The 232,972-nt window shown below is 48.9% G+C and overlaps 63 protein-coding genes and 1 non-coding gene across 64 annotated transcripts; 27 read left to right on the forward strand and 37 right to left on the reverse strand.

Annotated features, from left to right (window-relative positions):
• Nucleotides 1-814: 814 nt before the first annotated feature.
• On the forward strand, nt 815-1,729 carry ACHE_21199S (uncharacterized protein; the record flags this gene model as incomplete). Its single annotated transcript, XM_043275256.1, has 3 exons — nt 815-907; nt 962-1,217; nt 1,269-1,729. The coding sequence occupies 3 exons, from the start codon at nt 815-817 to the stop codon at nt 1,727-1,729; spliced, it is 810 nt and encodes a 269-aa protein (XP_043134263.1).
• A 1,034-nt stretch (nt 1,730-2,763) lies between these two features.
• ACHE_21200A (esterase/lipase family protein) lies at nt 2,764-4,010 on the reverse strand (the record flags this gene model as incomplete). The annotated part of the gene is made up of 4 exons (XM_043275257.1): nt 2,764-3,423; nt 3,495-3,563; nt 3,643-3,874; nt 3,940-4,010. 4 exons carry the CDS (start codon nt 4,008-4,010, stop codon nt 2,764-2,766), a joined length of 1,032 nt encoding a protein of 343 aa, XP_043134264.1.
• Nucleotides 4,011-11,997: 7,987 nt separating this feature from the next.
• ACHE_21201S (putative PHD transcription factor) lies at nt 11,998-14,544 on the forward strand (the record flags this gene model as incomplete). The annotated part of the gene is made up of 1 exon (XM_043275258.1): nt 11,998-14,544. One exon carries the CDS (start codon nt 11,998-12,000, stop codon nt 14,542-14,544), a length of 2,547 nt encoding a protein of 848 aa, XP_043134265.1.
• Nucleotides 14,545-14,751: 207 nt separating this feature from the next.
• ACHE_21202A (uncharacterized protein) lies at nt 14,752-15,760 on the reverse strand (the record flags this gene model as incomplete). Its single annotated transcript, XM_043275259.1, has 2 exons — nt 14,752-15,456; nt 15,518-15,760. 2 exons carry the CDS (start codon nt 15,758-15,760, stop codon nt 14,752-14,754), a joined length of 948 nt encoding a protein of 315 aa, XP_043134266.1.
• Nucleotides 15,761-17,054: 1,294 nt separating this feature from the next.
• ACHE_21203A (F-box domain protein) lies at nt 17,055-18,182 on the reverse strand (the record flags this gene model as incomplete). Its single annotated transcript, XM_043275260.1, has 1 exon — nt 17,055-18,182. One exon carries the CDS (start codon nt 18,180-18,182, stop codon nt 17,055-17,057), a length of 1,128 nt encoding a protein of 375 aa, XP_043134267.1.
• Nucleotides 18,183-18,591: 409 nt separating this feature from the next.
• On the forward strand, nt 18,592-20,193 carry ACHE_21204S (cobalamin-independent methionine synthase II family protein; the record flags this gene model as incomplete). Its single annotated transcript, XM_043275261.1, has 4 exons — nt 18,592-18,752; nt 18,883-19,106; nt 19,156-19,572; nt 19,622-20,193. The coding sequence occupies 4 exons, from the start codon at nt 18,592-18,594 to the stop codon at nt 20,191-20,193; spliced, it is 1,374 nt and encodes a 457-aa protein (XP_043134268.1).
• Nucleotides 20,194-20,386: 193 nt separating this feature from the next.
• On the reverse strand, nt 20,387-20,748 carry ACHE_21205A (DUF2945 domain-containing protein; the record flags this gene model as incomplete). Its single annotated transcript, XM_043275262.1, has 3 exons — nt 20,387-20,455; nt 20,519-20,631; nt 20,697-20,748. 3 exons carry the CDS (start codon nt 20,746-20,748, stop codon nt 20,387-20,389), a joined length of 234 nt encoding a protein of 77 aa, XP_043134269.1.
• A 775-nt stretch (nt 20,749-21,523) lies between these two features.
• On the reverse strand, nt 21,524-22,238 carry ARF6 (ADP-ribosylation factor, Arf Arf6; the record flags this gene model as incomplete). Its single annotated transcript, XM_043275263.1, has 4 exons — nt 21,524-21,565; nt 21,615-21,874; nt 21,925-22,083; nt 22,145-22,238. The coding sequence occupies 4 exons, from the start codon at nt 22,236-22,238 to the stop codon at nt 21,524-21,526; spliced, it is 555 nt and encodes a 184-aa protein (XP_043134270.1).
• A 1,130-nt stretch (nt 22,239-23,368) lies between these two features.
• On the forward strand, nt 23,369-25,664 carry ccg9 (putative trehalose synthase (Ccg-9); the record flags this gene model as incomplete). Its single annotated transcript, XM_043275264.1, has 6 exons — nt 23,369-23,413; nt 23,476-23,882; nt 23,927-24,202; nt 24,255-24,719; nt 24,780-24,889; nt 24,949-25,664. The coding sequence occupies 6 exons, from the start codon at nt 23,369-23,371 to the stop codon at nt 25,662-25,664; spliced, it is 2,019 nt and encodes a 672-aa protein (XP_043134271.1).
• A 156-nt stretch (nt 25,665-25,820) lies between these two features.
• On the reverse strand, nt 25,821-28,150 carry ACHE_21208A (uncharacterized protein; the record flags this gene model as incomplete). Its single annotated transcript, XM_043275265.1, has 6 exons — nt 25,821-26,327; nt 26,377-26,444; nt 26,494-27,355; nt 27,895-27,942; nt 28,033-28,089; nt 28,145-28,150. 6 exons carry the CDS (start codon nt 28,148-28,150, stop codon nt 25,821-25,823), a joined length of 1,548 nt encoding a protein of 515 aa, XP_043134272.1.
• A 1,413-nt stretch (nt 28,151-29,563) lies between these two features.
• Nucleotides 29,564-31,666, reverse strand: SRP72 (signal recognition particle subunit SRP72; the record flags this gene model as incomplete). Its single annotated transcript, XM_043275267.1, has 4 exons — nt 29,564-30,776; nt 30,825-30,969; nt 31,021-31,294; nt 31,346-31,666. 4 exons carry the CDS (start codon nt 31,664-31,666, stop codon nt 29,564-29,566), a joined length of 1,953 nt encoding a protein of 650 aa, XP_043134273.1.
• Nucleotides 31,667-33,207: 1,541 nt separating this feature from the next.
• Nucleotides 33,208-34,659, forward strand: ACHE_21210S (glycosyltransferase family 31 protein; the record flags this gene model as incomplete). Its single annotated transcript, XM_043275268.1, has 1 exon — nt 33,208-34,659. The coding sequence occupies one exon, from the start codon at nt 33,208-33,210 to the stop codon at nt 34,657-34,659; it is 1,452 nt and encodes a 483-aa protein (XP_043134274.1).
• Nucleotides 34,660-36,790: 2,131 nt separating this feature from the next.
• Nucleotides 36,791-38,668, reverse strand: ACHE_21211A (putative C6 transcription factor (AmyR); the record flags this gene model as incomplete). Its single annotated transcript, XM_043275269.1, has 3 exons — nt 36,791-37,186; nt 37,241-37,697; nt 37,749-38,668. The coding sequence occupies 3 exons, from the start codon at nt 38,666-38,668 to the stop codon at nt 36,791-36,793; spliced, it is 1,773 nt and encodes a 590-aa protein (XP_043134275.1).
• A 910-nt stretch (nt 38,669-39,578) lies between these two features.
• ACHE_21212S (uncharacterized protein) lies at nt 39,579-40,626 on the forward strand (the record flags this gene model as incomplete). The annotated part of the gene is made up of 2 exons (XM_043275270.1): nt 39,579-40,261; nt 40,311-40,626. The coding sequence occupies 2 exons, from the start codon at nt 39,579-39,581 to the stop codon at nt 40,624-40,626; spliced, it is 999 nt and encodes a 332-aa protein (XP_043134276.1).
• Nucleotides 40,627-47,044: 6,418 nt separating this feature from the next.
• ACHE_21213A (uncharacterized protein) lies at nt 47,045-47,554 on the reverse strand (the record flags this gene model as incomplete). Its single annotated transcript, XM_043275271.1, has 1 exon — nt 47,045-47,554. The coding sequence occupies one exon, from the start codon at nt 47,552-47,554 to the stop codon at nt 47,045-47,047; it is 510 nt and encodes a 169-aa protein (XP_043134277.1).
• Nucleotides 47,555-48,353: 799 nt separating this feature from the next.
• Nucleotides 48,354-50,416, forward strand: ACHE_21214S (glycoside hydrolase family 31 protein; the record flags this gene model as incomplete). The annotated part of the gene is made up of 3 exons (XM_043275272.1): nt 48,354-48,472; nt 48,520-48,690; nt 48,739-50,416. 3 exons carry the CDS (start codon nt 48,354-48,356, stop codon nt 50,414-50,416), a joined length of 1,968 nt encoding a protein of 655 aa, XP_043134278.1.
• Nucleotides 50,417-50,724: 308 nt separating this feature from the next.
• ARB1 (ATP-binding cassette family ATPase ARB1) lies at nt 50,725-52,625 on the reverse strand (the record flags this gene model as incomplete). Its single annotated transcript, XM_043275273.1, has 2 exons — nt 50,725-51,993; nt 52,047-52,625. The coding sequence occupies 2 exons, from the start codon at nt 52,623-52,625 to the stop codon at nt 50,725-50,727; spliced, it is 1,848 nt and encodes a 615-aa protein (XP_043134279.1).
• A 484-nt stretch (nt 52,626-53,109) lies between these two features.
• Nucleotides 53,110-54,050, reverse strand: ACHE_21216A (HPP family protein; the record flags this gene model as incomplete). Its single annotated transcript, XM_043275274.1, has 2 exons — nt 53,110-53,694; nt 53,751-54,050. The coding sequence occupies 2 exons, from the start codon at nt 54,048-54,050 to the stop codon at nt 53,110-53,112; spliced, it is 885 nt and encodes a 294-aa protein (XP_043134280.1).
• A 2,272-nt stretch (nt 54,051-56,322) lies between these two features.
• On the forward strand, nt 56,323-57,463 carry ACHE_21217S (tyrosinase family protein; the record flags this gene model as incomplete). Its single annotated transcript, XM_043275275.1, has 5 exons — nt 56,323-56,516; nt 56,582-56,745; nt 56,819-57,047; nt 57,097-57,373; nt 57,428-57,463. The coding sequence occupies 5 exons, from the start codon at nt 56,323-56,325 to the stop codon at nt 57,461-57,463; spliced, it is 900 nt and encodes a 299-aa protein (XP_043134281.1).
• A 1,733-nt stretch (nt 57,464-59,196) lies between these two features.
• ACHE_21218S (putative MFS transporter) lies at nt 59,197-60,048 on the forward strand (the record flags this gene model as incomplete). The annotated part of the gene is made up of 4 exons (XM_043275276.1): nt 59,197-59,281; nt 59,331-59,393; nt 59,445-59,649; nt 59,700-60,048. Coding segments are annotated over 4 exons (702 nt in total), but the record flags the coding sequence as incomplete, so codon positions are not given.
• Nucleotides 60,049-60,083: 35 nt separating this feature from the next.
• On the reverse strand, nt 60,084-61,010 carry ACHE_21219A (NAD-dependent epimerase/dehydratase family protein; the record flags this gene model as incomplete). Its single annotated transcript, XM_043275278.1, has 1 exon — nt 60,084-61,010. One exon carries the CDS (start codon nt 61,008-61,010, stop codon nt 60,084-60,086), a length of 927 nt encoding a protein of 308 aa, XP_043134283.1.
• Nucleotides 61,011-62,153: 1,143 nt separating this feature from the next.
• Nucleotides 62,154-64,872, forward strand: ACHE_21220S (uncharacterized protein; the record flags this gene model as incomplete). Its single annotated transcript, XM_043275279.1, has 7 exons — nt 62,154-62,579; nt 62,634-63,149; nt 63,200-63,573; nt 63,647-63,935; nt 63,997-64,158; nt 64,211-64,453; nt 64,507-64,872. The coding sequence occupies 7 exons, from the start codon at nt 62,154-62,156 to the stop codon at nt 64,870-64,872; spliced, it is 2,376 nt and encodes a 791-aa protein (XP_043134284.1).
• Nucleotides 64,873-73,929: 9,057 nt separating this feature from the next.
• On the forward strand, nt 73,930-74,445 carry ACHE_21221S (uncharacterized protein; the record flags this gene model as incomplete). Its single annotated transcript, XM_043275280.1, has 1 exon — nt 73,930-74,445. One exon carries the CDS (start codon nt 73,930-73,932, stop codon nt 74,443-74,445), a length of 516 nt encoding a protein of 171 aa, XP_043134285.1.
• Nucleotides 74,446-75,295: 850 nt separating this feature from the next.
• Nucleotides 75,296-76,924, reverse strand: ACHE_21222A (DUF1479 domain-containing protein; the record flags this gene model as incomplete). Its single annotated transcript, XM_043275281.1, has 3 exons — nt 75,296-75,621; nt 75,674-76,405; nt 76,456-76,924. The coding sequence occupies 3 exons, from the start codon at nt 76,922-76,924 to the stop codon at nt 75,296-75,298; spliced, it is 1,527 nt and encodes a 508-aa protein (XP_043134286.1).
• Nucleotides 76,925-79,363: 2,439 nt separating this feature from the next.
• ACHE_21223S (uncharacterized protein) lies at nt 79,364-88,894 on the forward strand (the record flags this gene model as incomplete). Its single annotated transcript, XM_043275282.1, has 3 exons — nt 79,364-79,637; nt 79,687-87,519; nt 87,576-88,894. 3 exons carry the CDS (start codon nt 79,364-79,366, stop codon nt 88,892-88,894), a joined length of 9,426 nt encoding a protein of 3,141 aa, XP_043134287.1.
• Nucleotides 88,895-89,984: 1,090 nt separating this feature from the next.
• Nucleotides 89,985-90,822, forward strand: ACHE_21224S (uncharacterized protein; the record flags this gene model as incomplete). The annotated part of the gene is made up of 2 exons (XM_043275283.1): nt 89,985-90,180; nt 90,227-90,822. 2 exons carry the CDS (start codon nt 89,985-89,987, stop codon nt 90,820-90,822), a joined length of 792 nt encoding a protein of 263 aa, XP_043134288.1.
• Nucleotides 90,823-90,896: 74 nt separating this feature from the next.
• On the reverse strand, nt 90,897-92,682 carry ACHE_21225A (Zn(II)2Cys6 transcription factor domain-containing protein; the record flags this gene model as incomplete). The annotated part of the gene is made up of 2 exons (XM_043275284.1): nt 90,897-92,531; nt 92,593-92,682. The coding sequence occupies 2 exons, from the start codon at nt 92,680-92,682 to the stop codon at nt 90,897-90,899; spliced, it is 1,725 nt and encodes a 574-aa protein (XP_043134289.1).
• Nucleotides 92,683-93,177: 495 nt separating this feature from the next.
• Nucleotides 93,178-94,024, forward strand: ACHE_21226S (uncharacterized protein; the record flags this gene model as incomplete). Its single annotated transcript, XM_043275285.1, has 3 exons — nt 93,178-93,546; nt 93,613-93,687; nt 93,740-94,024. The coding sequence occupies 3 exons, from the start codon at nt 93,178-93,180 to the stop codon at nt 94,022-94,024; spliced, it is 729 nt and encodes a 242-aa protein (XP_043134290.1).
• A 9,570-nt stretch (nt 94,025-103,594) lies between these two features.
• Nucleotides 103,595-104,531, reverse strand: ACHE_21227A (histidine phosphatase family protein; the record flags this gene model as incomplete). Its single annotated transcript, XM_043275286.1, has 4 exons — nt 103,595-103,833; nt 103,886-104,045; nt 104,106-104,450; nt 104,496-104,531. The coding sequence occupies 4 exons, from the start codon at nt 104,529-104,531 to the stop codon at nt 103,595-103,597; spliced, it is 780 nt and encodes a 259-aa protein (XP_043134291.1).
• Nucleotides 104,532-105,374: 843 nt separating this feature from the next.
• Nucleotides 105,375-106,212, forward strand: MCD4_5 (glycosyl phosphatidyl inositol anchor synthesis; the record flags this gene model as incomplete). The annotated part of the gene is made up of 2 exons (XM_043275287.1): nt 105,375-105,495; nt 105,575-106,212. The coding sequence occupies 2 exons, from the start codon at nt 105,375-105,377 to the stop codon at nt 106,210-106,212; spliced, it is 759 nt and encodes a 252-aa protein (XP_043134292.1).
• A 2,200-nt stretch (nt 106,213-108,412) lies between these two features.
• CAP10_3 (capsule-associated protein CAP1) lies at nt 108,413-110,367 on the forward strand (the record flags this gene model as incomplete). The annotated part of the gene is made up of 2 exons (XM_043275289.1): nt 108,413-110,259; nt 110,316-110,367. The coding sequence occupies 2 exons, from the start codon at nt 108,413-108,415 to the stop codon at nt 110,365-110,367; spliced, it is 1,899 nt and encodes a 632-aa protein (XP_043134293.1).
• Nucleotides 110,368-113,916: 3,549 nt separating this feature from the next.
• On the reverse strand, nt 113,917-114,642 carry ACHE_21230A (uncharacterized protein; the record flags this gene model as incomplete). Its single annotated transcript, XM_043275290.1, has 1 exon — nt 113,917-114,642. One exon carries the CDS (start codon nt 114,640-114,642, stop codon nt 113,917-113,919), a length of 726 nt encoding a protein of 241 aa, XP_043134294.1.
• A 3,118-nt stretch (nt 114,643-117,760) lies between these two features.
• Nucleotides 117,761-119,944, reverse strand: ACHE_21231A (WD40 repeat domain-containing protein; the record flags this gene model as incomplete). Its single annotated transcript, XM_043275291.1, has 2 exons — nt 117,761-119,332; nt 119,393-119,944. The coding sequence occupies 2 exons, from the start codon at nt 119,942-119,944 to the stop codon at nt 117,761-117,763; spliced, it is 2,124 nt and encodes a 707-aa protein (XP_043134295.1).
• Nucleotides 119,945-119,973: 29 nt separating this feature from the next.
• Nucleotides 119,974-121,073, reverse strand: ACHE_21232A (uncharacterized protein; the record flags this gene model as incomplete). The annotated part of the gene is made up of 3 exons (XM_043275292.1): nt 119,974-120,048; nt 120,113-120,939; nt 120,998-121,073. The coding sequence occupies 3 exons, from the start codon at nt 121,071-121,073 to the stop codon at nt 119,974-119,976; spliced, it is 978 nt and encodes a 325-aa protein (XP_043134296.1).
• A 1,789-nt stretch (nt 121,074-122,862) lies between these two features.
• On the forward strand, nt 122,863-123,699 carry ACHE_21233S (uncharacterized protein; the record flags this gene model as incomplete). The annotated part of the gene is made up of 2 exons (XM_043275293.1): nt 122,863-123,026; nt 123,075-123,699. The coding sequence occupies 2 exons, from the start codon at nt 122,863-122,865 to the stop codon at nt 123,697-123,699; spliced, it is 789 nt and encodes a 262-aa protein (XP_043134297.1).
• Nucleotides 123,700-125,377: 1,678 nt separating this feature from the next.
• On the reverse strand, nt 125,378-126,578 carry ACHE_21234A (uncharacterized protein; the record flags this gene model as incomplete). The annotated part of the gene is made up of 2 exons (XM_043275294.1): nt 125,378-126,474; nt 126,527-126,578. The coding sequence occupies 2 exons, from the start codon at nt 126,576-126,578 to the stop codon at nt 125,378-125,380; spliced, it is 1,149 nt and encodes a 382-aa protein (XP_043134298.1).
• Nucleotides 126,579-127,356: 778 nt separating this feature from the next.
• ACHE_21235A (uncharacterized protein) lies at nt 127,357-128,212 on the reverse strand (the record flags this gene model as incomplete). Its single annotated transcript, XM_043275295.1, has 2 exons — nt 127,357-127,850; nt 127,909-128,212. The coding sequence occupies 2 exons, from the start codon at nt 128,210-128,212 to the stop codon at nt 127,357-127,359; spliced, it is 798 nt and encodes a 265-aa protein (XP_043134299.1).
• Nucleotides 128,213-130,069: 1,857 nt separating this feature from the next.
• ACHE_21236A (uncharacterized protein) lies at nt 130,070-132,982 on the reverse strand (the record flags this gene model as incomplete). Its single annotated transcript, XM_043275296.1, has 3 exons — nt 130,070-132,007; nt 132,073-132,561; nt 132,644-132,982. The coding sequence occupies 3 exons, from the start codon at nt 132,980-132,982 to the stop codon at nt 130,070-130,072; spliced, it is 2,766 nt and encodes a 921-aa protein (XP_043134300.1).
• A 1,222-nt stretch (nt 132,983-134,204) lies between these two features.
• Nucleotides 134,205-136,001, forward strand: ACHE_21237S (uncharacterized protein; the record flags this gene model as incomplete). The annotated part of the gene is made up of 1 exon (XM_043275297.1): nt 134,205-136,001. One exon carries the CDS (start codon nt 134,205-134,207, stop codon nt 135,999-136,001), a length of 1,797 nt encoding a protein of 598 aa, XP_043134301.1.
• A 1,884-nt stretch (nt 136,002-137,885) lies between these two features.
• Nucleotides 137,886-138,226, reverse strand: ACHE_21238A (uncharacterized protein; the record flags this gene model as incomplete). The annotated part of the gene is made up of 2 exons (XM_043275298.1): nt 137,886-137,962; nt 138,022-138,226. 2 exons carry the CDS (start codon nt 138,224-138,226, stop codon nt 137,886-137,888), a joined length of 282 nt encoding a protein of 93 aa, XP_043134302.1.
• A 390-nt stretch (nt 138,227-138,616) lies between these two features.
• ACHE_21239A (uncharacterized protein) lies at nt 138,617-139,792 on the reverse strand (the record flags this gene model as incomplete). The annotated part of the gene is made up of 1 exon (XM_043275301.1): nt 138,617-139,792. One exon carries the CDS (start codon nt 139,790-139,792, stop codon nt 138,617-138,619), a length of 1,176 nt encoding a protein of 391 aa, XP_043134303.1.
• A 4,360-nt stretch (nt 139,793-144,152) lies between these two features.
• On the reverse strand, nt 144,153-145,435 carry ACHE_21240A (putative NAD binding Rossmann fold oxidoreductase; the record flags this gene model as incomplete). The annotated part of the gene is made up of 5 exons (XM_043275302.1): nt 144,153-144,364; nt 144,414-144,501; nt 144,549-144,952; nt 145,002-145,097; nt 145,153-145,435. The coding sequence occupies 5 exons, from the start codon at nt 145,433-145,435 to the stop codon at nt 144,153-144,155; spliced, it is 1,083 nt and encodes a 360-aa protein (XP_043134304.1).
• Nucleotides 145,436-145,739: 304 nt separating this feature from the next.
• Nucleotides 145,740-146,634, reverse strand: ACHE_21241A (O-methyltransferase; the record flags this gene model as incomplete). The annotated part of the gene is made up of 2 exons (XM_043275303.1): nt 145,740-146,534; nt 146,584-146,634. 2 exons carry the CDS (start codon nt 146,632-146,634, stop codon nt 145,740-145,742), a joined length of 846 nt encoding a protein of 281 aa, XP_043134305.1.
• A 772-nt stretch (nt 146,635-147,406) lies between these two features.
• On the forward strand, nt 147,407-148,879 carry ACHE_21242S (uncharacterized protein; the record flags this gene model as incomplete). Its single annotated transcript, XM_043275304.1, has 1 exon — nt 147,407-148,879. One exon carries the CDS (start codon nt 147,407-147,409, stop codon nt 148,877-148,879), a length of 1,473 nt encoding a protein of 490 aa, XP_043134306.1.
• A 1,058-nt stretch (nt 148,880-149,937) lies between these two features.
• Nucleotides 149,938-151,030, forward strand: ACHE_21243S (uncharacterized protein; the record flags this gene model as incomplete). Its single annotated transcript, XM_043275305.1, has 3 exons — nt 149,938-150,093; nt 150,156-150,490; nt 150,547-151,030. The coding sequence occupies 3 exons, from the start codon at nt 149,938-149,940 to the stop codon at nt 151,028-151,030; spliced, it is 975 nt and encodes a 324-aa protein (XP_043134307.1).
• A 440-nt stretch (nt 151,031-151,470) lies between these two features.
• On the forward strand, nt 151,471-152,097 carry ACHE_21244S (uncharacterized protein; the record flags this gene model as incomplete). The annotated part of the gene is made up of 1 exon (XM_043275306.1): nt 151,471-152,097. The coding sequence occupies one exon, from the start codon at nt 151,471-151,473 to the stop codon at nt 152,095-152,097; it is 627 nt and encodes a 208-aa protein (XP_043134308.1).
• Nucleotides 152,098-152,335: 238 nt separating this feature from the next.
• On the reverse strand, nt 152,336-152,407 carry ACHE_t20025A. Its single transcript has one exon. It is a non-coding gene; the product is annotated as a tRNA-Glu (tRNA).
• Nucleotides 152,408-155,754: 3,347 nt separating this feature from the next.
• On the reverse strand, nt 155,755-156,621 carry ACHE_21245A (uncharacterized protein; the record flags this gene model as incomplete). Its single annotated transcript, XM_043275307.1, has 1 exon — nt 155,755-156,621. One exon carries the CDS (start codon nt 156,619-156,621, stop codon nt 155,755-155,757), a length of 867 nt encoding a protein of 288 aa, XP_043134309.1.
• Nucleotides 156,622-156,849: 228 nt separating this feature from the next.
• On the reverse strand, nt 156,850-157,209 carry ACHE_21246A (uncharacterized protein; the record flags this gene model as incomplete). The annotated part of the gene is made up of 1 exon (XM_043275308.1): nt 156,850-157,209. One exon carries the CDS (start codon nt 157,207-157,209, stop codon nt 156,850-156,852), a length of 360 nt encoding a protein of 119 aa, XP_043134310.1.
• Nucleotides 157,210-163,056: 5,847 nt separating this feature from the next.
• ACHE_21247A (uncharacterized protein) lies at nt 163,057-163,578 on the reverse strand (the record flags this gene model as incomplete). Its single annotated transcript, XM_043275309.1, has 1 exon — nt 163,057-163,578. One exon carries the CDS (start codon nt 163,576-163,578, stop codon nt 163,057-163,059), a length of 522 nt encoding a protein of 173 aa, XP_043134311.1.
• A 576-nt stretch (nt 163,579-164,154) lies between these two features.
• Nucleotides 164,155-164,873, forward strand: ACHE_21248S (MBL fold metallo-hydrolase; the record flags this gene model as incomplete). Its single annotated transcript, XM_043275310.1, has 2 exons — nt 164,155-164,170; nt 164,245-164,873. The coding sequence occupies 2 exons, from the start codon at nt 164,155-164,157 to the stop codon at nt 164,871-164,873; spliced, it is 645 nt and encodes a 214-aa protein (XP_043134312.1).
• A 3,439-nt stretch (nt 164,874-168,312) lies between these two features.
• ACHE_21249S (uncharacterized protein) lies at nt 168,313-168,852 on the forward strand (the record flags this gene model as incomplete). The annotated part of the gene is made up of 1 exon (XM_043275312.1): nt 168,313-168,852. One exon carries the CDS (start codon nt 168,313-168,315, stop codon nt 168,850-168,852), a length of 540 nt encoding a protein of 179 aa, XP_043134313.1.
• Nucleotides 168,853-170,443: 1,591 nt separating this feature from the next.
• Nucleotides 170,444-171,510, forward strand: ACHE_21250S (uncharacterized protein; the record flags this gene model as incomplete). The annotated part of the gene is made up of 2 exons (XM_043275313.1): nt 170,444-170,570; nt 170,621-171,510. 2 exons carry the CDS (start codon nt 170,444-170,446, stop codon nt 171,508-171,510), a joined length of 1,017 nt encoding a protein of 338 aa, XP_043134314.1.
• Nucleotides 171,511-187,607: 16,097 nt separating this feature from the next.
• On the reverse strand, nt 187,608-191,318 carry ACHE_21251A (uncharacterized protein; the record flags this gene model as incomplete). Its single annotated transcript, XM_043275314.1, has 1 exon — nt 187,608-191,318. One exon carries the CDS (start codon nt 191,316-191,318, stop codon nt 187,608-187,610), a length of 3,711 nt encoding a protein of 1,236 aa, XP_043134315.1.
• Nucleotides 191,319-194,734: 3,416 nt separating this feature from the next.
• Nucleotides 194,735-195,922, reverse strand: ACHE_21252A (uncharacterized protein; the record flags this gene model as incomplete). The annotated part of the gene is made up of 1 exon (XM_043275315.1): nt 194,735-195,922. One exon carries the CDS (start codon nt 195,920-195,922, stop codon nt 194,735-194,737), a length of 1,188 nt encoding a protein of 395 aa, XP_043134316.1.
• Nucleotides 195,923-202,203: 6,281 nt separating this feature from the next.
• Nucleotides 202,204-203,049, forward strand: ACHE_21253S (uncharacterized protein; the record flags this gene model as incomplete). The annotated part of the gene is made up of 1 exon (XM_043275316.1): nt 202,204-203,049. The coding sequence occupies one exon, from the start codon at nt 202,204-202,206 to the stop codon at nt 203,047-203,049; it is 846 nt and encodes a 281-aa protein (XP_043134317.1).
• A 470-nt stretch (nt 203,050-203,519) lies between these two features.
• ACHE_21254S (uncharacterized protein) lies at nt 203,520-204,430 on the forward strand (the record flags this gene model as incomplete). Its single annotated transcript, XM_043275317.1, has 2 exons — nt 203,520-204,241; nt 204,334-204,430. The coding sequence occupies 2 exons, from the start codon at nt 203,520-203,522 to the stop codon at nt 204,428-204,430; spliced, it is 819 nt and encodes a 272-aa protein (XP_043134318.1).
• A 7,352-nt stretch (nt 204,431-211,782) lies between these two features.
• ACHE_21255A (uncharacterized protein) lies at nt 211,783-212,298 on the reverse strand (the record flags this gene model as incomplete). The annotated part of the gene is made up of 1 exon (XM_043275318.1): nt 211,783-212,298. The coding sequence occupies one exon, from the start codon at nt 212,296-212,298 to the stop codon at nt 211,783-211,785; it is 516 nt and encodes a 171-aa protein (XP_043134319.1).
• An 897-nt stretch (nt 212,299-213,195) lies between these two features.
• ACHE_21256A (uncharacterized protein) lies at nt 213,196-213,960 on the reverse strand (the record flags this gene model as incomplete). The annotated part of the gene is made up of 3 exons (XM_043275319.1): nt 213,196-213,291; nt 213,403-213,717; nt 213,790-213,960. 3 exons carry the CDS (start codon nt 213,958-213,960, stop codon nt 213,196-213,198), a joined length of 582 nt encoding a protein of 193 aa, XP_043134320.1.
• Nucleotides 213,961-215,073: 1,113 nt separating this feature from the next.
• Nucleotides 215,074-215,648, reverse strand: ACHE_21257A (uncharacterized protein; the record flags this gene model as incomplete). Its single annotated transcript, XM_043275320.1, has 2 exons — nt 215,074-215,439; nt 215,493-215,648. The coding sequence occupies 2 exons, from the start codon at nt 215,646-215,648 to the stop codon at nt 215,074-215,076; spliced, it is 522 nt and encodes a 173-aa protein (XP_043134321.1).
• A 138-nt stretch (nt 215,649-215,786) lies between these two features.
• ACHE_21258A (uncharacterized protein) lies at nt 215,787-217,791 on the reverse strand (the record flags this gene model as incomplete). The annotated part of the gene is made up of 5 exons (XM_043275321.1): nt 215,787-215,948; nt 216,010-216,298; nt 216,372-216,745; nt 216,796-217,311; nt 217,366-217,791. 5 exons carry the CDS (start codon nt 217,789-217,791, stop codon nt 215,787-215,789), a joined length of 1,767 nt encoding a protein of 588 aa, XP_043134322.1.
• A 2,082-nt stretch (nt 217,792-219,873) lies between these two features.
• On the reverse strand, nt 219,874-221,046 carry ACHE_21259A (glycoside hydrolase family 16 protein; the record flags this gene model as incomplete). The annotated part of the gene is made up of 1 exon (XM_043275323.1): nt 219,874-221,046. The coding sequence occupies one exon, from the start codon at nt 221,044-221,046 to the stop codon at nt 219,874-219,876; it is 1,173 nt and encodes a 390-aa protein (XP_043134323.1).
• A 1,351-nt stretch (nt 221,047-222,397) lies between these two features.
• Nucleotides 222,398-224,916, forward strand: ACHE_21260S (uncharacterized protein; the record flags this gene model as incomplete). Its single annotated transcript, XM_043275324.1, has 5 exons — nt 222,398-222,486; nt 222,550-223,097; nt 223,146-223,579; nt 223,632-224,401; nt 224,457-224,916. The coding sequence occupies 5 exons, from the start codon at nt 222,398-222,400 to the stop codon at nt 224,914-224,916; spliced, it is 2,301 nt and encodes a 766-aa protein (XP_043134324.1).
• Nucleotides 224,917-230,677: 5,761 nt separating this feature from the next.
• Nucleotides 230,678-231,778, reverse strand: ACHE_21261A (uncharacterized protein; the record flags this gene model as incomplete). The annotated part of the gene is made up of 1 exon (XM_043275325.1): nt 230,678-231,778. One exon carries the CDS (start codon nt 231,776-231,778, stop codon nt 230,678-230,680), a length of 1,101 nt encoding a protein of 366 aa, XP_043134325.1.
• Between the last annotated feature and the right edge of the window lie 1,194 nt (nt 231,779-232,972).

The raw sequence follows: 232,972 nt of genomic DNA on the forward strand, positions 1-232,972 counted from the left end.
AAATGATAGAATCCGCGCCTTCGGAATATGAAAGGGGACTAGGTCCCTCAGCCACAGGGCGCCCGACTCTGGTTCTATCCAAGCAGTAACAGGATCTTCATGCAAGCCATGGACAGCTACAATGCTGATATCCATTTTCGTTAGTGTTATTGAGGGATATTAACGTAAATGTCATTGCATATTATAGCCATACTCAACTGCATTTGTACATCCACCTTGGTATTCAGCGTCAGAAAAATCAAGCTCTCGCAGGTGTTGAAGCCCTAAGGCCATTGCAGCGGATTTTAGTAGATTATGAAATTTCGTATCAGCTCAGAAGTAACAGAAGCAGCAGCAATTTGCGCGAAGGAAACGGTTATAGCTTATCAGCTCAGCCGTGTCAGCCACAGGATTTCCCAAATTTGGTGTACTATGAGTTTGAGCAGGCGGTGCAGATTTTAGCAAAAGCACTTGCTTATTGCGACTTCCCTGAGGATGCTACGAGTACTATATATCGCGGTCCATCTTGTGGCCAAAACAACGGAGCGGGTGACGGCACGGGGCGGCACGAGGCACGAAGGGAGCGGGGCTTGTATAGGTGGAGCAGGCCTCTCATTTGATAGCCGTACTTGTGATGGTCGTGGATTCGGTTCTGTCTGCGGCTACGACTCATCCAATCCGAGCCTTCCTGTTAGCGCTGGGCTATACCTGTGGGGCTCGCCAATCACACACACGCCCCAACGTATCCGACCCTTAACAGATAAGGTCTCCAGTTCTTCCAACCATCTGCTAATTCAGATATTCAAACAAGGTAGAGGGAAAATATGCAGTAAAAATGGCGATCCAAACCGTGATTTGTGGTGTCCTTCTAGCCGTCCTTGGCCACGTCTTCTATCACCTAGCGGTCGTACGTTATGGGGATTACCAGGCAAGTTGTCTTAATGAACCCGACCGAAGAAAAGACTCAACTGACTGCAAATAGAGAGACAGCAAATTAGGACGTCAAAACGGCTGTGAGCTCCCTCCAGAGCTGCCTAAAAAATGGCCTCTGGGTATCGATCGAATAAAAGAATTGTGGACATCCAACGCAGAGGGCCGACTTCTTGCATTCTTGTGCTCGGTAGCAAATGATTACGAACCCGGAAATAGCCTTTGTCAATATTTGCTATTTGGACCACGAGCTTTCCATGTTTTACGTCCAGAGAATGTGGAAGCAGTACTATCTACCAACTTCAAAGGTGCGCCGTGACATTATGACATCTCGATCACGGTTTGCTTATGCTGTGCAGATTATGGCTTTGGCGCGAGGCCAGATATTTTTGCTCCGCTATTGGGCAGTGGCATCTTCACCCAAGAAGGTCCTTCGTGGAAGCATTCTCGCGAGCTTTTGCGTAAACAATTCTCTCGAGTCCAGAGTCGCAATCTAAACCATTTTCATGAGCATGCTGATAACTTAATAGCTTGTATGCCGTCAAGTGGAGTCGTCGATCTCCAACCGCTATTTTTCAATTTTACCCTTGACACAGCAACAGCCCTTTTGTTTGGGAAATCAGTCTACAGCTTGAAAGCGGACACTGAACAGGATGCTAGTAACAAGCTCTTTTCTGAGAGCTTCAATATAGCGCAGGAAGGTTTGGCCAAAAGGTTTCGCATCGCACCTTGGCATTTTCTCTACAATCCACCGGCATTTCAGAAGGCTTGTGCGAACGTACACAGATTCGTCGAACAGTACATCGACAGCTTGGATTGAGGCGAGAATGACTCTCTTGACGATAAGTCGTACGGCTTCATCAAACAAGTTGCACTAGAGTCCGCAAGTAAACAGGACCTACGTGATCAACTGCTCAATGTGCTTCTCGCTGGAAGAGACACCACCGCCTGCTGCCTGGCATGGACATTGTATGTACTCGGATACTAACATTTACCATCGGTTATGAGAAGCTAATAGATCAACTAGTCGCCTGCTTGTTCGCCATGAACATGCAATGTGTCGCCTACGAAAGGAAGTATCCTCGATCATGGGAGACTCGCCACACGCCACTCGAGAGCAAATCAAAAAGATGCTTTATCTTTCCTATGTAATTAAAGAAAGTTGGTAAGCCTGCTCTTCCGTAATTCAGGGTTCTGATGATTGTCAGGTTTACGGCTCTACCCTCCTGTCCCATTAAATAATCGCGAGGCAACACAAACAACTATACTACCTACTGGTGGCGGTCCCAATGCAGATCGCCCCATGTTAGTCAGAAAAGGGGAGTTGGTCGTCTTTTCCCAATATGTCAATTCGCGTAAAAAGAATATATATGGGGCTGATGCGGACGAGTTCCGCCCGGAAAGGTGGGAGACTGGTGAACTAGCTAAGATTGGATGGGCATATTTTCCTTTTAACGGCGGCCCGCGACAGTGCCTAGGCGAGGATTTCGCCCTGATGGAGGTTTCATACACATTAGTGAGGCTTCTGCAGACATTTTCAACCATATCTTTGCCAAAGGGGGAGCCAGTAGAGGCCGTTGGCTGTGAGAGACAACGACTCACTCTTGTTCTTTCAAGTGCAGATGGCTGTCGGGTTGAGGTTCAATCATCCTAGTGTCAAATAAGCCTAACCAACTTCGGGAATGGGTTGCGATGGAGTGGAGAGAGGCTTTCCTATACGAGTTGACTACGATTAGCGGGGAAATTTATACATCCAATTGTATATGCGGAAACCATTTCATGTAGAGCGCATGCCAAAACTAACATTATGATTCGTGTTTTGCACAATATTAGGGAGCAATATAATGGGCTGCTTCATTGTCCCTCTAAAACATGAGACCCCGGTCGTAGATGGGGTGTGTCGGTTCTATCCAAGGCAACGAACCACGGACTGGGACGTTCAAGCTCAATGCCTCTCAAAACATCAGCAGCTTGATACATCTGGTTTTCTTGTAACGCTTTCATTGCCCTCTTGTGTCTTACGCGGACCACCTCGGGAGCCTCTCGAGCGTACCTTCGAAGCGCAGATATTGCGGTTCGGAAGCCTTGTGAGCAATTGTTGTTAAATTTGCACATCCCCCTGTGATCTGCAGCAATCCCACATCTCTCCGTATTGTCTAGGATCGGTGCGGCGCTGAATTCCTCAACGACATATTCCTTGGCGTACTTTAGATCCGTTTTCTCCTGCTCCCAGAAGAAGTAGATACGAAACTCAGCCATAAGGGGGACAAACTGGTCGTTAATATTCTGAAGGATTTCGGACTGTTCTTTGAGCGCATCTACAAGGCTGTTCTCAAAATTGGCGACATTGCTTGGCATAGCGAGGCGGACGAACTTTTGTAGGTTTCCCAGGAGCCGAGCTTTGCTGGACCCGTGGTGTGGCGTGCCGAAAAAGAGGATTGCAGAGGTACTTGTATAGATAGATTGGATATGTGCTAACTTCGGGGCTTTCCGGCTAGCAGAATAAGCTATGGCCTGTTTCTGTATTAGCGAGGCATTCCACAGGTACTCTGAAGATGAATCAAAGGAGAAGAGAGTGAGCGTACCCTCTTAACTATGATGCCTCCTAGTGAGTGACATAAGAAGATTATAGGTCTTGTACTCGCATTTTCTAGCTAGAGATGAGTTAGCCTAGGAGAGTTGGTGAAGGGTAGGCAAATAGACGGGGTTATTCGGAGGCCAAAATTTACGCACATCTCTATCTGCTTCAAGTTGATGCACAAGGGTTTGAGCATGTTGGAGAATCCGGTTCGAGCTAGTTGCTCCCGTGATGGACGACACGTTCGCATTATATCCCCAAACGAGAACGCGGGCATTTCGAATATATTTTGGCAAGAATTCTGGATGATTTAACCAGCAAATATTCTCTGCGCGTGCTGTCCATGTCATCATAGCATTGCCGTTGAGCCCATGAACGGCAACAATGCTTTGTTTCCACATATATCAGACAAGAATATATTCAGTAGGTCGTAGTTTGGGTGTATCACTTACTCTACCTCTGCGTTCCCATCAGCGGGGCGGTACAATTCCTGGACCCCAAAAATCTGCTGAGTGGTCTCCATTATCCAGCGTACATGTAGGGAGCCTGCGTTCACTGCTTTATCGCTGTTCAAAGACTTAAATCCCAGTCACAGCTGGCTGAGAGCCTGTCCATCCAAATTTGGAAGTAGCGAGCGTTCGTGCTTTTATATACCACTCTACCCCTCTCTGCTCCGCCCTCTGGAGGCTTTAGTCGCAACACCATTGGTAAATCTCGTGTGCGCCATGGAGTCGAAGCACAGCCCCCGGCGTTAATTGGATATCTACGCGCCATTGACATCCTGCTTCTTTTCCTAACAAAGCGAATCCATCGCCTATTAGTGTCGAATATTGTGTGACCAGTAGTCACATTTCCTGTAAAAGTTTTTGAGATATTTGGTTGCATCATCTTTGGTCCAGAAAGGGCGACGCGAAACAATGGCCACTAATTAGGGCCTTGTCCAATGCTGGTTATTAAGTGAAGATGTAAAAATATCCAATTGATGGAATGGGGCCAATAGGTATCTTCGGAAAGTTAGCATTATCAACCAAACGGTCGTTAGTGATGCGGATAGTCCGAGTCGGGCAAAAAGAGGGATGCCTGCGCCGGAGGGCGGAGCCATCTTGTGTTCGCAGGATCTAGACAAGCGGCAGGGGTGTCGACAGGTGGCCAGAGGGGAGCACGTAAGAAATCATATTGCTCTAATTAGCGATTGGGAAGACACCAACAGGAAAGATACATAGAGGCCTTTCCCTAGCCGAGCGCAGGCCAAAACCAGTCACACTCCAGTGATGGCTACTTGATGCCTATTCGTGAGAACGCCCTCGGTGGGGGCCCCTGAAACAAGGAGTCAGGGTCAGGGTGCGTGGTCGTAACACATGGCCGTGGTGAAAGACGCAGATCACGTGCTATTAAATGACGGCCGAAAATGGCAGCCATTTGGTAAATAGAAATTTGTTATGGAGTAATTTCCCCTCTTTCTCCTATAAATTCTATAGACAATGCTTCTATATCACTCGGGAGCTCCCATCTCGCCTTTCGCATGAGCGTCACATAGCACCGATTCACCGTGCTCCGCAACGTCGAATTAAGTTGAAGTGTATTCTAACATTGTAAATGTTCCTGCCGTGCCAGGCAGTGCACATAGCAATGACTGCACTATTTATGGACCATTAAGGCAGCGCAAAGAAGACAACACATTCTCGACATAGTTGGCAAAATTCAATCAAATTGCGGCTTGTTTGAATCGTCCAGGAGTCGTGTTTGTATGACAGGGCAAACCATCAAGGGCATGTTTCACAATGCATGCCTAAGCGAGAAAGGAGATCGCTCAAGTCGGCTTCCGCTCTGACAAATTACAGGGGCCCGATTCCTGTAGTCTAAGTGGGGAAAACCTACAGGGCATCACAGCCACCAGGCTCAGACCCTTGTTCTGCGATGCGTGGACTGCCCCGAAAACGCTTCCTAGTTGTAAGAGCCAGTTCAGTTGTGGTGATTATCTATATGAATATGCCGCCAACCTGGCAATGTATAATGTCTACAATAGTAGCCATGGCAAAGATTGCTGGTTGCCGGATTTCGTACCTGATTCGCAGATTTTCTTGGTTTGTGACATTTAGCGGCTTTGTACTTGACAGGAGCAATCAATAACCAAACCGCATAGAGACAGTTTCTATAAGCGCCTGATGGTAGTTGGCAAGAATAAAGGAAATGCCTTGGCGTGAAGAAGCATCCCTCTCTCCCTATATATAAAGCCCGAACATTCTTCAGGCACTCGTCGACAACATCATGACATTCAAATCCATTCTCATTTTCTTACCCTCATATTACCCTTATTGAACAACCTGCGATAGTAACCCCATTTGATATCGGCTTGCGATCATTCTCCTTTCAAAACTAACACACCACAACGAGCAAATGCGAAAATACTCCAGAGTAACGGACGAAGAAAAATTGGTACAGCCGAGCCCGTCCATCATCTACACCGGTGAGAACCCTCTTGTCGAGTAGGTTGCATGGCCATTAACGTCCCTAGTAGCTTGCCGCTGTTGCTAACTCCCTCCAGCATTGTAGCTGTTGACGGCCCCGATGAAGACGTATTTGAATCTTTCACATCCAGAAATGGAGCATTTTGGCTTAGAGACAAAATATGCTTCCAAAAGATGTTCCCAATTGCCGCATCCTCACGTCTAGTTATTTTATGTCTCGTGAATAAATCCTGCTATAAAGCTGACAGAGGAGCTAGCTGCTGATCGCGGTTAAGAATCTATGCATGATAGAGCTATAGCCTATGCTAATACTTGTGAGGAGCCTTTTTGTCCAAGATGTGTGTGCACTGATCTTCATTAAATAACTATTTGCTTACTGGCGGTCTATGACAGGTACTCGCATACTCCGAGAGCTGTGACGATGGAGAAAAGGAGAAACCACACACCCCGTCGATTCATGCTTTGACATTTAGCCTCTTGGTCTTTTATAATGGAGGTTCACTGTACACAGGATCTAAGTTCCTCCAAATAGTTCCCAGCAGTTTTCAGCGCTTCTGGGATTAAATCGCTTCGGAAGTGTCATATTTGAATCTGGGCTTCAGACTAAAGGATGTAAGTATCTCTCGGCTTTTTGTTTCCTGAAGAATGGGGCTGATAAGTGTCTGTTTGTGACACAGATTCTTTTAGAAGAGCACCAAGAGCAATGCGAATTTACCTCTTGAGTCTCATTCAGGGTATGAGAGGGCTGTGTAGATATTGCAACAGTATACTGACGAAGCACCCTCTGCAATCCCACGCAGATGGTTAGTAGAAACGTCCATGGAAATGTTCGATTTTGGAGTGAATTCGGGGGCAGACAGGAAGACACTCTTCATTCAATGAGCCATTAGACTTTTGCTTATCTTTTTATATGATGGAGCTTATCCTCCAAGACAAGCGGTATCATGGGATGAATTGGACAAATGGAACAGTGAGGGCACTAAAGGACTGGTATTATGTGACGGGTACTACGTCCACAAGTGCCTACGGCTGTAACGTATTTACCTCCATTCAAAATATTCGGAACCGAGATTTCCCATCAATCATTTCCTTGGTGTCAAAGCAAGGCAGGTTTGCTGTCCCTGAAGACTGCCATCCGGCTAGTAATTTTACGACAGAAAAAGAAACTTGATAGTAGGCCTCCAATTAGGCTTGTAAGAGATAGGTACAAGTGATCATTGGCTATGGAGGTTATCGTGTATATTCCTGATGTTCTTGTTCCGCGCTTAAATTGCGGATTTTAATTGTTTGTTACTCCTACCAGTCGCGTACATGATCGATGGAATCAACATGGGCGCACACATATGACCAGATCAGGTTGCTTGCATCGTGGAACACCAACCTTAGGCGCTTTAGTCACGGAAGTAGCTGGCAGCTACTATAAATGCTTTTCTGTCCCTCTTCCTTTTACACTACAACAACCTCTCAACAATCCAAGCGTCTCGTTGTCCTGACCTGTATACAATTAAGCATTCTGCACCATGGCTATAACCTGATTCAAGTTGATACTCCCTTATAAAATGCACAATATGTGTCTATCATTTTCCTTTTCGCAACTTCGGCGTCCCAAGGAGCAGAATCTCCTAGACATGGAGCAGCAGCAGACAATGGAGAAACTCAGGTCGGGCCTTACGACGGTCTACAGTGGCCAAAATCCTGTTGTTGAGTGAGTGGCACAACTGATCGATGCCCGTGTTAATGTTGCTAATATCTTCCAGTATTGTAGCGGTGCACAGCCCAAATAGAAACCCAATCCAATCGTTCACTTCCACTGCAAATGGGAAATTCTGGCTTGGAGATGAGGATATGCTCCCAAGAGACATTCCGAATTGCCGCATCCTGGTATACAATCATGGTGGTTCAGGCAGCATAATGGGAGCTGCAATGGAGTTGGTGGAAAGCCTAGTTCACAATCGCCGTGTAAGGGCCAAATACTCTGTTCAAAGAGAGCCTGTTCTAACCAATGCGATGCATTCAGTCAGAGAGTAGTATTGAGAGACCCATCATGTTTATTTGTCATTCAGTGGGAGGGATCATTGCAAAGCAGGTATATGCGTATCTAACCTACGCTTGAATGCAGTATATTGATGGTTTATGTTAGGCAATCATTCACTCCAAGAATTGTGGAAATAAAACATTAGAGGCTGCCTATTCAATCTATGTTTCGACATACAGCCTCCTTTTTGTTGGGATGCCAGATTCACAGCTGCTCAATTCTGGTATTCTAAGGGATGTTGAAGATGCATTCGAGCCGATGATGGAGCGCTTTCGTACATCCTCTCTCTGGGAGATCTTAATACCAGTGAAAGACTGCGATATGGAGGACGTAAGTTTCTTTTTCCTTTGTGGCAGGCGTCATTGGCTAATAATTGTGTTAGGCCGTAAGAAATCATCTTAGTTTGTGCCAGTTCGCTACTCGAGAATTGGCTGAATACAAGAAGGTGACAGCAATATTGAGACGTTACTCAATACAGGCGTCTCAAGCGATTTCTCAGAGATGGGCGCAGGCAAGGGCCATTTCTAATCGGGGGCAGACGTACGCGAGACAAAGGCAACTCGCACCAGCGTTTTTCCCAAAGAACAATATAATGGAAAGAAACCTAGAGGACTATCTTAACTAGTAGTAACATGAATCGATGGATGTCATATGAACTTCGAAAATATTTGTACGGTTCACAAGCACCTTTCTAGGCGCCTACATGACCCTAGTAGCATATGGTCCGTTGGTAATAATTATCAGCACATCTGCGATAACGGCCACCCTCGTATTGTTAGAGGTGTGCTTCATGGGCTCCGAAATTGACAAAATGCAAGTGATTGTATGGCGCTGATACTCTTCTCGGAGTTCATGCGCTTATGCATTGCGTACGACGGTAGTGCTTGCATATTGACCGAAACCGATATCATCCATACGCTTGTAATCCACTTCGGGCTCATAGATTGAACGAGTACCACGTATAGTCTCCCAAGACCAAATACCGAATCAAGTTTACTCTGCCATGAGAGTAGACCTGAATAGAGATGCACTCACTCTGTTTTGACTGTAATGTAATAAAGCAAAATCTCCTGCGATGCTAAACAACCATGATTATCACAGTTTCCATGTGATCACCTAGGTGAAACAGGGAGTGGCACATACATTGCAGCCATGTTTGCTATTATGGCCTGAAAACCTTGTGATATTACACGCAAATCGCCGGGTGCAAAAATGCAAGGCAATGGAATTGGAGTGCTGCCCATCGGGTTCAGCTGACAGCCATGGTTGTGGTAGGCCTTGGCAAGGAATCTCGATGCCCCTATTTCGTGTTTAATTTGTAGATGGCAGTTGTCTGCGACTCTTAGCCCTATAACGCTGATGAAGCAAATCACTCGGAGCGCCCTGCCATTCGCTAAGGGTTATGTGAGTGATCGTGTCGTGGAATACAATTCATTAGCACCTGGCAGTAACTGGCAAGGATTGAAGAAGACTGGCGTCTAGGTGATAATCTTTTCTCGTTATATATATATTCTGGGTTTTACCGTTGGCTGGGCTTGTGGCACGCATGGCAGAAAATATCATAACAATTTGATGTTTCTCGTTGCTATCTTGTCACTTCTTCTCAAAGGTTTGCATGACCGTGTCCAGTCTAATCTGACACCGTACTGACCTTGTAATTAAGTAGTCAAAATGTGTCTACCAATTCCCATTTGCCCTTGGAAAACGAGAGCATATCCCGGAGCAAATGCAAGTGGCTCTTACTACCGAGGAAGACAGACAGGGGGAAGAGGAAAGACAACCTTTACCACCGTCTATAACCGCGAGAATCCCGTTGTTGGGTACCAAACTTCATATCCTAGCTCACTCATTGTTGCTTCTGTTGCTAACCAAGCCTCTACCATAATTGTCGCAGTACATGGCCTGAACGGGGACGCATTTGGGTCATTCAAATCCACCATAAACGGAAAATTCTGGCTTGCGGATGAAGACATGCTCCCAGGGTACATACAAAACTATCACGTACTCACATTCAGCTATCCTGCATTGACATCCTCCCCACGGGAATCCATCAAGCAGCATGCGAAGATCTTGGTGAAGGCACTGGCTGAACATCATCGGGTAAGATCAGAAACCCTAACCGAGCTCCCATGTCGGTGAATGAAGACAGATGCTGATAGCTGCAGATGAAATACGTTACAGAGAGACCAATTATTTTCTATCTGCCATTCTGTCGGAGGCAACATTGTCAAGCACGTACGAGATCTCTGATTCTTCACTTCGATTTTGCTAATCTGTGGCAGGCGCTCATTGATTCCAAATACCAGGCGACGGATTATGGCCTCCGCTCAATCCACAACATCGGCCCCCATTTTCTTTGAAACGCCGCACAACGGATGTAACAAGGCAAACGTTGCTTCATTCGTGCGGCAAGAGGCTGAGACATACGGGAAAGCAGTCTATACAGCTTTTGCATCAGCTGGACTCACTAGAGACAGTCTGCGTTTTACTGAAACATCACCGACATGTTCGTGCCAATGTTGGGGCATTTCGATTTAGATGTGTTCTGTTTCTGGGAGATGTTGCGGTCGGATTTGGGGCGTAAATTGGACCTTGGAAGTCTACATTCATTTCTCCTGGTCTGAGCCATTTGATTCATTGTGGCAGGTTGTGGCAGCATCCTCGGCAGCTCCCGTCATGGGCAATACAGAGGCTTGCGGGATAGATGCAGAGCATCGGGGCATGCGCAAATTTGCATCTCCAGACAAAACGGAAGACAATGTCGTTGTGTCAACCTTGATGGAATATTGTGAAAGAGGACAGACAAGGGTTCTGCAGAGATGGAGGCGGAAAAGAATGCTGTAGGCTAGCAATCCACCGTCACATTAAAGATGCCAATCCACATTCATTCTGACGGCCAATGACCTCGTTGTCTGTGAACGCCTGTTTAGCCTTGCTTGTGAACCAGTACCAAAGCACAGAGGTGTTACCTTTTGCCGGCACCTTGCTCTTTAACAGCCAGCACAAAAAATAATAGTCCAACGTAGTAGAAGGTTCATCCTGCCTGGGGTTTGAGAACCACCGAAGAGCTTGCGTCACAGTATCGAAGCGCCATTCTTGGCCAGAGACTCAATTCTACTTGAGCCACGATGTTTGTTATCGGGTCAAAACATCAAATCCAAAGTGAAAATCAGTTATAGGGGTTTATTTGCCAGCCAGCTTGCGGCGCAGGAGGTGCATTTGATGTGCGGTGGATGTCGATATCATTTCTATTAGAGGTAACTAAGAGCCTATCGCTAAAATATGCAACAAGCTGTTATACGCAGTAAGTCGGGCCGGCATCGTTGATTTTTAAGCCATTGTACATTATGGTCGCCGTCTGCCAAGTCACAATTCTAGAGGAGCATCATGTACTCTGATCTCAAGCCGAAGATGCATTGTAGATGAAGACAAAGTATTCCAAAAAAGGAAAGAGTCACGAGAGCATGGCGGAGATAAGCCTCACCGCCTAGCACTATGTCCGGCCAAAATCCTTTGAGAGTATCGGAGGACAGACGGACGACTCTCGCCAACCGACCAGCTGCGACTGCGATCATAGACGCGTTTTTTCCTCTTTCAAAGCACGGAAGACGCCTGTTGGTGCATTAAAATTAGCATCCCACCCAGAAATCCCTCGCGATTCTGTCTTTCAACAACACAGACCAAGTGGCCGGCATCGTTTCCACCTCCGAACTCCGCTCTTGCGTCTCCGATCAGAGCGCAACTTGAATCAAGGAGCAGGCCAGTGCTGGTGTTCGAAAGTTGCACAAGTTGCGATTGCTATCAATACTGCATGCTCTAGGGTCCTTGTTCATGATGTTTGCTTTATTTCGCTTGAGATAACCACCGAAATCTCACCCTGCGGCTATACAACTTCACAAGCAATTGAGAGCTAGCCTCGATTCTGGGCCCATTACAGGTATAACAGGCGGAAAATACGGATATACGACCACAGTGGAAAAGAACAACATCGTTAAATTGACAGCAATATGGTTGCCGACTCAAACCCCTACGAGACAGATGCGACACGGATACCCAAAGACGACCCTTATATCTCCCGGAGTCCGCAATACGGCCGCTATGCGCCTCGTGATGACGATTTTAAACCCCGCTACGATCGTTGGTACCAGTCGGAACCCGAGGTGAATGCTTACTGGGAGGAAGTTGTCAGAAAGACATGTATTCAAGGAAACTCCTTGAACGACCCCAGGACTCAAGATGCTTTCGTTACTGGTAGCGTGGTCATTCGGGTCGACGAAGAAAGCGTGGACGATTCATCTGCGGAAAAATACTCGTACGTTAACGCCAACGAGATTTCGTCGGCAAGAAAAGCGGAGGATGCGCTCAAGGAGATCGGAGTCGCTGTGCCGGTGGTATACTTCTGTGGGGTTGTTGATGGGAAGAATGTCACGGTTGAGTCGCGCGTACCTGGGGTGTCTTTGGAAGTTGCGTGGAGATATCTTACGCGCGAACAGATTGATAGGCTCAAACAGCAGTGCCGCCGTATCATTCAACGATTGGCTGCCGTCGACGGCGCTTCAGATGGACCATCTTATATCTGCAGCGGACTCAACTCACATCTCCCGCCCGATGCCTCCGAACAGGAGAAGAAAATATTGTTCAAGGAAAAAACAGAGCAGGATACTTTATATTTGACTCACAATGACATGGTTAGGTCCAATATCATTGTCAAAGATGATCAGGTGGTGGGAGTTCTTGGCTGGCGACAATGTGGTTTGTTTGGTCTCGACCGTGCCGCCAGAGTGCATAGAGTTTTCAGGGTTCCGGAAATATCATACCTTAGTGGGGATGGGGATGATGGTGATGGAGCGATGGCATGGGCCGATCTTTATGACGGGGTCTCGGAAGTATCAGTGAAGAGTGAGGCAACAACGCCGCAAGATGCTACAGAGCCGCAAGTAAAAGCAGAACCCACGGCCATGAGTTTGGACAAGTTGCCGGCCAGTGAAGAGGCAGATTCCAAGTCTGCATTGTGTCAACTCGATGGCGCAGATCTCTCAAACGAACATCCCACGCCAAAGAAAGTCGCTGATCTCAAGCACGGCCTGGCCTCTAGAGCATCATCATCGGATCGATCTTCTCCTGCAAATTCTACCAAAGGCGCAGCAACGGGAAGAAAATCCACGGGCGGCGCGAAAAAGGGAACGGCGAGAAAGTCAACAACTCAAAAGCGCAAGGTCAATGACCAAGATGCTGAAAGTGTCGACTCTCGACGTTCTAACACACCCTCATCAACTCGCGCCAGCAAGACTCCCGCTACGAAAAAGCAAGGCTCAGCGTCCGCAGCGGGATCGCCAGCACCAGCACCAGCGCCCCAACGTAAACCAAAGAAGTCTAAGAAGGCCGCTAAAAACGAAGATGATGATGATGACGATGAAGATGGTGTCTTTTGTATCTGTCGCAGAGGAGATAATCATACTTGGATGATTGGTTGTGATGGGGAATGCGACGACTGGTTCCACGGGAAGTGTGTCAACATTGACCGAAGGGATGCTGACTTGATTGACAAGTATATCTGCCCGAACTGCCATGAGAAAGGAAAAGGATGCACCTCTTGGAAACCAATGTGCCGCTTGCCGGAATGTCGGAAGCCCGCACGTGTCAACCAGAAAGGACCAAGTAAATACTGCTCAGACGACCATGGCCGGGAATTCATGCGTCTGAAAACACAACATTTCCGCCTGGGTTCGGGAGCAGCAACTATAGATGGAGATCAAGACCCCAAGACCCCAGACGACATTGGCAGCAGAGGCGGCGTTCTCACTGCCAGTGAACTCAAAGCGGCTATAACGGATGTTTCGTCTGCAATAGAATTCCGCAGACTAGGCGAGCGTATCGTCACACCACCACCGGAAGAAGACGAAGATGACAAGAAGAACGCTGAGATAGAGGACCAACCTAAGAAGGAAAAGAAGCTTGGCCTAGACGTCGACGCCAAGGGCCTCACATACACCCCGGACGAAGCAGCCAAACTCGAAAAACTCCGCAAACGACGCGACGAGATACTCCACCGCCAGGGACTGCTGACATCACGCGACGCCTTCATAAACCTCGTCCGTCAAAGGTCCAAGACGATTGTAGAACGGTTAAAACAGACAGATCCCAAGGGCGGATGGAAGGATATCTGCGGGTACGACTCGCGGGTAGCATGGGCCGACGAGGAATTCGACGAATGGAGACAGACTCCAACCGGCGAGAAGGCGATGAAAGACGGTACACTCGATCCTCCTACCGATGCAGATGGCGATACCGCCATGGACGACGGCAACGACAAAGATGGGAGTGACAATGAGGGTGATAATGGTATTGAAACCCTGGCTCGCGGTGTTTGTACCAAGAAACGGTGCGAAAGACACAAACAGTGGGTCAAAGTACATCAGGAGGATATCCTGTTCGAGAAGAACACAGCTAAAGAGGACCTTCGGAAATGCGAGGACGAGGCCCAGATCGTGGTTGAAAGAGCTGTTCTAAGGATGTGGGCGGAAATGGAGAATGCCCATGTTGGCGGGACTTAGCATCTCATATTTATCTAATCCTTGTTCCTGGTTGCAGAAAACTTGGCATGATTGATACCCCCTTCCTGAACATGGAAGTTCTAAGGTGGACTGCAGATTTGGAGTTGGCATTTATTGCATCATAATCTCATTGATAGACGGATATGGCGCATCTAGGCAATATGAATGAGAATTACACTCAGAGTATTCATTCGATATAGATCTTCATCATCCATCCCAAACACACCTTGTCCCTAACCAATCCCCCACCCGATCCTTAATCACCTCTACCCCAACCCTCCCAGCTCTCCCCCTCTCCCTCGACACCAATAAATGTGTATCAGTTCCTTGATCCAACGTCTTCATAAGCAAACTCGGCAACAGCACCGACAACTGCTCTCCTTGATAATCCCCATCAGCCACCGCAATATCCCCCATCCCCGTCCCAAGTCCAAGCCCACTAGTATTAATCAACAAAACAGAAAGAAACGCCGCATACTCCCTTGACAGCCGCGTAAGCATCCTTAACGCAGCACTCAACACCGCCGTGCCCTTAATCGGGTTCGAAGCACGGATAACGCTCTCGACGAGAGTGTCCAGCCCAGCGATGATCAACACCACGGGATACTGGGTAGTAAGTTGTTGGTGCTTGCGTTGTTCTCCGATCTGGTGTAATGTGTCTGAGACTTGGGTAATAGCTTGCATGGCTTCTGAGAAGTCGTAAACGGGAAGGAGCTGGACGGCGTCTAGGCGGGTGATTGCTTCTTTGCGGGATAGGGACGGAGTGGGAGTTGGGTTTGTTGAGAGGAGGGAGGTGAGGAGATTTTGGGGAGAGAAGATGGTGAGGTTGAATGGGTGGACTATGAATGTGTTGAAGGAACCCGGGGCTGGCGATGTGCGTTCGAGATGCTTTGTGAGGATGTATCGAGGGATCTGGAATGTGTTAATGACTGATCTGCTTTTGTATATTTCCCAACCATGCATGTCGTCCTACCTGTCCCATATATCCATGATCGTCATCGCCACCTGTTCCTCTCCTCCTGGGTCTCGAGAAGCCAATGACAATCCCAGGGTGGAATAGTGCATGAGAGGAACATTTAATTCCCTGTTTAATTTCTGTTACCAGGCTACAGGTCCTCTCAGTCGGGGCGCTTGGGTCTTTGGTATTCTGGACGGGTTGGGAGAGCAGAGTGTGTGCGAGCACTGGAGGTGCCGGGTCCGAGGTGTATAAAGACATAATTTGGTTTAGAAGAAACCTGGTGGAAGATGATAGCAAGAGGGAAGAGGTAATAGTACGATCTAAAACCCTGCGATTGTCAGAAGGTGAACTGGGTTGCAGTTAACTAGTTAGTGTATCCCGTTTTTGTGCCTAAGGCACCAACAACATGCCACTGGGAGTCGGCGTTCAATTCTTGGTGATTCAGTTGTTCCTGTCGACTGCGGTCCATTAGGTTAATCAATTATAGGAATAGGAATAGTCGCTCTTCTCTCGAGGCTGTAATATGGGTCCAGTTCTCAATTCACGCCACAAGGCTGTGCTGGATGGATGTATATAATTGCGAGCGGTCCTTGGAACACCGTCCTGCTTTATTCTACCCTCTTTTGACTTTTCTAAACGCCATATAATCATTGAAAACCACGACCTTGACCTAATACCCACCCAGGGATTCAAAATCCTGCACATCCTCGCCACAGACCCAAACGCCTCAGCACCAAACGCAGTACAACAAATCCTTAACCTCACCACAACAGAACTCTCATCCAAGAATACCGACGACTGGCCCAGAAACCAGTTCGAAAGCGATGTTGCCTGGAACATCAGTACTTTGATAATCGATATTGCTGCGAACACTGAGCCAGTCCAGCAGACTAAACTCCTCGATTTCATGCCCCGACTTCAAAAAGTTACCGTGAAGGATCCGAAGACAGAGAAGATTAAGTGTGGGAATTTCGGATATCTTTGGACGAATCTGCCGTCATTTGGGATGCATGCTGCTGATAATGTAATTTCTGTAAGGAGGTTTCAATTTGTCCTGCACTATGTCTTTTCTCACTAAAACATACAGTTAATCATCAATCCCACACCCCAGAGGAACTAGAAAAATGGGAGAACAAGAACTCCTTTATTACAGAGAGCAATGCTGCTGCTGAAATTACTCATAACTCCGAACTCGCACATACTATGGACTTCTCGATATATGGACAGTATGCATGCCATGATGCTTTTGAGGAAGAGCAGCATATTAAACAGCTGTGTGTACTGCGTGTATTTGGTTTACATATGGTGCGGCTTTGATGTTGGAAAATTGCAGAAACATTCAAGTATATGCTTTACATGATCCGCCTAAGCGGGGACTTGATCTTTATAGATGGCGTTCGTGGAAACTGGGCCTAGTTGAAGCTCAAGCTCTTTATGGGAATGAGGGGACAAGGGGGCTTATCAGGGCTGCTTTGACACGGATGAATCAGGTGGAGGGAAAAAGATTGAACTTGATAGAGATATGACTGCGTATATAGCGTGAATTCATGGATTAACTACTTCTACGGCCAGTCTGTTCCTGACAAGGAATAGACCCGTCTACTTTATTCCAAATATCCTCCCCATCATACGTCCACGGCGAGTCATGAAACCTCTCATCGAAAATAGAAGATAGCTCCGGCCGCAGCGCCTCGAACTGAAAATCGCGCGCCCGAAACCGTCGAAGGCAGCCCCTCATCCCTAATTGCCTGACAGCATGGGCAATTAGCGCGTACCCAGTAGCAAGCTCCATCCACGGGTCGCTGGGATCAATGGATCCCCTTTGCTCAATTTCAATGACTCGGTCGTTCTGACAAGGGGCAAGTTGGGTGCTTAGTGACTCCAGGCTCGTCATTAGGAATACTGCGTCCAAAACTAGATTCACGTGGTTATAGAAGGGGAATACGGTGGTGTAGCTGAACGTCGTTAGGCGGTTTAGTGAGAGGGTTGACGGGAGGTCTGCTAGACGATCCGGCGGATGGGCCATTGTACCCCATTGGTCAAAGACCGACGGGACGCGGAGGAGAAAGTACTCATAATGGTGATATGCTCTGAGAGATGAGGCTTCGTTGAATTCGAGCGACTGCCAATCTCGGACTGACAGAAGGCTCGAATGGTCCTCTAGCCGCACCGGCCTCCCCTGTCGAGCATCCCGCTCAAGATGCAGGATCTGAAACGGAATCTCAAATGCCCAGCTATGTCCCTCATGGATCTGTGTCCCCAACATTGCCCCGATAAACGACGGCGGTGCAACCACCGTTATCCGTAACGGATCCAGCTCGCTCAACACCCGCCGCCACCAGTATGGATCCTCCCGATTCTCCGGCGAGTTATTCCCCTTGACAACAATAGATGTTACATGGCGTTTCAGATCCGAGTGCGCAACAAACTCCAGAAACGCGCGCTCATTTCGCAAGTCAAAGCAGGCATGCGCGAAGAGCCGAGGTCGCACCAGCGCGCACAGACCGGACGAGACCAGGGAGAGATTCTTCAAATCGCGAATGCTGCTCTTGGCGATTCGATGATTAGGCGGCTGTTGTAGTCGCGTCAACGAGGGAGGGGACGTCGCAAGGGAGGAAATGATGTGGTCGAGGAGCTCATTGGGGAGGGACTCCAACGGCGATAGCGCTGAAAGGAACATGATGGGACAGCATTTGGCAGGCTGTGGGTGATTCACATGGCGGGGAGTCAAACTCCGCAAAGCATGGTCAATCGAATGGTTCAGGTATGTATAGCGATTGGTTGGTAGGATTGGTGATGGTGGTGGTGATGGCGGCCTCGGGAACGGAGAGAAGACTCAAGTGCCGATGTGATGGAGGCTCTCCACATGGCCCATATTCGGTCAATTAGAACCAGAAAAGTTTAGAAAATAGGATTAGAATTTGTGAATCAGATCTACTTTGTAGAATTTCGTACAATTCTCAAGCAAAAGAAGAAGCAACAGTCTTTATATACTAGAGAAACTACGTAGAATGCATGTATGCCTTAGTAAGCAGCCCCGCAAACTCTCCATCGGCAAACCTCGAATTTTCCTCTTTGGGGCAGTTCGTATGGCTTCGCTGCAACCAAATCATGTGGAGAGCCTCGTGGGGCATTTCCGGGCGGCCGTGCTCGAAGCCTCTTTGCCCCTCTCAGGAGTCAGTATGTTGGAGGCAATAATGGCAATCAATGGTCGCCCCTCTTTGCCTCCGGGTCGACTTTTCTGTCCCAGGTTTTCTCTTCTTTCCTTCTGATCCTCCTTGAGACCCTCAATTAAGGACCTTCAGGTATATTCCCCATTATCTTATGGGACGAGTCCGGAATCTTGGCCGAGAACGACGCTTACACTGAAACATTGTTAGAAAAATCATCATGTCGCTTCACCGCAACCCTCCCTTCCGTGCTGAGCACCTTGGCTCGCTGCTCCGGACTGATGAGCTCTTGAACACCAAGACTGCCTTTGAGCAGGGCAAGCTCCCTGAGTCGCAGCTCGTTGCTGTCGAGGACAAGGACATCAAGGAGGTTGTCGATGTCCAGAAACAGCTCGGATACCCCGCTGTTTCCGATGGCGAATACCGTAGACACAGTACGGCGCCTTCCTCCCAATCCGTAAAATCGATATTGACTGTCTGTAGTGTTCTGGGGTTCTTTCTTCCCCGGTCTAGAGGGATTCGAGGAGGTTAACGAAATCGATCCCGACGTCTTCCGTACTTACGCCCCCGATGTCGCCGCTTTCCTCGAGGCCGGCCACAAGCCCGGTGAGAGCGTGATCTGCACGGGCAAGATCAAGCACGTTGGCAGCACCTATGTCGACCAGTTCAAATACCTTGCCAGCCTCGTGCCCGCCGAGGAGGTCAAGAACGTCAAGATCACCCTTGCCGCCCCCAACTGGTACCACCTCCGGTACAAGGAAGGCAAGGCCTACCCCGCCGACGTGTACAGCTCGGACGTCGAGTACTTTGCCGATATCGCCAAGGCGTGCCAGGATGAGCTGCAGATTTTGTACGACGCCGGCTGCAGGAACGTGCAATACGACGACCCCAACTTGGCTTGTAAGTGTCTGCATCTCTCGTTATCGACCTTCATCGCTAACGAAAACAGACTTCTGCTCCGACAAGATGCTCCAGGGCTGGAAGGAAGACCCCCTGAACAACCAAACCCCCGAAGAGCTCTTCGACAAGTACATCAAGCTGTACAACGACGCCCTCTCCAAGCGCCCCGCCGACTTCCACGTCGGCATCCACATCTGCCGCGGCAACTTCGTCGGCTCGCGCCACTTCTCCGAGGGCGGCTACGACCGTATCGCCACCAAGCTCTTCAAGGAGCTCAACGTCGATACCTACTACCTCGAGTACGACACCGCCCGCGCGGGAGGCTTCCAGCCCCTCAAAGAACTGCCCCGCAACAAGAACGTCATTCTGGGCGTCGTGACCTCCAAGTTCCCTGAGCTCGAGGACAAGGAGCAGATGAAACAGCGGGTGTATGAGGCTGCCAAGTTCATTGCTGAGGGTAATGGGATCTCTGTTGAGGAGGCGCTGAAGCAGTGTGGCGTTAGCCCGCAGTGTGGGTTTGCTAGTCACCGCGAGGGTAATGCTATTGACCGCCAGGGTATGATTAACAAGTTGAAGTTGGTGCGGGACATTGCGAATGATGTCTGGCCTGGTGAGCTGTAATTGGTTTTCGTGTAAATAGTTAATGTATGAATTGTTGTTAAACATGATGCATGGCATACGAGTTATATACAAGGCTTAAGTACCTTGTGGATGATCTACGTCCCCCAAGGTGGTACCGAGAGTATGTACTTTCTTCAACTCAATAATTAAACCCAGTTCATTCAAACTAGTCTAATCATCCATTTCCTACAAATTACTCTCCAGGACCCAGAATATTCGCCTCACTAATCGCAGATCTCTTGTGCGTCCTGTTGTTCTCAATCTACAACATAAGTCAGCCTTTCTCATCCATCCTCCTTTTTCAAGACAAAAAGGCAAAACGTACCTCGTATCTAGGGTTCTGCTTTGAAGCATGGACGTTCCGGTGCGTCATGTTCTGGTCCTCGGTTGCGACGCTGCGGATGGTACCCACTGCTTCGGAGGTTTTGGAGTCGGGGCCTGTGTTGTTGTTAGTTCAGTACAATTGTCCTCTGGATGGAAAGCGCGAAAGAAGAAAGGCATACCGCCAACAGGCTTGTAGCGGACGACATCTCCCTCGTCGTATTCGGCGGGCATTTTTATGGTGGTGTGTTTGGTTTGGTTTGGGTTCTTATATAAGGTTTGATTTAGTTTTGTTTGTTCGTGGACGAAGCCAAGTAGCGCAGTGATTATAATTAATTGTATACCAGAAAGAAGAGAAAAGAGAAAGAGCATGAGAAAACACGACATCTTCAGGGCTATTTATAGCTAATCCGGAGATCTAGAATCAACACCTGCCGTCAGAGTGATATACATAGATCACGCCCCCGAATCTCATCCCCGCGTGGCGAGATAAGGCTAGATCGAAGACTAGTGGAAGGGATTGTTGTCCATGGACCTGGGACCACGATGTAATGCTGACGGGTGGGAGTGTTGATTGGATTGGGATACCGGGGAGGAAGTAATGAGGTCATTATTGAATTGGTATGAGCAGCACTTGTGAGCGAAATGATAACTGAGGAATATTAATTAGGACTAGGATTATGCTAGATACAGAGTGGTTGTGGTTATTTGTCTGATGTTTTGGTATCACTGCACTGTACATGGAGGGAGAAAAGACAAAAACAGATCCACGGGGAAGCTCTCATTTTGGGATGTCTAAGCCAGCAAGCAATCAAGCAGCAACAGAAGGAACTTGGAAGACGGGATTATTGATTAGATTAAATAGAGGCCGCGTAAGAACGGAGGGATATCATAGAAGGTAAGAAATTGAAACGGCGGAAAAAGGAAAGATGCTGCGTCGGGTCATAAGAACGAACATGAGCAGAGGAAGAGTGGTACACAGGTCACTGATCGACGGTGGTCGAGGAGATTATTTCTGCGGGGGAGTCTTGACGTTGTTGGAAAGCCAGGCCTGGGATTGTTAGTGTATAACACCAGTGATGGGGAGACGGGTTACTCACCAAGCCTTCGAAAATACCGGTACCCTCAGTAGCAACACTGGGAGCCACATACCACAGCTTGTCCTTCAACTGGGTGAGCTGCAGCGCATTGATAACCTCCTCCGGGCTGAGGTGGCCATTGATATCCTGCTTGTTGGCAAACACCAGCAAAAGCGCATCCTTCATTTCGCGGTCGTTGATAATCTTGTGCAATTCGGAACGGGCCTCTTCCATACGGGCCGTGTCACTCGAGTCGACAACGAAAATCAATCCTTGGGTACCTGAACCAAGTTAGCGATAATTCTCAACCACAGTGACTATCTGTACGCACCAGAATAGTAGTGTCTCCATAGAGGACGGATCTTGTCCTGACCACCGACATCCCAGACATTGAACTTGACATTCTTATAGGTAACGCTTTCGACGTTAAATCCGACGGTAGGAATAGTCGTCACGTCTTGGTTTGTGAGTTTCAATTTGTAGAGGATTGCTGTGGAAACCGATTGTCAGTATATCCGTTCCGTTCCCCCTTTTCAGGCCCGGCCACTCACTTGTCTTTCCAGCAGCATCCAAACCCAACATCAGAATACGCATTTCCTTGGTTCCGAAAATCTTCCCCATGATCTTAGAGACTTGACCACCCATTTTGCACGTAGATTCTCTGCGACTCCTGAACGGGTCGCAAACGATCGAGTATTCGGAAGGAGTGAAATCGGAGGAATTGATTCGCGAAATAGCGACGGCGCGGAAAAGGAAGATTTTATGCAATTGATGACTCGAGGAATCGAACTGAGGTCTTCAATTGCAAAATTGCAGGAGTTTTGGCCAGGGAGTGAAGCGCTAGACGAAACGCAGGGTCAAGTAATTAGTCGCTGCAGGTCCGCGTAACGACGAGCACAGCAGCAGAGCAGGTAAACAAGAGCAGGTAAAACAAAAACAATGAAACCAGGCAATGCGCAGTGACAACAACCCAGTCAATCAATGCTATTCACAGCCAGATCGATTTTGGCCAACGGAGATTGCTCAGCGACTAGAAAGAACGAGAGAGACCGGAGAGAAAAAGAAATGACGAGGGAGAGAAAAAAGCAAGCAAAACAGCAAGCGTGAAAGCAGAACAGGAGAAGAACTGGAGTAGTAAAAGAGAGAAAGTGCAGCAGAAACAATCGTCGAGTGCTTCATTTCGCGTTTTCTGAGGGGGAGTAAAAGGGGTTGCGCTGACTCAGCAGAGGGGCCAAGCATCCGCTTCAGCTTGACTCTCTATACCTAAATCGAATATCTCTATCTATCATTTCCACCGAGTATATGACCTGTCCAACAGATCTATCGCACACACTCGTGCCCAGGAGATCCTCTCGTGCAAATCGATGCATTATGCGGATATCATTTGATCTCCACCAGGAGTATACATACAAACAAGGGACAATCTATCACCGTCCCTAGCGTTGTATATCATGCATATCAATCTGCACAAACACAGCATAATCAGTCTCTCAGTCTCCAGGTACAGAGTACTTTGAAGGAAACAATTCAACAAAAAACAGGATATGAAGAATCCTATGATTAACACGTCATTACGAGGTTGTGAGGTCATGTCCAGATCACTCCTCCCATGTAAACCCGCGGTTCCCGAGCCGTAGATTGGGAATTGCTCTACACTTCACCTACTATCGCTCTCACTTTGTTGAATTGAGCGTGCTTGTCTACTATTAATTTGTGCCATGACCAATGAAGAGTGCGAAGGCTCGCGTCGGCCTTCAAAATATCAACAGCGGCGCATGTGTGCCACCGCCGGAAATGCATGGTCAGCGCCGCCGTCTGGAGTATGATGACCTTTGATATGTCATAGAAACCATTGGGAGTGACAGCTCTAACTCGCATCAAGAAAATCTATGCCGGGTTTTCAGTATGGACCATGAACTCGATATCGACCGTATCCCTCGCGATTCGAGATACCACATATCTACTAGACTTCATCCAGCGCGACATGCCCGCCGGCGAAACGGGGCCCAGCCATGTTGTCATCATCAATTACGTTCTTTCCCGATTGAGGCAGTTCACGGACGAACACTCTGATAAGTTCATGGGTTTGGCAATGCCACAGCGCGTGGCTAAGCTCTGTCCGGAGCTTTGTTCGCGTCTGTGGACAGAACTCGATGTCATCCCACTTGTGCTTCCTGAAGACCGGCGTCTTCTAGAGCAGCAATCGCAGCGGGATTTGCCCAGTGGTGTCGACGTAGACTCTAGAGAGATTGGCGAGCAGGCGGAGTCAATGGGTTGTAAATGTGTCAGGTTAGTTTATACCACCATGCTTGCCGACAGAGCTAATTGTGTAGATTATTTGGCCCTGACAACGTCCCATTGCTGCAGGTCGGCTTTCAGGGCACGGTGGAGGTCGATACTGCTTTCACAGTATGCCTAGCGAGCTTGGAGGACTTCCAGAACACCGTCTCACCAAAGACATGGTCTGCTGTTCAACATTATGCGGCTGATCTGAAAGAAAGAAAAGTCAGAACCGCCTTCTTCAACGCAACTCCTCAAGGCGGGGGCGTGGCACTCATGAGACACGCCCTCGTCAGACTTGCCCATGCTCTAGGCACAGAGATCTCTTGGTCAGTCTCCCCCCTCTCCCTCCCTTCTCTTACTCCTACCAACAACGTCAAGGTACGTCCCAAAACCACGCCCCGGCGTCTTCCGCCTCACCAAAAACAACCACAACATCCTTCAAGGCGTCGCCAAACCAAACGACCGCCTAACCGGAAAGGACTATGAGCAAATCTCCGATTGGATCTACGAGAACGCAAAACGCTACTGGCTCTCCTGTGAAGGACCTCTCCAACCACCTTCCGAAGGAGGCGCCCATATCGTCATCGTCGACGACCCGCAGATGGCACCGTTGATCCCCATCGCCAAAAATATGGCTCCTGATCGCCCGGTGATCTTCCGCAGTCATATCCATATCAGGAGTGATTTGATTGCAACGCCAGATACACCGCAGGCTGAGGCGTGGGGGAGACTTTGGGAGAGTATTAAGTTGGCAGATATATTTATCAGTCATCCTGTTAGTTCTTTTGTGCCGAAGAATATTCCGAAGGAGAGGGTTGGTTTCATGCCCGCGTCGACAGATTGGTAGCCCCCACCCCCGGCCCATCAACATCGATCATATAAGACAACGCTGACGGAAGATAGGCTCGACGGCTTAAACAAAAACATGCGTGACTGGGACGTCGCCTACTACGGCCGCGCCTTCAACTCCTGGTGCCGCAATTCCGGCATGCCCACAATCGACTACCCAGAGGGTACCCTCCCCTCCCCTCCCCTTCCCCCTCATATCCACCAGACTAATGATGAAAAACAGACAAATACATCGTCCAAATCGCCCGCTTCGATCCGAGCAAAGGTATCCTCGACGCCGTCGAATCCTACAGGAAATTCCACGCCCACCTCACCAAAACACACCCCCAAACCGCACCCCCAAAACTCCTCATCGCAGGTCACGGCTCCGTCGACGACCCCGACGGCTCCCTAATCTACGACCAAGTCGTCTCCCACATCGAAGAGGACATCCCGCACCTGCGCGACCAGATCTGCGTCATGAGACTACGGCCCAGCGACCAGGTTCTCAACGCTTTGTTATCAAAGAGTAAGATTGCACTACAGTTGAGTAGGCGGGAGGGCTTTGAGATTAAGGTTTCGGAGGCCGCGCATAAGGGGAAACCTGTTATTGCCACGCGCGCGGGGGGGTTGCCGTTGCAGGTGGCGAATGGGGAGAGCGGGTTCTTGGTTGATGTTGGGGATACGGATGCTGTTGCGCAGCGATTGTATGAGCTTTGGACGGATGACGCGCTGTATCAGCGGATGAGCGAGTATGCGATTCGGCATGTGTCGGATGAGGTGAGTACGGTGGGGAATGCGGTGAGTTGGTTGTATTTGGCGTGCGAGTTGAGTAAGGGGGATAGGGTTGAGCCGAATGGGGCGTGGATCAATGATTTGGCGAGGAAGGGGGCTGGGCAGGACTATGAGGCTGGGGAGTCGAGGTTGCCGAGGGTTGTCGAGGTTGAGAAGATGGGTTAGTTTTCTGTTATTCTGTGTTTACGTGCTACGTGTACATTGTCGTATATAACTGGTCAATTTCATTTTGTACATTGTGAATGACTAAGAATAAAACATCATGGCAAAAATACAGAAAGTCATCACTACATAACAAGCGTCACGTCAAGTCTCCCGTGCTTAGTACCGCGGGGGAGGCGGCGGCTGGCCATACGGTCCTGGGGGATAACCAGGGGGACCCGAGGGAGGTCGTCCATATCCACCGTACGGCGACGGAGCGTATCCACCCTGCGGAGGCGGTCCAGAGCTCGTGGGGTACGGCGCTTGGCCGTAAGGACCTGGGCCCGGGCCGCCTGGACCTGGGGGATACGGACTAGGGCTAGGAGCGCCATACGGATTTTGAGGATAGCCGGGACCGGGGCCGCCGGGACCAGCAGGCGAGGGGCTGTAGTATCCGGGGTTGCCGTAGCTAGGTCCCTGGCTGTAGCCTCCGTATGGACCGGGAGGAGGGCCACCAGGGCCAGGAGGTCCAGAGGGTCGAGCACCTAGAGGAGCACCAGACGGAGGTCCGGACGGAGGTCCAGACATGGGGGGAGGGCCACCAGGGCCAGGACCGGGGCGACCAGAAGCCTTTTCGTCTTTGGTGTCGTATGACGAGTCAATGGCACCGAGCATCAGCTTGGCGCACTGCACGTAGTTAATAAAAAGTTATTCAAAAGGAATGGCGACAACGTACCCATAGCTCTCGCGTGAGGAATACAGGAGGGTTGGCTCGCGACATTTCATCTTGCTCAACCTCAAAGTCTGTCGAAGTTAGCTTTGTCCTTCTGTAAAAACGGGGACACGGGCGTACTGGAAGTGCAATCAATGAGGTTTCCAATGCTAGGATCCTCATCAAGAGCCGACAAAAAGTCACGAGCTCTGGTATCATTTCCAACCTGAGTGAACTGGAAAGAAACAGCACCGCGACCGTAGCGCGAACGCGAAACCTCCTCAACCGCATAACGGATGCTGTTCGCCACAGTGTCGTGCGGTTCGCCAGCAGGCTGACCATCAGTAATCGTAATGACGAGCACCGGTTTGTCCAGACGGCCGGCGCGTGCGGGGCCGATAACCATGGGTTCGAGAACCTTGTTCCGCAGGCTGGATCCCAACGGAGTCAAACCTTGGAAACGGACGCGCGAGGTAAGCACGGTAACATCGTCTGCATTGCGGATACCGTCGCCAGCTTCCATGTTGTTCATGAAGCGTACAGAAATGCCATCCTGGTCGAAGGTGGAAGCGGCCGTGGCGACGATGCTGATGATCTGCTTGAGTTGTTCCTTGCGTACACCCTTCTCTTCGAACTCGATGGAACCACTGTCGTCAACGTAGAGGATCACATCGAACAGAGCCAACTTCATGACATCCGTCGCAACCTCCATAGGAACAGCCCATTCATGGATCAAGTTGCTGAGCTTAATGGGCGCTTCAACGGCGAGGCGTTGAACGAGCTGGTCCAGTCGTTCAGGGGGATAGAAACTCTGCAGATTCTTCTCTTGGATGGTATCGATCAACAGCTGACGGTAAGCAGCGACCTGCTGGGGAGTAGCCGGCGCGGGCGGGCCCCCAGGCGCGGGCGCACCATATCCACCAGGACCGGATGGCGCACCACCAGGAGGACCAGGAGGACCACCGGGGTACGGAGGACCGGAAGGACCGGGAGGATACTGTCCCTGAAACTGTGGTCAGCATATCTCCGATTGGTAATCAGACAAAGCGCATACATAAAACGGCTGCTGGGGATACGGGGCGGGTGGGGCGCCATAAGGCTGAGGAGGTCTTCCAAAGCCTTGCGGCGGCTGCTGGCCGTAAGGAGATTGGGGATGAGGGCTGTAAGGAGGCTGTTGGGGGGATTGAGGGTGAGGGCTGTAGGGAGGCTGCGGATAGCCTTGAGGGACAGGCGAAGATGACGCAGGAGGTTTATTCGGGGGAAGAGCGGGAGAAGAAGAACCAGGACGAAGCTGAGGAGGGAAACCGCGGTAAGCCGGTTGTTGATAATAAGGATAGGACATAATGCGGTCTCGCAAAGGTAGTTGTAAAGGGAATAGTGTGGATGTGATAGTTGTAGTAGGTGTGATATGTTGTTTTTTGTTTTGTGGCTGGCTGGCGGCGATGACGAAGGAGGGGCAGAAAAGAATACAAGAGAAAAACACACGTGGGGAAGGGTGTTTGTTATTCGATGGAGAAATCAACCGACAAAATCAAGACTCACAGGAGGAGCAGCTGAAGAACCGGGGTATGCCTGATAGGGAGAAGAATTCTAGAGGAAATCAAGCAATCAGTGAATCGGTTCGAGGTAGGATCATGTGTATCTCATGTATATGCAAGTGAAGGTGGTGCTTGTATGTACCATCGGAGGGGCTCCAGCGCCAGATTGCGCCTGGCTAGCGGCGATTTTCGAGGCGAACTGGAGTCAGTAAGCCAGCTGAATGCGACAGACAGGGAGGGAGGGCTGTACTCACACCCATATTGGCAGGGAGAGTGACTATGGACGGAAGGAAAGAGAAGAAAGTGAGACGAAGAGAAGATGCAGCTGAAATCACTCCGTGAAGCTATTTCCCGATAAGGACTAGCGCGCGATCAGATGATTTGGTATACATCTCCGAACTATATGGACAATTGTTATTATTGGGTCTAGATCGGAAATTTCAATTTTCATATCTTGACCACAAGACCAATTGTGTTGTCTACTCAAACTAGTCTGTCCACCTAAGCATAGCAGCTGAAGGCCCAGCTGTACTCGCATCTGATATGTTTCCTAATTCCGAACACCTATGTAGCCATACTTCGTCATACGGAGTCCATAGACTGTATATCTACCAGCATGCCTCCTGCCCAGGATGTAAGCCACATCGCCCTCTTCCGAGCATCTGGCAACACCAACCATGGCAGACGAAGGCTCCTACCTCCCTCTCCTCGACGCAACCCTCTACTACAAGCTCATCGGCGCCTCAGGCTCCCTCCTTTCCCCGTAAGCAACGGCACAACCCTATTCTACGAATCCCTAGCACCGTACTTAGCACCGCACTTCCGCGTCCTCCTATACGACCGTCGAGGCTACCACCGCAGCCGCACGGATAACCGTCCAAGCAAAGAAGAGATGTACATAACACACGCTAGCGATGTTGCCGCGCTGATACGGCATGTCTCGTCGTCGCCGGCGGAATGCGACACCGAACCTGCGTTTGTGTTTACTTCCTCTGCGAGCTCAGATGTTGCGACGGAACTTCTTCTGAACCACCCGCATCTTGTACATGCTATCGTCCTCCACGGGCCAGCCCTCACGCCACTTATCCGGCGCACCCGGCGTCAAAACCAGACAGAAAGGAACCGATATAGTATCAAAGGGACATTCAAAAGACCTCCGCGGCGCAAACGCCATAATAAACTCCCTCCTGTGCACAGACGCCGAACTGCAGCTCTTCAAAGCGTGTCCTGTCTTCGCGGCAGGTTCCTGCTATTTTCAGACTGGCTGATATGGTCTACTATATCATTACCGAAATCCCCGCGACGAGGGATTATCTGCCTGATCTGACGAGGTTGAAAGGCGAGGTGGGGAAGGGGAAGGTTAAGATTGTGTTGGCGAGGATGCCGGGGGAGGTTCTGGCCGGGGTTTTAGGGGTGGCGGTTGGGTTGGCACCAGGGGGGGCATGTTGGGTATGTGACGGATGCTAGAAAGTTTGCGGAGTACTTGAGGGTGTTGGTGGGTGGGGAGGCAAGGTTGTAATTAAACATGGAGGACAAACCCGCGGAGAATGTATTAGATGCGCATGACTCAGTTACTGCACATAGGGCTGGACATGCAAGCTCAGCTAATTGTCATACGTGACTCTATATGTACATTACATAGTTATATTCCTGCATGTCTGTAGAATGGTAGATCACCTCTTGCCCTTCTTCTTCTTCTTCGAGCTAGCACCCCCACCACTAGTCTGCACCTTCGGTTGCCCAGCCGGCGACTCCTCAGCCCGCTCACCAACAACACCACCCTGCATCCGATCCGCCGCCCGCTGCTTATTCTTCCGTCCCTTAGGCCTATAGCTAGACCGATCCTTCAGCGGCAACCACCGCTCCGGATCAGGAGCCTTGCTGGCATCGTATTCCTTTGGCAAACGGGACTGGCGCACACGTTTCTTGGTAGCTTTTTCTGTCTTGCCGTCAGAGGGGCGCTTCCTGGCGCCGGCCATGGCAATGGCTGCGGCGGTGGAGGATGAGGATGGGGTAATGCCGGATTGCTCGAGGGCGGCGATGTCAATGTCGGAGATGAGGTCGTCGACGGACGGGAGGGTGTCTACTTGGGATTCGATCTTGGTGTAGTCGAGGGGTGCTTGGGATGCCACGTAGCCTGCGACGGCGAAGCGGTCTGTACTGTCGTTCTGGTAAAGGTTCTTGAACAGGTCTCCGGCCGTCTTGAGATCGGAGGGGTCGGATGAGTGGAGGAGGGAAGTGCCTGCAGCACGGAGCAGAGTGGTAGGACGCTCTGCTATGGCACGGGCCTGCCAGTGAGCTGCAGCCTTGGCCAATTCTGTCCGAACAGGGATCCTGCGGCCTTCACGGCGATACAACGAGATCAAAACTCCAAGCAAGCCTGGAGCATACCGCACGTCCTGGTCTTGCTCTGAGATAGAATCCTCGAGGAGCTGCAGAGACTTCTCCAATGTGGTGATGGCAGAGGTGGTGTTCCCTGCGTTCACGTAATGCTGTACAGCGGTAAGAAGCAACCCAATGTCCTTGGGCCGGCGTTCCAACAAGGGGAGAATTTGCTTCAAAGCCTTGGTATCTGTTTGGCCGCGTGCGTGGGCTGCTGCGCTGTACACCGACAAGAGGTTGGTGCGAGACTCGATCGAGGGGTAAGAGCTATGAGAGAGCGTCTTCGATGCGGATCGAATGATACCGTCGTACTTCTGAGCCAACAGATCTGCCGAATGGGAGTTGTTCATGATGATGTTGTTCTGGTAATCAAAGAGCTTGTCCGCATTGGTGGTATCGGGGCTCTGATGGAGGGCTTTGTGGAGGAGAAAAGGGTTCTCGGGCGTGCCACGAGCGACAGTGATGTTGTTCTGGGCGATTTTCTTCGTGGACCGCTCAGCGATGCTGCCAGAGTCAGTTAAGCAATCCAATATTGAATGGACCATTTCATACCTGTCAATGGAGATCTCCTGCATCACCGACTCCGCCTCTGCCGATTTTCCTTGCCTGATCAAAACATACAACTGCTGCACGGAAATGGGCAACAATTCCTCCGCCTTGTCCTCGGGGGTGAGGTCTTCGGACGTGCGACATAATTCTGCAATACCGGTCATTCAAAGTCCTATAGAAGCTCATGTAGGCGACCGACCTTTGGCGCGCTTCAATAGCATCTCGCTCTGATCAAATTCTCCCTTGGCGATGCTCAAGCACGCGGCATTGTAGACGGTCTCAAAAGCCTCAAGGTCATCTCTCGAAGGTCGACCATGGCGAACCGAGTCGGGGTACCCCTTCCACTGTAATTGGGCATCCACAGCCCACGAGTTTATCCGCAAGTCGTTCTCTTCGTTGGCGAGGGCTTCTTTATCCTGGAGGAGATCCTGGTAGAGGTCGGCCGCTCGACGGAACTTCTCCGCGCGATAGCTCTGCTTCAATCAGCTTTTATCCTTCAACCTACCCTGTTGTTAGGAACGCACCGCCTGAGCCTCCAAATGACTAGCACCCCGTCCCCCGCCTAACCGTGTGATGACATCGATAGCCTCCTCAACTTTCCCACTCTTATACAGAGCATAGGCGTATTCTAATGGCGCACGCTTCTTCAGCGCATCCCCGGCTTCTTCAAAAACACGGAGTGAGTCTTCGTACCGGTCGAGCTTCGACAGCGCAACAACCTTGACATGTTGAGCGTGGAGATCGGATTTGGATTTGGCGAGGACGTCGTTCGCAGAGGAAAGAACCTCGTCGTGGTCATCGATGGAGGCGCGCTGAAGCAGCGCGCTTAATGCCTGCGCGACCATTTTTGTGTTTGAGTGCGACGACTGTTGTTGCTGTTAAGCGGAGCTCCGGGGAATGGATGGAGTGCCAGCGTGTGCGGAACGGATTTTCCTGATTGGGAATTGCGCAAGTGGGCGGAGGGGCTGCCGTACGACCAAAGTATTCGGGCATTTTCCAACAACCATAAACCAATGACCTCTAATTTGAAATTTCGTTTAAATCTTCCTAGGCAGAGCAAATACCTCTCGTTACTAAATCTTAATTTTACGGACTATTTCCTTTACCACCTATGTGAGCAAGCCATGTTCCGAACTCATCCCGAGAAGCAAGATCACGAACTGCCGACTATTGTAGAACAGTCGGGGTTCCAGCCATATGCGTGTTGCAAGCTCAAACACCATCCTAGCCCCAGGCTGCGGACCGCGCATTATGACAGTTATCTGTACACTACCAGGGAGAAAGTCATGTTCAAACACCGGCTCTCCGGCCCCTCTCATGTTTGTGAGCACTGCTTGTCGGAAATGCCAGTATAGCAACATATCCGCGACGCAATGTGTGCCATTGGGCTGCCGACATGCTTCATCTAGATCCTTCCGTCGTACCCACTACCGGTTTTCGTAAAACTTTGGATCTCGTAACCGTTCTTCAACAGTAAGTGTATGACTCGAAATGGGTGAGAAAAATGTCCAGAGGGAGTACATTCCCTACTCCGGAGTAGAGCACAACAGTCATTATCCTCCATTTCCGGGTCATCTGAAACGAGACAACCTCGATCGCGATGTCCCACCGAGCTATAATATCTGCAGAGCGTAGATTACTTTGTGAACATACTATACTTAGTCCAGCGGCGATGTGCAGATGACTCAGCACCTTAATTCTGCCACGGGCTAAACTAGAAAAGGCAAGGGGTCACGCTGCATCACGTGAGTAAAATACCACTCGTGCGTACGGTATTGTAACTGCGCCATGACGTATGACTAATCTTCCGAAAACGGATCAGCGGCCGCGTCATGTGGTATCAGGTGACTTTTCCACGAGTATGGAATACAACAAGGGGAGATACTACTCTGCAGCGCGGTAATACTGGTAGGGCATATAGTAGGACCAGAACTGTGAAGTGCAACCTTTAGAGGATGTTATGTCAACAAGGGTTCCTCTAACAACCACCGGATATCAGTTACCATCCTCCAACTGCCGATCTCTCTATTTGATCCGTTGATCAGCGACTCATTCGCGCGTAGCTTTTCCCTGGTTGTGCCGCCGTCTTTTTCTCTTCTCTTTTTCCTGACATTTTTCTTCTCTTCTCTTCGCCTTCCTTTCTATTCTTCCTCTTGTTTTCTCTTTCACCTATCACTGTGGTATCTGGCGGGTGACACTACTACTTAATCCTCCTACTACTCCGTACTCCTATCTCCGACTCTGTGGCAACTTCCTCCATCTTTCCTCCGCCCGAACCCTCGCCTCCCTCTTAGGACCCTGACACTCTCCCTTTCCGTCCGCTCCGCTATGCGAATGATCGTCTAATCAGTCAACCGGTCAATCTCGATTTCGATAATAATACAGCATGTTACTCAAGCCCGGGGAGAGGTCCTCCGTGGGCGGCTCCTGGGCAGGTAAACGGCTCATCCGTTTTGGTGTCGCATTTCTGCTCGTCGGCGCCTTCACTTTGTTCCTTTGGCCTCCATTCCCTCCCAGCCACATCCAGGCTCAGACACCCTCCGCTAATATCTCCATCGCTTCCGGTATTCACTGCGAACTCGACCTGGGCGTGCTGGAACGCCTCCATGTCAACAAACTCGGCAGCTATCTCCGTCGTGAGGTCAACGCCGTGACCTTGGCCGCGAACCAGGAAGTGCCCATGAAGCAGCGCCTCGATACCCCGTTGATGGACCGGAAGCTGTTGGATCCTAATGAGCAACTTACGGAAGAGCAGTCGCAGGCCGATTGTTCCATGCCGCACCCTCTCACTGTCCAGGTTCCCTTGCCTCCAAAGACCGTTGACGCCTCTCATATCGACTTTGGTGTGGCCACCAGGGCTGATCGCTTGAACGACTCTCTGGACCAGTTCGCTCACTGGGCTGGTTACACTCGCACCCGGATTTTTGCTCTTGTTGAGCCCGACAAGCGCGTGCCGGAAGTCCAGGCCAAGGCAGATAGCCTGGGTATCAACTTGTACATCACCGAATCCGATGAGGAGTACCAAAGTCGGTATTTCTCCTTAGTCCGCCACCTCGCGAGCCATGCGCGCGATCAAACCCGCTGGTCCGTCGTGATTGATGACGACACTTTCTTCATGTCGATGTCAGCGTTGGTGCAAGCGCTCGAGAAGTACGACCACACGCAAATGGTCTATCTTGGAGGCATTTCTGAAAGTATTCCCCAGGTCGGGGCTTTTGGTGTCATGGCATTCGGCGGTGCTGGTGTTTTCCTCTCACGCCCGCTGGCGGTCGAGCTGAGCAAACCGGAAATCTTCGAACAATGCCAGAACATGGAGTTTACAGGCGATCGCCGTATCTCCCTGTGCATCTACCAATACACACCCGCTAAATTGACCATCGATCACCGGTTACGCCAACTCGACATGATGGGCGATGTTACCGGGTTCTTCGAGACGGGACGGGAACTCCCTCTGTCGGTTCACCACTGGAAGTCATGGTTCCACGCAGACATGCCCAAAGTAGCTTCCATCTCCGAACTTTGCGGAGACACCTGCTTGCTGCGACAATGGTGGTTTGCCGACGGGTGGCTTCTGACAAACGGTTTCTCGGTCGTCAAATACAGCACTGATGTGGATCCCTTTGACAAGACCATGGAGTTGACCTGGGAAAGCCACAACGGTGCCGTGCACGAGTCGTACCTGCATGAACTTGGACCATTGCGACCCAAGGACTGGGACAAGATCAGTTACTTGTTAGAAGATGCCGTGGTGGAGGACGACCAGGTCCGACAGTTCTACATTCATCGAGGAGGGAAAGATGGTGATGAAATTTTGGAATTGGTATGGCGGAATGCATAGACAGCGTTTCTTTTGCTTTGCTTTTCTTTTCATTTCTCTTCAATACCTTATGTTTTGCTACGCCACTTTTTACTTCTCAACGGATACCTTCCACATTATCTTGCCAATTTTTTCTTTTTTCTTTTTTCCCTTCTCCCTTTTGCTTTACAAGAAAAATTACAAAAAAAAAAAAAAAAAAAATCCGACGGAGTCAAGAGGAGTCAAACGGATCCGATGGTTACGAAGTATCAGCGCTCTACGTCTACGTCTTTACACTTTTCGGAATGGAATTGAACAGATACGACCACGGCACATGTACAGTTGATCAAGAAGTCCTGCATAGTATAGTTACACGACAAACTGAGATAATAGATTTTTTTTTTTTTTTTTTCGAATTACAGTTTAGGTGTCCGTGGTTGGGTGTTGCGTACCTTGTTCCTGTGTCTGGTGTATTGCGCGGCTGGTGGTGATTTCATCGTTAGTGTGTTATTGCGATGTTGGTACTACGTTGATGGACATGTATATTCGGGCGTCGGAATGTAACCCAACTGGACTATCTGTATGAATCGCCGTTTCTTCTTGCGTTAGGAGCATGTGGATCAATGCTATGCTGAAGCATGATCAATGATGCCGTCATGCAATGCCATGCCTACTTATTCATTTGTGGGTAGTTCAGGCCGCCTGACCAGTTTGATGAGGAATGTGTCTAGGGACTGCTAGCCATCTATATGTATTAAAGTAATAGTAATACACTATCGCGGGATATATACTAAAGTGACGTCCAGAGTGTAGTTGTATATACCGAGCGCCATTTAGCCCTAGTGTGTCACCCAATGTAATGAACCCACCAACCATCAATAAGTCTAACATAGCCCTCATTGCAAAGCGCCATCATAAGTAAAACACAGAACCAGAACATCATCCCAGCCAAAACTTTTCACCCATCCTCGCTCGTCCCTCTTAGACCCTCTCGACCACAGAAACTGCAGAACAAGCACCACAAAAATCTATTTGAACCATTCGCTAATCCCGTATGTCCATCATATCACGCCAGAACTACAGTTGGAATTGCAAAAAATCCACCTGTCTTTTGTAAACCAGCATGCGGCATTTCTGACTCGTCGCGGATCATGTATGCTAGTGCGAGGACGGCTGTGTTGACGACAATGAAGAGGGCGTAGAGGGCTACGGTTTGAGCGCAGGGTTAAAGATGTTATCATTGTAGTGAAGATGACCCAGCCGTGGATGTTGTGATCAGTGATGGGGTAGGGTTGAGTGGGGGAAGGGTTTAGTGGGGGAGGGGGTGCTCATTCACGGCTATATGGAGAAAGAATCGTAGAACAACTGTTGCTTCCAATCTTTAGTATTGAGTTTCTGCTCTCAAGCAAGCACAAGCAATTCATCGCCGAACAAGACATCTACCAGGCTTGCTTAAAATGGCGAGAGCTGTATGTTTAAGTCAGTACGCGAGGCAGATCCAGATGAAGAGCGAGAAGAATACATATCTCAGGTCGAACTACGTGCATGCAAAATAATATATCCAGGCGCCTCCAGGGAAAATACACCCCCATTTGCTATGCGCTGATAACCATGCATGGTAAGAAGGAATTACTGCTGGAGGACTGTGGCCAGAGGACACTTGAGTACCCTCCCCATGATGATGAAGATGCCAAATCTATACCCCTTATGTGGGCCATGTGTACTAGGGAAAGGTGTATGGCTGCAGAGCTTGTGTACCCTGATGCGCACTTCCGAAACGGACACCGAGGGATACTCTGTTAAAACCACAGGATGTATGGGCATCTAAATTGCGAGCTTTCCCATTGGTTTAGGTACACTCCAGCAACGACCTCGGGCTTCCGGTGGAGATTGGCCACTGTGATCAATATTACCATAGAGTCCATTTGATTTGGGTCTTTACCTTTTTGTCTTAACTACAGCTTCTGCTTGGTGAAGAAGTTAGGTACAAAGGAAAAAAAGCCCGTTTGAACGCCTGCTCTTCTAACCCAAGTACCATTAAGCACATGCTAGAATGCGACTTCCCCATGAGCAAACCCGAGTACGACCACTGAAGCGGCGGCGCCCAGATGAAGAAATCTACAATCGTTCTAAAAATCTCGGTACGTATACATAAATATATATTCACATAATGTCATGAGATTATCATTCCTGCCTCACCATCTTCCAATTCTTCACCCCTGTCCCTAACACCAACAACCCAACTATCCCTCTTATTAATTGCCCATACCGGCGTCCCAGCACTCTCGATAGTAGCTGCATTGGCAGCCGGAGGCGGAGCAAGATCCGGCAAGAAATTCCCAAGCGTGATGGAACAGTCCATTCCTAATACAGACTTGGACTGCTCTAGTAGTCTCGGGAAGAGATAGGACTCCGAACCTCTGATGCGTGATAATGTAGTCAGAATGCCCCAGAGGAGTTCGCGGACATCTGTGTTTGGAATGGGGGGTTTGGATGCTTGGGAACCGGGGGTTGTGGTTGCGGTTGTAAGGTTTGTGAGGGCTGCACCTAGATCGAAGAGCTTTTGTTCCTGCATTGAGAATCAGTATTGGCATTGACTATGTGAAGAAAAGAAGGAAAGTACCATTCCGATCCCATGCGCATCAACGGCACCCTGCGATGCTGCCCCGATGACGCTCATCACGGCTTTGCCGATGACTATGGGGAGGTGGAAGGGGAGCATTGCTCTGCCATCGGTTTCACCAGAATCCGGGCCGTGCCTGGAAAGCTTCCACATCATAGCCTGTAGCCACTGCTGCGTGATAAGGATATCGACCTGCTGAATCTCAAGCACACCCTGCAGCGAAGCGATAGGTGCATTGCAGAGACTTGATTGGATCGACGAAGCTGGTGTTGGGAGTTGGTCCCCGTAACTACCTCCGGCTGATAGCCAGTCGTATAAGCTGACAGTGAGTTTCTCGAAGAGACTAATGAGGTTGATGAAGCCATATGCTAGAATTGGGTCGTCGGAGCCGAGAACTTGGGGTTTTTGAATTGAGTTGCGTAGCATGACGGGCCTTGATTGCTGGAGGGCGTATCCTCTTCTTCATTTAGCACTGTATAGTCGGGTAGCTTTTGAAAAGGTGGCCTACCTTTCGGTAACAAAGAGTAGCCAGAAGACACGTCGCTTTTCTTCTGCATCTTCAATGCCTAAGCTTGTGTATGTTGATTCGCGATGTAGGCCGAGTGTAAAGACCATGGAAGTCGCTTGACAGAGGTAGAACCAGGCTTGCTTTTGTTTATTAAGGTTGCCGTACGATGCGAATAGAAATAGCGATGTTAGTAAACTCTCCACGTTCATGTCTTCGACCACGTCGCATTCTTTCCGTGCACGCACTGCCTCCGCAAGTAGTTCCTCCCCAGACATCAATCCCCGCCCATCAACTGCCGTAGTATCCGACGCCGGTCCTCCGTCCAAATTCAACTGTATGTGCGTCGCCGCACACAACGCCGCCAGAAACGCATACCGCTGCGCAGACACCCGCTCCGGATGATGGCTATCGCGCTGTAATTCTTCGCGACGCACGACTGGCATAATCGGGAATAAATATTTAAGGAAAACATTGACGTGCGCGAGGAGGATGGGCGACGTTAATCGCCGCGCATGTGGCCGGGCATTGCTGGAGTAGTCCGAATCGGTCGAGGAGTCGGGCGGGGAAGGAACGATTTGGAGCGGTTGGTATTGAAATTGATGTTGATATTGAAAGAATGAAGACGGTGCTGATAGGGATGCCGGTGTATCTTGTTGTGTGTATTCGTTGTATCCGTCGTGTGCGGTGCTCGTATCTTCGGGTGCTGGTGCCGGAGGTGGTTGCGATAGGGGATGGCTCGGCGCAAGAGGATACAATGTGCGAAACTTGGGTCCCTTGCGACGCAGGACATCACTATATGAGCAGTTCAAAAGTAGATGGCTACATTTATCGCACGGCAGGTCGCGAGAACATTTGATCTTTCGGCGGCGACAATTGTCGCAGGCCTGTTTGGAGGCTTTTCTCGGCTGGGCGGTGTTCATGATGCTATTCTGGGATAGAACGAGATGAATATAACAATGAAAAAATCTAAACAGACAAAAGCCATTCTTCCGGCAGCCAGACCGAGTCAACGGCTGGAGGAAGTGGAAAGAATGAAAATAATCCGGGGAAAGCGGGGAATGGTATGATGCCTCGTATTTTGCGGGATGAGGTCTTTAACGGAGCTCGGGAAGCCGACAGGGGATGAAGAATACTTTGCCCAAGCAATGCATGAGCTGTTAAGACTAGGATAAAACTAGGACGGCACCAGGCCAAGACTGCCGACGGTTTCCTGTTTGGGGCAAAAAGAAGCTTCGGGCATTTACCGGATATGCGGCCAATGGGAGGCCGAGGGCGGCTCACACTCTCCCACATCTCGCTTGATTTCTCCGAGCTTACACCTACAGTTTTGCTACGGTATTGTCCGGAGTCCTGCAGAATGAATATCGGCATGGCTGAAGAATCTGTTTGAAGAATAAGTGTCTGAAGCCAGCTCATTCTGAAGAGGGCATGCTCTACGGTTCTTCTGACTCATCTTGGAAGATAACTAACTCGGCAGGTATAGAACCACCGTTGCCCAGTTTCCCCGGGATCAAAAATGGCCAGGACCCTGTAGTTTTGGTTTCTCCACAGAACCAATCCCGAGTGTGGGATGGCGGGTAATACCGAATCCCAACACTGACTCCGGAGTGCCCTGACATATCCCCGTATACAGACCGTTCTATGCGCCGGTGAACAGCAGAGAATACGCACGGATTCGGTCATTGAACAGAGATCTCGCATCTACATCATAGAAAACTTTATCAAAAACAACGCATACTCCGGAAATGAGACAACGGCAGATATAAATATCAAGGACACGGCACGTAGAAGTTGCTTTGACCACCCCTTTCGTTTTTCCGGTCCAACACTATGGTCAACATTGCGGGCCTCCTCGCCAGCTCTTGGCTCCTGTCTGGAGCCTACGCGGCAAGCTCTTCTACGAGTGCTTCATACTCTCAATTCACCATCCCTGCCGCCGCAAACATCGGTGCGAATCTGATTGCTAACATCGATGACCATGAAGCTGTCAACGCTCAATCAGTCTGTCCTGGCTACAAGGCTTCCAATGTACACCAGTCATCCAAGGGCTTCACGGCTACTCTGCAGTTAGCTGGAGCACCATGCAACTCCTATGGAATTGACGTGGACTCCTTGGACCTCTCCGTTGAATACCAGGCTAAGGATCGGCTGAATATATACATCGTGCCCAGTCATGTTGATGCCTCGAATGCGTCGTGGTATTTCCTCAACGAGGATGTCGTTCCGCGACCTAAGGTCTCTCCGAATGCGTCTGCTGCGCATAGTGATCTGGCATTGGAGTGGTCCAACGAGCCGTCTTTCAACTTCAAGGTTACCCGGAAGGCGACTGATGACGTGCTTTTCAACACACAGGGTTCGGTTCTGGTCTATGAGAACCAGTTCATTGAATTTGTGACCTCTCTACCGGAGGATTACAACATATATGGTCTGGGAGAGCATTTCCAACAGTTACGGATTCTGCATAATGCAACTCTAACTGCTTATGGATCTGACAAGGGTAACCCGATTGACTCGTACGTCTTTTCACCTCCACTCAAAGATCAAAGTGTTAACACTATACAGGAACCTTTACGGCAGCCACCCCTTCTACCTGGACACCCGATATTTCGAGCGGAGCAAGAATGGCTCGTTCATCCCCGTCAAGACCTCCGAGGCCGACCCCAAGAAGGAGTACAAGTCCTTCTCCCACGGCGTGTTCCTGCGAAACGCCCACGGCCTGGAGGTCATTACGCAGCCTCAGAACCTGACCTGGCGGACCCTTGGTGGTAGCATCGACTTGACCTTCTACTCCGGCCCAAGCCAGGCTGAGGTCACCAAGAACTACCAGGTCAGCACAGTTGGACTGTGTTACAGACCTTGCCGTATCAACCTCACGTGATGATACAGGGTTAGGATGGAATCATTGGATAACAGTTGATGGTGGATATGCAAGATGGAACAAGGATCAGATTGATATTTGACGGCCATGTCACGTGATCGGCATATCAGTGATATGTTCCCGCATAGCGATGATATGAAATAACATAGCAGGACTACGAAATACCATATCAGTGATAGGAAGTGACAGATCACTGATATGACCAGGAAGGATATATAAGGACGCTCATTCATGTACTTAGTTTAGTTCTTCGCGATCAATTCAAGTCTTACAGCATTGGTTACCTTCTAGTTTCTGACTCGTCCGCACTTAACCAACAACCCAGTATACGTACTCGGTTGGCCTTGTTTCTCTATTCGTTACCTTTATTGTTTCTACTTGTTGACTATCTTACGGAGCCTGGAGGGGGCGATATACCCATCAACGCATACGACATACCGAACCGGACCCGGAGGGGCATTGAGCATACAATTACTTGGAAGACACTTAGGGTAAGTGTCCAGTCTCGAAATATAACTAACTAGAACCCTAGGTACGATACGAGAGAAGCCAGGTTGTGACACATTGATCGCCAGTCAGTACGAGTCAGGTTTCGAGACTATATTGACTTAAAACACGAACTGCAACCATGTCCAACAACAGTAACAGCAACACTACTCCTAGATCCTCTCGTGGATCTGAGGGACGAACTCCGACTTATGAAGAGCTCTTTGGAATGGTTAGCCAGCTGCAGGAAAGCATCACTACTTTGGAAGAACGACAGTCAGCCAAAGCTATCAAAGTTCGACCGCCGGAACCCTTTGATGGTACTCGATACAAGTTGCGACCCTTCATCACCCAGTTGGACTTGTATATCCGCATGAACCGGAGCAAGCTCATCTTCGAATCCGACAAAGTCCTACTTGCAGCAACTTATTTGACTGGACCAGCATTTGATTGGTTTGAACCTACCTTGCGCGACTTCCAGGAGAAAGATGAACAATACCATAACGACAATACCACTGAGGTTTTTAGCAGCTTCACTGAATTCAAGAAACGACTCCAGAGAACGTTTGGAGATATTGACGCCACACGGAACGCTGAACGGAAGCTATGGCGACTCAAACAGACAGGATCAGTAGCCAAGTTGGTATCTGATTTCCAGCAGATCATCACCCATCTGAATTGGGACGAGACGATGTACATTGCGAAGTTCGAAGAAATGTTGAAACCAGAGATTCAGGAGAAACTAGTTTGGATGGAACGACCGACTTCATTGAACGAACTCTTTGAACGAGCCGTCAAGATTGACAACACCCTGTATGACCTTAGAGTCAGACAGAAGGAGTCAAGATATGGAAACACCTTCAGAGGAAACCCACGAACGAGCCACTATCGATCGAACGATAAACGACCAGCTCAACCACGAAGCCAAGGGTATGAAGATCCCTATGGACCACGACCAATGGAGCTGGATGCCACACAGCATAGGCCCTTCGTATCCGACAAGGAAAGAGAACGAAGGAGGAAAGAGAAACTTTGCTTCACATGTGGAAAGCCGGGCCACATGACGAAGGCATGCAAGCAACGACAGAACGTTAGGCCTCAGCAACAACGAAATGATAGCAAGCAACTGCACGCTACCCAGGAGAGAGGAGCGTATGACACCACAGGAATTGTGAACCCTGAACTCAGAGCAACGAATGATTCTGGATGGCACATGCAAGAGGCTTCGGATGAGCATGGAGGACCATGGAGACCCAGAACTATGGTAGTACCCAACCTGAGCCCATTGAGGAGGTTGATGGAAGAACAGACGACCCTCACGACAGAGGAAATCGACGAGATCATGAGTTCAAGTGAAAAAGAATATTGGCCCAATGAACGGACGGTGGGATCCGACAGCGACAGCGACAAAGCCCATATAAGGACGGATGGGTCCGAAAAAGCCATCAACGAGCCAGTTCAGGAGAAATCACTCGGCGAACTGCCCAACCAAGATTGGCCAGTTAATGATTTCCTTGACGAAGAGTACGGTGCTCAGTGGAATGGCCACGATCCCAACGTGGAGGAACTCCATGAGATACCGGAGACACCTCAGAACGCAACTCCCGAAAATGATGAACAAGAAGAACAGAGTCTGGCAGAAGATAACGAGGGATACACGAAGTCCAGTGTGTATAGCCCTATTGCAAAGCAACAGTTATGGTCCAAGCGATATACGAAACAACGAAAAGCCGATGAAGAAACGAATACCGACGTTGCCGCGTACTTCATTGATGATATTGTTTTTCACTCCAGGAGAACCCCAAGAGGCTCTCTAAAGGATTGAAAGAACTATTCAATGAATTGAATACATACTGCCCACATCAGAACTTGAAATGTTGGGAACGAGCGAATGAAACTTGGGACGAACACCTACGGAAATGCGACCAGCACCCATACACGTGCCACTACTGTGGACAGAACAATGGAGAATTATGGGGATACTTACGGGACATCACGACCAAACGACTACGAGGCCCCATCCACAGCTCATGCAAGTATGATTGGTGTGATTGTGTGCACTACCGAGAGCACCCAAAGCATAACCAATTACCTTGGATTGTGTGTTATAGCCACGCATGTGGAGAACACTATGATCGAAAGAAAATGGCGCATTATTTCCCAGAACGACCTAAGAAATATAATGACAGTTGTCCTTGTTGGGATTGGAACTGTGCATGCAGAGGATATCTACTGCATCCAGAGCATTCAAGTATGCACTGGACTGCATGTTATGAAGATGACTGTATAGTCCACTTTGAACCCAAGGATTACTACCCAAGTCCACGACGTCTACGGCAACCAAGATGGCAAGCAAGCCTATCAGCGACACAGCGAGGATACCACTTGAAGTTTATGACACCAGTTCTCAATCAACTAGCCAGAGTGATGGTTGACTCAGGAGCTACTGGAAATTACATGGATCCTAGATTCCAGCGACAATTGGGGATCTTAGGGATTGAGAAGGCGCAGCCAGAGCCTATCTCAGGACTGAATGGTGAAAATTTGGGAAGTCACCTGACGGTCGAATCGGGATTTGTCCCTATGGCTGTAGCGGAACATGAAGAAAGGATCAATTTCGACGTGACACCGCTGGGACAATACGATATAGTGTTGGGGATTCCATGGCTCAGGAATCACAACCCGGAAATTAACTGGAAAACTGGACAAATGAACTTTGTGAATTGTGATTGCCCAAGAATGAAAGGACCGAGTCAACGGGAGGCCGGGACCTCACCACGATCTACAGGCAGGAGACCTGGTAGATACGTGAAGCAACCAAGAGGTGGGTTGAATAACAGAGAAATGAATGACACAGCGACAAACATTGTTTTAGCAGCCACCAGGGCCTCAGAACGACATTGGCTGATGAATTTACCCGGATGGGCACCGGACACGACCCAGAAGTATTGCGAATACTTGATGGAGGAGGATATATCCAAGAGATCAGCACCGGTTGAGGAATATCGCTCAGGAAGAGTTGATGACGTACCATCAGACTCAGAGCTAGGCTCATGGGAATGGATTGACCATAAGGAGCTAGCAGCAACGACTCAGGAACCACAGATTCCACAGGAGTATATTGAGTTTCAGCACTTGTTCAAGCAGCCTGAACGACCTGAACTACCAGACCACGGACCACACGATCATCACATACCCCTTATGGAAGGGAAGACACCGACATGCAAGAAGATTTACCCGATGCCAGAACGAGAATCGAAAATACTACGGGAATATATTGAAGAACAATTGGCAAAAGGATTCATCAGACCATCAACATCACCAGCAGGGCACGGGGTCCTATTTGTACCGAAAAAAGATGGAAGTCTACGGCTATGTGCAGATTATCGACCACTCAACGCCATCACCATTAAGGATCGACATCCATTACCACGAGTTGATGAAATGCAAGACCGAATCAGAGGAGCAAAATGGTTTACCAAATTCGACCTTGTAGACGCCTACAATCGACTACGAATTGCCAGAGGAGAAGAATGGAAAACGACCATCAGAACGAAATATGGACATTATGAATATTTGGTCATGCCATTTGGGCTTACCAACGCACCAGCATCATTCCAACGATTCATCTATGATGTACTTGGAGTATATCTCGACATCTTCGTGATAGTCTACCTTGATGACATCTTGGTCTTCTCCAGCACCTTCGAAGAACATGTGCAGCATGTCAAGAAAGTACTGCAAAAACTTGAGGAAGCAAAGCTACGATTGAAGTTGAAAAAGTGCGAATTCCATGTTCAGGAAACCGAGTTCTTAGGACACTGGATTACTACAGAGGGAATCCAGATGGATAAGAACAAGGTTCAAGCAATCTTGGATTGGCCAGAGCTGAAGAACACCAAGGAAGTTCAACAGTTTACAGGACTTGTGAACTACTACCGACGATTCTTGAAGGACTACTCACAATTCATGACACCACTGTTCAAATTGTTGAAAAAGGGACAAGAGTTTCAATGGGGACCAGAACAACGACAAGCGTTTCAACAAGCCAAAGAAAAAATTGTATCTGCACCAGCACTTGTGCAGTTCGACCCAGAAAAGGAAACCACAATTGAAACCGACGCATCAGATTACGCCATTGGTATGAGGATGACTCAACCAGGACCAGATGGAAAACCACGAGCCGTTGCATTCCACTCAAGAAAACTAGTTCAAGCGGAGTTGAACTATGACATCCACGACAAGGAACTGCTAGCCATAGTGGTAGCATTCAAGACTTGGAGAGTTTATTTGGAAGGAGCACAACACACTGTACTTGTGAAAACAGATCACAAGAACCTGACCTTCTTCACAACAACCAAAGAGTTGACCCGAAGACAGGCCAGATGGGCTGAAGTACTATCGCAATATGACTTCAAGATCATCCACTGCAAAGGAAATGAGAATGGACAAGCAGACGCACTCAGTCGACGACCAGACTATGAGATCAAAGACCGAACGATCAATCCAGCAATATTGAAAACGAACGAAGACGGAACCATCAGCTATAACCACCAGGTGTTAGCAGCAACCATGCATACCTCGAACAAACCTTTGGAAAAGAAAATTGCCGAAGAAACACAAAAAGATAAAATGATCCAGGATATGATTGAAAACTCAGCAGAAAACGACAAATTGACCACAGATAACAATGGATTAGTGTACTTGCACAATCTCATCTATGTGCCAAAAAGCATGAGAAATGAGATCATCAGCATGCACCATGACACTCCACTCCACGGACATTTGGGAACAGAGAAAACAGCCGAACAAATCATGAGAAACTACTACTTCCCAAACACGCGAAAAGTTGTTCAAGAATATGTGAAGAACTGTGAAACTTGCATTCAAGACAAGGCAGCAAGACATCAACCCTATGGAAAAATGCAATCCCCGGATGCTCCAACACATCCATGGGAATGGGTTACCATCGATTTTATCACACAGTTACCGACATCACAAGGATATGACTCGATCACAGTCATCACAGACCGAATGACCAAATATATTCATTTGGTACCAGCCAAAGGAACCATGACCGCAGCAGATATGGCACAGATATTCCTGAAGCATGTCATTACCAACCACGGAGTGCCTCAAAAGATCACATCAGACAGAGACAAGCTGTTCACTTCAAAATTTTGGACGACACTCACGAATTTGATGGGTATAGAACACCGCCTCACCACAGCCTACCACCCACAAGCGAATGGTCAAACTGAACGAACCAACCAAACGATTGAGCAATACTTACGGCACTACATCAACTATGAGCAAGATGATTGGGTTAGATTCCTACCCATGGCACAGTTTGCATACAACAATGCAGAGCATTCAACGATCAAAGTAACGCCATTTTACGCCAATTATGGATACCACCCAGTGCTATATGAAAAGCCACGACCACAAGAGTCCACATCAGAAGCGGCAAATGAGACAGTTCAAAAGTTGAAGAACTTACACCACCAACTGTCAAGAGACATCGATTTCATGAACCTACGAGCGGCCATATATTACGACAAGCACCACGGAAAGGGACCTACCTTAAAAAGGGGGGAGAAAGTATACCTGCTCCGCAGAAATATCAAAACGAAACGACCAAGTCAAAAGCTCGATCACCAGAAGATTGGACCTTTCACCATTGAAGGAAAAACAGGACCAGTGAATTACCGCTTGAAACTACCGAAATCAATGAAGCGCATACATCCAGTATTTCACATCTCGCTATTGGAACCAGCACCGAAAAACGCCATGCCAACAGAAAATATCGAAATCGAAAGCGATGATGATGAATATGAAGTTGAACGAATTCTGGATTACCGACAAGTCAATGGACGACCATGTTACCTGATCAAATGGAAAGGGTACGATACCTCTGAGAACACATGGGAACCTATTGCGAACTTGACTGGTTGCCACCAGTTGGTGAAGGAATACCACCAGCGACAGCAGAGTCGAAATTCTCCCAGAAGGAAGGGGAATTCATCATCTGAGTCAAACTAGGATCGTTGGATACCGACGCCAGTTGAGCATCACACTCAACATCCTCTCCTTGTTTCTGAAATTTCCCTTGTTCTTCATGAGTTCTATTTTCTTCCCTTTCTAATTCTTCCAATTCTTCGATCGCTTGAAACTCATGGGAAATAAATTCATTCGCACGCTCCCTAAGCAAACGTTCTTGTTTTCGCAACCGAAGGAGTTTCGCCAGAAGAGCCTCTTCTTCATCCTTGATGGAATGCTGAGCACGAACGAGACGACGCCATTCAGCATCAGAATAGGAAGGTTTCATTTCAACACAACGCGAACGACCACCTTCCTTAACACACTCGCTACAACGATCGGAATCATCAGATTTGACGCAGGTCTTACCCAGACGAGCACACCGAGTACAAGAGAAAACCATAGCAAAACCGTTATCGGAAATCTTGCGCAACAATTCGTTCTTTCGGACAGAAGAGGATTTGGTCTTAGAAACCCTGGATGACATGGTGGAATCAGCAGAGAATAAGAAAGAAGTTGGGTAGTCAGGCGCTTACCTGAGGGATACCGCAGCTTTATGACTTTCGAGGACGAAAGCCTGAAAGAGGGGGAGGTAATGTTACAGACCTTGCCGTATCAACCTCACGTGATGATACAGGGTTAGGATGGAATCATTGGATAACAGTTGATGGTGGATATGCAAGATGGAACAAGGATCAGATTGATATTTGACGGCCATGTCACGTGATCGGCATATCAGTGATATGTTCCCGCATAGCGATGATATGAAATAACATAGCAGGACTACGAAATACCATATCAGTGATAGGAAGTGACAGATCACTGATATGACCAGGAAGGATATATAAGGACGCTCATTCATGTACTTAGTTTAGTTCTTCGCGATCAATTCAAGTCTTACAGCATTGGTTACCTTCTAGTTTCTGACTCGTCCGCACTTAACCAACAACCCAGTATACGTACTCGGTTGGCCTTGTTTCTCTATTCGTTACCTTTATTGTTTCTACTTGTTGACTATCTTACGGAGCCTGGAGGGGGCGATATACCCATCAACGCATACGACATACCGAACCGGACCCGGAGGGGCATTGAGCATACAATTACTTGGAAGACACTTAGGGTAAGTGTCCAGTCTCGAAATATAACTAACTAGAACCCTAGGTACGATACGAGAGAAGCCAGGTTGTGACAGACTGCCTGCCATGCAGCAGTACAACACACTAGGATACCATCAGTGCCGCTGGGGATACACCGGCTGGGCTGATCTGGAGAATGTCATTACGGACTTTGAGAAGTTTGAGATTCCCGTGGAGTACATCTGGTATGCAGTGCATCTACTGAAATCGGTGTTGGCGCTAACATTGTCAGGGTTGATATCGATTACATGCACGGATACCGCGACTTTGACAACGAAAAGACCAACTGGTCCTACGAAGAGGGCGAGAAATTCCTCGACAAGTTGCACGCCGGTGGCCGCCGCTTCGTCCCTCTCGTCGACTCTGCCCTCTACATCCCCAACCCCGACAATGCATCTGATGCGTGAGCCTCCCTCCCCCTTCCCCATCATACAACACACTAACAACTCAGCTACCCAACCTATGACCGCGGCGCCGCAGACGACCTCTTCCTCAAAAACCCCGACGGCAGTCTCTACATCGGCGCCGTCTGGCCCGGCTACACCGTCTTCCCGGACTGGCACCACCCCAAAGCCGGCAACTTCTGGGCCAACGAACTATCCCTCTGGCACGAAAAGGTCGCCTACGACGGCATGTGGATCGACATGGGCGAATGCTCCTCCTTCTGCGTTGGAAGCTGCGGAACGGACAATCTGCACCTCAACCCCGTGCATCCGTCCTTCGCTCTCCCCGGTGAACCGGGGAACGTGGATTACAATTACCCCGAGGGCTTCAGCAAGAGTAACGCCAGTGAAGCTGCATCCGCATCCTCGGCTGCTGCTTCGCAATCCGCCGCAGCAGCCACCTCATCCTCGTCAACGACGCAGTCGTACCTCCGCAGCACACCCACCGCAGCCCGCAACATCAACCACCCCCCCTACGTAATCAACAACGTCCAGCCAGGCCACGACCTAGCCGTCCAGGCCATCTCCCCGAACGCAACACACACCGACGGTGTCGTCGAATACGATGTCCACAACCTCAACGGCCACCAAATTCTCAAAGCAACCTACTCCGGCCTGCTCCAGGTCTTCCCTCAGAAACGGCCCTTCATCCTCGGCCGCGCGACGTTCGCAGGCTCAGGTAAATACGCCGCACACTGGGGCGGCGACAACAACTCCAAATGGGCAGACATGTTCTTCTCCATCTCCCAAGCTCTTTCGTTCTCGTTATTCGGCATCCCCATGTTCGGTGTAGACACATGCGGTTTCTCAGGGAACACAGACGAAGAACTATGCAACCGTTGGATGCAAATGTCCGCGTTCTTCCCGTTCTATAGAAACCATAACGTTATCAAGTCTCTCCCCCAAGAACCATACCGCTGGGCTTCCGTCACGTCAGCGAGTAAGAAAGCAATGGCCATCCGCTACGCTATCCTGCCATACATGTACACGCTCTTCCACACAGCGCATACAACAGGTTCCACGGTGCTCCGCGCGCTGGCTTGGGAATTCCCGAATGAGCCGCGCCTCGCTGCCGTCGATACGCAGTTCCTCCTGGGCCCGGATATCATGGTCATCCCCGTTCTTGAGCCGGGCGTTGATACCGTCAAGGGTGTCTTTCCCGGTATCGCGGCCGGACAGGTGTGGTATGACTGGTACACCCAAGCACCCGTGGATGCAGAAGCGGGCGTGAACACCACTATTCCCGCGCCACTGGGCCATATTCCCGTGTACGTCCGTGGGGGGAGTGTGTTGCCCATGCAGGAACCTGCGCTGACGACGCGGGATGCGAGGGAGACGGATTGGAGTTTGATTGTTGCTACCGGCAAGAACGGGACTGCGCGTGGCGAGTTGTATCTCGACGATGGGGAGAGTTTGTACCCTAGTGCGACGAAACATGTGGACCTCACGGCGACTTCCGGTAGCCTACGGGTTGATGTGAGGGGGACGTGGGAGGAGAAGAATCCGTTGGCGAATGTGACTGTTCTTGGTGTTGAGCAGCCGAAGGATGTTGTCTTTAATGGGAAGAGAGTTGGTGAGGAGGCGGTTAAGTATAATGCGGCATCGAAGGTGCTTAGTGTTACTGGGTTGCAAGGGTTTACTATGGGTGGTGCTTTTGAGAAGAGTTGGGTTTTGCAATGGGCTTAATTTGATCATAGTGTTATATTTAGCTTCTGATGGCATGAATACGAACAAATGCACCGTACCAAGTGTAAAGTGTCATCACATTGAAGTCTATATGAAAGCAGCCAACAGACATCCGATCTAACCCCGGGGCACAGCTCTACTAACGGGGTTCCATCTAGACATGTATAAGAACGAAAAGAAAACACGCAACCAACCACTAATAAAAATGACCCTGCGAGATAATCCAGAAAACTTTTTTGACTCAATTTATTTTCATGGTCATCTCAAACATCCAATCATTACATGCAAGAAACATAAACAAATCCACCCTAGACAGCGCCGGCCTGAAGCATCTTCTTACGCAGGTAATCCTTGTACTGTCCAATGGATCCGTCCCACCGGGTGACGGTCTGGTTTTCACAGACCATAATGTCCTTGGCAATCTTGTCGAGCAGACGGAAGTCGTGGGACACGACAACAACACCACCGCTGTAGGCATTGATGGCCTCAGCCAAACTGTCAATGGTGGGGATATCGAGACCGTTCGTAGGCTCGTCCAGCAGAATCATGTTGGGCGACTCAATGGCAAGCAGGGCAAAGACGATACGGCTCTTCTGACCCTCCGACAGAGTACCCATGAGGGCCATCTGCGATTCACCGGAGAGACCGTAGCGGCCCAGCTGCTGACGCCAGTACTGGTAGTCCTGGCTCTTCTCGGGGAACCTGTCACGGACGAACTCAAGAGCGGACTTGGTCAAGTCGAGCTGCTCAGCGGAGTGCTGAGAGTACATGCCCAGCTTCAAGTGGGTATGGCGGGAAACACGACCACCGATGGGGCTCAGCTTGCCGGTCATCAGACGGAGGAGAGTTGACTTGCCCACACCGTTGGGACCGACAAGGGCAGTACGGGAGTCCATGTCCACGCCAAAGTCGAGGTTGCGGTAGAGGGTATCTTCCCACTTGCCAGAGTAGGAGAAGCTAACATCATCAAACGACAAGACGGGGGGAGGGAGCTTCTCGACATCGGCGAAACGGAAGGAGAAGGTACGGTCGGGGATAACGGGCTGGATGAAACCATCGGCCTCCATCTTGTCCAGAATCTTCTGACGCGACTTGGCCTGACGGACCAGGTTGGCATATGTACCAGCCGAAGCAATGAACTTCTTGATGTGAGCAATTTCTTCCTGCTGCTTGGCGTAGGCCTTCATTTGGTTGGTCTCCTGTTCGGAGCGGGTCTTGTGGTACGAGTCGTAGTTACCACCGTAGTAGAGGAGCTGCTTCATACGCATATCAAGCATGTTGGTGCAGACACCGTTCAAGAAATCCATGGAGTGAGAAACGAGGACCAGAGTGCGGTCCCACTTCTTCATGTATTCTTCCAACCACACACAGGCTTCAAGATCCAAGTGAGCGGTGGGGTCGTCCAGGAGCAGCAGCGAGGGCTTGACGAAGAGGGCCTTTCCGAGCGCCACACGCATACGCCAACCACCAGACATGTCCTTGGTCTTCTTGTTGATGGTGGTCTTGTTGAAACCAAGACCCGTGAGAATCAGGGAGGCACGGGTGTGGAAGGTGGAGGGGTCCATTTTGTCGATTTCCTGAGAACAATTAGCATGATTTCCAGTCGACAGCAAACCGGGGGGTAGCATACGTCATACAGGTCCATGAGAATGGGGCTGTCAGGACCGAGAGACTCAAGGAGTTCTTCCGCTTTCTCTTCCATCCGCTGCATCTGCTCCTCTGCCTGGCGGACAACCCACTCCAGAGCACCATACTCGGTAGGAGGAGCACCCTCGTTCAGGAGATAGACATCGATGTGCTCAGGAATGGGGAATTCCCGCGAGGCAATGGACTTGAGCAGAGTGGACTTTCCGCAACCGTTCTCACCCAAGAGACCGTAGCGACGACCGTAGTTCAGTTCGAGAGTAGAGTCGTTGAACAGGACCTTTCCGTGGAACACCAGCGAGGCGGAAGTGATCTTAACGTCGCGAGAGGATTCCTGCGAGGCGAGGACACCGGTGGTGACACGGTCCGACAGACCGTGCTTGTCCATCTGAGCTGTGAGCTTCTCAACGTCTTTCATCTTTTCGCCGGTGGTGGCGGGTTGCTCGTCCGCCGGCAATGGGTTGCTGGTGTCAGCGTCTTGAGTCTCATTGCCCTTGGACTTGGAGGGCTTCTTCTTTTCGTCACCACGCTTGGCCAGACGGGCAGCCTTGGAAGCAGAGACCATTTTGGCGGATATGAGGGAGTATTAGGGAGGTAGACTAAATCGGTAGGAGGGAGAGGAGAAGGAGGGAAAAGTCTTAAGGCGGGGCCAGAGGGGCGACCGAAAAAGGCTTTTAATCCGGTGGGGAATAGTGGAAGCCCTTATCGATAACTAGAAATGGCTGGGATAATAAGCGCCACAGATAGAACACTTCTTTTCTTTCCGCTAGATATAGGAAAGACACAAATAATAAGAGATGAGTAGATGAAGAGAAGAAGAAGAGAGAAGGGTTGAAGAAAATTCAGGCTTCTTTGACGAGGGCCGAGAAGAAAATCCTTCAGTGGGTAGATGCTGCTGTGTCATTGGCCGAAAGGGGTCACCGCCTTCGACGTGGCGGCCTTTCCTGATTGGGCATAAAAGTCACGTGCATCAATAGGAGATAAGCCATTTAGTAAACATTCAGAGTGAGAGATAAGAGATATGTATATAAAGACCTGCTTTTCCCCGGCTATCGTAACCGGTGGCTGATGGTCTCCAGGACCTCTCGTTCCTCCGCCGTGATCCAGATGTTGTCCGGCATGATCACCTCATCCCGTCGAATCACTATCTGTATAGGTTGCTCTGATAAGCTCTCTTTAACGCTACTTGAGCTGGAGATGACTTCAGCTTCTTCCTTCTTGGCCTTCTCAACGTCCTCCTCTCGTTTGCGTGACAATGCCACAGGAGTCCACCAGTACGCAGGATACCGTCGTTGAATGTTGTTGATCAGACACGCTACGGCCACCATGAGTGTCGATTCTAAAATCACGACAGGTATTAACCACCAGCCCATGCCTGCGCCTTCAGTGACTGCCAGTACGGCTGTGGCACCTGCCGGGGGGTGCGATGTGTTGGTGAGCACCATGACGGCCGTTACGATGGCACAAGCGAGGGGTGCACTGAGTTCTGGCAAGGCTTCCGCATGGGGATTCAATGCAAATAACTTGGCTATTCCGACTCCGATGGCAGAGGCAATGACTTGTCCAAGGATCGCGTTGCGAGGCTGGGCAAAAGGTGAATCGATCAAGGCGAATTGCAATACTGCCGCGGCTCCCTTTTCCACGTTAGTCGATTAATTTTCAAATGACAGGTCTTGGCGATTTAACGTACCATACTGGCAATAATAAGTGGTGCATTATGATGTTGGAAAGCCGGCACTCTCATCGACACCGACATGGTCACAGACACACCACAAAACACCCCGATTAATGCCCAGAAGGCGATGACCAGGTTACCAATAGCCCGCGGCGACTGGTCACCTCGATATCCGAAGAAATGCGAGATAGGCCGGGGGACCCATCGCCAAGGAGGCGCAGGAATGAACCGATTCAGATAGTTGTCGATATCGAAATGCCAGCGGGACCAGTCCACCCGGGACTTGGAGGGAGAATGCGAATGCACCTCAGGCATCCTGCTGTTATTGAATCTGCCAGCTGTCAGCACAGATGAGCTGTCCGGCCACTCTGTTGTTTCTGATACTTACAGGGGACTCTGTACACACGGCCAGCATCACCTCGTCAACAGGCCGAGAGAAACCACCAGTTCTTCACCCCCAAAGTTGGAAACTCCTTACTTTTCTCTCCCCAACTCCTCCGCAGCTGAGTATCTCCGCGGACTATTGCTTATTCGGGTCCGAATAGCCGTATTCCTCTTTTGGGATTTCCCCTTCAGCCGGTTAAGTAACAGAAACTCCCGATCGGGCTTAGCGTCTGACGATGAGATCATCGCAGCGTCCAGCATAAACTGCCTCTTTGGGAATCACCATGCACCAATTACAATGCTCTTATTGCATTCAGCCCTACAGGGCTAGAGCGACTCTTAACATTCTATACAAAAAGATCGTTCGTCTTAATAATTCTCAATGCCCGGGTCTCTCACCGCCTCGTGATATTGCCGCAGCTGCATGGTCTCCTTGCCAGGACTCCGGAGGCAGAGGATATAGGGAGGAACGACTAGCTGAGACCCAGCAGGTACGACGATATGTATATGTATAGGCGCTTGACGAGAAACTGCGCCATATATATCTGGGAGAAGTCTGAGGCTGCATTTGATGCGTTTAATACTTTAGCTGTGAATCGGAGAATAAGGCATTGCTAGCAGTGACGCCTAAAATAAAAGGGACATGGCGATACACTATTTTCAGCATTGTTCGGTCAAAACAAAGAGCCAGTGGTTGCATCGTGCTCTGGGGAATCGCTGGGTTCTCTTTTTTTACGACTCTGAAAGCAGGGACCTCCGAATTGACACTTCATTCCTAACCAGATCACAGCACTGGCGCCCAGAAATCCAGGATGTCGATGTCAACCTGGGAATATAGTAGAACCGTCTCTCGAAAGAAGAGAGTGCGGAGAACGAGGACATGTCATTATATGTTTACACGTACCCACACCCAGCTGAGAGCGCTCACATGACATCTGTAGCTTGGGCGTCATGCTTCTCGACGGGAGTCAATCCCTAAAGGTGGGCAGATTCTGAAGGCTACCAGGAAGTATGATTTTCAGTTATGATGCGCTAAGGTGAGTTACAGCTCAATCAGGGGGGTACGAAGCGTCCCATAACCAACACCCAAATTTATCATGAACACAAACCAGGCATGCAAGAAACTAGATATCAGGATCCTGAGCGTTCATTAAGACATGTATAAGTACAGTGTGAGGGAATGCATGCGGGAGGATTTGTGATGTTGTCTATGCGTCAAGAATCTGATATAATGTATCCAGCTCATCGTATATAGTTCAAAGGCGCAAGCCAGAGCTGTAAGGGGCTAGACTTCAAAATCAAAAGCCATTATCTAGCTATTTACAGGAAGGATTCGACAGAGAAAGAAAGAAAGTACGCCTGCTAAGGTCGGAAGCTAGCATATAAAGGTCCGCGTAAATGTATGCCCAATGCATCGGGCATCCAACAGAATATCACGTGCTTGCGAGGACCTGTTCTGAAGCGGGTAGCTCAGGTTCGGGGAATCGGGAGCCGATAATCCGACTGCACGAGGCTATATGGCGTACAGAAGATAGAGAGTTTAGTATACGCCGAAAGGAGTAATATTGAAGTCTATGGTAACCACACGTAGAACAAGTGCTTGAGTGCTTGACTATCTAAATACGTGTAAACACCGACCTATATAAAGATCCCCTGGCCTCGGTAATCGGGCCGACTATTTGTCCGATAGATCCTCATCATGTTCCGAGTGCCACTTTAGGCGTAGCCTATCACAAGAGCCATATCAATGGACATGAAAACGAGCAGGGAATGCTTACATCCAGCAGAATTAGTTCTTGTATCTCTTAAAAATGCTCGCTCATTTTCCTCCCTCTGACTAGAAGCCAGCAAAGCCCTCGTATTACAGAGGATACGAGAATAAACTTACTAGCTAACCATGGCAATCTACGCACATATGCATACGATCAATTTCGTTAATTTAGGGCGTAAATAAGCAATCCTCGTATACTCGCTATGCTTATCAGCATCTACACTGCCGATCAATCGGCCGAATCCACCCAGCCAAGTTTATCTGCTCTATACGAGGTAGTCTAACTCAAAAAAGAAAGAATAAGCAGTGTGCTACTAACACTGCCCAAATTGAAGTCTGCGAGATTGGCCACGTGCATTGTTGTACATTATAAACAGGGCCGATTTTGAGTCTTCTTTTTCTTCTGTATGACATACCCGATGATGCTTCAAGATGCGGCTCTATATCACTTGTGTGATGATTGCCATTCTGGCTGCATTGGTTACTACAAATTCTACACCACGCATCCCGGACGAGGTTGATGTCCTAGCCAACGATGCCCTGGTGAACCTTATTGCCTATGACCGGTCACACAGAGACGCGAACCAAACATGTACTCTTCGAAATGCGGCTATTCGGCGAGAGTGGTAAGTCGTGATCTATTAACTGAAATCACTGTCCAATCATTAACTCGCGAGCAGGGTTCTCTCAGTCTAATAGAGAGGAAAAAGTATACCAATGCAATGCTTTGTCTAATGTCTAAGCCGCCAAAACTCGCATCCACAGACGCACCGGGCATCCGCAACCGATTCGATCACTTCGTATCTGTTCATATCAGACAGACTCCAGCCATCCACGCCACAGTACGTCCACATCGTATGCACCCCTATAGACACAGCATTAACAAAACAGGGCAATTTCCTAACATGGCACCGCTACTACACTTGAGCATTCGAGCAAGCCCTCCGCAACGAGTGTGGCTACGATGGCTATCAACCCTACTGGGCATGGAATAAATACGCACACGATCCAATAAACTCGCCTCTCTTCGATGGGTCCGATTACAGTTTGTCGGGCAATGGGGAGTATGTTCCGCATAATGCAACCCCTGTAGCACCCATTACCAACGTTCCGCCAGGTCGGGGTGGAGGATGTGTGACTACCGGTCCCTTCAAGAAGTATGCCCTGTGCACTATGTCCTCCGAGTGCGATGGCTAATGACTACAGTATGTCCATGAAGCTCGGCCCCGTCGGTCCGACACTAAAAATCCTCGGCCTCAAGCCCCAACCCGGAAATGGACTCGACTATAACCCCCGCTGCCTCCGACGGGATATCTCATCCTATGTCTCCATGAGATGGACCAAGTCCAGCGACGTTACTGGTCTTATCACGAACTACACAGACATCGGTTCCTTCCAAGACACTATGCAGGGAAATCTCACCTCAGACAATATTGGTGTTCACGGTGGAGGCCATTACACTATCGGCGGCGACCCGGGTGGTGTACGTCTACCTTAACCATGGAAGCATATTCGAAAGCTAACAAATAAATGATAGGACTTTTACGTTTTCCCTTCCGAACCAGCATTCTAAGTACACCACGCCATGATCGACCGCGTCTTCTGGATCTGGCAGAATCGCGATCCGGAAACAAGACGGCATACTGTTGGTGGACTATCACAATGTTTAACGACCCGCCGTCAAGAAATACTACATTGGATGATATTGTTGATTTGGGAGGATTGGTTGAACCGTACCGACTGGGAGATTTGTTGGATACGACTGGTGGGCCGTTCTGTTATACATACGCATGATCGTTTAGATATCTATTCTGGTTTTGAATTGTTTTCCCTGACGCGTTGGAACTGGGAGTCCGATACACAAAATATAGCGCCTAATCTAAGTTAGTCCGTCAATCCACGGTTCGTCTGCCTAACTTGCCTTAAAAAAAAATTGAACATGGCGTGGACATGGCTCGGTGATAGGCCCTACACCCACAGTATCTCTCGGGATCTTATCAATCAGTGCTCTTTTCTTCCGAAACCGTCCAATGAGAAACACTTCCAGCTTCGGTTTTTCTGGTAGCATATTAAGACAGGATACTAGCTCTTGGCTACTAACCATTTATAGCAATAATACCGGCCATGCCCCGCTCGGTGGCCGCACATTTGACCGATGAGGAATCTTATCTGATCAGGATTTGACAGGACACGCCACTGCTCCGATCGTCGGGCTTATTTTCACTGCTTAAATAGAAGTCTTTCCTGCGACACGATGTTCGATCGCATATATTTTCCGTAGAATCGTGCGTTCAGAGGCCTAGAACTATGGAGTCTACCAAGCCCGAGCTTAAGGCTCAAGACTCGATCGTTGTCTCGACCGAGTCTACATCCCAGGAAAACCAACTTGCCAGAGATGACGGGAAACGCTATCCTCCGCTGACCGCGAAGCTGTTCGCAGTCTTTCTTATCTCGTGTATCAGTTTTGGATCGCATTGGAGTTCCGGTGTTACGGGAGCGATGAAGAGTACTATCAAGAAGGTGCGCGCCCTACTCAAGAAACATGGTGGATAAATGCTGATTGATGCAGAAAATGCACATCTCAAACACTCAATTCTCCCTCCTTGAAGCAAGCGAGGATTTCATGGCTACCTTGCTCATGTTGATTAGTGGTATAATCACAGATCGGGTTGGGGGTGCTGGTAAGTTGCATATACTAAAAGGCGCTCACAACGACCAGAAACTTACCTAAACTATGTAGGAATGATAGTTTACGGGAATATCGTCTACACCATCGGTTCAATTCTTGTCGCTGCGGCCACGACAGTCCGTTCCTTCAATTTCATGGTCGGGGGTAGGATTATCCTTGCGCTGGGGGATATCGCGACGCAGATTGCGCAGTATAAGATGTTCTCATCGTGGTTCCCGCCTAGTAACGGATTTGCATCCACGTTGGGATTTGAGCTGGCAGTTGGGAAGATTGGTGGATTCGTTGGAAAGTCTACTGCCAACGTTATAGCCAGGGTGAGTACATTTTCCACGATGTTAAGACACATGCTAAGAGAGCAGAACACCGGAAACTTCGCCTGGGTCTTCTGGACGTCCGTCTTCATGAACCTTTTCACCAACCTAGCCACTCTCATCTTCTACTTCTTCAACCGCTACTGCAACAAACACTTCAAAGGCCGAGAGGACATCGGCACCAAAGAGACTCTGAGGGAGAAGAACAAGAAGTTTGAACTCAAGAAGATATTTGAGCTATCATGGATGTTCTGGGCTGTCATGGGTTTTTCGATATTTCAGACGAGCACTGCCTCTGTATTCAGTCAAAATGCGACGGAGCTGGCGCAGAAGAGGTTCAATGTTGATGCAATTAAGGCGGGGTGGTATAGTTCGTTATCGCAATATGCTGGTATGTATCTTCTATCCCTAGATGATATGTTCTGACGCTGATGTTTTAGGATTCTTTCTGGTCCCGTGTTTGGGTATTTTCATTGATGTTCTCGGAAATCGAGCATCAGTTAGTAAGTCATCCAAGAAAAACTAATCAATTGACAATGTGCTCATTTGACAAGTGTGCATATGCGGAATTGGCATGTTCCTAAGCATGGCCCTAGTCAACTTTGCCAAAACGCAAGCCGGAACCGGCGCATCGTTTGGCATATACGCCATCGCGATGTCTCTAGGTCCGACATCCGTCATCGACAGTATCCGGACAACCCTCTGGCACCAATCAGTCTTTGGATCTGCATATGCACTGAAGGTTACCATGAATAATGCGTACGTGTTAATGGCATCTAGCAAACGAAACCATACTGACAAGAAGGCAGAATGAGCATCATAATCCGAATCATCACCGGTGCTCTTCAAGACGCTGACAATGACTCCTACCGCCGTGTCGTCCGTGTCTACCTCTTTCTCGCTGCTGGATCTGTAGCGGTCGGCCTGGTGATTCTGGTCGGGGCAATATTTAGCGAGAATTTGGCGCCGTTGCAGTGGACTCGGAAGCAGAGAATTGCCCGTGGAGAGGATATTGTGATGCTCCGCGAGAAGCACCTTTTCACGCATCGTAATCGCAGTAGGTGGATTGCGGTTACTTGTTTCAGCGCCCTCATGTTGCTTACCATTGGGAGTTGGGTGGCATATATCTGGGGTGCTGTTACGGGGCACAATTCATAGTTGACGTTTCATATGTCCGTCACGCTATAGAATCTCTATTTACTCTCATAATACTTCTGCCACGGATGGCCCTCCCGAAACCCTAACAACTCCTTAATCTTTCTATTACTGAGCGGCGCCTCCCTCTCCCCCATCTCCCTCGTAAACGGCGTCCCCGGCGAAACCCTCTCGAGAAACTTCCTTGTCGACTCATAGTTCGTGATCTCATCATTCGTAGCATTAAACACCTGAAACCCCAACCCATCCTTCTCAACACTCAAATGACACATCTCCCCCAAATCCCGCGAATCAATATACGACCACCCATGCACAGCCCATCTCTCCGGTTCTTTCACATAAGAAGCAAACATATCCTGCTGATACTCCTCCGGATTAACCACCCTCCCAATTCTCAGCACATAAATATCCACCCCGGGAAACCGTCTGGCAAACCCCCTCGCAACCCCCTCCCCACAAACCTTTGCAATAGCATAACTATCCATCGGATTCGCATCAACTTCCTCATCGACCGGAAAACTCGGAAACCCAACATCCCCCTCCGCATAACTAACCCCATACACCGTAACCGAACTCGCAATAATCACCTTCTTAATCCCCAGCCGACACGCCGCCTCGACCACATTATACGTAGACATCGTGTTCGTGCGGAAGGTTTCGTTGTCGGGCACAATCATGTTCCGCGAGTATCCGGCTAGATGAATGACTGCGTCGGGGCGGTCTTTGCCTAGGGGGTCGTCGCGGAAGGGCTCGGTGATCTTGAAGTGCGAGGTGAAGGCGCCGTGGACTTGGTCGGAGTCTGTGAGGTCGGCGCGGAGGGTGTGGACGAGGGATTCGGGGGCAATTTGTGGGGGGAGAGAAGCGAGGTCGATGTTGAAGATCTCGTGGCCGCGGGAGAGGAGGTGGGTTATTATGTGTTGGCCGGCTTTGCCGGTGCCGCCCGTGACGATGATTCTTTTGCCCATTGTGGTTTTTGCTATTATATGGAATTGCTCTGGAGGGGGGTGAAGGTTTTCTGGGGTGAAGGGGTATAAATAAGCGGGGGTAGAGTGTCACTCGGGGCGGGGCGGGGTGGGCTTTGGCAAGTAATGCCCCGCCCCAGTGGGCTTTGGGGCGGGGTGTGCCATGGCCCTGCCCGCCCCGAAACCCCGGCGGGTTGGGGCGGGTTTTGCCCCAAAACCCCAAGACTCTCCGTGCTATACCCAATCCGTCGATCGGATATCGCACTATTCCAACCATGGTTAGTTTGGGGCAGTTAACGGGGCGGGGTCCCCAGTCCGCCCCGAGTTTTCGGTATTTTTGTATTTGAGACACGATCACTTGATAGTTTACGCAGCCATGTATAATTACAGCACATTTACTATGTCGACATACATCCTCATGCGAAGTTGTAAGTAGAATATCGTTGCAGCGGTCGCAATATACATAATTATCATGAAGGAATCCCTCTGGAATCATATAGACACTTATATCTATCCATAAAGTAATAGCAACTCCGAAGCATTACAAGCCTAAGAAGTTGTTCTGTTTGAATGCTGTACCCAAGAGTATATAGCTTGAGATATATATACATATATAGCGCTAATGCGATTTACATGTATACTCTGCGCAATAGCAATCTCACCACGGTGAAAGACATCATTATACAATGCAATATCAATATATGTCTAGAATTTTTTTAAACAAAGGAACTAATACGGGAGGAATGTGAGATGGTCACAGCCTCACAGGTTCTACATAGCATTCCGGTTACAACTTCTCTTCTATGAGTGTCCTCCGGTCGCAACCACAGAGTACATTGCCTCCGGGCATTATATAATCTAAATCCGCCAATTATATTCTAGATCACCACAAAGAATATAAAACCTACGGAGTGTCTTTCAGTGAAGCAAGAGAAAATAAAACTTGTAAAACTGGCTTTTTATTTCATTCCTCTGGTTAGTGAATACAAAAGAGGCGTGGGCATAAATATCACTCCGCGAAATTCTCGCCATGCTAAGAAACCATCTTCCTTTCTTTAATCAGGTTTTTCAGAAATCGGCTGTTTTATGAAAAGTTAGTAAACACCGCTGAGACCTGTTCTCCCCACGGTTAGTTTGCTCGCCGCCATGGCGCCGCCAAAGAAACAATCAAAAACCCCGGCCAGCACGAGCAAAGCCAGGAAAGGTGCTGACGATGTTGACCCTGCTCCTGAGGCTCCTCAGGCTAACGAGCAATCTGGAAATGGTGGACTACTCCAGAAGCTCATCCATGACGATCGAATGGTCACCCAGCTTGACAGTGCATACCTCGGGAGTGTTGTGGTGGATATTCGTGCTCTCTCACATAATGAACGTAACCGAGCCATTGATGAACGTTTCATTGAGAAGCTTTCTGAGGCGTTCAAGTGTGGTGTTCGGCGTTTTGCACAGGAGGACCGCTTAAAAGTGACGACTACAAGCAAGATGTTGGAGACAGTTTTGGCAGATCATGTTACAGAAACGACTACGCTCATGGACCTCCACAAATCCCTTACCAGAAAAACTAGTGATCCTGTACGTTGACATTCTAACCATGGTGACTACATTGCTAACCGGTAACTACATCAGAATGAATTGATTCACATTCAAGTTTTGCCAGAAGGTACCACGTTTGAACTGCGAAATGGACAGCATCGGGTTTCAGCTATGCTCAAGATCCTTCAAGAGGCCATTGAACGCGCTGATGCTGGGGAAGACATCACACGACCTGAAGTTCATGACTATCTGTGGGCCATCGACCTTTATGATGATGACAAGATGACAGAGGATACCCTTGCTGCCCTGATGGCCAATCGTGAAGTCATGCACCATTCAAACAGTGATGGCTACAATGCAGTCCAGATACTCGGTCGGCTGGAGAGTGTGCCAGAGAAAGAGCGAGGAGAAATTGTCAGAGGCTCAACTTTCTCTGACTGGGTGCAGACACTCTTTGGTCTGAATCTCACACACACTGCCCGGATGGGCTCTGTGATCAGCCATGAAGGCTTTCAGCCGTATGTTTTTCGATATGGAATGACACGATATGGAGAACGTCGCTTTACCTGGACCCTCGGAGGAAAAATGGTTTCATCAAAACTTGATTTTGTACGTTGATTTCCACATCAAAGGTTGAAGATGGTACTAACCACAGTCAGATCTGGTTTCGAGAGTTTGATAAATTTCTCGAGTTCACCACAAAGATCTTCGGGCATACCGCGCACCTCGTTCGATGTGAGGACTGGGAGTTAATCCTCAGTGTTGAGGCTGGTCAGCCAGACTACCCTCTTCGGCTCCTGTTTTATCCACGCCGTGAGGACTATTGGTTGAATAACAAAAAGCGCAAGAATCCTTGGCCTTTGCCTCCAAATTATCGGAATGAGCAACTCCCGCGACTCTCAAGCCCCTACCAAACCAATGACTATCGCTTCGACTGGCGTCGCCCAGGGTTTCTCAAGGATCTCAGTGAAGAAGATTACCACTTCATCTTTTCACGCCTAATGGAGAATCGAAATCTCCCATGTCCATGCTGGTAAGCTACAGTTCCCTGACTCCATAATCTCCCCACGGTTAGTAGCTTTTTGAATCATTAACTTTCTGACTAGGAATGATTGGTGCAACCTGGAAAAAGCAGTTGACAAGGTCAAACGGATTCTTCGCCACATAGCTATATGGATTGACCCAGACTGGACATACCCTGCAGCAGCCTCGCATGATCTGAAGGACTTCCAATGGGACTTGGAGATCCAAGACCTTCTTTTCGGAGACAAGAATTTTGATCGTCCATTTTCTCTGGATGCTGACCGTCTTCGGTTAGCTCGTAATTTCATCGATGAGCTTGTGAGACAGGTCCAAACTGACGGCTTCTGGAAGGACCCAAAACTCAATGACCTAGTAGGTTGACCAGACAGTTCACTAGTATTGAACATGAAGTTGCTAATAAAACTGATTCTAGCTCAAACCACCCCCTGATACCCTTGCAAGTGCGTCACACTCAGCTGCATATTTTGAGCGTTTCCTCCACCCGAATTGGGCTGCAATTATACAGCATGTTGTCAAGTCTGCCGGCCCGGTTCTGACCAATGCGATGAGCGCGTATAATGATCTGGGTTTTTTAGTAGGTCCCCTCACTCCACTTTTCTTACCGTGGTGAGATTAACATATTTTAGATCTCCAATCAGATGCCATACTCACCGTGGGGCCCGGTGATTGGCCGCACGCTTAAACAGAATCAAGCAGTTTGCCGAACTCCCTCAATGCTCAACAAAAATGAGGAGGAAGACTTGGTCCAGCAAGGTGAAATTTTTGGTGCCCTCTGGCACTACCGATCCCTCAAAAGCAAGATGCTGGAAACGATCAGTTGGGGGCTTAAGGGCGGGAAGAAGCGACCAGAGAATCTGATTGGATGTGAGGTAAGTGCTCCTCGCACTTTTAACCATGGTTAGAAACTCATTAGTTTCATTAGGCGGAATATGAGGCGGCTGTGGTTGTTCTCAAGGACCAGGCACAAGTGCTTGAACGGTACGGCTATACACACGCAATCGATAATTTTTCCGAAGATTTGAGTGCATTTTCTTTGGATCGTTCAGAACCGGCCGCGATCACTATCAAGGAGACTCCTGGCTTCCTAAAATGTCGGCCGAAGATGTTCACAAGCCAAGCAGAGGAGATCCAAGCAAAGATCAAGGAGCACAACCGATCTATTCAGAAGAATAGTGTGATCAGACAGTCAGAGACCCAGAAGCGCAAGCGAAATGAGACAGAGGATTTAGAACCAGGAGAGGGTGTGGAACCGGAAGAGAACACAGAGGCAACTGACAACGAAAATTAAAATTCAAACCATGGTTAAAGTGTTTTTCTCAATTACAGAAAAGTTTGGGGTGTGTTGGGCGCTGAATTTGAAATTCTGCTCTGGATTATTAGATTTTTCTCTTCCTTCTCATCATGTTTATATGAATGCTATGTACAATGGATTCTCCAGCAAATACTCCTTACACTTCTCATTCCTCACCTGCGCCAGCACCACAATCATCATTCAGTGATATACTTCCCAATCTTGACTTAGAGTCCTCTCCTTTTCCAGAGAGCCAGCGAAGTTTGCCAATTGATCCCTTTCCGAATACATCTTTACCATATTCCTCTGTCAACCGGAAAAACAACCCAATCGGCGACTTTGACCTGGATATCATTTCAAGCAGACATGGAACAAACACATGTGTCAAATATCCAGAACGCAAGAACCTCACCACTGAATCTGAGTTCATTCAAAAACGAGATGAGTTTATGCGTTGGTGGAGGACAACTATATCAGCTGGAAAGTTTGAGAAGAAGGGTAAAGACATGCGATGGGGAGGATCCAAACATTCTCAAGGTTGGCAGCATTTCATAGAAGTCGCACGTCTTGATGATGGCACTCCACATGCTCGCTGTATTCACTGTGAGACCTTTATTGATCATCCAGGTAGAGGCAATGGGACCAAAACAATGATCAGACATCCAAATACCAGGCAATGCACTTATCAGCATCCTCAAAAATGTCATGCTTCCATTCAAGACTTTCTTGGAAAAGGACCAGTAAGTGCAAGGTCTACTCCAATATGCTGTTATGCAAAACAAGTATACTAACTCAGGAATTCTTTCTATCTCCCAGATAAACACGCCAGACAAGACTTATTCTCGTGAGGCATTTCAGGAACAGGTAGTTCATTGCATTGTTGGTAACCGTCTCCCATTCCGACTCATTGAAAATGTACAATTTCGACGTCTTCTAAATCTTGCGGCTGGTCCGAACAAAAAGCTGCATTTTCCCAATCGAAATGGTGTGAAAGATCTGCTAATGCAGCTTGCTCATACTTCTCGACGGAATACCATGGAAACCCTTCCTTCTGACAGTAAAATTTCCATTGCCCTTGATTGCTGGACAAGTCCAGATCAGAAACCATTCATGGCAGTTATTGGGTATTTCATCTCAGCGGATTTCCGGTTTTGCGAGGCCCTTCTTGGTTTTTCTCCATTGGAAGGATCTCATTCTGGGGATCGTCTTGGATCTGTGCTCTTGAAAATATTGGAAAAGCATGATCTGTCTCATCGCCTCCTTGGCATTACAACGGACAATGTACGTCATAATATACACATCCTCTCACCATGGTTAGAACATAAGAAATTGAGATCATACTGACTATTACAGGCTGGAAACAATGGGACAATGTTTGTCTACATCACAGATTCCCTTGCCCAGACTTTAGATCCAGATGTTGCTCATGGCTTGCAAGACGCTTTGAACACACATGACTTCTTTGAGCATGCCATGGACAGTGGCCTACAAGCCATTCTTAGCACTCCACACCATCTTCCATGTCTTACACATGTCATACAACTTGCTGTCAATGCCTTTTTGCGTGAGCTAAAGATCGATGCCAAAAATGATGATGTTGTTGGCATCCGCTGGAATGATGATGATAAAAACCTGAGAGAAAAAGGATTGACTCGTACTCTCGAAAAAGCAAGGCTTTGATTCTATTTCCCCTTTTCTTTTCTTTTCTTTTCTTTTTTCTTTTTTCTTTTTTCTTTTTTTTCTTTGTTACTTGTTCTCGGCTAATGCTAGATAGGTCCGGAAACTAGTGCGATATGTTAATGCCAGCCCTCAACGTCGGGAAAGCTTTCGACGATATCAGCGAATGGATTCACACAATACTAAAACACTTGGTCTTCTTCTAGATTGCAAAACTCGCTGGAATTCCACCTTTCTTATGCTTGAACGGGCTTATAAGTTGAGGGAGCCAATTCGAAGGTTTATCACCACAACGGATGACCATGCTATCTTCCCTCTGAGTCTTGCAGAACATGAATGGCGACATGTGGAGTACCTACTTCAGCTGCTTCGAGAGTTCTACTACTTTACAAACAGCCTGTCTAAGCACCATGGAGTTACAGTTCATAAGGCATGTGCCAATTTTCACCACGGTTAGATCCTTGCTAATATTTATACAAGGTGTATATGATCTACAACAGTCTCTTCAATCACATCGAGGATAATCAGCATCACCTTGAAAACAAACAGCGACCGTGGAAAAGGCAGCTTTATCAGGGTTTGTCAATGGCGCACAGAAAACTTTCAGAATATTATGGAAAGACATATGAATTTCAGGGCGTCATTTATGCAATCGGCACTGTCCTTGATCCATGCCAAAAGCTTTCTGTTTTCCAAGGAGCAAGTTGGGAAGAAAATGGTGGCTCAGGAATGCTTTGGTCGGTTAAATATGAGAATGTACTAAAAAAAGTCTTTTCTTATTACCGAAACAGATATCCATTGATCAACGAAGCGACTGCATCCTCCACCAATCTGAATGTAATTGATCAAGCTCTTCACCGGTACAAGCGTCGCCGATACAACCAACAGTCTGACTCAAACGAACAATCACAGAGTCATCAATACACTGAACTGCAAAGATACCTGGATGATGAGCGTTAGTCTTCTTTTGTTACTTCTGCATTAGACTTCATCGGGCGCCTGGAACATTAAAATCAGCACCCAGGAAAAACACGTCTTCTTCACGCGTTTATCGACAGGTAGGGGCCTTCTGGCACCTATAAACCACCATGGAGGCACTGAGACCCCATGGTGGTGGTATATCGCACGCGTCACCCCCCGGAGTGGGCAACGTGGCCTCCGAGTTTGCAGAAACACAAGATATGCCAGTCACCCCAACACCAGCCCGCTGGCGATCTGGGTACACGATGCAACCGGTACTTAACGATAGCAGCATGGAGAGTGCTAGCATGGATGAAAATGAAGACCAGGAGCGCTGGCAACCTCAGGGACCCAGCAGGACCCCCAGTCGGGCCAGTGAGGCCAGAAGCGGAATCAGACGACGAAAGATTCTACAAAAGTCATTGATCAGCAGACCAAAGCATCAAACTTCCCTGCTAGATGCAAGCAAACAAGCCCAGGTACTGGTGGGAGCTCTGGAAGCAGCCCAGACACAGCAACAAGAAATGTACCAGGTGGTCCAGGAACAAATACAGGCGCACCTGGCAGAGGAGCTGTCCAACTGGAGAGCAGAGCGACAAGTCTGTGAAGGAATATATATGGAGCGGATTACAAAGCTGGAGTTGGAAGTCAGCAAGCTTCGCACAGAGCTTACAGAAGCCAAGTGCACCATCCAGCAGCGCGAGCCAGTGAGGCAGAATACACTGGCAGTTGATACCCAATCAAACCGGGCAAACAAACAAGACAACAACCAGACCCCCAAGGTGAGGGAAATGAGCCAACAACCAAGGCAAGAACCAAGGTTTGCAGACCTCGCTGCACTACTCTCCACTAAACCTGGAGGACAGGAATGGCAGGAGGTTACCAGAAAGAAGCAGAAGAACCGGCAAATCCAAGCAACAGCTGTGGCTACCCAGCCCAATCCAATCACACTGAAGCCAGCCAAAGACAGCCCCAAGGAAGCACGGAGACTACTATTTCGTCGTGAGGGAGGAAAGGCCGCCCCAAGAACAGAGAAAGAGGATGTCATTCTGGCCATCAACCGAGCAGTAGCAAAGGAACACTTCCCAGCATTCATCCGAGTGGTGGATGCAGGATATACCAATACAGGAGCGATCACAGTTCTTCTGGAAAAAGGCACCCTGGGCTCTATGCTGCTACCCAATCATAAAGACCTCTTAGTCACTGCAGCTCGACAAGCAGACCCAGCAGTGATATCTGTGGAGCTACCAGAACAATGGTACCGGGTTAAGGTCCATGGGGTCCCAATTAGACGCTACCTCACCTGTGGCCTGACTCTGGCTCGTGAAGAGATTGAACTGGGCACTGAATACCAACTGAAGAGGAACCCAACATGGCTCCGGAGCTCCAAGGAACTGCAGAACAGCAACCAGAAGGGATCAACTATTGTTGTCACAGTGGGTTCACTAGAAGAGGCTCGGAGGCTTCTTATCAATGGCATTCGCTTTGGAGGATCCCGGTACAAGACAGAGCAGTACTGGGAAACAGGAGTTGACACAGTCTGCCCCAGATGCTGCCAACTAGGCCACCGCAGCTTCAAGGCCTGTGGGGACCACCCACCATGCTGCTTTATATGTGCAGGTCCCCATGAAGGCACTGAACATGTCTGCCGGGTGGTAGACTGCCCAGCCAAACCAGGAACCGCCTGTAAACACATCCCGGCCAAATGTGGCACCTGTGGAGGACCACACCCTGCAACAGTAGGGAATTGCCCGGCCAAGCGAGCAGTGAGGAAGGAACTGAGAAAGAGAACTGTGGAGTCCAAGGACGTATCCCAACCGACTGAGAGACCTCAGCAAATGACCAGTGTAAAACCAGCCATTCTGAGCTCACCAGGATTCGCTTTCAGTGTGGTCAACCGAGACCAGCACCAATCACGACCACGGAGCAGCTCAGCTCCTAACAGCCCCCAGACCCAGCGGTATCTGGGACCTAGCTTGACAACTGGCCAAGAGGAGGACACAGAGATGAGGGGCATTAGCACCCCAGGGCGTTCAATAGCCCACTAATGCGACTACTCCAACACAATTGCCGCAAGACCTATGCGGTCACTGTTGCGGCTCTGGAGGCGGGGCTGGAGCTAGGGGTGAGACTAGCATGCCTACAGGAACCTTATATTGATATGGAGTTCCGACATGGAGGATATCAGATATATTGGCCAGAAGCAGGATCTCTTCAAGACCGGCGAGTGGCGGTAGCAATCCGGCGGGATATATTAAATGAAATAATTGTGGAGGCCCGAACAGATCTCCTTGATCACCCATATCTCATGGTAATGGATGTATGGGAGCTGAATCGGGCCCGAGAAAAAACACGAAGAACCAGAATAATCAACTGCTATGACAATTGGCTGGGAATTGGCCATTGTTGGCATGGGGGGAATGAGAGACAGAGAAGAGCACTAGAGGATGTGCAATGGGACCAGGTTCTTGAGGGAAGATGCCTGCTTGTGGGAGATTTCAACGCCCATAGCCCACTATGGAACCCTCTAGCAAGAGCCCGAGTGAATGCCAGACCGCTAGAGAATTTGGTAGATGAAGCAGGTCTCTACATCAACAATGAGCTAGGAGTCCCCACTCGACCAAAAAGGACACCAGGGATTTCAATCATTGACTTGGCTCTAACCACAGTTAGTATGGGGCCTCTGGAGATGTGGACTGTTGACCAAGAGCACCCAACCGGCTCAGACCATGAACTGATAATCATGGAATGGACCTCTCTGGAACGAATATCTACAATACCCTCACAATATGTAACAGGGTGGCAGATTCAGACGCTTCAAGCCAACCCACAAGCCCTGGAGGAAGCCAAGGGAGATTGGCAAGCGAGAACAGAATCCAGACCCTGTTTGGGGAACTCTTGCTCGTCAGAAGACCTAGCTGGGGAAGCCATATGGATCCAGGAGGCCCTGACAGCAGTATTAAATCGGCATGCAAAACAGCTACGGGTGACTCCACTATCAAAACGCTGGTGGGGGACAGAGATTAAAGAGGCCCGTAGGACCTACAGTCAGGCAAGACGGGCATGGCAGGGTCAAGAGATCTCTACAACAGAACTGAGAGAGGTCCGGAATAGCTACTATCGAGCCATCCGACGAGCGAAACGCACCTGCTGGGAAACCTTTCTGGAAGGAGCAACAGATCAGCCAGGCCTAGGGGATACTGCTAGATGCTGGCGGGCTCTGAACTACACAAAGCCCAGGACTATGGCAACAACCCCAACGCTACGTGGGCCCCAGGGTCAACTTGCCAGCTCCATTGACGAGAAGGAAGCCCTGATTCGGGAAACAGCCTTCCCCCAGACACCAGGGAATAGCCAAGAAGTTGAGGTCCCCCAAGGATCCTGGCATGGCCAGGTGGATGAAGGAATAGTTAAACACGCTCTGTTTCACCAGGCAGTCCAAAAGGCCCCAGGAATTGATCGACTAAACTTCCGGGCTCTCCGGCTTTTATGGGAATGGGACAGCCCCAGAATTGTTGCTCTAACCCGACAATGCTTCCGACTAGGCCTACACCCACCAGTGTGGAAGGTGGCAAAGGGTATTCTGCTGAGGAAACCCAATAAGCCAGACTACACAGCTGTGAAGGCCTACCGGGTGATTAGCCTACTAAACTGCTTAGGGAAAGTGGTTGAGAAGGTAGCGGCAGACGCGATTGCCCACCACTGTGAGACTATGGGGGTACTACACCCAGGACAGATGGGAGGTCGCAAGCAACGGAGTGCAATTGACGCAGTGGCATGTCTAATACAGAACACCCATGAAGCATGGAAACTCCAACAACTTATGGGAGCGCTATTCCTTGACGTGAAGGGAGCATTTGACCATGTGAACCCAAGCCGACTGATAGCCCGACTGATCGAATTCAACCTAGATGGGGATCTGATCCGATGGGTACAGTCCTTCTTGACTGACAGATGGGTACAGCTACAGATTGACAACACACAGTGCCCAGCACACCCAGTTAACTCAGGGGTGCCACAGGGCTCGCCAGTGTCACCAATTCTCTTCATTATCTACCTCAGCGGTGTATTTGATGCAATTGAGAGGAGAGTGAATGGTATCCAGTGTCTCTCATTTGCAGACGACATAGGCCTGCTCGCTCCAGGATATTCGGTTAGAGAGGTCTGCAAGAAGCTGCAAGAAGCTGCCAAGGTGGCCATTGAGTGGGGGCATGGTAATGTGGTCCAGTTTGATGCAGGGAAAACAGAAGCAGTCCTACTTACTCGCAAACGGGGCCGGGAACTGAAAGATCAGATTCAACGAGCACGAGTGGAGGTAGATGGCCACTGTGTGCCCTTCAACTTAGAGGCAACGCGATGGCTTGGTGTCTGGCTTGATTCTGGGCTGAATCTCAAAGCCCACTATCAGACCTGTATGCGCAAGGCACGGGCTGCAGAAAACCGGGTACAACGCCTATGCCAGAGTCATGGACTTGCTCCAGGACTGGCTCGCCAGGTCCAAGTTGCAGCGATACAGTCAGTAGCCCTGTATGGAGCAGAGCTCTGGTGGCAAGGCCAGAAGGATCGACGAGTGGGTATACAGCTCATGATCAACCGACAGGCCCGTGCAATTACCGGCATGTTGAAATCCACTCCTGTAGGGCCACTAGTCCGCGAAGCGGGCCTGGCACCAGCAGAGGCCCTATTGGAGGCCCGACAATTGAAATACACTACCCGGCTGCTCAGCTTACCGGAGAACCACCCAGCTAAGGAGGTCCTCCCAGTGAGCTTCCGGGAAGGGGATCAGCACGCCCAACCTGGGGAACAGACCCCAGGGAACCGACAATGGGCTGAGAGAAACAACCGAGGCCGATGGTCCCTGGGACAACACCTTGCTCGACAACTAGCCAATATTCTACCAGTGGACCCATCTGGGGGCTTTGAGAGCACAACACAGACAACCAGTAGCCAGTTCCCAGGCCAAATAGAGATGCTACCAGGTCCAGAGGCCCTAGCAGCAGCGCAATCTCTCCCTCCAGAGCTAGCAATCTGGTCAGATGGATCAAGATTAGAGAATGGCAAAAGCGGGGCAGGGATTGCTTGGCAAGAGCCGGGAGGAACATGGAAGACCCGGGGGTTCCCATTAGGCAAGGGATATGAGGTCTTTGATGCAGAGCTTCTGGGAGTTGTGCGAGCACTCCAGTTAGCAGAGAAAGTGGGGGACCAAAGACCAATCACTATCCTGTTGGACTCCCAAGCAGCCATTGCAAGGATGCGACACACCCAGCCAGGGCCAGGTCAAGCATTAGTGACCCAAGCACATGCTATAGCCAAGAGACTACATGCCCGAGGTTGCCAAACTACTATCCAATGGGTGCCGGGACATGCAGGAATAGAAGGAAATGAGAGAGCTGACCAGGCAGCAAAACAGGCAGCCAGTAAGCCACCAGGAAGAGGCCCAAGAGAGATATCCCTGGCCTTCACCTGTAGAGCCCGAACAGAAGCCATTATAGCACAAAGGCAGAGATGGCTCAGCAAAGAACTTGGACAGCGATCTCAACAAGGTCAACGAACATACAGGCCACAGAGGAACTGGCGGCTCGACCCAGCAGCTGCAATAGCTCCCAAACACCTAGCAAGCCGTTATTTTCAACTGAAGTCAGGACATGCCGCTATAGGAACATACCTACATCGGATCCAGGTCCGGGAGGATGCAACCTGTGAAGGATGCGGTATATCAAGGGAGACAATACACCATCTTCTCTTTGAATGTCGGGAATGGCGACACCAACGAAACAGGCTCTACAAGGACCTAGAGACTGACGGAGTCTTGAGACCCACCACTGCAGAAGAATATCCACAAGGACGACTCCTAGGAGAGCCCAAAGCTACCAGGGCATTGCTACAATTCCTAGCCAGCACCAGCATAGCTCTACCCCGGGCGCACCTACAGCAGACGGCAGAAAGGGCCCGAAGAGACGACGAATGGGGACTGGAAGCATTGGAGGAAGCAGTTAGAACAGGAGAGGGGTAGCAGGGAGGGTAGCCCAAGGCTGAGAGTCAGCCTAGGCCACACCCATCTTGCTCCAAAACACAAGGAGAGCACGATGCTCAAAAGCCCTGCGCATACAGGCGGTCTGGGGCGAGGAAAAGGATCGGAAAGATGATAGAAGGGGGCTAACGCCTCAGGAACCTATGGGGACAAGAGACTGTAGAATAGCCACTGACCTCGAGTCCACGAATCATGGTCTATCATAGCTCTAGGGCTCGGTATGGACAATAAACTTGATTAAATAATAATAATAATACTTCTGCATTTATGACCTTTTCAATTGTTCTAACCATGGTGACTTTCAAGCAACTTTACCACTGGGTTCAGTCCCTGATGTCCTTGACTGGTGGCGTGATAATGCACCCCGTTTCCCAATCCTTTCTCGAATGGCCCGTGATTTCCTTGCAGTTCCAGCGAGTGGTGTTGGTGTCGAGAATCTGTTCAGTACTGCTCGGGATGTTTGCCACTATCGCCGTAACCGCCTCGCACCCGAAACAATTGAAGCAATTATGATCCAAATGTCTGCTGACCGCTTTGAACTGAAACGGGAATACATATCTGTTGAAGATGGTGACAATGATGAGCAGAACGATGTGGGATATGTGGATTTCAATGTTGAATTGGATGTCAACTATATCAGTGATGAAGAGGATCTAGGTGGATTTGAGGATGATGATAGAGATCGCTGGGCTGATGACGATGAGGAAGATGGACTCAGTCTACCTCCACTGCAGTCTTACCAGCGACCGTCTGCCATCCATTCACCATCCATGAACGCAGAAGCTCATTCTACGACAAGCCAGTCGGAGGTTATAAACCCACATCCTCAATCTGCAACAACCCGGCCACGTCGTGTTATCCATGAACCTGGATATTTTCAGCGCCTTGAGAACGGTAAATAGCTGGTAGTCTTTGTGAGACTGAGTCGATGTACTATCCATATTGATCTTGGAAGTGCACGGGCTTTCTCATTCCTGCAGAGGTTGTAAGGGTTCCCCTTTATCATTGATGCTGGAAGATGTATGGAGTATCAGGTTTCAAGAATCAAGATAGTTTTAAAAAATTCCAACTCGTTTTCACTATGGTTAAAAATTATCATGACAATTAAAATGCGGGATGTAGCATGATCCTTTGTAATATAATAGCATAAGTTCATAACTTTGAGCTGACAAAGCCTCTCAGTCAAACACTCGGTTTCTTCAAAGTAATCGTTACACAGTATAGATACCATACAGTAATATATGTTTGGCTTCGTAATGGGGCCTAACGGGGTCTTGGGGCGCCCCAAACCCCGCTGCCCCAGTTCAGCCCGCCCCAACGGGGCACCCAAAAAATTAGCGGGGCGGGGACCTCTGCCCCAAACCCAGAGCGGGGTGAGCACCTCTGCCCCGAAGCCCGCCCCGGCGGGGTTTGGGGCGGGTTCGGGGCGGGGTCACGGGGCCATCTGTGACACTCTAAGCGGGGGTGGGGTTGGATAAATTATGGGGTAGTGTTTAGCCGGAATTCAGCCGGATGCCCTATGCTAGATTTCCCATAAATTTTGTGTCGAGATTTTATAGACCGTGCTTAACATTGGTCGTCGACCTCGAGGTTTACAAAAAGCATCAAATCTATCATTCAATCTGGCCGCTATATCTCCATGCATCTCTAGCAGTGGATAAATGACTCGATAGCGTTCCATTTGTCAAGGGAAGTTCAACTCATTTATCAATTGCATACTACCTTATCCTACATAACAATATATAATCTGTATCAGACATTCAAGATCTGGTCTGCTTTCTCCAAAACCTGTCGCTGTCCGTGTGACAAAGCTCCCTCGTTCATATCCCACTTCCCGAACCCGAAGGCTCGCAATCCCAGTTCATTGGTGAGTTCTCGCAGACCACCCTCCGTGGCTCGTCCGACATGCTTAGTCTCTCCCTCGCCTCCCGGGAAATCTGGAGGAGGAACACCCGCAACGAAGTCATTTTTCTGACGCGCAACATAAGCCGCGTTGGCCTCGGTAACAGGGCAAGCCGGAATATACATAACACTCGAGTCACCGGATCCATTGTGTACTTTGTCGACGGCGTGAATAGCTGTGTAGAGTTAGATATGTGTGCGCGGAATTATGGTCAAGGGGAAACTCACTGTCGCAATGCCAGGCCACATAGTCACCCGGTGCAATCTTTGGGACGTGCACCATAGTCTTGTCCAGCTCAAGATGAGGATGAAGTGCTGTTGACAGCTCCTGTGCGTATCCAGGTGCTGCACCCTGCAATGTACTCGACGTTTCCTTCTCCAATCGCCAGTTGCTCGGGTCGAGGAACATATGCAGCGCCATGCGCGAACAATCCTTGGGCGGCAAATAGATAGGCTCAAAGAACGGTCGCAAAAGGAAATAAGCTGTAGCCATTGAAAGAAGCGGATTTACAAGCAATGTTCCCTCATTTGGTCCAGAATGCGACATGCTCAGCCATGCCTGGAACATGCGGAACATCGAACACGCCCCGGCGCCGTTGTAGAGATCCGCCTCAGCTGGTACTCGGCAGCTAGCTTCCCATGGGTCATACTGCTCCCAGTTGCCCTCGAAAATATTCTTGTAGACGTCCCCGCGGCCATAGCCATTGTCTTCCCAGCGCTCACAACTTCCTCCGTCAACGTGCGGACCAAGCGCGAATCCTGCGTCTCCTGGTTGGCGAATACGGAGTCTGTCGGCGTAGATGAGTGGATGTGTAGGGGATATCATTGCGTCAGGTGCGTCGGATTTCCAGAAGCTCATAAGGAAGCGCTGCGCCTCGAGCATGTTGGGGTGTGTACGTGCGCGCATCTGGGGCTTTGACCAATACAGTTCGTAGACCTGGGGATCGTGTGGGGGAAATGCTGTAGCATCGTTAGTACTTTATACCTAAAGAAAGTGAGCAGAAACATACCTTTTGTCCCAGGATTTACCTTGGCATAATGCTCAATCTCCTCTTTGTAACCCCTGGCCTCATGCTCAGGAATCACCCCTCGAATGACAGCAACGCCCCGTTTCCTCAACTCATTTGTAAACGCCGCCGGGGCCGATTGGATATCTTTGAAGTCAATAGATGGAACGATATCAGACCCACGCTGCTCAATTAGATGAACTTCATCCTTCAGTTGGCGGAGCAGACGGTCCCAACTCTGTTGAATCTGGTCCTCGTGGCCAGCGATCAGCCGCTTCTTCTGATCTGCAAATCTCCCTGGAAGAGCGGACTTCTCCTTCCCGGAGAGAGATGCGAATACAGATGAGATATCGCCCTCTTTGCGAGCAATCTGAGTAGATGTGGCTAAGCAGCGTTTCAAGTTGGCCTGTGAAGTCAGAGTGTGCGAGGCTCGGAGAGTGAGGACAGCACGAGCAGGATTTTGCAGCGACATGGTAGAGCGAAATTAAAAAAGACAGTGAGAAAATCAGAAGGGGATTTGAAGTTAAGGGTCCTTATGTCGCTAACTTACTAGTGGTAACGAAACGAGGATAGTGTTAATGTACAAGGTTATTGTAGAGAGAGAATAAGACTTGGACGAGGGCTTCGGCGCTAGCATATTTATAAGTTGCCGGTGGCAAGATTTTAAAGTGGTTCTTTAGGAATTATGAGCATGCTCGTGCAATCCTAAGTATATGGGGTGCAGACTTGAAGGAACGATGCTGGCGGGTGGATCTCCGTATGGGGAGAGTGGCCCGCTCAATTTACTTTTCTCGGTAACCTAACCGCCAGCGGGAACGCCGAATAGAGTAATGGTGACAAAAGCCCTGAATCACATGGAACAACGATATAAACATTCCGAGGGTCATGGATAAACTTATGATCTGGAAAAATATATTCTCTAAGGCCGGCGTCATGTTGCTTAGTGTCTTCGATTACTTCGCGCCACAAAGGCTCGATCCGGTTTATTTCAATATCAGGTATGCGTTCTCTTTGAACCGATCAACGACGAGCGAAGTCACTAAGCATCAGTAGGTTGAATGATGATATTGTATGGCTTCCATCAACAATAAATGGTACTAGCTATGGTCACCTTCGAGGCAGTGTAGTGTTATGCATCAGCCAACCCACCAGCGTGAAGGATATCAAGTTGCATCTGGAGGGTCGGTATTATATCAAGTATGTGCCTTTCGAACAGATCTTCTCTCCTGGGCCATAGCCTAATTGACGCTAGCTGGGACCCGAAATTATTCAACGCTTCGCACCGTCATAATAGGATACCCTGGAAGGAGGTCCCCTTCTTTCACCAAATATCGAATCTCCTACCGACCCCACGGCGAAGTTCCATCGTGGTATTGGAACCAAATAACTACGAATTTCCCTTTGAGATCTGCCTACCAAAGGGAACGCCAGAAAGCGTTCAAGGAGTTGATGATTGCTTCATCCGTTACGTCCTTCGAGCGGAAACTCACGCCAGTGGCGGTGATAATCTGACTATATCGAGGGAAGTCAGAGTGAGAAAAGCGTACACGACATGCCTACTTAGGGAGACCAGTGTAAGCTTCGTCAACATATATCAGATATACCAAACTTTTGTCGCGGCTGACATGATCCAGGAGTATGGGAACATCTGGCCAGAGAAGATCATCTACAATGCCAGCATTCCGAACTCAGCTGTGCCGTTCGGCAGCAGCATTCGCATTAACTTCCTCTTTGTTCCTCTCATCAAAGGCGTCGAACTGGTTACCATTGAATTACGCCTTATCGAAACACACTATATCACCAAACCATTACCGGCGACCCGATCGCGTGAAGCATTAGTGGACAAGTATGAAGTTCCACCTTGGGATGATCTAGATATATCTCCTGACGACGGATATTCGTTTCAAGTTTCTCGGTCATTTCGCCTAACAAAATCTACAATGCATTGCCTACAAAGCACCGCAAACACAGTGCTTCAAGTGAAGCATAAAATTGCAGTTGTTATAACCCTCTTGAATGCGGATGGTCATAAGTCTTGTGTGAGTCAACCTCATTATCATTCGTACGTGGATCGGGCTAACTGTGTATAGATTCGTTTTTCTCTCCCGATATTTATTTATCTCCGCCCGCCGAGTAGGACTGGTTTTTATACACTCCCCGACTCAGATACTTCGGATGGAAATAATGCACATCTTCCGAGTTATGACAGCCATATTCACGATATGAAGCTAGATGAGCTCGATTTAACCGATGCTCAAGCGCCAGAATATACACAACGGCACAGTAACATGGAGCAGGACGAGCATCCGCCACATTACTCGATAACGGAGTCCTTTTCCGAAATCCCCAACTACTTACCTACTACAAATTCATATTGTTAGTCTACGTTAATAGAAATCATTTTTCGCACATCTAATATTGTTAGTGGAAACTGTGCATTCCAGGGAGGATGAAGACCCAATGGAAATGGCATTCCCCTTTCACTGCAGCCTTCAAACCAGGGTAATTGAGTGAATATCAGAGCCTGTAAATGCCGGAACAGGAAGAACGAAGTAGACAGGTTCTGTCCAGCGAGGTGAATAATGTGTGTATTGGCTACTGAAATGCTAAACAGATAACAATTGCTATACTTCACTACTCAAATATGATTCCCATGTCTCATCTCGCTTAGCGACACGTATTCCGTCCTTCTGTTAATGTTGAATGTAGAAAGAGCTTTAATAGGCAGATATACATGCAGCTCGCTTACACACGTGTTTGTCGCACTGTTTGAATTTCTTTATTATGATGAAAATCATTCTGCATTCCTCCCCTTCCTCTACTTGCTATTTCTTCTCCTCGATGGACCAAGGAATTGCCTTCTTTCCATCAATACTGATAGTAGGATCACGAGGGCTTTCCATCCGCGAAGATGCCTCCAGAAGCAATCTCCTACCTATTTCACCACATTTTCCTCCCTCCCAAACTGCCTCATGATGATGATTACGATCCCTTATACGACAAAGCACTTCTTGACCAAGTTATTGAAGCCCTTTGCCAATTCAGAGATCATGTCTCGAGTCATGAAGCCGATATCTGCACGACCGTTCTTACGATGCTCACCCGTTTGGGAAGGACATGCAGTTTGCATGGCGCCGTGGATGAGATGGAACTGAAAAAGGCTCTTATTGAGCTAAATACCGAGGGTAGGTATGGTCGCTCAAATTTAAAAAGCTAGAGACTGACTTGTCGCAGGTGGCTTGCTCCCTATCTTCGTTCGCGCTCAGAACGCTGGCGTATTATTAACCAAAAAGAGCGTTACAATACATATTGAGTCCTTTGAGCTGTCTCCGCGTAACCAAAGCATTATCCAGACGCTAGGCCGCCTTCAGCGTGATTTCCCAGGCCCTGCCATTGCCTTGGATCTAGAAACATTCGTTCAGTCTGGCCTCCGAGACACCATTGCCACAACTCTTGCGAAAATGAGCCATCAGTCTGTTCAGGGAACGAAACCCAAGGTGCGGAAAGCAGGGCAAGGGCACGACGAGGACCGGGATACCACAGACCCCAAGATGGTCACTGAGCTTTTTATGTCGTTCCTACGCCCTATGTGTGACAATGTCGAGAATTCGCAGATACAGAAGAACACCCGCGACGAGGTGATGTGGCATAATGCAAAGTATCCTTGGCGAAGGTCTTCCTTTTGGCTGCTAGTACGCGTGATACTACAGGTCGCCTTTCGCAGACTGTCCTCGCAGACTGAGATGAGCGATGATCTTTACAAACATTTTTTGGTATACTTCATGAGTACCGTCATCGATATTTCGCGCGAAACCATGCCAAGGGAGCATATCCATGTCATGAATGTGAAGGTCGCTCGCCGGCTACTCAAACTCAACTTATCCGGCGACCCTTCTTGGTTTCCCTCGGTCCAGCATGCCCTAGAAAGAGCAAGCAGTACTGTCCAAAGGTGTTGGCAAAAGGTCATGTCGCAACATAGGCTTGAACACAACATGTCTTCTTTGGAAACCCTGGAATTTGATGAAGACATTCGTTATACGCTGTCTAGCCTTGACAAGTACCTTGAAGAAATCCACAGGCAGGAAGATCGACACTTTCAAGCCTCAGTCGAATTTTCACCAAGGTCGAGTCTCGTCCATTATCAAGCTACGGAACTCCCGAGCTATGTAAGTTTCACAAACCCGGAATATAAAACCTACAATCTTGCCGCCTTCGAAGCGTGGGTTGCTTCAAACCTCGATGAATGGATTAGATCCTACTTAGGCGACGCGGCCACCTGTGGTCGGTTGGGTGCACTCATCCAGAACTACCACCAGGTTGCGTTTCCGGTGTACTCTAGCAATCCAGAAGCCATTTCTAACATGCTCCTCACAATTCTGGAACTTTGGATTGCCTGTGACCGCTCCGCAACCCATATCTACGGGATGCTAGCTGATTATGATCCCTGCGTTCCAGAAGGCATGCTTGAGTCGCTTCTGCTGCCATTCAGATCCCAGATGGAAAGACTTGCCCGCGCCGAAAACTATCTGCACAAGCGGAGACAGGACCTCCGATACTATGGGCCTGGTATTTTCTTAGACTTCGGTACCCCAACTTGCTTCTCTGTTCGATACTTCAATCAGTCAGATAGACACCAACGCTTGCAGGCAGACATAGAAGCTGCTGCGAGCCTCCAGAGAAGCGAAAAACAAAATGAGCTTCGACAAAAGCATCGGAAGTATACTGAACTGATGGACCAGGCCGCTCGAATGCAGTGCGACTCTCATGAGATTATTATCGACCGACGCTTTAAATTTCGAGAGTTCCGCCATGATGAGTATTCTTGCAAAAAGTGCGGGTATCAGCGCGAAGCTAACTGCATCACGATTCATGTTCATGAGTGGCCTCTTCCGGCAAATCTATCGGCCTCAAAGTCGACGGTTTTTGAATTGAATGTACCCCGTTCATTCGGACATTGGCGTGATGCCACACTCTTCTTCTTGTGTAATGTTTTGCAGGCTGAGTATGCCTCGGAGGTGGCACCATTAGCCAAATATACACCACAGGGATACCGGGGCCTTTCCCCATATTTTACATACGTTGATAGTGGACTGCGTATCGGTCTTCTGTCGGAAGTCAAGCCCCACGAGGGGACCCATCGGCGAGATAAAGAAATCATTCGTGTCACCGAGAAGGATGTTTGTCTCAATAATGGACTTCGCTGGAAATATTATGATAATGCAGTTGGATGTTTCATCAGCGGATTCGAAGCCAATTATGCCACGGCAAAGGCATGCAACTACAAATTGCCCCGAAGATGCTCGTCTCTCCAGCGGTTTTTGTTCCGGCCAGCAGACAACCATGATGGCCTGCCGCATAACAGCGTAATCGCTTCACAGTTTTCCTCTCCTGTGGACATGTCACTTGAAGAGTATAAGCCTCTGTGTGCATTGCCGCTTGGTGTAAGGATTCAGTGGCAGAACATTCTCCTACAATTGGCCATGCCATCGGTCGACTTCAAGAAAGTGGAGACGAGTATCTTTATGCTTCAGGTCATCAATCAGGCTGGACCACCGATTGAAGAATCCACCTCGAGACAGAGTCACGAGGTTCTCAATGATCACAGCTTCGCTAGTGCAATTCTCAATCGAATTGAGGAAACGACTGAACGGTTTGAAGAGAATTGGGAGTTTGTGCATGGGCTGAGTGTGCTTATATTTCTCACACTCCGAGTGCTATCTCTCTCTTCATCTGCAGAGATACATGATGAGTGTCTGAAGCGATTAAGCCATCTTCGCGAAATTGCTTTCAAGTGGGTCAATCAGGTTTCGGAGAAAGCAAGCTGCACGGTTGACGATGAGCCCAAAAACTCCCTCCTTGCACGGAGTGTCCATATTGCGTTGATCTGTGCTGAAACATTTGACTGCGAGGAGAAGTCCTTGAATCGCTCACTGGCCAATTCTTCAGACGCCTCGATTTACATCCGATGCTGTATGATAGTCAATGACCGGAAGCAAGTGTTGCCCGTGGATTTCGACCCCATACTCCCAATATTACTCCGCCGTTGGCACTGCCTCGCGTATCGTTGCTACCCAATTCTCGCAAGGAATATTATTCGTCATGGGACCCCGGCCCTCGACGTGGCCATAAAGATGTCTTGGACGGCATACTGCGCGTCGTCAAGTTGGTCAGCCGCGTCGGATGAGGATGAGACTTGGGTTGTTAGCCGGACAGCATCTCAGTTGGCCAGTGATGAAAGCCTGCTTGTGCACTTCAATCTGCTAACGGGTGAGTTGCTCGTTAATGGTCTCCCACTGGCCCGTCTGCCCTCCGAGTATGAGCGCCACGAAACATATAAAAGGCTTTTTGGTCAATCGTTGCTGGAAGTGATGCCAAGTGAGGTGCCCCGCATGCAATTCTCCTGTCAGAAGGAACACATGGGGTACACCGTACACCTGGGAAAGGAGAAGATCGCAGACTCAGCAGGCTATGATCTCCACGTTCAAGCGAGGAAGGGTGATCGGATCTATGAATTTGTACCCCCAAGGCTGTTGGATGGCTTGTTTCCCGACGCTTTTGTCGATGACTATGTGCACTGGTATGATCGAGACGGTGGATATGTGGAGTTTCGACCTGCGAAAGAACCCTGGGTCTCATCGGAATCAAACTGGAGACTGCAGCTAAATGATTCTCAGGAGGTTTGGTTCCTTGTGCAGGATGGTGTATATCTGGTAAATGTGCGCAGTCGAACTGCGAATTTACTTTCCGAGATGCTCAAACCCGTTGAGAAACCTACCAAAGTCCACTGTCTCTTCGACCCGAAAAAGTCGGTATTGGACATTGTCATTCCTCGTTTTCAACTAAGCTATAGTCTCCAATCAGGATTTTCTTCCATACGGTCTCGACAATACCGTGGCATGTGTATTGATGCGGACCAGTCCCTAGATACATTGGCTGGCTTGCGCAATAAGCTTGTTCTCGTCCATGAGACCAGTGAAGATCGCCTCGTTCTTGTCCCGGAAGGTGGCGTGTCCTGGAATAAAGATGGTGACCATGTTGCTGTTCATATTGGCTGGCAAGCAGACACCCGGATTCATCCTTATTCGGTAGACAGACAGCTTGGCCGGCTGGTTGATAACGGCAGTTTGCAGGGTAAATTATTTCTGTCCTACCTACATGCCTTGACGTCATTCTGTCTGCCTGATCCCTTAACAAAAAAGACTGGCACTGAGCAGGCTCTGTCCATCCTGCGGTCTGCGGCCGTGAGATCCTTTGACAAACTGCGGCTGGAGAACTGCACAGTCCTTGCCAAAATCGCACAGCTAACACCAGAGAGATGGTATTACCCTGATAATAAACGTGTGATGCAGACCGTTCGATGGCATCACGACCTTGGATTTCTGACACAACATGGAAGCTTTTACCTGGAGGTAGCGAAGATACTTGAGCAAGACCGTCAAATGGGAATCTTTCACCCTGACAACCTGGCCCCGCACCCTCCACTACCACGTGTGGAGGCAGACTTATTAAAGCGTGAGAAGATTCGATCATCTGCTTTCCGTGTCACCGGATTCGGCGCAGAGGATTACACGCTTGAATACGATTGCCGCTATATAAGTCTCGACCGCAACCACAACTCGAAAGAATGCTCTCGTGTCTATACAGTGTCCAAAATGATCTACGATAATATCCCATCCGTTCGAAGTAACACGGCCAAGGGACTGGCTTCGTGCCTTTGGGAGTTTCTCGAAGCATCCAATACAATTCAAGGCCCCAGTGCTTCGTTGGACGCTAGGCAATTGGTCTACGATGCAGGCTTTATCTTGGATCCTACGGAGCTTACGTCCAAATATTTGTGCAGCATTCACCGACTACTTTGCTCGACGCGCCCCCGATTGAATAGATTCCAGCTTATGATGTGGCTCGCAACTTTGGCGTTCTCGGAAAAGATAAGCATGGCTGTTCTTGGGACGTTAGCTTCGCTGTACATCTTGCCAGAGACGGCTTCCATTTACTCGCCAGTCAAGGAATTTTTTGTATTGCGTGAAGGGACCATGATAAATGAAGGCAAGATGCGGTCTCTGATCTACTCAGCCACCCTTGACCAAACTCCAGAATCACACCTCTCCCCCGGAACATACGAAACGTGGTCTGCATTTCAAAGCCGCATAAGGGCTATTGAGGAAGAAAACAGGAACCGGGCAGTTGATAAGTTCATGGCTTACTTGCATAAGATATGGCCAGTGCGCGAGCCCCAACGACCGCAATCCTGGGATCTTCCAAGGTTGCCAGATTATTTTGACATTCAGAAGGTCATGGAGCATGTCCGTGCGAAATTTGCAATCTGGCACGACAATAAGGAATTTAGGGAATATCTCGCTCGACTTGCATCTTTATTGAGCGCTCAGGAGATTCGGCTTGTAAAAATGCCGTCAATATCTTCCCCGTGCCACCAAAAGCCATTCACGAGAGGCCGAAGATTCGTTTGCGTCGATGATATATTAGGTTATCCGCCTGTTTTTGATACGCGTCCTCCTCAGCTGTGCGAGCTATTGGAGACCCAATCTCTCGATCAAAACCCAGCTCCTCAAACTTTGAATTTAGCCAAGACACTCGAATTCCAAACCAAATCGCAGTATGAGGAACGTTACGTTGAGCAATTGCAGAGCAGTATCCAATCATTCCAAGAGGCAAACAAGAAGACACGCATAAATATCAATGCCAGCAGGCTCAGAAAAGTCTTTCTCGACTATCAGACACAATGCGAGACGTACTGTCAGTATGTGTATGCGACAATCATCTTGTGCATCACACCTTCTGGGGGAGTGTCCGAGCCAGGGAGCCAAGGGGATGCTCTAGACCAAAAGACTCTGGCACTGCTGGAAGCCATAGCCTATTGGCCAAGGCTATCACCTACTATGCTGCTTACCCAGCTAGCCCGTGGCCGGTGGCATCAACTCCCCAAACAGTGGCAGGCCTGCCTAATTGCCTATGGAAAATCTATCACAGCCTTTCAGCGAGCAAAAAGACTAGCTAGTCTCACAGACCACCATGACGACCTAATACGTGAGCTTCAGAACCCTGGGCACATCAATTGGGACCCTCACGAATTTCCGGAGTCTCTGCTTCTAGAAATTGAAAACGGTATCCTTATCCGCGACGTGCAGGAAGAGATCGCTCAACAGATGAGGAACCTCAGTCCGGGTCACAATGCCGTGATGCAACTGAATATGGGCGAGGGAAAGTCATCAGTCATCGTTCCAATCGTGGCCGCAGCGCTTGCGAACTCATCCCACTTGATCCGTGTGCTCGTCGCAAAGCCGCAATCCCGACAGATGTTCCATATGCTCGTCTCCAAGCTGGGAGGCTTATTGTGTCGTCGAGTTTATCATATGCCAGTTTCACGTTCTCTGAAATTCGGCGAGATGGAAGCAAGGGAAATTGAGCGCATGTGTCGTGAATGCATGTCGGAGGGTGGCGTTCTCCTTGTCCAGCCTGAACATATTTTATCGCTGAAGCTCATGTGTCTGGAGTGTTTTATTGCTGGAAAAGAAGCAGTGGGTCGCTCTCTCCTGCGAACTCTAGACCTCTTTAGAACAACCTCACGCGACATTGTGGACGAAAGTGACGAGAACTTCAGCGTCAAGTTTGAACTGGTATACACCATGGGTGCCCAATGTCCGCTAGAACTGAGTCCGCAGAGATGGGCTGTTATTCAACAGTTGTTGGATCTAGTGAGGATGTATGCTCCGGATGTCAAGGAGGAGTTCCCCTGGTCAATAGAAATAGACGAGCAACGGCCCGGGAGCTTTCCCAGGATACGTTTGCTCCACAGCGATGCTCAGCAGGCCCTTTCGCAACGGATTGCGAAGCATGTTTGCGACATTGGGATTGATTGTCTCCCAATCTCAAGACAGCCAAAGGAGATCCGAGATGCTGTATTCTCATACATTCTCGAGCCAGAGTTGACAGCGGACCAGATCGCTGCGGTCGAAGACAAAGACCCGCGTCGGTTCTTTACCAAGACTACGCAAGGTCCACTTCTGTTGGTACGTGGCCTTCTAGCTGGGGGGGTCTTGGACTTTTGCTTCGGCCAGAAGCGCTGGAGGGTTAATTATGGACCTCACACAACCAGGTCTCCGCCTACCAAGCTTTCTGTGCCCTATCGTGCAAAGGACAGCCCTGCTCCACGCTCTGAGTTCAGCCACCCGGACGTTGTTATCGTTCTAACATCACTAAGCTACTACTACGCCGGACTTTCCGATGAGGACCTCTTTCGCGCGCTCCAACATCTGGCCAAATCCGATCAGGCTGGCATTGAATACCAAGCGTGGGTAAAAGATGCACCCGAGCTCCCACCCGCGTACCGTCACCTTGGAGGTATAAATCTCGAGGACCGTCATCACTGCGTTCAATTTATTTTCCCAAATCTCCGCTTCTCCAAGGGTGCCACCGACTACTTCCTTTCTCACATTGTTTTCGCGAAAGAAATGAAGGAATTCCCTGACAAACTCTCCGCGTCTGGCTGGGATACTGGCGAAGTCAAGGCACATCCCACTGTGGGCTTCAGTGGAACAAATGATTCCCGAAATACCCTTCCTCTGAGTGTCAAGCAGTTGGATCTCCCGAGCCAGAATCACACAAATGCTCTTGTTTTGGAATATCTCCTCAGACCCGAAAATTCGGTAGCATTCATCCCACCACGCGATGAACCCTCTGTTTCTGCTTCTCAACTCCTTCTCAACATGGTCACAAGTTTGGATCCAGCAACACAGGTCATCCTCGACGTGGGCGCGCAGATCATAGAACTTAGCAATTTGGAAGTTGCGAAACACTGGCTAAGAATGGTACCAAATGACGGACGTATTCATGCGATTGTGTTTGTGAACGATAGTGATGAGATCTGTGTTCTCGACCGAAATGGACGTATTGAACCACTGCAAACCTCACCTTTTGCCAAGCAATTGGAAGCATGCTATGTATTCCTCGATGAGGCACACACGAGAGGTATTGATTTGAAACTACCGCTCAGTTACCGGGCAGCAGTGACCTTGGGCCCTAGTATCACAAAAGATAAATTAGTACAAGGTAAGAATCTGGAATGGTAGTCATAATCCAGGGTGCGCAGGTTAACCCGTGTATAGCATGCATGAGAATGAGGAAACTGGGCAAAGGGCAGTCGGTTATATTCTGTATCCCGGAAGAGGTCAAATTCAGCATCCTCGAGCTATCAGGAAAGGGCAGTCAGTCGGAGATTGACGTCTCGGATGTTCTTCGCTGGGCAATAGCAGGAACCTGGATGGATACCCGACGCAGTATACCCCTATGGGCCACTCAGGGCCAACGATTCGAAAGACAGCGTACTATATGGGATGAGAGCCACCAAGATGGTCAACTTGATATGTCCACAAGCCAAGCTGCAAAGTTCCTTGAACCTGAATCGCAGCCTTTGGAGCACCGATACCGACCTCGCCAGGATGATACTTCAATGCTGAGTACAATATCGGATAAAACCGAGAATCTTTGTCTGATATCACAGCGATGTCGTGAGTTCGACAACCTCAACTTCGCATCCACCCAGCTTCAGGAGGAGCAAGAGCGGGAACTTTCCCCAGAAATCGAGCAAGAGAGGCAGGTCCAGAAGCCGCCCGAAGCTGAGCCAGAAAGGCATATGATTCACCCGGATTTGCGCTCATTCATTCCCACTGGAATACTTAACAGATATTCTGGTGCTTACAAACCGGCTTTCAAGTCCCTGGAGAACACATCTGCGGCATCACATCTGGATGTGATTCAATTTCCGTCAGAACTTCTTGTCACGAACGACTTTGCGACCACTGTGAAGGAACCGAAGGGGTCATCCTTTATCTCGGATTCCTATCAGCGACCAGTGCAGTGGATTCTCACGAGCTGTCGACTCCAGAATCGCTCCTCCAGCAGAAGGGTCGCGCAGACTGTGGTCATTATTAGTCCATACGAAGCCAATCAACTGTTACCGGAGATTCGGAAGTCAGAGGCAGTAACTCTGCACATGTATGCACCGCGCCAGAATCTCGCATTCTCATCTTTGGACAAGCTGAGTCTGTACAATGTACCCGCAACTCCTACTTCAATTGAGATCCCCGATATCATCAAGATCCAGCTGAATCTGTTTGCCGGACAGCTATACCTCACATCTTACCGTGAGTATCAAGAGCTCTGCGACTTCCTCGGGGTGGCTTACGTCAAGACACGGGAGGGTCTCGCTGTTGCAGATGATGGCTTCATTCTGGGAGGTAATGGCATGACTACGTTTAGTCAGAGTCCGCTCAAATTCCTTGGGGTTTTCATGTCGCAGGTACGAAAGGAATGCCGGGAAATTGACAAGACGCATATAGGCAAAATTGTTGCTGGCAGTATTCTTTGTCCGTCCGATTTTCAGAATTCCACCGAAATGTCAATCCGGGCGCGCGGGGATCATTGAGGTCTCGGGATAGTGGTAGATTATGGAGCTTGATAGGATTTTGGACGGTCTTTTTTTCTATTTCTTGTTCAGTTCGAATGTGAACGATGACACGGAGTCCAGTCTCGCTAGATCTTCTCGAATTTCTACTTGCATAGAGCTATGTTTTGGGTACAACATATGGGCATTGTTCCTTTTGGTTATGTTAGATGGTAATCACCGCTGTAATATCCATAGACGACCTACTTATATGCAAGAAGACAATCCATTTATGCTCATTTCGGTGACCACATGAATCCAGCTCGCAACTTTGATTCGGCTCAGTCTCGTACTTGGCCTACGCCCATCCTCGTTTATCCGTGAGGCGATGCCTTGTATCTACAAATGCCGTCCGGAACGCAAATTTATCACACTCAGGGCCCTGCGGAATGACCGGCGATGGCACAATACGAAGTTAGCTCCTTGGCAGTTTCTATTGTGTGGGTGGTTCCAAAAAGGCCTTCTGGCTAAAGTGGCTTGTTAGAAGTGTTATGGCCAGCTAAATCTTGGTATTTTGACCATTTTTCCTTCTCTTAAAATTTACCTATCGATCGTTGCAGCAACTGAAAATAAATTCTTCAGGACAGAAAGAATGGCCTGGTTATAGTTATGAGATCTGTGACGATCACCATTCGAGTGGGAAGATTCAGTGACCAGGCTGCTACAGGGCGATTTAGCTATTAGTCCTTCCCCTAGAGTATTTCCAGTAATACTCCGAAATCTTAATGTCAATCTAGTCTTCTGGGCCTTCAATGTAGGTAATGGCAACATGGAGTCCTCCGATCTGGTCCGGCGTATGAATGGCGGCGAGGACGTTGTTGCGGTTGCGAATGATGAATTCCCGTTGTGGAATAAGGCTAATGGAATGGTGGTCAATGGAGTCGTGCGGAGGGAAGCTGGATTTTTTTTTTTAATGCGCCTAGTAACGTGGGTGCTTTGCCTGTTTCTTGTTAAGGGTTAATGGTGTCTAACTGCTGGAATGCTGCAGGACATTTATATATGACGTCACAGCATACCAGTATATAACTTCCGGATGTCGTTCTAATTGAACTTGGACATCAATTGTATGACAATGGCGTCCTCTGGATTTTCTATTGTTACTCCGGCATCCCGAGGACTAGGGTTTGCCTTCGCACGGTACCTTCTAAAAAATTCCAATCTACCTGTCGTGGCAACTGCACGACGGAATTGTGATGAAGTCCACTATCGACTGCTTGAAGGCACTAGAGCTAAAGAGAGACTACAGGTTCTCACGGTTGACGTTACCGGTACACCTCTTCTTTATACATCTTAATTGCATAGCTAACATCGCAGATGAATCCTCTATCTCCTCCATGGCATCCCATCTCCGCGACAGCTACCCCAACACACCCCTCCGCCTAGCACTAACCCTGCCTGGCATTTTGCACGTCGAAAAATCACCTTCCCAAATATCCGCATCCAACGCCCTACAGAGCTTCCAAGTCAATGCCCTCGGTCCTCTCCTCCTGATGAAACACCTAACCCCCTTCCTCCCCACCAAATCATCACCCTCTTTCGAACCAACAAACAAAAAGGATGTACTCAACCTCCCCTCCCACGCAATCTACGCGATGATGGCTGCGCGTGTGGGATCTATCTCGGATAACTCATCGGGGGGCTGGTATTCGTACCGGGCTAGTAAAGCGTCTGTGTTTCAGCTGGCGAAGACGTTGGATTTGCATTTGCGCACGCGCAGTCGAGAAAGGGCATTGGCAGTGGCTTTGCACCCTGGGACTGTGAAGACGGATTTTACGAGGGACTATTGGAATGGGAGGGGGATGCAGGAGGCGGATGAGGCGGTGGAGAGGTTGTTGGAGGTTTTAGTGGGGATGGGGATGGAGGGAAGGGGGAGGTGTTGGGATTGGAAGGGGGAAGAGGTAGTGCCATGAGGTTCTCATGGCCAGTTCCCACGTGCAAATGCCGCCATTGGATCACAGTTGATAAAGTACAATGGCACTGCCTTCTAACCATGCAAATCAATCGAGACGCACTCCGTAAAAAGTTCTCCCGACACCCGACACCTTCCATGGAGTAACACGGTACTTATGGACTGACTATTGTAAGCAGTGACCTTGGGTGTTCCCCCATGATCGTCCACGGGCTGTGTGACTCCAAACATATCCCTTCCCATCATTTTCTGGCGATTAATAGCCTTAGCCACACCCAAAGCCTGGTAGACTGGAAAGGCGCCTTCCTCTGTAGGCTGCACACTCTCAAGATTCTGTAGCCAGTTCTGGATTTCCAGACTTAGAACGAGGTCTTGACATCGGAGGAGGGCGGCAAGGAGTAGGCCTGAGAATCCTATTGTGTAGCTGTTTCTGGAGGCGGAGATACGAAGGTTCATTCCTTTGGTGATGCGGAGAAGTAGCCGGATCCAGGGTCCTTCTTCGAAACTGCGTTCGGGGGAATATGGGTCCATTTTGTTGCTGAGATGGCGTATAGAATCGGTGCATTGCATAATTCGCGCGAGTGCGTAATATGCATAGTTGAGGGCGGCGTCGTGTGACTGGAAATAGATTGGCGTGTCGTCAATGTTGTGATCGATTGATAGAGGTTGCTCTGACGGTGAGAGATGCAAGAGCCACTCATCCAGCTTCCTGGCTTCCTCGGCCAGCAGTATATAATAGTTAAATCGATCATTACCATCATGAATCGTGTACTGTCCGCGCTTTTCCCAGTCATTGGACTCCTTTCGAGAACTCCAATGCTTCAACGCCGCATTGTAGTTGAGTCTATGAGATTCGCACATAATACTCAGGACAACAACCCGTCTCTCGTAAAGCGAGTTCACAAAGCTCCCTTCGAGCAGTTTCGGTAATGGAACCGGCGGTAACCGCCGCAGTACATCCAACGAGCAGAAATATGCACGAGCCCACCAGACCACGAACCGTATCTGCATCCATGACGTGAGAAGACTTTTCACAACCGGGTCTCCTGCTATCTCTTCAAGATCCATAAGAAACGCTGATAAGCCCTTGAAATGACAATAGAATCCTTCGAAATTGCCCATGGAGGACTCGAGATGTGCAAATACAGCGAGAACCGTTAGAACTACCGTCGCGTTATATCGATAGTCGACTTCTTGCAATGATGCGAATGCTCGGATGGCTGATGAGTAGTACCAATAGCTTCTGGTCTGGTGTATTAGACTTGGACTGAGGCTAGACTGGTTCATCCGAGGCGTATTTCTCTGCTCGGCTTTTATACGGCTCAGGTTGCATGCTGACAGAGCCAGAATAGCATCGTTTAACATTCGATTATTTCTGGCTAAGTGGGAGGCTAAATGAAAAATCGGGTGTAATGCCGGAAGGCAAATATCTTCCCAATATGTGGAGTAGAAGACATCTCTCTCCGTATGCTGTAACGATTTGATAAGGTCAAGTCGTGCTAATCCAAGGTCATTGAGACCGGCCTCGTCGGGGACGTGCTTTTCCGGAGAAGATTGTCTTTTCAACTCAAGTCGTGATGCCTTCTTTGAGATAGCACCTTTCGAAGACCCCGGCCTATTTACCACGCGAAACTTGAAGTCAGGTTGCAGCCGCTCGCAGGCCTTTCCCAGTCTGATGCAGGTCCCACATGTTGGCTTCTGCTCATCGCACTTTAGGTTAATGTTAGTTCAGGGCCTTCAACGTCACAGTAAAAACAAACTGGCAGCTAACCTTAGTCTTTCTTTCGCGGCAACTTTTACATCCCGTGCGTGACCGGACAATGTCCGTTTTCTTTGGCCTTGGGGGGGCAGGCTTGTACATTTGGGTGGCGACCGATGTCAATTTCCACGCGCGGGATTTCTTCTAAATTCCGGTGCTTGTGGAGTGATGGATATTGAATCCCACATTTCCGCGCTGCGCAAAGGCTCAGCGGTCACAACTGTATGTGGGAGAGCATTCAAAAAAATTCTTCATGTTCTCTTGATATCCCTGAAAAGTACTCTGATATCTCGGCTAATCGAAAAAGTGGGGAAATCGCACCCGCACACCGCTTTGGGAATAGCGCATAAGACATACTATGGGGATACCGGACGTTCGATTTCTTGTAGACTGCATCATTGGGTGGAAACAATGCGTTATCATAGAGTAGCTGGTCCTCCCGATATAGTCAGCATTGCCCAAACTGGCCTGCAATTGCGATAAGCTTCAAGTAAACACCCGAGCACAAATGCGGACTATATATATCAGCCCCTCTCGGTTTCAAAAGCATTTCTCCCGCATCCACCTCACACTTTCAAAGACAACAAATTGTCCATTATGGGTTCAATAGTACCACTAAAGATCGCTGTCCTCATCAACAGCCCACCCGGCAACGAATTCTGGAACGATGTGAAAACGGCATACTACGATGCCTTTCACTCCGTCGCATCGGATGCCCAGATCGACTTCTACGACCCCGTATTGGACGCCAACTTTCCCGATGCCGGAAAATACGACTTTATCGTGCTCAGCGGAGGAAAGGCCGATTCCTCTTCATCGGAGCCATGGGTGCTGGGCGTGCTGGATTTCGTCCAGAACACGGCGCGGGAGTTTCCCAAGGTCAAGATGCTGGGTATCTGCTGGGGCCACCAAGCCATTCAACGGGCGTTGGGTGGTGTGGTGCATGCTGTACCGGCTGGTCCAATTGTATGATCTCAAACCCGCTCTTGTACAAGTGTGCGCGCAGTCGACTAACAATTGGTTTCACCACAGGCCGCTATTCAGGATACCAAATTGACTCCGGAAGGCAAGGACTTCTTCCGCTTTGGTCCAGGAACTCAGTCCTACGTGAGTATTTCAATATTGTCAATTTCAGTGTATTCAGCTAACAGCGCATAAGCGAGCACCCGAATTCCATGTTCGCGAAGTAGCCAAACCAGCTCCCAACTTTGTCCACCTTGCAGAAGGCCACGAATGCTTCGTCAACGAAGCGAACACAATCCTGACTTTTCAGGCTCACCCGGAAATAGACAATGCTCTCGCAAAGAAAATGTTTGCCGATGAGGATGATGTGTATACCGGCAATTCGTCGAAGGAGCAGATTGCGAAGGAGATTGAGAAGCTGGATAAGCCGATGGATGGTGGACTGTTGCTGGAACGGATCGTTGAATGGGTGAGGAAGTAAATAGCCCTGGTAGAAAGAAGTAGCTCTTGATGGTCATGTGATCCGACTGGGTCTTCAGCGCGGGACAGATATATCCAATCGTTATCAATCAGTCGCAAGTCTTTGGCAAGCTTCCTGGGACTGTGTTTGCTCCATCCCAAACTTGGCCGCTTTATACTGAGCCCCGTGAAAAGACCAACCAGAGTATACTATCGTGCTTATCCAATGGGAAAGCGCGTGGGCCTGGAAGCACTTCCAACAGTCAATTGATTCAACTCGATGAATCCATTGCTCAAACCACATTGCTTCAACAGATCACTGTAATTGGCACTACCTAAAACCAGCTGTCCCGTTCGATGGCTGTTTTCTTGAGCTCTTCCTTGCGTATCTCTGGCAACAGCTCTGTACGTTTGAGGCTCAGAATATCAGTGACATAATTCAGATTCCGAGCATTTCTGCATCTCAATGCTGTGTGTAAATCTATATCCTGGTTGATTTCGCTCGTCCCAAATTAGATTCCCCGTGGACCAACAAATAGACCATTCTTGTTGCTCGCATTTCCCATAGACTGGGCGCAGACACGGTCCGTGTTTTCCCAAAATCCATTTCCAGTCTGGGGTCGAAATTTTCGTTAACGGATAAGAGGGATTGGATGCCTTCACGAGATGATGTCATTTGACAAGGGCCTTCTGTCCAATACTGCTCCGTAGGTATGTGCGACTCCTTTCTGAGGTTCTCTGTCAACGTAAATCGGATAGCACCGACGCCTTCTGACAGAGCCTTTGCCTTCTGGGACAGGTTTAATCCCTCTTCCTCACCTCGAGACTTTTGCTTCCAGAATAAGAGGCCCAGCAAGTATATCGGTTGTAAAGCAGCGAATCCGTTAGCTTCTTCATTTGTACCCGTCTATTGGTAACTGCCACCTCCCAGCAAACGTCATCGTCCTCTGCTGTCAAAGCACATAGATCATTCTCCTTGGAGGTAAGCTTTTGCCTCGATTCCTTGGCAAGCTCGTTACCACAGTCTGACGGAAACTGAAAGGAAACTAGCTCTCCATATTGGCGAGCATGGCGACGGAACGGAGCAACGTGAAAATGATTGAAGGCCTTGTTGAGAACGATAATGCCGACCAGCTTGTGTTGTTGCTAGGTAAGTACCCATTGCAGGAAGGCGATGCGGTAATGAGCTATACTTACCACAATCAGCGTGGAATGGAATCTTAAACAACAATCACAATAAACCACAGTCTCTCACGGGCTCTTGATTTGGTGAAGGATCTGGCTTCCAGGAATCATTACAGCATAGAATTTCATTATCTCTTTGCCGGCGGACCAGGTTACCAGGGCTATCCTGAATTCACGTCCTTTTATGTACGACCGGCCCACAAGGCACTTTTCGAACACACCTTTGCCTAATTTGAAAGGTGCGTATTGTAGCAATCCCATTTCATCAAGCAATGACTGATATATGTGACACAACACGATGACGATGATGTCTACTGCAGTTCCCCAAGCATGTTTAATGACTGGAGGTGACTGGGATGACAAGACCGTATCTAAGAATTATTATTATTATTATTATTTAATCAAGTTTATTGTCCATACCGAGCCCTAGAGCTATGATAGACCATGATTCGTGGACTCGAGGTCAGTGGCTATTCTACAGTCTCTTGTCCCCATAGGTTCCTGAGGCGTTAGCCCCCTTCTATCATCTTTCTGATCCTTTTCCTCGCCCCAGACCGCCTGTATGCGCAGGGCTTTTGAGCACCGTGCTCTCCTTGTGTTTTGATGGGTGTGGCCTAGGCTGACTCTCAGCCTTGGGCTACCCTCCCTGCTACCCCTCTCCTGTTCTAACTGCTTCCTCCAATGCTTCCAGTCCCCATTCGTCGTCTCTTCGGGCCCTTTCCGCCGTCTGCTGTAGGTGCGCCCAGGGTAGAGCTATGCTGGTGCTGGCTAGGAATCGCAGCAATGCCCTTGTAGCTTTGGGCTCTCCTAGGAGTCATCCTTGTGGATATTCTTCTGCAGTGGTGGGTCTCATGACTCCGTCATTCTCTAGGTCCTTGTAGAGCCTGTTTCGTTGGTGTCGCCATTCCCGACATTCAAAGAGAAGATGGTGTATTGTCTCCCTTGATATACCGCATCCCTCACAGGTTGCATCCTCCCGGACCTGGATCCGATGTAGGTATGTTCCTATGGCTGCATGTCCTGACTTCAGTTGAAAATAACGGCTTGCTAGGTGTTTGGGAGCTATTGCAGCTGCTGGGTCGAGCCGCCAGTTCCTCTGTGGCCTGTATGTTCGTTGACCTTGTTGGGATCGCTGTCCAAGTTCTTTGCTGAGCCATCTCTGCCTTTGTGCTATAATGGCTTCTGTTCGGGCTCTACAGGTGAAGGCCAGGGATATCTCTCTTGGGCCTCTTCCTGGTGGCTTACTGGCTGCCTGTTTTGCTGCCTGGTCAGCTCTCTCATTCCCTTCTATTCCTGCATGTCCCGGCACCCATTGGATAGTGGTTTGGCAACCTCGGGCATGTAGTCTCTTGGCTATAGCATGTGCTTGGATCACTAATGCTTGACCTGGCCCTGGCTGGGTGTGTCGCATCCTTGCAATGGCTGCTTGGGAGTCCAACAGGATAGTGACTGGTCTTTGATCCCCCACTTTCTCTGCTAACTGGAGTGCTCGCACAACTCCCAGAAGCTCTGCATCAAAGACCTCATATCCCTTGCCTAATGGGAACCCCCGGGTCTTCCATGTTCCTCCCGGCTCTTGCCAAGCAATCCCTGCCCCGCTTTTGCCATTCTCTAATCTTGATCCATCTAACCAGATTGCTAGCTCTGGAGGGAGAGATTGCGCTGCTGCTAGGGCCTCTGCACCTGGTAGCATCTCTATTTGGCCTGGGAACTGGCTACTGGTTGTCTGTGTTGTGCTCTCAAAGCCCCCAGATGGGTCCACTGGTAGAATATTGGCTAGTTGTCGAGCAAGGTGTTGTCCAGGGACCATCGGCCTTGGTTGTTTCTCTCAGCCCATTGTCGGTTCCCTGGGGTCTGTTCCCCAGGTTGGGTGTGCTGATCCCCTTCCCGGAAGCTCACTGGGAGGATCTCCTTAGCTGGGTGGTTCTCCGGTAAGCTGAGCAGCCGGGTAGTGTATTTCAATTGTCGGGCCTCCAATAGGGCCTCTGCTGGTGCCAGGCCCGCTTCGCGAACTAGTGGCCCTACAGGAGTGGATTTCAACATGCCAGTAATTGCACGGGCCTGTCGATTGATCATGAGCTGTATACCCACTAGCCGATCCTTCTGGCCCTGACACCAGAGCTCTGCTCCATACAGGGCTACTGATTGCACTGCTGCTACTTGAACCTGATGAGCTAGCCCTGGGGCAAGTCCATGACTCTGGCATAGGCGTTGTACTCTGTTTTCTGCAGCCCGTGCCTTGCGCATACAGGTCCGATAGTGGGCTTTGAGATTCAGCCCAAAATCAAGCCAGACACCAAGCCATCGCGTTGCCTCTAAGTTGAAGGGCACACAGTGGCCATCTACCTCCACTTGTGCTCGTTGAATCTGATCTTTCAGTTCCCGGCCCCGTTTGCGAGTAAGTAGGACTGCTTCTGTTTTCCCCGCATCAAACTGGACCACATTACCATGCCCCCACTCAATGGCCACCTTGGCAGCTTCTTGCAGCTTCTTGCAGACCTCTCTAACTGAATATCCTGGAGCGAGCAGGCCTATGTCGTCTGCAAATGAGAGACACTGGATACCATTCACTCTCCTCTCAATTGCATCAAATACACCGCTGAGGTAGATAATGAAGAGAATTGGTGACACTGGCGAGCCCTGTGGCACCCCTGAGTTAACTGGGTGTGCTGGGCACTGTGTGTTGTCAATCTGTAGCTGTACCCATCTGTCAGTCAAGAAGGACTGTACCCATCGGATCAGATCCCCATCTAGGTTGAATTCAATCAGTCGGGCTATCAGTCGGCTTGGGTTCACATGGTCGAATGCTCCCTTCACGTCAAGGAATAGTGCTCCCATAAGTTGTTGGAGTTTCCAGGCTTCATGGGTGTTCTGTATTAGACATGCCACTGCGTCAATTGCACTCCGTTGCTTGCGACTTCCCATCTGTCCTGGGTGTAGTACTCCCATAGTCTCACAGTGGTGGGCAATAGCATCTGCCGCTATCTTTTCAACCACCTTCCCTAGGCAGTTTAGTAAGCTAATCACCCGGTAGGCCTTCACAGCTGTGTAGTCTGGTTTATTAGGTTTCCTTAACAGAATACCCTTCGCTACCTTCCATACTGGTGGATGTAGACCCAACCGGAAACATTGTCGGGCCAGAGCAACAATTCTAGGGCTGTCCCATTCCCACAAGAGCCGGAGGGCTCGAAAATTCAAACGATCGATTCCTGGAGCCTTCTGTACTGCCTGGTGAAACAGAGCATGTCTCACTATTTCTTCATCCACCGTATCTAAGAATGGTATGGAAGTTCTACGGTTCACGTGCACTATGAGATGGGACAGTCCAGAAGCAAAGAGAGAATGTTATGGAAATTTTGCCCATGAGGTGATTGACAGCTATGAATGGCTTGGACATATTCTTGACCAACTTAAAATTCTTACTTTCGACGTTGAGTCACTGTCTTTTGCGGTGGAATACTTATGATCGCTTGACAAGTGGGGTGACTACACATCTAAGGCAATTTCAAGGAGCCAAATGATGATATTGATATTCAACCTGGATACATACTTGTGGGGTCTCATTATATACAGCGTTGAAGTAACTCTGAATAACTCGGAGGCGATCCAGTAGCCCCATCGTACTGCGGTAGCATTGCGTCCGAAGCCTGCAACCGCTCAGACACCATCGAATCTTCAGCATACAAATGCACAGGTATCGGCACAGTCGCACCCAAGGCACGCACAGTATCTCTTTTATCAACCAATGATCCAGTCTCCCTATTGATGGTCTCGCTACCTGTCATGAAACCAATTGTCAATTGATGCTTGACAGCCAGCAATGGTGTTGCTCGTGAGTGATCGGCCTCGAAATCATTCAACGCGTCTGCACTGCTGTCGATGGTGATGTCAAACGGAATGGCGATCTTCCTGTCCGCAACCCCAATTTCCCCAGCACTGATCCTAGTTCCCGGCCATCGACCCTTGAGCCCACCCGTTGCTATTGTTCGTTTTTGTCTGTTTGCCGGTCCAGCATCTGTTTGCTGTATATTCCATTTCTCGATTTCGTCCACGCGCCATGTAAGCTCTTTCACCACAACCGTGGTCAGTTCACCGTGTCGAGGCCCTGCCGTGGAAACGTCTCGTAGTAGTAGTTGAGCGGATATATGTTTATCGTGGTCTTGTCCATGACATGATAACAACTGGGGACAGAGAATGAGTTCAGCGCGCAGTCTGGTCTCTGGAAATGTCCGGATATAGCGGAAGACTTCACGTGGACCGGGGACTCTGAGTCGAGAGATGCTTAGAGTCTGACGAGTAGTGAGATCCCGCCCACTGATCGTAGTCGCTGAAGCCACTAGCTCGTATGAGATGGTAAATGAAGGCCTTTGTGTTGATTCGGGTATATCACACGGAATGGCCAAGATAAACTCGCGAACACAAACTTCATTCGATATCGATGAGGTTGGAAGATTGCAGCGAAGTATTCCCGTGGTGAACGAGGACTTTTCTATGTTATCACTCCATTGTGGCTTCTTCTTTTCCTGACGCTGAAACCGTTTCTTTGAATGCCGTTGTTCATGAATATGATTGCCAGTGAGATGTCGCTCATTATCGAATAAAATCGTTTGTATGAGAGACACATTCAAGGAGGATAGCTCAGCGCCTTCATCCAGTTGAATAGTTCCAAGGAGAGAATCACTATAAAATTCGCCATTGGAACTCGAGAATATAGTATGCTTGGATGGACAGACCAACTGCATCTTGATGGACGACTTGGTAAACAGAGAAGATAGCCCGCCTTTTCTGCTGATAGGGATGATCGCACATATTTAAGGATTCGCGTTGTGTGCATCATTTCCAGGATATTGGATTGTTTGTGATGTATATGCAACTAGTCCGAGAAAGGCAACCCGGATGAGAATGTTCCCTTTTTGGGACAGGGATCCACTGATTATGATATTTTGATGAGCTCTGGAAGCGTTAATTTACACCACGGGATACAGGTCAGAAGAAAGGCACGAGGTGATTATGTACTCTAACATTATGTCGAAGTACCTATTTACATTTAGACACGTTACGCTAAGAAAAAACCACACGCCCAAGCCCGTTTCCTCGCTAGTCCAATCCACGATATACAGTCACTGTCAGGTAACGTCCACCAATCTTTCAGAAACGACAAGACCCGATCTCTATCCAGCGTACGGCTAATGCGCATCACATTTGTGAGATGACGCTCGATAAGCTTTTGACTAGGGCGATTTCCCCGAAGCTCTGTCCCGGCGATAAAAAGCGGCCATACTAGATTTTGCGCGAACAGTTCATTCCCCGTTCCAGACAGGGAGTGCAGGTTTGTAAGAATCGCATCTCGAGATTGTTGAATCGGTGTTTGGCATGCACGAGGGTCTGCGAGTGCTTGGTAGCTGTATATAAGACTGGCGTGGAAATACATCCACACGAGATGCTCGAAAGCGCGTTTATCGTGGTCAGACCAAAATTGAACTGATTGCCCCAGACATACAGCACTTCGTCTCGCTAGCTCGAGCTGAATATGAATATCAACGCATGGGATAAGATTTGGTGGAGGTAGCTGTAGGAGTTCTGCACGAGCTTTGACACGTTCCGCTTGGGTGATTTGATGAATGATTCGGATGAGGTCAGTGAATACGGCATCTCTACTGCCAGCCAGCGGAGTCTGCACAATCTCGTCTATGTCGTGGAAGGTCGTCAAATGTGCCCAGACTGAGGTCGCATAGAATTCCTGTAAGAAGAACTCCTCTATACGATCTGTCTGCTGTTGCAGAAGTAATCGTCCTGTTTCTGCCCTGATCACCTCCCGCGCAGCTTGTAGATGGACCCGCCATCCGGATTCTTGAGCCGTCAATAATTCAGCATTGCAGAGAATGATTGCAGATGCTAAAACTGGGGTGGATATTGTATTAGTAGACCGTGAAATGGGTGGCGTACGCAAAATGCTCAGCTCTCCAGCAAGTAATTTAAGAGCTTTATTCTGGTAAGTCTTCGATATGCGTTGAAATTTGTCGTACCAAACATCACGCGAAGGATATTGAGATGCCATGTCATGTGCTGTCAAGGCGAGGATAGACGATAGCACTGTTTCTGATCCTTCGAGTAAAGGCAAGACCACGTGTCTCCATGGATTCTCTGGCCCATCAATCCACGCCAGTCTACGAGCAACACGTTCCATAAAGTACTGAAGTAATTGAGACGCATATGGGGTTTGAGGGCCGAGCAAAGACGGATTCGATGGTGACGGCGGAATATCCAACTGAAGCTGTACGTCCTGCATGCTCGAAACAATACTGTCTAGGCCATGTGGTAGCGCTGATGTTGCTGTGGGTGCATCTCGCAAGGGAATGGATTTCCCCTGTAGTTTCCCTCGACTTGCAACTCCTTGGGCCCATTTAACTTCGACCCCGTAGCCCGGACATTCCAGGATACGCTTTGCGCATTTCTTGCATCCGGGAAGACTGCGGTCACATTTAATGCGACGAAGTTGGCATTTTTTACAATCTACTCCGTAGATCATTAGCAATGTGCTACCACTGATATTCTCGCCACATTCCTACCTTTTGGTGCTGTACTCCCCGAAGACTGCTGCACGGACATTGCTCCTCATCTTCAACGAAGTCGAAAAGGATCTTGAGTAGTGCATTGAACAAATCTTTGTCCATCCGGATATCAACCGCACTAGACCGTATCCGGAAGGCAGATTGAGAAATCTTATCAGTGGAGCTTGTCATGTGATATCAGCCAGATTTTAGTGGGCAAGCGTAGTTGATTGGATGGGTGGTCTATCGGCTCAGCTAACTATATAACTACCGGGCAGAAAGAGAGGGCGGTGAGACACGTAACCCGCTGGGTACTAACACCAGATGTTGCAGTGGGGAGAAAAAAGTTTGAACCTACTCCCTATTCGCCGCCTTCGCTCACCGCCTACCTATCGGGTTCCCTATACACCAGACACGCCATATACGCCTATCATCAAAATGCCTCCACAAAGATGGGAATTAAGCCCCCAAATACGGTCCCGAATATGCGAACCACACTCTATTTAATGGGGTACAAAAAGAAAATCCATGATAAACACTCAGAGATCCCTATCAACACCATCAAAACAACCATACGACGTGAGCGCGAACGTGAGAATAACCAGTCAAAACCACGCTCTTGCAGGCCACACAAGCTGAATGAAGATCAATGCAAGTATACCATGACACTAATACCTCCAGTCCTCATACCAAATATGAGGAACTACTAGATGGTGTGGACCATGTGGTTAGAAAGCGCTCTATACAAAACCTCCGTGAATCCAATTGCCGAAAATGGATACAATTAAGTCGGCCCAAATTGACATCTCAACATGCTGCTCAATGCCTAGAATGGGATAAGAGGTATGGATCTTTTACATCAAATGATTGGGCACAGGTTAAATGGAGTGGTGAGTGTACAGTGGAGAGAGGAATCGGTAAAAGACCTATATGGACGTTTACGAACCCTCCGATCAAATTAGGCTTGGTGATGTCCACACTATGCCGTGTGAAAAAGGCATAAAGCAGATGTTTTGGGCTGCCTTTGGAGCCTCTATAAGGATTGGTTCAATCCCTCTTGATGGGGATCCTGATGCTCAGCGTGGAGGAGTTACAGCAAGGATTATCAGCATTTTATATCGGTCTTTCTTGCCTGATTTACTCCAGCCTGGCGACATCTTCATGCATGACAATGCACTTGTCAGTATAGCAGGCATTGTACGAGAAATTCTTGATGAACTAGGGGTGGATGTCATGGTTTGGCCACATTCACCGGATCTAAATCCTATTGAGCATCTCTGGGCATTGATGAAGCAAATGATCTACGAACTCTACCCTGAATTAGAGCATGCCCCACATACAGAGGCATCTAAAAAAGTTTTGATTCAGGCAGCCCAGGAGGCATGGCATGCAATTGAGGATAGGTTGTTAGTTAGTCTGTCAGAGAACATGCCTAACGGTGTACATGCAGTCTGAAGCGGGATCTCGGATCGTAGCTCAAAGAGGAAATCGGGAGTCGATTATTCTGGACTAAACGAGATCTATATGGGGAGGAATAGCTGAACGGGAGAGGTATATTGCCTAACGAACGTATGTGCGCATACGCAGCTGGTTGAGTGCCTGACTAGCTAAATTATGCATACACGCTGGCCTATATGAAGAATTTCCTGGCCTCCCTACTCGGGCCGACTATTTATCAGATCGGTTCTTATCACCCTCATTAGGCCAAATTAGGTAGTCAGTTGCTCGACCGACCACCCAATCAATTACTCTTCCCCATATATTCACATCAGAAATGGAATATATGATTGGCCATAATACTCAGATTATCCAGATAGGATCATCTGCGGAGTAGAACTATCTTGTTGACTGTATTATTATATACGCTCACTTGCGCGGGAAACAGCCGCTCTTTCAGCGGCACTCAGCTGCACACCGTCCCGATCCCACTGCTTCCTGCAAAGATCATACAACTCTCCTTGCTGTTCGCGAGTAGGCCTCGCCCCGAACTTCCCACGGCTTTGACGGGATGCGTCTGTCTCTATCAGTGTGCTGTTATTTCCGTCTTCCTCCTTGTACCCGTAGGTACGGTATTCCACGTTTTCCCAACCAGTTCCTGGTACCGATTAGGGCTATTATTTGGTGCCCGGGTGGAGAGGCATACATACCCGCATAGAGACTACCATCTTCCCAGTCCTCGGTAAAGAAATGCAACAGCCCACCGTGTGCAACAAGTACGATTTCCCTTTCTGGTCTTGCCTGCAGCCAGCGCCGCGCGTCGCGAGCACGCATCCGGATCGCATAATCGCCTGGTGCGTAGCGTCCGCTCTGAATAAACAAACCTGAAAATATGTTCGGATTTTCACTGCGGAAATTGGGTCCGCTCACCTTTACATGCCACCCATCGGAAACGAGACTCAGATCTACCGGAAGATTATTCTCCAGAACCTCCTTCTTCATGGTATTGAGGTCACTCCCACTATCGCAAGGCAGGTCGCTTACTTCCTGAAGGTCCGGAAGCACGATGAGCTTTAGATCAGGATTTCTTTCAAAGACAGGCCCAAAGGCGTGCAAGGCCGTATAGATCGTCCTGCGGAGAGGAGACGCAACTACCAGCTGCACACTGGAGTGAAAAGGAAATGCTGCGCGTAATTCGCGACATTCGCTTTCACCTGCTGGTGTAAGCAGAGGATCAATCATCCCCCAATTCTCATCACCGAGATTATGGAAGCCCTAGGCATTGTGAGTATAGCATCGCGAGATGCCTAGAACACATACTTGAGCATGACGAACACAATGGATCAAAGGAGCCATAATACAGAAACCGAAATCATATACCATAGAACCTTAAGCTACGACTGCGCTCCGATTATTTAAATGGAATCTCACCCCGTACCAATTGCGGGGAGGCTAAAATTAGCCCTATGCCGCCAATGGCGCTAAACTTAAGCAGGAAAATAGATTGAGATTTCACAACCCCACCATCCCCCTCTTATCGTGGGGGCCTTTTAAGATCTATCACGTCCCATCTTCTTTTTGGATCTCCCGTACATGAAGCATAGTACACCCGAGTACTATTTCTCTCCGACGCTGTACTAAGCCTCACACAGTCTATCCCGAGCACTGACCGCATCCTCATCAAGAACAGAGAGGTCAGGCTGATGTTCCAACAAAAGCCGAACAGCCTCAGCCTACCCTCTAGAACGATGCCACCCGACCTGTAACCTGGGTAATCAGCGGGCACTTGATCCATAGCTTATGTAATTAATATCAATGCCAATATTATTCAATAATTCGATAACTTGTTAATTCGATAAACATTGACTGGAATTTTTCAATCGAATTAAGGAGACCTGACTGTACTTAAAGCCGGGAAAGAAGCCTCTTCATGCCGATCCTGCCCTGCGCTCTAAAAAAGCGCCGTCAGCACTTGTCACCCGCTAATGTACGCACGCTCTCCCTTCGGGACCAGTTAGCTCTCCTGGCCATCCAATCAAGTGATGCCTGCATGCCGTCTACCCTCTCATCTCCCCTGTTGTTATTCAAGCATCTTCATTTATTGCTTCTCGGTCAATGAGCAATTCCTGAGCATAGAGTGTGGCTCACATGGCCCGGCTAAGCCGCCTGCAATTTTTGGGAGTCGCCGTTACTTTCCATATGCTCTATGTCTGTTCCATTTTCGATGTTTACTTTGTGAGCCCCATCGTCGGGGGGATGAAGGCCCACCGCGTTCAGACTTCCGGACCTCCTCCGGCTCAACGCGTTGTGCTCTTTGTTGGTAGGCAGTCACCCCTTCCGTTTCCCAGCCATTTTGCAAAGAACCGGCTGTTCTAATTTTTGTGATGGCTGCCCACTAGCTGGTGGTCTTCGTGCGGATAAGACCTTCCAGCAATTCCCCGACCCGTCCCCAGATGCCCCCGCGAATGAGACGGCCCAAATACTACGCCACTTGGCCCCCTTTCTGCGCTCACGAGTGTTGGAATATGGTACCTTCGGAGTCTCCCACACACGAGTGCCAACCGAGTCACGCCCAGGCCATGTGGCCCTTCTCGCGGGTCTCTACGAAGACGTCTCCGCTGTGGCCGCGGGCTGGAAGCTGAACCCAGTGGGTTTTGATAGTGTACTAAATCGCAGTCGGCATACATGGAGCTGGGGCAGGCCGGATATCCTACCCATGTCTGCCCAGGGAGCAGACCCAGGGCGCGTGGATACATACACGTACAGCGCGGACGCAGAAGACTTCAGCAAGGATGCTACCGAATTGGACCGCTGGGTTTTCGACGGCGTCAAGCGCTTTTTCCATTCAGCAGCAGAGGATGTAGAATTGGAAGCAGTGCTGAGACAGGATCAAAATATCTTCTTTCTTCATCTCCTTGGCTTGGATACGTCGGGCCACTCCTACCGTCCCTATTCCCGTGAATACCTGCACAATATCCAGGTCGTGGATCAAGGGGTGCGGGAGATGACCGCTCTATTTGAGGCCTTCTGCAGATGATCAAACGGCCTTCATCGTCACTGCCGACCATGGCAGAGTGACTGGGAAAGCCACGGAGATGGACATCCGGATAATACACGAACGCCGCTCATCGCATGGGGCGCGGGCGTGCCTCGTCCAAAAACAGTGCCCATTGGCAGCGTCGCGCGCGGGCACGATGATTTTTCCGCCGATTGGCATCTGGACCATGTCGAGAGGAATGATGTTGCCCAAGCCGATATTGCCGTCCTAATGACATATCTGGCAGGAATCCCGTTTCCAGTCAATTCGGTCGGTCGGCTTCCTTTGTCTATGCGGACGAGTCCGGCCAGGCGGAGGCAATGCTTGTAAATGCTCACGAGATTTTGAAGATGTATCGAGTCAAAGAGCGTCGTACAATAGCCAGGAAACTCTGGTACGTACCTTTCGCGGGGCTGGCTGACCATCGAGACCTTTCTTGGTATACTCGACAAAAGCAGACACCCCCCACATCGACACCTCATTAACATTCGCCCTATACTGCAAAAGGAGCCGCTGGAGCCCAGGTCGTTGTTCACGTTTCCGCCGTTGTTCAGGATTACTTGAAACGTGTTGATGTCACCATATTGTAGGGCACCCAGGTAGATGAAAATGTCTAGTCACGCGCCGTTGGTAGTGTTGGAGTTGAGGTGCGTTTCCGGCAGACGCGGCGTTCTCGGCTTCCAGCTGGATAAGGGGCTCTGAAGGAGACGAAATTGTTGTGGAATAATTGAAATGTGAGACGTTGCATGCGGTTATGCAGCTCAGGAACATTTAACATCCAAGAACTGCTGATGTTGACTTTGGTGGTTTTGGTCCCACTACAGCACGTGTCAGCCTTGTTGACCTCTCATAGTTTACCATGCCGTGCTTAAACACCGTGAGAAAACTGTGAAGGAAGGGGTCCTGGCAGAGACTTGAAACTTATCTCGTCTGACGCGGTCAGCCATGTCTTGGTCTCCATATGGCACCATCCTTACACTAACCACCCAGTTTGGTTTATTAAGATTAGATACAAGTACATCGATACCCCATTATGATTATGTACAACACTTCCTATAGTGCTTGGTATATATGCTATCCATCCACATTAAAAACTCGCTACTCTGCGATTCATCCATTTCCGCCCTCATATGGCTAATGTCGGCCGACAACTCCTGCGGGACATTATTCGCAGACATCTCCGCAACCTCTGACATGCCCAATCCAACCGGCCTCTCTTGTCCGTGTAGTTCCGCCAAATGAGGCTGATTCAGCTTTGCGGCACGGCGTCGCTTGTATGCGATGACGAACAATGCCAGGCCTCTGAGGGCAGCAGCGCCGGCGACAGCACCGACAGTTGCCCCTGCGATGCCGCCCCTCAACAAACTTGAGATGGAGCTGGAGTCGGATTTGGCTGTGAGGTTTATGAGAGAGAGGCGCTTAAACTGAAGACTGTCTTTTTGTTTTGGAATGAATTGGCTATTCCAGTGCTGCCGAATCCGTTCTCGGGTTGGGTGAGGTGGCGTTACCGCTGGTGCTGGATTGAATTACGACAGTGACTAGACCAAAGCAAAACCTCACTTGAGAAGTTACTCCATTCCAAGGTATATATGCCCATATGAGGCATATTAGTTAATCCGTAGTACTCTGTATTCCGGTAGCTGGTGGATGAGAAGTCTCTATCCTGGCCTGGCCGGTCAGAGCGGCGGCGCAGCACACCTTGAAAGATCCATATTATTATCAAAAGCAGCATGTGGAGCAGGACTGGCGGCTCGTCCTCTGTGCCTACTGGGGATTGTTGATTTCCGGCTAATGTACAAATACTGAGTACTTGTACCCCTGATGTAGATATATGGAATACTGTACACGTGGGTCGTTCCTGATCTAATATGCAGGCACACATATCTTATTACCACGGCCAATCGGACAAGCGCAACTCGGTAATCTATCAGCATTGGGGCAAGTCGTGCTCCGGTGTTGGAGACATGCATGACCTTGCAGCGTAAGGCTGAATTCTGACATTACAATACAATACGCTACTTGGTATCATTGGGATACGGAACAAAGAAAAGACAGCTTCTTTAATCTCAGAGTCTGGGGTCTCAAATCATTCATGAACTCCCATCTCCCTCTTCCCCAACTTTTGTCATATGCTTCCCGTCAACAGTTACACATGGTCAAACTACTTTACTCTCTTTTTGTCACATTCGTGCATCCCATAATGCCAAATACTGTCAAATCACAATTGGCCAAATTCGTTCCTTACTCAGCTACCCAAGGTCCGGACCTCCCATGGCATCAACCAGAAAACCCGCTTCCCTCTGAAATTCTGGCACAACAACTGACGAGGCTAAAGTCATATGCTCAAGCTAGATTTGGCAGTTTCCGCGCCAAGGCCCTGGTTGCAGGGCTTTTGATATTTCTCTTAGTGGAGCTCATGAAAGTGTCTGCCGCTTCCAGCTTCGACTCCGATCTATACTGTGGTCATCCTCTATCTCGAATCACCAGCGAAGCCCAGCGCTCATTTGATGCGGTTAAATCACGCCAGTCCCGGTCGTTGCCCGAAGCAGTGGCCGAATATAAAAGAAGATATGGGATGCCGCCACCGCCGCACTTTGACAAGTGGTACGAATTTGCTGTCGCTCGAGAAACGGTCTTGGTGGATGAATCTGACACTATTTATCACGATCTACTTCCCTTCTGGGCCCTCCAGCCGAGAACTATCCGATCCCGCACAAGGGAAGACCTGGGGTACGATAACGGACTGGTGGGCATATTGATACGCCATGGCCAGTTCGAGAACCTGCACGGTGGAGGACAGGGCGGTTTTCAATCCATGGCAATTCAGACCATGATCGCTCCATTCGCTCATTTGCTGCCAGATATGGATCTCGCTTTCAATGTCCATGATGAGCCTCGCGTGGTAGTCCCGCACGACAGTCTTGCCCGGATGGTGATCCTAGGTCAAAAAGCGCAGTCACGTTTGCTGTCCAACGAGAAAGGCTTGGTAAATCGGTTTTCACCCCCGCCAGGGGAGCTCAATGAAGACATTGTCGACAATCCACGGACCCGATATCACGACATCGAGATGCAAGAGACGTGGCTCTTTGGCCGATTATCTTGTCCGCTTGATTCGCCTGCAAGGCAACTAAATGGTGGCGCACCGGACAACCCAGATATTCTTGGCGATGCCTCGCTAGGCCTCGTTACCAATCATACCGCTTTCAGTGATATCTGTCAAACCCCATCACTCCAATACCGCCTGGGCTTCTTTGACAAGCCCAACGCTTGCAAGCTCTCGCCAGACTTGACCCCGGTCTTTTCGATGTCGAAGCTATCTTCGTTCCAGGATGTACTCTACCCATCTCCATGGTATTACACAGACCAAGTCTACTTCGACAAGGACGAAGGTGTTGATTGGAACCATCAAATCCCGCAGTTGTATTGGAGGGGATCGACAACAGGCGGGTTCAGTGACAAAGGGACATGGCGCCAGCATCTGCGGCAGTATTTGGTGGATGCGCTCACCCATTTCCATCCTAACACAACGCAACCGTTACTGTCGCAAGAGCGCCCGGGCTCAAATAATTGCGGCAGTGCATGGGAGAAAAGTTGGAATCTCAATGAAACCCATGCCGAGTTTGATGAGATGTTCAACATCAAGTTTACCGAGATAAAGCAATGCAGCAAAGCGGATTGTGATGAGGAAGACGATTACTTTGACACGGCACGACGATCGAAGCAATCAGAGGCATGGAAGTACCGTTACCTTCTGGATATGGACGGCAACGCCTACAGCGGACGATTTTATGCTTTCCTGCAAAGCTACGCCGTAACTATGAAGCTGGCGTTTTTCAGGGAATGGCATGCGAACATCCTCTTTCCCTGGGTACATTATGTACCCCTTAGCCTTAAGACGATCGGCTACGCCGAGATTCTCCGATTTTTCGAGCACGATCCAAAAGGGCAAACGGCGGCCAAGCGTATTGCGGATTCCGGGCGCAACTGGGCTCACAACGCACTTAGACACGAAGATATGGAGGTTTACATGTTTCGATTATTGCTGGAGTGAGTATTTGTTGAATTTTCCTTCCTTGGTCTCTGGTATTAATCCGATATTACAGGTATGGGCGTTTGGTTGACGATAATCGTGAATCACTTGGATACCACGGGTGACCATTCTTGGGTATATATCATTTTGTATAATCACCATTTCACCCTCTGTACAAATGAACTTTTTGGGATAAGTGAAGCGAATGGTATCCCGCTTAAACATCGGACATGGCAAGAACTGAGCGCCTCACGCTAGTGCAGTCTTTGTATATAGCAAACATGAAGGATACTGCGACAGTAATACATTAATACATTAATATATTTACAATAACGTTTTTGGTATTCCTAGACTTCTCGCGTATTGCCATCTACCAACTGCCGGGGCGGAGGGTGGGTTCCTTGAATGTACTCTACATATGTAGCACTGCGCGGGTGATTTTCAAGAGCCTCCCTAATTTACAAGGGTACCCCTGGGGTAAGTTACATAAGAATTCACGTATGTATGCATGTATGTGTTTGTAGTATGTATGTATGTTTTTTTTTTTCTTTTTCTTTTTCTTTTCTCTCCGACACTAGTTGCAAACATGCGTTTGAAAGGGCCTGATACTGATCGCGCCAAAGTCAGCGGAGAAGTCCTGATGAATTATCAATCGTTTGCCTTACTTAAAATACAGAAATTATAATTCAGAATATGTTACTTAGTATGTGAAATAGGATGATGGAAGACAACAAAGAAAGTTGGAACTTGAAATCAGAGGACCTGGAACCGAACCCACCAAAAGGCAACTAACCCATGTTTACACCGTACTTTACACGGTACGTACTAGGCGCTGGAGAACGGTATTTCCTCGGGCCCCCGAGCGGCAAGGCGTAATTTAGAGTATTTTACTTTGAATGGTGGCTACAGGTCCCATTTCAGGCCGACGATTTGCCGCCGGCAGTGGGAACAGAGGCATCGTAAGACCCTATCAGCTTGCCGTATGATGCGGCGCAGCAGAAGCTGACAATCAATATCAAAAACAGCATGTGGAGTACGGATCTGGTAGTGACTTTGAAACTTACGCAGAGCCCTTGTTTCTTTTCCCCTTATTGAGCCTATGCTTCGACCTGATAAGGAGCACTTCGCAGCTAGGATAGTCAGGAACTTTGACCATAAATATCTCTATGTCACCCCATCTCAGAGCATCATTGGATTTGAAGTATCCTGAACTTTCGAGCAATGTTCCAAGACGAGCGCATGTGGATGTCATCATCTTCCTCAATGTATTGTGTTACTGCCTCTGCCTCGGGGTGGGAAAATGCTCTTCAAAGATAGCCATGAGATAATGCACAAGGTATGAAAGGCCGTTAACATTGACAGATGGCTTGAATTTACTGGTTTTGATAAGACCTTATTCCTCGGTGAGTTGCTGGCACACAAGTTGCAGAAAGGTTAGCCAATGCTTAACTATATCTCTCTCATAGTGGCGACTCACCGGCTTCATATCCTTCTTAAATGGTAAGGGAACTTTCTTTGCATTTCCTCACAGTAATAGATTCTCCAGTACCGCACTCGAATGAGGAATGCTGACTGATTTTCAAGATCAAGTGTATTTGCGCTTTACCTATTTAGGAAATTTACCTGTGGCCGCTTTAAAGCGGCGACGCCAGGATGGAAACGCCACGAAAATGCACCTTAAAGACCACGACGTTTTGTGGCCTTTCCAGCGTCAGCCTGAGTTACTCCGCACTTTGTTGCGACGGTGCTAATCTGTGGTTCTCCTCGAACTCCGAGAGTTTGCCGCCGGCAGTGGGAACAGAGGCATTGTAATACCCTATCATATCACCATAGTCCATGCGGCGCAGCACAACCTGAAGATCAATATTGGAAATGGCATGTGGAGGAGCGGATCTGGTAATGACTTGTGCTCCGTGCATTTCGGCAATTGCCGATTTGAGCAAGCGCTTAAACTAGCCATTGACGATCACAATACAGCTCGGTTAGCCCGGCGTTTCAATCAAAATTCGGTCATTCCGGTCATGGAAACGCAATTTTTTTGCTGAAAATGTTGGACATAGGCACGTTCCTTTTTTGACCCCGGCTGGATTTATTACAGTCCCTGCGGCAATCATTCCTGCGCCCTGGTGATGGGTACAGGAATCTTGGACTGAAGGTGAAAGCATATGTAAGAGAGAATATGTAGATGAGAAGATCATTCATGTGGAGCAGAGATAAGGCTCGAGAGAAGAATGGGGCAAGGCAAATAAAACTAAACCAAAACAGGAAACTGTACGGAGCAGCGTGTATTTGTGCCATATGATGCATCTTCAACTGCCCAGGTAAAGAATAGGGAATAAAAGGAAAGAAGTTCCCTTTCGTATAGCCTGGACTCAGTGCAAATGACAATTGGCACACCAGCATGCAAAATCCTCATACATCTAATGATCCTTCAGCCACTGACTCTTCAGCAACCCATTCTTTCCCAACAAGGAGCTTTCATAAGTCATAACTCTCCCCCATAACTTCGCTTTCCAGCCGTTTTTCAATCTCATTTACATCCGTCTTCATAATGCACTCCTGCCTCAGTAGAGTGTTTCCTCCCTTCCTTGTCCATGTCCATGGCTAGGCAGCATGCACAAATAGCCGAGTGAGTTCATTTGCCTTTAGCTCCTCCAAAGGACGAATGATTTGCGTATATGTCCCTGATACCTTGGATGTTCCTTCTTCGCGGCCAAGTTCTTTTCAGGAGGCAGATTCGTGGCAGGGGCCCTGAATGACCCACGGCTTGTTTCACTGCTTGGTGTGCAATTTGTCTGATGTCAGGGTCAGCGTCTGGACGTCTATCGCGCAGGATTCCGGGGCCATGAGAACTATGAGAGAAGGACGAGTCCACTATTGGCAACGTTTGATCGCAGCTTTCCTGACAAGACAGTCGTCGATGTTCGATCGCGATGCATAACCGCTCCACCATACTGGGAAGATGTGCATTATGAGCCTAATCCGTGCCCCGAACGGAACGGGATTACAGCGTGGAAGTGTCAGAATGTTTGGGAGATGAAGAGGGGTCTTAGTGGACCTTCCGAAGCAACATTCAGCACGATTCTCGTTATGATTATGGCCTTCTTGATGAAGAAGGGAAGCCTTTGCTTGTCGATCAGGGCCTCCCGCATGAGGACCGTCAGTTGCTGGGCAGTAAAGCGGATTCACTAGATTTGAAGGATCTTATCGTAATATCTCTGCCGGATGGAGCTGTGATTATTATGACCACTTCTATGGCCTCAGAACCGGAGCTAAGATACATTATTCATTTGGCCTTTCCACTGTCAGACCTTAGCCTTGCACAAGTGGCAAAAGCATGTACATCGAGACTCATGGAGAAAGTATCCAGTTCAAAATTTGTGTATCTTTAATTCCACCCTTCAATGCATCACTCAGTCACATAGTGGCAAAGCACCGTGCCCTCCTCGATTCCCGGCCCGGAATCACTGTCGATGGTCCTCCAGAGAGAATGCGAATCTTTCCCCAGACTAGACGTCCAAGCCATGGTTACGGCTATAGTAGCGAACTCTATCGCACCTTTGCCGCCGTCCCGGACCGACCTGATTTTCTGACTGCACCGGATATGCTTTCTCTTCTCGCAGATAGGAGCAAGTTACAAGGGGAGCATAACCAAGCTCCAGCGCCGAATTCATCTAATGATGAGGAGCTTTCTGACATTCTTGAGTATCAGGTTTGGCGCAGTGCTGGGATGTCAGAGGTAGCGCAGAGATTAGCATTTCCACTGCAGAGTCTGTGTCCGTCTCGCTGGGCTTCTCCACGCTTTCTGGCCGGTCTCCAAATAGCTTTTTGGGAACATCAGGTGAAATGTTCCACTCGCTAGGCAGATCATATTCACGATTGACAAGGGACAAGGTACTGTACAGCCCATCATATGCCTTCCATCCTTTCTCGGGATTGTCTTTTATCATATCTGAATTGATTAAGGTGGACCATCTGTCAAATTCAGTTCGATATTTTGTAACAGGGATAAGATTGCTCTCCACAGGAACACCATTCGCTATGTTGCGGCTTTGGATCCTTTTATTGGCCTCTTGAAACCAACCTTCCAGCTTTGGAAAGTCTGGGCTTTCAGACTGAAATTCTGTTTTCATTTCACCATACCTCTTTCTCACAAGTTTTTGTATGATCTCTGCTGCCCAATCATCCAATCGCCGCTTTTTGTGACGGCGTTGTCGTTGCCATGAGGCCTCATCATCAGACAAGTTGTGGAAATCCGGATCAAGATCGCTCATGTTAACATCTCCATCATTATCCTTAGTGTCAGTGGGCCCGTTTTGTTCCCCAGTCTCCTCTTCAGAATTTGTTTCTTCAGGCTTCCGGGCGGGACGCTTTTGATTCTTTTTTTCGCTCTTAGGCATGTTTCTGTAGATGTCGACACTTGGATTATTCAATGTATGACTAGGTCATTGTTATTAATATTTATGAATCAATCTAGGGATGCTTTCTTACCTTTATCTTTTATTGTTTCTCATATGAGCTTTGATTTTTTTTTTTTTTTCACCTTTCGAGGCTGTATGAATGACGGCCTTTTTATGCTTTAGCCTGTACACTAGAAGAGAGTTGACTGGTGAGGACTATTTCATTCTGCGAAACCATTTAGTACCGCAGCTCATAGCGATGATCTCCAGGGTGCTGTGTGCCTTGTTTGCCGTCACCAATTTGGAGCGCATTACCAATATAGGACGCAGCACCATATGGTATTGCAACATGATTGAGAAATTATTATTTTGCAATGAATAACCCGGCAACATACGCTGAGGTTCAGTCAACTGACTAATTGTGGAAAATGCTGTGGACCCTGGTTCTGCTATGGCCGGTACTTCTACGCTTTGTCCGCTCCAAGGACATCTGTTCCCCGTAAGGCGTTCATATGTCTGTTTATTATACAATCTAACATGCCCAGAGAACAAGATGGTGATTTCATATCACAAACAACTGCCTTTCCCACTGACCCTGTCAGTAACGGGGGCGGTCATCTCCTCTCCGCCTCTTTGGCTTTTCCCTCGCCCAATCAAGGCAGCCTCGCGAAGCGCGACACTGTCATACCTACAACCACCCCAAGTGCAGCCAAGGCACCATATTCTCCCAGCTCATGGCCTTTTACTTCGATAATATTCTGCACGACTCTCCCTGACAGCGAGAAGAATCAGAGCTTTACATTGTCCGGCACATATACACTCCCTTGGATAACTGTAACGCACACGCTGACTCCAGCGCCCTCAAGCTCCTCTGATGCACGCCTTATCCAGTCAAATTTGAGTCTCCTTTTTATTACGTTTCTCGTTGGTGTCCTATAGTCGCAAGGCATGGTGGTCTCTTAAATCTGTTAAGACATTTGCGCATCAGGATTGGTTGGACAGCAAGCGATGGCGAACCATATCCGATTTACTTCATTATGATTTTGTGATTTTGTACAGCCAAATAGATATATATATCGATACGTACTGTGGCTTATCTTTATTGATGAAACACTGAGGCCGTCTATTTGACAAAATTTATAGATTATAATCGATACGCGTTTATTTCCAAGTGGCAAACATTCAGTAGGGTGGATAAGATTTGACGACCACTGTTTGGTTTGCAGGCTGGCTCCGTGAGACATTCTGTGGTTCTGCAGTCCATTGGAATATTGCTTAGGATGACACTTCAGATTTGACACCTTGCGCATAGGAAATCAATTGTCCCAATGCATCTGAGCATCGAATGCAGCTCATTTGGTAGCAGTTGGCCACTTCCATCCAGTGTTGAATGTCTTGTTGATGCAGATGGATGGTCATTTGAGCCTCTCGAATGATGGACTTTTGGACCTGCACTTCATCTTCAGCTCCTGAATTGGCCAGCTCAAGCCTTGCTTTGTCTTTTTTAAGTTCTCCAGTTTTTCAAGTAAACAGGTATTTTCGTTCTTGAGTTGGCTGATCTGATCAGCGACAGACAGCTCGGGGTTTTGCTACTCTGTATCTCGTCAGTGTTCAGCTGGAGAAATGTCTGTAAAAGACTAGTACCTGTTGGACGCTATCAAAATGTACTGCATGAAATGATTGACCGACTTCACGATAGAGTTGCATGTATGCTCCCACTGAGTGCTTACTCAGGTGCTTTTCAAATAGAGGTTCAAGTGTGGGATCATCGACTTTCCATGTGACGGCCTGGTCACGTTGGTTGGTTATCACGTGAGGCATGGCTGTTTGCTTTGTTGCTTTGTTGATGAATATGGCATTACCTCCTTCCTTCCTCATGTCAATTATTCTCGTCGATAGCTACCTAGGTAGAACCCATGAGTTGGATGTTCCATTATCCTAGTAGAGCGCCGTGACATTCCATGCATATTGCAAACCATTCTCACTGGGTCTTAAGCGCACTTCGGATGGTTTTATCTGAAACCCAAGCGCTTCATCTGTATTATAATATTAGACTTAGCAGAGATAGCATTATATTATCTTACAGATGTGCAGTGCCAGGCGTCTGCGGCACATAGACCTCCAAGAGGCACGTTTTTGGTTGTTCATGTTCATTAACTGTTCATCCATTTTGCCAAACGTTGCCAACGAGCTGCTGTTAGGCAAAAAGACAGGCAGAGGGTCTCTATTTATGTTCTAGGGATGCTGCGAACCCTTTTGGGGTCGGCTTCTCCTTTCAGTAGCTGGATATTGATTGGTCTATTTTGTGCAAGTAAACGAAGGGAAAGTAAAACAATCCAGGAGACAACCCTCGTTTCCAAATATTACTGCTCTGTCACTATGCTTGTACCCTGGCCCCTCGCCCTGGGCGATATGCAGGTTCCCATTATCGCTCTCTATATATGCACATACATTTACAGTAATCCATTACTTCCCGACGAATTTGAAGTCTCGTCAGGCTTGCGGTGGCATAAGTGCCTAGTGTTCTTTTCTGCGGCGCTCCGTGGTGTGGCGCCTCGAAACCTCTGCTGTACAAAGTCCAGCACTGCACCTAAGATGCTGCTGTCCTGTGCAGCGTCTTGTATCTTAGCTTCCTTACCTTCTTGTCCTCCCCCCAGCATGCTCGAGAGATTATTAAATGCATTTCCGGCTTTCCTCCGTAGTTCCTGACGCAGGCCTTTTCACCGCAAGCAGTTTCCTTAGCCCCACATTCGCACTTCTCAAAGAAGCCATGTAGCTTGCTGTGTATTGCAAGCCACGAGTGGCCGTGTATAATCATTCCCTTCTAAGTTGTTAATGACGAGTGAGTGTTTAGCAGCGTTTGGGGCAATGTTCCAGTATTAGCCACTGTCACGGAGTCGAACTAGTAGATACTAGCGAATTGATATTCCTATCTAAACTAGTGTAGCCATCGACGGGAATATCGAGTCTGAAGAAAAGAGAGGAAATTTGTCTAGATAACAAAGGGGTTTCTTAAGGATTGTTGACGACATGGCTGTGATTCGAGTAGCAGCATTTGGATGTACAAACCGTTGCTGCAGTGTTACCCCGTCATGTATGAGCCGTCAGTTGTGAGCCTTCATAGCGACAGGCTACTACAGTCAATGCCGAAGGTCAAAATTCGACCATTTGTAGCTCCAATAGCCACTTGAGTGCCTTGCACGTCATAACACAATGCCTGGACACCTGGCGGTAGCCGAAGCACGGGCGCCGTTCCACAGTGTATCCACTTCTCTGTGACCCAGATATCTTCAAATGGCTCCAACACAGTGCCTTGTCTGTCTGCGAGGATGCTTTTGGTATTGATCGGACCAATGTTTGTTGCAAGGTATCGAGAACTTGCCGAAAATTTCAAGGTGTTAATCGGCTTTGACGTCTTGATTTTATGCCATGAATGGGACGAGAAAAGACGACTGATAGTGCGCCCAAGATATTGGAAGAGTTTCAGGGACTTAGCAACATCCCATAGCCTGATGGTCTGATCATCAGATCCAGATGCAATCTGCTTGCCGTCTGGTGAGAAGGCCACAGCGTTAACATAGCCTGAGTGGCCGACCAATTTGTTCTGAAGGTCGCCTGTTGTAGTATCCCATAGCCTGATGTTCCAATAACATCCAGATGCAATATGCTTGCCGTCTGGTGAGAAGGCCAGAGACATGACACCGCAAAAGTGGCCAGTCAGTGTATTCTGAAGCTCGCCTGTTGTAGCGTCCCATAGCTTGACGGTGTCATCATTAGATCCAGATGCAATCTGCTTGCCGTCTGGTGAGAAGGTCACAACATTAACCCAGCCTGAGTGGCCAGTCAGTGTGTTCTGAAGCTCGCCTGTTGTAGCATCCCATAGCTTGATGGTCCGATCACCAGATCCAGATGCAATCTGCTTGCTGTCTGGTGAGAAGGCCACAGCCTTAACCCAGCCTGAGTGGCCAGTCAGTGTATTCTGAAGCTCGCCTGTTGTAGCATCCCAGAGCTTGATGGTCCGATCATCAGATCCAGATGCAATCTGCTTGCTGTCTGGTGAGAAGGCCACAGCGTTAACAACCTGTAAGTCGCCAACCAGTACGTTCTGAAGCTCGCCTGTTGTAGCATCCCATAGCTTGATGGTCCGATCATCAGATCCAGATGCAATCTGCTTGCCATCTGGTGAGAAGGCCACAGCCTTAACAGACTCTAAGTGGCCAGTCAGTGTATTCTGAAGTTCGCCTGTTGTAGCATCCCATAGCTTGATGGTCCGATCATCAGATCCAGATGCAATCTGCTTGCCGTCTGGTGAGAAGGCCACAGCGTTAACCCAGTCTGAGTGGCCAGTCAGTGTATTCTGAAGCTCGCCTGTTGTAGCGTCCCATAACTTGATGGTGGCATCATTAGATCCAGATGCAATCTGCTTGCTGTCTGGTGAGAAGGCCACAGCCTTAACATAACCTGAGTAGCCAGATATCTGGATTAGAGACGGCCAAGAGTCCTCCATGTGTGGGATCTTTCTTAGCCATGCAGGAATTTTTCCCAGATTTTCTCTCCTCACTACACTTGTCTCAGGACTGAAAGTGAGGGCAGAGCTGTAAGTCTGTAATGGCCAATTTGTGAGTGTGTCATAGTGTTGCAACAGAAACTGTGTAGCATCCTGCACAAGTATTGATACAAATGGCTTATCCTTTGACGAGATGGACATTAGTTCGATAATAACTGGAAACAGCATATTTATGATACTCACCTTTGCTATAGTTGTTAGGGCTCTTAAGGCCAGGAAAGCGCGTGGTAACTCGTCTAACAGACTGAGGCATTCCAGCCATTCTAACACCCTAGTGCGGAGGAATGTACTGATTGACCCTCGCTCAGCAAGTGCATTTTGCACTACCGCAGTTCGCTTGGTGCTCTCGAGATGTTGCACCCAGAAGGTAGCTGCGTAGTCCACACTATTCAGTAATGCACTTTTTTCCTTGTCCTGCAACGTTTTCAAAGATTCCCTGGTTGAGTCGGGTCGCAGCAATTCAACGAGATTGACCTTCAGCCGTTTAGATAAATGGGAAAGACAACTCAGTGCAATTTCATCATGCCCATAGTTTTCGTGCAGATCAAGCATAGATTGCCCATTTTCCCCAGCCAAGTAGTCTCGAGCGGATTGGTGAACAAACTCGATGTTGGTGCTTTGAATCTTGATAAATGAGGCACATCGATCGACTAACGCTCTAATAACCACCTCTTCATCATCCAGACCAGCCACACTACCCACCTCATCCACATTCAGAGGTCGATATGCCATCATCGTCGCCTTGAGCAGCCGCATACATTTTTTTACATCAGCCGGCTCACCGTCGTTGAGCTGATTGAGCATTCGATTATAAAAATCATGCAGGTCTTGCGGCAAATCTTGAATTGTCGTCAATGCTTTATCCTGGTCCACACTCTCGAGTTTCTTGCACACCAAGCTTACCCACAAATACGTGCCTTCGGCCTTTTCAGTTAGCTGACGCTTTATCTTCTCCTGCAGTGTTGTCCCGTATCCGTGGCGATGAGTGAGCTCACCCACTTTGAAGGCGATGTAAGTCGTTATAGCTTTAGAAGTTTGTTTAAAGTTGTCATCCAGACTGACTTGCACCAGGTCATGTCCAATTAACAATTCCCCTTCCGCGCTGCCTAGCGCTCGACTTGTTAATACCCATTTGACCTTAGAGGGATGATTAAGTCCCGTTCGGACAAGAAGCTTTAGAAAATCGGTCATGCTTTCATCCCGGCACTCGTCAAGGGCATCTACAATCACATACACTCTCGGGCACTTGCAATTATATAGCATCTCCATGAATATGTCCCAAAGTGCTCGCCATGAGGTAACGTCCTGCTCGAAGCGACCGTTCACAGTATCCCAGCGGCGTCGGAGAGATTCTTTGGGCTCATTTTGTTGATGTACCAGATGCAGAATCAGCCCCTTGATAATCGCTGCAAGGGTGTTAAGTTCATAGTCGGCATTTTGACAGAAGAAATAAGTCACTGCAGTAGAATCGTCTTGTGATTGTAAAAACTGCTCGATAAGACCGATTGACGTCATGGTCTTCCCTTTGCCAGGGCCGCCCTTAATCCAAAGAAGACCAACATCGTCTTCAGTTTGCCAACGCTTATAGTGAAGGTTTTCACGAATCCATTCAATTGATTGGGGAAGAAGCTTGTCCTTGTTCTCTATCAACCGGTTTTTGACAACCAATGTATCAGGGCATCGCAAAGCGCGGAGACATGATCGATCGATGTCGTTGATGGTGTTGTACGCTATGGGCATTCATGAGTATCACGAGACCACATTTATCAGGTACACAAGCAAACATACGCAGAGGAATAACGTTGTTTATTTGAGTAGCTCCGGGCTGGGCAATATTGCCTTGGATATCAATGTGTGGTATCATTGTCGCAATTCTGTACACAATCGGCTCGGTTTTCTAAAAGGCACAGTAGAATGTTTTTATAGCTGACTGTGAACATTCTGTAGGAGGAAAATATTTCTTAATATCTATCGAGTCCGTTTGCGATCGTTCTATCCGAAAAAAGAAAATATCGTGCTGGCTTTTTGTTGAGAGGTCCTAAGCGCTGTGGCCCCATAAGTCCTGAAATTATTACCAATGACAATACGACACATTGCCTCTTCTGTGACACTGGTTGCATACCAACTCATCATGTGCGGGGCACGGCAATGGCTTAAAGAGTTTTCATTTCCAGGACTCATGATTCTTCATTCATCATGCTGCAAATTCATTGTCTTCTTCATCCATAATTCTCATCAATCTTACATGATGGCTGAAGCAGTTGGATTTGCGTCCGCTCTTCTAGGTCTGACTATTTTTGCTTACGACACGAGTAAATCACTAACGTACTCCACATGCGAATGTAACACACGGGCGAATGTAACACGAAATCGCTCCGCCGCGATGTTAACTCCAACATCTCCACCAATGCACTAAAATTCCATTAAAATTATTCAGAATCATCTTCCTCAGACGTCTCTACTACTATCTGACAGGAACGCGCATTGTGTCCGGCCTTTCCGCAATTGCCACAGCGCCGCGCGCGTGTCTCAGTCCGCGGTCGCCGACCAGCCCTAATGCGTGTTTCCTCCTTTAGTTGCACCTCAACCTCCATTTGATCCCCTAATTCCTGAGCTTCCAGTATTGAAAGCGACCCTCCTTTCCTTAGACGTGTTTTTTTAGCCCTCCGGCGTTTGCTAAGGGCCTCGTTTGCCGCCCGAAGATCATGAATCTCTGCTTCCATCAAATCCATCTTATGCATTATCTTCCTCGTGCCTTTTGTAAGGACATCAGCAGTGTTCAAGATTGCCAGGCTGTTTTGCTTTTGCCTTTCCATGTTGTTCAGAGCTTATGACAACCATTGTAGTCGAGATCACTCCCATCTGAAACCCAGTTTCATCAAAGTTATAGATATCTGCTTCCTGGATGCCATACTTCGCAATTGTGTTTTGAACAAGTGTAAACCAACGACAAATAACTTCTGGGTCTTCGCATAGAGCCCTCTGATAGTCATATTTCCGATTGAAACGAGTTGTGAGCTCTGGGTGCCGTTTGACAAAGGTGCTAGCCCAGTTTACCCCAACGCGTCCCGCGTCGCGCGTTGTGAGTAGTCGGTAGTCGGTTGGCCATATCTTCCACACCAGACAACCGAGGAGGAAACCCTTTGGAATCTAGATCAAGTATGTGTTCGACAATCGTTGATTCCTCTAGATCAGTGAGCTTCCGTGAATTGGCTGATATATTGCATCGTGATTGCATGCCACGCCGGCGGCGACTAAGCTTCACATGATCCACGTGATAGATCCTGCCAGCGGCTCGAGCGCTTAGATTTTTATCATTTTGCATAGCTTGAAGGGCCAATATTACTTGGCTTTCATCATGTTTCTGAGGCATCGTTGGGTGTGGTGAAATTTGTAGTAGAAATCGGAAGTCGCGTCGGAGCGATTTCGTGTTACATTCGCCCGTGTGTTACATTCGCATGTGGAGTACGTTATATGAAGCAGTTTCCAGCTTCAGGAGCCAGCGTAAAACCATCAAAGATCTTCAGGGTGACATAAGCTCTCTTGTCACTGTACTCGGCTCGATTTGTACACAAGCACAAGACTCACAGGACGCTGAGAGATTAGAGCCTCTTCGACAGCCATTGGAATGTTGTTTAACAACGTGTCAAGAAATGCGTGAAATGCTCAATGCGTGTACTAAACGCTCGGCCGAGGGTCGGGAGAGTGTTCGGGATTGGCTCAACATGCGATACCGTGAAAAGAGTTTTGAGGACATGAAGCAACGGCTCGCTAGTTATAAATCGACACTTAGTATTACCTTCGAGTCAATCAACATGTAAGCAGACAAAAATCCTTCCTTGTGCACAGAAGCTAACTTTACTAGTCGGGTTCAATGTAGCACGCAAGATTCATTAGACAATCTGAAAGACTCAATCCAAGGTACCAAAGAAGACCTAGAAGATCAATTGAATCAAGTGCGAGAAACAATCGGTTCTGCAGATGCGTCATCCCGAGAAACCCTTCAAGCAGATCAGGCTCGATTGCAGAGAAGTCTTGATACTCTTGAACAAGCCCAGCGAGTTGCAGATACAACACATCCTGAAGTTATTATCAAGAGCAACCGAGCTGATCAAGGCAGTCGTGCAATTTTTGGCACAGATACATCTCAGCCACAGTTCAGCTTGAATGTCACAGATAATGAGGCTGGGCTTGGGGCCGTAGTGTCTGCTGGGGTCCATACTCCGCAAACTCTCCAAGCGCTGCTGAGAGATTCTCGGACACCAGATCTCGCGCTTGCGCTTCAAGCACTACAGACTCAACCACAAAACACCAATGCTCCTGTTCTGCGGTCCGTTTTGCACAACCTGTCAGTTGGACCATCTGAAGCTACCCACAGTACAAATCCAAGGATTTCAGAGGGTACAAACCCGGTAGCGTTCTCGGCACTCAGACAATCAATCGAGCCATTGCATGAGGAAGTAGTCAAGAATGACAAAGCTCTTAGGTGAATGATACACGGAATCGCATCTCATCGATATCTTATGCCACTCTGATTCGCATAGCTTCCTTTGAAATATTTAACATTTCCTCCTGGTGTACCTCGTTAAGAGGATGTTTCTGGAAAAGAGAGAACAGACTGATGCGTGGGATGTTGATCTCCACCCGCTGCCCAGCCCTCACAGCCCATGACCTGGGGGGTTTCAAGGCCACTAGGACAACATTTCCTCTGCAGGGATATACTTTGAGCATCGTTAGCTTCATGCCAGATCCCATATTCCGGAATAATATCCGCCCCAACTGTAGCATAGATGATACACCGAGAAGACCAACACAGCACAGGAGGTATATCGCAGCATCATGACTCGGTAGATTTTGGGTGTGCTGCCAAATTGCCCAGAATGTGGCCAGAGCACTTCCTTGATGTGTCTTGAGGAACACTTCGTAAACTCGTTTTCTCACCGAAGGTAGAAATGCCAGGGAAAGAAACATGCTAGTGGACTGGAAGGCGCCCTGTTAGCCTGCTATAGAACAGATTCTCCAGGTAATTTGGTAGTCATACCACGATGCCATAGAACTGGGTATTATCAGAAGTTATTATTTGCCTTGTCTTGGCAGTAATAGCTACATGAATACTGGCTTGAATGGCCGCTGTAAAACCAATGGTCCTATGGATGACTCCGTATGTTTCGAGGGTCACTCCAAGAAGGCTGGCACCGAACTCATAACCACCGGAAAGAAACATGGGAATGAGATTGATCAAGGCCAAGTAGGCTGCACAAGAACCCGCCTGATGTATGGATTGAACTCTCCAAATATTGCAGATACCTGTCCATATTAGGTAGATTATCGCACAAATCAAATGGAATGGTGAGGGTAGCCAACTCCAGAAACCTTGATGAGATACTTGGTATATCAGATTGCCTATGAAGAGATGCCGACAGTACTTTGTTAAAGAAAAACGATTGGAGTAGACTGAAAGCATGAACGACACGCCACGGGCAATGCGGCAAAGAGTTAAGACCATGATGCAGCCCAAGACTGAACCATACACTTTCACAATGAGATCCATGACAATGAAAGGCTAGAAAATCCAATTGAGATAACGGATTACTTGGAGGTAAAAGAAGAAGGAGAAAGGAAGAAACAAAGAAATAAAGCTGGCAAAGTACTATTTATGAATTCATTTGCCTATATATTCCAATCACAAAATCAGACGGTCGACTCGCCTTTGTTCCTCCTGTTTCTTCGAATTGATCCCAAATGGTGTCGCAAGACTGTGGGTCCTGAGCCTCGCGAAGCTTCTTACTGTTATCCTCAGGCACTCTCCCACAATTGACGAATTAGATGTCTAGGTACCAAGGACCAAAGCTCCTGAAGGCCTGGCTCCGTGTGCGCTGTACTGAAACTACTAAAATTTCCTCCAACCAGATTTCCTCAGTCGGACTCATTGTAAAGAATTTCGTCCCCTGCAAACAGTAGCATTAATTCTCCCTACTCCTTCTTACCCAGGAAGGCACTGCATCTTTCATCGCTAGGCAAGGTTACCAATACATAATGATAGACAAGCTTAAAGACAAAGCATGAGCTCTGAGTTTTCAATGTTGTTCAAACGCAAGACAAGCTTCAATTTGTGTGGGCAATTCCTGTGCCTATCATCTTAGATATCCACGCTATTGGCAGTTTTCTTCATAGTACATTTAAGTTAGTATAATTTCTGACGCGTAATAGAGTGTGTTTAATCCTGATCTCCCACACCCTGCTCTCCATAGCGTACCCTCTTGGTCCGTCCCTCTTGGGATTGTATGGACGAACGCTTCCGACGTTTACCCCTAACATATTTTCACTCATTGCAGCTTTCACAAGGAGCTGTGCCCGGACAGCCATGGGTATAGTGCCAAACGGTGCCTGTAATTGCTGCTTCATGGATATTGATGCAATACTGTCTGGGAAGTCGCTGATACGCCAGCGCTGTTTTGACTTGGATCTGACGTAAATGCTCATTACTTTGTCAAAGTGGACTGTGAAAAATGATACCGGCTGGCAATATCTTCCGCATGTTGAGCAAAGCTCATTAGGGCCATCCAGTTTACCTATTGTTTCAGAATCGGCGGTTAAGTCCAGTCCCTGGGGGTGTAAGCGGTGTAATGCGTCCATCACCTGTTGTGAGGGACCTTTACAATGGATAGTACTATGACACCAAAGGGGAGCGGTAGTGCAGTCAGGCAGGCTATCCAGTTCAAAGAAGAGCCTGGACACAAGCAGCGCGGTTGCTGCCTCCCGTGCCTTCCTGGCGCCTCCTGGGTGGATAGCTACCTGGTTCCGGTACTCTTCCATTGTGTCTACAGTATCAAGGGCGCCGGATGTGTTTTGTAGTGGGATGTTGAACCGGAGGTAGTCTGGCTTGAATGTATCCTCTAGCTGGTCCACCATTTCCAGCCATCTCATTTCCGTGTCCATTGAAGACATCCAGGCATCGAATCCTCGACGGACGAAGCCGTCTTGGTAAATGTGTCGGAAGTGCGGTGATCGGTCAGGCGCCCTAGGCGTCACCCCAGTTCCCATGGACAGTAGGCATGCAGGGTTTTTGCGGGAAGGCCAGATCTGACGGCATACACGTCGTGCAATGTCCGCTGCTAGGTTGTCCCGTAGTCCCCCATCTTGGAAGGAGCCAATTCCATGAATGTCAGCTGGAGAGAAAAATCTTGAATCAGTCAGCATACATGCGCATACACGATCACTAGAGAAGCAGGTCTCACGAAGGTGCAGCTGCTGTGGCTCTTGCACTGCGCGTATTCCATTAGTATCACTGCGAGCAAAACTTTTGAACGAACCTACGCTTCCCAAATAAATGGTTCCAGGTCCGTATTCGCAGGCCGAATGATCTCATATCCTGATCTTCGAGTAAGTACCCGCCAACAGGGATGGAAGCACTGGATGGGCTGTAACTGACCACAATCTATTCTGGGCATCTCTGCAGGATTGAAGTTCCCAAAGACAAAAGACCATGTCTCCTTGGCAATGCTTGTTGCTACCACTCCCATTTTTGTTTTTGAATACATGGTGGAATCATTCTCTCCCTTTAGAGTGTCAAATATTCGGTTATTGCTCCCAAATGTGTCCTTCAGGGCCATATCGAACACGCGCCCATCATAACAGCCGTCATGAAGTAGCCATAGAATCCATTTATGCACATTTCCAAAAAAAGATGTACTACCAAAAATTGCCTGAGAGGCTCGGGATAGAGATGAGCTGCGTCTTTCGTGGAATATGCGATGTGCCATTTGGTCGAAAAGATCAGCACACTTCCTAACATCCCACTGCATGTGGAACAGCCCTATGACACTGAGGCCTCCTACTTAAAGTCAGCAACTTTCAACCATATGACGCTCCAACACAAGGCCAAGCTTAGAGTGGGGCAAACGGAATTTCATCCACTTGATAGTATGGACAGAGAATGAGACACAACTGGGTCAATAGATACAGACCTGAGCTTGTCCCAATGTCTTGAATGCATGGCGATCTTCAATTCTCCCAAGTTTTCAAATCGGCACAGCTAGAAGCTCGATCAGATCCAAGTTTCTGAAAAACGGAGTCATAATTAGGCTAAATGCAAATTAGATGTCACAGGAGTATAATATTAATCAACCGAATAACAATCCCTCCGATCACTGCGGAATGGCAACAACATTCCCATCATTCGGCTGAGCCGACTTATCATTCCCACCGGTAGCCCAGCACCAACAAGTTCCGGGCGACTGACCCCCCGTCCCCTCAATATTATACGTAGCCCCGACATCAGACCGAGATTGGAAATAGTTCATGCCACCGCACAGCCCCAGGCAATCATCGAACGCGCTGAACACAGTCGACGCAAGGTCCTTTTTGCCGCTTCCGCCAAAATCTGCGTCACAGACGATTTGATACTCCTGGGAGCCGGATCCGATGGTGACCATTGTGTTGTTTTGGCTCGGGCACACGGAAGCGGAGACAGATGAAGATGAGGTGTAGGAGGGCTGCGTCGATGTGAGCGATGTGGTAGCGGTGACGGAAGCTGTTGGCGTTGTTGCTGTTGCCGAAGTTGATCCTGTCGTTGATCCTGTCGTTGATCCTGTTGAGCTTGCTGCTGCAGGGGAAGATGTTGCAGCTGTTGCCACATCGCCTGTGCATATTAGTACTTTTGCTCAGAGGAAACCAAAACAAAACAAAACTTAACACACCATTGGTACTCCGTTGACTCAACCCAACACCCAACCCGATAGCCACAGCAATAATAACAGCCCCGAGAACCCCAATGGCAAAAGCAAGCCAGAATGTCACTTTTCGTAGCCCGCAAATTGTGCTCTGTGGTTGTACCGGTACTGGCGCGGGCGCCGCAGCCGTCACAGCCGTCATGTAAGCTCCTGGTGTAGCATATTGAACGGGATATTGACCGGGATAGTGGTGGACTACTTCCGGTCCAGGCTGCACGACTTCGAGTCCATTGACGACGCCAATTTCTTTATGAGTATCTGAGCCAGTCATATTGGTAGTGTTGAGTAAAAAGGAAGTGAGTTGAGAGATGAGACCGGGACGCTAGAGTAATTAATTTATTGACCAAAGTCCCTTTTTTGGCGCTAATACAAGTAGGGTTAAATTCGAGATCGTCGGTGACCGGCTCCATTATCGGATGAGAGCATTAATGGCGGTTCCCCGGCCAATTGAAAGACTACAATAGCCGCTTGGTGGGTGCCAGAGTTCGGAACGTGTCTTGCGGGCTCCATCAGATGTAAAATCAGCCTCGCATATCACTTGCCTAAGAGAGTATCAGGGTATCTGTATGAATTTTCGCAAGTAACGCTATTAATCATGTGCATTTCTACCTCAAATACATTGATTTCAACGATCGAATGGCCGCCACAATACAACGACCATGAGTTCTTTCTCCACGGATGACGAAGTAACCCCTGTCTCATCGGGACGTTGTCGCTTTAACCAGGATTCAGGTCGGCTGTAGGTGGGTCAGAGGTCGTGTCAGGCGGAAGCGGAAAGTCACGTGATCCACAACCTGACACGAGAACTACAGCTCACCTGTAACCTCCTTTGAAAGCCATGGCTTGTCGCCAGCAACACCTTGTCCGAAGAAACCACTCGCCCTCTGTGTGTGTTTCTATTTTACGTCGAGGATCGGGTATTTCCACGCTTCCTTGGAGGCGGAAGCGGGGAATCCCTGGTCCCGGAGCGGGACATACGACGGGCAGGTCGGAACTGCCTGTTCTCTAGCTAAACTACCATCTGTCATCTAAATACAGGTAGCCCCCCGCGCGGGGGGTCGCTTGGGTTTTCACAACTGTTAAAAGTAACCTGAGCATCTTGGGGTTTTCTTGATATGAGAACTGAGACAAGAAGTGAGAAAAAAGAAAAAAAAGGAGGGGTAGAGAAAGGGAAATGTTACAGAACCCAACGTATCAGCCTCACGTGATGGTATGGGGTCAAGACAGAACCATTGGACAACAGTTCATGAGAGAATGGCGCAGGAAGGACTAGGATAGTAGTAGTAGTAGTAGTGTGTGTGTGTGTGTGTCTCTATTTAACGTCGAGGGTCGGGTCTTTCCACGCCTCCACGGCTCCTTGGGAGCCTCGGAAGCGGAAAAGCCCTGGTCCCGGTGCGGGACATACGACGGGCAGATCGGAACTGCCTATCTCCTAGCTAAACTACCATCTATCATCTAAATACAGGTAGCTCCCCGCGCGGGGAGCTGCTTGGGTTTTCACAGCTGTTAAAAGCAATCTGGGCTTCCTCGAGTTTTCTTGATATGGAAACTGAGACAAGGAGAAGTGAGAAAAAGAGGGGGGGAAGAAGGGGAAGAGGAGGGGAAGGAGGAAAGGAGAGGAGGGAACCAGAGGTAAGCCCTAGAGGTTCCCAGCTTTGACACATTTAGCATCTTAATGGCGTTTACAGATGGCAGTATAGAAATGTGATCTACCCCGCCAATCTGCATATGCAGTGAAACCGGTCTTTTTGGTGAGGATGTCTGTTACTGGTTGTTGGCCCCATGGGTGTGTCGCTGCTTTGCGACCCTCTCGGCAGAAATAGAAGTGGGAAAGTTCCTTTCTGTGGCCACATAGGCAGGTCATTAAAGCATAATCATGTTTGGCAGCTAGGAGGTGACCCAAAGCTGGTCGGGGAAGATGGAGCTCCGGTGACTGTTTCTCTAGGCCTATTCCAAGGTCCCTGTATCGTTGGGGGGGCTTTTCCGACCAGAACTGTGTGAAATTCGTGGTTGCGGAAAATTACGTAGACTTTTGTCCAAGAACTATACATTTCACATGACAGAACCCGAAAAGCATATATCTCATAAAAGACAACCCATAGACAATATACATATCATCATTCATTATTCACAGCGGTGAGCAGGTGAAAAACATTTGCTCCCTTTCATCATTCAGAATCCTTCCATATTCCAGCAGCAAGCGCCAGAAAACAAGAACCATGTCTTGTTTCCGAAGTACCTTTCCAGCCCATTCCCTGCTGTTTTCGGCAACTTTCTTGCCCAAGGCCTGTCCATCAGGCTCCTGCGTGAGATATCGAATGGTTTCCGGGAAATCTGTCAGATCTATGTTGATGGGAATATAATGGACCCATGGGACGAGCCAGTCATCATGCCATTCCCGGTACAGGGTTTGTTTTAGGACGGCCGACTTTGACCGCAGGAGACGGTAGAAACGACCACTAAACCCGTTCCCGTCCAGATCGAGGTTATACCGCGTTTGATAACTTGCACTGACATCATCCCGGGAATCGGGCTCGACGCCCAGGGCGGATTGCTGATGTTCACAGGCGTCCGAGTCACATTGAATTACGGCCGAGATTCGCACACGGAGGGATGGCGTGATTTCCCGAATAGTGCCGTTGATGGGCTCCCATGCGACATCGTATTTATGACCGTGACGAGGCGTCAGCTTCTTGCGCATGAGATTAACGGGTCGGCTGTGATCCATGGCCATCAATGTGAGGCGCTGCCGCTGGAAGTGATGCCAGTTATCCATCGTGGAATGGCCGCCGGTGGTGGAACCAGTCCAGTAAGCAACATTCTCTTTTTGATCCCAGTCCACGTCTTCATCTTCCATATACTCCAGCATGTCAAGTTTGGCAGCATACCATGGGCTTGGATACAGCAAGTCCTGAAACGAAGAGATCTTTGATTGTGAAAATATAGGCACCAGAGAGTGTGTCATGGATAATGATGCAGGACTTAGGAGCATGCCATGGAGATCCCGAAGTTGGGGGTACTGGCATATGTCCTTACTCATGGACACGTTGGAAAGGAATCCAAAGCTAGATAATGTAGCCAAAGACGGAGATGTAACATGTTCAAAGTCACGCGCAGGTGAATCAATGGGACATGAAACTGACATTGCATCCCAGGCATTTTGTTTGCCCACTTCCAGAAAGTTGACCCGTTGAGACAGTGGGAGACGATCATCTCCATCATGCGAGACCGCCAGCGGTTTCGCATTTTCAATATGGCGCTGGGAGACAGCGGCGGCATTTTCGCTGCCGACAGTCCGCGAGCGGTGGCTGAGCGCGTTTGCCAGAACGTCGTGCGGCACCACCACTTTCGGTTCATCTCTGGTGTTGATTGCAAATACCATATCTGGGAGAGTGTCGAGGATCTCCCTGTCAAACCAGCCGTAGAGTTGAGCTGCCATCCAGTCGGCAAAGTTCTCCATCGAGTATGAGAGCACGTGATCTGCGATTGCAAACCGGATCATGGACATCTGACCTGTGTCGAGAGCATTCTCGACCCGGCCTCGGATATCAGCCGCCGGCACTCCCCACAGGGGCTCCAGGGCGGCCATCATGGTATCAAATTCATCGATGAGCACAAAATTTGTTCTTTTAGCCGCGTGAAACCATTTGTCGAAATTTGGCGGTGGTCGTCTCTCATAGCGACGTTGGTATTCTGCACAGGCATCTTCCAATGTCTGAGATTGTCTGCTGACCGTCTCGTTGAATCTGGCTTCGGATGTTGCTGCGAGATGCTCGATCGGGTGTATCGATTGGGGAAGATGGAATTCTGGGTGAGCAGGTGCGCTGCGTGAAAAGTAGAGACTCAGGATCGGAATTAATGTCAAAGGAAGTAGAAGTCGTCTACGCGCTGCCAAGGAAGACGCGTATGATGAAGGTGGAATACTGAGAACGGCATGGGCTAGAGACACGATTGCAGCGATGAAGAACGACAGCGCAGAAGTTGTGAACTTTGCGAAGAGACTTCGTATGGTTGCTATAGAATAAGTGTCAATGGTAGTAGCGGGAACGACACCACCAAGAATTACCTAGAAAATCGACATCAATTAGCGTAAGTTCTGAGATTATGCGTCCCAAATGCCGTGTCACGCACTAAATTGAAATTAACCACAAGACTTGCTATGTTGCAGCTCGCCTGTAGTAACACAGGCCATGCGAGATTCACCCCGGGTGGGAAAGCAACCATGATCCCAGTAACAATACCGAAAACACGGAACACGATGGCATCTGCCGTTTCGAAAAAGGCATTCTGGTTATTTGCAGATGAAAGATCCCGGTCTTTGCACGCTGTATCGAGCAGAACAAATGCTGCCATTCGTAACATGACAAATGCCGCAAACACCACAGAATAGAAGCCTTTCTCGCCATCATGATAACTGTAGATGTTGAAGTCTGTCTGCAACAAAGTACAGCACCAAATTCCCAGCAGCAAAAAGGCAGTCGTTCTAATAAGTTGTGTCCGGCGCTTGTTTGGTTCCTTCGTAATGGAGGAGAGCGGCGCGTTCGATCCTGGTCCCGGCAGCACGCTGGTCGTGCGTGACCCCCGATATGAATATAGAAAGACTGCGACTGTCGCCAATGGCTATGAAAAAGAAAGCAAGAGTAAACTCAAATAAGCGCTCATTCCTTTCAAGCTGAGAATAACAGAAAAGGGGCGGACGTACCAGAGCTGACGCTACGTCGTAATATAGAGGGATAATCCGAGCGGTCGCAATGCAGATAGAAAGCGCCCACATCATTCGATTCCAAGGCGACATATCCATTTTCAGAATGCCGCTACCGCTGCTGCCGGGAGCGCTCTTTGCTTCACCCAACCCAGCTTGCTTGCCTATGGTCTGGCGCTGGAGCCAGCGGCCCAAAGCCAGCAATCCCCAGGTTATACATTCGGTACGGATGTCGACAGACCACGCCTTCTCTGTTGCTGTATGGTAAGCCACCAAGGTTGCAAGGCATCCAGCAGTAGTAAGAAAGGAGATGGGTTGTTGCATGGCCAATTCCATCATATGCACTTCATTTCAAGCCTTTTGCAGCCATCCAGAGCGAACAAAGAAGCAGCTGGAGGTAAAGGTATGCTTTTCGTTGCGTAGGCGCGCGGGCCGACTTAACGGGGTAATTTCGGAATGACAAGGACTTACTGCGCCGCAGAGACAGCCCACCGAGGGTAAAAAAAAAGGAAAAGGGGGTAAGGACAGAGTAAGACAAAGCTTTTAAAAAAGAAACAAAAAACCAAATAATAAGAAAAAGGGAAAAACAGATAATACCTACTGTTCCATAAAGGTTTAAACTTAGGAAACAATAAAATTGCGCTCCCCGTGCTCTAGAGTTGTGAAGAGAAGAAATGGAGGAGAGACGAGTTGGGCGTTGCAGCGCCGCTTTGTCTGCGCCGATCGGAAAAGTAAGCGAGAAGCGGCTGTTTGACGCATTGATATGGCTCAAGACGGTGTCAGCATGTATGGAGTGCGTATAGTGTATCAGTATACTACTATACCAACTTGATACAAACTGTTACACTACATAATGCTATATATAATCTGTCTTGCTTGATTGCTTTTCAAGAGTAAGCATGAAAAAAGTACTATGCATGATATGCTTGTTCTTGTACGTACAAGCACTGGTACTCGGCCATCCCCGTAGGGCGACAACCCCACCACTACAGCTACTACTAGCGGTATTGATAAACCATCACAGTTTTCAGTGCGTGACTAAATGCCGCTCCCAATTACGGTTCACTCACCTTCATCTCACTGGCTGATCGTCCCTATCATCAACCCTGATCCGTGCTTTCCGGCGCCTAAAACAGCATGCTACTCCAGTTAGGATGCGGATTGATCAGAAGTGGAACAGAAGTACAAATGAGAAACTTACTGGAGTGCGTATTTGTACATAATAGTTTTCAAGGCTAATTAAACCGCTGGAGAACCGTTCAGGGATCCCTCCGGCAAATGCGCCATCTCGGACTTTTAGCATATGTATTACTATTCCCCGAATATTCCTGCTTCTTGTTTCTTCTGCTCTTGATCCCTTCGATAATCTCTTCACTTACTCTGATACCCTATGACGAGGGACCAAAGAAAAGATTTCGGAAATCATTCCTCTCTTCCCAGTGACTCGCATTAGCACCCATCGCTTTCTTCCTGGGCGTAGACCACCCCCTCCCCCCTTTTTTTTTTCTCTTTTTCTCTTTGGTTCTGTTTTGTTTTTCGTCAAGAATACGAGCGAAAGCAAATGATCATGAAAAAAGGGCAGGGAATCAGTCGTGGTTGCTCATTAGCATTCTGGTTCACCACGATCATCTCCGTTTCAGCAAACCCAAAACCTTACCCTTTCGAGTGGAACACGACACATTCCTTTGGATATGATGGTCCCTGGCATGCGATTCCCATGAAAATAGGATGGCCCGAGCAGATCATCAACCTCTACCCCGGCGGAACGTGGGCTTCCGTTATTTTGGGATCCAACCTCTCAGACTCGTTCAAATACGATTACCCAAATCAAACGTGGTTGTCAAGCTCCGAAGTTTGGAATGCCGCGAAGAGTGAGCCAACTCGGCCCGGCTCGACAGAGAACTATGATATCGCGCAGTCCAACCGTGGCGGTGTTACAGGATCCCTCGATGGATCCTGGAGAGGTAGCGATGCGTCGAATATAACCGGCGATGGAATTATTCTGACAGACCGCATGACCTTCGAGACTCCGGATAATGGCGTCACCATCCCTAATATCTCGATTTCTGCCCTATACGAAGCAAATATGGGCTTTCCCGACGGCAGCACGGTCCCGATGGACGTCGGTTTTCTGTCGCTGGGCGCCCGAGCACCCCAAACCTTCGGTAACTATACTGCCAATGTGATTTCCGAGTATTTGGCCTCTGACGAACGGATCCCGTCGAACTCATGGTCGCTGCACATTGGCTCCGTCGCCAAGGGCATCGCTGGCTCACTGATTCTGGGCGGGTATGACTCCTCACGCGCTGTCGGAGACGTAGGCACTTACGACACGACAGATGGATTCGGCGGCATGTTTGCAAACCTGGTAGACATCCAGATGGGCATCAGCGGTGATGGCGGCTCGCCATGGGCATTCCGAAACAAGACTAACTTGCTCCGCAATGCGAAAAATAACACGCAATCAATCAGTGTCCGGCCAAACCCAACAGCGCCCTTCCTGTTTCTCCCGAACCAAACCTGTGAGACTATTGCTTCATATCTGCCCGTCACGTGGCAATGGGACCTCGGTCTGTACACATGGAACACGGACGACCCTAGATACGAGCAGATCCTCACATCCCCGTCGTATCTGGATTTTGTCTTCCAGCGATCCTCTGGCCAGTCGAACCTCAACATCAAGGTCCCTCTCGCATTGCTCAACCTCACACTCACGTCTCCCATCGTTGACACTCCAACAGCGTACTTCCCCTGTCGGCCCTTTGACAACGATGGGGCTGAGTATCATCTTGGACGGGCTTTCTTGCAGGCCGCATTTATCGGCATGAATTGGGTCAACTCGAAATGGTGGATGGCACAAGCTCCAGGCCCTGGTTCTCTGACTAGTTCCATAATCACAATCGAGAACAATACCGAGTCCCTCTCAACAACAGCCCCCAGCACCTTCTGGGCTGACTCCTGGAAGAGAGTCCTCACCGATCTGCCGAATCCCTCATCGTCCACCAACAGCAGCAGTGATAGCAACAACAATAGCGGCAGTGGTATCTCGGGCGGCGCAATTGCCGGCGCAGTGGTCGGATCGACTGTGGGAGGACTCGCCCTGTTGGCCGGCGCGGTTTTCTTTTTCTTGCGGACATGTCGTGCGAAAAAGCCAGCAGCCGCACCATCGAGCGATGACCAGAAAGAAGCCTACTTTCCAGACAGGCAATATCCGATGGATAGACAACAGCGCTGGCCTGTCGAACTGGCCGGCGGGGAGCCGGTCCACGAGATAATGACAACCTCCACGCCTCCCCAAGAGCTCATGACAACTGGGCAGCCTCCTCAAGAATTGATGGCAAATGAGGATAACAAATAAAACACATTCCTTCCCCCCTTCCCTCTTTTTCTGGGTCTTAGAATATATATTACACACCCTTGGCATTTCTTTTGTTTCTTTGAAAGTTATTATCCTATTAGCTCAAGAATGTATCACTAATAATTACTGTACATGTTGCCGGCGACGGATCAATTGAAAGGATCCACAAATGTCAATAGGAGCTCGTGGCCCAATTTCGAATCCATTTTTGATTGGATGTGATCGAAAATGCAATAATTCCAAGGAATATGCTATCAACCTATTTCTTAACTCGAATTATGATTGCTGATATGACATGGATGAGAATCACATTTACCATCAACATGCCCCTTCTCTCGCCTACCCGAAGATTGCTGGAGAATCATTAAGGAACAACTTTTATCGAAATACCTCGCACCTGTTTCGAAAACATGCGTTAGTCTGCGAGCCTCCACTGAGAACCTGCTCTACCTAGACATCACCTGGAACTGGACAACCGCATTCCCGTACGAAAATTACCCAACTTCTCCGGACTATCATGGAGCGACCGGCATTGTCCTCATTGGTGGAATAGGTTAGTTTGCTTTCTTCAGCTGCACCATGATTCTGTATGGAGAAATCTGATATGGATTGGGACCGAGAGTTGAACTCTGGTTGCTTCGCGTCTGTGGTGGTCACTGCCTACATCTGATCGACTTGAACGAATCGATTACGGCGGAAATGCCAGTTCTTAAGGGTAATATGCCTGATCTAAATGACCCGATGGGCACAAGCTCTAGGCCCTGATTCTCTGCCTAGTTCTATAATCACCATCGAGAACAATGCCCAGCCCTCCCAATAACAGCTTCCAGCACCTTCTGGGCTAAGTCCTGGAAAAGAGTTCTCACCGGTTTGCCGAATCCCTCGTCTTATGGGCACTTGCATATGTCCACTACACCCTGGGTTCCAACAACAAGTTCCAGGACTTTCCCTGTTGTTTTTATCTGGGCCGCGCGCGAAGCCACCGCGGCTGTGATGTGGCCTTGGAGTTCCAAGCCTAGTTGGCTCGGGGGGAGGGGTTCTGTCCAGGCATTGGCCGCACTTATCGATACTCAGGGGCAGGGCTAGGAGAAAGTTGAGCTTGCTTTGGCAACTCTGGTCGATTCTGTACCGGTGGTTGCTGAGGGATGGCGGGTCGTGAGGAATGGGCTTGGGTATTGCTGAATGCCGTGTCTCTAATGATGCTGCGGAGGTCTACTCTATTCACCCTGAGAGGACTCCGTTTCCTTGTCTAGCTGATAGCCTGGTCAGCTATTTGCTGTAAACGCTAATGTGACTGAATAACAACAATCATTGCTGCAACTGATAAGATAAACAGTCCGAGCACGACAGCATAGCATTAACGTCCGTTGTTCATACACCAATGTGTGAACTTTGCAAAGTATCCTTGAAGAAAATCCCTGAGATAGCTAATTCAAATGGGAATCCAGGGAACTTGCCGCCAGCTCTCACATACAGCCTTTAGACGTCGGAATCTGCTTCTAATAGTCCCTGAGGGCTTCGGAAAAGGGTGGTTAGGGGTTTAAACATCTGACCATACGCAACTTTCATATGGTGTTGAAAGCATCAATCGTGGGTAGGAGGTAATATTATTTTTAGAAGAGATTATCAAGATAAGGTCAAATGTGCTATTGATCCATATATTATATTCATCCAAACAAAACACCAAACACATGAAAAATCCAACAACCTTGACTCCGTATACAGTTCCCAAAAAAAAAAAAAAAAACCGGTAAAGCAAATCAGTCCTTGTCGTCCATACTTAGTGCATCTTTCCAGACTTTCCACTCTTGCCGGTTTTGCCGGTCTTACTGTCCTTCTTATCGTCCTTAGCAGTAGTCGTCTCAGTTACAGGGGTGCACTTCGTCATCTTAGCTCCGACTGCCTTCTCCCACACAACACCAACAAAGGCGTTATTGTAGTCCGTGACAGCGCAGTATGGGCTAGGACCAAAAGCGTTAGTGTAGATCTTTTGTGATTGGCCAAATCAGAGAGTGCATACCGCAAGCCTCGGCAAAGACGATGCCTCTCTGCACCAGACTGTAATCCTCGTTAACAAGCGCTGCCTTAAGCCGATTGGCCACAAAGCCAGGAATTTCTTGGTGAATGTGGACAGGCGACTTTCCAAGAGATTTAAAGATTCCCATGGTGGTCTTGACGGTATCAGCATTAGTCTGAGCGTGAGGAACCACCTCGACAAGGAGCATCTAGAATGTTATCGTCCTTAGCAGTAGTCGTCTCAGTTACAGGGTCTTTCCTGGAGCATATGCGAAATTCTTTGTACCATATGCGGGGGTTTGAACTGGTGACCGATGAGAACCGCTCAGACTTCTTACACTCTGCAACAAATTGAGAGGGAACTCCTGACGCAGACGAAGCAATGACGATATCGTTTTTCATCTTTGTATCCAAGGTCGCAAATAGCTTAAGCTTTAACTTGGGTCTTTCTGGTGCATTCTAGATACGGTCAGTCACTTAGTCCCAGCCTATGTTTATTCTGGGATTGTAACGGGATATTGTCAGTTCCTTAAGAAAATATTTATTCAACATCGGGCCACCATGTATATAGACGTGAAAAATAACTACCCAAATTATACTTAGAGCCCCCTGACCAACTCCAAAATAGCATTCACCACCACATCAGGACTCTCCTGTGGCGCCCAATGCCCAACACCATCAATCAAGGTCAGCTCCCGAAAGTCAGTACACACCGTTCCATCACGCATTCTCTCCAATGCCCCGGGTTCCTGATAGATCCCCCAATCCAACTTCCCCGACACAAACGCGCACGGGATTTCAATCTTCTTCCCCGCGAACACCTCGTAGTCCGCTGTATATTTCCCGCCTTTAGCCGTCCGCACGCGATACCAATTCAGACCACCCTGAAAGCCCGTCCGCCTATACTCAGCCACATAAACGGCCAGTTCCTCATCAGACAGCCACTCGTGCGAAAGCCGGTCATCTTCCCCTGTTTCTTTGGCCATCATATTTGCAACCGTCTCCGGCATAGTCTTGTCCAGCGGCATGATGTAATAACCTGGTAGCTGGGCCAATTCGGTCGCCGACCACTCACGTAGCTGGAACGGTTTGTTACCCTTCCACGACCCGCTTTTGAGATGAAAGTAGCCCCGTAGAAACTCGTGTAGGCCCTGCGGAGGATGACTCATCTCCTCATTCGCGGGCGCAGTAGAATAGTACCATTTGTAGTGTTTGCGGCCGAGAGAAGCGAGGGCACTGTGGACGTCGCCAGCAGAGGATTCGGCTCCACCTTTATTACCGCCCTGCTTCTGGCTTGGGTCGTTGGCCGTGTTGAACGGTGCTTCTGGGGCTCCGTTAAATGGATGACTGAGCAGGACAACGCTCTGGAAGAAATCCGGTCTGATAAGTGCGGACATCGCTGCTGTGACGGCTCCGGCATCATGACCGACGATGCAGCGGACCGATCGGTATCCCAGCGCATTAACCAGAAGGACGACATCACGCACTAAAGTAGTGACAGAGTAGGTTGATAAGTCCACGTTCTCGTAGGAGCGGACATCGTGGCCGGTGGTATGACCAAAGCCGCGACTGTCAGGGGCGACGACATAATATCCAGCTTCGGCGAGAGAAGGAATGACCTTGCGCCAGGAGTAGGAGAGTTCCGGGAAGCCGTGCAGGAGGATGATAAGGGGTCGATCTCGGGCGGGGGAGTAGTTGGCTTCAAGGATGTGGACAGAGAGCGGGTTGTTGGGGGTGGAAAGGGGGATATGTCGAGAGGTTATGATAGGATGCATGCTGTATAACCATGTGCTTTGAGAAAGAGAGGGAGTATGCTATGGTGATATCTGAGGTTGTAATAAGCTCTAATATCCAACTTCATCGTCGTGATACCCCGCATAGTTATTTAAGGAAGATTATTAATACTACGCAGCATCATCGTCTTTCACCATCTTGTTCACGTTCGTAGATTATCACTGCCGAGCAACCACTGTCGTAGCACATTTCAGTCTGAATTCATTTTCAGTTCGGTCCCCTGTTGGCGGAATGTGCGATTTGCAGTACTAATGAGCCCGCAACATCGTGGGACGGTTTCAAATCTTGTCCAACTGAGGCTGAGGTCGGCATTGATTGAATTTGTATCTAATGTATACCACTCACGACTGGTCCAAGAGTTACAAACTGTCATTAGATTGACAAACATCGTTGGTGGCACACGATACATGGCACCATTTTGCACTTGTCATATCGCAGGATCGAATGGAGTTTATGCACCGTGAGCATCTCAAAATGGCAAGACGAAGGAACCGGCTTATTCCCGGGGGGCGGGGCCTTCCAAACACTTTTTGCTTCGTCTCCGTCAAAAACACTTGATGTTGTACGCTTTCCCTGTGAAAAGCGCAATGTCCCATCCATATGAGTTATTATCCTAGTACCATAGTATCAATGGGTGCAATTGTGAACAGGATTCACTGGTAGGCTTATCTACATGCCATCCAGTACAACTGGAAAGGAATGAACGAGGATATACTCTTGGTGGGCAATTTATTCGATGGCATTTGAAGCAATATAGAGCTGCGGTCATCGGACTATCTGTTGAATGATATAGCAATTACATTTTGTCAACGTGAATCAATCCCTTCGTATCCCAAGTACAGTAATACGGAACCTTTCTGGTAGTCTCGGTAATGGAGTCTTCACTGACCCTACGCGTTGGCTAAAAATCATCTCTCATTCAGGTATAAGAACGGAATATATGTGCGGCCTTGCGGCCGTTAACTCCCACTTTTTAGGCATCCTCATGTCATCCAATAAATGACTTCACTGATCATATGATAAAAAACCGGTGGTCATCGCGCTCCAGGATATATTTGTAGAGTAGGCTATGCACTTGCTTCTGAAAGTGCCAATGTTTGCAGTTGTTCATACCAGCTCTTAGTCGCTGGATTACCATGAAACATTCCGAGTAAACTGGGTCGCACTCTTCAACGGATACTGACATGGCATATCAGTCCTTCCTGGCTTTGCCTGACACTGCGCGTGAGGATGCTGATTCGCAGATTTGGACATTGAAGACGTTGCACAGCTCTTCTATACTACTTCATAAGAAATCCCACGCTTTCCTGACAGCGTCATAGCATTACAATTAGCCGAAAACTTTCACACTCTGTTAATCCCGGAATGATCTGGTAGATCGACAATCAGCATTCTTCGTATTGTATAAAAGTTGATCGCGTAATTATGCAATAGTCCTATCAGATTCTGCGTACCCTTTAGAAGGCCAGGCAACATTTTTTAGATCATTTTTGTCTCTTATGGGCCCCCGCCAAACCATCCAGTGTAGCCATGAAAGTTGAGTGCTCAGTTAATGCAACTTTCGTCGCGCAGTTAGCTAGGAACTTGCTCGCTTAGGCTTAGCGAGAATTGGAAGGGTCCATTCCATGTCTCTGTATGTGGCAGAAGAGCAATGATGGTTAGCACCATGGTAACACTCTTATATGGGTAAATGCATACTTACTACCTAAGGTGAACATATAACAGATCGTCTCAGGACAATGCCAACCTGATAAAAATGGGCGAACAGGCAAAGCGCTATGCTATTTGTGTTGTAAATGTATATCCAATCGCGTTTCACAGACCCATTGGTTCGTGGTCTTTCTTACCTTGACAAATTAAGTGATGGTTTTCGCTTCCGACTTTGAAGTAAAAACGTAAGAAGGGTTTGGGCAGTAGAATATGAACGGCGAATGGGATCTCGTGAGTTGCCTGGCTGTTTTTGCTTGGCTCATAGGTCTCTTATCAGTGACATTATAAAGATTTAACCAAATGGTCCTAGAGGGATCCCTGTTGGGAGGAAAACTGTTTGAACGCATTTTGTGAGAGTATAGAACGTAATATTAGTCAAGGTCTGTATATTGACCGCTGTTCTCTCTCGCATTTTCTCAAACTTTCCAAAGGCTACTTGCCGGATGTAGAGTTCGGTAGGAGCCACTGAAAAAAAGGGACGTGAGTACCTTCGATATTGAACTATTGCATCCCGATATATAGTCGGGTATCGAGAATACTGGGTATATTCAAATTTCTCTGGGGAGTTTCATGTTCGACTTTTTCTGTAGTTTGTTTCGGGGTCGAAATGGATGGACCCAGTATCACAGCAAAAAGTCGTCACTAAACATCATGGTCTGACTGTCTTTCCTCTTCTGGGATCTCCTTCTTATTCGTGGCAGCCTCGAGGCACTCAGGATTTCCTTACTACTTGTAAGGAAATTTCAATACCATTCCTTGTTCATAGTATCAAATACCAAGCAAACCTGAACGAACATAGTCAGCACTGATATTGTAAAGTAATACCGACGGGAAGCAACATACCGTAACCCAGGCCTACCCGTTTTGCTCTTTTTGCTTGTTCTATTTTCGGCCTTGTGGCGGCTCAGCATAAGGATAGGTAAGCCAGGCAAGATAATAAGTGCTTTATATAATGCATGGCGGCAAAGCACGCAGTTCTTTGTAGCGGACGTAATGAGTACGGTGACGATGAGCAGCTTGTGCATTGCGTCGGTGGTGCAAACGGTCAAGCGCTTGATGAGACTGTTTCTGTATCTCACGGGACCGACATCATCCGTAAGCAGGGGTCAATCCTCGCGCAGCGCAGTAGTATAAGTAGATGCAGAGTCTCTGTCCACCGTGTTGCCAAATGGAAACCAAGCCAGGACCCTTAAAAGAGTGGAATCATATACGCCGTCAGCCAATCGAATATGACAAGCCACCAATAAAGGAGGGCTTTTATTTTCGGCGCCTTGGGCTGCCAATTCCCATCCTCCCAAGGCAATAGCGCGTGTACCTGCCTACCATCGAATATGACGTGGGCTTTGGTCAAAATCTATGATCGAGGTCTCTAACACGATGCGAAGCTCAGTTCGTCAACTGCCTTTTTAATAGACACTGTCTCGGTCATGGGAATTCTGCTCAGCAGGTGCTAGCAAATATAAACCTATAAGAAGCCAATAAGTTAATAGGGATAAAATACCCCAGATCGGTTCCCTTTTTTTCAGTGCCTTGAAGAGTCTTTGTGCGGTATATGGAGACGTGTCCCAACTGTTTCATCGATCTGGCTTTATACAATCGCGCTGTGCATTATACCAATATTTCACCGTCTATATAACCCATCGTATTTGGTGGGGGAGTTTAAACTGGCCCCGCCACGAAACAAGTTCATCATTAGTTCTGCAATGATTACCATAACAAGTATGGATTCCTTTGCCTGATGTCTCCCACGGCAAAAATATTTCATCACTTGGTCCCTGCAGTATCAATATGTTCAAAACGGCTTCGACCTGATAAGTGAAGGGAAGAGAAGGGGCTCATCGTTCCGGGGCAAGTTAGCCCATTCTGCGTCTATCCGACTTGGGGCACCGTGAGTGCTGGCGACAGACAACCAGTGGAGGGGGGCGGCCATCAGGGAAGCGTTGGTCTCGGGGGATAAATCACCCATCCTTGTGAATTCGGGCGTCTTCGAAAGGTATATTGATAGGACAGTAAATGTGGGGACCGAGATGTGCAGATATATAGATGATGATGTACGGCTTGTCAAGGAAAAATTGTAATATGGTTGCGTCTGTCGTGGTCTGTAGAATATTTGGAAGAGCAGGTGCAATTCTGGGCCAAGGATATATATATATGCTATGAATGGAGCATTCACATCATTTGTATATAAGGAGCGCAGTGAAGATGACGGAAGTGAAACAAGGATGAAAAAGAAACATTTTAATAATTATGCCCCAATCGGTCCGCAACCCATGGTGATTGTTTTCATGGAACTATGAAAACTGTGACTGTTCAACGCTTCAACACCGCTCAGTGACTGATATCGACAAACACCGCCATCCGAGCAAGCAAACCAAGAAAGTACGAAAGTACATAGCGCGACCACAGCCCATGGATGAAACCCTTCCTTCCTGTATATAGATTCCCCCTCTTCTTTTCTCTCTAGATTCGATATTCCCATCGATGGCTACAATAGTTTAGATAGGAATTCAGTTCGTTATTATCTACTATTCCGAGCCCGTGACACAAACGGATCCAGAACATGCATCCACACCACAAATACAAAACCATAGATTTTCACAGCCGCAACATATAGACCCTGAAATTTTAACTCTAAACATCAAGAGTCTTCCCCAACTTCGAACTCTCCTGCGCCAGCTCAATTAATCGAATGACCTGTCCAGCTTCAACACCGCTGGCGGGAAGAGCGCCCTCTCCGGCAAGAGCCCGAGCGAGCTTGCGGTAGTACTCTGTCCAGGTTGGGGGCTCGACGGTGGGGTAGGTTTCCTTGATGGGGGTGCCGTTTTGGATCGTTGTCAAAGTACCTGGATTCGTTAGATTTGGTATTGAATCAAAAGGTGTAGTGCAGCTTACCATAGCGCTCGCTGGGCTCACGGCCATACCCGCTGTCCCAGGGCTTGATACCAGCCTTAAGGTGCTCTTCTTGGATGTCGAGGTGGAACTGCATCATATTAGCAACAATCAATGTCCCTCAGGAACACAGCATACCTTCTTGAAACTCCCCTTCTCACCTCTCACCCAAAACCTCAACTGCTCCTCCTCGGGACTAACAACCCCCGCCTTCGCGGTAACAAGCACCCCACCCCCGTAATGCAGCAGTACCGTAAACGAGTCCTCGAACCCAGAAGTATTAACCTCGCGCTGCGACCCAATGAAACCAGTAACCCGCTGCGGCAGCCCTAACAAATACACGACCTGGTCGAGCAGGTGTGTTCCAAGATCGTAGATGGCGCTGCCGCCGGGGATTACCTTGTTCTTCCACTTGGAGGCGTCGGCTGCGGGTTCTTGGGGGCGGTGGCGGTCGAAGTGGGTTTCGAATTCGACGACGCGGCCGAGGGAGCCGTTTTTGTAGAGTTTGGAGAGGGTTTGAAAGTCGGCGTCCCAACGGCGGTCTGTCGTTCGTTAACGAGTGTTTTTGATATAGAGGTAAGGTAAACGCACTCTGGTAAACGGCCAACAATTTCCCGTTCTTTTCCGCGATGGCGTTAAGCTCCTCTGCTTCCTTCGATGTAGGCGTAAACGGCTTCTCGCAGACAACTGTCTTCATTAGCACGACCACACCCCGAAAATTCAAACTGAATATAAAATTTACCATGCTTCCCACTCTCCAACGCCAACTTCACCAAATCAAAATGCGAATCCGGCGCCGTCGTAACAATCACCACATCAACCCCCGCATCCTTCACCATCTCCTCGGAGGTCCGGTATGACTTGATACCCGGGTGGTCCTTTTCAGCATCGTCGTCGGGCTTGGGGGTGCGCTGGACGACAGCGTAGAGCTTGAGCTCGGGAACTTCTTGGACGAAGGGGATGTGGAAGGTTTTGGCGCTGAAGCCGTAGCCTACGACGCCGATGTTCCAGGTTTTGGAGGCCATGATTGATTGGTAGTTGAGATTGGAATATGCGAGAATCGAGGGGGATGTAAATGCAATGCAATGCAAGAGAAGGAGAAAAGAATTTTTTATAGAAAAGAGAGAAGAGCTCTTGTATGACTACAGCTGACTATATAAAGCGCGGGGAAGGTCCATGCGATGGCAAGCGGGGCAGTCAAAGGCCGACTCTCGGAATTCATTTCGGGGCCCCGGTTTGTCATCTCGGTTCCGGAGACACAATTCCAGACAATAATGATGGATGTTCATTTCTCGTACTAACAATAACCTATTCTAGTAAACCGCCGAATTAAGCCTTCTCCTCTCCCACACACCGGGTTACCTCCACGGCATCCCCCAACCCCTCCGGCTGGTGCAGCGTACTCTCATACACCAGATTCGGGTTACCGACCACATCAAATAACGGCTTGTCGTCCTTGCCCACAAACGCCTGTGCAGTCCACTCCGAAATGCCCCGCTTGTCATAATCCCCCGCCGTACTCTTCTTCGCCGCCTCCCGCTTCTGCTCGACCGTGCTCCGCACGTACTCCAGATATGGCGGGTTGCCGGGATAGATGACGTTATCGGCCGCGAGCACGGATCCGCGAGAGACCATGCCGAGATGCTCGCATAGTTTGAGGTCACTGGTGTAGCCGGGTTTGTAATGGTCGATGAACATGAGTTCGACGTGCTTTACCTCGCCAGTGGCGTGGAGCTTGTGCAGCGATGCGTCGCTGCGACCGACGATGATTTTCACCACGTCGCGCAGCCCAGCTAGATCAACCAGCATGTTCGCAATAGCAGCGAACACGGGGTTCAGCTCCAGGCTTAGGTATCTCTTCCCGCCGTTGCGACGCACGGCGTCGCCGAATAGAATGGCCGAGTAGCCGACGTAGCAGCCCAGTTCAATCATGGTGTGCGGCTTGACCTCGTCGATGAGGTCCGTGACGACCTTGCCCTTTTCGGAACCCACGTTAATGAAGAGATACTGTTTGCCGAATTCGTCGATGAGGTCGAGGACTTTTTGCGGGTGGCCTTGGATGGCGTCGAGGTTGGGCTGGCTGTAGATGAACTCGAGGAGTTTGAGCTCGCGGCCGTCGTTGTTCTTGCCTGTTAGTCTTTATCGAGGGTATGGTTGGAAGAGGAAAGCTTACCCAGGCGCCTCCTTGGGTAGGGGGCTTGGAGGGGTCAAGGGTTTGGGCCATTGCTGCTGTAGTCTATAGTATTCAGTACTGAAAGCTTCGTCTGAGTGTGAAGTGATGTTAGATGATGAAATGAGGCGAGTGTTACACGCTATATATACCCTGAGGTCTTACTGTACGGAGTAGGCAGTCGGGGATAACCACCTCAGTGGTACAGCGGAAACGTCGGCATTCCACACAGCGTCATCCCTTCCCAAGGCAAAGCTGAAGTAGATCGCTCGGGGTCGGAGTTGCTGGTAAACTCCGTTCCAAGTCCTTACAGGTAAACCATGTCGGCCTTATGATAGATGAGATTATCTGATAATCTCATGACTCGGAGTTATGGTGGTGCTGTGGGGGTCATCGCTCTAGTTCGGACTCGGTGATCGGGTCTAACTCAGGCCTCAGAAACCAATTGTTGCCATAATTTCCAGGCATAATTTTTAATCAAATCCAGCAGGCGGTGATGAGTGGAATTGCCAGTGGCATATGCAAAACACTCAGTCCAACGCAATGTCGTGCATCGATAAGCGGTGTCTGTCACTGATTCTATAGGAGCTGAATCTTCTTCTGAGCAGCGAACCAAGCCAGCAATGCCCAGTACAACTCATTCTAAGCAATCCAGTGCAGCGGTGACGTGGTCATCATGATAACATCTCCCGGGCTGTCCGGCGTTGATAGTACCTAGTAGAACTCCCGTACCTAGTAGAAATCCCAGCCTCGGCTTTTTCAGTTTCATCTGATCCTCCCGTCTCACCAACAATCTCTTCATCCTTACTTCAACTAGCAACTAACAATGGCCGTCTCTACGGTTCGACGGGTCCTGGGCTCGATTCCCAAGTCTCAGCGCTTCGATTTCATCCGCACAATGCTACACACGCTATTTCGTTTACTGCGCATCGTTATCTCATTCGTGCTGTTGCCGTTGGATAACGCCGTCCTGCTCGGGACGTACTTTGGTCACTATCTCACCCTGCTTCGATTAGCCGTGTACCGTCCTCGCCAGGCGATTCCTCGCGATGCGGAATTCCGTCAGAAAACCGTTCTCATAACTGGTGTCAATTCTTTGCATGGGTTGGCTGTGGCAAGACGCTGGTATCATGAGGGGCATCGGGTGATTGGGGCGGACATGATGGACTCGCCGATTCGGTCGGGCGAGAGCATGTCCAAGTCGCTGGCGGCATTTTACGATGTCGTCAAGACGCAATATATTTCGCAGTTGGTGGATATCGTGCATAGAGAAAAGGTGGATGTGTGGATACCTTGTTCGGAGCAGGTGGATACCATGGAGGATGCGGTTGCGAAGAATATCATCGAGAGTCGGACCGAGTGTCGGTGTATCCAGCTGGATCCGGAACTGGCGAGTCGGTTTGGTTCGCCGGAGTCGTTGAGAGAGTATCTAGTCGAGAGGGACTTGCCTGTTGTTGAGAATCATCAGGTGCAGTCGCGGGACTCGGTTCATAAGATTCTGCATCGGTCGCCTAGTAAGGCGTATCTCATGCGGAGGGCTCGTGGGCAGGATACCCGGCCTGTTATGCTGCCGAAGAGGACGCTTAGTATGACGTATCACGAGGTCAGCGAGATCCAGATCAACAAGGACAATCCGTGGATTTTGCAGCAGCAGACCCGTCTGGGAGAGTTTATTGCGGAGGTGCTGGTCGTCCAGGGACAGGTCAAGGCTATCAAGGTTAGACCTGGGGATCTACAGTCGGCGTGGGGTGCTTCGCGCTTGGATCAGGGACTGGCTATATCCATCCACCGTCTTATGGATAGGTTCGCGGTGAAGGGTGGCTCTCGTCTGACCGGACACCTTGCTGTTCATCTAATGGTGGACGAGGAGTTTGATGCCAACTCTGTCCGACATGTCCTGCACATCGCACACTGTACCCAAGGCGCCGCAGCCGTCAAGACATTACTTCAGGGCCCATCATCCGATATAGTCACCGGCTACCTATCCGTCCTAGCATCGCAAGCCACCGAAGCCTCAGGCCAACTAAGCGAAACCCCATTTGAAGATGTCAAAGCTACCATCGCAACCACAGACAGAGCAAAGGAATCGAACACAAACACGCTGAAGAAGATCCTCTCTCCAACCTTCCTAGTCCAACAAGCAAAAGAAGCTGCCTGGGAAGTCTGCCACGTACCCTTCTGGAAAGACCCGCGCTTCTCCTACTCCGACCCGTTTCCGTGGTGGTGGCATACACATGTCTACATGCCATTCCGGGAGATTGGGGTGGCTTTGTATCGAGCGCCGTTGAAGCAGGATTGATGGATCAGACCATTTGGATGAATTACGATTGATGTGATTGATGTGATTGATGTGCGATGTTTCGGTCTACGATGAATGCGAGGAATGGTATCTGCATTGTTGGCGTATTATTTGCTTTTGGATATTATTAGACTTGAATTGATTTTGGTTAGTCTTGGTTATTCTGCAGCATATGTCATACATAGCCTAATCTGGCAACCCCGCCAAAGTGGCTTGTGTTCTTAAAAAAGAACAGCGTTGCCAGGGTTCTGCTGGGGCCTTGAATATACAAGTGCAGGTAGGGTGTACAAGTAATGGAATCAGAGGTCTTTCTGTGGACGAGTATATGGAGTACAGAGTAGTAAATAACTATATTGGCGGCTTGTAGTGTGGAATTTATTGTCACATAGCGCCGTCACCAGAGCGACGAGTATCGATAGCTGCACCCCACGCATAAACAATTCGCTTGTAGAGTAGAAGACCAACAACACAATAATATGCACACTCGTCCTCACTCGTGCCTATTCCGTACTGTAGATTTGTTCAGCACAGTAGTTCATTTGAATAAAACGTGTATTCACAACTGTGGCGTGTGGCGCTGGCGCATAAACCCTCGTCGCGGCACAAGGCAGTATGACATTCCGCCCAGCATAATTAATTATCCGCTGTGGCTTCCCTCTTCTCTCTGCTTCTCTTCTCGACTTTGTTTCATCTCTGCTTCTCCATACATTTTCCTTCTCCGTATCTTTTCTCTTTGGATACGGTTGACTCTCTTATGCTACTACATCCGTTGATCGGTTGTTGCCTGTTGAATTCATTCCGGTTGGTTTCTGGATGCCCACGTAAACAATAGCATTGCACGACTTTCGCTTTATGCAGTTACGAGCGACGACACATCTTCATCTTTGCAAAGAAAGAATTTAGAGAGATTATTTATCGCATATCGTCTTTCATCTGTTCAAATTCGAATACCCGAGTGAGTCTCGCGAGTCAGACACCAGCAACCTTGACCGTCAGCACCGCTACCCGAACCACCCAAACATCTCTGAATCTCGATTTCGCACTCGAATCCAACCACCATGAAGCTGGCACGGCCTTCAGTCAATCCAGGGCGGATGAAGAACATCATCCACGGCTGCCAGGCCCTCCTCATCTTCCTCGCATGGGCTCTGACTATCGCGGTGTGGACGAAGGGTGATGGCATTGATGGACGGACAGCTTGGTATTGGGCTTTGGTGAGTTTTTGCGCTTTCATCATTACAGATTCGAGACAAAATGCTAATAGGTTCGTGTGAAGTGCTGGTTTAGTATCCCCGGTTTAATCTACCTCGTCGCTGTGCCGATATGGCCGCGGGCCCGGCGATTCGGAAACGTTTATGCCTTTGCGAGCGTTGATATGTTGTATGCTGTTTTGTGGTTTGCGGCGTGGGTTTGTGTTGCGTCGTATGTGGCTCAGGGCAAGGCGGAAGGGAAGGATAGCGATTCGGATAAGGACAAGGACAGCAACAAAAGCAATAAGCGGGCCAGTGACAGCGATAGCAGCAGCAAGGGCGGATGCGATAACTGGAAGTATGGCAGCGCGGCCAAGTGCAAGATTAGTACGGCTACAGTGATCTTTGGGGTTGTCATTTTGTGAGTTCCCGACATTCCAACCGGCCTTGTAATATGCTAACGGGTGTTGGTGATAGCCTCCTCTTCGTTGTCACGGCTTTCATGTCCTTCCGCAACGTCGTGCACTTCCGTCGCACCGGTACCCTGCCCGACGCAGTCTCCGACCCCAGTTTCGCGGCACACTCCAAGGCCGCTTTCTCCTCGACTCCCGTCCACGACTTCGACGAGGAAGAAGAAGGCGACTTTCGCTCTGGTCGCGGCAACATGGCATCCTCCGCACGCAGCGACCGCGACGAAGACTACGCTCTCCTTGAACAAAGCGAAATCGACGATCTGGGCCACCACCCTGGCCGTTCCGCGCTATCCGGCGGGTATGATCCCACTGCATCTACGATGACGGGAGGAAGCAGCGTTCTGCATGATTACAGCACAACTAGCTATGGCGGTGCATATGGCCAGCACTACGGGGCACCGTCAGAGTATCCAGCGACAGAGTATCCGCCGACGGAGTATCCGCCAACTGATTATGGATCGAGTTTGAATGGTCATGGTCATCGTTAGGGGGGTCGGATATTGACGACCAGTTATTTCTTGTTTTGTTGTCATCGAGCGGTGTTGCGGGCGTATATCCATCTCTGTTCTCTTGTTTTGTGATTAGTTGAGCATGAGAGGTTGTCTGATTGTATGCATAAATAGCTATGATTCCCTAGTCTTGCTTTGTAGTCGCCGTGCATATCGGAGTAAAATATTCTGCCACCGCCTTCAGTCCATGCTTTTGGACAGCTTGCCAGCTTCACAACTACACATCAACAACACTCGAGTCTTTTATCTTAACTCGTATCGTGGAGCTGGGCTTCCGTACTTCTTGATACACACTTCAATAACATTCCCTGCATCCTGTGAGTGGCTCCATTCTACTCTGTCCCTAACCTCTATACTAACACTAAACCAGCCATCGAAGAACCATTACAATTATCCAAAACGACAGCCAAACAACAACCATGTCCGCAATCGACCTCTTCACCCAATACTCCCTCCATCTCGACCCCTCCAGCAAAGCCATCACTTACCCACCCCCGTCAACCCCGGCAGTCGACACCGAACTCACGTACCTAAACACCCTCCACCGCTCCCTCCTCTCCCTCGAAACGCCTAACAACATCCCCCCACCTCCGTTACCCATAAACCCCAAGCGCAGCGCCCAAATCACCAAACTCCGCGACACCGCCAACACAGCCTACCGCAAAAACAACCACCCCGAAGCCATCAAACTCTACACCCTGACCATTGACATGGCGCTCTCGCGCCCCGGTTGGGAACCCGTCGCACTGGCGCGCGAGGAGTTAGCTGGGTTGTTTGCGAATCGCGCGCAGGCGTATATGGGTATGGGGAAGTGGGTGGAGGGGCTTGTGGATGCGCGGTGTAGTGTTGAGTGTAAGGGGGTGGGGAATGTGAAGGGGTGGTGGAGGGTTGGGAGGTGTTTGGGGGAGATGGGACGGTGGGAGGAGGCGAAGAATGTGATTGAGAAGGGATTGGAGCTTGAGGGGAGGGAGGGGGAGGGGGGGAAGGAGTTGTTGGGGCTTTTGGAGGAGGTTGAGGAGGGGTTGAAGAGGGCTGCGGCGAGTTGAGTGCGGTTGGTTGTGATTGGGGAGTCTTGCTATTTGTGATTTCCAATGCGGACTGGTTAATATGGTATAATGTTTCGGGTTGAGTCTTGTTCGGGTTTGATATGGCTGTTATATGTATGGGATTGTATTTATCACGGTCTTCAAGTGAAGCATTGTATTTTGTTATCTTGCAATGCATCTGAAAAACAATCAGGACTGGAGCAAAAATATTGAAGTTGACTGTAATCGGTCCAAAAAATTCCGACACGGGGAATCGAACCCCGAGCTGCCGTGTGAGAGACGGCGATGTTAACCATTACACCATATCGGAGTGGCCTGGCGAATTACGCCTTTAGGTTTGATTTTGACCCTTGGGGTTTAGCATCCTGTGTCTCATGCACCTCCGTGCGTGCTTCGATCAGCCGCGTGCACGGCCCCCCTACACAGCCTACTTCGAAATCTTGGCAGCCTTCGATTGGCTACCTACTTGTAGTTGGTTTCAGCCTGTGTATGTCCCATGAACCAAACATGTCCTACAAATCCTGTTGCTACATGCGTCTGTGGCCATCCATCACTTTCTGACTCAACAAGTTATCGCACGTCAACCTATGATTTGAAGCCAGACATACAGATAGTACAGTCAGCTGAAAGCAGCCGTGCGTCGGACTCAAAAAAAAAAAAAAGTTGACAGAGCACAATGACTTGACATTGTTTCAGCGGACATCAGAAAGACCAAGAGCAACTTTTATTTATGGCAAGATTATATTTATATACTAAACCGATTTACAGGAAGCCATGGATACTAGCAAAGTGTGGACGACATGCTCCAGTCTGAGGATTACCCACCCATCCCACTTGCCTTTACTTTCCTCATCATGTTCTTCCTCTTTTTCTCTTCAGCTCATCATCACCATTACCAGCTGATATCAGCTGATGTAGCATACGAATATCACCTGTCTTGCTGGCCTCTCATTTGTCTTTCCTGTAGCACTTTATATACACAAGTCTCTTCACATAGCCACAATCACATCTTCCTCGTGTATGCTGCATGTACGAAAGTACAGTATGCGGGGTCTGAGGTCGGCGTCTCGTAGTAATAATTGACATTTATGACTATTGGGATTTATTGCAGTTACTTTTACCACTGATTTTACCCAATTTTCATCCATGACAGCCTCGTGACTCGGGAATCTAAATTTATTCTGTATACACGCCTGTATACCGCTTTGTTGAAATACCTGGCTGCCGTGCAGAGCATTTTTATTGTTTGTGAGATTTGTTTTATCACCAACAAAATGAAGCTTCAATTGGTTGAGCTCGATTCAGCCGACAACGATACAGCAGAGATCACTTGCCGTCGTATTTACGCCAACTTAAATTCACCCCCTGATTATGAGGCGATTTCATATGAATGGGGCTCTGGCAGAAACTATCGCACCATTAATCTTGATGCATCAATCGTTGAGGTTTCAGACCATCTCTTCGAGGCGTTCCGTGCCCTACGATACTCAGACAGAAAAAGGTTGCTTTGGGTTGACGGGTTTGGCTTGGATCAAGACACTCCAGAGCTGCACCTTCTTAGGGAAACATTTTCTAGAGCAAAATCCGTCATCATTTGGCTGGGAGTCGAGAATTCGCTCACCAAGACCGCCTTTGAGGTCATGAAATCCCTGGCATATATCGCTCGAGAACGGGATATGAGGTACTCAAACATCGTTAGGCTTATGATTAGGGAGCGACCAAGCCATGGCTCCCTCTTCCGGGGCACAAATGACATGGTATGTGTCCATGGTCCTCTCAACGAACCAAAAATATATTATTTACCTCGTCATCTCTCTTCCGATGACGATACAATCTTCAAGTTTAACGAGGACAGAGTTTGGAGAGAAATTGATGGAATTTTCTCCAACACCTATTTTGGTAGAGCTTGGATTCTCCAGGAAGTTGCAACAGCAGCAGAAGTAATCGTGTTTCGTGGGAAACATAATATGCCATGGCCAATCTTTTGGGCCGCATATCAGGGACGTTTCATTTTCGCTTTCAAACGACCTGTGTCATCCGATGCAAAGGCCTGGGACTCCAACATCTGGGCAGTAAACGACGCTCGAGAAAGATTTAGAAAACATGATTCTTCAGACCTCGCCACAGTGTTGGCCACTCTTACATATTCAAAGAAGACTAGGCCGCATGATCATATATATGCTGCTATGGAACTTGCTAGACTGCCACCGAACCATCAATTGCTCGAGAACCAGTACAAGCAAACCATAGAAGAACTCTTTGTCAATGTTGCCTCTTTCATCATCAATGATCGGAATGATCTATACTTATGGGGCAACAAGTCCACACTCGGCAAGAGAACCCTCAAGATCCCTACTTGGGTTCCTGAATGGACTGGTCATACCGATGATTTTGCAACAGAATATTATAACCCCACTTTCAGCCGACTGGTTCGAGGAAATTACTCAATCTACGGGGCTACTCTACATGTGGATGTTCATATCCTTGATACTATAGAGTTTTGCTGGCCGTTGGAATCTGAGGATATCACACAAGTCGTGAGTGAGCTGGAGCATTTGTTCAAGCGGAAAGGCAGCACTCTCCTCGATAGGTATATTGGTGAGGACCTAAAACTAAACCGAGATGAAGACTTAAATGGCGTTACTCCAAATAATCGACGTCTTCACAGCCTTGCCAATATATTTGCGATTATTAGCATGCTGAAAAGCTGCCCCAATACGCTCCTGCAAACCTTATCCAACATTGGAAAGTTGGATGATGATAATTTTGAGGACAGTATGTTGAATATTGAAGCTTTTTGGTCGGCAATGAACCCTACAACTATGCTCCGTCCGGCAACGCCAGTTCCTCGTGGAGAGCAACTATTCATTTCCTGGCTTTGTATGACAGGGTTAAGGCAAAAAAACTTCAATATTAAAGACATCGCAAAGGGCTACGGATATTGGTTCATTGCATGTTTGGATATGATGACCAATGATTCCACCCTGGACTTTTTGAAAAGACTCTGTGTAGAGCATCTCGCTCGCTCTGCCCGTCTTCCTGATGTTGAAGACGAATGTGTCTTTGTAACCAAAGAAGGATATTTCGGGCGTTCACGCTTAGGCGAAGTCAGGAAAGGTCATGTAGTTGCAATAGTTGGAGGTGGGTATGTACCGTATATTCTTGAGAAGCGGGATAAAAATTATGCATTGGTCAGCCATGCTTATGTAGAAGGATTAATGGGCTTGAGAGAGCTACCCACCTGGATGAGCATACAAAGAATAGGGCTAGTTTAATAACAGGGATATCGAGCCCTGAGAATATTACTCAATCCTTTAAATCATACGTGGCCGATCTAATTAAGATTTACTGAGAATTCTGTCTCTTATAATGTGACTTTGCTGGCTCAATAAGAATAATAAATTTATACTCTAAAGAGACCAAGACATCTCGTGGCCCTCCTAGCATCCCCTGAATGATTCTGTATTGAAGACTCCCAGAAGTGTTCCAATATAGATCAAGCACATATTCATAGCCCCCAAAACTGTAGCCTACAAATTATCATTTTGGTTTCACTATTATTAATAAGTTGCTACCTTTTGGAATTTTGTTATTGATGATAAACTGGTCAGAAAATATATACATTCAGTAAAAACAGGTTCTGGGTTGGGCTCATCCTTAAACCACACAGAGTCGTTTTGTTTCTCGTTCTTCTGTTCTGCACAAGGGTCTCTTTAGAGACTTCATCTGACTCCCCACAAGTTGACGATCCAACTCACTGCGATGGAAGTCAATGATAAGAGCCCGTTTTAACTCATTATTCCACAGAATATTGTCTGGCCTAAGGTCCCGATGGATGACTCCTAAGGAACGGATTTCCTCCATTGACCTGGAGATCTCACGACGCAGTACAGGCCGCTGCTTATGCTTTGTTGTACTTTCACCTCCCCAAGCCATGAGCAGCATGTGGCGAATCTCGCCAGCTCCGTGAAGGAAATAAATCTTGGCCAAACTGATTGCTCCAAGGAAGACAGGTACTGCGGAACCCTGTGCTCTCCGAAGGACTTTGTATATCTCTGCTTCATGCGAGACCTCCTTCCACAGTCGAGAGGTTGTTCCCTTCCCAACAACAGTATACCCATATGCAGTACACGTGATCTTGAATGGCGCCCCGTATCCTCCACAATCTCCGAATGGCGTGCAGTTGTAGTCAATATTTCCGTCTAGCTGTGTTTTAAGCAGTTTCACCAAGACCTCAGTGTTGATAAGATGTTGGCGGCCATCTCCACCTTTTTGGTGCAACTTCACATTTGGGCAGTAGTCATCCAATTCACCACCTTGCTGCAGACCAAGTAGACACTGCTGCGTGCAAAACCGTGTTGTATGTTCTTGATATTGGTTGCTTCGGTCATGTCGATTGCCCACTTGGCGTGCGGACCGTTGAGTAGGTGGAGAGGAAGTGACCTGGCTGAAGCCTCGCTTCCGTCCTGAGGCCGCATGGTTTGAATCGGAGTCTGAGGACTCCGTTGACTCTGCATGCCGCATTATATTCATAGGCATGCAGCTGACTTGAGATCGTGTACGGGCTCGATGGCCATTTGCTGTCGGGGACTCCACAGGGGATGATGACGGCAGGTACTCGGAAGCTGTATATTCAGTGCTTGCATATTCAGAGCCATTATATTCCGAATCAGGCGGATTCCGCTGCAATTCTGCTTCAGGGATCTGTGAGCGGGTATGGTCAAAACTTGTTTTCCATACATGCAGTCGCGCTCATGCTGCATTCCGCCATTCCTGGTCACGAGGATGCGAACGAAAACTCATCAAGCAAAGGCATAACACCCTGGCAATGGTGGTTTTTGGCTGCTGGAAACTCTGGTCATCCTCCATGTTCACGTCCAAATTGGGCTCACACAGATAATAAAGAAGAGTGCTCGGATTGTCATATGGGACACAAAGAAGGACCAGTGCCAAACCATTTGTCATATAAGAATATTCAAGCCCTTCTTGGATCATTACATGGTATTCCTGGACAATTGCCGAACCTACTAGTCGCTCTGCATTGTATCTCAATTTTCCCTCCTCATCTGTGGGGGTAGTATCTGGTTTAACCACTGTTTTCCAGAACTCCATGGGCCGAAGTCCTACACGGAGATTCTCCACGGAAAGCTTGTGGGGTGGCTTATACTCAACTGTAGTAAGTAGTGTGTTGGTGTTGCCGTCAACTCGGTGAATACAAAATTGATCGGGCCTGGAGTGCTGTGGGTTCGATTCTTCTAACTGATCATCCTGGACCTCATCCAGGGAATTACCATGATTATCAAAACGGATTCCGCTGCCGAGTTGGAATTCATGCCGGGCATTAGGTATCTCGCAAAGTTCTGTGATCACATCATGCACATGGTCTTCCACGGCAAATCGCTCATAGCTCTCTAAATCCTTTTCACTGCTTATTGGCCGGCGAGCAAATCGTCGACCAAGGCCCTGTAGCTCAACAATGGGTGAAAACAGTCATGCTGCATTGCCTGCCGGGTGCAGATAGTTGATAACAGCATTGTAAATTTCTTGTTGTTCTGCTGGACAATTCGTCCAGTGGACAAGTTGTGTCGGACAATATTTTCCTGTAGGTGACGGTATTGTGCCTTTTGTGGAGTGAGAAGGAGCTGCAACTCCCAATGGTCGAGAAAGTAAGTTGTGGCAAGCGCGGATAAACTCCTCCAAAGTTGTTTGTCGGTTGCGTTCTCTTTCCTGTCTCTGTCCCTCTTCTGCTTGTCTCCGCAAGTTTCTTTCCTCTCTCCGTTCCTCCTCGGCCTTGAGGAAAAGAGCTTTATAATCCGGCTCGTTGTTATCAGCCATCGGGGCTATGAGTGTGAGGGGTAGTTCAGTCCATTGCCATGTCATTCAGTCCGATAGGGGCTTGTGTCACGGGTCAATCTCGGGGAATCGGTCAATGTCTTTATCCGGTAACTAGTGTATTAATAAACTTTGGGTGGGCGGCTCCCAATAGGGCCAGTCTTTGTATGAGATGTAATGTAGCAGATGTGAATTCGCAGATTAATGACCGTTATTGTTCGAATAACTAGCTACGAATATGTTGTATGTCATAATCCAACCTCGGTGGTGCGATAGCCTCGAAGTATGTTGTCAGCCTAGTGAGTCTGCCGTCTTGGTAAAAGCGATTAATTAATGCCTAGCCGACGTACTTCACAACCTTGTCTCATATACTACCTACAAAAATCCTTGTAAACAGCGATTCTGCAGCTTTCCATAAATCAGCCACCTACGGAGTACAGTGGCGCAAATTTGTATTTAATCAGGAGATCTGCACACGTGACTTGAAAACTTGGACTACATTAAAGATATCTTGTATTCAACCAGGCGACAATGAATTTCCTTCTCCCTGTTGATATCTTTGGTGCCAGGAAGCGACTTGCTATCTAAATAAGCCCTTTCCCCAAGGACAGAAACAGCAAAAGACTGACAGAGACCACGTACGACCAGGGAGATCTTTTGGGCAGCAACCTATCAGAAACCACGTGACTATTGGGATTTTTTAGTGGGCAAGCGTCGTTGATTCGATGGGTGGTCTATCGGCTCAGCTAACTATATAACTACCGGGCAGAAAGCGAGGGCGGTGAGGCACGTGACCCGCTGGGTACTAACACCCCCCCTCGCCCGAGCTGGGTGCCCGGAGATCAGAGGTTCTAAATACACATCAAAACGCATACACAATAAAGCAGAAGAATAAACAGGCAAAAAAAATCAATCAAGAAGTGAGAAAGTAGTGAAAGTACATCGAACAAGAAAGGGTGCAAAGGTATAGGGGCTGAACGATTGGCTGCCCAAGTGAGGTGCCGAGATGTCGAATGCCTATTATTGAGCAATTAAATCTTCCCTTCTTTAACAACTTTCTTCATCCGCAGTATTGTCTGTTTGATGATGTTTATCCATATTGATGAGATGAAGGAAGTGGCGATGGGCTGGAGCGTTGAGGATCTTGGTAAGTCCATCTGCCGGATTCTCCTTGGAGCGAATGCTTTCAACGCTGACTAGGCCTAAAGCTTGCAGGTCTCGTACATGATGAAATCGCACGTCGATGTGCTTCGAGCGTTTAGTTCCTTCTGTTGAAGTTAACGCAATAGCGCCCTCATTGTCCATATAGAGCTCTAGTGGTGGAGTTTCATGGCCAATCAGGCCCATTTCAAAACAAAGACGGCGAAGCCAAACAGCTTCCTTGGCTGCCTCAGAGCCAGCCATATATTCGGCTTCATTGCTGCTTGTCGCCACGCAGGTCTGGCGCTTTGATTGCCAGGAGATAGGCGATCCACCAAATAGGAAGATATATCCGCCAATCGACTTCCGGTCTGAGTTGGGGCCTGCCCAGTTGGAATCCGAGAATCCCTGCAGCTGGGCAGTGACGGTTCTTTGTGTATGCGGGTAATAGATGAGACCTTCATCAATAGTCCCGTTTAGGTAACGTATGACATGAAGAAGTGCGTTCCAACATTTCCTGGTTGGTGCAGTGTTGAAACGGGCTAATAGGCAAGCTGCCTCAGCAATGTCAGGTCGGGTTTTCACTGCGAGCCATTGTAACTTCCCAGTACCACGTTGGTATTCGCGGGTGATGATGGTACTGTCGGGTAGATCATCTATCATCAAACCTGTCGGTAGGGGGGTAGGCTGTGAGTGAGCTTTCTCAAGGCCAAATGATTTGATGAGTTCCTTGATATATTCGCGCTGATTGAGGTAAATACAGCCGTCTTCGGACTTCACTTCCATGCCAAGATAGTATGTCATATCGCTAACATCTTTGACTTCCCATTCATTGGCTAGGGCGTTCTTCGTCCATTCAATATCCTCAGCACGCTCAGCGACAAGCTGAAAATCATCGACGTGGGTGGTAATATAAAGATGTGGGCGTGTTTGATGAATGAAGAGTCCAGCATCATATGGACATGTCTTGAAGCCCAAGCGGTGAAATACTGCAGTCATGGTGTCATACCATATGCGGGCTGCAGGGGTAAGGCCATATATTGAATTCTTTAGCCTCCAGGCGAGGCCATCGCCCTCTTCAAATCCAATTGGCTGACGCATGTAGATTTCATCCATTAGTAGCCCATTCAAGAAGGCTACGGCGATATCAAATTTCCGCAGATGCCATCCATGTGCTGCAGCTAAAGCAAAGAGCAGGCGAGTGGTGGCTGCAAATACAACAGGGGCATACTTGCAGTAGTCATACTGCATATCATCTTTCTCAACAAGATTGCCCAGAATCACCCATCGGGCTTTATAAGATCGGTCATCTGTGGGCTCATAATCTTCCTTGCTGTCATACACCCATTTGCCAGGGAATATGCGCTTGTTTTTCGGAATATCACTAATGCGGACAAGCTCAAAGATCCCTTTGCTTTCTAGCTTTGCAATCTCTTTTTCCATTGCGTGCAACCATTTAGCTTTATCATCTCAATTCAGAGCGATCTTCAGTGTCTTAGGCACATCTCGAGATGTAGCACCAACTGTGTACGCAGCGAATCCTTTGGCAGGGCGTGTCATGATGTCGTCTGAATAAGATTGGGTGTTGTTCGAATAAGGTTGTTGGGGTGCTTCTTGTTGATTGGTTGATGGAGCGTGTAGAGCCACTGATGGCTCAGTGAATGACGGGTTGCTAAGTGAGACTTTTCCCTCATCGACGTGCCCATCAGGCACGTCAATTATGGTGTTTTTCTCCTGGTCCCAAGCCAGAGCTATGTTGCTCGCTCGATGACCTAGAAGTATGCCAGATGCTCCACGAGCATCTATTTTATCTTCTGGTTTCTGAGTGCCATGGCGATGATACCATATTTTGGCACCAAAGGGGCGGAGGTAAGCTATATTCATTGGGCGGTTTTCCCAAGCTTCCGCAGGGATATAAAAGGCTGACTTCTTGATGTGCTCGTTTAGGATATTGCCATCCGGTGTTGGATCATTGAACAAAGGGGTTGATGTGGGCAGATAGTTGGCTTTCTGCACTGTATCCATTAAGGCATCTAGCCAAAAACGGCGCGGCAAGCCTGATGCATACAAAACGGCTCTAGTGCGCTCCAAAAGAATCCGAATTCCACGCTCACTAACACCATTCTGCCAGGGTGAATATGGAGCAGATGGTTCAATTTTTATGCCAGGCCAATCTCGGGGGTTCTTGAAGAATTCACCATCTCCTCGCAGATAGGCTACTTGATAGCCTATTTTTGCAAGCCAGTCGGTATGGTTCTTGATGGTGTGATTGGGTTTATCGCGATTTTGAAGAGGAAATAGCCATCGAATTCGAGTGGCGTCATCAGTAAGGATCATGACATATCTGTATTTGCCGTTTGCAGGAGGGGTATCGTCGTCAGATGGCTTGCCTAGTGTTAGGCCGCCACCAAAAATATCAACATGCAAACGCCGGCCAGGTTGGGTGGCACGGGGTGTCAGCCCATTGCCTACTCTTCTTGTAGTCTTTGCTTGGCGACAGTAATCACAGGTGGGTAGGAGCTTCTTTCCTTGAATATTGATTCGTCCAATTCAATGTAGGTATTGTAGATCGTGCTGATTCATATGGGATAGGCGATGATGCCAGTGTTCAATGGGGGCTGGAGGAGGCCTATTTGGCGTCAAGTTCCTTGATTTATTTTCATCGGTTTCCTTGGTGTCATTGACTGCATATGCTACACCTTTCTCAGCCTCTAGACGGTCGAACATGTCATCTTCAACTGTTCTGTAGATGAGGAAAGCAGAGCCATTGGGACTGATTATCCAGAATCAGTAAGGCTTTTCAGCAGTCAGCTGAATATGAAAGCCTTGCTTTTCGAGCTGGTTAAATGAAAGAAGGCGTGTGTGTAGTGCAGGCACATATCGGACATTTTTCAACTCTACCACGTGCTCTCCAATGGGTAGGTGAATGGTTCCAATTCCTTCTACCTTATGAGTGCTGCCATCTGGCAGTCCAACAGTCGACGTTGTCGTCAGTGGCATGTAATTGACAAATGCTGATTGATCATCATAGATAGTCCAGGTGGCACCAGTATCTAGTACCCAATCATCTGTGTTGGCGGTTGAACGGGCTAGATTGGCGAAGCCATCCGGCTTCCTCGGCGTTGTATTAGAGTTATTTGATGTCGAAATTGGATTGTCAGATTTCGGTGGGGTCCGTTTCTCTGGGTGAAGTATCCAGCAATCATCCAGTGGATGCGGGCCTCGTTTGCAATGAGAGCAGAGGGGTAATCGTTTATTAGGCAACGATGATTCGCTAGAGGTGTTGGAGCCCAGGGAGTTAGGTTGAGAGCTCCCCCCCTTGTGTGTGCCACGATTGGCTGGGTTGGAAGTTGGGTGACTGGGATTCCAGGGATCCTGTCGATAAATTGTGTATGAGAGCTGTCGATATGTGTGTGGTGGAGGTGGTGTACGGCTTTCTATTTGGTCAATCACGTCGGCCATATCCATCTCATGAAAGCGGTTTCTTTTTGAGCCGGCGAAAAGATTATCCAACTGAGTACGGACGAATGAGCGCTGGAAGTCACCTAAAAGGATGATGCCTATGTCATGGCATATCTCTGAGACATCATATCCTTTTCGCTCTATCTCAGTGGTTATACGTTGCCACTGCCGCATCATTGCAACAGTGTTGCCATTCGGTTTCAAATTCATGAGCGTTTTGACAAGAAGCAGGCGTTCTTCTGCAGGTGAGACACCATAAATGGTATCTAAATGTGATAGGATCTCGCTTGGGTGTTGAGTATGGTCTGTATGGACTTGATGGAGGATATCGAGGGTCAAGCGGTCTAAAATTCGGGTATGTAGCAGCTGCTTGGATGTGGTATATTGAGCTAACTGCAGTGGTGTGTCTTTAGGGACATTATTGGGGCGAAGTAAAACATCTCGGGCGCCAATATAGTCAGCATCAAATAGGAGGTTCTTTCTCCATTCGGAATAGTTATCCCGGCCTTGTAGGCGTCAAGTATCTCACCAGTGAGTCTTTGCAAGTTCATGAAGTCTCTTTTCTTCCTCTCGGACTTCCTGCTTTTCTTGTTGAATTCGTCTTTGTTCATGTTCAAACGCTGACCGACTATCTGATCGCTCAAACAGTTCTGATAGTCGCTCCATAAGTTGACTACCCCCTCCAGATGATGTATGCTTAGGCTGTCTAGCCTGGCGGAGGGTATCGACTTCATCACGAAGTACACGAATGATCTCATCTCGATCATCTGTGGTTTCCGATCGGCTAGTTTGGTGTTCTGATTGGGTATCAGCCGGCTGGGCGGCTCCTTTGGCGTTCATATAGGCAAATTCCTGGGGTTGAGGTTGCGGTTGGTCCCCCCCTTGACCGGGTGGTGTATTGGGAATTGGGTAATCGGCGGGATTTACATGAGTTTGGTCGTTGATATCCATGACAGTTTCAGCATCAGGATTGGTAGAATGGTGGCGTATGGTATGAGGCGTCTCCTGCTGGAGGACTGCCGGCATTTTATTCTTCTTTGGGGGCATATTGGCGAATTTTACAACGTTGCTTCGGGAGGTGGTGAAAAGCGGTTGAATTCAGGGGATATCGGAGCGTACGATAGCTATGAATTCTCACAGACAAATAGCGCAATCTGATTAGTCTAGCAAGAGATTCAAACGCTAAAGGAACCAAACAAAAAACCTCTAAAAGAATGGTCTCTCACTATAGAGCAAGAGGGCTCATAACCTTTTAGTGGGCAAGCGTCGTTGATTCGATGGGTGGTCTATCGGCTCAGCTAACTATATAACTACCGGGCAGAAAGCGAGGGCGGTGAGGCACGTGACCCGCTGGGTACTAACAGGATTTGTCGGAATCCATAGCTCGGAGGTGGACTATCTAAATTGCCGATTGTTTTGTATTAGTCAGCTTGCCCCTCACAAATTGCCAGATAGGAGCTATACAGTAATTCAGACCTCTTTTGCGATTCCATTGGTTGAGCCATGAGAAATTTGCTTGTCACATTAGTCTACTCCTGTTTCATACCAGTATATAATCTTTTGTGAATAGGAACATCGCCATAACTATCCCACAATATAAATTTTTTGATTACATGTTTGATTATGAATTGTTACCCAGGTCAGTAATCATAAGACTGCTGTGGGATAATGCCATTATTCCAGCGGTTTTCTTGCCAACCAAGATATAAAAAGGATCTTCTTCCCATGTTCAATCGACCCTACTTCATCCAAGAATCCCTCTCTTCGAAACCACACATATCAAATCCCTTCTATTTTTCACCTCCCAATTCAAAACCCCAGCATCCACCATGGTTTTGACCAAGAGCAGCGTGACCATCACGCACATCTCCACGGCAACCGCCATCATTTCCATCGACGGCATCAACTTCCTCACCGACCCGGTCTTCTGCCCAGCAGGCTCGGAATACATATACGACGGCTGGTCCAAAGCCCCCAACCTGCACGAATGGGGCTTCACCGGTAAACCTCCGACCGCAACCCTACGCAGCATCAATGGCCCAGCTGTCCAAATCCACGAACTGCCCCCCATCGACGCCGTCCTCCTCAGCCATGAAGACCACGTCGACAATCTCGATCCCCTGGGCCGCCAACTGCTCGATGGCAGACGCGTCTTCACCACCCCGGACGGCGAGAAGAACCTCCAGCCACGCCCTGGCGTCGTCGGCCTTCGTCCATGGCAGACTGTGTCGGCGAACATCGGGGGCAAGCAGTTCTGCATCACGCGCACGCCGTGCGAAAATCGGAACACCATGTCGAAGCTTGTGATCCCAGATATTGGTTATTTCAGCAGTCGAGTTTGACCTGGTGGCCATGATGTTCGGGTTAACAACGGCGCCTAGCTCAGGGTGCACAACCAACTCTCAAAATGACTGAATAGCGGACTTGGCCAATTCTATTATCAGGGAGCCGATAAAACTGGGGAAGTGAGGTGAACTTTGCGGCTACTCAATCGTAGCGTTCGTCTTCATCTACCTCCTATTGTACACGACAACGGCCGTGTTACACACTTTGAGTTCGGCATACCAACTGAATAATTATATATATATATCGTTCTGCTGCACTTTTGCGTATGGCACCAAGTTATAATTTAAGTTGAAAAGCCTCACTATCCTTGCAGTTCAAAGCGAGTGTCTTTAGAGCCCAATTCAGCCACGTATGTGTCCCCATTCAACTCAGAAGGGGGATCTCTTGACTGTCCGGTGATTGGCTGGTTCATGCTCATCTGCCGCTGTGGACTGGACAGTAATCGTCGCCGCGCGGCCATGCAATAAATCAAGAGCGCCGTTGATATCAATAGAGGTACACCTAGCCCAGCGCCTAGCCCAGCGCCAAGTGCAACTGTAGAGTGGCTAGACGACTGGCTCGCGGGACCTGTGCAAGCCGGGCAACTTGTCTGCGTCGAGCTTGTTGAATCTGTCAGGTTCGTCGTCCGTGTGGCTACGTCGCTGCATGTCGAGACACCGTTCTGGCTTGACGTTACGTTGCCACCGGAAACCCATTCCCACGAGCCTACAGCATCGACTCCGCACGCGGTTTCTGCATCGCCTCTGCTACTACATGTCATATTTTTCCAATCGCCATTGCCGGGGCATTGAAAGAGATTAGCATATGAGTTTGGGATTTCTGTGTCCAGCCAAAATCCAGTCAGCGAGAACAATGCGGGTTTACAATGGATGCAAGCGATTTGAGAGAAAGCGAACCGGTGTAGCATGCGCGCGGACAGTCTGCGATAGGCCACGATTTATCTGAGCAGCTGCCGCGATAAATGACGCCTAGGTCAGCTCCAAAACATAGCCCGTTCGAAAGACACGCCTCGTTTTTACCACAGCACGACTTGCTGCCAGGACATGTTTCCATGCTAGTCGCGGCTGAGCCGTCCGGGTAGTAACAGGTTGCATGGCACGGTGCTGCCGAGAAGAGGAGTGCCAGGAGGGCGACTGTCACGATTCGCGATCGAGCATAACGAGATCTTGAGGAAGCTTGCGAATGCATTAGGTTGCAAAACTGACGTGTATGGCGCGATGAAATGAAAGAAAGAGGAGAGAAGTGAGGGATTCGGTTTATTAGTTGTTATCTAAGCGCCCGGTTCTCTGTAAGATTTGGGGGACGGAAATTGGGAGCAGCACCGGGTCCACAGAGTCCACGCTCGGCAGAATACGAGGCGATATAATTTGATCGGTGGGATCGTCCAATACGTGATCGACATGGGCAGAGCCGAACTAAACTGCACATTTTGAGACAGACACTAGGCTCTAATGCATTCAGCGCCCGCCAAATATCACACCCCTCTTGTGGCTCCACTTGGGAAAGAAAAGTCCAATCATGACAAACAGCCCCGGCGAGTCGGCCCCAAAGGGTTGCATGGACCTCAAGTGGGATCCACAAAAGGCTGTATTTTATAATATCCAGTAGTTTAACGACTTAAGTATGTGTATATGTGTGGTGAAATGTCGACTTCCGTATATGGATGAAGCCGTTTGATGTGTCGGCCGCTCCAATTGACCAATCAGAGCTTTAGTCCCCATCTATGCGAAACGTACGACTTACTGCTGCCCGAAAATGTAAATGTACAGGTGTGATGAAAAATGAGCATCGGAGGACTACGGCTATGCAGCCAGCATCCATTGACTATAGCCTGCACATACATATGTTATGCACTCCGCACTCATTCTGACTCTTTAACCTTCTTTCGCAACGATTTCCTTGAGTAGTTAGTTGGTGGCCGGCAGGTTGTTTATAAATAGGCCTTATGACAGATAGTTTTCTCAATCAGAGTTCTTCCTCTATTCACTCCGAATAGTGACGACAACATCATTCCGAGCTACAGTAGTTAACACAAAAGCATACTTACAGTAGATATATATCTGAGGGAAAGCCCAAATAGGATGGCATGGCTGGACGCAATAACCAAAAACTCAAAAGTCGCTGATCAGCTGGCGGACGACGCTTGAAGGAACCCATAACTGCACTAGTAAGCAGCAGCGTCAGGGGTGAAGTGGATAGGTCAATTTTCAATAAAGCGACAGTAACAAGGTCTCAATGTCTCAATCATCCAGGTGACCCGTCGGCCACCCTGAGGAGAGTGGACGGCGCCATACTGAAAAAGGGCAAATCGTCGGGTAACGCGGCATCTTGGTAAGAGGGCAGCGCACCGGGCGAGGCAGACAGGCGAAAGGAAAAGGGAAGAGAAAGTGTGTGGTCCTTTGAGGGAGAGATGTCGGGCTTTTATAGACGCAGCGGATGCGTTGAGTCGGCATGTCAGCGGCCCCAAATTTTAGTGTGTGATGGATGGTTGATTGGTTGGTGGCCTATCGGCTAAGGCTAACTATAACTACCGGGCAGAAAGCGAGGGCGGTGAGGCACGTGACCCGCTGGGTACAACACCAAAAGCGGCGTGATGCGGCACTATCCCTGAACTAGAATCATGAGTGACCTGCTTGAAAGATTCCCTGCCAAACAAACTTGGTATTTTAGATGGAGGTTCCAGGTCTTCTTCGAGCGATCTACAGAGACACTGGACTTTTCCTCGGAGCCTAACTAGATAACAAACATGCCAGGATCGTGCTCAGACTCTGCTATCCGATTGGACATAATGCATAATTGAAATGCAGCAACCAAATTTCAGCACCAACAGAAGGGATTTGTTTTTATCTCTTCCATACCGTCCTCGTGTAATCACGAAGTGGATCCGGGAATTCCCGTTCATTTAATATAGGAACAGGATAGCCCAACACGCCGAGTATCCACTTTCCGCTGGTTCCGGGCAGCTTACCAAACATTTGATCCCGACCGAGTGGTTCAGCGAATCAATGGACCGTTCTAACCGCTGTGCCAATGGACGCCAACTGCGCCGCAATCCCCGTGCGAGACTTGGTTAGGATACTATCAAGGTCCTCAAGCGCGACTGTATCCGTTCCCGCGAATGAGTTTCGCTAGGGAAAGTGAGACACAAAGCCCATTAATTGGCGCGGTTGTTTTAATTAAAACTCCAACAATCTAACTCATCCCGACTCAAGCTTACTATTAGCGCTACCGATCAGCTGAGCTTGGACCTTCGATTTGGTCGCGGAAGCTTAGTTCACATGCATTTAGTGCCTACCCTTGGTCAAAGCTCATTTGATTTGGACTGACATTAACTGTCCACATAGAATTGGGGGTGTGTTTAAATACTTGAGGGCCGCATCTTTTGGGTGCTCTAAGCAAACCTCATCTTCGCCATGTGTGCATACTGCGGGATGGATGCTGGTGCCTGACCCTACTTATAGGTGGGCTCCAGAGTCGGAGGCCCAGCACTGCAACCTGAATTTCCTGGCTCGCCAAAAAAATGTTCATCTACGGCATTTGGAGGTGTCGGAGCCACCGCTCTCAAGCTTAGAACTGTCGGCCACTTACCTGGTTGTGCTTGGTCGGGGAGAGAGCCTGGCACGGTATTTGGATGTTCCTCTATTAAGCGATTTTGTGGAAGAGAAGTTCAACAAACTGTTCGGTACCTGCAGTCCGCCCCTGGCTGAAACTGACAATGCTCAAGGCAGTAACATACTCAGCTGGGTTGATGTTATCCGTGAATTCGATTATGGCCAGGTTGAATACACTGATGATGGTACATACCGCTTCCCTATGCAAGGGCTGCTGGTCCAAATATCAGAAACCGATTATGCTATTATCCAGTCCGGTATTTTTCAAAAGCTTCTCAATCCGTGGCCGGATCCAAGAGATGTACAGGAAGAACTGGAGACAGTTGAGCTTGCAATTGCGGAAGTGTCTGATTGGAACCAATAGGCTTTACAAGGTGGGATTGTCACTGTACCGTCTTCCAAATTGCAGTTTAGACTGGTGGCTCATATCCTACATAGCCGTTCAACATAACAACCAACTGCTTCATTCCCTGAAGGAGACATTCCATATGTTCCATAGCAGTTCTTGTCCAAGCCCTTTATCTGAAACTCAAAGATCTCATGGCCCACTCGCGACAGATGTTCCCCTGGACTCATCTCAATCAGGTCCAGCGCCAGCCGATGAATGCATTAACACCAATACTGGCGTGACTGTTCTGGATCCGCACGAAGGTAGTGTACTAGTCTCCGAAAAAGCGCATAATGGCAGGGTTTGTAACTTCGAAGAAGCGTCCCGTGACAGTACTAATATGCCTCTGGTGCACCAAGATCTACCCAACACTATATGTCCCTCCCAGACCAGTTCTCGCCCCTGGTCTCTCCATGAGGAGAGCCACTTGTTAGACTGGCTTGAAGGTCATAAATCCCTGGATTGGTCTGAATTTGAAAAGGAATATACACAATAGTTTGGTGTTCATCAGCCTTGAACAGCCATCCAGGCTAAAGCATTTCGACTGAAGTGTGGGTGGTCGCGTAAAGTGAAAAGATTATGCACACGACGAATCCAGCAAAAAGTTCCAGAATTAGTGGTCCCCACCCCGTCGCAACCTCACAGAGAATTGTCAAGTGGACGGCACTCTTCAAGGAATGCAACTGGGAACGATGCACAAAGCAATAAAACTCCGGACGTTGTCGTGGACTCGCCACATGCAGCCGGGAATATGGATCATGCAGGCTCAACGCTTCCACTAGTGGCTCAAGGCACTACTCGCATGCATGATATATGATTCAGGGAAGGCGATTAAGTTGGCGTTGTTTGGCGCTGATTATTCATTAGCAAGATTGCTGGTGTGTAGACCAGAGGCCTGGGTATGTGGCGGAGAAATGTCGTTGTTTGTACACAGAGTGCCTCATTCGGGGTGTTCTATCTTGAGGGCAACACAAGTCACAGCTATAGATAGTAAGGGCATGTTAAATAGCATCGACATAAAACACATTGGTTTGCGAGGCGGAGCTGTGGAGCAAGGGAACCTTTCTTTGCTGGATGATGGTATTGTGGCCATGGACGAGGCAGGGGACACGGGTAATTGAAGAGGTTCATGATTGGTGTGAGAGGAAGGCGCTTTTTTTGCGCGTTTGCTTGATCAGTATAGCTTATCGCTTGTCGATGAGCGAGTGAAAGATGTTTCGTGGTTGGAGCGGGTTTTGTCTTTGTCATCCAAAGTTGAGGACTAGCTTCGGTGATTTTTCTTGCCGTCAGGAGGGAGACGGATGCCCTAAATGCCATATAAGCACTGTATTCCGAGATATGGAAATGGAAATGATTGTCCCTCGATGATTTCCGACATAATGGCATAATAGATGCAGAAATGTCGGCAGCTGTAAACGGTAGCGGTCTAGACTTGGGAAAGTGAGATACGTAGTAGTGACATCTTCCCAGGAAGGTGCGGAAGGCACTTTCACGAATAGGTGGCATCTTGTCGATACCGAGAACTCTCAAGAACCAAGGATCGTTATCTTTGCAATCATCTCCGAAAATGGACATCAAACGGCTCAAGAGCAGTCATACCACATACCCGTACCCGGCTGTCGATGACGCTGATCAAGATCTGGACCGCCGCCCGGAGGCGGAGAAGCGTGAATGGGAGCACCGTCTGATACAAAGTATGCCAACCAAACCAAGAGGCGAGCGCTCTGTGCCACTAACATGACAGGAACCGATTCAATGGAGTGGGGCACTGGTGAGAGGGCATCCTTGCGGGCTGGATTAGAGCCGATGACTACAAGGGACAACGAGAGACTCCTCCGAACGCATCATAGATCCCTATCGAAAGCCTCAATCGTATATATCACAACTTCGCCCTTCGGTAGACGCATTTGGTTGATATCATGCAATGTACCTGACATCACAGCTGGCGGGCTGGACATCCATATTCTCCCCGCAGGTTATCCACTGAAGAGCCCTCTCATACCGGCCCCAGCAGCACAGTTCATACTGGCGCAGAGCCTGGTGAAGGGACAGATCAACCCACGAAGATTTCTGACAGAACAAGACCTGGAGTCGTTGCGCATCCTGTTCCCGAAAGCAATCGGGGCCCAGTTACTGATTGCAGGATTCCTTCGCATGTTGTTCAATAGCATCGCAGATGTGGAGCGGACCCACAACCTCGGCTACCCGGGTGAGGTGGGAGGGCTTGTTGTACTTCTAGATACGGCAACGTTTAGTGCAACAGCACAGAATATCGAATCGGGTGCAGTCGTCTCGGATACAGAGGCAAAATCAGTTGGGTGTTTGGGGTTGAAGTTGAAATTGCCAGGAGGAAACACGGTTTTAACGACGGTGACCCACGCTTATGTGCGCAATCCTGCGTTGTCGGTGGTTCTTATGCGTGTTGCAGATTGGGTGATTCGGGCAAAGAACGCACTCTATCGTTTCCGAAATCCCCACTTAGACCGGGATTCTCGCGCATACGGTGTATCGGAGCAGAGCCTGTCCAATAATCCGACGGGCAAGGATATTCTGCTCTTTAAAATGAACACAAAGGTATTCCTCATCCGAGAGCCATACACTCTCCTTAAGGAGTCATACTCAACATTATCATAGGTCGGGACGATTACCCACTGATTCGACAACCCGAGCCCTATACTCCCGTTTCCAGTCGGGTACCGGCATGACCTCTCTTTAATCGAGGGAGAAACTCTACCTGAAGTGGTGAGCCCTGCCGGGCATGCTATCATCTCCGCATGGGCCCCGTACGAAAAAGTCCTTGCGGGGGTGCCACTATATACTGTGGCTCTCAATGCTCAGGCACAAAACTGGAGAGTAGTTGAAGCGACAAAGGTATCGCCCGCAGTGGCGAATTCGGTCCTGCTAGGTAGTGAGTATGTTTGGGATCGTGAAGCGAGTGACCAGGCTGTTGCGATGCTGTGGCGGTCTAAGGATGATGTGGACAGTGCGGGAGGTTACTCTGGCTCGGTGCTGTGTACCGGCACCCCGACAGATCAGCATGGAGAAGCTGTCGTTTTTCAAAATTATGAGACTGGTCTAAGGATGTGGGAGTCAGAAGGATCCCCGTTGCTCGCAAACATCAAAGCCGGTTTTCTGTTACCTGGGGAGATCCGTGAGTCGAAGATTGTGGTCCCTGATCCAAAGCAGCCGATTAGTTACAACACTGTGTGTGGGAAGGGGAGCGTCGTACAAACAGAAAGACAATATCCATCAGGTCTCTGACCTATTTCGCAAACGCCATTGTCAGGGACCGTGAACTTTGCTTGCGAGATATGGGTAATAGATCGAGGGGAGGTGGGAAAGCTGGGGTGAAAGCCCCGCTGCGAACCCCCGGAAACTACCCGTTACCCGCCCATGGGTGGGTATGGGCCTGCCGAGGTCTAACCTCAGGAACTCAAAGGGACAAGAGGCTGCAGAGTAGCTGCTGGCCTCGGGTTCATGGAATATGGTCTGTCGTAGCTTCAGGGCTCGATATGGACAATAAACCTGATTAAACAACAATAATAATATATGTATACCGTGTGGCAAGGAATCGGATTGATAGGTGGATTGGCTTGCCAAACCTGCTGTTGGCTGTGGAAATTGATGCGGACTAAATTAGATACATGAAAGCCTTGCATGGTAGTATCCAAGTCATTTCTAGGACAATTTCTATCGTCCTACCAATACTCCAAATCATATAATGTCTCAATCAACTCGATTCAATTCGTCTAGTTTTGATTATCCGAGTTTAGCTCATGTGCAACCGAGTCGTGATTATGGGAGCTCAGCTCATGTGCGGGCGAGTTGTGTTTATCGGAGCTTAGTTCATATGCGTGTGGTGTAGCGCTGGCTGCATGCAACTCGTGCGGTTTATTGGAATATTGTTGTGGTGGAAAATTGACCTGGCTCATGACTGGCTGTTCCTAGGCCTGGACATTGTCCTTGGGTATACCCATTTGGGTATACCCTTGGGTAGACCCAAGTGGTTCTTGGGTATGAATCTCTTACCCAAGTGTTGGGTATGGGTATAAGGTCTGTACCCAAGACCCATCTGGGTATACCCAAGAATTTACCCAAATACCCAACTTTTTACTAATTATAGTAATCCCGTGACTTGCATAATTTATGCAATGGTAGTGGTTTTTTAAGTAATTAAACTAGTAATCTAATAACCAGTAGTCCTGAATATTACCAATGCTCAGGTGAATTCATATTCATAAGTTCATGATAAATATTTCCTTCGATAGACTGATTTCTGAAGAAAGTTCATATTCATTACTGGAAAAATGTCATAAATAAAGCAGTACTATATCAATTCAAAGTCGTCGAATCTCTTTGGTCTCTTTTGAGACCTACGAGGCCTTGCAAGCACCTGCGGGAGAAGTGATTCATCTTCACTTGCAGAATCTTCAGATAGAACACTACTCTGTCTCTTTGAAGCAGTGCTATCCTCTCCAAGCAGCACTGTGGGCTGACTCTCATCATCTATCTCATCTTCCTCATCATCACTAATAAGATCAGCAGAATCAATACTAGACTGTTGAACTTTAGCTTCCTCCTGTAGTGCAGCAATCCCATCTGTTTTTGCATAATCTTGTATAAATGCCAGCTCCTTCTTTTCAATATCGAACTTTGTAGCACACATGAATAATATCAGATCTTTGATTGTTGTTGCTTTTAAAGATCCTCGCCGGTAGTGGCAAATATCACGAGTAGAATTGAATAATCATTCAACACCTGCACCACTTGCTGGGACTGAAAAGATATCTCAGGCAAGAGCTGCTAGAGTTGGGTACTCAGCCTCATGATGCTTCCAGAACTGCCGAGGGCAGGTTCCATTAGGTAGTGTTGCTAAAGAAAATTAGATCAAGATCAGATAAATAGGATTCGATTCAAGACCTACCACTATCACAGTACCGATCAACTTCACCTTGGACGGTAGGTGCTGGCATCTCTGTTTGGTTTTCAGAAAGTAGTAAGGAAAGCATATTGGAATGGGTTGATTTCTGAATTTGCAATGGAGGTTGTTGAGTCTCAGAGAGCCGGTAGGGTTTGATCCAATCATTAAGACTCTCATGATAGAGGGCTGCATAGTCAATTTTCTGATCCTTCCAATCCTTTGTTTGGAAATATTGGAGCTTATTCTGAGGTGAAAGAATAGTCCCAATTGCATAAAGCTCACCAAGCTCCTTGTTGCATGTTAGGGCGTAGTATTCATGCAGTTTATCCATAGATGAATTCAGTGCTGCAAGCATCTTTTGCTTCCATCCAATTTTCTTTCGCTGTAGCTTTCGGATTGAAGATTCAATATGGCCAAAAAGCTTGTTGTAAACACTAAAGACTATATAAATAGTCACATCCTTGGACACTGAGATGGCCTCAGTAAATTGGAAGAATGGTTGGAGAATTGTGATCAAGTAATCCACCTGTCGCCATTCATCTGAAGATAACTTCAGATGATTATAGGAATTCTGTGTGCAGAAGCGATCAAAATATATTTGTAGTCGTTTAGCACGGCGCAGCATAAGATATGTTGAATTCCAACGCGTTCGAACATCTTGGATTGGGACTAAACGAGGGGGCCGGGGCTGACTGGGTTGAGCAGGCTGGTCAGGTTGGAGATCCTTAAATATTTCTCGGCGCTGTGGGCTTGCATTAATAAAAACAGCAAGATTTCGGACCTAATTAAAGAGTGATCAGGTTAGCAGATATTAGTAAAAGGCTACAGAAAACCTACCTTTTGCAAGGTAGTGGCAATATCACCACTCTTTTTAGCAGTCTTTTGAGCAGATTTATCAAGATCATCAGACCAAACTGTCTCAATAGCCTCATTCTTTGGATCTGCCTTCATCTGACCAAGTAGCTGCTTTAGGGCGAGCTGCATCACATGTGCAAGGCAGGGAGTTTGAATGATGAATGAGCCATGTATATCATATAGGCTCTCAACCAATGTGCTGTTATTAGATGCATTGTCTGTTGTAATAGCAAGAATACGGTCTTCAATATCATACTTTTGGAGTATATCCCAAAGGACACCACCTAAGTTGAGACCAGTATGTTGGCCAGACAGTGGTTCAAAACCAAGTAATACCTCCCGATACTCCCAGTTTGAATCAATAAAATAGCCTGTAATTGCCATAAATGCCTGACAAAATGGGGATGTCCAGCAGTCCAGGCTAATTGATAGCTTAGCCTGTGGAGGTAAGCTTTGAAGCATGCTTTTCTGCCGATTGTGAGAGATCATCTGAAGTCGACGCTGTATTGTTTTGCGAGAAACAGGTTCTGGAACAGAGGGTGCTGATTGGGCTAGCTGGATTAGGTCATGGAAGGCAGGGTGTTCAACAATTGCAAATGGGAGCCGTAGGGTGGTAATTGTAGTCACTAGCTGCTGGAGCCATCGATCATGAGAAAAGGGTTCAGAAGATGGGCGACGGGCCTATAAAGTAGGATGGATCAGTAACTATATATCTTTAATATAGGATATATAGAAGAAATACTGCATTCTGTAGTAGCTGCTGAATATTTGGCCGCTTCCCATGAAGCTGTGCCTTTTTGCATGAAGCTTGGTGCTTTTTGATGGTGCTCGTGCCCGTTGATCGATAGTTTGGATGATTCAGGGTATTCCCACAGGAATTACACATAACCTTGGGCTCACCTGTCTGGTAATGGGCCACATGGCTAAAATCAGACCAAAGCTCTGTGTTTAGCTTCTTTCCATCCCATTTAATCTGTCGTTGTATATCCTCAGTTGACCCAAACTGTGTTTTAAACCACCAATCAAGAAATGCTTTCTTATCCATCTCATCAAAGATAACCCATGCTTTCTTGCGATCGGTTGAGCGTCGTAGTGATGATGGGACTGGAGGAGGTAGGTGAAGCTCTAGATTACTGCAAGTCTGGCTTTCAGAGGGTGTTGTTGGTGTGAATAGAGGGTTATCCTCACTCCCAAGTTGGGAGGAAAGAAAGGGATCTGATTGCTGAGACATTAGATAAAAACACCAGGTTAAAAGGGCATAGGATAGATTACCAGGTAGAAGGCTTTACTACAGTAGAATATATCAAAGGCCTTCTCTGCGGAAGTGTTGCTGAGGTGTACTTGGGCAAAATAGTTGCTTTTTCCTATGGAGCTGCATACTAGATATCCAATTAGATATCAGTGGGCTCGCTCATGGAAATATATTATTGGCTTAATAGAGCCGGGTAGTTGGGTACCTGAGTTTCCTAATATCCTGGGCCCCCTGGGGGAGCGGGCCCAATTCCTGAGTATTTAAAAACAATATTCAACCTGTTCGGGCGCTGTATTATTATTATTATTATTATTATTATTCATACACGCATCTGTCAGCCCTATAGGCCGAGTGGCGGCAGGTCCTGCGGGGCAGCCGGGTAAGCCGCCGTAATGGTAGTCTCTATGTACATCGTCGCCTTTATACACATATCCTGATATCTCATTCCGCTTGTTGTATATCCCGTGCTGCTGGTTTTCGTGCTGCTGTTCCCATGGCCACGAAGATCCATGGGATTGTTGGATACTGTCTCGTTTCCTTCCCTACTTCTGCAAGCGTGTAACCTCGGCTGCGCTATGCTGCCGGTTGCCCCAAGTCTGTTGTTGTGACTCGGTATGTGGTTGGTAGAGTTTGAAACTGGCCTAGGAGGCCTGTTTCAAGCATGAAGCGCACTGCTTTTGGTACCAGGTCTGGCTGTGTTAGGTAGGCCCGGTAATCCAGCTCCCGCCTTGATCCCTGTGTAAGATGGCGCATCCGGGGTCCTGCCTGGTTTGTACAGTGGAGGAGAACGTGGCGTATATCTTGAAGGCCACGTCCACAAGAGCATTCAGTTGATTCCATAGCGTTAAAGGTGCCAAGATAACTAGCCAGCGCAATCTTCCCAGTTTGCATTTGAATGAGGACTGATGTGGCGGCTCTTCGTAGGCCTTGATATAGTTGCATCGGTGCTTTTGAGGGTTCTTTCCATAGACGACGGAGGGAGTTCCCATGGGTGGAGGTAGCCCATTCAGACTTCCATGCACTTGCTGCTTCTATGCGGAGGGTTCTTCGGATGCTAGCTTTGAGAGTGAGCTCCTCCACACCGTTGGGGTTGGGTGCTGGGGAGTTAGCGGCTTCTTTTGCAAGAGCATCAGCATACTCATTGCCATAGATGCCTTCATGACCCGGGAGCCAATACAGCTGTATATCCCAGCCGCGCTCCTGTAGTTGAGATGCAGTGCGTGTAATCTTGCTCAGGATATATTGGCCAGAAGACCTTCCTGGAGCTGAACATGCTTGAATTGCCGCCTGATTGTCTGTAAAGATGATTGCTGTATAGGCCCGATGGGAACGTTGTGATGTCAGTCTGAACATGTTGCCTATTTGGGTGAGAGCCATCTCTATGCCTCGCAATTCCGCTGCATATACAGTATGAGTAGCTGGGAAGCCAATGTGAACTGCCTGGCGCCCTAGAGGTGAAACCACTGCTGCCCCAACTCCCTGTTCTGTCAAGCTGCCATCTGTGTATGCAATGATGTCAGCGCCGCTATGTACAGCGGCTTGGTGAGCTGTTAAGGCATCTTCCCGAGTTTCTGCTATGTGGGATTCCAGACCTGACCACCATGGAGGGGTCACATGTGGGTGTATAACCTCCAGTCTGTTCTGAGGGATTGCAATTCGCCGTCCCCACCGTTCTAGCGGTGATGTCAGAGGGTCGTGTCCTGGGGTGGTGGCCCATTGCATGTGTCGCCGTCGTTCCCATGCATTCTTTGGTGCTGGTCGTTGGCCAGAGTGGCGTATCTCAATGAGGGTGGCCATAAGGGGAGAGGTGGCTATCCGGAGATATGATTCTTTAGCCGCGCGTTCCAGTGCAATCATTGGAGGAAGTATGTTGAGACATATCTCTAAAGCAGCTCGAGAGGTTGTTCTGAATGCACCAGCAATCCTATAGAGGGTCTTGTGCTGGATAGATTCCAAGGCTTTCCTAGCAGCATTTTCTGCTGCCTTGAAGCCCCATCCAGCCCGTATGAACCATGTGGAACTGGCAAATGTGATCTGTGGCCACAACACTGCTGTGTACATTTGGCGGAGATGGGATAGGGTGATTCCCCAGGTTGAACCTGCTATGGAGCGGAGCGCTGCTATCATTTCAGTTGCTTTAACTTGGGCGTGTTCAATTTGCTTCATGCCGGTGAGATGCTGGTCTAACTGGACACCAAGGTAGCGAAGGGTAGGCACTGGCTTAACCTCTACCCCTTGCACTTTGACTGAAGCATTGGTTGAGCTCAAGGGTCTAGGAACACCTCGGACCTTCCGCCATAGATGTATCAGGCCATATTTTGCTGGGGCGAACTTGGAGGCATGTTGAGTTTCCCATTGTTCTGCTATCTTGTGTATTTGCTCAAGACGTCGGCAGTTAGCTGCAGCAGCTTGGCTCCAGACAAGTATGCATATATCATCAATGTAGCCAGTCACCATAGCTTTTCCAGGGTAAGCCTCATGTATTCGGTCGATTAGGTCTGCATTGTAGAACAGGTAAAGAATTGGAGAGAGAGGTGAGCCTTGGGGTATGCCTGTGTTTGTGGTAAACTGGCGTGTTGCACCCTCCATCAGTACAATATCTGTGATGCGGTGGTGTAGGAAGCTCGCTATCCAGTTGACAGCATTGATGGGGACCCTTCGTTTCCGGAGGTTATGGATCAAGCGTTCATGTGCAGCATTGTCAAATGCACTACTAACATCCAAGGTGAGCAGTGTGGCTACCAATGCACCAGCACGCCATGATGCATGGACTCGTAGTAGTAGTAGTAGTAGTGTGTGTGTGTGTGTGTCTCTATTTAACGTCGAGGGTCGGGTCTTTCCACGCCTCCACGGCTCCTTGGGAGCCTCGGAAGCGGAAAAGCCCTGGTCCCGGTGCGGGACATACGACGGGCAGATCGGAACTGCCTATCTCCTAGCTAAACTACCATCTATCATCTAAATACAGGTAGCTCCCCGCGCGGGGAGCTGCTTGGGTTTTCACAGCTGTTAAAAGCAATCTAGGCATCTTCGAGTTTTCTTGATATGGAAACAAGGAGAAGTGAGAAGAAGAGGGGGGGGAAGAAGGGGAAGAGGAGGGGAAGGAGGAAAGGAGAGGAGGGAACCAGAGGTAAGCCCTAGAGGTTCCCAACTTTGACACATTTAGCATCTTAATGGCGTTTACAGATGGCAGTATAGAAATGTGATCTATCCAGCCAATCTGCATATGCAGTGAAACCGGTCTTTTTGGTGAGGATATCCACTACTCGTTGTTGGCCCCAAGGATGTGCCGCTGCTTTGCGACCCTCTCGGCAGAAATAGAAGTGGGAGGGCTCCTTTTTGCGGCCACATGAGCATGTCAACAGGGCATTGTCATGTTTGAAGCGCTCATGGTACTCTGCAAAGTCGCCGTGCCCGCTTCTGGCTGCTAGGAGGCGGCCCAGAGCTGCTCGGGGAAGATGGAGCTCTGGTGGCCGCTTCTCTATTCCTATACCAAGGTCCTTATATCGTTTGGGGGCCTTCTCTGCCCAGAATTGTGCAAAGCATTGCCAGTGCACTGTCTGGGCTGCCCGCTTGGCGGCTGCTATTGAGGCAGGTGGTAGAGGGAACTCAAAGGGAGCATGGCAGCCCAACTTGGCCTCCTTATCCGCCTCTTCATTTCCTTTGATGCCTGTGTGTCCAGGGACCCATTTCACCTGTACTGTGCCTGATTGTATGCCAGGTGCTCTGGGGCAGTGTGGCCAAATCTGGGCGGCTTTTTGGAAGTTCATGAATGTTGATTGACTTGATCCTTTGGGTTGGCCTTGGAGTTGCTGTACTGCTTCCAAGTTGTCTAGGCAGATGTATATGTCTGTTGCGTATCGGGTTCTGGGGTCTTTGAGGGCCGCCTGTAGGCCAAGCAGGGCCGCGTGGGCCTCTGCATCAAATACCTCCTGGTTGGGGAGCTTCCTGTGCCCACAGAGGATCTTGATCGTACTGGTGCCCCAGTAGCCTACCCAGCCAGCGCCTGCAGCAGTGTCCTCCTTTTCTTTGGACCCATCTGTGTATATGACCATTGCTGAAGGTGGGATGCTCTCTAGCCACTTTTTAAACGCTTCTTTGGACTGTGTCTTCGGAATTGCAATTGGCCGCTCTTTGGGCTCTGGATTTATATCCCAGGGGCTCATCAGTAGTGGATCTATCTGTTCAACGAGATGGATGTTTGCCGGGTCGATGGCCCGGCGGAAGCGGGTTTTGATGTGTCGGCTTTTTTGGTGCATGGCCCGGCGGTACAGAGGGTGTCGGGCATCCAGTTGTTGAACTCTGACTTCTAGGCCGCGCCGTCTCTGGTTGAGGAGGAGTTCCACAGGCGGTATAGCCGATTCCCGGTGAAGTGCTGCTGTTTGGGTGGTCCTGTAAACTGGGAGGGTCCCTAGGAGCGCACTGCGGAGCACCTGATCCAGGCAGGCTAGCTGTGCAGCTACCCCATTAGATACCAGTTTTTGTTCACCTGAAATGCTCTGCCTTGGTCTGTGCCGTCCTGGCCACCATGCCTCAGCCCCATAGCATAAGACTGAGACCACACAGGCAATTGTTGCTTGCCGCAGTAGGGGGCTTTGACTCCTCGTACAGTGTTGGCCAGGGCTTGTATGCCATTAGCGGCCAGTTTTGCCTTGGCTGCCAGTGTCTGGGTATGTATTCTGAATTTGAGCTTCCGGTCAAACCAGATTCCCAGCCAGCGTGTCGCCTCATTGAGTAGGGGAGGTTTAATCTCCACTGTGCCCTCAGGGGTTTGGATTGAGCAGGTGGGGTTGTTCCTCTTCCAACCTCTGGTGAAATGCTGGAGCTCTGTTTTAGCCAGGTCAAAAGTGAGTCCTTCTCTACGGCCCCAAGCTATCAGGTCTGTTGTGATGTTTTGTAGCCTGGTGGTGTTTTCTTCAAGGGACTTGCTGACAACTAGTTGGCAAATATCATCTGCATATCCAAAACGACCTCTGCGGGCGATTGTTGGACCTATCTTGAAGACAGGTTCAATGTACAGCATGAACAGGATTGGTGAGACTGGGGAGCCCTGAGGCAAGCCTGCTGGGACTGCAAAGGTTGAGCTCTGATGCCCGTCCAATTGTATAGCTGCTGTTCGGTCTTGGGTGAAGCTTGACACCCAGCGGAGCACTGTGGCAGGCCATCCTTGTCTGCGGAGTCGATGGTTCAGCCTGCCTGACAGGACCGCATCAAATGCGCCTTTCAAATCCAGAGTTAGTATGGAGGCGCTGAGACCCCGGGCCCAAGATTCTTCAATATCATGCACCAAAGCTGCCGCCAGGTCGGTAGCTGAACGGCAGGGGAGGGCCCCAAATTGTTGGGGGTGGAGGACCTTGTGTTTGATGGCTGTCTGTAACGGGCTAGGCCCGAAAGGCACCTCGAACCATAAATGGTTCTCGATTGAAGCTATTCACAAGAGCGTGCCGAAGTCAGGTGATCGTAGATCACCTGATCACGAGTATATAAATCCACCGCCAGCGTGTCTTTCTTTCTTTCTTTCCTTTCCCCAACGAGTTCTTTTGTACATATCTATATATTAGATAGCAAGGCTTCGGCCCATTACACTGTCCAAGCTAATCTCCGGGCAATAAGGCGTTCCAGTCCTTTCCCCAAGGTAGAGAGGAGAGCAATTAGTCTGTATGAGCGTGGGCTACTGTAGTCCTTCTTCCCTGGCTTGGGGAGGGCTATCAACAGGGCTTGTCGGAAGGGAGTTGGGTGCCATCCAGTTGCAGCACAATGTTTGTACAGAGCTGAAATATGGGGGCCAAGAGCAGGCCAGGCCTTCTTCAGGACTGCATTGGATATCTCGTCTTGCCCAGGTGTGCTGCTCTTGGCTTGGAAGATAGCTTGGTATGCTTCTCCAGATGTGATGGTTGGAAAGGGGAGGGTTGCCTCCGGATTGTCACTATTGTCAAAGGGGATGTCATCTGCGCAGGCAGCCTTCTGGAGGAGGGTTTTTACCAGGAGCTCTGCTTTGGCATCAGGAGTGGTGTGGACTGTTTCTCCATTCTTGAGAGGTGGGATTGGGAAGGATCCCACTGTCCTATTCCACTTGATTGCTCTGAAAACATCCTGGCTGTCAGTGAAGTTATCCAGTTGTGTTCGCCAGTATTGCCGTTTTGCTTGGCGTACTGTGCGGCGCAAGGTTCGTTGTGCCATTTCTAATTCAGTTGGGGGGCTATCTGGGTCTCGTGAGGCTCTTCGGAGTGCCACTGTTGCATCCTGGCAGTCCTCATTCCACCATCTATGGCCTGATGGGTGAGCATGGGCTCTTTTTGTGGATGCTTCCAGGGCATTTGTGATTACTTGTGTGATTGCAGAGGTGTACTGGTCTAGAGCTTCAGGTGTGAGGTCGAGCTGTGCTGGTGGCGGTTTGCCCAAAGCTGTTGCTTCCTTATGGATGACTGAATGAAAGATGTCTTCCTGCATGGTGGCCATTCGGAGGGGCGGCACAGGCTTTGTGTTGTTGATAGGGTGCCAATGGACAGTTGTGGACAGAGCTATGTGGTCTGCTAGGACTGGGAACCCTGGTGCTGGCTCTGTGTGTGTTCCTAAGCAGACCAGAGGCCTATTGGCCCAGGTGAGGTCAATGGTGTTGTTATCATGTGTTGGGGTGTTTGGCTCGAGCATCAAGGTCATCCCCTGATGATCTACCCATTGCAGGAAATGCTCTGCTCCTGCTGAGTTGATTGTATTGGTCTGCCAGGATGAGTGGTGGAGATTGAAATCCCCTGCAACCAAACAGGGCCTGGTAGGGAGGGACTGGCTTAGGAGGTGCTTCAGCCCCTCCCCTGCATCCACAGATCCAGGGGGAGCATTATACAGATTCATTAGTGTCACTTGTTGGTCTCCTGAACCCACCTGGACTGCTGTCAAGTCCCGGCTGGGTTGGGGGCCATATGGCACAAGCTCTGCTTTAAGCTGTGGATGTTTGCGAGTATATGTAAGGGTACGTGGTTTGTGTGTCCAGTCTTCTATTGGTGTGAATAGCTTGAAGGCAGGGTGGTGTTTAGAGAGGCGTCGTGCGCGGAAGGTGGAGATCCAAGGCTCTTGGATGAGAACAATGTGGTAGCCTTGTTCAAAAGCGAGTTGCAGAGCGGCTTCATGTGGGGATGGGCTCCGGGCCACGTTGACCTGGAGGATCTGCAGTTGTGGGAGAGATTTGTCATATCTCATTGGGGTGATGTGGGACTGGGAACTGCTTCCACAGCAGGGTTCACAGAGGAGGCATCAGTGCCTGTTTGTTTATCCTGGTTGCTGTCCTCTGTAGTTTTGGGTGGCAGAACTTGTTGTCGACCAGATTCAATTCGTCGAATAGCTGTTACCTGTGTCTTGGGAACCCGGACCAAAATGCCCTGCTTGATACTCGGCCGTACAGGGCAATGTGCATGGTCAGCAGGAGCAGGTCTTAGGCAGTTGGCACATTGTTGGGTGCTTTCTTTGTGACCCTCTTCAGTGTGGTCTTTAGCTCCACATAGCCGGCATTTGGGTCGTCGGGTGCAGGTCCGGGGGTTATGGTAGTCCCAGCACCGGGCACATTGTTGGACTTTGGGGGTTATGATCTTGCGCCTAATGCGGAGGTTCTTGCCGAAAAAATGGACCCAAGGTGGGATCCTGGGGGCAGAAGTCTCTGGCACTGCCAGGACCATTGTTGCTGTGTTGTCTGTATTGAGAGAATGTTCTTGGCTCTTCCTGGACCAGTGTAGCTTTAGGGGCATGGTGCCTGTCTGCAGCTTAAATTCTTCCTTTGCTGCTTGCTCTGATATAGTGACAACAGAACCATCATAGCCAATGTATTGTTTGATGGCACCGGGGATGACAAAGATTGCCCATCTCTGTTCTAACTCAGCATTAGAGCCTTGGATTACCTGTTGTATATCATCCTTATTGACAAGTAGGATCTCTGCATTTTGGACATCTTTAGGCCCAATAGCGAGCCCTGTGGGAACATGTTGTATTTCCTTGATAGCGTCAGTGACTGCTGGATCTAGGCTACTGCGAAGCTTTTGTAGAGTCGCATGCGGGCTGGCATGTCGGGCAGGGTGGTCTGTTGGGAGTCGAAGGAAAAGGCGAAGAGGTCTTGCTGGCTTAGGGGCTGAGCCCACAGGTTTTTTTTCAGTAGTGTTGTTCAGTTTGGGCGCGGGGATAGCGTCTGCATATGTTTTGGGGGGCGTAGCTGGGGCTGGGTTGGCTGTGTGGCCTTGGTTATTTGCATTGGCACCGGGTTGGGTGAAGTAGTTGTGCACGAAGGTCTGGAGGGCCTTGCCAAAAGAGGAGGCCCTGGGGAGGCTTTTCTGTTTCATAGAGGAGAGCTTCTTGTCCAGTAGGTTGAGGAACTCCAGTATCTCCTTGTCTTCCTCTTTTTCTTTTTTGGCCCGGGCTTGTAGGGCGATGCTGGCGGTTTTTCCAAGCTCAAAGTCGAGTTGTTTGTTTGGGCATTGTGGCTCCGGCGTAGCTGATGACATCTGGGTTGCCATTTCATAGTCCATGAACAGAGGTGTTGGGGGTGGAGGCGAGGCATTTGGCTCGCCTGTGCCTCCCTCCATCTGGTTATCTGGCTTTTCGAGTTTTCGGTGTTCGCGGGCTTTCACTAGCGCGGCTAAGCCTTGTTCCCGGGGGCTATCCCCGTAGCGGGGACCGCCTGAGGCGTGGCCTCTGGCCGAGTGCCTGGTGACAGGCGGCATTACTCGTCTGAGGAAGTGACCGATGGTTGAGTAGTAGTGTAGTGGGTTGTGTGAGTGAGTAGTAGTAGTAGTAGTAGTTGCTATTTTACGTCGGAAATTCGGTCACATGTCAACTAAGATCACGTGCCGCGGGGGTCCCGGAACGGAACATACGACGGGCGGAGCGAAACCGCCTATCTGGTAGCTAAGCTGATTCTATCATACACTGGCGAAGACTCCCTCGCAGGAACTTGCTGAAAAACTCTTGGGCTGAATAACCAGCACTATATATCCATTCAGGGGGAGGAGGGGGAGAAGGAGGTGAAAAGGGAGAGGAAGAGGAGATTTTTTTTTTTTTTTTTGGGGTTGGTGGGTTTGAGGTCAGTGTGCCGGACATATCGTGCTGTAAAAGTGAGACCTCTGCAACCATCCATGGAGATCCCTTGTTCCTGACTTGGAGCGCAGAATCTCATCCACCTGCCGGTTACCCCATGGCTGTGGGGAGGCCTTGTGGCCTTTTCGACAGTAGTAGAAGTGGTGGGGGTCTTTGGGCGTCCACAGGAGCACTCCAACTTGGCGTCTTCATGTCTGAAGCGCTCATGATACTGTGCGAAGTCCCCATGGCCCGACCGGGCGGCAAGGAGACGACCGAGGGTGGTTCTGGGAAGGGATAGTTCATGGGGTCGTTTATCCAGGCTGATGGAGAGATCCTGATATTGTTGTGGCGCATTCTCAATCCAGTACGATTGAAATCGTCGCCAGAAAAACTCCTTCAGAGCGCGGTGAGCCCAGGCATACCTTGCTGGAGGGGCGTTCGTCTGTGGGATCAGTCTGGCACCTTTTTTTGCTTGTTCATCAGCCAGTTCATTCCCTGTGATGCCAGCATGACCGGGGATCCAGTGGACATAGACTTGTCCAGGCTGAATGGCCTGACATCGTGGGGACCGGGTGGGCCAGGCATTTGCAACCTTTTGGAAGGCCAAGATGGTTCGTTGACTGGAGCCTCTGGGGGAGCCCTGTAGCTGCTGTGCCACTTCCTGGTTATCAAGGAGGACATACAGATTCTGTGTGTAGGGGGCTTGGGCACTATCACAGGCGGCCTTTAGCCCTTCATATGCCGCAGTGGCCTCTGCATCAAAAACTTCATGCCTGGGGAGGCAGAGATGGCCGCAGGTGGACTCCTGCTTCCAAGCACCCCAATGTCCATACCATCCAGCACCAGCCACAGCATTGTTGCTTAAGCGGCTGCCATCAGTGAAGAGGAACATGGAGAGTGGGGGGCATGTGTCAGCCCATTGTTGAAAGGTCTCACCTGCCCTGTCTCGAGTCGGGCATATATTTTGGATAGTCTTGGGATTCTCTGTCTGCCAGGGGGGATATACCAGAGGGTCAGTCTGTTCTACCCCCTGTAGCCATGGCAAGTGATTATGGATTAGACGTGTGTTCACAGGAAAGGGTCGTGTTCGGAATAAGCGCCTGTGAACTGGATGGCGGTTGTCCAGTCGGGCAACACGCAGTCTGGCAGATGCGCATTTCTGGTCCAGGATGATCTCCATTGGGGGAATGGCAGTTTCTCGATGGAGGGCTGGAATAGGAGTGGTCCGGTATACTGGGAGAGTACCACGGAGAGCATCTCTGAGCACCTGGTCAAGGCAAGAAAGGGATGAGTCAACTCGATTTGAAACAGAGCCCTGATTCCTGGGTCTGGGCCTGTTTCGGCCCGGCCACCAGGCCTCAGCCCCATAGCAAAGAACTGAAATGACACAGGCAACTGTAGCTTGTCGCAGTAGGTGTGCCTTAGTCCCTCTAATTGTGTTGGCTAATGATCTGACACCGGCAGTTGTCTGCTTGGCTTTTGCAGCTAAGGTTCTGCAGTGTTTGCTAAAGCTCAACCTCCGGTCAAACCAGATGCCTAGCCAACGCGTTGCGCCGCCAGGAGGGGGGGGTGTGACTGTGTGTGAGCCTTGAGAGGTGTGGATAGAGCATGTGGGGTTGGAATGGTTGGTCCCACGTGTGAAGTGCTGCAGTTCGGTTTTATTGAAGTCAAATGTGAGGCCTTCTCTAGCTCCCCATTGTCTGAGCTCCTCAGTGCAGTGCTGAAGCACAGTGCAGTTTTCCTCCAAGGAAGGGGAGGCCACAAGTTGGCATATGTCATCAGCATACCCAAAGCGGCCGCGCCGGGCGCAAACTGAGCCCTGTTTGAAAATGGGCTCGATGAATAACATGAAGAGGATTGGGGAGATTGGGGAGCCTTGTGGGAGACCTGCTGGAACCTGATATGTCTGGCTTGTATGGTTCCCTAAGCGGAGGCTGGCAGTTCGTCCCTGGGTGAAGCTAGCTACCCATTGGACCACATTTGTGGGCCAACCCTGCTCTCGGAGACGCCTGATCAGTCGTCCTGATAGGATAGCGTCAAAGGCGCCTTGCACATCCAAGGTGAGCATGGAGGCCTTCAGACCTCGTGACCATGCTTCCTCGACGTCATGGATCAAAGCTGCAGCTAGGTCTGTTGCAGAGCGCAGTGGGAGAGCTCCAAATTGCTGAGGATGGAGGACTTTACATTTGATAGCAATCCATGCCATCCTGCGTGCGATCAGGCGCTCAAGTCCCTTTCCCAGAACTGACAGGAGAGCAATGAGCCTGTAGGCCCGGGGGGAGCTTCGGTCCCTCTTCCCTGGCTTTGGAATGGCTACAAGCGAAGCGTCTCGGAATGGAGTAGGATGCCAACCTTGCTCTAGGCAGTGTCGGTATAGTGTTGAGATGGCGGGGCCTAGGGCGGGCCATGCTTTCCTAAGGATAGAGGTGGTTATGTGTCAAGGCGCAGGGTCAGGTACAGATATATATATATTAGGAATTGACGGACTGGGTAAGCTACAGTCAGGCTATCTACAGGTTCATAGACAAGACGCAGCTCGAAGAGCTGCAACAGGATCGGCGTTAGCGCAGATAGATATCTCTGTGCATCACGTGCACAGGTCACGTGCATAGGTCACGGGTTGGCCCTGTGACAGTACTCCCCTCCTCAAGGCCGAGCTCCGTTGAGGCCAGGCCCAGGCTTATGGGGATACCGGCGGTGGTAGTTCGCGATGACTTCCTGAGCGTGTTCCAGATATGCGGCCGGCTCTTCAGTAGGGTCATCATATCCGGTCCATTTGACTGTATACTTCAGACGAGGTCCCCCGCGACCTCTCCTTTCCCAGCGGGAATCCAAGATATCCTCAACTTGCCATTCTTCAAGTCCATCCACTTCAACAGGTGGCGGCGGTTCTTGTCTCTGGCCTGGGACAGGGTTTCCAGCAGCAGGGCGGAGCAAGCTAACGTTGAACACAGGATGCATCCTCATACTAGCAGGCAGGTCGAGCTTATAAGCATGCGGGTTAACAATCTCAACAATGCGGAATGGTCCCAGGTTCTTCCAATCTAGCTTCTTCTGTGGGCGCAGGGTCCGGATATTGCGGGAATCTAGCCATACATACTGGCCGACTTGATAGCGACGGGCAGGCTGCCTCTTCCGATTGGCCTGTTCCTCCTGACGGGCCTGGGCGGATGTGATCGCGGTACGAACAAACTCAGTGATTAATTCCATTCGACAGGCAAACTCTTCAGCATCTCTGGCAGGACGGTTGGTAGGCAGAACAGGTTCAAATCCCATTCGTGGGTGAAATCCATAGTTCGCGAAAAATGGGGAAACATGGGTAGACTCAGAGCGAGCAGAGTTAGCAGCAAACTCAGCTAGCGGTAGCCATTCAGACCAGTCATCTTGTAGGTAGGATACATAGGCGCGGAGATATTGTTCCAGAACGGCATTGGTCCTCTCAGTCTGGCCGTCAGTCTCAGGATGGTAGGCAGTTGACAGCAGGTTCGTGATTTGCAGGCGGCGTGTCAGGTGTTTCCAGAACTGGGCAACAAATTGTGGTCCTCGATCTGATACAATAGTTTGCGGCAGGCCATGGAGTTTCCAGACATTGTAGGCATACAGGCGGGCCACTTCTTCGGCATTGCAGGTTCCTTTGCACGGAATGAAGTGTTTCATCTTTGTCAGTCGGTCCACTACAACCAGGATCGCATCGTACCCACGGCTTGGAGGTAGATGTGTGACGAAGTCCATGCTAATATCTTGCCAGGATCTTTCAGGGACAGGCAGAGGGCGCAGGATGCCTTGACGGGCTTCTCTGGATGGCTTGATGCGGCGGCATGTGTGGCAATTCTGGGTCCATTGTTCAACATACTGGTACATTCCAGGCCAGTAGTATTCCCGGGACAGGAGCTCATAAGTTTTGGATCGGCCAGGGTGTCCTATGGCTGGCTTGTCATGGCATTGTCTCAATAGCTCGGCTTTTAGCTCTCCATTATCTGGAACATAAAGACGATTTCGATAGAAGAGGTATTTGCCTCTTCTCTGGCAGTCAGCTAGGGTGATCTGAGGGTGTCGTGTGGCGTCCTTATCTAGGGCTTCCAGAATTGACAGTACTGTTTCATCAACGGAATACGCATTATCCAGCAGATTCTTGATATCTTGTGGTGGCTCTGGCACATCATGATTGGTCTCATCAGCGAATCTGACTCTCCTGGTTTGAGCAGGTATTCTGGGTGGGTTCTCAACAGAGCTTTCAGCAGAATGGTCTCGGGCTCTAGTGGTGGCATTCAGGGTGACAGGTGAATTGTCAGGTGCAGGCTCAAGGTTCTCTTTCTTCAGGACAGTCTGGCTTTGGTGTAGCAGGCGCTCATCCCCCTCTTTAGGGAGATCCTCTGACCTCCTGGTCAGGGCGTCAGGCTTCGCTCCTTGTTTGCCTGGGCGATAAATGATCTTGAAGTTAAATCGGGACAGGAACTCAGACCAGCGGGCTTGTCGGCGGTTCAGGAGCTTAGTTGTCATGAAGTATTCCAGGTTCCGGTGATCAGTGATAACTTTGATGGGAGATGGGGTTCCTTCCAGCTCAGGGCGCCATTCCTCGAAACAGCGGATGATAGCCAGTAGTTCCTTATCATAAATCTCATAATTGCATTCAGTTGCTGAGTGCTTCTTGGAGAAGAAGGCCACAGGGTGCAAGACACCATTGTCGTCATATTGGGACAGGACCCCAGCAGAGACATAGTCAGATGCATCAGTTTCTAGGATGACTTCTTTATTCCAGTCAAACGGTCTGAGAACAGGCGCAGTAGTGAAGGCCTTTTTCAGGGCATTGAAGCTTAGTTCGCAGGTAGTGTCCCATTTAAACTGGATGCCTTTCTTTGTCAGGTTCACTAGGGGCGTAATAATCTTTGAGAAATCTTTGATAAACCTCCGGTAAAAGTTCGCAAAGCCAATGAATGCTTGGACATCAGTCACACAAGTTGGGGTCTCCCAGTCAACAATAGTCTTCACCTTGTCAGGATCCATGCGTAGTCCATCTCGGCCGACAATAATACCCAGGAACTTAGTCTCAGGCACCGCAAATTCACACTTGGACAATTTGGCAAAGAGGCCTGCATCTCGCAATTTCTCAAGAACCAGGCGGACGTGGCGAATGTGCTCCTCACGGGTCTTACTATAAATCAGGATGTCATCCAAATAGGCAGTGCAGAAGACATCCAGGTAGTCTCGCAGGGTGTCATTCATGAATCGCTGGAATGAAGCAGGTGCGCCAGTCAGGCCAAAGGGCATCACAAGGGATTCAAATAGGCCTAGTCGTGTACGGAAGGCAGTCAAGTATTCGAGTCCTTTCTTGATTCTCAGGTTGTTAAAGGCGGAAATTATGTCGATCTTCGTGAAATATTTCATCCCTTTCAGGTTATTCAGGGTCTCCTTGGTCAACGGTAGCGGATAGCGATCTTTCACAGTAATGGCGTTCAGGGCACGATAGTCAACACAGAATCGAAGACCTCCTCCTGGCTTTTTGACAAATAGAACAGGGGATGCAGCAGGTGATGAGCTGGGTCGAATAAATCCTTTCTTCAGGTTTTCCTCAATCCATTCTTTCAGGGCCTTCAATTCTTCCCGGGACATCGGATACAAGGGCCCAAATGGGGGCACTTTCCCCTCCTGCAGCTTGATGTCGTGGTCGTAGGGGCGGTGGGGCGGCAGGCGCTCAGCCTCCTTGGGTGAGAATACATCAGCAAAGTCTTGGAATTCAGGTGGCAGTTTAGTTGTTGGGTCTTCTTCGTCAGGTGTGGGATTCAGAGCAGCTTCGATATCCTTGACAGTGACGGTAAACATGCGGTAATTCTTCCGCGCATAAGCAGAGCAGGCAGACAGGGATATAGCAGCAATGTCTTGGTGTTCCAGGCCTTCAGGTCGGGCAGGCAGGTGCTTTGGGCGGGTCTTTCGCGGAATATCATGTAAAGCTCGTATTTTTGCAGGTCTTGTGGGTACATTGCAGTGTTCCTGGCAGTACTTGCTGTCAAACAGGACGGTATGTTCAGCGAAACCGATTCGGGGATCGTGGATCTTTAGCCAGGGGAGTCCTAACACAACAGGGTAATGCGCTAGCTGTGTGACCAGAAAACAAGCTCTTTTCTCTTGGTGATCATTGATTCTCATGTGCATCTGGACATAGTGGGTGATTGGCCCACTCTCAGCTTCTTGGCCGTCGAAAGTCTCCAGGCGGATTGGTCTTTTCAGTGGCAGTAACTTGAGGCCGTGGTCTTGGGCCCATTCCTTATCAACAAATCTCTTCCCTTCAGCACCAGTGTCAAGCATGGCGTAGCTCGTCAGTTCCTTCTCATGTCGGGACAGAGTTATAGGCAGAATCATCAGGTTTGAACGGCAGGTTTCTTCTTCGATAGTTAATCCTTGGGTGGCAGCAGCAGATATACGGATGGTGCGCTCATTCAGCGTCTGGTCGCGACTTAGGCCAGACTCATTCCTTTTGCTGATAGATCTGGAGATGGAGAACGGTATCGTTGCAGTGCAGATGTAGGTTCCGGGCTAGTGGGAGACTGGGAACGAGGTGACAGGTAGGCTGGGCGGACTCCCACAGGGCGATTATCAGGGAGTGGACAGCTTCGGACCAAATGGTCTTTGGAACCACAACGGAAGCATTCCCCACGATCTCGACGGGACATTGTGTGGCGGCGGGCAGAAGACAGGTCCATAGCATCAGTGCTGTTTTCAGCAGACTGGGGCGTAGCAGAGTGTTCAGCAGGCCTGACAGGGTGGGTTGTATGGTTGGGTTTCGTAGCCGAGGCATAAGTCCGGGCGACAGATGAAGGGTTATTGTCATAGTGACGGCGGCGGTTTTCCAGGTCTTGCAAGAAGTTGGCAAATTGGTGGTATTCGCGGCTTGGGGGTTCATTATGCATGAGCATTCCTCGGAGTTCTCGATTGATGGCTTGTTCCAGCAAGGTAGGCAAGACATCCTCAGACATTTCTCCCTCTAGAGCGAGGCGCTGGAACTCAGCAAAGAACATGCCAAACTCTTTGTTGGCTTGGCGCAGGCGGAACAGTTCATTACGAGCATTGTTCACACGGTTCGGGTCACCAAAGGCTCGGTCCAAGATTTGTAGGATTTCTTCGTAATCCTCTAACTGGCAGATTCCCCTTTTGATATATGGCAGAACTTGGGCGTACGGAGCTCCTCTCAGGCGATTGGTCACGTAGGTCATGCGGCTTTGCGGGGTTGGATAGCGGTCATGATTGACATTCATCTTCTCATGGATTTGGGAGATAAATCGGCGAAGATCCTTCCGGTCACCTTCAAATCGGTCCGGGTCAGGTAGGCGTTCAGAGAGTCTGGCAGAGCTGGAAGATGGGGGATCAACCGATGCAGGCGTTCCCACCGGAGCAACTGTATGTAATTCAGCAGCAGGTTCAGGAGTTTGGGCAGGTGTATTAACCACAGGAGTTGCTAGGCGTAGCGCTTCATCCTTTTCCTTCAGGGCTTCAAGATATTTCTGCTGTGATTCCTGTAGCTGTTCCTTCTGGTATTCGATGACTCCCTGGCTTCGGGCTCGGGATTTCTCGTATTCGAGGTTCAGGGCAGAAAGTTCTTTCTTCAGGTGATTTGCTTCCAGTTCAGAGGCTTGAAACTTCTGGCTAGCTTTGTTGGCTTGTTCTTGGGCTTGTGTGATGGCTTCCCTGGCTCCTTCGATGTAGTCGTATGCGTCACGGCAATATTCAAACCATTCAGCCTGATGATTTGCAGCATGTTCAGCAAATGCTTCTAAGCTATCTGGCAAGAACGGCGGGCGGGGGACAGCAGACATCTTGACAGGCGGGCACAGGCGTCAACTCCTAGAGGTGGGAGCTGCGTAATGTCAAGGCGCAGGGTCAGGTACAGATATATATATATTAGGAATTGACGGACTGGGTAAGCTACAGTCAGGCTATCTACAGGTTCATAGACAAGACGCAGCTCGAAGAGCTGCAACAGGATCGGCGTTAGCGCAGATAGATATCTCTGTGCATCACGTGCACAGGTCACGTGCATAGGTCACGGGTTGGCCCTGTGACATTATGCCATCTTTTCCTGGGGTGCTGTTCTTGGGCTTGGTGACTGCAGTATATATCTCTTTCTCTGTGATGGCAGGGAAAGGCAGAGTAGGGTTGCTAATAGGTTCCAGGTTGAGCTCCACATCCTCTGAGCATGAGGTTTTTTGCAGAAGTGCCCGGACCAAATAGCTTGCCTTGTCATCTGTGGAGGTATGGAGTCGGTCTCCTTCTTTTAAAGGGGAGATGGGTAAAGTTCCTTCAGTTCTGTTCCACTTTACCGCATTGAATACATCCTTGGGTTCTTCAAATTCATCAACTTTTGAGCGCCAGAATTGGCGTTTGCTATGCCGAACAACACGGCGGAGGGTCCGTTTGGCATCCTCAATGCCTTCTGGGGTGGACATTGGGTCTCGTACAGTCCTGCGGAGTGTCCTGACTACACTGGAGCAGTCCTGGTTCCACCATTTGTGGCCACAGGGCCGGGGATATACTCGTTTGGTCGAGGCCTCCAGAGAGGTGGAGATTGCCTGGGTGATGCTAAGTGCAAGCTCCTCTAGTTGGGAGGGAGAGGGGCAAGGGGGAAGAGTAGAGGTTATTCCATCCACATGTCTTTTCTCCCCTTGTAATGTCTCCTGGAATAACTTGTCGTTGTGGGTAGACCAGCGGAATGGCGGAGCATCCCGGGGTAGGTTGTTTATGCTCCATTGGATGGCTGTGAGGATGGGTTCATGGTCTGCAAGGGGTGGGAGGTCTGCAGCGACTTCTGAGGATATCCCAAGGCTGAGCAGAGCGCTATTGGCCCAAGATAGGTCAATCATGTTTTGTCCACGAGTTGGTGAGTCTGGTGGGAGCGTTAGGGTGAGGTTCTGGGACTCTGCCCAAGCTAGGAAGGGTTCTGCTCTGAGAGAAGGTTGAGCAGAAGACTGCCAGATAGGGTGTTGGAGGTTGAAGTCTCCAGCTATCAGGCAGGGGAGGGATGGAATTGTCTGTGTCATGAGAGACTCCAAGCCTTGGCCCTCATCGACGGCACTCCGGGGGCGTTATAGATATTAACCAGGAGTGCTGTCTTCTGGGGGGTGTTGATTCGGACGGCCAGGATGTCTCTGGATGGTGGTCCAAGAGGAACTAGTTCTGCTTTCAAGTGTGGGTGTTTCTGTATGTATGTGAGGACTCGGGGCCTGTTTGACCAGTCCTCAATTGGGGCGAGTTGGTGGAATGATGGATGGTGTTTAGATATTCGACGGGAACGGTCTGTGAAGATCCAGGGCTCCTGAATTAGCACTGCATGACAGTTGTTTTCAAAAGCCAGTTGAAGCGCAGTTTCATGTGCTTCCCAGTTTCGGCCAACGTTGAGTTGGAGGATCTGTAGATGAGATAGTCTATCTAACATGATAGAGGTTGTTCTCTTGTAGGTGATGAGCCCAAGTTCTCAGAGGGCTCGTTTGCATTGGTCTGGTCTTTTAACATATGCTGGCGCGCTCCTGCTTTCCTGACTGCAATGTATTGTGACCTTGTTAGTCTTTGGATGACTCCCTGTTGTATAGTAGGTCTGGTGGGACAGTTTGAGTGGTCTGCTGGGAAGGGGCCACAGCAGTTGGCACAGTTTGGTTCTGGTGATTTCTCATGGTTATGGTGGGAGTGCAGCTCTTCACTATGGTCCTTCTGGCTGCAAATGCGGCATCTAGGGGTGCGGGTGCAGGTCCGGGGGTTGTGATAGTCCCAGCACTGTGTGCACTGTTCTATGCGGGCCCGGGGGGTTTATGCTTGATTGGTGTGTTCTTGCCAAAGAGCTGGACCCATTTGGGCACTGTTTGAACTTGAGTTTCTGGGACTGCCATGACAAGGGTGCCAGACAGCGGATTCTTATTTGAGCGGTAAAATTTCAGAGGGGAGAGGCCTGTCTGAAGCTTAAATTCCTCCAGAGCCATCTGTTCGGTTATGGGCACTTGGTTCCCATCATAACTGTTATACTGCTGGGGCGCGTTTGGTAGGGCGTAGATAGCCCATTTCTGTTCAACTTCGGCTGTGGCTCCCTGTATAAGGCGTTCCAGGAGCTCCCTATGTTCCATGAGGAGCTGGAGGCCCGGGCCATCCTTAGGCCAGATTGCCAAGCCCGAGGGCACTTGTTGGATCTCTTTAATGGCTGCAGAACAGGTCCCGTCCAGGTGTTTCCTCAGTATGTCCAATGTGGCGTACGGGCTAGCTTGACGGGCTGGGTGGTCCTTGGAGAGGCGGAGAAAAATGCGCAGAGGTTTCTCTGGTTGTGGTGACTTGCCTGTGGCCTTGGGTAGCTTGGGCTGTGGCCTGGGGGCGTTATATGGGGATCCAACAGTTTTGGCATAGCTGTTGTGTGCCGGGTGCGGGGGGTGGTAATTCTCCTGTTCAGAAGGATCTCCAGTTGTTAGGTTCTTTCCAAAGTTGAGGACCAGGGTCCTAATGTCTCTGCCCAAGGAGGCTGCTCCCTGTAGGCTCTGCTTTTCCCAATCGATGACCTTCTGGCTAACCATGGAGACAAGCTCTAGAACTTCATCTCCGGTGGTCTTTATTTGCGCTGTTTTCGATGCCACTGCTGCTGCAATGTGGCTTTGGAGTTCTAAGCCCAGTTGACTTTGGGGGGACTCGTGGGCCGGAGTTGTAGGAGGGGTATCCCGTTCAGGCTGTGTGGGTGGATACTGGTTTTCAGGAGGATTGCAAGGGAAGTGTTGAGCTTGCATCGGTATCTCACGTCTCAGCTGTTCTGGTGGTTGTTGTGGGGTGGTGGGCTCTCGAGGAGGCGCGGTCGGGGTCTCGCAGACCTCCGGGGCATCCTCCATGCTGGCATCTTCCTTTCCATTGTGCTTGTTGAGTCTTCTCTCACTTCTCAATCGCATAGAGTGCAGGCGATCTTGCGCTCTGGTAGCAGGGCCCATTCTTTTCCTGGCGCCCATGGTTGATGTGTATGGACTCGTTCCAGCAGGAGGTGAATATGTTAGCACCTGATGATCACGTGCCTTCTTTACCGCCCTCGTTTGGCCAAATTAGGTAGCTGGTCGGACAGCACGACCGACCACCCAATCAACTACTCTTTCCCACATATTTACAGGTTATGAGCCCTTCTCTATCTTCTCTATAGAGGTAGGGGAGGATCCTGAGCTAGCCTGTATTCGCTTAATCTCGTTTAATTCGACGTCGCTTTCTTGTTTAGCCAGTCACGTTGCTGTTTGGCAGACAGTTTCCCCGTTGATTAGACTGAAGATTTTGCAACCCCTTATAACCGAAAAGTGCACTTCGATCGCTACCGAGAGTCGGAAATCCGCCCTGGCAAGCGGACACGTGTAAAAGCCATCCAACCGTTCACAAGGCATAGAAGACGCCCGAACGAACCGTTTTGTAGCTCTAGGCTAGTCTGACGCCCAGAATGAGCGACAACATGAACATCGACAGCCCACAAAGGCATATGATGACACCCAATTCGGCATCGTATGGAGTAGGGGGTTCAGGTCCATCTAGCGCGCGAGTGCCTGAAACACCTACCCCAGCCACCCGGATAAGGGACCGCCCATCGACGCCGTCCACAGTTAGGCCGGCAACCATCCAGCCCATGGAGGCTCAGCCCACGCAGGCACCATCCATTGACATCAGTTCAATAGTTTCTTCGGTCACACAGCAGGTGATGAGCGAGATGATTCGCCAGCAGGCGACAATTTCTACTACTCTTTCAACGCAGTTGCGGGAATATGTGGATACCCAGACCCAACAACAAGAGACCCGTTGGCATGAGATCCAGCAATCCATTTTGGGCAATCAGACCCAACAACACCAAAGGGAACCGGAGCAGCCGGTCCATCCCCCTACTGAGCAGGCTCATCAACCTGAGTCGAACCGAAACCCAAGGGGCCACGCAACAGCACCCCAGACCCCAAATCCTCCAATGCAGGCTATACCCTCTCCACAGCCTGTTATTGTACAAAACGATCCAGAGTTGACTGCCCGATCTATTAAACGGGAAGAAGTCAGCGAAATTCGGCAGATAGCTCAAACACATTGGCCGACTCCAACAAAGCTTACTGGACGGGAGGACTATGCACAATGGGAAAGCGCGATAATTCGGGATGCTCAAACAATAGGAGCTAGAGCCGTACTGCAGCTAGACAGTTCCCCTAGCACGGACCGGATTGAACTAGCTAAATGGCGAGCCCGCTCTGATCTTTTATTTTCCCGAATAGTCAGTACAATCCCTAGCCATCATAGTCATGATGCCCTCCAAATGATGCCCTCTGTAAATGCCATCGGCCGGCATCTCCATGGAATATACAGCATGTCACATGCAGAACGTCGACTTCTGCGCCATAAGGAATTATTGGCAATGCCTTCTCCAAACACCAACATGGACGTGCTCAAACATCTATTTGATACATCGAACACCCTGCTGAATAGTAACTATTCAGCGAGCGAGATTTATCATGATATTGTGCTTTTGATCCTTGGCGAAGCCAATCGAGGCTTTATGCAGCCAATCATCAACGCATTATTCAATAATTCTCGCCATAAGAATGTTCACATGCTCAACGTGCGAGAAGTTCTTTCTGAGTATGAAGCTCAGACACGGACGCCTACCTCAGGCAATTATACACCTGCGAAATTCACTGTTTTTCGACAAGACCCCTGGCGATCGCCGATTTCACGAGAAAAACTGATTACCGACAAGGGTAAGGCTAAGGAACCTGATAGTCAGCCCAAGCGATCCTCCAAATCAGGCAGGAGTTCCATACCTCTATGCCCGTATTGCAAGAAAGGACGCCACCTGGAGGCTGAATGTTGGACCAAACACCCAAACAAACGCCCGCCGGAACGCCCACCGGAAGATAATCGACGACAAAGTCAATCAAATGGTACTGCCAACTCAGTAAACGTCAATGAGCTCACTAGAGCAGATGAAGAATGGGTATTGGATACTGGTACTGGCTGGACAATCACCCATGATCGATCCCTATTCTTCAGCTTCGTTCCGGTGAATTCAAGCAAGGTTAACTTACCGAACGAGTCGGACAATCCTGTGATGGGTGTAGGAACTATCCAGTTGCCTTTCGGCGATGAATTCATCGTCCAGAATGTCCGATATGTACCTGCCTTCAAGCGAAAGAACCTACTGTCTTTCAGCCATCTTGTCAGACTTGGATTTAAGATTGATTACATGGATGACTCACGACTTTCGTTCATAATCAAGAGTTCAGATGATCGTTTGATGGCTACAGCACATGCAGAATGAGATTCTGATAGTGTGTATGTGCTCCAACAACCCAATAATGGAGCATTCACTGGCGCAGTTGTTACTCGCCAGGGTGGGCAAACACCTTCAAATTTAGCTCAAGGGGGGGAGACACCTTCCAAAGCAAACCAATCAATTCAGAGAAAAAGAATGCCAATTTCCGATGATCAACGGCCAAAGCCAGCACCAATAGATGTATGGCATCATCGAACAGGTCACCTTCATCAACAGGCCTTAGTTTGGCTTCATCAGAAAGGCAAGATAACAATTGATGGGACACGCGAACTTACCCCCTGTCACTATTGCATGGCAGGCAAAATGACCCGGAACAAGCTCACTGGAGAGCCTCCTAGAGCTGTACGCCCCGGCCAGCGACTACATGTTGATCTATTCGGCGGTGGTAGAACGCTAGGCCAGGACGATGACATAGGAGTGCCTCTGGGTGATGGCATATATAAGTATGTCATGTTGATCACAGATGATGCTACACGTAGACGTTGGGCAATTCCTCTGCGTGATAGAAAAGGATTAGTTGACATTCTTTTCAGCCATATAGATTGGCTCAAAGCCCAAGGCTTACCTCCCGCGTTTGTACGTGCGGATAATGAGTTCTTTTCCGATCGAGCTCGATATGAACGAGCTAGCATTCATCCAGAGCCAACCACCTCATACACACCATGGCAAGATGGTGTGAGCGAACGGGGTATTCGAACAATTTTAGAGCATACTCGTGCTGCTTTATATGCTTCTGGATTGGAACGACGATACTGGTTGCGATGTTTGATGGATACTGTATTCAAGGCCAATCACTTACCGACTTCTGTAAACATCTTTCACGATTTTGGCCCCAGCGCCCATGCAGGCAGTCCTGGAGTCAAACCAAGCAAATATAAACTCCCAATGGAAGCTTGGCTCAACAAGCCGATAGACATCGGTGAGATGATGGCTTTTGGCACCCCAATTTGGTACCATAAGCATGGTTCACAAGCCCCCACAGATAAAATGGATTCTCGGGGGGCAAAGGGCCTGTTTCTAGGCTATGATGGCTCCTTTTCAGTAGCCTGGGCCCTTGATATAGCGGGTGATAAAGTCTTTCGTGTGGGTGGAATCCGACGAGATGAAGTCCCAATTTCGCTTCGGAACGATCAGTTTATCCAACCATTCACCATCAGCAAACAACTCAACCGGGCAAAACAAGGTATCAATAAGCCTGGTGATGATGACAATGATGATGGTGAACACATATTCCGACCAGCAGATGGCTTTGCAGCAGTCACCCTGCCTGCTCCGACGCCTACTAAGCCGTCTTCTTTGACTGCTGCTATAAAGCGAACTGATAGAGATAGGTGGTTCCGGGCGATGGAACGCGAATTTGCCAAGCTCAAAGAGAAAAATGTCTGGGAGCTAGTGTGCGAAGATGATGTGCCACCGGGTACTAAAATTTACCCTGGACGATGGGTATACGACACCAAGGATGGTATTGATCCATCGGATGACCGTTTTTACAAAGCCCGATGGGTGATAAAAGGTAACCTGATTGACAAGAATCAGTTTGAGTATGACTACTGTGTATACGCGCCAGTAGTCAACCCACATACTATTCATTTGCTTTTTGCCGTTACCGCTTGGAAAGGATGGACCATAAGGCGTGTAGATGTGGCAGTTGCTTTCCTAAATGGGAAGCTCAAAGACACTATCTATATGCGACAGCGAGGCGCCTGGAACATCAAAATTAGCACCCACAAAAAACACGTCTTCTTCACGCGTTTATCGACTGATAGGGGCCTCCTGGCACCTATAAACCACCATGGAGGCACTGAGACCCCATGGTGGTGGTATATCGCACGCGTCACCCCCCGGAGTGGGCAACGTGGCCTCCCAGTTCGCGGAAACAGAAGATATGCCAGTCACCCCAACGCCAACCCGCTGGCGATCTGGAAACATGATGCAACCCGAATTCAATGAAGGCAACATGGAGAGTGCAAGCATGGATGAAAATGAGGGCCAGGAACACTGGCAAACCAGAGGAACCAGCAGGACCCCCAGCCGAGCCAGCGAGGCCAGAAGTGGAATCAGGCAACGAAAGATATTACAGAAGTCATTGATTGGCAGGCCAAGGCATCACACTTCCCTGCTAGATGTGAGCAAACAGGCTCAGATGTTAGTGGGGGCCCTGGAAACAGCCCAGACACAACAACAAGAGATATTGTGACGGCCTGGTCACGTTGGTTGATTATCACGTGAGGTGTGGTTGTTTGCTTTATTGCTTTGTTGATAAATATGGCGTTACCTCCTTTCTTCCTTCCTCATGTTGATTATTCTCGTCGATAGCTACCTAGGTAGAACCCATGAGTTGGACGTTCCATCATCCTAGTAGAGCGCCGTGACATAATAATCAACATCCTCCTTTTATACCTTAGGGAGAGAAATACCAAAGGCTTCTCCCTTCAAGGGATTCGCTGGTGCCGCAGTTCGGGAGCTGGCCAGGCTATAACAGTGTCTCCATTCAAGTTTCCATCCTCAAGTTCATCCTCAAGTCAAGTCAAGCGCTGCTTCAGTTAAGTTTCTAGAGCTCAGGACTGAAACTTCTGTTGTTGGCATATTCAAGTTCAACTTTCAAGAAGTCCAGTGGTTGCGACTATGCTGGCACCCCTTCAAGTTCTCAAGACTTAAGTTTTTCAAGATTCAAGCTCACGATCCCTTTCTTAAAGATCATGGACCCCTTTCAAGAACTCCGAAACGAATTTTCTTCTACGATCCGCGCCCTCCAGAATGAAATCGAATCCGTCAAAAATGAACCCAAACCACTTCAACGACCAAAGCCATGCCTCCCTGATCCCGAGAAATTCAATGGCCAATCTTTGAAGTTTGATACCTGGCTTGCTTCGATGAAGGCTAAGCTTAGGATTGATGCTCCAGCTATTGGTGATGCAGTGGCTCAGTTCTACTATGTCTATCTGAATCTGGAAAGCAAAGTCCAAGCTCTAGTTCTTCCCCAGTTATCTTATGCAGAAGACACCAACACCTGGGATTACAACACCATCCTTGATCAACTATCTCTGGTTTATGACAACCCCAACAAGGTTCAAGAAGCTGAAGATTATCTACTAGTCCTAAAGCAGGATAGTGGTGAATCTGTGGCAGCCTACATCGCCAAGTTTGAGAGGATTCTTTATGAGGCAAAGGGCAAAGATTGGCCTGATGTCACCAAGATTTCAGCGTTCAGGAAAGGCCTCAATCCTACTCTCCGAGGACGTCTCAACCAGCAGTTGAATCTTCCAAAATCATACACTGATTTCCTTCGTGTGGTTCAACAATTGGGAAGTCATTCTTTCAGCTCAAATTCCACCAATGTTTCCCACTCTCAATCACACCAATCTGGCTCTCACACCAAGTCTGATCCTATGGACCTCAGCGTCATCAATATCAACTCCCTGTCAGCAGCGTCCACCTCCCTAGATGAAAGGAACAGACGACGACAACAAGGATCCTGTGTGAGATGTGGCTCCTCTGATCATTGGGTGAAGGATTGTTCCATGAAGGCACACAAGGAATCCAATAAAATATGGAACCAGCAGATGATTGCAAGGTTAGAGGCAAACCGTCTTGATGACCTTAATGATCTCGATGATTGATTTTTGGAGATGTTTGGACATGTTCATGTGTTTTTCTTTTTCAAGTGTCTCATGTATTGTTGCCTTCTCATGTTTTCTTACCTGTGGGTTGACCATGACATTGAGGACAATGCCTATTGAAGCCGGGGGGTAATGTGACGGCCTGGTCACGTTGGTTGATTATCACGTGAGGTGTGGTTGTTTGCTTTATTGCTTTGTTGATAAATATGGCGTTACCTCCTTTCTTCCTTCCTCATGTTGATTATTCTCGTCGATAGCTACCTAGGTAGAACCCATGAGTTGGACGTTCCATCATCCTAGTAGAGCGCCGTGACAGATATATCAGATGGTGCAGGAACAGGTACAGGCACACCTGGCAGAAGAGCTGTCCAACTGGAGAGCAGAACAACAGACTCATGAAGGGATCTACCTTGAGCGGATTACAAACCTGGAGCAGGAAGTCAGTAAACTACGCACAGAGCTTACAGAAGCCCGGCACACCATCCAGCAGCCTGCGCCGGGGAGGCAAGACACACCGGCAATTGATACCCAACCAAACCGGGTAAACAAACATGTCAACAGCCAAACCCCCAAGGTGAGGGAAATGAGCCAACAACCAAGGCAGGAACCTAGTTTTGCAGACCTAGCTGCACTGCTCTCCACCAGACCGGGAGGACAGGAATGGCAGGAGGTCACTAAAAAGAGGCCGAAGAACAGACAAATCCAAGCAGTTGCTGCTGCTAACCAGCCTGATCCAACCAAACTTAAGCCAGCCAAGGACAGCCCCAAAGAGGCACGGAGGCTACTCTTTCGCCGAGAGGGAGGCAAAACCGCCCCAAAATCAGAGAAAGAGGATGTCATTCTGGCCATCAACCGAGCAGTAGCAAAGGAACACTTCCCAGCGTTCATCCGGGTGGTGGATGCAGGATATACCAACACCGGAGCGATTACAATTCTCCTGGAGAAAGGCACCCTAGGCTCTATGCTACTACCTGTCTACAAAGACCTACTGGTCACTGCAGCTCGACAAGCAGACCCAACAGTGATATCTGTTGAACTACCAGAACAATGGTACCGTGTCAAGATTCATGGGGTCCCAATTAGACGTTACCTCACTTGTGGTCTGGCTCTGGCTCGTGAAGAGATTGAGCTAGGTGTGACGGCCTGGTCACGTTGGTTGCTTATCACGTGAGGTGTGGTTGTTTGCTTTGTTGCTTTGTTGATAAATATGGCGTTACCTCCTTTCTTCCTTCCTCATGTTGATTATTCTCGTCGATAGCTGCCTAGGTAGAACCCATGAGTTGGACGTTCCATTATCCTAGTAGAGCGCCGTGACATAATAATCAACATCCTCCTTTTATACCTAAGGGAGAGAAATACCAAAGGCTTCTCCCTTCAAGGGATTCGCTGGTGCCGCAGTTCGGGAGCTGGCCAGGCTATAACAGTGTCTCCATTCAAGTTTCCATCCTCAAGTTCATCCTCAAGTCAAGTCAAGCGCTGCTTCAGTTAAGTTTCTAGAGCTCAGGATTGAAACTTCTGTTGTTGGCATATTCAAGTTCAACTTTCAAGAAGTCCAGTGGTTGCGACTATGCTGGCACCCCTTCAAGTTCTCAAGACTTAAGTTTTTCAAGATTCAAGCTCACGATCTCTTTCTTAAAGATCATGGACCCCTTTCAAGAACTCCGAAACGAATTTTCTTCTACGATCCGCGCCCTCCAGAATGAAATCGAATCCATCAAAAACGAACCCAAACCACTTCAACGACCAAAGCCATGCCTCCCCGATCCCGAGAAATTCAATGGACAATCTTTGAAGTTTGATACCTGGCTTGCTTCGATGAAGGCTAAGCTTAGGATTGATGCTCCAGCTATTGGTGATGCAGTGGCTCAGTTCTACTATGTCTATCTGAATCTGGAAAGCAAAGTCCAAGCTCTAGTTCTTCCCCAGTTATCTTACGCAGAAGACACCAACACCTGGGATTACAACACTATCCTTGATCAACTATCTCTGGTTTACGACAACCCCAACAAGATTCAAGAAGCTGAAGATCATCTATTAGCCCTAAAGCAGGACAGTGGTGAATCTGTGGCAGCCTACATCGCCAAGTTTGAGAGGATTCTTTATGAGGCAAAGGGCAAAGATTGGCCTGATGTCACCAAGATTTCAGCATTCAGGAAAGGCCTCAATCCTACTCTCCGAGGACGCCTCAACCAGCAACTAAATCTTCCAAGATCCTACATCGAATTCCTTCGCGTGGTGCAACAATTGGGAAGTCATTCTTTCAGCTCAAATTCCACCAATGTTTCCCACCCTCAATCACACCAATCTGGTTCTCACACCAAGTCTGATCCTATGGACCTCAGCGTCATCAATATCAACTCCCTGTCAGCAGCGTCCACCTCCCTAGATGAAAGGAACAGACGACGACAACAAGGATCCTGTGTGAGATGTGGCTCCTCTGATCATTGGGTGAAAGATTGTTCCATGAAGGCAACAAGGAATCCAAACAATCATGGAATCAGCAGATGCTTGCGAAGCTGGAGACAAATGGTATTGATGATGGTGGTGACTGATGACTGATTTTTAAAGATGTCATCCATGCGTTTTCTTTTCAAGTGTCTCATGTATTGTTGCTTTCTCATATGTTCTTACCTGTGGTTGACCATGACATTGAGGACAATGCCTATTGAAGCCGGGGGGTAATGTGACGGCCTGGTCACGTTGGTTGCTTATCACGTGAGGTGTGGTTGTTTGCTTTGTTGCTTTGTTGATAAATATGGCGTTACCTCCTTTCTTCCTTCCTCATGTTGATTATTCTCGTCGATAGCTGCCTAGGTAGAACCCATGAGTTGGACGTTCCATTATCCTAGTAGAGCGCCGTGACACTAGGCACTGAATACCGGTTAAAAAGAAACCCAACATGGCTTCGGAGCTCAAAGGAGCTACACAACAGCAACCAAAAGGGCTCAACTATTGTTATTACAGTTGGCTCACTAGATGAGGCCCGGAGGCTTCTCATCAATGGCATTCGATTTGGAGGCTCCCGCTATAAGACGGAGCAATACTGGGAAACAGGAGTGGATACAGTCTGCCCCAGGTGCTGCCAGTTGGGCCACCGCAGCTTCAAGGCCTGCGGGGACCGCCCACCATGCTGTTTTATATGCGCAGGGCCCCATGAAGGCACTGAACATGCCTGCCGGGTAGTAGACTGCCCCGCCAAACCAGGAACCGCCTGTAAACACATCCCGGCCAAATGTGGCACCTGTGGAGGCCCACACCCCGCAACAGTAGGGAATTGCCCAGCTAAGCGAGCAGCGAGGAAGGAACTGAGAAAGAGAACTGTGGAGTCTAAAGACAGATCCCAACTGGCTGAGAGACCCCAGCAAATGACCAATGTGGAACTAGCTATTCCAAGCTCACCAGGATTCACTTTCAGTGTGGTCAACCGAGACCAGCATCAATCACGACCACGGAGCAGCTCAGCTCCCAACAGCCCCCAGACCCAGCGGTATCTGGGACTGAGCTTGACAACTGGCCAAGAGGACACAGAGATGAGGGGCATTAACACCCCAGGGCGTTCAATAGCCCATTAATGCGACTACTCCAACACAATTGCCGCAAGACCTATGCAGTCACAGTTGCGGCTCTGGAGGCGGGGCTGGAGCTAGGGGTGGGACTAGCATGCCTACAGGAACCTTATATCGATATGGAGTTCCGACATGGAGGATATCAGATATATTGGCCAGAAGCAGGATCTCTTCGAGACCGGCGAGTGGCAGTAGCAATCCGACGGGATATATTGAATGAAATGATTGTGGAGGCCCGAACAGATCTCCTTGATCACCCATACCTCATGGTAATGGATGTATGGGAGTTAAATCAGGCCCGGAAAAACACGAAGAACCAGGATAATCAACTGCTATGACAATTGGTTAGGAATCGGCCATTGTTGGCATGGGGGGAATGAGAGACAGAGAAGAGCACTAGAGGATGTGCAATGGGACCAGGTTCTTGAGGGAAGATGCCTGCTTGTGGGAGATTTCAACGCCCATAGCCCACTATGGAACCCTCTTACAAGAGCCCGGGTGAACGCGGGGCCATTGGAGGACCTGATAGATGAAGCAGACCTCTACATCAACAATGAGCTAGGAGTTTCCACTCGACCAAAAAGAACTCCAGGGATCTCAATTATCGACTTGGCTCTAACCACGGTTAGTATGGGGCCTCTGGAAACATGGGTGATTGACCAAGAGCACCCAACTGGTTCAGATCATGAACTGATAGTCATGGAATGGACCTCTCTGGAGCGAATACCCACAATGCCCTCACAGGATGTAACAGGGTGGCAGATCCAGGCGCTCCAAGCCAACCCACAAGCCCTGGAAGAAGCCAAGGGGGATTGGCAAACGAGAACAGAATCTAGACCCTGTTTGGGGGACTCTTGCTCATCAGAAGACCTAGCTGGGGAAGCCATATGGATCCAGGAGGCCCTGACAGCAGTATTAAATCAACATGCAAAACAGCTACGGGTGACTCCACTATCAAAACGCTGGTGGGGAACGGAGATTAAAGAAGCCCGTAGGACCTACAGCCAGGCAAGACGGGCATGGCAGGGTCAAGAGATCTCTACAACAGAATTGAGAGAGGTCCGGAATAACTACTATCAAGCCATCCGACGAGCGAAACGCACCTGCTGGGAAACCTTCCTGGAAGGGACAACTACCCACCCTGGCTCTGTGGACACTGTGAGATGCTGGCAAGCTCTGAAATACACAAAGCCCAGAACAGCTACAACTACGCCAACCCTGCATGGACCCCAGGGGCAGCTAGCCAGCTCCCTTGAGGAAAAGGAGGCCCTAATTCGGGAAACAGCCTTCCCCCAGGTACCAGGAGATAGCCAGGAAGTTGAGATCTCCCAAGGGTCCTGGCATAGTCAGGTGGATGAAGGAATAGTGAGACATGCTCTGTTTTACCAGGCAGTACAGAAGGCTCCAGGAATCGATCGTTTGAATTTTCGAGCCCTCCGGCTCTTGTGGGAATGGGACAGTCCTAGAATTGTTGCTCTGGCCCGACAATGTTTCCGGTTGGGTCTACATCCACCAGTATGGAAGGTAGCGAAGGGTATTCTGTTAAGGAAACCTAATAAACCAGACTACGCAGCTGTGAAGGCCTACCGGGTGATTAGCTTACTAAACTGCCTAGGGAAGGTGGTTGAAAAGATAGCGGCAGATGCTATTGCCCACCACTGTGAGACTATGGGAATACTACACCCAGGACAGATGGGAAGTCGCAAGCAACGGAGTGCAATTGATGCAGTGGCATGTCTAATACAGAACACCCATGAAGCCTGGAAACTCCAACAACTTATGGGAGCACTATTCCTTGACGTGAAGGGAGCATTCGACCATGTGAACCCAAGCCGACTGATAGCCCGACTGATTGAATTCAACCTAGATGGGGATCTGATCCGATGGGTACAGTCCTTCTTGACCGACAGATGGGTACAGCTACAGATCGACAACACACAGTGCCCAGCACACCCAATTAACTCCGGGGTGCCACAGGGCTCGCCAGTGTCACCAATTCTCTTCATTATATACCTCAGCGGTGTATTTGATGCAATTGAGAGGAGAGTGAATGGTATCCAGTGTCTCTCATTTGCAGATGACATAGGCCTGCTCGCTCCAGGATATTCAGTTAGAGAGGTCTGCAAGAAGCTGCAAGAAGCTGCCAAGGTGGCCATTGAGTGGGGGCATGGTAATGTGGTCCAGTTTGATGCGGGGAAAACAGAAGCAGTCCTACTTACTCGCAAACGGGGCCGGGAACTGAAAGATCAGATTCAACGAGCACAAGTGGAGGTAGATGGCCACTGTGTGCCCTTCAACTTAGAGGCAACGCGATGGCTTGGTGTCTGGCTTGATTCTGGGCTGAATCTCAAAGCCCACTATCAGACCTGTATGCGCAAGGCACGGGCTGCAGAAAACAGAGTACAACGCCTATGCCAGAGTCATGGACTGGCCCCAGGGCTAGCTCGTCAGGTTCAAGTAGCAGCAGTGCAATCAGTAGCTCTGTATGGAGCAGAGCTCTGGTGGCAGGGCCAGAAGGATCGGCTAGTGGGTATACAGCTCATGATCAATCGACAGGCCCGTGCAATTACCGGCATGTTGAAATCCACTCCTGTAGGGCCACTAGTTCGTGAAGCGGGCCTGGCACCAGCAGAGGCCCTGTTGGAGGCTCGACAATTGAAATACACTACCCGGCTGCTCAGCTTACCGGAGAACCACCCAGCTAAGGAGATCCTCCCAGTGAGCTTCCGGGAAGGGGATCAGCACACCCAACCTGGGGAACAGACCCCAGGGAACCGACAATGGGCTGAGAGAAACAACCAAGGCCCATGGTCCCTGGGACAACACCTTGCTCGACAACTAGCCAATATTCTACCAGTGGACCCATCTGGGGGCTTTGAGAGCACAACACAGACAACCAGTAGCCAGTTTCCAGGCCAAATAGAGATGCTACCAGGTCCAGAGGCCCTAGCAGCGGCGCAATCTCTCCCTCCAGAGCTAGCAATCTGGTCAGATGGATCAAGATTAGAGAATGGCAAAAGCGGGGCAGGGATTGCTTGGCAAGAGCCGGGAGGAACATGGAGGACCCGGGGGTTCCCATTAGGCAAGGGATATGAGGTCTTTGATGCAGAGCTTCTGGGCGTTGTGCGAGCACTCCAGTTAGCAGAGAAAGTGGGGGATCAAAGACCAGTCACTATCCTGTTGGACTCCCAAGCTGCCATTGCAAGGATGCGACACACCCAGCCAGGTCCAGGCCAAGCATTAGTGATCCAAGCACATGCTATAGCCAAGAGACTACATGCCCGAGGTTGCCAAACCACTATCCAATGGGTGCCGGGACATGCAGGAATAGAAGGGAATGAGAGAGCTGACCAGGCAGCAAAACAGGCAGCCAGTAAGCCACCAGGAAGAGGCCCAAGAGAAATATCCCTGGCCTTCACCTGTAGAGCCCAAACAGAAGCCATTATAGCACAAAGGCAGAGATGGCTCAACAAAGAACTTGGACAGCGATCCCAACAAGGTCAACGGACATACAGGCCACAGAGGAACTGGCGGCTCGACCCGGCAGCTGCAATAGCTCCCAAACACCTAGCAAGCCGTTATTTTCAACTGAAGTCAGGACATGCCGCTATAGGAACATACCTACATCGGATCCAGGTCCGGGAGGATGCAACCTGTGAAGGATGCGGTATATCAAGGGAGACAATACACCATCTTCTCTTTGAGTGTCGGGAATGGCGACACCAACGAAACAGGCTCTACAAGGACCTAGAGACTGACGGAGTCTTGAGACCCACCACTGCAGAAGAATATCCACAAGGACGACTTTTAGGTGAGCCTAGAGCTACCAGAGCGCTGCTGCGATTCCTAGCCAGCACCAGCATAGCTCTACCCCGGGCGCACCTACGGCAGACGGCAGAAAGGGCCCAAAGAGATGACGAATGGGGACTGGAAGCATTGGAGGAAGCAGTTAGAACAGGAGAGGGGTAGCAGGGAGGGTAGCCCAAGGCTGAGAGTCAGCCTAGGCCACACCCATCTTGCTCCAAAACACAAGGAGAGCACGGTGCTCAAAAGCCCTGCGCATACAGGCGGTCTGGGGCGAGGAAAAGGATTGGAAAGATGTTAGAAGGGGGCTAACGCCTCAGGAACCTATGGGGACAAGAGACTGTAGAATAGCCACTGACCTCGAGTCCACGAATCATGGTCTATCATAGCTCTAGGGCTCGGTATGGACAATAAACTTGATTAAATAATAATAATATATGCGACAGCCAACGAAATTCGAGGAGGGGACTAAGCTAGTTTGCAAGCTCAAACACTCTCTTTATGGGCTTACCCCTGCAGCGAGGATATGGTATGACACTCTGTCTGCCTATTTGAAGCATGTCGGCTTTGACCGCTCCCAATATGACCACGGCCTCTTCATTCATCGTGAGAAGAAGAATGTATATTTGACTTCTCATGTTGACGACTTCATGATAGTCGCTGAGCGCCCTGAAGATGCTCAATGGGTGATTGACACCCTGAACAGCGAGTATGAACTCAAAATACTTGATGATGTCAAGTACTTCCTTGGTATGAATGTGGAAATGTCCAGAGGTGGAATTCACCTTCATCAAGCCGAATATATCAAGGAACTGGTTGATTCCTTTCGTTTAACGAATGCTCATCCAAAAGTGACACCACTGGATCCTGGTCTGATTATTGATGACAAGCCGGATCCCTCTATCGATATACGCGAATATCAGCGTGGTGTAGGTAGTTTGCAATGGCTTACTACCAAGACCCGATTGGATATCGCTTTCGCCGCGACAATATTGGCACAATATAGCGCCAAACCAACAAGAAAATGTTGGAGTTCGCTCATGCATGTCCTTCGATACTTGGCCGGCACGCCCCGTCGAGGTCTTTTCTACCGCAAACGACCAGACCCCACGAAGGGATTTCATCTCCCCTACGGCTTCTCCGATTCCGATTGGGCGAGTTATAACATGGCGAGGAAATCTATTGGAGCGTCAGTTTTTCTCTCAGTCAATGGACCAATCATGTGGTTCGTACGCAAGCAGACCTGCATTGCAACAAGCTCTAATGAGGCTGAATATATGGCCGCCTCGGAGGCCACTAAGGAGGCTATATGGCTGCGTCGTGTGTTTGGTGAACTTCGTTTTTCAGTTCTTGAATTGCCCCCTATCCTTCTCCATATGGATAACCAGGGCGCTATGGCTTTGACGAGCAATGAAGGAACCAAGCGCTCTAAGCATATCGACACTCGATTCCATCACATTCGTGATAGTAGGGCGATGGGCCTGATTACTGTGAAAGGCGTGCCATCGACTGATATGGCTGCTGATGGTTTGACGAAACCATTGAGCAAGGATAAGTTCAAGCACTTCTTGATGCTCATCCGTATGGATGATGATGATTCAAAGGGATGTCCGACGGATGAAGTTGATGATAGGAAAGTAGTGGAAGTGGATGAAGGAGAGACTTGACTCGATGGTCTATGGCAATCCACGCCTTTATGTACTGCTTCTTTCGGCTTTACTTTCCACCGTGTTTGCTTTCTTTCTGGGCCAATCAGCTATTTCTACTACGTCTGGTTTATTGTTGATTTGGACGGCCTGTGCTCTCTTACCTGATGTTGAGGGCAAAACCCAGGTACTTTGTTTTGTATGTGTTTCTCTATGTGTATATAGGTCGTTCCTTTTGTCTGGCCACCTCGGGCGAGGGGGGGTGTTAGCACCTGATGATCACGTGCCTTCTTTACCGCCCTCGTTTGGCCAAATTAGGTAGCTGGTCGGACATAGAGTGTCACAGATGGCCCCGTGACCCCGCCCCGAACCCGCCCCAAACCCCGCCGGGGCGGGCTTCGGGGCAGAGGTGCTCACCCCGCTCTGGGTTTGGGGCAGAGGTCCCCGCCCCGCTAATTTTTTGGGTGCCCCGTTGGGGCGGGCTGAACTGGGGCAGCGGGGTTTGGGGCGCCCCAAGGCCCCGTTAGGCCCCATTACGAAGCCAAACATATATTACTGTATGGTATCTATACTGTGTAACGATTACTTTGAAGAAACCGAGTGTTTGACTGAGAGGCTTTGTCAGCTCAAAGTTATGAACTTATGCTATTATATTACAAAGGATCATGCTACATCCCGCATTTTAATTGTCATGATAATTTTTAACCATAGTGAAAACGAGTTGGAATTTTTTAACACTATCTTGATTCTTGAAACCTGATACTCCATACATCTTCCAGCATCAATGATAAAGGGGAACCCTTACAACCTCTGCAGGAATGAGAAAGCCCGTGCACTTCCAAGATCAATATGGATAGTACATCGACTCAGTCTCACAAAGACTACCAGCTATTTACCGTTCTCAAGGCGCTGAAAATATCCAGGTTCATGGATAACACGACGTGGCCGGGTTGTTGCAGATTGAGGATGTGGGTTTATAACCTCCGACTGGCTTGTCGTAGAATGAGCTTCTGCGTTCATGGATGGTGAATGGATGGCAGACGGTCGCTGGTAAGACTGCAGTGGAGGTAGTCTGAGTCCATCTTCCTCATCGTCATCAGCCCAGCGATCTCTATCATCATCCTCAAATCCACCTAGATCCTCTTCATCACTGATATAGTTGACATCCAATTCAACATTGAAATCCACATATCCCACATCGTTCTGCTCATCATTGTCACCATCTTCAACAGATATGTATTCCCGTTTCAATTCAAAGCGGTCAGCAGACATTTGGATCATAATTGCTTCAATTGTTTCGGGTGCGAGGCGGTTACGCCGATAGTGGCAAACATCCCGAGCAGTACTGAACAGATTCTCGACACCAACACCACTCGCTGGAACTGCAAGGAAATCACGGGCCATTCGAGAAAGGATTGGGAAACGGGGTGCATTATCACGCCACCAGTCAAGGACATCAGGGACTGAACCCAGTGGTAAAGTTGCTTGAAAGTCACCATGGTTAGAACAATTGAAAAGGTCATAAATGCAGAAGTAACAAAAGAAGACTAACGCTCATCATCCAGGTATCTTTGCAGTTCAGTGTATTGATGACTCTGTGATTGTTCGTTTGAGTCAGACTGTTGGTTGTATCGGCGACGCTTGTACCGGTGAAGAGCTTGATCAATTACATTCAGATTGGTGGAGGATGCAGTCGCTTCGTTGATCAATGGATATCTGTTTCGGTAATAAGAAAAGACTTTTTTTAGTACATTCTCATATTTAACCGACCAAAGCATTCCTGAGCCACCATTTTCTTCCCAACTTGCTCCTTGGAAAACAGAAAGCTTTTGGCATGGATCAAGGACAGTGCCGATTGCATAAATGACGCCCTGAAATTCATATGTCTTTCCATAATATTCTGAAAGTTTTCTGTGCGCCATTGACAAACCCTGATAAAGCTGCCTTTTCCACGGTCGCTGTTTGTTTTCAAGGTGATGCTGATTATCCTCGATGTGATTGAAGAGACTGTTGTAGATCATATACACCTTGTATAAATATTAGCAAGGATCTAACCGTGGTGAAAATTGGCACATGCCTTATGAACTGTAACTCCATGGTGCTTAGACAGGCTGTTTGTAAAGTAGTAGAACTCTCGAAGCAGCTGAAGTAGGTACTCCACATGTCGCCATTCATGTTCTGCAAGACTCAGAGGGAAGATAGCATGGTCATCCGTTGTGGTGATAAACCTTCGAATTGGCTCCCTCAACTTATAAGCCCGTTCAAGCATAAGAAAGGTGGAATTCCAGCGAGTTTTGCAATCTAGAAGAAGACCAAGTGTTTTAGTATTGTGTGAATCCATTCGCTGATATCGTCGAAAGCTTTCCCGACGTTGAGGGCTGGCATTAACATATCGCACTAGTTTCCGGACCTATCTAGCATTAGCCGAGAACAAGTAACAAAGAAAAAAAAAAAAAAAGAAAAAGAAAAGAAAAGAAAAGAAAAGGGGAAATAGAATCAAAGCCTTACTTTTTCGAGAGTACGAGTCAATCCTTTTTCTCTCAGGTTTTTATCATCATCATTCCAGCGGATGCCAACAACATCATCATTTTTGGCATCGATCTTTAGCTCACGCAAAAAGGCATTGACAGCAAGTTGTATGACATGTGTAAGACATGGAAGATGGTGTGGAGTGCTAAGAATGGCTTGTAGGCCACTGTCCATGGCATGCTCAAAGAAGTCATGTGTGTTCAAAGCGTCTTGCAAGCCATGAGCAACATCTGGATCTAAAGTCTGGGCAAGGGAATCTGTGATGTAGACAAACATTGTCCCATTGTTTCCAGCCTGTAATAGTCAGTATGATCTCAATTTCTTATGTTCTAACCATGGTGAGAGGATGTGTATATTATGACGTACATTGTCCGTTGTAATGCCAAGGAGGCGATGAGACAGATCATGCTTTCCCAATATTTTCAAGAGCACAGATCCAAGACGATCCCCAGAATGAGATCCTTCCAATGGAGAAAAACCAAGAAGGGCCTCGCAAAACCGGAAATCCGCTGAGATGAAATACCCAATAACTGCCATGAATGGTTTCTGATCTGGACTTGTCCAGCAATCAAGGGCAATGGAAATTTTACTGTCAGAAGGAAGGGTTTCCATGGTATTCCGTCGAGAAGTATGAGCAAGCTGCATTAGCAGATCTTTCACACCATTTCGATTGGGAAAATGCAGCTTTTTGTTCGGACCAGCCGCAAGATTTAGAAGACGTCGAAATTGTACATTTTCAATGAGTCGGAATGGGAGACGGTTACCAACAATGCAATGAACTACCTGTTCCTGAAATGCCTCACGAGAATAAGTCTTGTCTGGCGTGTTTATCTGGGAGATAGAAAGAATTCCTGAGTTAGTATACTTGTTTTGCATAACAGCATATTGGAGTAGACCTTGCACTTACTGGTCCTTTTCCAAGAAAGTCTCGAATGGAAGCATGACATTTTTGAGGATGCTGATAAGTGCATTGCCTGGTATTTGGATGTCTGATCATTGTTTTGGTCCCATTGCCTCTACCTGGATGATCAATAAAGGTCTCACAGTGAATACAGCGAGCATGTGGAGTGCCATCATCAAGACGTGCGACTTCTATGAAATGCTGCCAACCTTGAGAATGTTTGGATCCTCCCCATCGCATGTCTTTACCCTTCTTCTCAAACTTTCCAGCTGATATAGTTGTCCTCCACCAACGCATAAACTCATCTCGTTTTTGAATGAACTCAGATTCAGTGGTGAGGTTCTTGCGTTCTGGATATTTGACACATGTGTTTGTTCCATGTCTGCTTGAAATGATATCCAGGTCAAAGTCGCCGATTGGGTTGTTTTTCCGGTTGACAGAGGAATATGGTAAAGATGTATTCGGAAAGGGATCAATTGGCAAACTTCGCTGGCTCTCTGGAAAAGGAGAGGACTCTAAGTCAAGATTGGGAAGTATATCACTGAATGATGATTGTGGTGCTGGCGCAGGTGAGGAATGAGAAGTGTAAGGAGTATTTGCTGGAGAATCCATTGTACATAGCATTCATATAAACATGATGAGAAGGAAGAGAAAAATCTAATAATCCAGAGCAGAATTTCAAATTCAGCGCCCAACACACCCCAAACTTTTCTGTAATTGAGAAAAACACTTTAACCATGGTTTGAATTTTAATTTTCGTTGTCAGTTGCCTCTGTGTTCTCTTCCGGTTCCACACCCTCTCCTGGTTCTACATCCTCTGTCTCATTTCGCTTGCGCTTCTGGGTCTCTGACTGTCTGATCACACTATTCTTCTGAATAGATCGGTTGTGCTCCTTGATCTTTGCTTGGATCTCCTCTGCTTGGCTTGTGAACATCTTCGGCCGACATTTTAGGAAGCCAGGAGTCTCCTTGATAGTGATCGCGGCCGGTTCTGAACGATCCAAAGAAAATGCACTCAAATCTTCGGAAAAATTATCGATTGCGTGTGTATAGCCGTACCGTTCAAGCACTTGTGCCTGGTCCTTGAGAACAACCACAGCCGCCTCATATTCCGCCTAATGAAACTAATGAGTTTCTAACCATGGTTAAAAGTGCGAGGAGCACTTACCTCACATCCAATCAGATTCTCTGGTCGCTTCTTCCCGCCCTTAAGCCCCCAACTGATCGTTTCCAGCATCTTGCTTTTGAGGGATCGGTAGTGCCAGAGGGCACCAAAAATTTCACCTTGCTGGACCAAGTCTTCCTCCTCATTTTTGTTGAGCATTGAGGGAGTTCGGCAAACTGCTTGATTCTGTTTAAGCGTGCGGCCAATCACCGGGCCCCACGGTGAGTATGGCATCTGATTGGAGATCTAAAATATGTTAATCTCACCACGGTAAGAAAAGTGGAGTGAGGGGACCTACTAAAAACCCAGATCATTATACGCGCTCATCGCATTGGTCAGAACCGGGCCGGCAGACTTGACAACATGCTGTATAATTGCAGCCCAATTCGGGTGGAGGAAACGCTCAAAATATGCAGCTGAGTGCGACGCACTTGCAAGGGTATCAGGGGGTGGTTTGAGCTAGAATCAGTTTTATTAGCAACTTCATGTTCAATACTAGTGAACTGTCTGGTCAACCTACTAGGTCATTGAGTTTTGGGTCCTTCCAGAAGCCGTCAGTTTGGACCTGTCTCACAAGCTCATCGATGAAATTACGAGCTAACCGAAGACGGTCAGCATCCAGAGAAAATGGACGATCAAAATTCTTGTCTCCGAAAAGAAGGTCTTGGATCTCCAAGTCCCATTGGAAGTCCTTCAGATCATGCGAGGCTGCTGCAGGGTATGTCCAGTCTGGGTCAATCCATATAGCTATGTGGCGAAGAATCCGTTTGACCTTGTCAACTGCTTTTTCCAGGTTGCACCAATCATTCCTAGTCAGAAAGTTAATGATTCAAAAAGCTACTAACCGTGGGGAGATTATGGAGTCAGGGAACTGTAGCTTACCAGCATGGACATGGGAGATTTCGATTCTCCATTAGGCGTGAAAAGATGAAGTGGTAATCTTCTTCACTGAGATCCTTGAGAAACCCTGGGCGACGCCAGTCGAAGCGATAGTCATTGGTTTGGTAGGGGCTTGAGAGTCGCGGGAGTTGCTCATTCCGATAATTTGGAGGCAAAGGCCAAGGATTCTTGCGCTTTTTGTTATTCAACCAATAGTCCTCACGGCGTGGATAAAACAGGAGCCGAAGAGGGTAGTCTGGCCGACCAGCCTCAACACTGAGGATTAACTCCCAGTCCTCACATCGAACGAGGTGCGCGGTATGCCCGAAGATCTTTGTGGTGAACTCGAGAAATTTATCAAACTCTCGAAACCAGATCTGACTGTGGTTAGTACCATCTTCAACCTTTGATGTGGAAATCAACGTACAAAATCAAGTTTTGATGAAACCATTTTTCCTCCGAGGGTCCAGGTAAAGCGACGTTCTCCATATCGTGTCATTCCATATCGAAAAACATACGGCTGAAAGCCTTCATGGCTGATCACAGAGCCCATCCGGGCAGTGTGTGTGAGATTCAGACCAAAGAGTGTCTGCACCCAGTCAGAGAAAGTTGAGCCTCTGACAATTTCTCCTCGCTCTTTCTCTGGCACACTCTCCAGCCGACCGAGTATCTGGACTGCATTGTAGCCATCACTGTTTGAATGGTGCATGACTTCACGATTGGCCATCAGGGCAGCAAGGGTATCCTCTGTCATCTTGTCATCATCATAAAGGTCGATGGCCCACAGATAGTCATGGGCTTCAGGTCGTGTGATGTCTTCCCCAGCATCAGCGCGTTCAATGGCCTCTTGAAGGATCTTGAGCATAGCTGAAACCCGATGCTGTCCATTTCGCAGTTCAAACGTGGTACCTTCTGGCAAAACTTGAATGTGAATCAATTCATTCTGATGTAGTTACCGGTTAGCAATGTAGTCACCATGGTTAGAATGTTAACGTACAGGATCACTAGTTTTTCTGGTAAGGGATTTGTGGAGGTCCATGAGCGTAGTCGTTTCTGTAACATGATCTGCCAAAACTGTCTCCAACATCTTGCTTGTAGTCGTCACTTTTAAGCGGTCCTCCTGTGCAAAACGCCGAACACCACACTTGAACGCCTCAGAAAGCTTCTCAATGAAACGTTCATCAATGGCTCGGTTACGTTCATTATGTGAGAGAGCACGAATATCCACCACAACACTCCCAAGGTATGCACTGTCAAGCTGGGTGACTATTCGATCGTCATGGATGAGCTTCTGGAGTGGTCCACCATTTTCAGATTGCTCGTTAGCCTGAGGAGCCTCAGGAGCAGGGTCAACATCCTCAGCACCTTTCCTGGCTTTGCTCGTGCTGGCCAGGGTTTTTGATTGTTTCTTTGGCGGCGCCATGGCGGCGAGCAAACTAACCGTGGGGAGAACAGGTCTCAGCGGTGTTTACTAACTTTTCATAAAACAGCCGATTTCTGAAAAACCTGATTAAAGAAAGGAAGATGGTTTCTTAGCATGGCGAGAATTTCGCGGAGTGATATTTATGCCCACGCCTCTTTTGTATTCACTAACCAGAGGAATGAAATAAAAAGCCAGTTTTACAAGTTTTATTTTCTCTTGCTTCACTGAAAGACACTCCGTAGGTTTTATATTCTTTGTGGTGATCTAGAATATAATTGGCGGATTTAGATTATATAATGCCCGGAGGCAATGTACTCTGTGGTTGCGACCGGAGGACACTCATAGAAGAGAAGTTGTAACCGGAATGCTATGTAGAACCTGTGAGGCTGTGACCATCTCACATTCCTCCCGTATTAGTTCCTTTGTTTAAAAAAATTCTAGACATATATTGATATTGCATTGTATAATGATGTCTTTCACCGTGGTGAGATTGCTATTGCGCAGAGTATACATGTAAATCGCATTAGCGCTATATATGTATATATATCTCAAGCTATATACTCTTGGGTACAGCATTCAAACAGAACAACTTCTTAGGCTTGTAATGCTTCGGAGTTGCTATTACTTTATGGATAGATATAAGTGTCTATATGATTCCAGAGGGATTCCTTCATGATAATTATGTATATTGCGACCGCTGCAACGATATTCTACTTACAACTTCGCATGAGGATGTATGTCGACATGGTAAATGTGCTGTAATTATACATGGCTGCGTAAACTATCAAGTGATCGTGTCTCAAATACAAAAAATACCGAAAACTCGGGGCGGACTGGGGACCCCGCCCCGTTAACTGCCCCAAACTAACCATGGTTGGAATAGTGCGATATCCGATCGACGGATTGGGTATAGCACGGAGAGTCTTGGGGTTTTGGGGCAAAACCCGCCCCAACCCGCCGGGGTTTCGGGGCGGGCAGGGCCATGGCACACCCCGCCCCAAAGCCCACTGGGGCGGGGCATTACTTGCCAAAGCCCACCCCGCCCCGCCCCGAGTGACACTCTAGTCGGACAGCACGACCGACCACCCAATCAACTACTCTTTCCCACATATTTACAGAATAGCATGTTCACATGATCTCCCTCTGCGGCCACCAACATGGGTCTGTGGTAGGAGACTGTATGTAATGGGCCGAAGCCTTGCTATCTAATATATAGATATGTACAAAAGAACTCGTTGGGGAAAGGAAAGAAAGAAAGAAAGACACGCTGGCGGTGGATTTATATACTCGTGATCAGGTGATCTACGATCACCTGACTTCGGCACGCTCTTGTGAATAGCTTCAATCGAGAACCATTTATGGTTCGAGGTGCCTTTCGGGCCTAGCCCGTTACATTACCCCCCTCCTCGTCGCCTCCGCGATCGCCCCCCGGCGTGGGGTGGCTCATTTGGTATACTCAAGGCCGATTGGATAACAATCCCATTCATCGTTTTGTGGACTTCCTATTCGAGATATACACTTCTTGCTCTTTGAGGTTAGAGAGGAATATTCACCACGTGGTCATGGATGCGCTAAAAACGCCATACATAAAGTACGTCAACTAACCCATGTCAATCGCCTTCGGTTACTGACTTCGGCGATACGAGATTGGGCCACTACGCCGGATGAACCAGGGCTATACCTTAGCGCGCAGGATACCATGTGATATGCCGAAATGAAAGTGTACACTTGTATTCGACATGGTCTGTCACACCGGGAAACGGCTTTATACCAAATCATCAGCCGATGATCCGAGAGACATACTGTGTAACCATCCCGGGAACAGTTCGGAAGCAGAATGTCCACAATACCCGCATCAGATGCTCTGGTCTACGTATAGCAAGAAGAAAGTCGGTAGTGGATGCATCTTTTGAAGTAAATCAATTCATTGTAAGAGATGTATCAACAGGCACATCTCAGCCCTAGAAAATAAGCAAGCAGGTTGGTCTAAACAAGTTTGAAGCAAAAGGAAATGATGAAACAGATTCCGACCATTCAAATCACCACACATCAAACAGACTTAACTGCCGAATTGAAAGGAAATTACCAGGCCTGGAACACCTTGAAGCCCTTAAACTCCCAGTACGCGTCGATGAAATATTCCGGGTTGTTCCTTACAAAATCCGAACAATTCCCCGGACACTGGTACTGGTCAGTATAGAGCTTCGGATCAGCACCTTGTTGACCACAAAGAGCAATATTGATGACGATGCTCATGTTGTTGAAATGTGACAGAATGTCACACTTTGTGTTCGGGAAATCAGCCAACGGAAGTCCCCACGTCGATGGATCCGGGTTAGTCGAGATATCTGGTGGGATCTGGCTGCGGCGGAAGAACCAGATCCTAATACCAGCCTCCCGCAGTTCCAGGGCATAAACACCTCCTCCCATATGATTCATCCGCTCCCCATCAGACTCTGGGTAGCCTTGGACATCGCATCCATCCCTGTCGCCATCACCGCAATTCCACTTGCCTTTCTTCCCGGTTTGTTTCCGTTCGACGTCCTCCACGCGACAGCCTTCCCAGGTGTGCAGAGTCACGATATTCCCATCCAGAGCCAGGTTGTCCGTCTCCACGATATCAATCTCACCATGCCAGGGATGGTCGGGACCTAGCAGCCAAACCGCGGGCCATGTCCCACAACCGACTGGTGTGTGGGTGATATCAATGATAAATAGACCATGGTCGTATTGCGCCTTTGACTCGATGCGGACAGACCGACGGCCACGCTCAGTGGCTGGGTTAACAGTGTCTACCTTGAGAACGGCCGAGTTGTCGGTGGTATATGTCAGATTTAGGTCCTGGGCCGTTGCGCGGTCGACGTAGTCAACCGTCCCCCTCGTAGGATCGTCTTCGCTGAAATAATAAAAGTGGCCAAAGAAGTTGGGGCCCATGTAATCATTTGTTAGCCGGTACTGCAGCGGACTGTAGTCCGGATATTGATCGCTCGTGTTCCTCGAGCCCACGACTCCACCCACGACGGTACCCAAGATTACTCCCGCGACGAGGAGTCCTGTCATAATGATCATCCACTTGGTCTTTCGGGACAGACCACACGGGTTATACCACGGAGACACTTTTGCTGTCCCGGTAATAGTAGTAGTGATAGGAGGAGCACGACGGAGAGGAGGTGGTGAGGGGTCTGCGTCAGTCGGATATTCGGTCTGTATGCGGTGCAGGCCCTCGATAGAGACGAAGTAATGTTTGTTTTGCATCTTGGCTGTTAGAGTAATGTTAGTTTAATGGTGACGATCAGAGACGTGGGTTATAGCTAGAAACTAATTCGAGAGAGAGTTTTTTTCGGAAGAGTTGCTTCTTGGGGATCGAGTGGTTTTCATATTCTCTACGGTAGGTATAATATGTATATGTCGGACAAGGAGACCAAGTTCTGTCTGGATATCTGCTCTTTTCGGTCACTCGTTCTGTTGTATAGATTTTTTTGCCTAGTACAGTGATGGTAAGTCTGATATCACCGCAAGCAAACGCATACTGGTGCCTCATGAAACTGTTGAAAATATACTGTTCCGAAATGAGAAAAGAAAGGGAAGCTGACCCGGGTCCCAGGTATCATCCTATCCGGACTTCGCAAGGCAAGTCATCTATGACTTGCGTCTTAATATTTCAGCCTGGCTGGTAGCAGAGTCAGGGCTCTTCTAGCCAGAATGCCTTGCAAGTTACTAGCCTCGAGAGCCTAAGTATTGCTACAATGCTGATCGCCTTTCTAGTACTATCATAATTAATCCTCAAAGATAGAGGAATACAAGGCACGATTAAAAGCAAGCGTTTTCAGTCAGAGTACTACTAAAGCTCTAGAACTCGGGAAATTAACATTGTTGCGCGATCTTTGATAACAATCATCGGGAGCCCAATGACTTGTGTTAATTGCAGCTCCCATATTAGAACTCAAAGACAGACACCAGAATGCGCGACGACATGGCTGTCGTATTGATCATCTCTGCTCAATGCAAACCACTGGAGCACGATAATATATTTCTGGGTTATTTGCACAATAGCCATGCAAAATATAACCAATTATAGTTACCCCTGATAATCTTAACCAGAATCCGTATCAAAGATGGCTATGCACCTTGTTCCAACTACTCAGCCCTGTCAGTCCACATAGACATGAATACGAGGCCAGTTGTGTCCTCCGTATAGACACCGCATTTCCGGATGCACGCCCAAAACATCCGGCGAAGTTGACACCAGATTGCGATGCATGTTCATATTTATTCATTGGGGCCAAAATATTCGTATACATCCGAGTATCATCCGGTCCAATTGAATCCAGTTCTGTTTGTTATGAATCCTTCAAATCCTTCGTTTTTGGCGTGAAACTCGCTGATCCCGCCTCATCGCCTCCACGCTATCTATTAGCCTTATTTCGCTCATCCCCGTTGATTTTTATTTATGCTTTTTAATTTCTTTCGGTATTTTCGTAGTTTATCCGGTCTTCAGCTTGTCAACGATCTGGAGCTGTCTGGCCGGGTTGCAGCTGTATTATTGTAAGACTGAGAACCCCCTTAAACTGCATACAGCTGACTGACACCTGACAAGCCGCCCATCATGGCCTACAAAAGTATGATCTCTACATTGGCCTTATTTCCAATGACATGGGCTGCCGCAGCCGACCTAACTTCCCACGTGGACCCCTTGTAAGGCTTCCTCCCAACACCCACCCCATGTCTCCATGATAGTACAGGACTAACATGCATTAGCATGGGCTCCGAAAGCGGCGGCAACAACTTCCCCGGCGTCGCCCGCCCCTTCGGCATGGTCAAACTAGGGCCGGACCTCTACGACGCCAAATCCGACGCCTACTCCGGCTACCTATCCACAGGCAACTTCTCGGGCTTCAGCATGATGCATGAGCAGGGGACCGGCGGGGCACCTAAGTACGGAACCGTCGCGCAGCTGCCTCTGGTGGGGAAGACCATCAAGGATCCGTTGTCGAATTTGACCGTGGAAAGGGATGGTGATGATCAGGCTGAGTTGGGATACTATAAGGCGAAGACGGGTGAGGGGGTTAGTGTGGAGCTTGGGGCCTCGGCGCATGCGGGGATGTACCGATATGGTTTTCCTGAGGGGAGTCAGGGGAATAATGTGCTGGTTGATGTGGCGCATGTTTTGCCGTCGTTTCGGGGACAGGGGCTTGGGCAGGGTTATAAGGGTGGGAATATCACTGTTTTTGCGGATGGGCATTACGAGGGCTCGGGGGTTTATGATAACGGGTGGAATCTTTCGCCTGACTGGGCGATTTACTTCTGTGTGTCATCCTCCTTCTCATGTCTGCTGATGTTGGCTAACTGATCAGGTGGTTACTTCGATACAACGATTACCAGCAACAAGACCTACGTTGGAACAGACAAAGATGGCAGCACCGAGCAACCCAGCGGGACCGCATCGTCAGCATCTACATCGAAGCGCGTTGGTGCTGTGTTCTCTTTCAACGAGTCAGAGGTGACTTCACGAGTAGGCATCTCCTGGATCTCAACCGCCAAAGCCTGTCGCAATGTCCAGGACGAGATCCCAGCAAAAACAAACTTCGATACAGTCGTCCAAGACACCAAATCCAAATGGAACACCAAAGTGCTCAACAAAATTACCACGACAAACACCAATTCAACAAGCCTGCAGTTGCTCTACACATCGCTATACTTCATGCACTTGATCCCAACGAACCAAACAGGCGAAAATCCCAACTGGACTTCTAACGAGCCATACTACCAAGATATTTTTACCTTTTGGGTATATCTTCCTTTCCTTTGATGATCTATTAGGGCTGTACTGATATAGGCAGGACCTCTTCCGCTGCACAACCTCTCTCCTCCAAATCCTCCAACCAACCGCCTACGAAGAACAAATCCGCTCTCTAATTGACATCTACCGCTACGAAGGCTACCTTCCCGACGCTCGCTCGTCAAACTACAACGGCCGCACACAAGGTGGTTCCAACGCAGACAATATCCTCGCTGATGCTTACGTGAAAGGTGTCCGTGGCGCGGTAGACTGGGAAGATGGGTACAGGGCCATGCTGAAGGACGCGGAGGTTACGCCGGCAAACGAACCCGTTGATTCCATGGCGCCCGACTCCTCGACTAAAGAAGGGAGAGGGGCGTTGCCGGATTGGAAGGCGTTGGGGTATATCACGCCGAAGTATAGTCGGGCTGTTACGCGTGCGGTGGAGTATTCATGCAACGACTTTGGACTGTACCAGGTTGCTTCTGGGTTGGGAAAGAGCGATGATGCGGAGAAGTACTTGAATCGATCCCGCAACTGGCGGAATCATTTCAACTCTGGCCAGACTTCATTGGGGTTCAAGGGGTTCGTGGTCCCGCGTAACTCGTCGGGATTTATCGAAACGGATCCCCTCAATGACAGCGGATACTGGAGCGACCCGTATTACGAGGCAAGCTCATGGGCATACACCTGGGCCGCCGTGCACGATATGAAACACATGATCGAGCTAATGGGCGGACGCCAAACCGTGCTCAACCGACTAGACACCATGTTCACGCCAGGCGCTGATGGCTCTGACTCGGGGATGATTTTTGATCCTACTAATGAACCGTACGTCCCTTCCCCAGATGCTACACCCTCCACTTGGCTCTTGCTAATAAAGAAGAATGTTCAACATCCCCTACCTCTATCACTACATCTCCCGCCCCGACCTCTCAACACTCCGCTCCCGCCGCATCGCCAAAGAACACTACTCAACTGGCAAATCCGGCCTTCCCGGAAACTCCGACACCGGCGCCATGCAATCCTGGCTGCTCTGGAACATGATTGGTCTGTACCCGATAACCGGACAGACGACTTTCCTGATCCACGCGCCGTGGTTCGAGTCTCTTGCTGTTGATTTGGGGGACGGGAAGACGTTAGAAGTTACTGCGAGGGGCGGCGATGCCGATGGTGATGGGGAGAAGGTTTATGTGCAGGGATTGAAGGTTAATGGGGAGAGGTGGAGGAGGAGTTGGGTGGATTGGAGTGATGTTTTTGAAAGTGGTGGCAAGTTGGAGTTTGAGTTGGGAAGTAGGGCTGTTAATTGGACGGATGGGAAGGTGCCGCCTAGTCCGGCGTCGTGATGCGTTTGAATGTATGTATTTTGAGTGAAGATGAAGTTGTAGTAGTACTGAGTACCGAAGAGACTTGTCAATTATGTCTCGCAGATAGATATAGGAATCGTAAACTTGATATCATCATATCAGGCAAACATCTGCAAATAACATGACCAGAAAGATCAGATACCAGGGCAGAGTCAAGGACAATTTCTGCCTATCGTCGCGGACACAAGGGCCAAATCTTCCCAGAATTCCCTCTCATTCAACAAACAAGCATCACTCGCATCTACAGATAAAAGTTCTACTCGCACCACAGAACATATGGCCATGGACTGGATCACCTCCGTCGAGGACCTGCTCCGTATGCAGGAACATCAACGTGCTTCGCACCATTGGGCTTCTTCAGCTCCTGGTACTGGCACTAGTGCTGGTACTACCACTTCAACTGCTACTACTGCTTCAAGCTCTACTGCTACCACTAACGCCAAAGCAGCATCAAATTCAGCGTTGCCGTGGTATGATACGCACGGCTGGTCTTTAAAACCCTTGTTGGAAACGGGCAGTGCAACCAATTGTTGATGGTGCTGCGAAGGGACACGATATCGACAGTTGGTCAGGAGTCAGTCAAATAGCTTCATTCCTGAATTAGATGATATAGAATTCCGCCTTCTTGGTTTCTTTTCCTTTACTACTGGTATTCTACCTGAGACATGACTAGAATCCCAGACGTCCAGACATTCACGCATCCTTGACGGTGACAAAGATATTAACCCTACTATTACTACACAGACAGAGTATTCAAAACCCGTTTACCCCATAAGAACCTCTTCCTCTCCCTCTTCTATCTCACCTTCAACCATTTGGATCATCTACAGTTCACAGCTATCGACTACCAACTACCAAAAATACCGCCTCGCCATGGACTGGATTACGTCTGCCGAAAACATCCTCCACATCCAAGAACGACAACGCTTGCCGCCTAAGCATTCATACCCCGAGGCCGCTCCTCCTACTACTACTTTACCTGCCACTATGGCGACTCCTGCTACTTCGATTTCCAAAGCTACCACTGAAGCAGCATCGGCATCACCATTGCCGTGGCAGAAGCCGCATGGGTGGTTTGGAAGGCTAGTTTGCTTTATTAAGGCCAGAGCCGATAACAGACCTCGGCACGATTGTGTGTTGGGCTCTAGCTCTGGGAGTTTCAACAAGGCACCCTTATTCTGTCTTTCCTTTGTTACTATTGGTTGTTCAATGGGTATAATACGGGGTTTGATATCAACAGGTTGGATCCGGAAGGGTTGTACTAGTTTGGTTGGGAGAATAATGCACTCTCATTGGTTTTTTGGTATTCAGATTATACGTGGAACTAAAAGCACAGCTGCAAATATCAATCCTATCCCCGAACTGCCGCTTCCTAGAGGTCCTTTGCTATGTATGAACGGTTGCCTTGCCGGTGGTGATATCAGAATTGTGCGCTGATATCCAAGCAGATATATGCCTACTAAACACCTTCTCACCTCACCTCACTCACTCATCACATCACCAAATGATTAGGTGACAACTACCAACATCACAATCAACAAGCAAAGAAAATGTGCAAACCAAACTACATCTTCATTCCCACACCCAACCCCAACCACAACCACAACCACAACTGTAATGGGCCGAAGCCTTGCTATCTAATATATAGATATGTACAAAAGAACTCGTTGGGGAAAGGAAAGAAAGAAAGAAAGACACGCTGGCGGTGGATTTATATACTCGTGATCAGGTGATCTACGATCACCTGACTTCGGCACGCTCTTGTGAATAGCTTCAATCGAGAACCATTTATGGTTCGAGGTGCCTTTCGGGCCTAGCCCGTTACATTACCCCCCTTCCTCGTCGCCTCCGCGATCGCCCCCCGGCGTGGGGTGGCTCATTTGGTATACTCAAGGCCGATTGGACAACAATCCCATTCATCGTTTTGTAGGTTTCCCAGTCATCCAATGCTATGGTATCCTCCATGTTCCTCGCATCGTTCCATTCCGGTTCCTGCCAGCCAATGTATTTGACTAAAAACTCATGTCTTTCGCCTCGTCCCCACCGTCGAAAACGCTCATCTAGTATTCGTTCGACCATATATTCTTCATTCCCATTGATCATTTCTGCAGGAGGTTGGTAGTCATCTTTCCGTTGGCTAGGGAAGGGATCCATTGCCGCTGGGCGGAGGAGCGCTGTATGAAACACGTTGTGGATTGTGCCTGGTGTGTTGAGGCGGTAGGCGTGGGATCCAATCTTTTCCAACACAGTAAATTTTGCCTGCCTGCTTCCCAGTTTCTTGCTAGGGCGTTCTGTTTGTATATTGCGCAGGTCAAGCCAGACTTTCTGCCCAACCTGGTATTCAGGGGCGACATCTCTTCGACGATTGGCATAGTCTTCTTGTTTCTGTTGGGCGACAGCAAGTTCTGTTGTGGCGATGTCAAGAGCTCCCCTTAGCTTGGCTGCAATTCGTTCACCTCGTTCACGCATGGTGCCCAGGTCTGGTGCTGAAAGGTTGATTTCAACATCCTCTTCTAACTGAAAGGGATCGACGTGGTAGCCGTGGTCAAGGAAGAATGGACTGACACCTGTGGAGGCAGCATCCCGGCTGCATATTGCAAGCTGTGCCATTGGTAGCAATGACGCCCAGTTCGATTGTGTGTGATCACAGAATGAGCGCAAGAATAGTTCAATAGTAGCATTCATTCGCTCAGTTTGGCCATCGGTTTCAGCGTGGTAGGCAGTTGATAATTGTCGTTTGATTCCCAGTAGCTCACAAAAACGCTTCCACATCTCATTGGTGAATTGTCTTCCTCTGTCTGATACAATACTGGCTGGAATGCCATGATAGCCAATGAAACTCTGAATAAGCTTCTGTGCTACTGTGTAGGTGTCGATCTTCTCACAGGGTATGGGGATGACACCTTTTCCAAGGCGATCGACAATAACCATGATGTTTTCATAACCATTTGAAGTTGGTAACTTCTCGATGAAGTCAATTGCAATATATCTCCATTTTCGGTCTGGAATTGGTAGAGGCTTCAGTAGGCCTTGTCGGCGGTCTCTCCATACATTGTTGGCACTGCATTTGTCACAGTTCCGTACAAATCGTCTGACATCCTCAGAGATTGCAGGCCAGTAGACCCTTCGTGCCAGGATAGCATACATTGCGCTCCTCCCTGGATGGCCTGTAAGTACTGAGTCATGTGTTTCTTGTAGCAACCTTGTCCTCAGAGATTCAATGTCAGGGACCCATCGCCGGCCTCGGTAGCACAAGCGGTTGTTCAGTTCAATTGAGCATTCTGAGATTGAGGCTTTGATCCCCAGTTCACATGGGAATTGAGGTGCTCCCACTTGCACTGCTTCTCGTATACGACCGTACTTTTCATCTAGTGGCTCTACCCGAGCCCAATGCTCATCAAGAGTCATATCCAGTAGTTCTTCCAACGATGGTTGCTCACTATTGAGGTTGGTAGGTTCGTTCGCCTGTTCATATCCTTGAGGTGTGCTTGGCTCGCTGTTATAGGGCTCCGTGCCGACTGGTGCTAGAAGGATCCGGGACACATTGATAGGATGGGGTTCTTCAACTAGTCCTCTTTTGCTGCTTCCTTCAACTGGTCCGTCCTTGAGGATCTCAGGATCGAATAGTCGTTGTTCGCGATGCTTTAGCCGTTCATCACCCAATGCAGGAACATCCTGCTCTCGTCGAGACAGTGCATCAGGGCGCCCTGCGAGCTTCCCTGGTCGGTAATGAAGTGTGAAGTCATATCGGCTCAATAGATCTGCCCATCTCATCTGTCTCTCATTCAGTCGTCTCATGGTAGTAAAATAACGGAGATTGCGATGGTCTGTCAGTATCTGGAAATTTACCACTGATATGAGCTCTGATTCCCACTCTTTCAATGCGTTGATGATCGCCAAAAGTTCCTTGTCATGAATCTGGTAGTTGCACTCTGCAGGAGTGTTTTTCTTGGAAAAGTACGCACAAGGTCGTAATACACCATCATCATCATACTGTGAAAGTACGCCACCAGTGGCCCACCCTGATGAGTCAGTCTCAACGACAGTCTCGCGGTCTGGATCAAATTGCATGAGGATCGGTGCCGTTGTAAACATCCTTTTTAACTGTTGGAAGCTTTCTTCGCATTTATCATCCCACACAAAGGGTTTATCTTTTTGAGTCAACGCTGTTAGTGGAGTTGTAAGTTCAGAATAGTTTCGGATGAAACGTCTGTAGAAGTTCGCAAATCCCAAAAATGACCTGACACCTTTCACAGTGGTAGGGGCAGCCCAGTTCATGATTGCTTCAACCTTTGCTGGATCCATGCTGACACCTTTTCCTGCCTCAATAATGAATCCTAAATATTTTGTTGACTTCACTTCAAATTCGCATTTATCAATATCAATCTGTAAGCCGGCCTCTTGGAGACGGCCTAATACTTTGCGGACATGCTCTTGATGCTCTGGCAATGTCCCATCTGTAAATATCAAGATGTCATCGAGGTAAGCAGAAGCGAATTCATCTAGGAAATCTCGTAGGACCCAATTGACATAGCGTTGGAAGGTGCTCGGTGCATTGGCTAGTCCAAATGGTGTTACAAGCCATTCAAACAGCCCAAATCGAGTTCGGAATGCAGTCAACCATTCATCGCCGGCAGCGACACGAATCTTGTGAAAAGCAGCAATAACATCCAACTTGGTGAACCATTTTGCTTTCCCAATTCTTTCCAATGTTTCATTAATTAGTGGTAGGGGGTAGCGGTCCTTCTTTGTAATGGCGTTCAGTGCTCGGTAGTCAACACAAAATCGCAAGCCTCCACCAGGTTTCTTGACAAGCAATACGGGTGCTGCAGCAGGCGAATTGCTAACACGTATGAAGTTCTTTTCCAACAACTCTGTCAATGTCTTCCGTAGCACGAGCAGTTCATCCCTTGACATATTATAAAGGGGGCCCCATGGAGGTTCAGGGGTCGTTCCATCAGCATTCTTATTGAGTTCAATCTTATGGTCGATGTTTGGTCCTCGATGTGGTGGTTGCTTGTCAGCTTCCTTCCGGTCAAATACTGATAGGAATTTATGGTAATGAGGTGGTAGTTTGGTGCGGGGGTCTGTCGGCAATTTGGGTCGTAATGCTTTCTCAATATCCTTTAAACTTGCGGCGAAAATCTGTACACTGCTGTCCTTTTTCTTTTGTCGGTTCCATAGTGCAAAAGCGTTCGCCCCAATGGGCTGGATATCCATTCGTGGTTGATCTTCCATGCTGCTAACAACAATGCCATTGGTGAAGCGCAATTTCGGGCCATTCGGGTCGATAAACACTTGTTGGTCGTCTATCCATGCGAGGCCTAAAATCATGTCGAGTCCCCTACCCAGTTTAGGAACGACATACAGCCATGCAGTGTTTTGGTGGTTTCCCCCACGTTCAATGAGATTTTCGCTACTTCCTTTATACAATCATCTGTTGGGCCCTTGTAGTCATCGATAGCTCGTGGTTTGATGGTCACACGCTCCAGTTGATGTTTTCGGGTAAAATTCTCAGAAACCATACCATATGTAGTACAACCGGTGTCCACTAAAGTTCTGCTGACCTGTTCTCCATTGACTAATGCAGATACTCTGAATTCAGGTCTGTCAAACTTGACTCTTTTTCGGAAGTCGTTCCACTCCTTCTGAAGGTCTATCTGAGCTGTTGGGGCCGGTCGCCACGTAGGTAGATCCATCAACTGTTTGTGACGCTCCTGCGAGAGACTTTTCGCAGGAGCTATTCTTTTCCCAACTGTGTTTCTCTGGGGCTCCTCTCATCTTCATCATTCTCCAACTTTGGAGCAACCTGGGTCTTTGAAACGTGTGTGCGTTGGGGTGCATTGTACGGGCATTTGCTTATGAAATGGCCTGATGCCCCACAGCGAATACAGAGGTTCTGCTCCTTCCTTGCATTTATTTCCTCACTGGGGACCCATTTGGCAGTCTGTCGCGGACGGTGGCGGGAGATAGTGGGTGTCCAGTCCATTTGGTCGCCTTGTGGGGTGGTCACTGGTGGTGCCGGGTTGGTGTTGAAGCTTGATGGGTTGGGATTATTGGCCCGACGGTTAGCATTGTTATGCTGTAGGGTCCGTGATCGGCTGGCATTCTTCTCCATGCGGTCCGCAATGAGCTGGAGTTGAACAACATATTCTGAAAAGTTTTCCTTCTTTTCAACGGTGACCAATCGGTCGTTCATTTCATGATTCAATGCATTGTCAAGGTAAGACCGCTTGACCTCATTATCCCAATCGTAACCTCCAGCTTCCATGAGCAGTCGGTTGAATTCATTGAGTAAGGTGGCGAAAGGCTTGTTGGCTTGCTTTAGGTTCCCTAGGGCACGGACGGCTCGTTCACGGAGGTTACGGTCCTTAAAATTGAAGTCAAGGTGATTCAGAAAGTCTTTTAAGGTCTGTTCTGTGACAGTATCCATATCTCCAGCGTAGTGGTCCATCCAGGGGAGGACCTGGGCTGCAGCAGAGCCGGTTAGTCGACTGAAAGCATACCAGATGCGATCATAAGCACTGCCGATTGCATCCTTGTCGATGTTTAGTTTCGCACGCAATTTACTGATGAACTGTGGGTAGAGGCTTCGGTCAGAGTTGTCGTATGGTTCAGTGTCTCCAATCTTAGGCCTAGGACGCCTAAGGGAGTCAGTTGTTGAAGGTGTTGGTTCGCTTCGGGGTGGTGAGGTCCGCTGAGCTGGTCGAACATTCTGTAGCTCCCGTTCCATTTCGGCCATTCGAGTCCTCATGGACTCAACCATCGCTGCAAGATCATCTTCCATGTTGGGACTGTTCATAGTGTCGCTTTCAACGTCGTCAGGCGTGTAAGTTACCATTAGATAACAGTTGCTCGATCTCAATTTCCAATGGCTTCAATCCGTTGTGTTTTTTCGTTGTGTTCAACCGTGATGCATCCAATGTATCTAATGTCCGTCGCCAATGTATTCGATGTCCGATATGTCCAATGTATTCGATGTGTCCAATGTATTCGATGTCGCCAATGTATTCGATGTCGCCAATGTATTCGATGTGTCCAATGTATTCGATGTGTCCAATGTATTCGATGTGTCCAGTGTATCCGATGTTTCCAATGTGTTCGATGTTTCCTGTGTATCCGATGTTTCCAATGTGTTCGATGTTTCCTGTGTATCCGATGTTTCCAATGTGTTCGATGTTTCCTGTGTATCCGATGTTTCCAATGTGTTCGATGTACGATGTACGATCCGTTGTCCGTTCAATCCAATAGGTAATCCGTTGTTCGATAAATTAAGTAAATAGATGAGAAAGGAACGAGTTCTAATGTAATGGGCCGAAGCCTTGCTATCTAATATATAGATATGTACAAAAGAACTCGTTGGGGAAAGGAAAGAAAGAAAGAAAGACACGCTGGCGGTGGATTTATATACTCGTGATCAGGTGATCTACGATCACCTGACTTCGGCACGCTCTTGTGAATAGCTTCAATCGAGAACCATTTATGGTTCGAGGTGCCTTTCGGGCCTAGCCCGTTACACTGTATGCTTCAACCATATAGCTTATGCGGGTTGCAATAACTGCCTCTAATGCTTTTCCAATTGTATTAAGCAGGGCTATTGGTCTGTATGCCTTTGGATCTGCATAGTCCGGTTTGCCAGGTTTTCGCAGTACCACTGTAGTTGACTTTCGGAAGTGCTCTGGGCAGTATCCCAACTGCAGGCATGCATTGAACAGGTTGGTGAGGTGATTTAGGAAGGCCGGGATGGCTATAGCGCGATGTAATGTCAGGTTCAGTATTCCATCAGGACCGGGGGCCTTGTTTGGTGCAGCCCGCTGGACTGCCTGACAGACCTCTTTCTCTGTGATGGTAGGCATCTGTAGTGGTTCAGGGTATTCATAGCCAGGGATGTCTGAGAGATCTGCCTCAGGAATTGGGGGAAATAGAGCCTCCTGCAGCGCCTGTGCTTTCCTTTCTGGAGTGTCATATGTTTGGTTCCCTGCATGAAGAGTTGGTGTGTAGGTTGGTTGGACACCTCCACGGCGGCGTGCCCATC

Source organism: Aspergillus chevalieri, chromosome 2 (assembly GCF_016861735.1).
Source record: "Aspergillus chevalieri M1 DNA, chromosome 2, nearly complete sequence".
NCBI classification, from domain to species: Eukaryota; Fungi; Ascomycota; class Eurotiomycetes; order Eurotiales; family Aspergillaceae; genus Aspergillus; species Aspergillus chevalieri.